Genomic DNA, 214,494 nt, shown 5'->3' on the forward strand with positions numbered 1-214,494 from the left:
CACCCTCATAGAATGAATTTGGAATTATTCCCTTTTCTTCTACTCTTTGGAAAACTTTAAGGAGGATGGCTGCTAGGTCTTCACTAAATGTTTGATAAAATTCAGCGGTGAAGCCATGTGGTCCAGGAGTTTTGTTCTTAGGTAGGTTTTTGATTACCAGTTCAATTTTGTTGCTGGTAATTGGTCTGTTCAGATTTTCTGTTTCTTCCTTGGTCAGCCTTTGAAGGTTGCATTTTTCTAGAAAGTTGTCCATTTCTTATAGGTTATCCAGTTTGTTAGCATATAATTTTTCATAGTATTCTCTAATAATTATTTGTATTTCTGTGGTGTCCATAGTGATTTTTCCTTTCTAATTTCTGATTCTGTTTATGTGTGTAGACTCTCTTTTTTTCTTGGTAAATCTGGCTAGGGTTTATCTATTTTGTTTATTGTCTCGAAGAACAAGCCCTTGCTTTCATTGATTCTTTCTATTGTTTTATTCTTCTCAATTTTATTTATTTCTGCTCTAATCTTTATTATGTCCCTCCTTCTACTGACTTTGGGCCTCATTTGTTCTTTTTCTAGTTTCATTAATTGTGAGTTTAGACTGCTCATATGGGATCATTCTTCTTTCCTGAGGTAGGCCTGTATTGCAATATACTTCCCTCTTAGCGTGGCCTTGGCTGCATCCCACAGATTTTGTGGTGTTGAATTATTGTTGTTATTTGTCTCCATATATTGCTTGATCTCTGTTTTTATTTGGTCATTGATCCATTGGTTATTTAGGAGCATGTTGTGAAGCCTCCATGTGTTTGTGGGATTTTTCATTTTCTTTGAATAATTTATTTCTAGTTTCATACCTTTGTGGTCTGAGAAACTGATTGGTACAATTTCAATCTTTTTGAATTTACTGGGGCTCTTTTTGTGGCCTAGTATATGATCTAGTCTTGAAAATGTTCCCTGTGCACTTGAGAAGAATGTGTATTCTGCTGCTTTTGGGTGTAGAGTTCTGTAGATGTCTGTTAGGTCCAACTGTTCTAATGTGTTGTTCAGTGCCTCTGTGTCCTTACTTATTTCTATCTGTTTGATCTGTTCTTTGGAGTGAGGGGAGTGTTGGAGTCTCCTAGAATGAATGCATTGCATTCTATTTCCCTTTTAATTCAGTCAGTATTTCTTTCACATATGTGGGTGCTCCTGCGTTGGGAGCATAGATATTTATAATGGTTATATCTTCTTGATGGATTGACCCCTTTATCATTATGTAATGTCCTTCTTTGTCTCTTGTCACTTTCTTTGTTTTGAAGTCTATTTTGTCTGATAAAAGTACTGCAACTCGTGCTTTTTTCTCTCTATTAGTTGGATGAAATATCTTTTTCCATCCCTTCACTTTTAGTCTGTGTATGTCTTTGGGTTTAAAGTGAGTCTTTCGCAGGCAGCATACAGATGGATCTTGTTTTTTTATCCATTCAGTGACTCTGTGTCTTTTGATTGGTGCATTCAGTCCATTTACATTTAGGGTGATTATTGATAGGTATGTACTTATTGCCATTTCAGTCTTTAGATTCATGGTTACCAAAGGTTCAAGGTTAACTTCCTTACTATCTAAGAGTCTAACTTAACTCACTTAATATGCTAGTACAACCACAATCCAAAGGTTCTTTTCTTTTTCTCCTCCTTTTTCTTCCTCTTCCATTTGTTATATATTAGGTATCATATTCTGTACTCCTTGTCTATCCCTTGATTGACTTTGGGGATAGTTCATTTAATTTTGCATTTGCTTAGTCATTAGCTGTTCTACTTTCTTTACTGTGGTTTTATTACCTCCTGTGACAGCTATTAAACCTTAGGAACACTTCCATCTATAGCAGTCACTCCAAAATAGACTGTAGAGATGGTTTGTGGGAGGGAAATTCTCTCAGCTTTTGCTCGTCTGGAAATTGTTTAATCCTTCCTTCAAATTTAAATAATAATCTTGCCGGATAAAGTAATCTTGGTTCCAGGCCCTTCTATTTCATTGCATTAAATACATCATGCCACTTCCTCTGATCTCTAAGGTTTCTGCTGAAATGTCTGATGTTAGCCTGATGGGCTTTGGATTGGTCACACAGTTCTCTCAATATTCTTTCATTCTTACAGATCCTTTTTTCTCTCTGTGCCTCAGCTTCTTTGTATTCCTCTTCTCTAGTGTCTATTTCATTTATCGTCTCCTCCACCATATCCAATCTGCTTTTAATACCCTCCATTGTGCTTTTCAAAGTTTGGATCTCCGACCAGGATTCATTTCTGAGTTCTTGAATATCTTTCCATACCTCCATTAGCATATTAATGATTTTTATTTTGAACTCCCTTTCCAGAAGAGTCATGAGGTCCATATCATCTTGCTCAGGACTTATATTAATTTTACTCTGAACCAGTTCCTTGGGTATTTCATATTCATATATGGCACCCTCTAGTGTCCAGAAGCTCTACTCTCTGGAGCTGCTCAGCCCCTGAAGCAATGTCGGGGGTCGCAGGGGAGTGGTATTGGTACCTGCAGGAGGAAAGAGCTGTTTCCTGCTTCCGGGCTGCTATGCCTGTCTCCACTGCCTGAAGCAGTGGACTGAGCACAGAGGTATAAGCCTCTATGCTTTGCATTTGTAGTTGCTGTAGATGGATCTTTCCTCTGGCTGGCCTAAAACCAGGGTAGGGTTTGCCAGTTTGTGAGCCAGGTGTGACTGGCCGGGAGAAAGGTGGAGTAGGCTGCGTATCACGGAGGGGATTTGGAGCTGTGTAGCCCACCAGGGAGCTGGAACACCTGGAAATCATAAAATCTCCCAACCTGCTGGGCAGAGTGCACCCAGATAATTTTGTCTACCTGTCCTTTCTCCTGAGCAGTAAGCTCTGTGCAATCCTTGCCCCTTTAGCAGCCCTCTTGCTAAGGGCTTCCTTGTTAGGAAGTCTCTCAAACTGCCTGCCTTTCTTTTGTCCCAGAGCAGCCGGATATGGATCCCTGATTTCCAAAACCAGCTGGAATCTCAGTCTCTCCAGGAATTCTGCCTGTCTTAGCTTTCCAATCCCCTCATCATGAGAGTATCATGAAAGCACCATGAAATGTAGGTTTGTGCTCCCAGAGCAGATCTCCGGAGTTAGGGATTCAGCAGTCCCAGGTCTCCACTCCCTCCCTGCTCTGTTTCTCTTCCCCCTGCAGGTGAGCTGGGGTGGGAGGGCTTGGTCCCCCAGGGCCACAGCTTTGGTACGTTACCCTGTTCCATGAGGTCTGCTCTTTTCTCCAGGTGTATGCAGTCTGGTGCAGTCGTCTTTCCTGTTGCTCTTTCAGGATTAGTGTCTTAATTATATTTTGGTATTTTTGTGGTTTTAGGAGGAAGCCTCTGTCTCACCTCTCACACTGCCATCTTATCTCCCTTGCCTATTCTTTCCTGACAGGGATACCCCTAAGTCCACTCAAAATATCAGAAGGAGTATTTGGCAGACCTTTTTTTTTTCTTTTTTCTTTTTGTGTGCCTTTTTTGTTTAATAGAAAATATATTCCCATGGTTCAATACTCAAAAAGTGCTAAAAGAGTGTCCATTGATAGATGAACAGATAAAGGTGTGGTGCATATACACACTGAAATACTGCTCAGCCACAAAAAGAATGACATCTTGCCGTGCAACAACATGGATGGACCTAGAGAGAGGGTGTTAAGCTAAGTGAAATAAGCCAGGCAGAGAAAGACATACTGCATATGATTTCAGTTACACATGGACTCTAAAACACAAAAGGAACAAACAGACAAAACAGGAAGTCTGGTCTGTAAAGGGTTAGAGGTCTCGGTTCTAAATGGGGCTCACTTGTGCCAGGGGACATGACGAGGGTCTTGCTGGACTGCCACCTGTCTGCAGCCTGGCTTTTTGAACTACATGTAACCAGCCTCTAGCAAGCAAGAAGAGAGGTAACCATTTTGACAGGGGTAGTTGACACAGATTAACAGGAAAAGGTAAAGGCTGCTATTAGATAAAGAGAGCAGGGAGGAACACGTGGAATTTAGATGATCCCTGGGGCACTTCTTGGTATTCCCTTGCCCAGTTGTGACTGAATGGATTAGTGCAGCAATTTAGATATTTTGTGCTGCCAAATCTGTGTCTTTATCTGCTTACTGTAGGACCCAACCAACACACTGACTATATTGATTAGGTCTACTTTATCTACTCAGTTTGGGAGATGTTTATTAAATGCTTCTTTATCAATGTGTCTGTTTATCCTTTTATATCCAGTAGTTTTCCTTTATGAAAGTTGCTGCTCTATGACAAGACATCCTCAGCTGGCATGGTTCCTACATGCAAGATTTTCAGTTACCATGTTTTACTTAAATTAACACAAAGTCCCTCAGCAATATGGCTCAAATTTCACTGATGATGGAAATATTAATGGTGAGTAATTCTGTAAAGTGCAGACTTTGCAACTAGCTCTTGAGTCCACAAATCACTAAATAACAGATGTGTGTCATGGTCTGTCACCAATGATGTCACTTCATTCAAAGTCTGTTGGAGACTGGGCATTGCACATGTTATTCAGTTCAGGGACAGAGAGCAAAGCATGTATAGTAGTGTGGTCTCCTTGCCTCATAGCGATAGGCTCATGTGCCATTTTACAGAAGTACATTATCAAAGGAGGGAATTGGCCAACAAAGACAAAAGTGCAGCAGAGAGACTAAGGTGATAATGCTGGAAGTGGAATTCAGGTCCAATATAAATGTTATAGAAGTTACACAGGTGTTACAGGAGAAATAGTTCAATTGTGGAATTGTTGACACTGCTGCTGCTTGAGGGCCTCTAGACAGGCAGTCAGAGGAACTTAGTGAAGGCAAACATTGAACTAAGTAAGTGGCTTGACAAATGTCTCAGAAGAAATGACACTGGCAAAAAATTTCACATTAAAGGAACTCTTGAAAGTATTTAACAACACTGATACTATAAAATGTTGGCAACTGATTCAAACTTAGAATGACAATTTGCCAAGACAGAGAAAAGATGCTCATTCTGTATTGTTAAATTTTACAAAAGGAAGGCAAACACTCCAGTCTTTTCTTGATTAAGTTTTTTAAAAAGAAAGCACTTAAATTTTCAACATTTTCAATGTTTTAAATTACATTGTACTAAGTATTAATTTTACCATTTTCATTTCCCTATACATTTATGAGCAGCAATGAGTTTCTTTGAACCAAAAATTTAAAAGGCCATGGAACAATTGTTATCTTTCCCATTGATTATTGCCATTGCTCTGTACAATTTCACCTTGCATGGCTACATCTGCAGGAATTCACTGTGTACAAAGTGAGGGCTGCCTGTGTTTGGTTCCAATTTCTCCACATTCCGCCTGTCATTTGATTATAGATAGCCTGGTATGTAGTGGAAACTTGTGGTTTTGACTTGCATTTCCTTAGTGACTAATGATGTTGAGCATCTTCTTCATGTAATTTTTGGCAATTTGTACATCATCTTTGGAGAATTATCTATTTGAACTTTGCCTATTTAAAAAAGTTTCATCTTTTTCACCCAAATTTGTTAGCTTATCTGATTTTTTCAATAGGTGAGTAAAGCTGTTACATTTATCAATTGGTCTGAATTTTGTTATATGGTTTCACTACATAGTCTATTTTCTCTGCCTTCCCTTCCAACACCCCCCTCCCGCTTTCAGTATTGTAGTTCGTTATAAACTTTATGCCAATATCTTTATGTAATACTTTACTACTCTTTAAATACTGTCTGTTGCTTCCCTAATATGTAAGCTGCTTTGAAACTACTTACTGGCCCCTTCTCTCACTACCCAGAGACTAGTTTTATCCTAGTGTCAAGTTGCATAAAACTTTTAATTTCTTGATTTGTCAACTTCAAGTAGTATCTTTTTACTTCTAACTAATGCATTATGCAGGGAGCTACCCATTCATTCCTTTCCTCCAATTTTCTGTTAGTTGTATTAATTGTACATTATCAGAGCATCTGGTTTTGTCTCTCTCATCCCCATCCATCTTTAATCTTAATTCTTATGAACATAGTCAATGCTCAACCCCCAGACCATGTGCCAAAGCATCTTCTGTAACCATTACATGATTGAAAATTGTTCTCTGGTAAATTCCTTTATTAAGGCTCATGGAAAAAAATATTTCCTGGGTATTAACATGCTTTAAACTATCTGTGTAGACTTTATACTTGGGCAGTTTGGATATAAAAATCCTTGAAAATCCTTTTATTGAGTATCTCTAAAGCGTTGCTCCCAAGAAGTCTGCCAATCTTCATCTTGTAAGTGACTTAAGAGTTTTTGCCTGGATGTCCAAATGATTTTGTCCCATTTGTTCTTAAGACCCAACAGCTTTATTAGGATATGCCTTGGTGTTGACTCTCCCAGGCTGAATTTTACAGTGTTCCATTTCAATGTGCATGTTCAAGGTGGGTTTTTTTTTTCAGGAAAGTTTTATCACATTAGTTTCCCATTTGTGTGCTGTTCCATTGCTTTGGATTTCATCAGGGATTCCAGTTGATATACCTTGAATACTCTTTGCCTATCTTCTGGATCTTTCACTTTTTATCTTTGATTTTTCTCCTTTCCATCTTTTCTTTCTTGACTGTGCTTTTCACTGACTTTTCACTTCTGTACTCCTTCTAACTTAGGAATTTCTAAAATGTTTCCCTAATTTTACTTGAGTTTCACATCCTCCTGTTCTCTTTCCATATTTTTGAGACCTCCCATTACATTTCTGAGTTGTGTTCTTATCAACACTTTGATCATTTTCTTAGTTTCTTACAACTCATTTTGAAATATTAGGTTACAGCTTTCATCTGCTTTGTGGCCACAATTTTTTACTGTTCTCATGAGTTATTGCAGATTTACTCAGTTCATTTTTGCTTTTCTTTTTCTTTTAATACCTTTGTTTGGGGACAGGTTCTTATATTAGCCAGGGTTCTCTAGAGAAACAATCAGTGTAAGACTATATGAATGTTAATATGACATATATGTATATGTATGTATGTGTGTATACATATAGATATATATGTATATATGTAGAGATAGATTTAATTTACAAATCAGCTCATCTGGTTATGGAGGCCCACAATCTGCAGTGTGCAAGCTGGAGAACCAGGAAAGTCAGAGATATAATTCAGTCTGAGTCCAAACACCTGAAAACCAAGAGCTCCAAAGTTTGAGATTAGAAAATGGACAACTCGGGAGAGGGATCCTCCACATTTTTGTTCCATTGGGGCACCCAGTGGATCCCCATCTACACTGGTGAGGAAGATCTCTGCTCAGTCTACTGAATTAAATTCTCATCTCTTCCACAAACACCCTCACAGGCACATCCAGAAATTAAGTCTTACCAGTTATCTGCACATCCCTTAGGCCAGTCAAGTTGACATATAAAATTAAGTATTAGTTGTTTTTTTTTCCTAAATGAGATGGGTTTGCTGGACCATTAGAAGGAAGCACTTGTCAAATGAGCAAGGGTGGGTCATGAAAACTGAAAGGAAAGGAGCGACACACAGCAGCAATTCACCGGAGAATTCCGCTTTTTTGGGGAAAGGTGCTGGGTTATATAGGAAGGGGCATGGGGTAATTGTGGTGTTACTTCTACGGGGCTGGTGGCTATTGGCTAGGTGCTGGGAGTGGGAGTGGGGAGAGAGGTGATTGGTCTTTAGGTGGCGCCGTTGGGAACTGAGGACTCGGAAGAGAAGCCGGAAGTTCGCCATCTTACTGGTGGGGGCCCTTCAAAAACTTTCTTAGTTTCACAGCTCCAGGGTTCCCTCCTGTTGTTAATGTCAAGTGCTGAAATAGTACTCTTCTGTACTTAAACCTATAAGTGCAGGATTTTGCTAATAAATTATATGTCACTCATACTCACAATCTGAACTCTCTTACAGTATTGCTGTTATTCTCAATCTGACTTGTGTTTTTTTAGAGTTTTCCACAGGGGAAGCTCATTCTTTAAAGAAAGCAGTATTTAATGGTTTTTACAAGAAAGAGAAGGACTTAAACTGCTACCACATTGTTTGATTCTTTCAAGACCAAGCAGTTCTTTCACCCACCTTTAACTTAAAGCACGTGAGGGCTTCTGTTAGCCTTGCTGGTAATTCTCAGTCCTGATTGCCCAGGTTTCCTATTGAGTGGTTGGGGGTTGCCAGTAACCTCTTTTGCTGAACCTCTGGCTTTTTCTTTTGTTATCTTGCTTAGTGTACATGCTTTTCAGGAAGAGTTTTAGGGAGATTCAGAAACTCTACTGGTGACATGATTGAAACAGCTAATTCAGTATCTTTTAACCTTACTAATAGTGCCCTTTGTTGTACAGATATTTTAAATTTTAATGTAGTCAAATTGTGAGCAATTTGCCTGGTTGTATGATTTGTTTTTTCCAAGTGATGCTCAGCTACTCTAAGATCAGCACAGAAAAAACTCCTTAATGAACTCTCCCTGTCAATTACAAGTGCCTAGTATTTTCTTTTTTTGTTTTTTTTAAAGTGCCTAGTATTTTCTTTTCCCCACCCCAAGCCCTTTCCTTCAATGCCTTCAGTGTTACCCTCCTAGAATATTTTAAAGTCTTAAAACTAAAGCAATGGGTTTTTGTTTTTGTTTTAATTCCAGGTGCCCTTTCCTTAAATGAAAGCTTACACAGAAATTCAAAATGAAATATTGCAACTACTCAGGTTTGGCACTTTCCCCTCTCTGGTCTACTTTTCTCCCAGAAGCTCTTTGGCTCTTAGTCTGAAATCACTGAGGTAAAAAGAAAGTAAGCAGTAAATACTAAGTGAAGAGTTACAGATTACAAACAGAAGGAAATCACACTCATTATCTTAAGGCTCAATCGCTCAGTCCCAGGAGATACTGATTCAGAATCTAGGGTGAAAACTAGAAATTTACATTTTGTTAATGTTCTAGGTGATTCTAACACACACAGTCAAGTTTGAGAACTGTTACACTAGACTTATGCTATCCTATATAGTAGCCACTAGCCACACACGACTATACACATTTAATTACTGAAAATCAAACCAAATAAAAAATTCAGGTCCTCAGCTTCACTAGCCACATTTAAAATGTTCAGATGCTGCATGGGGACAGTGACTACCATAGAGGAGTACAAATACAAACATTTCCATCATTGCAGAGTTCTTCTGGGCAGTGTGCTCTAGACAGCTGTCTCCACAATGGGGTGTGCATACGCAAAGGGATGTGTAGATTCACTTGGAAGATATTTAAATAGAAATAATCTATTTTTCAAATGATTTTTCAAATCTCTATTTTGGGCAACATTTTATAATGTACTTAATGCATTACTACAGTATTGCCTGAATATAAAATAACTATATCTCTCTCTAAATATATACTAAGCATGCTTAAAAATTACTTACTGATGGAGTATATGGTCAAAAGGTTTGGAGACCATTAAACTAAATAAATACCTATGACTTTTAAAGAATTTGGGCTGACAAAGATAACTTTTAATTAGAGCTCCTTTCTAGGTATAGATTTTTATACTTCAAACCCAAATCCTCAAACATGAGAAGTCCCTCTTTTCTTTGTAAATATACACATATGAGATATTTTATTTCAAAAAGACAAGAACATTATACAAGTTTTAAATTTACATTTTGTGATAAAAGATACCAATATATGCATTATTTGTATAACTTCATCATGGATGGAATTTGAATCAGTGGTATAAACATGTTGCAGTCACTAGATATAGATCATCATCACAGTGAACCAAAATGCATAGTTGTTATGAAATGACAAATGACCACTAAAAGGTGAACTCACAGTCCATACACCAATGTAATAAATTAATTATACAGATATATGCTTTTCTTCTTTGTATCATTAAAGTTCTTGCCAGTCCCTCACTAAGCATTAGAAAAACACAGTTTTGGAGCCATCCTGTGAACTAGTCCCTCTACATAGTACACTAAAGAAAATAAAGTGACTTTTTGCTCATTTGTAAGTAAACTTTAATAGCATAATTAAATTGTTTGCAATGATGAAGGCAAAGCACTAGGATAGTTGAATATAATCAGATATCCCTTGGGCTGGGACAGCACTGAGACAGGTTCACCGACAGTACAGAGATCTGAATCAGTCTTAGTAAGTGGAGCTCAATATGAAACAAGTTCTTTGGCAGTAAAGGTCTGTCTGACTGGCCATTGCAGGATAGTCCTTCTGGCAGCTTGAGAGCTTAGCTTCAGGATTTAAGTGAATATAAAAAGACTAGAAATAAAAATTCAGTTTATCTTTGCTGAACTGGGGCCAATCAATTAGGGATGAAGTCAGCATCTTTTGTTGCCTATTCTGACTCAGACTTCCCATCCAACGCGATGATATAAGGAATAAAGGGAAATGTTCTAATCATTTTAATCATATTAGCAAATTTGACAAACTGAATACTGAATTTCCTGATCCTCACCCATCAATTGTTAGAAATAGTTCAATGGAGTTATACCTATTTCCTGATACCTTCTGCATAATAACTATTCAAATAGAAAATCATGATTGATTCTGATGCCTGCTCATGCCAATCCCTTACTGCAAAATCCACCTCTTCTTTACTTTACATAAAATACCAAAAACTCTAACCCCAAATGTACATCATTAATCACCTTGCAAATATATTTTTATTTGCTTGCCTTTGCTAAGCAAAAGGGTAAGAAAACATTTATACACATATATATGACACTAGTCACCAAAGGCAAAATAATACGGTCTTTGAATGCATTTTTAAAATTCCTAACATTAGCTCAGAGACAATAGAAGCTAAAACGCAAGATTTCAATTTACCATCTGTCTGCCATTTTATATCACAAGTTCTTGATATAAAAAGTTAAAGCAAAAACCAAGAAGTCTATGCACAGATTTGGGAGAGCTCAATTATTTATAAACAAGATGGCTCAACCATGGCATGTTAGAACAGGTCACAGACTATTGATTACATGGCTTTTTTGGATGGTTGTACTAGTCATAAACAGCATTTATGAAAGAGTTGCACACAGATAACAAATGAAGGATGTGTCTTTTACAAAGACATAGAAGTTTATAGAATTGCCTTAAGTCTGATTGTTCTAATTTACAGCTGCCATGCTCCATTCATTGGGGGAATTTTCTTATCTCCATTCTATAGATAATTTACTTAAGAACTGTATCAGAGTCAAATAGGATGGTGCCACAATCAAGAGATGAGTGAACTCATTTTAGAAACCTGCCTTTTGAAAATGTAAAGTATAATTTCAAAACTCAACAAAGCTATCTGTGGTCAGAGGTGAGGATTACAGGCATTTTGTCCCATCAGTGATGAATAATGTCTACATACCCTAACTCTTCTTGAGGTCTACAGTGGGAAAGAAGCTTTTACATACTGGCAGAGACCTGCCTTAGAAATGGCAACTCTGCCTCTATAGAGATTGTTTAATTTCTGGCTGAAACAATAAGTGGCACGCACATTAGGGATACTTCCTTAAGAGAGATAATAAAAAATTTACTTTTCAGAATGCTTTCTCAATTGAAGTATACTGCATGGTTTCTGCAATTCCTCTTTAGCTGCAAGAAAGACTATCACAGATTATTAGAATCTTGTCAGTGATCCAATATCAGCTAAACCTGGGGGATGGCAGGGAAAATACCAAACACAAAATTGTAGTAGAGTTAACCAACATATAAAAATGTCCACGGCTGCCTGATGTGACTCCATTTACCAGGTGAATGAAACGAAATGAAAAGACAGATTATGAAGATAAATGAGTTCTCCAGAAATGTTAGCAGAATCAGACACTTGGGGTGAAGAAGCATTCTTTTAGTGTTCTAGAACATAAAACAGATTAATCTATGTCCTTCTTTTCCTTTACGCATATGTTCCCTAACTGAAAGCAATACCCCGATAAAGAATATTTTATTAATGCATGTAAATCTGGACATAGAGCAAAAGACCCTCCAACCCTTCTTCAGCTGTCAGAAAGTTCTCCATAATTTTGAATCTGTCTTCATTACTGTTTTCATTCGTGACTGTCCCGAGGCAGCGCTGGAGCTCACAGTGACTGCCAGTTGAATCCAAATAACATCTGATTAGTTTCCTGGCTCCTAGCAATCTCTTCTATAATGCAGTGCTGTTGCCACACTAAATGGAGCTTCCGATACCGCTCACGAGATAAATGAAGTGGGTTGCCCCTCCTTCAGGAAAAAAAAAACACCAACATGTAAGTTTCAATTAAGTAACCACCGCATCTTTATTGCCTAAGTGAGTCTGAGATATAAAACACCTGAGATGTTCTTGGAGCTGGGAGGAATCACCAGGACAGGGTTTTAAAAAAGATTATTTTCCCATCACCACTGATCTCTATGAACTTGATAGGTTACTTAGCTAACAAAGCAGAAATTTATTTCTTGGTTATTCAGAAAATAGGTCAAGTATACCCGTGGGCATTATGGGGTCTCATTTAAATGGCTAGTAAGATTTATAACTTGAAGCAGCTCTATTCTTTTTTGGGTGGTTAGCTGGAGTGGAGCTCTAATGGCTTTTGGCCTCATACAGTTTATTCAGCTTTGATTTCTGTTTTTTTGAGTAGGAGAGGTTAGATCAGAGGTATAACACTAAGCCCTCAAAGTATATTCTGCTCCTCAGAAATATTTAGTTATAAATGTCCTTATATTCAACAGATTTGTTGGTGATTAGTAAATATTGAAGTAAAATTACTCCCCATCACCTAAGGCTGTAGTGTATGACACTGCATAATGGCTAATCAAAAATTACTCAAATTTGGTTGTTGCCAGTAGTGGAGAACTGTGAGATTCTCATTCCTGAGGCACTCAAGTGTCTCTTCTGGTTGGGTATTTTCAAATTGCCTAATTAATTTTAAAATTCTGCATCTCTGTGTCTTTCTAGAACAACTCAGATCTCTTATCCTCCCTCAGTCACTGACCACTTTAACTACTCAGCATTTTTCTCCCTAAATCTAAAGACTATCTCTATACAGGTCAAATGCTATGACAATAAAAATAAATCTCCCTAGGATCAAAAAAGTTCCAAGCCCCATCTAGTAAGCTTATTCATTCCAAGTAATACTTCTAAAGAACTGAGTTTCCGTTGACAAGAAGAGACAGTTTATGTTCTTTTTCAGCATGTACTTTGGGGACACACTCTTTCTTATATGCCATGAGTAGTACTCAAGTTACCAATATCAGAGAATGATATAGAAAAGTTCAGTCTTCTAAATATTTTGCTAATGCTTGGAAGCAAAGAAGGCTGATATAGCTGGGTAATGAGTTTTAAGTGTTGCAATGGAAATAATGAATATCCACTTTAAACCCAATTCCCTCAGTGGATACTACAGATTATTTTTTATATATCAGTGTCACTTAAACCTTCTAAGTAATTCTAAAGCAAGGTTGATTCAAACATTAGGATGGCTGCTATTTATAAAAATTTTGGAGAAGTGTTACCCTCAAATTTTGGAAAAGCACAAAGTTGTTAAAAATTTTGTGTTATACTTAGGATGGCATATTTAATATTTTTAATTCATAGCTATTTAAAAGTAGCTCTCAATATTAGCATAAACTTTTAGGTTTATAGAACTGTTACCATCCATGTACAACAATATGACTATGATTTTTTAAACATCTTACTTCAGGCCAGGGTCTGTTTCTCCATATTCATCCAAGTAAGGGGCTGGATAGGCACAGCCTCTGGCTTTACCTTCCACCAGGACCACTCTGCATTCTCTGATTCTGAAGGACAAAATCAACCAATAGGAAATACTATTAAGTGCATGTGTGCAAATGACACACATATGTTCACTGTATAAAAGTTAATCTAAAAACAGACATGGTCAGTACCTGTTAGGAATTCAGTATATAAAGACAATATAAGCATAGACAAACAGACTAAATTGAGTTCTTTTTTTTTAAAACAAACATTGCTATTTTTGTTGAAGCTACATGAAAGTATCAATGGATTTAGGGAATTAGATCAGTAATACTGACTGAATGTATTGAAGAGAGGAAGGAGACTGTCCTGCTTGAGCCACAGATACCCTGGAAAATGGTGGCTGAGGCTGTTTCTGTTGTTTCCTGACCTATGACCTGGAGAGGGGAAGGTGCTTACAGAAGAACACAGCCACATCTCCCAGTCTGATAACCTTGGCCAGAAGGAGGGTCAGCTAGGGAAGCGTTAAGCCTTTTCTGAAGAGCCAGCCTCCAGTAGCGCAGACTATGAAGAACCACTGCCAGTTTGAAGGTACTTGGGACTCTTACAGCAGAGAAATAGACATCAAATATAATGCTCATGTACATGTGTACAGAGAGGATAAACACTATAGAAAGAAATTATGAATTAAAACAGCTGGAATAGGTAGTAGGTTTACTTGCTGTAGAAGAACAAAATACATCTTTGGGTTTCGCTTCTATGCATTCATTCCCATTGTTCCAACAGATGCCTACAAGCAATGATTATATATATTCCATAGTCAGTGAGATATTTGGGCTTATGTAAACAGAAACTACATGACATGTGGAGAATGGAAAGAAAAAAAAGCACACACACCACTGTGAATTTTCTCTTTCAGGTAACTTGTACTCTCCTTTCATAAATATGAATTACTATTGTTCCACTCTCAGTCTTTTGCTAAGAGACCAGGGAAAACAACAGTGGGTTGACAGAGGAAATGAAGAACATTAATAAAACATTTAAAGGACAACCTACAGTAACAATTTACATGTGTACTTTTTAATAATAAATTTTAGGACTCCAAGCTCTTTCACTGCAATTTTCACCTGAGTATTACATAATACCAAAGTAATCAATAAAACATTTTCCACAAAGAATAAAAATGTGAACAGAATTCTTTCTTTTTTAACCACTTACTCTGTAATACCTTCTCGAATGCAATCTCATGTGAATAACAGATCTATACTCTAACTTCTGATAGATCATTTCCTATTAAAACACTGTCCTGCCACACTGGCTTCCAGATTGGATCCTGACCCCCTAAGTTCATTATGAATCTTCCAGATCACTCACTACTTACTTCAGGAAAATGCAGACTCCAGCTCCACAGTGAAGTGCATGAAAAATGCAAGCTCCAACCTCTTCTCCATTCACAATTTCTTGGCAGCAAATGTTCTGAGAACACAGTATAGCCCCACAGAAAAGGCAGAGGACAGGGTGCTTTCGCTCATCATCTGCAGACCGTGGGCACCTCAAGAAGGAAGAAAACATTCAGTATGGTGAAGATATAACATCACTGGCTGCTTTACAGCAAAGAAAGCCCTTACAACATAAGAACATTTAATTAGATGAATCCTCTTTAATACTTCTCCCTAAGAGGACTTAACAAAAACATCTGATTAACCCAGAGTGAGAAAATCTGTTATTAAATATACAGTGTCCTGATAATCTCTATAAAGTTTGGCAGTTATATATGCCTTAAGATTGAGATGCATTTATAGAATCCAGTCTTCATCTGACATTACCAGTTTATAGTCAACTATCTCTTCTGCATTGGTTTAGTCAATCTTGTCCCTCCATGTTGGAGGAATATGACCTTGTCAACATTTGTACAATTATTTTTTAAAAATCACAATTTTCTAAAGTAAGGGTTCAAATGCAGTTTCCCATTTTTTGAAGTAATGAGATATGTAGGGTTGAAATGAGAGACTGCACTCTGAGCTGATGCACTCTCCATCCTGGAAACACATCAAGTCTTAGGAAGGGAAAAGTGAAAAGAGTTGACTTGCTTGAACAAAGTAGTACTTTGAGGACTGACCTTTTTACACAGTGGCATGCTAGAGCTTTGCTATCATGCCCACACCCAAACCCCACACAAAGGTGGGTTTCACTCTCTGAATTAAAGTAGTAATGGCTATCTTTAAAAAAAGGGCTTCCATGCTCCTATCTGCTGTATAATGGACATAACGGAAACATCAAGAATCTGGAGAGTAAAAAATAAATACAACCACAGGAGAGATTCAGAGATACTCACAATGAAGGTCAGAATGAAGAGCACAGAAAGAATCTCCAATAGGGTATTAACTGTATATTCTCTGACCCCCAGTTTCTCAGACAAGATAAGAAAACAACTATTTGTCTACACAGGAGCAGAGGGACTCTGTGCCTGGGTATTCCATTCCCATCTCCTTTAGATGAAGGAGCTATTTTCAATTTCAGAAAGTTGCTCTAGAACATAATTACAGCTCTTTTTGGATAAAGCCAACATCTTCTTTCACCTTTAGCACAGGATGGCTGGGTCCGAGTCACTATCATCCTGAAGAGGAAAATGGGCGTGATCCCTCAAATGCAGTAACTGAGCAGCCAGCCATCCTCCTACACTATGGACGGCTCAGCCTAAAAGAAAACTGGTGATGACAATAAAACTGGAAGAGCTCATAAGGTTTATTCCCATTTTTACTTGAAACCAATAAGAAGTAATATCATCCAGAAGGATCTCTACTGTAATTACTCTCTTCTTAGGTCCCCCTAAGAGCCAACAGTATGATACTCTTTAATGTCTGGAAGATAATACCTATTAACCAGCATTCGTGGTAGCAGTACAACCCTAGGATTAGGAGAATCACTGAAATTAGAGCTGGATGCAATCTGTGGAATAATCTAGCCGATTTTTTAAGGGCTGAGAGATAGTGACTCAACCACTTGTTTAGTAGATTGACCTTAATCTGCACGAGATAAGCACAAGGGAACTAACAGCAAGGTCAATTCTCTCTGGTAACAAGAGGCTGGAGAACGGGCTGCTCAGGCCATTGCTGGACCAATTAAACTCTCTAGCTTCAAGGTTCCAAGCAATGGTTATTATAACTAAATAAGAGAATTTCCTTAGTCATTCTGTAGGCAGTGATTCGCAAAAGTGGACCAAAGAAGAACTCTCCAAGCCCTCAAAATCATCTTAAACTACTATCTCTTTCTTTGGTTCAAAGAGCAGCAAGTTATTTAACATATGACTAAAGACTACTAATAGTAACCTGTACAACAAGGCAGCTAATTGGAATACTAATTGGTATCTTTAAAACAAAACTTTTTTGTATTTACTGAGAGCTCTAGTTAATATAAGATTACTAAGAGGTTTGGCTATTGCACAATCTTTGTTGACATTACAAAACCCCAGCTGAACTTCAGAATTCCTACAGTTTGGGAAAAGGATGCTTTGTTACTAATACATCATCAGTGAAGCCTTGAATAGGCTCTGATTTCAGATTGCTGAGATTTTCGCTAGTTTCAGGTCATCATCATCAATCTGGGTTCCTATGGGTGGTAGTGTGGTGCCATCTGAGTGTCAAGATATATAATTCCACCAATAATGATTTTGGTTTATTATTTTCAAGGCATGATTCATTGTGATTCAAATATGAAATATTCACCTATCAATGGCCAAGGCAGGTAAGAAGAAATATGGTTTCTCTATCCAGTGACACCTTACTGGTGATGCATAGCTCATGAATTTATGCTAAACAAATAACACCATATTATAGCAAGGTAAGGGTAAAATGACTATTGTTAACGTTATAAGGCATTATTTTATCATACAGAATCATGTGTTTAAGCTCATATTGTCCTGTTATAAAAGTAACTGATAGGTAATTCATACATGGTGCTAGTAATGAGTATAATGTAACTTGTTTATTTTGCTTCCCATCAGTCATTACCATCCAGTATTTTTTTTTATTTGAAAGTCATCAGTGAAAGGGAAGAGGAAAATAAAAGAAAGTTTGAGAAACACAGTTTTAGAGTAGTGAGACTAGTGTTTAATTTGACTTCTAATTTCTCATCAGAAACCATGGAGGATAGAAGGCTGTGGGATGATGTGTTTAAAGTGCTCAGAGAAAAAAGCTGTCAACCAAAAATTCTGTATCTGGCAAAACTATTCTTTGAAAATAAAGGAGAAATCAAGACATTCCCAGATAAACAAACACTAAGGAAGTTCAACACTATCAGGCCTGTCCTATAAGAAATGCTAAAGGGAGCCCTGCAAGCTGAAACAAAAGAACTCTAATGGTAACATTAAGCCATATGAAAAAATATAGATAACTGGTAAAGGTAACTACATACATTAAGTGTAAAAGCTAGTAATATTGTAATTTTTGATACATAACTCTATTTTTTGTTTCCTATATGATTTAAAAGGCAAATGCACAAAACAATGATTACAAATCTATGTTAACAGGCACACAGTATGTAAAAATGTAATCTGTGATTTCAACAACTTGAAGAAAGGAGATAGAATTGGGAAGAAACAGTTAATATATGCTATTTTTAATTCAAATTAAATTGAATACGTTAAATAAGAAACAGCAGGTGCAAGAAGGACCTTCTGAACCTCCTTTGCCCCCCTGAAAGCAGGAAATACATTTCCCATGTGAAGGTATCTTTCCTATCCAGGAAGGTAGGAAGAATCCTTACTGCCAGAGATAGGCATTTCATGGCTGAGAAGGCTGTACAAACTATCTTTGTTACTTCATTAATTTGCTACCCCTAGTCCAAACCTCTTTGTTTTATCAAATCTCTACAAGTAATTGTTTTTTTGTCAGTAAGGTATAAAAGCAGCCTGCTTTGGTCATTTCTTTAAGTCTCATATGTCTTATGAGCTCCTGACATACAAAATTTAATTTGTTTTTCCCCTGTTATCCTGGTCTTATGTCAATTTAACTATTAGACCAGCCAAATAACCTAGAAGGGAAGAAGGGAAAAGTTTTCCTCCTCTACAATATAAAAAACTCTTACAAGACAACAACAAAAAAGACAGTCCAATTACAAAATGGGCAAAACTTGAACAGACATTTCTCCAAAGAACATATACAAATGTCCAATAAGCACATGAAAAGATGTTTACTTTATTATTCATTATAGAAATGTGTATCAAACCACAATGGACTATACCATTTTACTTCCACTAGGACAGCTTTAAATGAGCAAGTGTTGCTGAGGATATGGAGAGAGAGGAGCCCTTGTACATTGCTGGTGGGAATATAAAATAGTGCAGCCATTGTGGAAAACAGTTCAGTGGTTCCTCAAAAAGTTAAACATAGGATTATCATAATGACTGAGCAGTTCCACTCCTAGGTATATATAAAGAAAATAGATAAAGATATATATCCACACAGAAACCTGTCCATGAATGTTTATAGTAGCATTACTCATAATAGTCAAAAGTGGGAAACAACCTACATGTCAATTAATGGATGGATGGATAAACAAACTCTGCTATATACATACAAATAAATATTATTTAGCCAAGAAAGGAATGGATGAACCCTGAAAATAATGTTAAATGAATGAAGCCAGACATATTTTGTATTATTCCTTTTTATATGATGTATCTAGAATAGGCAAATCCACAGAGACATAAAGCATATTATTGGTTACCAGCGGATCAGGAAAGGGGAATGGAGAGTGATTAGTGGACACTCTAGGGTGATGAAAAACTAGAAAGAGGTGGTTGGACAACATTGTGAATACACAAAATGCCACTGAATTGTATACTTCATCATGGTTAATTGTATGCTTTGTGGTTTTCAATTAAAAAAGAAAGATTGATAATCACTGTCATACAGGATGCTCGGTGGTCACTTTTTAAAAGCTTGCTAGCAGTTGTATATACTAATTGCAAGTTCAAAAAACTTTTAAATATATATTTCTACTTACCTGAAATGAGAAGCTTGATTTAGGAGACAGCTATAGTCATCAGGAAGCTCTATCAAACTATTTCTTTTTCTAGGGTACCTAAAATATAATTTAAAAGGCAATTTTATTTATGAGTAAATAAGCCCACATCAAAAACTGACCAAGTAATATAAAGAAGAATGTCTTTAAAAAAGACTCCATACTTGCAATCCATAGTAATTCCCCCTATTGACTTGATTAAATCCGAACTCCTCAGCCTAGAATTCCAAATCTTTGATCATTTGGCTTCCTTTCCAAACTCAGCTTCCACTATTTCCTAAATTGCTCTAGCTAGAATATACTGTCTAGGAAGGTAACATAAAGTAGCAGTTAAGAACACAGACTTTTGAAATTAGATCTGGTTACCGATGCTAAATTCTCTGACACCTAGAAAGTCACTGAGCCTTTATTTCCTAGACCATGAACTGAGGATGAATATATTACTCTCTTAGTCATAAAGCACATCATCAATTTAATATATTTTTTGGGGTGGGAGTGAGAAACATAAAGGACTCATGCTGATTTAAGAAATGTTAAATATGAAAACCAGTATCAAGGAACCTCACAGAGCTGTTGAGGACTCAGTAAGATATACTTAGTACTTGATAAATGTTTGCAAATGTTATTATTCACTCTCACCATGCCAAATACAATAAAAGCTCCGCATACATGCCTTGGGGATGGTCATCTGAGTAACATGGAATTCTGTCTTTAAACCCCAATCAATTTAAATTCTATAAGTCCTTCTGTGTTCTGCCAAAATATATCTCCTCTAAAACGAACCTTGCATTAAGAATCCTTTCCTCTTTAAATTTCTATAGCATTAACAGTATACTCCGTATCTTATGCCTTGAATTTATATACATAATTAGACTGTAAATACCCATGACCAAAACCTGCATGTGGTATGTCTTTGAACTCTCCCAGACTATTTTAGTGCTATGCTGGGGAAATAGTAGATGTCTAAAAGACACAAAGGGGAATCAAAATAAAGGGAAAACTGTGTGAGATTAACAGTTACGCCCATCTTTTAAACTTTTCTAAGATCCTTTTTTTTCTTGGTGATGTGAATACTTCTGCATCTGAGTACAGGAGCTAGGCCCATAATCTCTAAATCACTAAAGCTGGGTTAACGGGTAGGCAACATATGTACATTTACAGTGAAGGTGAAAGGAGTTCTAGGGGTGAGAGAAGATGAGAAAAGAAGGTGGTAAATGTATATTGTCTTGCAATGTTTGCTTCAGTCATAGAAAAATGGTATTGGTGTCAGTAATTAAGGCAAGGGGTCAATTCCTCTGCTTGTTTATTGATGCAATTCAATTGGAATAAAAATGAGACACTGTACATAATAAAAACCAGAGTCCCTGGAGGAGATACAAAGAAGATAAGCATGCAGTTCTGGCCCTCCCTTCCTGGGTTTCCTGTTTGGAGGTTTATTGTGCTGGCAGGTACACATGCCCACACATAGGACAGTAACGTCATGATAACCTTCAGGGAGAAGGTAGCATTTGAATTGGTGGCTTCTGATTCAGCCATAATTTAAGCGAGATGGGAGGGCTGAAGAAAGTTTTGTGGGGTAGTCCCTAAATATATAAATAGAAGGGAGAAGAGGGAATCTCTATTTATATCCTACTTTACTCAGAAGGAAAAAAATGGTTTATAGGAATATAGTCACTACCCTGATTTTAATATACCAGCAGCTCCACAATGCTATCTCCTCCTGTGCCTTTTAATAGGCATGTACTAGCCTTAAGAAGAGAAGTTGGTGTTGTCAAACAATTTAAGAGGGAAAGGGCAGCAACATGGAGAGAAAAAAAAAATCAGTTTTAGGAAGAATCTAACTTCTGGAAAAGAACTAACAGAAATGTAGGAAACAATGTACTGAGTGAGAATGAAAAAGACAAACCAAAAAGCATGCTCAACAAACCAGCCACTTAGAAATACAACCTGTAGATGTGGAAACAGGATTGAGAAGTAAAACCAACCTGACTATGGTGCTTTTTTGCTTCAAACAGTTTAGTAAGGCAGGATCTGCACACCACCTGTATGGAAGCCAAGAGAAAGTAAATTTGGGTCAGCACGACTTCAAGGCAGTAGTGACGAGCCATTCTCTTCAAATCTGTCTGTCTCTTCTATGTTCCTTCTGCTAGACTTCTTTTATCTTACTTCTTGCCCCTTTTCTTCTCCCTTTCTTTTCTCCCCTTCCTTTTTGGGTCTAATGTATTTTTCTCCTCTCTTTTAATAATTCTTTTTAAAGAGTTTATCAATCAATGCCTTACTAGAAAAACAAAAACCATTCTGAGCATTTCAACAAGAGGGAATTTAATACCAGGAATTGGTAATGAACGTGATAAAAGGGCTGCAAAGCCGCCCAGAAGACAAAAAAGCAAGGATTAGCCTTTTTAGATGAAAAAAGGCTAATTTTTTGGCAACACTGGAGATCAGAATACCTTGTGAGAAATGAGGAAACAAAGAAAGATTAGCCAATAGCAGGAAGCAGAAGAAAGGACACAGTGCTATCACTGGAGGTTAGGGACTATGGTCACTGGTGGATACTGGAACCATAGTAGACTTGTTTGGAGTAAGAGAAAAACTACAGACACTGCCAGAAATGCCCCACAGGCAGGCAGACAGAGAGGTGCCCTAAACACTCAAGCTTCTCTCATCCTCCTGGCCACCAATGTCCTACCAGTGCCCCCCCCCCCCCAGGCGGAATGCAGAAAGACGCCGACTGACAAGGGACTTGGGAAAATAGGGCTTGCAGGGGTCAGTCCCCTGCACTAGACTGGAGGTTGAGGAAAGGCTTTGAGGTAAGCAGGCATGACTGGGAATGATGTAAAAGGCAAGGGACTTTCTGTTTTGAAGTCTGAATTTTTAACATTAACCCTAGAATAGCAAGGTCGAAATGTTACTGACTCCAAGAATATAGAAGTAAAATTAGTATAACCTACTTAGATTGTACTCAACACAAAACACGATATTGACTTTTGGTATCCATTTTGTTTCATTTTTATCAACTGTGAGAAACAAGGAAGCCCAGAAAAGAAACTAGCAGAAGAGATCAGAGCACAGAGAAAGATGGGAGCAGACAGGCAGACATTCACATAAATCCTGCTGTAGGAATGGAGGGAAAAACATTAAAGAAAAAGGAGAAAAAGAAAGGAAGAATTGAAAAGACCAAAGGAAATCATGGGTGTGATACTGTCATATGTAATAAATAAATGTTTGGTCTTTGACCCAGTTCCTGGCACAGAGCTCCAAACACCCTTGGCTTTCCTAAGGGAAGAGAGTGGAAAGGTGTCTCGTTATGTTAATGAGGAATTTTCAGGTGCACCGGAGGGACGGTCTGTTGCCAGGAGAACCCAAAAGGGTTAGAAAGTTGGAATATTCAGCCCCTCCCCACCCTCCAACATCGGGAGAGGGAAGAGGAGCTGTAGATGGAATTAATCACCAATGACCAGTGATTTAATCAATCATGCCCTTGTAATGAAGCCAACGTCAAAATCCCAAACTACAGGGTCTGAAGAGCTTCCGGGTGGGTGAGCATACAGAGATGCTGGGTGAGTGATGACTTCGGAGAGGGTGTGGAAGTTCTGGTCCCTTTCTCCACACCTTGCCGTAGGCATCTCTTCCATCTGGCAGTTCCTGAGCTATATCCTTTGTAATAAACTGGTAATCTAGTGGGAAAAATTGGTTTCCCAAGTCCCATGAACCACTCAAGTGAACTAACTGAACCTGAGGAGGGGTGTCACTGGAAACTCTGACCTCTAAGTGCTAGATCAGCAGCAAAACAACCCAGATTTGTGGTGTCTGCCTAGTGTGTGTGTGTCAGTCCTGTGGGGCTGAGCTCTTAACAGGTGGAATCTGATGGTGCCTTCAGGTCCAGAGTGTCGGAATTGAGTTGAACTGTAGGCACCCAGTTGGTATAGAAGGACTACTTGCTGGATGTGTGGGAACCTTCCTGCTACAAATGATGGAACTGGGTGCCAGAATTTTTAATGGGGGGAACAGAGTACGAATAACACAGTAAGAATTGATTGCTAAAATGATGGTATATGTCAATTATATCTCAAAAAAAAAAAAAAAAGGAAAATGATGGTGGCAAACATAGGGTAAGGAGACTGGAGATTAGGAGGGTAGGGTGATCAGGAAGGCCAAAAAGTAATGGGGTTGAAAGAAAGACACGCTTCTCCCTGGGATATTTAAGTGATATATTTTTGATCTATCAAATGACTTTTTTTCCTCCTCAGTCACTCTCCTGAGATGTGCTACCATGTGAACTATGCTACTGTTCCTAATACAGCAATTTTGGGTTCGTCTTGTTAGGCAGGAAAATAGATATGAGCAGGGTGGAAAGAGAACAAGGCCAGGAAAAGGCCCACTAAAAAGACCCAGAGTTAATCAGTTAAATCTCAAAAAGCCAGGAGCAATTTGGCCTGAAATGTTTGAATATTCCCCAGATAAAGGAGGGCACCTCAGCATAGCCCATGTCTTTACTGTGTTAATCATGCAGGCTCAGCTTATTTTTTTTAACTTGACCTATATGCTGTTTTTTTCTTCTTCGGCCCTAATCAAGTAGTTTGCAACCTAGGCAACTAAGTTAGCATGCAGGCCCAGCCATAGACAACATAGTAAAAGGCAGGAAGGATTCCATCTTAAAGATAAGATTGCATTTTAACACCCAGGATGTTAAGAAGTAAGAGTCTTAACTTACTCTTTAGCAAACAGATAATAACTCAGCCCACCTTGGGGGCTGGGCAGGCAGTCTTGTTTGACAAGCTCCCAGACCAAGATGTCCATTATCTCAGGGAGAAATCAGAGCAGTAAATTCCTTGTGTTAAGTTAATTTTAAATATTCAGAGACCACTTAACAAGTATGCACCCCCAGCCCTTAGTCCCATTCCTGAAGAATCCTTAAAAGGGGGAACCCCCAACTTTTCAGAGCGCTCCTCTCTCTGAGGTTGCCCGCACTTTCTAAGTGCATAGACTTTCTTTCAATAAAATTTAAACCTCTCCTCCCTGAGGTTGCCTGCTGCACTTTTTCTCTTTAAGTAACTTTAAATAAAACATGTACTCTGCTTCACTACTGTGTCTCTGCCCTTCAATTCTTTGTTGCAGCGGGGGCGAGGACTGAGGAAAATACACAGTGCTCCTCTAACATTCTGATACTTGTGTCTTTATGGCTGTGACATGACCACCACCCCTTCTCCCATGATGTAAAACTTGGATGAGACAGCAGCTGTGGGGAGAGAAGTAAAATGAATGGTAGCGTTGGTGGAACAAGCAGAAATTCCAACTGCCCATGGCTGCTGGTCTTAGGTCCAACTCCTTAAGTGTGTGAATCTTCTGTATTTGTGTTACTCCCTTCAATCAATGCTATCAATCTAAAAGCTTAGCAATTAATTTAAATTTAAATTTCCAAACTGTACAATAACCCAACAATGATACTTTTTTGCCCCCCATAGTACCTCTGGAGGAGAGGCCTTACAGTATCCCAATATTCCTGGAAAAGCAGAAATAAATTTGTGGGTAAAGACAGATAGCTACAGAGTGCACTGTACTCTCCTTCGGCAGAATCTGCAAGAGAATAAAAATACATTTAATAAGCACATTATTCTTACCTGTTCAATCTGTTAATAGACCTTTTTCATTGTTATACTCATTTCTATACACTATACAAATAAGCCACAGTGATCCTTAAAACATAAACCTGATTCAGTCATTCTTGCAGTCAGATTTCTCCAATGTCAAACTATCACATGATATAAAATATAAAGTCCTTATTGTGGCATAAAGGCCTATGTCACTGCCCTGGCTGCCACTTGGACCTTCTCTCCTACCACCCTACACCTGCCCATTATGTCTCAGCCACACTCATCTCTTTCCTATTCTTTGACTACGTCGAGCAAAGCCTTTCCCATTTACTGTTTCTTCTGCTTAGGAATACTCTTCCTTCAACTCTCTGCACAGTTCAACCCCATCTCTTTTTTTGACGTCTCTTTGATCAATGTCTCCTCTCAGAGAAGCCTTCTGAGACAATCTGTCTAAATGTATTATCCACTCTGGCCCCTGCATTCTCTATTCCCATGAACTGCTTTATTTTTATTTGTAATACTTATCATCATTTCCCACTATATTATACATATTTATCTGTTCGTATTTTGTGTCCTCTCAATAAAAGAAAGGACTTCATCTTATTCATTGCTGTATTAATACTGACTAAATTAGTACATGATTTTTTTTTTAATGCAAACAACAGGTCTGTATTGGCAACTACTTGGAAAGCAGCATCCTATTTATTTAGAATCAGGATAAACCTAGGTTCAGTAAACTCTACGGAAGTGAGTTCAAATAAAGAAGATGACAGCCAGTAAAGCTGACCTGGTCAATTTAATCTCAAAGGACAAAAGGAAGAATCTTTGAACAATTTTGGTGATTATTCCAAAATCATATAAACATTTTGATTTTTACCCATACAAAGAAAGCCACAAGGAATTTTTATTTTGATACAGATCAAACTTTTTTTACTATTACTATTTACTTTGATATAGACTTAAGGCAAGTAAAGGAGAAAGAAAATAACTGTTACTCAAACATATATGGCCTTGGTTTGTTATAACAGACCTTTCCCAGCAGCATTTTCACTCTCTTATAATAAAGTCATATGCACAAAATTCAAGTAACAGAGTGTACAATAGTTTTCCTTCTACCTAGCTAAGTAGTTCTCTTCCCTAAACACAACCAGTGTTTCTAATTTCTTGTATATCCAGTTATATTCTGTGTGCAGGCATTTCATGAAGTCAGGCATATAAACTTTACATAGATAGAAGCCACAAGTATGTTTTCAGATTATGAGGCTAATCTGGTTTTTGGACATTTAACCTACACCAGGGCAGGGGCACAGAGGCTTGGAGCGAACACTGATTAAAGATGTGGGGAAGGGAAGAGTGGTTTGCCTTCTCTCACCTTACATTCTTGAGGTTTAAGGTAAGAAAAAAGGTCTTGTTTAGTAATCTGTGAGTCCATTTTCCTACTTACTGGTAAGAAGTTCTTCAGGTGGAGTTACCCCGAGTAAATAATGGAAAAACAATGCAGCACAGCGAAGGTATGGGGTGATGCCGTTCTTCAACGAGACCCACAAATACCAGCCAGGAATAGTACACCCAATGCAGCTAAGAGGCAACAATTCCAGAACAGAGCAGAATACTGATCAGATTAAAACCCTAGATTTTAAACACATCCCCTTTCAAAAACATAGCCAAGCATTTAATATTTTATACACTTAATTTTTAAACATTTAAAACAATTAAACTAGTTTAGCTTTAATCTTTAAATCTCCTAACAGTTTCCTAAAGAAAACACAAATCTTGCATCTTTCACAATGTAGATTTTAAAGACAAAGAACCACTTTTTTCTGTTTCCTAACCCTTGTAATAAATTGTGAAGCAGATATATTTATCATTAACTAATCAAAGCAGCTTAGTTAGCTAAAAAAATTAGTACTTCCCTGATTTCTGTATTAAAATTGATGATTTTTAGAGCAGTCAAACAGGGAAACTATTCTATTTGATATTGTAATGGTACAACACAAAGGGTGAACCCTAATGTAAACTATGCACTTGAGCTAATAACAATGTATCAATATTGGCTGATTATCATTAACAAATATATCACACTAGCACAAGATGTTAATAATAGAAGAAAATGGTGAGGGGATGGAGTAAATGGGAACTCTTTGTGCTTTCTGTTCAATTTTTCTGTAAACCTGAAACAGCTCTGAAAATTAAAAGTCTACAAACATAAAAATAAACAATTAAAGTCTACAAACATAAAAATAAACACACACATCTCAGCACCTCAACTAAAAAAAAGAAAAAAAAAATCGACTGATGAAGAAGGTGAAAACAAAGAAGGGTCCCTGATAGCTAGTCCAGGGCACTCCGTTGCACTTTTGGTTTTAATCTCTGCATTGCCAGTATATTTCACATATTACTCATAACATCCTTCAAAAACCTCTAATTAAGTGCACCAACTGTATGGATTGCTTAAAATTTTTATTTTCTATATTTATTTAAATTCTAAATGCTGCCACTTGTTAAGATTCTGTCATCTTTTGCCTATGTTCCCAGAACAGATTTTTAAGAATAAAGATGTAACAAGTGTGAACAATTTTTTCCTGGACACATCTCCCTGGGCAAGAGAAACAAAATAAAAAATGAACAAAGTGGGACTACATAAGACTAAAAAGCAAAGGATACCATCAGCAGAAGAAAGAGGCAACCTACAGTGTGGGAGAATGTATTCATGAACAATTTATCCAATAAGGGGTAACATCCAAAATATATTAAGAACTCATACTCCTCAACACCAAAAAAACAAATAATTAAGTTAAAAATGGGCAGAGGACCTGAATAGACATTTCTCCAAAGAAGAAATACAGATGGCCAACAGGCACATGAAAAGATGCTCCACATCACTCATCATCAGGGAAATGCAAATCAAAACCACACTGAGGTCACCTCACACCAGTTAGAATGGCCACTATCCATAAGACAAGAAATAAGAAGTGCTGGCGAGGATGTGGAGAAGGGAACCCTCCTACACTATTGGTGGGAAGTAAATTGATGAAGTCACCATGGAAAGCAGTATGGAGGTCCCTCAAAAAACTAAAAACAGAAATACCATTCAACCCAGTAATTCCACTTCTAGGTATTTACCCAAAGTAAACAAAATCCCTGATTCAAAAAGATATATGCACCCCCTGTGTTTATTGCAACATTATTTACAATAGCCAAGATATGGAAGCAATGTAAGCATCCATCAGTAGATGAATGGATAAAGAAGATGTGGTACATATCCACAATGGAATATTATACAGCCATTAAAAAGAAATCCTACCATTTGCAACAATGGATGGACCTAGAAGGTATTATGTTCAATGAAATAAGCCAAGTGGAGAAAGACAAATGTCATGATTTCACTAATTTGTGGAATATAAAAACAAAGCAAAACAGAATGAACAAAATAATAGTAGACTCATAGATACTGAGAAGTAACTAGTGGATACCATGGGAGAGGGGTTGGGGTGTGTGGTTGGGGAGGGTGGAGGGGGATAAAGGGACACAAAAATTCTCAATCATAATTTAAGTTGGTCACAGAGATGGTAGTACAATATGGAGAATATAGCCAATGATTCTGCAACATTTTCCCATGTTGACAGATAGTAACTACACTAGTGGGGGTAAAGATTTAATAATATGCCATTATTCTTCAATTAGAAGAAAAAGTAAAGATGTATCAAAACTTGTTTCAGTCTCAGAAACAAATAAATGGGTAACTGTTATTCTAAAAGCCCTTAACTCATTTTTTTTTTTTTTTTTTTATTGAAGGGTAGTTGACAACAGTATTACATTACATTAGTTTCAGGTGTACAATACAGTGATTCAACATTTATATACATGATAATTCTAGGTACCAGCTATCACCATACCAAGTTGTTACAATATTTTGACTATATTCCTTATGCTATACATTACATCCCGGTTACTTATTTATTTTACAATTGGAAGTGTGTTTATATATATATATATATATATATATATATATATATATATATTTTTTTGTTTTGTTTTGTTTTGTTTTGTTTTGTGAGGGCATCTCTCATATTTATTGATCAAATAGTTGTTAACCACAATAAATTTCTGTATAGGGGGTTCAATACTCAATGCACAATCATTAATCCACCCCAAGCCTAATTTTCGTCAGTCTCCAATCTTCTGATGCATAACGAACAAATTCTTACATGGAGTACAAATTCTTACATAGTGAATAAGTTACATGGTGAACAGTGCAAGGGCAGTCATCACAGAAGCTTTCGGTTTTGTTCATGCATTATGAACTATACACAGTCAGTTCAAATATGAATATTCATTTGATTTTTAAACTTGATTTATATGTGGATACCACATTTCTCTATTATTATTATTTTTAATAAAATGCTGAAGTGGTAGGTAGATACGAGATAAAGGTAGAAAACAGAGTTTAGTGTTGTAAGAGAGCAAATGTAGATGATCAGGTGTGTGCCTGTAGACTATGTGTTAATCCGAGCTAGACGAGGGCAATAAACATCCATGTATGCAGAAGATTTCTCTCAGAACATGAGGGGGGAGGTTCTAAGCCTCACCTCTGCTGCTCCCCATTTTCTCACCAGATGGCCCCCCTGCGACTGTGCCTGTCTTAGGTTGTTCCTCCCTTGAGGAATCTTACCCGTCTCTGGCTAACCAGTCATCTTCCGGGGCCATACAGGGAAATGTTAAGTTGGTAAGTGAGAGAGAAGCCTTATTGTTTGAAAAGGTTAGCTTTTTACTTCTTTGCATATTTATGCCCTGTGGCTTCTATGCCCAGCATTTGTCTTGAGGTGTCTTTACCACTTGGAAGAATTATGATACTCGGTAAATTCGACATGTGGCACGAGTTCTATTTAAAGGTTGTGATTAGGTAGGAAGAAGAAAAGCTATAGAAGTAGCAGGCAGAAGAAAACCTGGGAAGATTGATTATTTCTTTGACATATCTTCTTGTAGAGTAACTTCAGCATGGATAGGTTTTAAACTACTAATTACATTGTGCACACACATTAACATAATAGGAATATAGTTACCTAACCAAAGCATACCTGTAATTACCAGCCATCTCCAGTGAAACCAAGAAAACCAGTTAGGCACCTTAGGCATTTGTGAAAACTTATCTATGATATGGTGGATATTGTCCGACTGAACTTAAACAGTCTGAGAGTATTCAGATAAACTAGAACAACCCATTCCTGGGGACTGTTCATATCCCATATGTTCTTTTAACGATAAATAGTCTGTGGTTGTAAGATTTTGGACCTTAACTCATTTTTAAAAACTGGAATTAAAATGTTTCAAAAGTTATACTGCCAAATAACTGAACAAAGACATGGAATTATTAAAATAATACTAAATAGACTGGACTAATGGACTGCTACTCACCCATTTGTATACTGAGAAACTTCTGCCAAGAAAGAAGATGCAGAACGAGCTTCTTCACTCTCTTCTTGAACCTGAGCAAGGGGAAGGCCTAAAAAAGAAATTCTGAAAGGTAAACCTAAGAATTTTCTGCTTAATTTATGTTACACCTCAATTTCATGGTTCCAGGATAATAAACAGTGTCAGCTCAACTGATGTTCTTTCACTTGTTCTCAGTGTAAACTGCTATGTCTGAATATTAAAACAAGTAAACTTTAACAGTATATTAGCTGGAAAAACAAATATGGCAGATTCAGACTTCAGTGCTAAACATAGATGTTTAATAAATATTCATCTCATTATAATAAGACTAGGTAAACAAATCAGTAATCATCTACCTGCTCTGGGTTCTTAGGAGTCTTAGACAGCAGGTAGAAATTCAGCCTCTAGAAAGAGAAATAGGTTGCTGTCCTGCCCTCATGCTCAAGCAAAGCAGCACAAAACAGATCCAGGAGAGGTCATTTTCCTCCATTAACCTATCCTCAAGGGGGACCATCCTAAACCTTTCAGTAACTGCCAACTCTCCCACTTAGGTTAGAGCTCTGGGAAAGCCACTTAAGTTCTCTAAAGATCAATTTTATTGTATTAAAATGGAGATAAAAATGCCTACCTTGCAGTCTGCTGTGAGGGATGGTTACAGCACATTTGAATAATGCTCTCATGCTTTAAGAATGCTTTTGTTTATTTATTAATTCATGTGAAAGGCCACAATTAAAATTATCCTGAGTCTCTTACGAAGATTGCTAGTTCTTTTCCTTTTTCAGTTAAGATCTCTTTAGGAGATACACACTTTTTTTTAAAGAGGAAAATATATCATGAGTTCATATTAATATTTCCAATTTAAAAACAAAAGTTTGGTATTTGCATATAATTCTTTTGTTTGAGGTAAATTTTATATGCAGTGAAATGCACAAATATTAAATGTACACACATCCATGTAACAACTTTTTAAAAATTAATCTGTATTTTTTAAAACAGTTTAAGGTTCACAACAAATCTGAGTGGAAAGCACAGAGAATTCCCATATGCCTGCTGTCCCCATATACCCACAATGTCCCCCACTATCAACATCCCATACCAGAAGGGCACATTTGTTAAACTGATGAACCTGCACTGATACATCATTATCGCTGAAGTCCACAGTTTATATTAGGGTACATTCTTGGTGTTGTACATTCTATGCATTTTGACAAATGTATAATGACATGTATCCACAATTACAGTATCACAGAGAGTACTTTCACTGCCCTAAAAATCTCCTCTGCTCTGCCTATTCATCCCTCTCTCTCCCCTACCCCCTGGCAGTCACCCCCTAACTCCTTCCTGGCAATCACTGTTCTTTTATTGCCTCCATAGCTTTGCCTTTCCCAGATGTCATGCAGTTGGAATCATACAGTATGCAATCTTTCAGACTGGCTCTTTTAACTTACAAATACCCATTTAAGGTTCCTCCACATTTTTTCATAATATGATAGCTCATTTCTTTTTAGCGTTCAAGAATATTCCACCATCTCTATGTAGCACAGTTTGTTAATCCATTCACCTACTGAAGAATATAGGTTCCTTCCAGGTTTTGGCAATTATGAACAAAGCTGCTATGAACTTCTGTGTGGTCCACACAAAAACCTAATAGGTTTTCTGTTCGTTTGGGTAGATGTCAGGGAGCACAACTGCTAAACTGTATTTCAAAGTGGCATGTGATTCATTCCCATCAGCAATGAATGAGATGCTCCAAATCATTGTTAGTGCTCAGTGTTGTCAGTATTTTGGATTTGGACATTCTGATAGGTATGTGGTAGTATCTCATTGCTATTTTAATTTGCAGTTCCCTAATGACATGATACTGAACATCTTTTCAAACGCTTACTTGCCATTTGTATATCTTCTTTGATGAGTTACCTGTTCAGGTCTTTTGCCCATTTTTAATCAGGTTGTTCATTTTCCTATTGTTGAATCTTAATTAATTCATCTTAATTCAGTTTAAGAGGTTTTTTTGGTAGTTCTTTTATTGCTAGAATTTAACCTATTAGGGAAGTATAGTTGAAATACTGTGTTTTAAAGTCATTTAAGTAATTATTTTCTCATATATGTTAAAATTGGCCTCATTTGTTGTTTTTACTACTTAAAAATTTTTTTCCATTTGGAATTTTTTTTTTTTTTTTTAGTTAAGTGAAATATTTATAAGGCTCCAGGATCAAAACTCATTAAAAAGACATTCACAGGAGTCTTTGGCCAAATCCCTGTACTCTTTACCTTGCCTTAGAGGCAACTTTTTAAAATTAGTGTTTCATTTATAACTCTATTGTTTCATTTATTAAAAATATAAGCAATATGAATATATGTGAGCATAGATATCCATACCTACACATAAAACACCTTACATGAAGGCATTATGCTATAACTATTGTTCTGTATCCTTTTTTCACTTAATAACATATCCTTGCTCCTTCCTTTTTTAGCTGTACAGCATTCCATCATATGAATATACCATAGGATATTCAACTAATCTCCCAGTACTTTCCTATTCAGAATAATGCCATAATGAATATCTTGTGCTTGCATCCTTTCATATTTTTGCCAGTATATACTGCTTTGAGATAGATTCCTAGGAGAGGAATTGGTGAATCAAAGGGTAAATGCATATGTAATTTTGCTAGGTATTGTTCTAAAGCCAATTTAATTATCTGTCCTCTAAATTATCTTAACTTTCAGTAGCCCTTATTGATCACTGATACCCAGGACCAGGTTTTGCTTTGTATTAAGAGCACAGTCTAAAAGGACAACTATGTCATAATTCCTTAATGGTATATTACTTATGTATCTTCATTATGTACATTCAAAAGACATTTAATGAGTACTGAGTAATCAAAAGTTGCTAGATACTTCAAGATTAGGTAAGATTTTGAAATATGAATGTTACCTATTCAGGAAACTTACATTGAATATGGAGGAATTGGGAGAAAGGAGAAGGGAAAATAGTGGATCAAGAAAAAGATATTAACAGTAAGACAAGATACTATGTGTCAGTGCTATAAGACAAAGTATTATCATTCTAGTTGGAGGAATCAAGAATGATTTTATATACAGACTTAACATATGACTGAGTGTGTCTGGTAATGGACATACCTTAGAGAGGCTAATCTCCAACCTTGAGATTGGAGAATTTGAAAGAAAGGGAAAAACAGGCCTAAATGGTCTCCTTGTATATCTGAAAAGCAGCCACAGTTAGAGAAACAAGTAGTCTATCTAGCTAATTATCCTTTTCATGGCTATTCTACCTTTCTGTTTAAACAGTGTCCATAAACAAATGAATGATCATTCAGCAAGAGAAATAACATAAAACTTAGCAATACAAAATATGTTTAATCAGAAGCATAATTAATTTTGTCAGTAAATCATGGCCAAATGTTATTTACAGAGTTTTACCCACCTGTGTCTATGGTAAGAAGTATCTGAAGCATGTGTGCCATGGTGATCAGATGGAAGAGATACAGGTGGTTATAGGAAGAACTAATTGATGAAGGCTGCAGATCAACACTGTCATCCCAATACAAGGATGGGAATGCTAACACAGCACCTATCTGTGACAGAAAATGGACATGAACATGGGTAACGACAAACTCCAACACCAACTAATCTCATAACTAAATGTAAAGGGCGCTAGATGCTGCACTGTTTTTATGTGGTTTTCTTTATGACCATATTTTTCCTTATTATTCAACACAATATCTTAGGGTACAAGGTACCATAAATGGAGGACAAACTCATCACCAAACAGGTCATCTCTTTGCTGGGTCTACTTACTCTAGCTATAGGGAGTGGTCTAAACTCTGTGGTTCAGAATAATCAACATTACATCACTTAACTGACACACAGGTCCCACTCCAGCCCAACCTAATCAGAATCTGTTACCAGCATTCTTTTTAAAGCTCCCCCAAGAGATTCCAAAAGACAGGGTGACAACCACAGACTGGGAAGAAGCTTGGATAATGAGGGATGAAGATACTGGCTAATCCTGCATCCACATACTCCATGCTCCCAACCTCACCACTGCATCTCTCTAGAGAACTTGTTTTGAAGGAGTGGGATCATCACAGGGATGGAAAAGCTCTGCAAGAAAGTCACAAAGCAGCTGTCACCCACCCATAGATGTCTGTGGGAAGAAGCCCAGATGCATCCATGGTGCAGCCCCAGTCACCAAATAATTAATGATTTTAAGATAGCTCCACCATCATTCAGTACTTAAAATGTTAAACTAAGCTAAGAAAAAGGGGGTGGGGGGAAAGCATATTATATTACTAGAAAAAGTTTGCTTGTACAGATATCAACTAAATATAATCAACTATGACAAAACATATTACAAAGAAAAGAATAAATGTGCTTTCATTTTGAAAATGATTTTGATAGTCTCAATCAAGTTTCTATTTATAAACAGAATAGATGAAAGAGACTAAACTTCATAGTCTGAACACCAATAATATATAATCTTGAACAAAGAGCACTTATTTGAATGAGGAAAACATATGGAATTATAAATTTGAGTGACTTTTAAAAAAGTTTTATTGAACACTTACCAAAACATGAAAAAGATCTACAGATAGAAGGCATGGTGTATCCTCTGATTTTAGGTTAGGAAGAACAACTAAAATAAAACACAATGTAGTACAGTCAGTAAGGTAGCAATATAGTTAAATATAATGCAAGATATAAACATCTAACACAAAAATATAACAGGATTAAAAAATACAGAATTTGGTAAACTGTAACATCACATTGTTAAGATATGGGAACCAAAATGAAAGGTAAACTAAACTGAGAAAAGGCTCCTAGAAAGCCTTGAATACAATTTAAGGGCTGAAAGGTTAAGACCGAGGAGGAAAAGGTAAACAAACTAGGATAATGGAGATTGTTTAATAAATATTTGCTGAATAAATAAGAATTATTACTTTCATACAATAATTTCTACCACTTTTTTTTCTAACTACATATTTCTAAATGTTCTCTGATAAAAAAAATTTGTGAACAATATGGGGTGGGAAGCAGGAAAAGTACACTAAGCAGTAAGTGAAATGAGGATGAAGAATATTCTCCTGAACAAAATTAGACAGTGGTTTACATAGATTGATGACTGAAAAGAAATGCAGATAGCTCAAAAGCTACTCTCTTTCTATTTTGATCTAAGTCTCTAAATTCAGAAGTCAGGGAAAGAGTGATAAGGAAGTGAAATAAGAACTCAAAACAGCAGTAAATATTTCATATGTATTAGAATGAGGGACTTAATTGTAGTTCAATAAAAGCTACATTTTTTTTAAATGAGGGAAAGAAGACTCCTTTTAGGCTAGGTCAAATTATTAACCCTAAATCCAAGATTATAAACAAAAAACATAAAAGTTAAAAGCATGGGCTTTGGAATCTGAGAGAAACAGATTCCAGCTCTGGTTGTGACTATTTGTCATAGGCAAGCTACCTACTCTAAGTCTACAGTATATATATGATGTTGAGAGGTTCATTAACATATATATTTAAAGGCCTTATCCCAAGCTTGGTATATAATAATGACTCGATAAAGTTATTAATATTGGCTTTAGAAAGGAAACTGAAGTGATCACAGGGCTCTGCCGTTAATTAGCTGTGTGCTCTCAACAAGTCACTTGCTGTTTCTGGCTTTCACTTCCTCCTACAAAAATTTTACAATAATATTTGATATATCAGTTAACTTGTCCATGACACTACCTATCTTATTTTCTTCTCAGTGTTACAAATTATTTTGCTCTCAGGACAATTTAATAATTCCTAATCCCTCCTCCTGATCTATCACCTTTTCAGCCAGTAGAACACTGTCATCAAATTTTTCTTATAGGCAGCTGTGAATTTTTTTTTTGCTGGCTCCTAGATATATTTAAAATTCCTTTGAAATCAAAAGATAATTCTGGCTTGCATATTTTCATTTCATCTATTAGTAAAACCTTCCATTTATGCTAAATTAAACATCTCACAAAGTTTATGGGATATAATGGGAAAAAAAGCATAGGCTTTTTGGTCAGGCCTGGGTTCAGATATTATTGGTTTTTTCGACCTTGGCAAATCACACAACTTCTGTGTGCCTCAGTTCCCTCAGCTTTAAACAGCGATAATGATAATTTCCTTGAAGGCTGGTGGTTAAAAGAAATGAGATTATATAAAAATATTTTTGTAAAGTGCCTAGCACATACCTGGCAATAAACACTGTATGTCTTTTTTGCTACTGCAGAATCAACATATTAAAAAATATTCATCACGTTTCACATAAAACAGCTCTATTGTGGACTTCCCTATTTCTCTCAATCATTCTGTAACTCATTTTAATGCAAAATCTTGTGCCTGCCCAACTCTTCCTAATCCAAATATATACATATGTTACATCTAATTTTTTATTTTGCCAATCCAACCTACAAAATATCAAATTAACCTTAGAATACTATCACTTAAAATGTTTAAAAAATTCCCAATAATCTAAAGAATAAAATTCAAACTTCTCACAAGGGCATTTAAGACCCTCTATTTTTAGCAATACAACTTCATGCTTCTCTGTGTATAGGTACTATTACTCCTATCATACTTGTCTATTTTAACATACTATACCCACTCTCTCTTCAATCTCTGTTCGAACTGTGTCCTGTGTTTAGAATGCCATTTCTAAACACAATTTATCCTTATGTACTCTCCCTGCAAGGTTCAATTCTAATCCTACCCCCTTGAAACCATATTAACTATACTTCAAAAAAAAAAAAAACACAAACCCATCCCCTATTAAAAGGGAGAACAGCAGAGCCCCATAGTTATTGCTTTCTTTCTTGACTGTACCATACATCTGGCATTTGGTTACTTAATAATGTGTATTTTTAAAGAAGTTCTGCTTCTTTAATTCAATCATAAGCCTGATAATGGCAGGAATCATATCTTATACCTCTATACATAATTTATAGCTCTAACACCTAGCAAATAAAGATGCTCCTGCTAATAAGTTTTCACATGACCAACTTTTATATATAGGCACAGAGCTACAGTACAAAGCAAAAGAACATCAAATCTGTTAGTAACTGCCAATTAGAGATTAGACAGTGTTATTTTAGTCTGCCATATGTTAAACAGTTTCCTTGTTTGGTGCTTATTTTGAGGTGTCTTAAACATTATAAATCCCATAATGGAGACTATTAGGAAGTGCTAATAAAACAAGGTATCCAAACCATGACTAAAATGAAAATAGATAACAAAAACAAAAACAAAGCAGTACTATCCAAATAGGATAAGCTGCTCAACAAAAGGAAGAGGTGCTAAGAACAAAGATAGGTACATTGTACAGTTCTGGGCCTGTGTACAATTGACCAATGAAAGAAAAAAAGAAACGAAAAAAGGAAAATATTTTAGTATGTAGCTAGGGGAACAGCATCATTTTAGATTCTTATTAGCATGAGATTAATTCAGGAGATAGCTGCAAGTTAATCTGACAATATAAAAAAGCTCAGAGTGGTGGAAGTCCTGATGAAACTTCGGTGGCAGCCTTGGCTGGTGCTGTGGAATCCCCACGTCATCACTGTGAGCACAATGCTGCTTAGAACGAGCTCCCTAAGAAGCTAATGGGGATTACCATGGGGGGATAGTGACCTGTCTCAACAGACTTTCAAGGTAAAGCAGCCGGTCAATTTTGGAAATAAATACCTGCTACATCAACTAGAAGAAACCTATGTTTTGCTTTAAAGCTTAAAAAACTGAATGACTCTCTTATTTGGTAGAAACATATCTGGAAAGTGCAAGCTTAAACCCCCTATCTGTGACATTTTGAACTGAGGAACAAAGGGATTTATAAACAGTTCTTTTTAAGCCTGACCTGTTTAGGTGCAGAGGAGCACTTAAAGTACTGATGCCCATGTGGAAATGCAGATAACCAAAGTGAAAGCCAAATTATTTTCTTACTGTGCAATCTCTAATACTTTTCATTTCTATATTAATTGAGAGCCCTATAAGCTTAATTAATTTCTAGCTTGTTAGAATCTGAGAAAAACAGCTGTGGTAGCATGCCTTTCAAAGAAAAAGGCATGGGCCTGTACCTGAAATGACCACACCTAACATTTCTATTACTTTACATGACTTCAACTTTGGCTCACCAGCAAAATTAAAAGCATTTAAAAATGATTTATTCTGGTCATAGCTCCCTTTTCTAACTAGATTGGATGTTAGTGTTTGTGGATGACGGTTCAAGGTGTGAGGGACCTATGTTGAAAGCATTTGGAAATACCTGATATTTAAAATAAGATTAAAGGCATTACAGGAACAGCTATGAGGGGTTTGCTTGTTTGTTTTGTTTTTCTATTTTAAGGCTGCTGTAGTGAGTGTTCAAAATTACTGCTGTGTGTTGTATCTAATGAAATATATTGCCAGAAATGCAACATAAAAAGACATGTACAGAATAATATAATAATAGCAATTCAGGGAAGACTCTACCTGATAGGAGACGAATCAGATGTTTCTGTATCAGGACCTGAGAACAGGTGCCCCTTTGTGCAATGGCAAACTGCATTAATGCTTTCAGACCATTATGCTAGATTGTAAGAGAGGGAAAGAGAAAAAGATAAGGGAAGATGATAGACCTAGGTCATTCATTGTAAAAATCAATCCCAGTATACAAGAATTAGCTGCAGACTGATTATATACTTTACATTCCTGCAAATCAATTACAATGTTTTTAATATCCTAAAAAGTTTCATGACCTCACAAAATTTTGAATAAATTTTCCCAAGACAAAGAAATACTAAAGCTATAATTGTTTTAATTCTCACTTAAGTAACCACTTCCCCCAGAGCCAATTTCTTAAATGTCTGGCCTGATTTATTCTATTGAGGTCTATGGAAATAAACATATTTATAGAATTTCTAAAATGATGGCAGAATACCACTGAATCCAGGAAATATATTTTCTGCTTCTCAAATGGAAGGATGGGAACTATGGGGAAGCACATTTTAGACCACAATTCCCTCGTGCCTGCTATCAGGAAAATGAGGGAAACGGCTAGAGAGGGGTGGTCTAGGGAATCCTCGGTTGCCTGTTCTGTTTTCATGCGGCTACTCAGCACATTTCTTGAGTACTGTTTTTTAAGGTCCCCTACGTTATAAAGCTTAGGCCTGATGCAGGAGTAAAACATCAGGATTTGCCCAGCAAGAGCCATGGTTTAGTTTTACTTTTGAATTCAGTATGATGATTTACCTAGAGTTAAGCCAACATTAATATTTAATGATGTATTAAGTAAGTACCAAAACAGCTACCAATACATTTTGGAAGAGGACATCAAAACTGACTTGGATAAAGATGATACAAAATAATTACAGTTTTTATTTTTCATAAAGTACTGTATCTTGTGATTCTAATCTACAAATAGGCTCAATTTAAAAACCTAAGGAAATCTTCACTGCTATACTTTTCTTCCCTGCCCCTCCGATTCACTAAGATATGACATCAAGAACTGATAATGGTAAAGTCAGTGAGAAGGAAAAATATAGGAAACTAGGTCTCTGATCAGGCAATAAACAGAAGGGAAGAAAAAGTAATCAAGTATAACCTGAAATCTCTCTGTGAATTATATTTAACCACTGAGATCGAGTGAAATCTCTAAAATGTACAATGCTGGCCATTTAGCCTCTTATTAGACTGACATAACTTTTGTAAAAAACAGAATCTGATAATATTCACAGAAAAGGGAGTGAATAAAGATTTCTAAAAATGATCAATTAACTGTGGCGCATTACATGTACTCTGTTGGGTCATACATACCTGTCTATTTTGAAGTGCTCCAAACAAAGGTTTTCCTTCATCTCCCAAAAGGTTTTCTTAGAGTAAAAAAACAAAAACAGTAAATCCTGAATAGTGCTACAATTGTATACTTGGTTTTTGTCTATTAGATGTCCTTTAATTGTATATTTGACCACATGATTTGCACTTTTCCCTTCTAAGTTTTGTGTTTACTATAGCAACATTCTGAATTTTAAAAGCAAACAGAATCTAATTACTAGGTTATAGAACTACATATGAAGATTCAGTCCTATTGCCTAGTGAATTTCTCATCTCTTTCATGACAAAACTGTAACCTTTTTTAATGTTCACTATCTAAATATAAATTCCTCATTCCTAATGCTTATCTCCCCAAAGATGGTAAAGTATAAAATATCTTCACTGAAAGTCTGCAGACCTCAGTAGATCATGACTCCAAGAAGAATGTTTTATATTTCTTACCAATTTGTTCAGATTCTATTCTCCTTAAAACTCATTTTTTCTATTTCTTATTTTATTTCATCACAGTAAATATAAATCTGCATGTTATTTTTTTTTACTCATGATTTAAGTCTGAGAGGGTTAGTAGTGACTCCTAAAATGTGTTCAGAGACTGATGCAGATGGCTCCACTTCAATCTACTTAATTCAAATCTTGAAGCAGTGTCTTGTTACAAATACATATTTAAATAAAGAAAATTATTTAATTTAATTCCAGTAGACTCCATTGAAAACAGCAACCAATATATTTTGGAAGGGGACATCAAAACTGACAAGGATAAAGAAGATACAAAATAATTACAGTTATTATTTTTCATAAAGTACTGTATCTTGTGATTATAATTAACTAATAGGGTCAATTTAAAAACTTAAGAAAATCTTCACTACTATACTTTTCTTCCTGCCCCTCAGATTCACTATGATATAACTGACATACAACATGGTGTAAATTTACGACGTACAACATGTTATTTGACTGCTACATTTTTCTGTAAGAAGCTTTCGATATGACAATAGGCTTCCCTTCAAACTTGGTTAATCTCTGCCTGCTAATATGTCTCTCCTAAGCACCTCACAGTCTTCCCTTCCCTTTTCTGGTAATTTTTTAGATGACTGGTTTTCTTATTTTTCTCTCAAACTGTAAAAGAAACAAAAACTACATAACATTTCTGGGTTGATTCTTTTTCCTTTTTTCTTGCTCTTCTCCTGTTATATAAATCTGTCACCTTTTGAATATACCTTGCTTCATGCTCTTCCTTTCATGTATTTTGAGGTTATGTTGCTTATGGTCATGAATAAAGTAAAAAGGAAATCAATACAAACAATTCTCAGACTAAATGGCATCAGACCACACTAATCTACTGAAATATTAATAGTCCTCCAGCAAGTCCAAGTACTGTGGACCATCAGGGGAAAAAAGGAGTGATATTTGGTCAATCAGTGCTAACTGTTTATTGGAACCCTCCAAACCAGTGATCTTAAAGGCTTTACCAATTGCCTGGATAGTGAAAGCACATGTGCTCCAGGTCATCATGGGGATTCGAGGATCCATTTCATCAGGAGGCACTTTCAGTCCAATTCTATAAACTGTTGTGGCAAATAGAACGACCATTTCCTTGATGCTAGTAGAATATTTTATCCTACAAATAAAACAAGAAAAACTTTTATAATGATTTATATTAATTTATACAAAAGGGGATATCTACTGAGAAGTCCAATTAGGTACCAAAGCAACAATTTAACTCCTTTTGTCAAAGGAAACTGTTCTTTGTCAGATTAGACAGGAGAGCCTCTAAAGATTTATTCACTAAGCAAAAATGGGAAGAGCAAAACATACAGGCAGGAAAGCATCTCTTATAAAATGCTAATGGCCCATATAACTCCACTTCCTATAAAAGATGCAGTAATGACCACAGAAGATAGCATCTAAGTCCAAATAAAGGAACATATTGAACAAAGACGGAACAAAATACAGAGAAAACAGATTTGACCTACAAGTTTTAGTGTCTAGAAAATGGACCAAAAAGTACTTTTGGGTGGGGTCAGGGGCACTGAAGATGGTAGCGTGAGTAGGGCAGTGGAAATCTCCTTCCAAAACCATACATATTCTGAAAATACAGCAAATACAACTATTCCTAAAAGAGAGACCAGAAGATACAGTACACCAGCCAGGCTACATCTACATCTGCAAGAACTCAGCATCTCACAAAAAGGGTAAGATACAAAGCTGTGAACCAGCGGGACCCGAGCACTCCCCCAACCCTAGCTCACTGGGGGGAGGGAAAGAATCACAGTGGGGAGGGAGTGGAAGCACAGGACTGCTAAATAATCAGCCCTAGTAATCAGCACCGGGAGCGCAGACAGACATTGTATGCTGTACTGAATATTAGAGAAATGGGAAAGTAAAATCTGAGACAGAGACTGAAAGCGGGACCCCACAGCCAGCTCCCATGCGACAAAACAAAAGCGGGTGCCTTAAAAGTCATAAAGGTACAAGGGTTTAACAGGTAGACAAAATTGTCTGGCACACTCAGCCCAGCAGGTTGGGACTCGTAAGGAACGTCAGGCGCCCTAACACCCTACCCTGGATGGCAACGCAGCACCGAAGCACCTCATGGCAACAAGCTGCCTGCCGTTTATTCCTCCGCACCAGCACGGCAAACAAACTGGCTGACCTGCCACTGCTGCAAAAGAGCAAGGGAACAGACCCGCCCACAGCAACCACACAGAGTCTTCTCAGAGCATGCAGCTAACTGGGACAGACACAGAGGCTACTGACTATGCGCAGCTGCCTGGGACAGGCAGAGGAATGCGGCGCAAGGTCCAGAAGGCAAAAAGGGGTGCCGTTCTCACAAGAGAACACACCCAGTGTGTCTGTGACCCCTTGCAGTGCCCTAGGCTATCCTGAGGGCTGCCCCGCCCACTGCAACTCAGGAGATTATCCCAAAGACTGACTGCTCCCTGTGTGCGGGTAAATGGCACAGGCAGCGGAGAACGGCAACAGGACTAGCAAGCAGGAAGGGACTTTGTTCTCCCCACTGACACATGCGCCACCTGCTGGTGATCACTTCTGTCACCATGAAAAGGCAGAGAATCTGGTCCAGTCCAAAATCACTCAGACAATGCCAGAGAGAGGGCCTGGAGAGATAGATATAACCAATCTTCCTGAAAAAGAATTCAAAATAAAAGTCACAACCATGCTGATGGACCTGCAGAGAAATATGCAAGAGCTAAGGGATGATGTCCGGAGGGAGACAACAGAAATGAAACAATCAATAGAAGGACTTAAGAACAGACTGGATGAGGTGCAAGAGACTGTTAATGGAATAGAAATCAGAGAACAGGAATACAGAGAAGCGGAGGCAGAGAGAGATAAAAGGATCTCTAGGTATCAAAGAATATTAAGAGAACTGTGTGACCAATCCAAATGGAACAGTATTTGCATTATAGGGGAACCAGAAGAAGAAGAGAGAAAAAGGGATAGAAAATGTCTTCGAAGAAATATTTGCTGTAAACTACTTCCCCAATCTGGGGAAGGAAATAGTCTCTCAGACCATGGAAGCCCACAGATCTCCCAACACAAGGGACCCAAGGAGGAAAACACCAAGACATATGATAATTAAAATGGCAAAGATCAAAGACAAGGACAGGGTATTAAAGGCAGCCAGAGAGAGAAAAAAGATCACCTACAAAGCAAAACCCATCAGGCTGTCAACAGACTTCTCAACACAAACCTTACAGGCCAGAAGAGAATGGCATGATATATTTAATGCAATGAAACAGAAGGCCCTTGAACCAAGAATACTGTATCCAGCAAGATTATCACTTAAATTTGAAGGAGGGATTAAACAATTTCCAGATAAGCAAAAGTTGAGGGAATTTGCCTCCCACAAACCACCTCTACAGGGTATTTTAAAGGGACTGCTCTAGATGGAAGTACTCCTAAGGCTAAATAGATGTCACCAGAGAAAATAAAATCACAGCAAAGAAGGCAGACAAACCAAATACTAACTAAAGGCAAAAAATAAAATCAGCTATCCACAAAAGCAGTCAAAGGAAACACAAAAGAGTACAGAATAAAACACCTAACATTTAAAGAGTGGAGGAGGAAGAATAAGAAGGGAGAGAAATAAAGAATCATCAGAGTGTGTTTATAATAGTGAGAGTTAAACTTAGATGGTTAGATAGTAAAAAAGCTACCGTTGAACCTTTGGTAACCACGAATCCAAAGCCTGCAATGGCAATAAGTATATATCTACCGATAATCACCCTAAATGCAAATGGACTGAATGTACCAATCAAAAGACACAGAGTAATAGAATGGATAAAAAAGCAAGACCCATCTATATGCTGCTTACAAGAGACTCACCTCAAATGCAAAGATACACTCAGACTACAAGTGAAGGATAGAAAAAGATATTCCATGCAAACAACAGGGAAAAAAAGCAGACGTTGCAGTACTAGTATCAGACAAAATAGACTTCAAAACAAAGAAAGTAACAAGAGATAAAGAAGGACATTACATAATGATAAAAAGGTCAATCCAACAAGAGGATTTAACCATTATAAAAATATATATATGCGAGAGAAGGGATGAAAGATGGCGGCGTGAGTAGAGCAGCAGAAATCTCCTCCCAAAACCACATATATCTATGTAAATATTAACAAAGACAACCCTTCCTAGAATAAAGACAAGAGGACACAGTACAATATCCAGACCACATCCTCACCTGAGAGAACCCAGCGCCTCGCGAAGGGGGTAAGATACAAGCCCCGGCCCGGCGGGAGCCGAGCGCCCATCCCCCCAACTCGCAGCTGGAGAAGTATAGTCAGAGCGGGAGGGAGACGGAGCACAGGACTGCTGAACACCTAGCTCCAGCCATCCGGGCCAGAGTGCAGGGCCCTGGATATTAGGAAAACAAGGCAGCAAGAACAGTGAGCGGGCACTGGAGGCCGGGCACCGGAGGACATAAGAAAAGCGAGCGACCTATTTTTTTTTTTTTTCTGTTTTGTTTTGGCGAGCACTTTTTGGAAGTCTTAAAGGGATAGGGACCCCAATAATAGGGAAACAGGGCAGCAAGAACAGTGAGTGGGCACCGGTGGCCTGGCGTCGGAGGACACGAGAAAATCGAGCGGTCATTTTTTTTTTTTTCTGTTTTGTTTTGGCGAGCGCTTTTTGGAAGTCTTAAAGGGATAGGGACCAAAATACTAAGGAAACAGGGCAGCAAGACCGGTGAGCAGATGCCTGAGGCTGGTGCCGTAGAATAAAGAAAAACGAGCGGTCATCTTTTTTTTTTTAATTTAAATTTTTTTTTTTTCTGTGGTCGTCGTTATGTTTTGGCGGGTGCTTTTTGGAAGTCTTAAAGGGGCAGGGTGGGACACTTAATCCAGAGGTAGGGAATCCGGGGACCTCTGGGCACCCTAACCCCTGGGCTGCAGGGAGCAGGGAGGTCCCATACGGAGATAAATAGCCTCCAGGCCGCTCCCCCTCCAACGCCACTCCACCACTTTGGAGCAGCTGCCCGAGCCAGGCCACGCCCACAGCAACAGCAGAGATAAACTCCATAGCAGCCGGGCAGGAAGCAGAAGCCCTGTCTGCGCGCAGCTACCCAGCACAAGCCACTAGAGGTCGCTGTTCTCCCAGGAGAGGAGGGCCACAAACCAACAAGAAGGGAAGTTCTTGCAGCCGTCACTCGTCCCAGCTCTGCAAACTATTCCTATCACCATGAAAAGGCAAAGCTACAGGCAGACAAAGATCACAGAGACAACACCAGAGAAGGAGACAGACCTAACCAGTCTTCCTGAAAAAGAATTCAAAATAAGAATCATAAACATGCTGACAGAGATGCAGAGAAATACGCAAGAGAAATGGGATGAAGTCCGGAGGGAGATCACAGATGCCAGAAAGGAGATCGCAGAAATGAAACAAACTCTGGAAGGGTTTATAAGCAGAATGGATAGGATGCAAGAGGCCATTGACGGAATTGAAACCAGAGAACAGGAACGCATAGAAGCTGACATAGAGAGAGACAAAAGGATCTCCAGGAATGAAACAATATTAAGAGAACTGTGTGACCAATCCAAAAGGAACAATATCTGTATTATAGGGGTTCCAGAAGAAGAAGAGAGAGGAAAAGAGATGGAAAGAATGTTAGAAGAAATAATTGCTGAAAACTTCCCCAAATTGGGGGAGGAAATAATCGAACAGACCACGGAAATACACAGAACCCCGAACAGAAATGATCCAAGGAGGACAACACCAAGACACTTAATAATTAAAATGGCAAGGATCAAGGACAAAGAAAGAGTTTTAAAGGCAGCTAGAGAGAAAAAGGTCACCTATAAAGGAAAACCCATCAGGCTAACATCAGACTTCTCGACAGAAACCCTACAGGCCAGAAGAGAATGGCATGATATATTTAATACAATGAAACAGAAGGGCCTTGAACCAAGGATACTGTATCCAGCATGACTATCATTCAAATATGACGGTGGGATTAAACAATTCCCAGACAAACAAAAGCTGAGGGAATTTGCTTTCCACAAACCACCTCTACAGAACATCTTACAGGGACTGCTCTAGATGGGAGCACTTCTAGAAAGAGCACAGCACAAAACACCTAACATATGAAGAATCGAGGAGGAGGAATAAGAAGGGAGAGAAGAAAAGAATCTCCAGACAGTGTATATAACAGCTCAATAAGCGAGCTAAGTTAGGCAGTAAGATACTAAAGAGGCTAACCTTGAACCTTTGGTAACCACGAATTTAAAGTCTGCAATGGCAATAAGTACATATCTTTCAATAGTCACCCTAAATGGTAATGGGCTGAATGCACCAACCAAAGACACAGAGTAATAGAATGGATAAAAAAGCAAGACCCATCTATATTCTGCTTACAAGAAACTCACCTCAAAACCAAAGACATGTACAGACTAAAAGTCAAGGGATGGAAAAACATATTTCAAGGAAACAACAGCGAGAAGAAAGCAGGGGTTGCAGTACTAATATCAGACAAAATAGACTTCAAAACAAAGAAATTAACAAGAGATAAAGAAGGACACTACATAATGATAAAGGGCTCAGTCCAACAAGAGGATATAACCATTCTAAATATATATGCACCCAACACAGGAGCACCAGCATATGTGAAACAAATACTAACAGAACTAAAGGGGGAAATAGACTGCAATGCATTCATTCTAGGAGACTTCAACACACCACTCACCCCAAAGGATAGATCCACTGGGCAGAAAATAAGTAAGGACATGGAAGCACTGAACAACACAGTAGAGCAGATGGACCTAAAAGACATCTATAGAACTCTACATCCAAAAGCAACAGGATATACATTCTTCTCAAGTGCACATGGAACATTCTCCAGAATAGACCACATACTAGGTCACAAAAAGAGCCTCAGAAAATTCCAAAAGATTGAAATCCTACCAACCAACTTTTCAGACCACAAAGGCATAAAACTAGAAATAAACTGTACAAAGAAAGCAAAGAGGCTCACAAACACATGGAGGCTTAACAACACGCTCCTAAATAATCAATGGATCAATGACCAAATCAAAATGGAGATCCAGCAATATATGGAAACAAACGACAACAACAACACCAAGCCCCAACTTCTGTGGGACACAGCAAAAGCAGTCTTAAGAGGAAAGTATATAGCAATCCCAGCATATTTAAAAAAGGAAGAGCAATCCCAAATGAATGGTCTAATGTCACAATTATCAAAATTGGAAAAAGAAGAACAGATGAGGCCTAAGGTCAGCAGAAGGAGGGACATAATAAAGATTAGAGAAGAAATAAATAAAGTTGAGAAGAATAAAACAATAGCAAAAATCAATGAAACCAAGAGCTGATTCTTCGAGAAAATAAACAAAATAGATAAGTCTCTAGCCAGACGTACTAAGAAGAAAAGAGAGTCAACACAAATCAACAGTATCAGAAACGAGAAAGGAAAAATCACGAACCCCACAGAAATACAAAGATTAGAGAATACTATGAAGACCTATATGCTAACAAGCTGGGAAACCTAGGAGAAATGGACAACTTCCTAGAAAAATACAACCTTCCACGATTGACCCAGAAAGAAACAGAAAATCTAAACAGACCATTTACCAGCAACGAAATTGAAGTGGTAATCAAAAAACTACCAAAGAACAAAACCCTCGGGCCAGATGGATTTACCTCGGAATTTTATCAGACAGACAGGGAAGACATAATACCCATTCTCCTTAAAGTTTTCCAAAAAATAGAGGAGGAGGGGATACTCCCAAACTCATTCTATGAAGCTAACATCACCCTAATACCAAAACCAGGTACAGACCCCACCAAAAAAGAAAACTACAGACCAATATCCCTGATGAACGTAGATGCAAAAACAGTCAACAAAATATTAGCAAAACAAATTCAAAAATACATCAAAAGGATCATACACCATGACCAAGTGGGATTCATCCCAGGGATGCAAGGATGGTACAACATTCGAAAGTCCATCAACATCATCCACCACATCAACAAAAAGAAAGACAAAAACCACATGATCATCTCCATAGATGCTGAAAAAGCATTTGACAAAGTTCAACATGCATTCATGATAAAAACTCTCAGCAAAATGGGAATAGAGGGCAAGTACCTCAACATAATAAAGGCCATCTATGAAAAACCCACAGCCAACATTATATTGAACAGCGAGAAGCTGAAAGCATTTCCTCTGAGATCGGGAACTAGACAGGGATGCCCACTCTCTCCACTGTTATTTAACATAGTACTGGAGGTCCTAGCCATGGCAATCAGACAAAACAAAGAAATACAAGGAATCCAGATTGGTAAAGAAGAAGTTAAACTGTCACTATTTGCTGATGACATGATACTGTACATAAAAAACCCAAAAGACTCCACCCCAAAAGTACTAGAACTGATATCGGAATACAGCAAAGTTGCAGGATACAAAATCAACACACCGAAATCTGTGGCTTTCCTATACACTAATAATGAACCAACAGAAAGAGAAATCAGGAAAACAACTCCATTCACAATTGCATCAAAAAAAATAAAATACCTAGGAATAAACCTAACCAAGGAAGAGAAAGACTTATACTCTGAAAACTACAAGTCCCTCTTAAGAGAAATTAAAGGGGACACTAACAGATGGAAACTCATCCCATGCTCGTGGCTAGGAAGAATTAATATCGTCAAAATGGCCATCCTGCCCAAAGCAATATACAGATTTGATGCAATCCCTATGAAACTACCAGCAACATTCTTCAATGAACTGGAACAAATAATTCAAAAATTCATGTGGAAACACCAAAGACCCCGAATAGCCAAAGCAATCCTGAGAAAGAAGAATAAAGTAGGGGGGATCTCACTCCCCAACTTCAAGCTCTACTATAAAGCCATAGTAATCAAGACAATTTGGTACTGGCACAAGAGCAGAGCCACAGACCAATGGAACAGACTAGAGAATCCAGACTTTAACCCAGACATATATGGTCAATTAACATTTGATAAAGGAGCCATGGACATACAATGGCGAAATGACAGTCTCTTCAACAGATGGTGCTGGCAAAACTGGACAGCTACATGTAGGAGAATGAAACTGGACCATTGTCTAACCCCATATACAAAAGTAAACTCAAAATGGATCAAAGACCTGAATGTAAGTCATGAAACCATTAAACTCTTGGAAGAAAACATAGGCAAAAACCTCTTAGACATAAACATGAGTGACCTCTTCCCTGAACATATCTCCCCGGGCAAGGAAAACAACAGCAAAAATGAGTAAGTGGGATTATATTAAGCTGAAAAGCTTCTGTACAGCAAAAGACACCATCAATAGAACAAGAAGGATCCCTACAGTATGGGAGAATATATTTGAAAATGACACATCTGATAAAGGCTTGACGTCCAGAATATATAACGAGCTCACACGCCTCAACAAAAAACAAATAACCCAATTAAAAAATGGGCAGAGGAACTGAACAGACAGTTCTCCAAAAAAGAAATACAGATGGCCAACAGACACATGAAAAGATGCTCCACATCGCTAATTATCAGAGAAATGCAAATTAAAACTACAATGAGGTATCACCTCACACCAGTAAGGATGGCTGCCATCCAAAAGACAGACAACAACAAATGTTGGCGAGGCTGTGGAGAAAGGGGAACCCTCCTACACTGCTGGTGGGAATGTAAGTTAGTTCAACCATTGTGGAAAGCAGTATGGAGGTACATGAAAATGCTCAAAACAGACCTACCATTTGACCCAGGAACTGCACTCCTAGGAATTTACCCTAAGAATGCAGCAATGAAGTATGAGAAAGATCAGTGCACCCCTATGTTTATCGCAGCACTATTTACAATAGGCAAGAATTGGAAGCAACCTAAATGTCCATCGATAGATGAATGGATAAAGAAGATGTGGTACATATACACAATGGAATACTACTCAGCCATAAGAAAAGGGCAAATCCAATCATTTGCAGCAACATGGATGGAGCTGGAGGGTATTATGCTCAGTGAAACAAGCCAAGCGGAGAAAGAGAAATACCAAATGATTTCACTTATCTTTGGAAGATAAGAACAAAGGAAAAACTGAAGGAACAAAACAGCAGCAGAATCACAGAACTCAAGAATGGACTAACAGGTACCAAAGGGAAAGGGACTGGGGAGGAAGGGTGGGTAGGGAGGGATAAGAGGGGGGAGAAGTAAGGGGGTATTAAGATTAGCATGCATGGGAGGGTAGGAGAAAAGGGAGGGCTGTACAACACAGAGAAGGCAAGTAGTGATTCTACAACATTTTGCTATGCTGATGGACAGTGACTGTAAAGGGGTTTATAGGGGGAACCTGGTATGGGGGAGAGCCTAGTAAACATGATGTTCGTCATGTAAGTGTAGATTAGTGATACCAAAAAAAAAAAAAAAAAGGGCAGTTCCTGTGTGGTAACCTCCAATGAGTTCTACACGAGAGTATAAAGGGCATATAAAAGTGCCCAATGGGTCTGTTTGTGTTTATACAGAGGATCAAAGCCTAATTTGGCTACCCCGAAAATGAACTAAGATACGATATGAAAAAGAACTTCCAACATCAGCATTCTCTGGAAGACTCATGCCAGAAGATGATCATCAAAAAACCCCCAACAAAGATCCATGCACTGCTACAGCTGTAAATGCACTCATCCCACCAGCTCCTGGACTTGCCATGGGAATGAAGGAGATATCTAAGCTGGCCTGTGCATACAGTAAAACAACAAATTTGACTGGATCTATACTGTTGGAACTCAACCAAGAATTTGGAGAGGTGCAAATTGTAGCGCTCCAAAATCTTACAACTACAGACTATTTACTGTTAAAAGAACATAAGGGATGTGAACATTCCCCAGGAATGGGTTGTTTTAATTTGTCTGATTTCTCTCAGACTGTTCAAGTTCAGTTGGACAATATCCACCATATCATAGATAAGTTTTCACAAATGCCTAAGGTGCCTAACTGGTTTTCTTGGTTTCACTGGAGATGGCTGGTAATTACAGGTATGCTTTGCTTATGTAACTATACTCCTATTATGTTAATGTGTGTGCGCAATTTAAGTAGTAGCTTAAAACCTATCCATGCTGAAGTTACTCTACAAGAAGATATGTCAAAGAAATAATCAATCTTCCCATGTTTTCTTCCGCCTGCTACTTCTATAGCTTTTCTTCTTCTTTCCTAATTACAACCCTTAAATAGAATTCGTGCCTCATATCAAATTTACCGAGTATCATAATTCTTCCAAGTGGTAAAGACACCTCAAGACAAATGCTGGGCATAGAAGCTACAGGGCATAAATATGCAAAGAAATAAAAAGCTAACCATTTCAAACAATAAGGCTTCTCTCTCACTTACCAACTTTACATTTCCCTGTATGGCCCCGGAAGATGACTGGCTAGCCAGAGACGGGTAAGATTCCTCAAGGGAGGAACAACCTAAGACAGGCACAGTCGCAGGGGGGTCATCAGGTGAGAAATTGGGGATTAACAGAGGTGAGGCTTAGAACCTCACCCCCCCATTCTGAGAGAAATCTTTTGCATACGTGGATGTTTTATTGCCCTTGTCTAGCTTGGATTAACACATAGTCTACAGGCACACACCTGATCGTCTACATTTGCTCTCTTACAACACTAAACTATGTTTTCTACCTTTATCTTGTATCTACCTACCACTTCAGCATTTTATTAAAAATAATAATAATAAAGAGAGAAATGTGGTATCCACATATAAATCAAGTATAAAAATCAAATGAGTATTCATATTTGAACTGACTGTTTATAGTTCATAATGCATGAGCAAAACCGAAGGTTTCTGTGATGGCTGCCCTTGTACTGTTCACCATGTAAGAACTTATTCACTATGTAAGAATTTGTTCTCCATGTAAGAACTTGTTTGTTATGCCTCAGAAGATTGGAGACTGACGAAAGTTAGGCTTGGGGTGGATTAATGATTGTGCATTGAGCATTGACTCCCCTATACAGAATTTTAGTGTTGTTAACAACCATTTGATCAATAAATATGAGAGATGCCCTCACAAAAAAAAAAAAAAAGTACACACTTCTAATGGTAAAATAATAAGTAACCAGGATGTAATGAATATAGTCAAGATATTGTAACAGCTTGGTATGGTGATAGCTGGTACCTAGAATTGTCATGTATATAAATGTTGAATCACTATGTTGTACACCTGAAACTAATGTAATGTAATACTGTGTGTCAGCTACCCTTCAATAAAAAATAATTATCTACAAAAAAAAAAAAGAAAAAGAAAGACTAGAAAACAAACAAAGAAAAATATATATATGCACCCAACAGAGGAGCACCGACGTATGTGAAACAAATATGAACACTATTAAAGGAGGAAATAGAATGCAATGCATTCATTTTAGGAGACTTCAACACACCACTTACTCTGAAGGACATATCCACCAGACAGAAAATAACTAAGAACACAGAGGCACTGAACAACACACTAGAACAGATGGACGTAACAGACATCTACAGAACTCTCCACCCAAAAGCAGCGGGATACATATTCTTCTCAAGTGCACATGAATGTTTTCCAGAATAGACCACATACAAGGCCACAAAAAGAGCCTCAAAAAATAAAAAATGATTGATATTCTACCAAACAACTTCTCAGACCACAAATGTATAAAACTAGAAATAAATTGTACAAAGAAAACGAAAAGCTTTATAAACACACGGAGGCTTAACAACAAGGTCCTAAATAATCAATGGATCAACAACCAAATTAAAAGAGAGATTGAACAATATATGGAAATAAATGTAAACAACAGCAAAACCCCATAATGTTCCTCATGTACATTAATGATACCAAAACTAAAAAATTTTAAAAAGGAAGTACTTTTGTATTGATAGGGGTGTGTGTATATATGGTAATACTACATACTTGAAATGATAATTTCTGAATTCCTGAACTTCTATTTGTAACAACATTTTCAGTAGCAATGGGATACATAATATAAACAAGGATGACAACTAGAAAAATGCACCTCAGATAATATTCATTAAACAAAAATACTGATTTGGATACATTACATTTTTCAAAGTATGTTCACATGAATATCTTTCTAATAACCTTTTGAGGTTGGTTAAGAGGTTACTATCTCACTTTTATAAACAAGAAAAATTAACTATGGCAGGTGACTTCTCAGAAGTTACAGAGCAAGTTAGATGTGACTTGAACTGAAGTCCTTTATTTTTTATGTTGGTACCATTAATGTACAATTACAGGAGCAACATTATGGCTAATAGACTCCCCACATAATCAAGTCCACACCACATACCCCAATACAGTCACTGTCCATCAGTGTAGTAAGATGCTATAGAATCACTACTTGTCTTCTCCGTGTTCTACTGCCTTCCCCATGCCCACCGCAATACATTATGTGTGCTTATCGTAATGCCCCTTTTTTCCTTTTATCCCTCCCTTCCCACCCATCCTCCCCAGTGCCTTTCCCTTTGGTAACTGTTAGTCCATTTTTGGGTTCTTTGAGTCTGCTGCTGTTTTGTTCCTTCAGATTTTTCTTTGTTCTTATACTGCACAGATGAGTGAAATCATTTGATACTTATATTTCTCTGCTTGGCTTCTTTCACTGAGCATAATGTCCTCCAGCTCCATCGATGTTGTTGCAAATGGTAGGATTTGTTTCTTTCTTATGGCTGAATAGTATTCCATTGTGTATATGTACTACCTCTTCTTTATCCATTCATCTACTGATGGACACTTAGGTTGCTTCCATATCTTGCCTATTGTAAAAAATACTGCGATAAACATAGGGGTGCATATGTCTTTTTGAATCTGAGAAGTTGTATTCTTTGGGTAAATTCCAAGGAGTGGGATTCCCGGGTCAAATGGTATTTCTATTTTTAGTTTTTTGAGGAACCTCTATATTGCTTTCCACAATGGTTGAATTAGCTTACATTTCCACCAGCAGTGTAGGAGGGTTCCCCTTTCTCTGCATCCTCGCCAGCATTTGTTGTTCTTAAGTCGTTTCAATGCTGGCCATTCTTACTGGTGTGAGGTGATATATCATTGAGGTTTTAATTAGAATTTCTCGGATGATTAGCGATATGGAGCATCTTTTCATGTGTTTGTTGGCCATCTGAATTTCTTCTTTGAAGAACTGTCTCTTCATATCCTTTGCCCATTTGTTAATTGGGTTATTTGCTTTTGGGGGGATTAAGGCGTGTATGTTCTATGTATATTTCAGATATTGACCCCTTGTCAGATATGTCATTTACAAATATATTCTCCCATACTGTAGGATGCCTTTTTGTTCTGTTGATGGTGTCCTTGGTTGCACAGAAACTTTTTAGTTTGATATAGTTCCATGAGTTCATTTTTGCTTTTGTTTCCCTCGCTTCAGGAGATACGTTCAGGAAGAAGTTGCTCATGCTTTTATTCAGGGTATTTTTGCCTATATTGCCTTCTAACAGTTTAATGGTTTCATGACTTACATTCAAGTCTTTAATCCATTTCAAGTTTACTTTTGTGTATGGGGTTAAACAGTAATCCAGTTTCATTCTCTTGCACGTAGCTGTCCAGTTTTGCCAACACCAGCTGTTGAAGAGGCCGTCCTTTCCCTACTGCATGTCCATGGCTCCTTTATCATATATTAACTGACCATACATGGTTGGGTTTATATCAGGGCTCTCTAGTCTGTTCCATTGGTCTATGGTATGTTCTTGTGCCAGTACCAAATTGTCTGGCTTACTGTGGGTTTGTAGAAGAGCTTGAAGTTGGGGAGCGTAATTCCCCCTGCTTTATTCTTCCTTCTCAGGATTGCTTTGGCTATTTGAGGTCTTTTGTGCTTCCATATGAATTTTAGGATGATTTTCTCTAGTTCATTGAAGAATGCTGTTTGTATTTTAATAGAATTTGCATTACATCTATAGATTGGTTTAGGCAAGATGGCCTTTTTGACAATATTAATTCTTCCTATCCATGAGCACAGGACGTGTTTCCATTTATTGGTATCTTCTTTAACTTCTCTCATGAGTGTCTTGTAGTTTTCAGAGTATAGGTCTTTCACCTCCTTGGTTAGGTTTATTCCTAGGTATTTTATTCTTTTGGATGCAATTGTGAATGGAATTGTTTTCCTGATTACTCTCTCTGCTATTTCATTGTTAGTGTATAAGAATGCCACAGATTTCTGTGTATAAATTTTGACTCCTGCAACTTTGCTGAATTCAGATATTAGATCTACTAGTTTTGGAGTGGATTCTCTAGGGTTTTTTTTACATACAATATCATGTCATCTGCAAACAAGGACAGATTCACTTCTTCCTTGCCAATCTGGATGCCTTTTATTTCTTTGTGTTGTCTGATTGCAGTGGCTAGAACCTCCATGACTATGTTGAATAGAAGTGGGGAGAGTGGGTATCGTTGTCTTCTTCCTGATCTTAGGTGGAAAGCTTTCAGCTTCTCGCTGTTAAGCAGGTTGTTGGCTGTAGGTTTGCCGTATATGGCTTTATTATGTTGAGGTACTTGCCCTCTATACCCATTTTGTTGAGTTTTTATCATAAATGCAAGTTGAAATTCATCATATGCTTTTTCAGCATCTATGGAGATGATCATGTGGTTTTGTCCTTCTTTTTATTGATGTGGTGGATGATGTTGATGGATTTTCGAATATGGTACAATCCTTGCATCCCTGAATAAATCCTCCTTGATCATGATGGATGATCTTTTTGATGTACTTTTGAATTCGGTTTGCCAAAATTTTGTTATTTTTGCATCTATGTTCATCAGGGATATTGGTCTGTAATTTTCTTTTTTTGTGGTGTCTTTGCCTGGTTTTGGTATTAGAGTGATGCTGGCCTCATAGAATGAGTTTGGAAGTATTCCCTCCTCTTCCATTGTTTGGTAAACTTTAAGGACAATGGGTATTAAGTCTTCACTAAATGTTTGATAAAATTCAGAGGTGAGGCCATCTGGTCCAGGCGTTTTGTTCTTAGGTATTTTTTTTGATTACCAGTTCAATTTCGTTGCTGGTAATTGGTCTGTTCAGATTTTCTGTTTCTTCATTGGTCAGCCTTGGAAGGTTGCATTTTTCTATAAATTTTTCCATTTCTTCTAGGTTATCTAGTTTGTTAGCATGTAATTTTTCATAGTATTCTCTAGTAATTCTTTCTATTTCTTTGTGTTCTGTAGTGATTTTTCCATTCTTATTTCTGATACTGTTAATGTGTGTAGAATCTCTTTTTTTCTTGATAAGTTCAGCTAGGGGTTTGTCTATTTTGTTTATTTTCTCGAAGAACCAGTTCTTGCTTTAATTGATTCTTTTTATTATTTTATTCTTGTCAATTTTATTTAATCCTTCTCTAATCTTTATTATGTCCCTCCTTCTACTGACTTTGGGCCTCATTTGTTCTGCTTTTTCTAGTTTCATTATTTGTGAGTTTAGATTGCTTATATGGGATTGTTCTTCTTTCCTGAGGTAGGCCTGTATTGCAATATACTCTCCTTTTAGCACAGCCTTGGCTGTGCCCCACAGATTTTGTGGTGTTGAATTATTGTTGTAATTTGTCTCCATATATTGCTTGATTTGTTTTTATTTAGTCATTGATCCACTGGTTATTTAGGAGCATGTTGTGAAGCCTCGATGTGTTTGTGGTATTTTTCATTTTCTTTGTGTATTTTATTTCTAGTTTCATACTTTTATGGTCTGAAAAACTGGTGGGTACTATTTCAATCTCTCTGAATTTACTGAGGCTCTTTTTGTGGACTAGTATGTGGTCTATTCTGGAAAACATTCCATGTGCACTTGAGAAGAATGTGTATTCTGTTGCTTTTGGCTGTAGAGTTCTATAGATGTCTATTAGGTTCATCTGTTCTAGTGTGTTGTTCACTTCCTCTGTGTCCTTACTTATTTTCTGTCTGGTGGATCTATCCTATGGAGTGAGTGGTGTGTTGAAGTCTCCTAAAATGAATGCATTGCATTCTATTTCCTCCTTTAAAAGTGTTCATATTTGTTTCACATACGTCGGTGCTCCTCTGTTGGGTGCATATATATATATTTTTTTATAATGGTTAAATCCTCTTGTTGGATTGACCTGTTTATCATTATGTAATATCCTTCTTTATCTCTTGTTACTTTCTTTGTTTTGAAGTCTATTTTGTCTGATACTAGTACTGCAACATCTGCTTTTTTTCCCCTGTTGTTTGCATGGAATATCTTTTTCTATCCTTCACTTGTAGTCTGTGTGTATCTTTGCATTTGAGGTGAGTCTCTTGTAAGCAGCATATAGATGGGTCTCGCTTTTTTATCCATTTTATTACTCTGTGTCTTTTGATTGGTACATTCAGTCCATTTGCATTTAGGGTGATTATCGGTAGATATATACTTATTGCCATTGCAGGCTTTGGATTCGTGGTTACCAAAGGTTCAACGGTAGCTTCTTTACTATCTAACCGTCTAAGTTTAACTCTCACTATTATAAACACACTCTGATGATTCTTTATTTCTCTCCCTTCTTATTCTTCCTCCTCCACTCTTTAAATGTTAGGTGTTTTATTCTGTACTCTTTTGTGTTTCCTTTGACTGCTTTTGTGGACAGCTGATTTTATTTTTTGCCTTTAGTTAGTATTTGGTTTGTCTGCCTTCTTTGCTGTGATTTTATTTTCTCTGGTGACATCTATTTAGCCTTAGGAGTACTTCCATCTAGAGCAGTCCCTTTAAAATACCCTGTAGAGGTGGTTTGTGGGAGGCAAATTCCCTCAACTTTTGCTTATCTGGAAATTGTTTAATCCCTCCTTCAAATTTAAGTGATAATCTTGCTGGATACAGTATTCTTGGTTCAAGGGCCTTCTGTTTCATTGCATTAAATATATCATGCCATTCTCTTCTGGCCTGTAAGGTTTGTGTTGAGAAGTCTGTTGACAGCCTGATGGGTTTTGCTTTGTAGGTGATCTTTTTTCTCTCTCTGGCTGCCTTTAATACCCTGTCCTTGTCTTTGATCTTTGCCATTTTAATTATCATATGTCTTGGTGTTTTCCTCCTTGGGTCCCTTGGTGTTGGGAGATCTGTGGGCTTCCATGGTCTGAGAGACTATTTCCTTCCCCAGATTGGGGAAGTAGTTTACAGCAAATATTTCTTCGAAGACATTTTCTATCCCTTTTTCTCTCTTCTTCTTCTGGTACCCCTATAATGCAAATACTGTTCCATTTGGATTGGTCACACAGTTCTCTTAATATTCTTTGATACCTAGAGATCCTTTTATCTCTCTCTGCCTCCGCTTCTCTGTATTCCTGTTCTCTGATTTCTATTCCATTAACAGTCTCTTGCACCTCATCCAGTCTGCTCTTAAGTCCTTCTATTGATTGTTTCATTTCTGTTGTCTCCCTCCGGACATCATCCCTTAGCTCTTGCATATTTCTCTGCAGGTCCATCAGCATGGTTGTGACTTTTATTTTGAATTCTTTTTCAGGAAGATTGGTTATATCTATCTCTCCAGGCCCTCTCTCTGGCATTGTCTGAGTGATTTTGGACTGGACCAGATTCTCTGCCTTTTCATGGTGACAGAAGTGATCACCAGCAGGTGGCGCATGTGTCAGTGGGGAGAACAAAGTCCCTTTCTGCTTGCTAGTCCTGTTGCCCTTCTCCGCTGCCTGTGCCATTTACCCGCACACAGGGAGCAGTCAGTCTTTGGGATAATCTCCTGAGTTGCAGTGGGCGGGGCAGCCCTCAGGATAGCCTAGGGCACTGCAAGGGGTCACAGACACACTGGGTGTGTTCTCTTGTGAGAACGGCACCCTTTTTGCCTTCTGGATCTTGTGCCGGCTTCCTCTGCCTGTCCCGGGCAGCTGCGTGTAGTCAGTAGCCTCTGTGTCTGTCCCAGTTAGCTGTACACTGTGAGAAGACTCTGTGTGCTTGCTGTGGGTGATGTGTTCTGTGGCTGCTCCACAGCTGTGGTGCATCAGTCAGTTTGCTTGAAGCTCCGGTGGCGGGGAATGAATCGCAGGCTGCTTATCACTGTGATGGGCTTTGTAGCTGCTTTGTCACCTAGTGATTTAGGGTGCCTGAAGTTCCTTAAGATTCCCAGACTGCTGGGCTGAGTGTGCCTGGATGATTTTGTCCAGCTGTTAAGCCCTTGTCCCTTTAAGACTTTTAAAAGTGCCCGCTTTTCTTTTGTCCCAGGTTACCAGCTGTGTTTTCCTCTCGCAGTCTCCATCTTGGATTTTACTTTTCCATTTCTCTAATATCCAGTACACCATGCAATGTGTGTCTGTGCTCCCTGTGCAGATTACTAGGGATGATTATTTAGCTGTACTGTGCTTCCACTCCTTCCCCACTCTCATTTTTTTCTTCCTGTCAGTGAGCTGGGGTTGGGGGAGTGCTCGGGTCCTGCCACGTCACGGCTTTGTATCTTACCCTTTCCGTGAGATGCTGAGTTCTCGCAGAAGTAGATGTAGTCTGGCTGTTGTACTGTATCTTCTGGTCTCTCTTTTAGTAATAGTTGTATTTATTGTATTTTCAAAAATATATATGCTTTTTGGAGGAGATTTTCACCACCCTACTCACACTGCCGTCTTGAGCCCTCCCCCACTGAAGTCTTTTAAATTCTACTCTTCTTGTAGGTTGGACTATATAGATATGGCATTTCTGGTGGTCAACAGTGTTTAATTATAGGTATGGTTCTCCCTAATAATTATTACTCTAATATCTCAAACTACTTAATTCTACTGATACAACAAAACTCTAGGGAGAAAGAAACAGAGTAAAAATAGGATTAAGAAACAATTTTACAAATACAGCAGGAAGAAAGGAAAGAGTCTTCTTTAGTCTCATTTTTACAACGATTTTCAAACTTCTCTTAATTATTTAGATACTTACGGAGACTGAACTCCAAAACTCAGGATAGAATGGAACTCAAAAGTGGCTTCACCCATTCCTTGGTCAAACAAGACTGAAATTGAGTGTTCTTCTTATAAATTAAAGGAAAAAGAAAATTCACTAGCATTTAGGCTGACATGCACTTTTTTTTCTTTTTAAAATCATATATGATCATTTTAGGAAACTTAGAAAATGCTAATAAGCAATAAACATCATTCAGAACTTCTACATCCAGATAACATTTGGGTGATATGTGTCTGTTATTCATATAAATGTTACGCAGGTTTTTCTTCAAAAAGGACAAAATCTATAGTACTGCCCTGAATCTTGTTTTTCACCAAGTTTGTAAATATCTTTCTTTCCCCATCAGTAAGTCTCCCCATATATTTCCATTTTTAATAAATGCATAGTATTCTATTAGTCAGGCAGCATACATTAGTGAATAAGAGCAATGGATCTGGAGCCAAGCCAGCTGGGTTTGAATCCTAGCTCTGTCACTGTCCAATACTAAGACCTGGGTGAATATTAAATCTCTTTGTGGCTCCATATCCTTCATTCCTCATCAAATTAGAATTGTTGTTCCCTTATGTGGAATGAGTTGTTTTTTTCTGGTTGCTTTTAAGACTTTTTTTTCTTCATCTTTGATTTTCAGTAGTTTGGATATGATCTACCTAGGTGTGGTTTTCTTCAAGTTTATCTGTTTGAGGTCCATTAAAGTTCTTATATCTGTAAGTTTATGTCATTCACCAAACTTGGGAAGGTTCCAGTCATTCTATTTTCTGTACCATTACTTATCTTTTTAGGACTTCAGTGACAACAAATGTTGGATTAAAAAAAAAAAAAGGTTCCATATATCCTTAAGGCTATGCTCCTTTATTTCTACATTGCTTCTCTCTATTCTTTGAATTGGATAATCTCCATTGATTCAAACTGACTGACTCTTACCTTCCCATCTTCAGTCTACTAGTGAGCTCATGCCTACTCCAAAGGGCATCTAGCTTGGAGCTTTTGCTGTTCATGTCCATTGTACAGTTCTGTGACTCAGACTACCCTAGGTCAAAGCTGGGAAATAGGAGGGAAGAAAACCCCAGGAAACTCACTGTCTGTATTACTTATTTCTGCAAATTTTGACTTCCCTCCCCAATCTGCCTGCCATGGTTTACTTCTCTGTCTTTAAGTAGTCATATCTCTTAATTATAAATAATATATAAATGAGGTAACAGTTTAAAAACATTGCTTTGTTATTAATGTTAACGACAACATATTAACAATATTAGTAGTGCTTATATATTTATCCTTATATATGTATACTTATGACTATGCTTACATAGTGCTTACTGTGTACCATGCACTGTTCTACTTTACAAAAGATAATTCAATCCTTCAATTAATGAAATAGGTACTATTATTCCCAGTTTTCAAATAAGAAAGTTGAGGCACAGAGAAGTTAAGTAACTTGTCCAAGATCACAATGGCATAAAGTGATGGATCTAAGATTTAAATCCATGCAGTGTGACTCCAGATTAATCACTATCTATACTGCCTTCCAGTATGAAAAATTATTAAACTGAGTATAAAGTGATTTAAGTTAACTTAGCCTTGGCTTCAAAAATCTCTATTTCCTGATATTAAACAAATCTGTATTTGCAAAATATGTTTTAAAGCTGTAACTACTTTAAAAAAAATTGAAGACTCTAACACTTAAGTCTCACATAGCTAAATATAAAATAACTTTAAACAAACCTTTAGCATGTTTCATATTATAACCTGATATTCTGGCCAGAAGAGTCTGTATCCATCGTGCCAACGTCAAAAGTTGAGCAAGAGCTTCTGCACTTTCACTGAAAAATGACATTTAAAAATTATTAAGCTATTCACACAAAGCCAAACTTAATAGCAGAATTTGTAGAGTCTTTCCCTGAATAAATGGCTGTATGAAAAAGTCAAATCCCTCCAGATTAACTTCTTAAATCAAAGAAATTCATGTGTCCAAAAATGCAGTTCTGGGAGGATGGAGAATTTAAAAAGTGCAAGGAATAAGATAGCACTCATATGCCCATCAACTGAAAGTAATAAATGTCAGTAAATAGAACCGCCATTCTAGTTGCTCAAGTCAAAAAAGAGGTGGTGTTATCAACTTCTCTGATTCCCTCACATGCCCATTCTAATCTATCAGCCAGTCTGGCAGGTTTTACTTTCTACATATATTCAAAGTTAATCACTTCTTTCTACCTCCATCATTACTGCCCTAATTTAAGTAATGTTATCTCTCACCTGGACTTCTTCAATAGATTAACTGTCTTTCTTGCTTCAACAATAGTGTTTCAATACTATCTATGTATACATCATTCAGCAGCCAGAGGGATCTTTTAAATATGTAAATCAGATTATATCACTTCCCTGTTAAAAACACTCCAGTGGTTTCCTATTACACATAAAACACAATTCTAATTCTAGTTCATAAGGCTTTTTATAATCTGGCTCTTTGCTTGCTCCATTCCAAGTGTGCTGCCCTCCTGCTGTGCCTCAAACATGCTGATCTGTTCCTACCTCAGGGCCTTTGCTCTTGATATTGCATGTGCCTGGAATCCTTTTCTCCCAGTGAGCAGCATTGCTTGTCCTTCACTTCACTCAGGTCTCTGTTCAACATCACCTTCTCAGAGGTGCTCCACAATAACTCTGTCTATAAATAGCCTCATGCACTGACCTGTCTCTAGCCCTTTACCCTGCTGCTTTAGTTTTTTCATAGTGTTTCTCACTACTCAGCACTTCATATTTATATGTGTATTGTTGGTCTCTCCTCTCTGTAATGTAAATTCCCTAAGGGCAGGGACTTGATCCAAACTTTTATTAACAACCAAGAGTTACCAGAAACAGTGGTCACTATATGTGAAGGACTATAATCATCCAGAAAATGCAAATCAAAACCACAATGAGATACCACCTCACACCAGTGAGAATGGCTATTATAAAAAAAAAAAAGCTCAAGAAATAATAAGTATTGGCAGGATGTGGAGGAAAGGGAACCCTTATATACTGTGGATGGGAATATAAATCGGTACAGCCATTATGGAGAGCAGTATGGAGGTTCCTCAAAAAACTAAAAATAGAAGTATTATTCAACCCAGGAATATACTTCTGGGAATTTACCTGAATGCACTCCTTTATTTATTGCAGCATTATTTACAGTAGTCAAGATATGGAAGCAGCTTAACTATCTACTGATAGATAAATGGATAAAGAAGATGTGGTACATACACACAATGGACTATTACTCAGCCATAAAAAAGAATGAAATCATTTGGGACAACATAGACAGACCTGCAACAGACAGAAAAAGCTTGGCCTCTCTGCCTCCATACTGTATTCATCTTTTTTGCTGCCTTAACCTTTGGGTCAAAAGAGAAAAAAAAGGAAAACGGCTTCTGCTCATCTCTGGAGCCCTGCACACAGGCTTCTTAATGATCAAATGGAATTTTACTTACAATTTGAGATTTCTGCAAATAGCTCCTTGTCCAAAGCTTGCATCCTCCAGGAGATAGGGAAACATGTATGAAAATAATGATTGTCTTGTCAAAGAGTCTTAGCAACATTATGACCAAACCTCACTTGGGAAGAGGCAACTAACCAAGGACAGGGAGTTTCTCAGCTTTCCTGGGACCCGTCCTGGCACCCAAAATGTCTGCAGCCCTCAGCTGAATCTGAAATCAACCTGAGTTAAGATGGTGCTTTAGGACATGAGTCTGCTATCTTCTGGGTCTGCTGGCTATCCGAGTAAAGTCACTTCCTTTGCCCCACCTTGCCTCTCCACTTACTGGCATGTCATGCAGCAAGTGGCTTGAGGTTGGACTTGGTCAACTCCATAGACCTAAAGGTTATTATGCTAAGTGAAATAAGTGACAGAGAAAGACAAATACCATATGATTTCACTTACATGTGGAACAAAACAAACAAAACAGAAATAGACTCATAAACACAGATAACAGATTGGTTATTGCCCTAGGGGAGAAAGGTGGGGGTGGGCATAAAGAAGTTCAAACTGGGGAGAAAGGTGGGGGTGGGCATAAAGAAGTTCAAACTACCAATTATAAAATAGTCATGGGATGAAAGTACAGAAATGGAATATAGTCAATAATATTGTAATATCTTTGTGTATTGACAGATGGTAACTATATGTATTGTGGTGAGCATTTAGTAATGTATATAATTGTCAGATCACTATGGTATACACTTGAAACCAATATTGTATATCAACTATTTTTCAATTAAGAAAAAATAAAAAGGACTATAAAATAGCAATTTGCTTATTGAAAGGCAATCTTGAGTGAAATTAAAATATATAATTAATTGTGGCAAAATTCACTTATCTGGGCACAAATTTGACCTAAGAATTTTTACAGTTCTCAAAAATAAGTGTACTATGACTGGTTATGACCAATTTTCTTTAAAAATACTAGCTTATTCAGGCATAGAAAGACAAGTACCAAATGATTTCCCTCATTTGTGTAGTATAACAATGAAGCAAAACTGAAGGAACAAAAACAGCAGCAGACTCACAGACTCTAAGAAGGGACTAAGAGTTACCAAAGCGGAGGGGTGAGAGGGGTGGGTGGGGTGGGTAGTAGGGAGGAAGAAGAAGGGGGTTGAGGGGCACCATGTACACATGGTGTGTGGGTGGTCACGGGGAAGACAGTGTAGCACAGAGAAGACAAGCAGGGACTCTGTGGCATCTTACTACACTGATGGACAGTGACTTCAACGGCGTATGGGGGGACTCGATAATATGGGTGAATTAGTAACCATAATGTTTTTCATGTGAGACCTTCATGAGAGTGTATATCAATGATAACTTAATAAAAATAAATAAATAAAAATACTAGCGTATCATTAGTTTTTTTTTGGTATCATTAATCTACAATTACATGAGGAACATTATGCTTATGAGACTCCTCCCAACACCAAGTTCTCCCCACATACCCCATTACAGTCACTGTCCATCAGTGTAGTAAGATGTTGTAGAGTCACTACTTGTCTTCTCTGTGTTGTACAGCCCTCCCTGTGCATCCCCCCACATTATACATACTAATCAAAATGCCCCCCCACCACTTATCCCTCCCTTCCTACCCATCCTCCCCAGTCCCTTCCCTTTCCCTTTGGTAACTGTTAGTCCATTCTTGGGTTCTGTGAGTCTGCTGCTGTTTTGCTCCTTCAGTTTTTTCTTTGTTCTTATACTTCACAGATGAGTGAAATCATCTGATACTTGTCTTTCTCCACCTGGCTTATTTCACTGAGCATAATACCCTCTAGCTCCATTCATGTTGTTGCAGATGGTAGGATTTGTTTTCTTCTTATGGCTGAATAATATTCCATTGTGTATATGTACCACATCTTCTTTATCCATTCATCTACTGATGGACACTCAGGTTGTTTCCATTTCTTGGCTATTGTGAATAGTGCTGCGATAAACATAGGGGTGCATATGTCTTTTTCAAACTGGGCTGCTGCATTCTTAGGGTAAATTCCTAGGAGTGGAATTCCTGGCTCAAATGGTATTTCTATTTTGAGTTTTTTGAGGAACCTTTATTATTAGTTTTGATAAAGTTTTTTTATCTGCTTTTAACTTTACTAGTTTATACTCATGTTGATCTTAGAAATGCAAAAGGCAAAGATGATCAGCTATACACGTTAAGTTTAAGCACCTAATAAAAATATTATATATAACTTTGTATTTCTAATCCTAAGTAATAAAATTGTTACTATAGAATAAAAGGGTTCAAAGAGACCCAGATGAAAGGATCAGTCCAACTTTAGAAATATATGTTGTTGCAGCCTAACTTTGGAAATGATTGCCCTGAAGCAATGTCTATTCTTATAGACATTGAAGAAAGAAGGTGCTGAATATTCCTTTAGAGAATAATTTACACATTTACAAATCCTAATAGGGGGATCCATTGTGTAAAAAAGGCTTGTACAGGCTAACAAGCAGCTGGAAAGTCACTGTATTATGATTTACTTTATCTTTGCCTTCACGTGTATAGTTAGGAAAGGCTTTGCAGTCACATCTGGGTTCAAATTCTAGGTCTGTCTTGAGACAAGTAAAAACTCCTCAGTCTCCAATTCTTTATCTTTAAATAGGAATAACAGTACCTACTTCATTTGACTACTGTGAGTATTAAATAATGCAGCAAGCACTTGGTAGAGTGCCTAGAACATATCACTCATAAAACAAAACATAAATCTTTCTGATTCCACCTTCGTCCTAAAAGATAACATTGTTATGTCCCAGTATGCTGAGTAGAAGACAATTTCCAAATTATGTTTTCCAGTGAAATGGAAAAGTAGAGACAGAGCAACTACTTATCGACCATGCTTACCAAACCTATCATCTTTGCACTCTTCTGGTGCAGAAACATGTTAAAAGTGTTTATATAAAAAAAAAAAACAAACTTGTTTAGCAAAATTTAAGTCTATCATTACAAATTTGAGTTTTAAACTGAAATAATAAAACAATAATAAATAGTATTGTTACCATCATGTGGAACACTGAGAATACAGAAATATACAAGTGTTCTAGTTGTCATAAAGAACTAATAAATTTGCTGCTAAATTCTATTTACAGATGGTTAAAATGAGTTTAAAAACAGTCTAAATACTCATATCTATCCAAAAATACATGAAGCATGTAATGTTTTTATTTACTTTTATAATTCAAGTTTTGTCCATGTCTCTACAACTAAAGCATTTAGATCTTCAGAAAAATAGAATTAAAAATACTATATAAAACTTTCAATGACACAAAACTCCAAATACCAACTCTAATAGTGGCAAAGGACTGTATGAAAGAAATCAATCTTCTTTGCATCTTTTCTCCTGTGAATGTTAAGATAAAGATCAAAGTTCTACTGCTTTAAAGGCACGATATATAGATTTGAATAAATGAACATTCCAGTTCTATTAGAGATCAAAACTTAGGGCTTTTAGCCATATTTTTAAGGAATATTACAAGTTACAAAATCAAGAAGTATTAATTACTTTAAATAGCAAAAAAAAAAGTGACTACAGACAAATATGAAAAGCCTTAAAGACAACCTAAAAAAAAATTAAACGAAACATAAATTAAAATATACCTGTTTATCCTTTGAGGTTGCAGAGGAATAATGGGGATCACAGTATTGCACAGAGACTTGCAAAGAGGACAAAGATATTCTCCATTCTCCAAATCAAAAAGATCAACATGAATGCGCTGCTGAGAGCTCAGTTGTACAGCTTCAAAATACCTGCAAAATTCCAAGACAGGTCCATTCAGAACTTTATGTATCTCTGCTCTAATCCAAGTGAAAAACATTGGAATTTTGGCCTCAATAAACATTTTAGACACAAAAATATGCAAGCTATAATTACAGAAGAAATGGGGCAATTCTTTTGGGGCCAAACTGTAAGACACATCAGGGCAGTAACAAATTTAAAATAATTTTAATGAATCATAACTTGTGTCCTGCCTCAATGGCATGGAGATACAACATAGACACTATTTCCCTCAGTTTGTCATCACCAAATGAAGTAGCAAAGCTATTACAGGACAACTGTGTATTTTAATCCAATGCCAAAAGGGTAAATCCTATACAAAAGATTTTCCAGGAATTATATTTCTGAATTTTTATATCTTCCTGAATAGAACTAGAATTTCTTTTCCTATTCTATCTCAAAGGTACTTTTCATTCTACATATTGAGGGGAATGAGATTTATAAAAATTACTGCTTCTTTTACACAAATACTGATCAAGAGCAACATATTTGTTTGTGGAGAGCAAGCACAAAGGAATAGTGAAAAATTTTAAGTTTTGATAACTTTGCACACCAATTTCCAAGTCATGCAAACAAAATTAGTATTTAAAACTGCTTCAATTACTCAAGTAAGGATGGAAAGAAGACATGAGAAAACATGCCTTTTTATGGCCTTTAGAGAGCTTCAATAGTCCTAGTGTCTTTCAAGAATATGTCAGAAGAACAACTTACTTCTGCCAGCATACTGCATGCATTACATGACCACAGCTTCCTGTGTAAGTTCCATATGCCAAGTCTGGATCCATGAAAAGTGGGTCCAGGGTTTCTGGTACAGGAAGACATAAGTGAAGTCATAAAAAGAAAAAAAAATGTTCTCAGGTTGAAACTTCTAATCATAAACTTTCTTACAAGTATCCAAGGGAAGTGTCACAATATCATGAAAGCAGGACATATACTCCTAATAGTAAGTAAAAAGAGGAAAATATAAAGCTAGACTTCCAGGTATGATTCTACAATCAGCATGGATTAGTGACAACTTCTATTCTTGATTTACATTTTTATTTTGAACATTAGGTTTAAGTTGCATTATCTAGGTTATTGAAGTGATTTTCTATGATTCAAGCACAATTTACTTTTGTAACTTTAAGAGTAATTTGAAGGGATATTTAATCTATTGGATAAAAGCAAAGACCACAGGGGTCAAAATCTGGTTTCATCAGTTACAACTTGTGACCTTGGGCAAGTTACTTTACTTCTCTGTGCCCCAGTTCCCTCATCTGTAAAATGAAGCCATTAAAGGTACCTAACCTACAGGGCTATTGTGAGGATTAAGTGAGTAAATACACATAAAGCACTTAATCAATGCCTGATACATGGTAAGTAGTCAATAAATGTTAGTCTTTTTATCATTATTACAATTATTATTCCAAGGGTATTTTAAAAATAAAGCAGCTAACTCCTTATGTGATGTAAGAAAGTATAATAAAATACAAAATTAGTATTCCTGCCAAGAAAATGTTTAACATGAATCTAATCTTGAGGCAACAATCAGACAAATCTGCAGTGTAAGACACTGTACAAGACAACTGGCCTGCATTCCTCAAAAAGCTATTATGAAGAAAAGGGCAAGTGACTATTCTAGATTAAAACAGACTAAAAGACACATAACAAAAGCAACATATGAAAAATGTCTGGATCCTAAATGAAAAAAAAAAGTCTAGTTAAAAAAAATTTTGAGGGCAGATGGGGGAATTCAAATATGGATTTTATAATATGTAATATTCCTCTGAGTTACTGATTTTCTTAAGGTTATAATGGTATGGAAGATATATATAACAAATTGTCCTTAGTTTTAGAAAATGCATATGGAAACAGGGCTGAAATGTCATGCCTGCATCCTACTTTCAAATGGTTCAGCAAAGAGAAATGGAGACAGATGGACAGACAGAGAATGAACATTGTAGTCAAGTGCTAAAAATTAAAAAAAAAAAGAGCCAACATGCATATAAAAATCTAGAGTCCATTTTACATATGGGCAAATTATGATCTGACCAAATAAGATTAAGTACAACTTCAAACTTCTTTCAGATAGTATTTTTTCTAATTATGTAAGTATGGAAAGAAATGCTCAAAAGGACATTTATTAAACAATACATACCACCTGAGAGTTCTATGGGTTTTCCCCTGTGTTGGGTTAAGGCAGTAGATTTCTGGACACAAGCCGATAATACCATGGCATTATTTTCTATTTTCACCTCTTGTTCTTCTTGGCAGAGGATGCATGTCAGCACCTCCTTTTCAGTAACAGATGGACCCCGTTTAGGCCCCAAAGCAACTCTATAGTCGTCACTGACTGCTGGGGTGCTACCAAGAGAAACGACCAGAAATCAGGACACATGTTTTGCTCCCTTGTCTTTATACTTTGGTATATTTTAAGTAATTGTAGGGCAAGAACTTCAAGAATAAAAATAATAAAATAAAAATGGTATTTAGCAATATTAGCTTAAAATCTCCCCCCAACCCCTGATTGTTCTGGCTTTATCAGTTGTTCATTAGAAAATACATTTAGAGTTGCTAAATGCAAAAAAAAGCAGATCACAAAGTAGAATGTATATTATAATTATACTTAATTTATTATACCAAGAAGCTGGGCTGTTTTTCTGATTATAAAAGTAACACATGCTCATTAAGAAATTTTAGAAAATCTAGAAGAGTATAAAGAAGAAAATAAAAAGTATTATATTCTCACAACCTAGAGAGAACCACTTGTGTATTTCCTTCCAGTCTGCTTTCTACTTAAACTTATTTCTTACATAAATAAGGTCACATTATATATAGATTCGCATCCTGCTTTATTCACGTACATCTTGTTTTCTGTCATTAAAATTTCTCCAGAAACACTATTTTTAAATAGCTGCCCAGTATTCTTACTGTATGTGCCATAATAGTTTTATCCATTCCCTCTTATTAGGCATTTAAATATCTATTCTATTTTGGTAGTTATTAAAATGGAAAACTGAAACCTTAATTATTTAGCAATTCTTAGGATATACTGTGTGCAATAATAATAATGTAACAAATAATAGCAAACATTTATAAAGTATGAACTGTGATGTGAGGCACTGTTTCAAATACTTTACATTATGTTAACTCACTTAATCCATCCAACAATCCTATGAGGTAGGTACTATTATTACCTCCATTTTTCTGACATAGAAACTGAGGCCTAGAAATATTAAGAGACTTACCTAGTTGACTCATCACAACAAAGTAGCAGAGCCAGGACTTAACCCATGTGATGACCTCCTCTCTGAACTACTCTGCAATACTGCCTCTCTATCTCTGGAAGAAGCTCCCTGAAATGTTGCAGATCACTCAACAAACTAGAAATAACTAAAATGTTTATTACCAATGTAAATGAAATTACATAATACAGAATACTGTGTGGTTTTTAAAAGGTGGGTCTCACCTAGGTGTAGTACCACTTCCTAGAAGGCAATATGTGGGTAAGGTTCACTTTGGGGTTATCATAAGGACTAGGGGACACTACTGGAATGTAATGGATGAGGAGACAGAGATGCTCAAGGTCCTATAATTCATGGAGTATGAAAAAAGAACTGCTGCCCATATTCCAAAACTGAGTAACACTGAGTTCATTTTACATGTAAGAATACATACAGATTTCCAAAACATCCTGTTGAGTGAAAATGACAAGCTGCAGATTGATCCACACATAATAACATTTATACAAATGAAACAAAGGCTGAATGATACTATATAATTCCATGGTTACATATATTTGTATGTAATAGCACAGTAAAAATTATGACAGCATACACATAAAACTTACAACCAGAGTTTCTCTGAGCAAGGGCAGAAAGGAGTCCAGGATCTGGGCCAGTGCTCAAATGGAACTTTCGCCTTAATGCTAACATTTGATTTTTAAAAGGGAAACTAAGTAATTAAAATTTTATTTTAAAAAGTTTAAGAGAATATATTTGTGACTTTGGGATAGAAAAAGCTTTCTTAAGATACAAAAAGTTAAAATTCTAAAAGACTAATATATTTGTATCAATATTTAAAACTTCTTAATGAGGGGGGCAGAAGATGGCGGCGTGAGTAAAGCAGCGGAAATCTCCCAAAACAACATATATCTATGAAAATATAACAAAGACAACCCTTCCTAGAATAAAGACCAGAGGACACAGGACAATATCCAGACCACATCCGCACCTGAGAGAACCCAGCGCCTCGCGAAGGGGGTAAGATACAAGCCCCGGCCCCGCGGGAGCCGAGCGCCCCTCCCCCCAGCTCCCGGCGGGAGAAGAGCAGGCAGAGCGGGAGGGAGACGGAGCCCAGGACTGCCGAACACCCAGCCCCCGCCATCCGGGCCAGAGTGCAGGGCGCTCGATACTGGGAAAACAGGGCAGCAAGAACAGTGAGCAGGCACTGGAGGCTGGGCGACAGAGGACATAAGAAAAGCGCGCGACCATTTTTTTTTTTTTTTTGCTTTTTTGCTGCTTTGTTTTGGCGAGCGCTTTTTGGAAGTCTTAAAGGGACAGGGACCCCAATACTAGGGAAACAGGGCAGAAAGACCGGTGAGCAGAGGCCTGAGGCTGGCACCGCAGAATAAAGAAAAACGAACGACCACCTTTTTTTTTTTTTTTAATTAAAAAAAATTTTTTTTTTTTTTTAATTAAGAAAATTTTTTTTTCTTTTTTTTTTTGGTGGGCGTTGTTTTGTTTTGGCGGGTGCTTTTTGGAAGTCTTAAAGGGGCAGGGCGGGTCACTTAATCCAGAGGTAGGGAATCTGGGATCTCTGGGCACCCTAACCCCTGGGCTGCAGGGAGCAGGGAGGCCCCTTACGGAGATAAATAGCCTCCCAGCCGCTCCTGCTCCAACGCGACTCCACCATTTTGGAGTAGCTGCCCGAGCCAGGCCACGCCCACAGCAACAGCGGAGATTAACTCCATAGCAGCCGGGCAGGAAGCAGAAGCCCTGTCTGCGCCCAGCTGCGCAGCACAAGCCACTAGAGGCCGCTGTTCTCCCAGGAGAGGAGGGCCACAAACCAACAAGAAAGGAAGTCCTTCCAGCCGTCACTCGTCCCAGCTCTGCAGACTATTCCTATCACCATGAAAAGGCAAAGCTACAGGCAGACAAAGATCACAGAGACAACACCAGAGAAGGAGACAGACCTAACCAGTCTCCCTGAAAAAGAATTCAAAATAAGAATCATAAACATGCTGACAGAGATGCAGAGAAATACGCAAGAGTAATGGGATGAAGTCCGGAAGGAGATGACAGATGCCAGAAAGGAGATCGCAGAAATGAAACAAACTCTGGAAGGGTTTATAAGCAGAATGGATAGAATGCAAGAGGCCATTGATGGAATTGAAATCAGAGAACAGGAACGCATAGAAGCTGACATAGAGAGACAAAAGGATCTCCAGGAATGAAACAATATTAAGAGAACTGTGTGACCAATCCAAAAGGAACAATATCCGTATTATAGGGGTCCCAGAAGATGAAGAGAGAGGAAAAGAGATGGAAAGTATCTTAGAAGAAATAATTGCTGAAAACTTCCCCACACTGGGGGAGGAAGTAATCGAACAGACCACGGAAATACACAGAACCCCCAACAGAAAGGATCCAAGAAGGGCAACACCAAGACACATAATAATTAAAATGGCAAAGATCAAGGACAAGGAAAGAGTGTTAAAGGCAGCTAGAGAGAAAAAGGTCACCTATAAAGGGAAACCCATCAGGCTAACGTCAGATTTCTCAACAGAAACCCTACAGGCCAGAAGAGAATGGCATGATATATTTAACACAATGAAACAGAAGGGCCTTGAACCAAGGATACTGTATCCAGCACGACTATCATTCAAATATGACGGTGGGATTAAACAATTCCCAGACAAACAAAAGCTGAGGGAATGTGCTTTCCACAAACCACCTCTACAGAACATCTTACAGGGACTGCTCTAGATGGGAGCACTCCTAGAAAGAGCACAGCACAAAACACCCAACATATGAAGAATCGAGGAGGAGGAACAAGAAGGGAGAGAAGAAAAGAATCTCCAGATAGTGTATATAACAGCTCAATAAGCGAGCTAAGTTAGGCAGTAAGATACTAAAGAGGCTAACCTTGAACCTTTGGTAACCACGAATTTAAAGCCTGCAATGGCAATAAGTACATATCTTTCAATAGTCACCCTAAATGTTAATGGGTTGAATGCACCAATCAAAAGACACAGAGTAACAGAATGGATAAAAAAGCAAGACCCATCTATATGCTGCTTACAAGAAACTCACCTCAAACCCAAAGACATGTACAGACTAAAAGTCAAGGGATGGAAAAACATATTTCAAGCAAACAACAGTGAGAAGAAAGCAGGGGTTGCAGTACTAATATCAGACAAAATAGACTTCAAAACAAAGAAAGTAACAAGAGATAAAGAAGGACACTACATAATGATAAAGGGCTCAGTCAAACAAGAGGATATAATCATTCTAAATATATATGCACCCAACACAGGAGCACCAGCATATGTGAAACAAATACTAACAGAACTAAAGGGGGATATAGACTGCAATGCATTCATTCTAGGAGACTTCAACACACCACTCACCCCAAAGGATAGATCCACCGGGCAGAAAATAAGTAAGGACACGGAAGCACTGAACAACACAGTAGAGCAGATGGACCTAATAGACATCTATAGAACTCTACATCCAAAAGCAGCGGGATATACATTCTTCTCAAGTGCACATGGAACATTCTCCAGAATAGACCACATACTAGGTCACAAAAAGAGCCTCAGAAAATTCCAAAAGATTGAAATCCTACCAACCAACTTTTCAGACCACAAAGGCATAAAACTAGAAATAAACTGTACAAAGAAAGCAAAGAGGCTCACAAACACATGGAGGCTTAACAACACGCTCCTAAATAATCAATGGATCAATGACCAAATCAAAATGGAGATCCAGCAATATATGGAAACAAATGACAACAACAACACTAAGCCCCAACTTCTATGGGACACAGCAAAAGCAGTCTTAAGAGGAAAGTATATAGCAATCCAAGCATATTTAAAAAAGGAAGAGCAATCCCAAATGAATGGTCTAATGTCACAATTATCAAAATTGGAAAAAGAAGAACAGATGAGGCCTAAGGTCAGCAGAAGGAGGGACATAATAAAGATCAGAGAAGAAATAAATAAAATTGAGAAGAATAAAACAATAGCAAAAATCAATGAAACCAAGAGCTGGTTCTTCGAGAAAATAAACAAAATAGATAAGCCTCTAGCCAGACTTATTAAGAAGAAAAGAGAGTCAACACAAATCAACAGTATCAGAAACGAGAAAGGAAAAATCACGACGGACCCCACGGAAATGCAAAGAATTATTGGAGAATACTATGAAAACCTATATGCTAACAAGCTGGGAAACCTAGGAGAAATGGACAACTTCCTAGAAAAATATAACCTTCCAAGATTGACCCAGGAAGAAACAGAAAATCTAAACAGACCAATTACCAGCAACGAAATTGAAGCGGTAATCAAAAAACTACCAAAGAACAAAACCCCCGGGCCAGATGGATTTACCTCGGAATTTTATCAGACATACAGGGAAGACATAATACCCATTCTCCTTAAAGTTTTCCAAAAAATAGAGGAGGAGGGGATACTCCCAAACTCATTCTATGAAGCTAACATCACCCTAATACCAAAACCAGGCAAAGACCCCACCAAAAAAGAAAACTACAGACCAATATCCCTGATGAACGTAGATGCAAAAATACTCAACAAAATATTAGCAAACCGAATTCAAAAATACATCAAAAGGATCATACACCATGACCAAGTGGGATTCATCCCAGGGATGCAAGGATGGTACAACATTCGTAAGTCCATCAACATCATCCACCACATCAACAAAAAGAAAGACAAAAACCACATGATCATCTCCATAGAGGCTGAAAAAGCATTTGACAAAGTTCAACATCCATTCATGTTAAAAACTCTCAGCAAAATGGGAATAGAGGGCAAGTACCTCAACATAATAAAGGCCATCTATGAAAAACTCACAGCCAACATTATATTGAACAGCGAGAAGCTGAAAGCATTTCCTCTGAGATCGGGAACTAGACAGGGATGCCCACTCTCTCCACTGTTATTTAACATAGTACTGGAGGTCCTAGCCACGGCAATCAGACAAAATAAAGAAATACAAGGAATCCAGATTGGTAAAGAAGAAGTTAAACTGTCACTATTTGCAGATGACATGATACTGTACATAAAAAACCCTAAAGACTCCACTCCAAAACTACTAGAACTGATATCGGAAAACAGCAAAGTTGCAGGATACAAAATCAACACACAGAAATCTGTGGCTTTCCTATATACTAACAATGAACCAACAGAAAGAGAAATCAGGAAAACAACTCCATTCACAATTGCATCAAAAAAAATAAAATACCTAGGAATAAACCTAACCAAAGAAGTGAAAGACTTATACTCTGAAAACTACAAGTCACTCTTAAGAGAAATTAAAGGGGACACTAACAGATGGAAACTCATCCCATGCTCGTGGTTAGGAAGAATTAATATCGTTAAAATGGCCATCCTGCCCAAAGCAATATACAGATTTGATGCAATCCCTATGAAACTACCAGCAACATTCTTCAATGAACTGGAACAAATAATTCAAAAATTCATATGGAAACACCAAAGACCCCGAATAGCCAAAGCAATCCTGAGAAAGAAGAATAAAGTAGGGGGGATCTCACTCCCCAACTTCAAGCTCTACTATAAAGCCATAGTAATCAAGACAATTTGGTACTGGCACAAGAGCAGAGCCACAGACCAATGGAACAGACTAGAGAATCCAGACATTAACCCAGACATATATGGTCAATTAATATTTGATAAAGGAGCCATGGACATACAATGGCGAAATGACAGTCTCTTCAACAGGTGGTGCTGGCAAAACTGGACAGCTACATGTAGGAGAATGAAACTGGACCACTGTCTAACCCCATATACAAAAGTAAACTCAAAATGGATCAAAGACCTGAATGTAAGCCATGAAACCATTAAACTCTTGGAAGAAAACATAGGCGAAAACCTCTTAGACATAAACATGAGTGACCTCTTCTTGACCATATCTCCCCGGGCAAGGAAAACAACAGCAAAAATGAGTAAGTGGGACTATATTAAGCTGAAAAGCTTCTGTACAGCAAAAGACACCATCAATAGAACAAGAAGGATCCCTACAGTATGGGAGAATATATTTGAAAATGACACATCCGATAAAGGCTTGACGTCCAGAATATATAAGGAGCTCACACGCCTCAACAAACAAAAAACAAATAACCCAATTAAAAAATGGGCAGAGGAACTGAACAGACAGTTCTCCAAAAAAGAAATACAGATGGCCAACAGACACATGAAAAGATGCTCCACATCGCTAATTATCAGAGAAATGCAAATTAAAACTACAATGAGGTATCACCTCACACCAGTAAGGATGGCTGCCATCCAAAAGACAAACAACAACAAATGTTGGCGAGGCTGTGGAGAAAGGGGAACCCTCCTACACTGCTGGTGGGAGTGTAAACTAGTTCAACCATTGTGGAAAGCAGTATGGAGGTACATCAAAATGCTCAAAACAGACTTACCATTTGACCCAGGAATTGCACTCCTAGGAATTTACCCTAAGAATGCAGCAATCAAGTTTGAGAAAGATAGATGCACCCCTATGTTTATTGCAGCACTATTTACAATAGCCAAGAATTGGAAGCAACCTAAATGTCCATCAATAGATGAATGGATAAAGAAGATGTGATACATATACACAATGGAATACTACTCAGCCATAAGAAAAGGGCAAATCTAATCATTTGCAGCAACATGGATGGAGCTGGAGGGTATTATGCTCAGTGAAACAAGCCAAGCGGAGAAAGAGAAATACCAAATGATTTCACTTATCTGTGGAATATAAGAACAAAGGAAAAACTGAAGGAACAAAACAGCAGCTGAATCACAGAACTCAAGAATGGACTAACAGGTACCAAAGGGAAAGGGACTGGGGAGGATGGGTGGGTAGGGAGGGATAAGGGGGGGAGAAGTAGGGGGGTATTAAGATTAACATACATGGGGGGGGTAGGAGAAAAGGGAGGGCTGTACAACACAGAGAAGGCAAGTAGTGATTCTACAACATTTTGCTATGCTGATGGACAGTGACTGTAAAGGGGTTTATAGGGGAGACCTGGTATAGGGGAGAGCCTAGTAAACATAATATTCGTCATGTAAGTGTAGATTAGTGATACCAAAAACAAAGCAAAAAAAAAAAAATTGGGCAGTTCCTGTGTGGTAACCTCCAACGAGTTCTACACAAGGGTATAAAGGGCATATAAAAGTGTAGGCAAAGGGTCTGTTTGTGTTTATACAGAGGATTAAAGCCTAATTTGGCTACCCCAAAAATGAACTAAGATACGATATGAAAAAGAACTTCCAACATCTGCACTCTCTGGAAGACTCATGCCAGAAGATGATCATCAAAAACCCCAACAAAGATCCACGCACTGCTACAGCTGTGGATGCACTCATCCCACCAGTTCCTGGACTTGCCATGGGAATGAGGAAGGAGATATCTAAGCTGGCCTGTGCATACAGTGGAACAACAAATTTGACTGGATCTATACTGTTGGAACTCAACCAAGAATTTGGAGAGGTGCAAATTGTAGCGCTCCAAGGTCTTACAACTACAGACTATTTACTGTTAAGAGAACATATGGCATGTGAACAGTCCCCAGGAATGGGTTGTTTTAATTTGTCTGATTTCTCTCAGACTGTTCAAGTTCAGTTGGACAATATCCACCATATCATAGATAAGTTTTCACAAATGCCTAGGGTGCCTTAATGGTTTTCTTGGTTTCACTGGAGATGGCTGGTAATTACAGATATGCTTTGGTTATGTAACTATACTCCTATTATGTTAATGTGTGTGCACAATTTAAGTAGTAGCTTAAAACCTATATATGCTGAAGTTACTCTACAAGAAGATATGTCAAAGAAATAATCAATCTTCCCATGTTTTCTTCCGTCTGCTACTTCTATAGCTTTTCTTCTTCCTTCCTAATTACAACCCTTAAATGGAATTCGTGCCTCATATCAAATTTACCGAGTATCATAACTCCTCCAAGTGGTAAAGATACCTCAAGACAAATGCTGGGCATAGAAGCCACAGGGCAGAAATATGCAAAGAAGTAAAAAGCTAACCTTTTCAAACAATAAGGCTTCCCTCTCACTTACCAACTTCACATTTCCCTGTATGGCCCCGGAAGATGACTGGTTAGCCAGAGACGGGTAAGATTCCTCAAGGGAGGAACAACCTAAGACAGGCACAGTCGCAGGGGGGCCATCAGGTGAGAAATTGGGGATCGACAGAGGTGAGGCTTAGAACCTCACCCCCCCTGTTCTGAGAGAAATCTTCTGCATACGTGGATGTCTTATTGCCCTGGTCTAGCTTGGATTAGCACATAGTCTACAGGCACACACCTGATCATCTACATTTGCTCTCTTACAACACTAAACTATGATTTCTACCTTTATCTTGTATCTACCTACCACTTCAGCATTTTATTAAAAATGATAATAATAAAGAGAGAAATGTGGTATCCACATATAAATCAAGTATAAAAACCAAATGAGTATTCATATTTGAACTGACTGTTTATAGTTCATAATGCATGAGCAAAACCGAAAGTTTCTGTGATGACTCTCCTTGTACTGTTCACTATGTAACTTATTCATTGTGTAGGAATTTGTTCTACATGTAGGAATTTGTTTGTTGTGCCTCAGAGGATTGGAGACTGACGAAAATTAGGCTTGGGGTGGATTAATGATTGTGCATTGAGCATTGACTCCCCTATACAGAATTTTATTGTCGTTAACAACCATTTGATCAATAAATATGAGAGATGCCCTCACAAAAAAAAAAAAGAAAAAAAAAAAAGGACAGACTTCCAATTGTAAAATAAATAAGTAACCGGGATGTAATGTATAGCATGAGGAATATAGTCAAGATACTGTAACAGCTTGGTAGGGTGATAGCTGGAACCTAGAATTATGTATATAAATGTTCTACCACTGTGTTGTACACTTGAAACTAATGTAATGTAATACTGTGCGTCAACTACCCTTCAATAAAAAATAATTATTAAAAAAAAAAAATGCCATTGGAATCTTAATGGGGATTGCATTGAATTCATAGAAGGCTCTTCATAGTACTGACATTTTAAGAATGTTAGTTCTTCCAATCCATGAACATAGGATACCTATCCATTTATTGTGTCTTCTTCAATTTCTTTATTCAATGTCTGTAGTTTTCAGAGTGGAGATCTTTCACCTTCTTGATTAGATTTATTCCAACATGTTTTATTGTTTTTGACCTTATAAATGGGATCAATTTCTTTATTTCTTTTTCAGAAAGTTTGTTGTGTATAAAAATGCTACTGAAAGTTTTATGTTACTTTTGTATTCTGCAACTTTACTCAATATGTTGATTTGATTTAACAGCTTTTTGATTGTTTTGGATTTTCTATATATAAAATCATGTCATCTTCAAATAGAAAAAAAAAAAAAAAACAAAAAAACTTCTTAATGACTAAACTTCATAATGTTAAAAAAAGACAAAATATGGGAAACCCAAGTTTACTGTCCATAATTTTTAAGGACTTCACAAATGAGTAAGACAAAGCACAGCACCCAGTAGAGAAGGGCAAAAGACAGTAACCAGCAATTTCCAGAAGATAAATTAACAGGGTAGTAATCAATCATATGGAAAGATGCTCAAACTAGTACTCAAGAGTAATCAGGGAAATTCAGACTGACACAAGTTTATAATTTTGATTATATAACATATTTTCAAGTACTGATAATTTTAAGTATTGGTGAGAAAGAAGGAAATGGGCATTCTCATACACTGAAATACTGTTGGAAGTAGAAGTTGGTAAAACTACTTTTCAGGGCAATGCAGCAGTATCTATTAAAGTTTTTAAAAATTATGACTCAGCCCTGTTCACTTATGAGATTCGACCCTTGAGAAATACCTGTACAACTGCACAAGGGGGCACATACAAAAATGTTCTGACACATTATTTGTAATAAGGGAAAATTGGGAAGTGAGGGAAAAACTTGTAAAAACAACCACAGGAGAGATCTTCAATATTTTTAATTGGAATGATTTTCAAAGTACCATTCTTTTGCCTCTTCCCTTTTCTTACTGCATCAATATAAGAGTCCTTAAAGCAAGGCTCTCAGAAGGTTCACTGATTCCCCAAGAGAAGATCATAGTCGGACTCAGAACAACACATTTACTGAATTCCATTCCAATGTGCTACTCCCGACTATAGCTATAGGCAATGTCTTCTTTAAAGAAAAAAGAAAAACTAATATAAATAACATTTTCAGTTGAAGAATTTTCTTTCAATTGTAGAAACTGAGGTCACTTTATCAGAAATCATAAAAAATGATGTGAAATAATATGAACTTGATGTAAGTATATATGTGAAAAAAGCCCACAATACAAGATAATCTATTTTTTATTTCTATTTTTGATGTTCCCATTTTTCTCTTTTTGTGCATAAAGGTTCCACACAAACTTTACTGCATACTGAAACAGTTTATCAACATAAAATTACATTTACTGAGTACCTTAGAACCTTCACTGTGCCCTTCCTCGCTTAAAAATAGTATAATTTCTCTTACTATAAAACCTACTTCAGAAAAGATTTATTTAAAATGAGAATGTAATTTTCCCTTCAAAAAACTGAGCTGCTGACTATTAGTTTTAGTTTGTTTTACCTCTCTTCCTCCATAATGGAGTCTTCTTTCCCAGACATTTCTGATGTACTGTCATACATGAGTTTGTGAGTTTCAATGAAGTTTTTCTGTAAGGCAGACATCTGAGCCATGATCTTCTGGCGATGCAGTCTAGCAGCTTCAGCCTTTCTTTTTCGTTCTGCTTTTTCTTTATCATGAGTAATCTGGGTATCAAGAACCACAAAAAGTAGGTAAGATCCATTGTTAAAATTCACATATACCATTCAGCAAGGCAAAATTTCGTACAATAAGAGTTTGATAAAACTAAACTACCCCTTAAGCAACAGACTCAATGTGATGCCTCAAAATTAGCATATCGTGAGCTCCACCACATCATACAACTAATTCCTCCTTTGACTATTTTTAATAATTTAATGTAAAGGCCAAGTACCTTAGATACCCAATAAACTGCATTTCATACTCAATTAAGAAACAAAATAAAATGAAATATTGAAATCATTTGTCAATAATTTAATCATTGACAATCAGTTTAAGCCAACATAATGAAGTCTAACAGCTACTCCTAGACACATTGTAAAGACTGAGAACTTCAATAATTTACTGAGATGTACTGGCGTCTTAGTATTTTTTTTTTACTTTTTTTTTTTTAATATACAATCACATGAGCAACATTGTGTTACTAGATTCCCCCCATTATCAAGTCCCCACCACATACCCCATTACAGTCACTGTACATCAGCACAGTAAGAGGCTATTGAGTCATTACTTCTCTTCTCTGTGCTTTATTGCCTTCTCCAGGCACCCCCCCGCCACATTATGTGTGCTAATCATAATGCCCCTTATTCTCCTTATCCCTTCCTTCTCATTCACCCTCCCCAATCCCTTTCCCTTTGGTAACTGTTAGTCCACTCTTCGGTTCTGTGATTCTGCTGCTGTTTTGTTCCTTCAGTTTTTTCTTTGTTCTTATACTCTACAGATCAGTGAAATCATTTGGTACTTGTCTTTCTCTGCCGGCTTATTTCACTGAGGCTAATAATACCCTCTAGCTCCATCCATGTTGTTGCAATTTGTTGGATTTGTTTTCTTCTTATGGCTGAATAATATTCCATTGTGTATATGTACCACATCTTCTTTATCCATTCATCTACTGATGGACACTTGGGTTGCTTCCATTTCTTGGCTATTGTAAATAGTGCAATAAACATAGGGATACATATGTCTTTTTCAAACTGGGCTGCTGCATTCTTAGGGTAAATTCCTAGGAGTGGAATTCTGGGGCTAATGGTATTTCTATTTTTAGTTTTTTGAGGAATGCCCATACTGCTTTCCACAATGGTTGAACTAATTTACATTCCCACCTGCAGTATAGGAGGGTTCCCCTTTCTCCACATCCTCGCCAGCATTTGTTGTTGTTTGTCTTTTGGATGCTGGACATCCTGAGTGGTGTGAAGTGGTATCTCATAGTGCTTTTAATCTGCATTTTTGTGATGATTAGTGATGTGGAGCATCTTTTCACATGCCTGTTGGCAATCTGAATTTCTTCTCTGGAGAAGTGTCTGTTAAGATAATCTGACCATTTTTTAATTGGATTACTTACTTTGTTTGTTGAGATGCGTGAGCTCTTTAGGTATTTTGGATGTCAATTCTTTATCGGATACATCATTTATGAATATATTCTCCCATACTGTAGGATGCCTTTTTGTTCTATTGGTGGTGTCCTTTGCTGTACAGGAGGTTTTCAGCTTGATATAGTCCCACTTGTTCATTTTTGCTTTTTGTTTCCCATACCCAGGGAGATATGCTCATGAAGAAGTTGCTCTTGAACATGTTTATGTCCAAGAGATTTTTGCCTTTTTTTCTAAGAGTTATATATGGCCTTTATTATGTTGAGGTCCTTGCCCTCTATACCTATTTTGTTGAGAGTTTTTATCATAAATGGGTGTTGAATTTTGTCAAATGCTTTTTCAGCATCTATGGAGATGATCATGTGCTTTTTGGCCTTTTTACTGATATAGTGGATGATGTTGAAGGATTTTAGAATGTTGTACCATTCTTGCATCCCTGGGATGAATCACACTTGATCATGACGTATGATCCTCTTGATGTACTTTTGAATTCAGTTTGCTAATATTTTGTTGAGTATTTTTGCATCATTCTTCATCAGGTATATTGGTCTGTAGTTTTCTTTTTGTGTGGGGTCTTTGCCTGGTTTTGGTATTAGAGTGATGCTGGCTTCATAGAATGAGTTTGGAAGTATTCCCTCCTCTTCTTCTTTTTGGAAAACTAAGGAGAATGGATATTATGTCTTCTCTAAACGTCTGATAAAATTCAGTGGTGAATCCATCTGGCCCGGAGGTTTTGTTCTTGGGTAGTTTTTTCATTAACGATTCAATTGCATTGCTGGTAATTGGTGTGCTCAGATTTTCTGTTTCTTCGTGGGTCAGTCTTGTAAGGTTGTATTTTTCAGAAAAGTTGTCCATTACTTCTAGGTTATCCAGTTTGTTAGCATATAATTTTTCATACTAGTCTCTAATAATTCATTGTATTTCTGTAGTGTACACAGTGATTTTTCCTTTCTCATTTCGGATTCTGTTTATGTGTGTAGATTCTCTTTTTTTCTTGGTAAGTCTGGCTAGGGGTTTATCTATTTTGTTTATTTTCTCAAAGAATCAGCTCTTGGTTTCATTAATATTTTCTATTTTATTCTTCTCAATTTTTTTAATTTCTTCCCTGATATTTATTATTTCCCTCCTTCTACTAACTTTGTGCCTCATTTATTCTTCTTTTTCCAGTTTCAATAATTGTGGGTTTAGACTATTCATTTGGGATTGTTCTTCCTTCTTTAAATAGGCCTGGATATATACTTTCCTCTTAGACCTGCCTTCGCCATGTCCCACAGAAGTTGGAGTGTTGAGCTGTTCTTTTCATTTGTTTCCATATATTTCTTGATCTCTGTTTTCATTTGGTCACTGATCCACTGATTACTTAGGAGCATGTTGTTAAGCCTCCATGTGTTTGTGAGCCTTTTTGCTTTCTTTGTACAATTTCTTTCTAGTTTTATACCTATGTGATCTGAGAAGTTGGTTGGTACAGTTTCAATCTTTTTGACTTTGCTGAGGCTCTTTTTGTGGCTAGTATGTGGTCTATTCTGGAAAATAATGCCACGTGCACTTGAGAAGAAGGTGTATCTTGCTGGTTTTGGTGGAATGTTCTATAGATGTCTGTTAGGTTCATCTGTTCTAGTGTGTTGTTCAGTGCCTCTGTGTCCTTACTTATTTTCTGTCTGGTGGATCTGTCCTTTGGAGTGAGTGGAATGTTGAAGTCTCCTAAAATGAATGCATTGCATTCTGTTTCCCCCTTTAATTCTGTTACTACTTGTTTCACATATGTAGGTGCTCCTGTGTTGGGTCCATAGACATTTATAATGGTTATATCCTCTTATTGGACTGACTCCTTTATCATTATGTAATGTCCTTCTTTGTCTCTTGTGACTTTCCTTGTTTTGAAGTCTGTTTTGTCTGATACTAGTACTGCAACACCTGCTTTTTTTCCCTATTGTTTGCATGGAGTATCTTTTTCCATCCCTTGACTTTTAGTCTGTGCATGTCTTTGGGTTTGAGGTGGGTCTCTTGTAAGCAGCATATAGATGGGTCTTGCTTATCCATTCTATTAGTCTGTGTCTTTTGATTGGTGCATTCAGTCCATTTACATTTAGGGTGATTATTGAAAGATATGCACTTATTGCCATTGCAGGCTTTAGGTTCATGGTTACCAAAGGTTCAGGGTTAGCTTCTTTAGTATCTTACCACCTAACTTAACTTGCTTATTGAGCTATTATAGACACTGTCTGGTGATTCTTTATTTCCCTCCCTTCTTCTTCCTCATCCACTCTTTATATGTTAGGGGTCTTATTCTGTACTCTTTGTGTACCCCGTGACTGACTTCGTTGGTAGCTGATTTAATTTTGCATTTAGTTAGTATTTAGTTGGTCTTCCCTTGCTGTGTTTTTTTTTATCTGGTGACAGCTATTTAGCCTCAGACATGCTTCCATCTAGAGCTGACCCTTTAAAATACACTGTAGATATGGTTCATGGGAGGTAAATTCCGTCACTTTTGCTTATCTGGGAATTGCTTAATCCCTCCTTCAAATGATAATCTTACTGGGTACAGTATTCTTGGTTCAAGCCCCTTCTGTTTCATTGCATTGAATATGTCATGCCATTCCCTTCTGGCCTGTAAGGTTTCTGCTGAGAAGTCTGATGATAGCCTGATGGTTTTCCTTCATAGGTGATCTTTTTTCTCTCTCTGGCTGCTTTTAATACTCTGTCCTTATCCTTCATCTTTGCCATTTTAATTATTATATGTCTTGGTGTTGTTCTCCTTGGGTCCCTTGTGTTGGGAGATCTGTGGACTTCTATGGCCTGAGAGACTATCCTTCCCCAGATTGGGGAAGTTTGCAGCAATCATTTCTTCAAAGCACTTTGTATCCCTTTTTTTCTCTCTTCTTCTTCTGGTATCCTTATAATGTGAATATTTTTCTGTTTGGATTGGTCACACAGTTCTCTTAATATTCTTTCATTCCTGGAAAACCTTTTTTCTCTCTCTGATTCAGCTTATCTGTATTCCTGTTCTCTGATTTCTATTGAATTAACAGGCGCCTCCACTTCATCCTATCTTCTTTAAATCCCCCCACTGTTTGTTTCATTTCTGTTATCTCCCTCCTGAATTCATCCCTTAGCTTTTGAATATTTTTCTGTAGCTCCATCAGCATGCTTATGACTTTTATTTTGAATTCTGTTTCAGGCAAACTTATTTCAGTCTCACCGAGCCGTCTTTCTGGTGCTGGAGGGGTTTTGGATTGAACAAGGTTCTTCTGCCTTTTCATGGTCCTTGAGCAATGGGAGTGGTCACCAGCAAGTGGCACTTGTATCAGATGGGAGTACAAAGTCTCTTCCTGCTTGCTGGTCGCCTTGCCTGTCTCCGCTGTCTGTGTCAGTTAACTCCACACAGGGAGGGGTCTCTGGATGAATCCCCTAGGTTGCTATGGGCGGGTTGGCCCTCGGGATGGCCTAGGGCACTGGTGGGGGTCACAGGCAACTGGTGCGTGTTTTGCCACAAGAACAAAACCCCTTTGTGCCTCCTGGTCTCTGTGCCCACCTCCGTTGTCTGTACCGGTCAACTGCAGGCAGGGAGCAGGCTCTGGGTTAATCCCCTGAACTGCCGTGGGTTCATCAGCCCTCAGGATGGCCTAGGGCCCTAGCAGGGGTCTCAGGCAAGTGGCATGTGTTCTGCCATGAGAACAAAGCCCTGTCATGCCTCCCGGTCTCCACGCCCCTCTCCGCTGTCTGTGCTGGTCAACCGCGTACAGGGAGCAGCTTCTGGGTTAATCCCCTGAACAGCCATGGGCGGAATGGCCCTCAGGATGGCCTAAGGGGCTGGTGGGAGTCACAGGGGAGTGGCAGGTGTTCTCCCACGAGAACAAAGCCCCTTCGTGCCTCCTGGTCTCTGCACCCCTGTCCACTGTCTGTGCCAGTAAACCGCACGCAGGGAGAAGCCTCTGTGTTAAGCTGTGTAGTTGCTGTAGGTCGGGGTGCTCTCTGGCTGGTCTGCAGCAATGGCAAGGACAGCCAGTTTGCTCGCAGGTGTCAGTGGGGAGGAAGGAACAGCAGGCTGCTTATTGTAGTGAGGGGCCTCGGAGCTGCGTTGTCAACCAGGGGGATAGGGTACCTCCAGCTCCTTAAAGTTCCCGGCCAGCTGGGCTGAGTGTGCCAGGACGATTTTGTCCACCCATTAAACCCTTGTCCCTTTAAGACTTTTAATGTGCCTGCTTTTCTTTTGTCCCAGGGCAGCTGACTGTGGGAATCTGTTTGCAGTCTTAGTTTCAGACTTTGCTTCTCCACAGCACCATAGAATGTGTGTCTGTGCTCTGGGGCAGATTACTAGGACTGGTTATTTAGCAGTCCTGTGCTTCCACTCCCTCCCCGCTCTGATTGTTTTCTTCCTGCTGGTGAGCTGTGGTGGGGGGAGTGCTTGGGTCCCACCATGTCCCAGCTTTGTACTTTACTCTTTTCCATGAGATGCTGGGTTCTTGCAGATACAGCCTGGCTGGTGTACTGTTACTTCTGGTCACTCTTTCAGGAATAGTTGTATTTGCTGTATTTTCAAAATATATATGGTTTTGGGAGATTTCCACCACCCTATTCACTCTGCCATCTTTTCCTCCTGTGTGGTTTCTTATTATTATTTATTCTAACTTAAATCCAGTGATTTTCTTTTTTAGGAAGGACAGTTAATAACCACAAGTTGTGATATTCTAATAATTTAAAGACTAGAATCACCAAAACCTGATTCATTATATTATGGAAATTTGTAAGTTAAATATTGCTGCATTGAATCTAAGATGTATTATCATTTTACGTTCCATTAAGAAAAGAATACTACTGATTAAATTAAAAGAAGCCATAAATTTTACGACATACCCCAATTTCAGATATTAAAATAAAAATCAATTAAGTCAAACAATCCGTATTACAAATCAATTTAAAAATTTAAAGTTTTAAAAATCAATAAAGTATTTCAAAGAGTTTCACTGTACATCAGTTTGCTCTGCTTTTGTAAAATACATATATTATACTGGTAACCTATGTGTAAAGTACCACTAATTCCTGTGGTATAGAACACAATGAACAAGATGGACATTTCACATACTTTATAGCAGGTTCCTTTCAACCAAAAGCAGCAGCTCCCTTACGCCATAAAGATCAAAGAAGAGATGAACATCATCATTATTATGTTATTACCTCATCATTCTTAATGGATTCTGATCCTGATGTAGTTGCTACGATTAAACAAGATTTTTCTCTTAATCGCTTCACTGTGTCAAACATCTGTGAAAAATAGATGAAATGTTAAAAGATCTGTTTAGATTGACTAGAAATGGCAAATTCACTAACCTGATTTTGTTATCATGTCTCCTAAGGTCTTTGACTTAAAGCTATTTATAAACAGTTGACCATTAAACAATGTGGGATTTGGAGTGCTGACTTTCTGAGCAGTCACAAATCTGTGTATAACTTTTGACTCCTTCGAAATTTAACTACTAAAAGCCTATTTTTACTGGAAGCTTTATCATTGACATAAATAGTTGATTAATACCTATTCTGTATGCTACGTGCATTATATACTGTATTCTTATAAGTAAGCTAAGAAAATGTTTTTTAATGATTTGTGACAAATCACTAAAAAAATTTCAAATGTATTTATTGGAAAAAAAGTCTATGTATAAGTGGACCCATGCATTTCAAACTCAGTTGTTCGAGTCAATTATATATATGCATATACGTAAAATAGCTTGAGTTTATATATATATAAAAAAGGGACTTAACTGCAACAAACATCTCCCTTAATCAATTAGCAGTAAGGTAAGGAGGAGGTTGTGGGTGGCAAAATCAGCTAATTTAGTCTGCAGACATAAGTGTTATCTCTGCTTTTGCCAGGGAGAAAAATCATTTTTAATTTAAAATAATGTTTTTAGTGCAAACACATATAAACACAAAGACACAAAATGGAAAGTAAAACTCCCTTCTCTAGATGGTAGTCCCTTTCTCCAAAATCAACTAAGATTATTAGTATTCCTAAAAAGATCAGAATATATATTTATGTGTACATGTATTCTCATAAAAAGTAACCCTACTATAAACAGTGCTTCCTACCTTCTTTTTTCACTTATTTATCTTTGGAGATGTTTCCATAACTTATACAAATCTATCTTTCTTTTTAACAAATATCAAGATTTCAGCAATAGGATCAAACATCCATAAAACTTACATTTTGAAGGAGCCTCAGTCTCATGTGGAAAAACCTCCCATAAGGAACTTATAGCACAACTTTATATTAAGCATTTGGGTAAAATATGTAATGTTTGTTATAGTAGATACTTGTGTATTTGTGTATTTTGATAATGAACTTTGGTATTCTAATAGAAAATCAATTTTTAGTAATAGATCTCCAATTTATAATATCATGAGTGTATTAAATGACATTAAATAATGGATTAAATGACAATTCAATTTACTTTCTTAATAAAGGTATAATAGTTTTCTACTTCTTTTGTTTCTTTTTTTGTTTTATACTTTAAAATGTATTGGCAAATTAAACATAAATATTAAGTATTTATGAAATCTACTTCATGAGAAATCTTAATAATAGCATCACTTTCTCATAGTTACATATCCAATTACTACATCAAGCTTGTTTAAGGAGTGTCTCTTAGTAATATAAAAGGCTGACTTCTTGGAATACAAATCAGAACAAAGATTTCCTATTGATATAAATGTAATAACCACTCTATATTATCATTATTAAAACAATATCTAGCTAATAACATTAGAATATTTTAATAACTACACTAAGCTCCATAACCTTGGCTTCATTTTTCCATGGGGAGGGTTTTCTAGTAAAGTAATATTCCTGGCGTTGCTCCCTACCTCTTATTCCTCTCCAAAGGCACTGCCATGCACTCAATAGTTCAAGCTCCAAATTCAGGACTCCTTGATTTCTCTCCACTTCCATCCAATCTATTGGCCAGCTATACAGATTCTACCATCAAATTATATGTGAACCAGTCCAGCTTCTCACAATCTGCATTCCAGCCTACATCATGCTCATTTCTCACCAGGATTGCTGCAGTCCTCCTCTAATGGTTTCCCTGCTTTTACTCTTGTCCTCTATAACCCACTTACCCCACAGCAGCCAGAGTGATCTTGTAAAAATACAAACCACATTATATCACTTAAAATCGTTCAGTGCTTTCCTACTGTCTTCAAAACGAATCCCCACTTGACACTGAACTGTGAGGTCCTGTATGGTCTGGCCCCTGGTGGCCCCTCTGTCCTTGTTGCCTCAGTCAGCTCTCTTTCTCTCCCTCCCGCTTCATCTTCAGTCTCACTGGCCTTCTTTCTGCACACCTTAGAGCTTTTGCATTGCTGTTCCTTCTTTCTGGAGTACTCTTCCAGATTTTTCTAAGACAGGTCCCATGCCATTCAGTTACAATGTTACCTCCTAAGAGAGGCCTTTTCTGGTTACCCATCTTAAGTTATGCCTTGCTCATCCACTGAATATCTTGATATTTTCCTGTTTATTGTGTTGTCTCTACTAAAGTGTATGTTGCATAATAGCAAGCACCTTTTCTGTGTTTTTCATAGTCTACAAATGAGCATGGCCCACAGTAGGTATTCAATATCTGTTTGCTGAATAGTAAAACAAATGAATAAATCTTTATTTTTTTTAAAAACCCTCCATTAAAACATACAGAAAATAGAATAGCATGAAAAAATACGAGTGACCATTAAAAACAGTAGTAAATAACTTTAAAATTGGAGAATATAGTGGTTTAATTGTAGAGGCAAACAGAGGATTCTTAAATATTTAAACCAAGATGTGATCAGTTTATTTTTCTGGTTTACCTGAAGTATCCATGTTATCATATCCTTCTGGCCTTCTAACTGGGGAATTCCTTTGAGTTTTTCCAATAGCATTTGTATATTCTGAGCATTCATGGCTGAACTTCCCAATCCTTTTTAAAACACAAAAATTGCATATTGTAAATAAATATGTTCATTATGTATAAATTATAATTTATAATTAATGTCATTCACATTGATAACCAAAGTTTGCAATCAATTCCTTAGGCACATTACTTTTTCAATGGAAGAATATGCAATTACATGAAGTACTAAGTATGCAATTAAACAACTTGAAAAACTTAAATTACTTTAGGTCTCTCTTACACACTTGCCACTGGGGCTAAGTGAAAGTTACCCTTAATGATCTGTCTCTCACCTTTCCTCCACTTGGCTTACTCTTTAGTAAAAGTGCTTAATGTGAACCAAAGCTTCCCAAAATATGGAAATGGAAAATCTTATAACCATAAACTGATTAGGCTTATGATGTCTTCAAGGATCTAAAAATACAGTATGGAAATAGAAAATAGATGCTTTTTTCATATTGGTTTCAATGTCCCTGGAATGTGTTCTGAAAAAACTCTTAATCAGGTAGCATTTAATAAAGACCTAATCTAAACCTATTCTATTCTTCCAAGTTGAAAACAGTATAAAATGAGAATGTTATCATTTACTCAGATTTCCACAATCATTTTATATTCAGGAACATTGATATCTTCTGTAGATGTGTAGTGTGAATGTCATAGTTGATACAGTGGCAAGTATTTGGTAATAATAAGACAAGGAATGAAACTAAACCACCAATGTATGCATCCCCATGAAAAAGGGAGTGGAGGAATCATGTAATAAAGAGATTGTAATAGGGGATTAAAAAATATATCTGTATTGTTGAAAATATTAGTTAAAAACTAAAGATGTTAGAAAAAGATCTAACCAATTTCAGAGTTTCTAAGTATTAAGGATGGACAAATCAAAACTCTCTATGATCTAAACTTTCCATTACAAACTGGTAATTGGCTGAAACTGTGTTGAAAATGATACTAAACATACGTGAAGCCTTATGGTAAAAGTCAAATGTCACTTCTTCTTCAGGAATTTTTTGAAGCTGTTGCTGTTCTTCCAGTAAGCCCAAAGCCAGAATATGAAATGCCTGGAGGAAAATAGATCTTTAAAACTGTGCTTCTTCAGGAAGATATATATATATAATTAAAGTATCATTGACATACAATCTTATGAAGGTTTCACATGAGCATTGTGGTTTCAACATTCACCTGTTTTATGAAGTCCGTATTCCTCACCCCACTGCAGTCACTATCAGTGCAGTGAGATGTTATAGAATCATTACTTGTCTTTTCTGTGCTGCACTGCCTTCCCTGTGAACTACCTATATTACGAATGTGAATTATAGTGCCCGTTGATCCCCTTCTCCCTCCCTCACTGACCACCCTCCCAATCCCTTCCCTTTGGTAACCACTAGTCCCTTCTTGGAGTCTGTGAGTCTGCTGCTGTTCTGTTTCTTCAGTTTTGCTTTGTTTTTATGCTCCACAAATGAGTGAAGTCATTTGGTACTTCTCTTTCTCCACCTGGCTTATTTCACTGAGCATAAAATCCTCTAGCTCCATCCATGTTGTTGCAAATGGGAGGATTCATTTTCTTTTTATGGCTGAAAAATATTCCATTGTGTATATGTACCACTTCTTTTGTATCTATTATCAACTGATGGACACTTAGGTTGCTTCCCTATCTTGGCTGCTGTGATAAATATAGAGGTGCATATGTCTTTTTGAATTGGGGGTTTTGTTTTCTTCAGGTAAATTCCTAGGAGTGGAATTCCTGGGTCAAATGGTCTTTCTATTTTTACTTTTTGAGGAACCTCCATACTGCTTTCCACAATGGTTGAACTAGTTTACATTCCCACCAGCAGTGTAAGAGGGTTCCCCTTTCTCTGCATCCTTGCCAGCATTTGTTGTTCCTAGTCTTTTTGATGTTGGCCACCCTAACTGGTGTGAGATGATACCCCACTGTGGTTTTAATTTGCATTTTCCTGATGATTAGGGATGTGAAGCATCTTTTCATGTGCCTGTTGGCCATCTGAATTACTTCTTTGGTGAAGTGTCTGTTCAGATCCTCCACCCATTTGTTCATCGTGTTATGTGTTTTTTGGGTGTTGAGGTGTTTGAGTTCTTTATACATTTTGGATATTAACCCCTTATCAGATAAGTCATTTACAAATATATTCTCCCATACTATATGATGCCTTTTTGTACTGCTGTTGGTGTCATTTGCTGAGCTGAAACTTTTTAGTTCGATGTAATCCCATTTGTTCATGTTTGATTTTGTTTCCCTTGCCTGAGATGTTTTCAGGAAAAAGTTGTTCATGTTTATATTCAAGAGATTTTTGCCTATGTTTCCCTCTAGGAGCTTTATGGTTTCATGCCTTACATTCAAGTCTTTAATCCATTTCGAGTTTACTTTGGTGTATGGGGTTAAACAGTAATCCAGTTTCATTCTCTTAAACATATAGCAATCTAATTTTGCTAACACCAGTTGTTGAAGCAGCTATCTTTTCCCCAGTGTATATTCATGGCTCCTTTATCATATATTTATTGACCATATATGCATGGGTGTATATCTGGGCTCTCTATTCTGTTCCACTGATCTATAGGTTTGTTCTTGCACCAGTACCAAATCATCTCGATTACTGTGGCTTTGTAGTAAAGCTTTTAGTCAGGGAGCATAATCCCCCCAGCTTTATTCTTCCTTCTCAGGATTGCTTTGGCTATTTGGTGTCTTTTGTGATTTCATATGAAGTTTAGAACAATTTGTTCCAGTTTGTTGAAGAATGCTGTTGGTATTTTGATAGGGATTGCATTGAATCTGTAGATTGCTTTATTAGGCAGGATGGCCATTTTGATGACATTAATTCCTCCTATCCATGAGCATGGAATGTACTTCCATTTATTGGTGTCTTCTTTAATGTCTCTCATGAGTGTCCTGTAGTTTTCAGAGTATAGGTCTTTCATCTCCTTGGCTAGGTTTATTCCTAGGTATTTTATTCTTTTTGATTCAATTATAAATGGAGTTGTTTTCCTGATTTCTCTTTCTGCTAATTCATTGTTAGTATATAGGAATGCAACAGATTTCAGTGTATGAGTTTTGTATTCTGCAAGTTTGCTGAATTCAGTTATTAGTTCTAATAGTTTTTTGGTGCAATCTTTAGGGTTTTCTATGTATAATATCATGTCATCTGCCAATAGTGGCAGTTTAACTTCTTCCTTACCAATTTGGATGTCTTTTATTTCTTTGTATTGTCTGATTGCTGTGGCTAGGACCTCACTGTTATGTTGAATAAAAGTGGTGAAGTGGGCATCCTGGTCTTATTCCCAACCTTAGAGGAAAAGCTTTCAGCTTTTTGCTGTTAAGTATTATATTGGATGTGGGTTTGTTGCATATGGCCTTTATTATATTGAGGTACTTACCCTCTGTCTTGCCAGTGGGTTTAAGCCATGAACAAGTTCACTATTGACTTAATGAGATTGAAAAAATAACAGTGGAATGTTCTTGGGGTGAAAAGGTTTATACCCAACTTTATTCCCATGGTGGCAGGTCAATGACTAGACTCTAATCCACTCAGAGCAAGTCTGCATGCAGCAAGGCAGTCCCTGCCTCTGGGCCTCTCTGCCCTTGCAGCCATCTCAATCTCTGTTCTCAGTGCTGCCCACCACTCCAGTCTCTACTCTCCTATAGCTTTGCAGCTGTGCAGCCCAGAGCACTGGGCAGAGCTCTTTATATAGGATCAATAACAATGTTTTGCGTACACGTGTGTGTTAAGCAAGCCAACCAGGCCCAGGTGAGAATCCTGGCATAGGAACCTTCACTTTCTCCACACCCTCTATACTCATTTTGTTGAGTTTTTATCATGAATGCGTGTTGAGTTTTGTCAAATGCTTTTTCAGCATCTATTGAGACAATCATGTGACTTTTGTCTTGTTGATATGACGTATGATGTTGATTGATTTTCGAATATTGTACTATCTTTGCATCCCTAGAATAAATCCCACTTGATCATGATGGATGACTTTTTGATGTACTTCTGAATTTGTTTTTTTGTTGAGGATTTTTGCATCTATGTTCATCAGAGATGTTTGTCCATAATTTTCTTCTTTTGTGGTGTCTTTGCCTGGTTTTGGTATTAGAGTGGTGCTGGCCTCATACAATGAGTTTGGAAGTATTTCCTCCTCTTCTACTTTTTGGAAAACTTTAAGGATGATAGGTATTAGCTGTTCTTTAAATGTTTGATAAAATTCAGCAGTGAAGCCATTTGGCCAGGAGTTTTGTTCTTAGGTAGTTTTTTGATTCCCAATTCTATTTCATTGCTGGTAATTGGTCTGTTCAGATCTTCTGTTTCTTCCTAGGTCAGCCTTGCAAGGTTGTATTTTTCTAGAAAGTTGTCCATTTTTCTAGGTTGTAAAATTTATTGGCATATAATTTTTCATAGTATTCTCTAATAATTCTTTGTATTTCCATGGTGTCCATTGTGATTTTTCCTTTTTCATTTCTGATTCTGTTTATGTGTGTACACTCTCTTTTTTTTCTTGATAAGTCTGGCTAGGGGTTTATCTATTTTGTTTATTTTCTCAAAGAACAAGTCCTGGTTTCACTGATTCTTTCTATTGTTTTTTTCTTCTCAATTTTATTTATTTCTGCTCTGATCTTTATTATGTCTTTCCTTCTCCTGACTTTGGGCCTCATTTGTTCTTCTTTCTCTAATTTCATTAATTGTGAGTTTAAACTGTTCATTTGGGATTGTTCTTCTTTCTTGAAGTAAGCCTGAATTGATACATACTTTCCTCTTAGAACCAGGCAGATCTATTTTTAACAGAGATATTAAAACAAGCAATCTGATTGGTAAAAAATAGGCACAGGTTATGAACAAGCAGTTCACAGAGAAAATTATAAATACACATATAAAAAATATTCAACCTCATTTAATTTAAAAAGTGTGAACTGAAATAAGATCAGCCTATTTTCACTTATTAGAGGGCAAAAATTTTAGAGTTTAGGAAAATACAGAGCTGGCAGATATGATGGAAAGCAGGCACTTTTCACCACACTGGTGATGGGAAAGTAAATTGGGGTAGACATTTTTGGAGGCCAATTTGAGAGTACATATCAAAAAGGTAAAGCTACAGACCTAGTACTAGGAATTAGTACAATAGATGGATTCAAGTATGCAAAGATATATATGTACAAGGATATTCATTTTAGTGTTCTTTATCATACAAGACCTGAACACAACCTAAATGTCTATTAATAGGAGACTGGTTAAATATATTAAAAATATCCATGCAATGAATATGCAGTTATAAAGAATGAGGTAGGTCTATATGTACTAACATAGAATGATTTCCAGAAGATATAAACCTTTAACAGTGCTTATTTCCTAGGAAGAGCACTGGGAGACAGCAAGAGATATAACAGCATTTGATTTCAAAAGTTTTGTTTGAAATTTTTCACTTCATGTATTTGCCACTGAGGAATAACAAAACAACTGAGCAACAAAAATTGAGATACACGTATAGTATGATAGCATTTAGAGCCTTCAGACCAATAGCAAAAGAAAATTAAGGCAGTGCTAAATAAATATCCAGTTACAGTTATCAAAGGTGACATTATTATGTGATTTATCTTTAACAATATCAAGAATAGCTGCTTCTACTTAACAAGCTAATTCTCATAACAAGTCTATGAATAATTACACTTATACCAATTTTAGGAATAGAGAAATTGTTCTTTGCTCCTAAATAGAAAGTAGGGTAACCCAAGATTCAAGCCTAGACCTGTTGGTCTTCAAATCTGTATTATACTGCCTCCTCATAATACAAGTGAAATAAGAAATACAGAAAATTATGATGTAGTAATAACATGCCAATTTATTATTAGCAGGTGCGGGCCATTTTATTTATTAAAAATATAGTGGTTCCCAAGAGTAAGAATAGTAAAGGCATGAGAATGTGTCATTAAGGAAATCTATGCCACAACCAAGCAATTTTTAACGACCCTAGCTCTCAGGTGCTCAGGTCTCAGTTGTGGTTCTGACGGAAGTTAGAAAAATTAGACTACGTATCTTCTCCAGACCTCCAAGAACTCTAAAATAGATAAAATATTTGAGGTAGAGAAAATATTTCAGGTATACATACCATCTGGAGCATCCCTTCAGTCCACAAGTTAGAATCTGTGTCTACTGCCCGTTGAAATATAGTCCTCAGAATGTACATCATGATATCACAATTGAGAAGGTTAATAACTTTGCTGAAAGCAGGGCAGAATTCAGGAGGTGGTGGTGGTGGTAATGCTATAGGGGATAGGAGATGGATAACAGAAGATAAACAGGTACATTTTTACTTGGGTTATCCTATATAATAAGCTGCAAATGTCAAAATCTCATATTACATACAAAGCAACAACACATGATTTTTGTTACATTTAAAGCAATGAAAACATCAATGCCAAGGGAAATATAAGTCACTGTCAGTCACCCAAAATAAAATCCACTTACTATGAATTTAAAATTCTATCACTACTGATCTAGGTCATACCCTACTAAGTGAACAAGAAACAAAGGGTTTTTTGCACCTCCGTGAATTGCCCATTCTCAAAAAACAACAACAAAACACAAAATACTTTATGCTTTGCTAATATAAAACCACAGAACACAGTCAAAATGAGTCAATTCAGAATCTCACTTTTTACCTTCATCTTTGTTTTCTTGTTTTCTCCTTTTCTTCTGCATATGTTCGGCCTATATTAAAAAAAAAGTTGATCTTTAAATATACTGCTTGGCAAGCATGAAACAAATGGAATACTTTGAGGAGGTAACCTACCAAAATACTTTATATACTGGAGTATGTGTTAAAAATGCTACCTTGTCCAAGAAACAAAATGGCTGTCCTAGGGAAGGCCACTACAAACAGATGGGTAATATCCCTTGTCAAGAATTTAGTTGCCCTTCTTTCAGCCAGCAATATTTACCTAGTGCCTATTATATCAGCGCACTTGTAATCTCCCTGAAAATTATTAGTTTAATAAGGACAAAGCCACACATCACCTTAACTAAGTGATCAAACTTAACATCAGCCTGAATACAACAAATAGATTGTATGTACCCACTGATATCATGCAATCTATCACCTAGGCAGTATTCTTGTCGCAAAATGTTTAACTTGAATCTAATCATGAGAATATAATCAAACATATCCAGAATGTAGGGTATTCTAAAAGACAACTAGCTTGTATTCTGCATAAATGTCCATGTTATGAAAGACAAAAAGCCAAAATTATCCTAAATTAAAGGAGACAACAGAAACATGACACCAAATGAAGTGAATGATCACTGAATCATCCCTCCCCTAAGACGGTTATAAAGGATATTTTTGGTATAATTAGGATTTTTTGAATATTGCCTATATACTAGATAACATTATTGATCCTTGGGTGAGATGATGATCCTTGGGTGAAAAGGAGCTTTTCTTTATGTAGTATGTGTATTACCCACATCACTTAAGTGTATGCCTATGCTGTGTTAATTCCTAAAACCAAGGTTAATGAGAACACCAGTATGAAAGTATAGAAAAACCAGAAATTTCTCTGTGGAGTTAGAAAGCTTAAAACATTCAGATTTGTTTACTGAAAAGAATCCTTTTCCTACCTTGCTATGTTGTGTTTTAGAGTAATGATAAAAGTATATATTGAAGTCTTTCAGTGATTCATCTTTCAATTCATAAACTCCATGGCCTGATACACCTGGTTTCCTAAATAGAAAATGAAGAGATGAATTGCACTGTTCTTGAGGTACAGAATACAGATAAAATAAGAACCTAAAAATTAATCTAAAAGTCAAAATCTAAAGGAAGAAAACATAATCGTATCTCTTAGCTTGCTTAAACTGAAATGACAAATTTCACTCCAATAATAAAATTAATACCTACATTGTAAGCTCAAAGTCCTGATAACAGTTAGGCTATGTTTTTTAATTATGAAATTCAAATAAACTTGAGGAAGTTTCTTACATTATATAGACCTGATCTCATGCCCTACTTAAATCCCTACGGCTTCCTTTTTAGCCTCTGAAGCCTAAAGGTTGCCTGTTCAACTAAAGCACACGGCATTGTCTAAGATCAGATCTACAATGGTGGTGAGATATTATCTCTTTAGCAAACTGTATATGAAAATATATCGAGTCCTCTATCTAACACAATTAGGACAAGTTCAAGGCAAAAAGGAGCATACCATACTTGCTGTTCACATAAAACTGTTTTTATTTTCTATTTAATTCTTAAGTGCATATTTCAGTGAACATTAATAGAGCATAAGAAAGTTATATCCTATTTAAAAAACTTTTGAAACTATAATTTATCTATAAATACAATACTATAAAGTAGAAATTCACTACAGTATCAATTTTTTAAATTTCAAGAATTAATCCACTTAAAAACCTATTTCCATTTTATATATCTCGAAAATCAAAGGACAATAAAATATTGTTTTACTCTTACCAGAGAAAAGTCTAAAATTATTATATAAAATTGAAGTTCATAGAATAAATGAAATCATGCTTTAAAATCAACGGGAAAGAGACTATCAGAAAGTCTTCTTTGTTTTTGTCCTATCTAAGTCATCTAATACCACAAATGGACATTTCTCATTCACCTGCCAAAAATACTCATTTTGTAACAAACATGTAAAATGCCTACTGTGTGCCCTTATTATCACCGTTTCTAATCTTTATTCTTGTTCTTAGGACCTGACACAAGAACTTCAGAGCTTCTACAAAGTGTAAAAAGTAGGAAAACAAAGATTGGTCTACTACTCAGAATAAACAGAAATATTAGTACTTACTTAAATGTGGCCACTTTGTTAATGACATTCTCTAAACCAGTTTCATTATTTTCCTGTTAAAACAATGTATTTGTCATTTTTACCTTCATGTAATGACTTTTTCTTCTCTTACTATGAAACGAAATACATTTAAACAGCATTGCTGAATTATTTTGTAAATAATAAAACAAGATCAACTTCTGATATAAAAAATTAGGTCTAAAACCAATTAGCTTTAAGAGACCAATTTCTTAACAGAGATAAGATGCGTGTATAACTGCTTAAAGAAGAGATTTAATCTAAATTTGCCCTCATATGTGTGTACATATATACACGTACACGAACACACACGCACACTCACCCAGTAAGTTCAAAGAAAAGGAGCTTTTCTTTATGTAGTATGTGTATTACCCACATCACTTAAGTGTATGCCTATGCTGTGTTAATTCCTAAAACCAAGGTTAACAAAATAAATGGGATCTATTGCAAAACACATATGTGACTATCCAAATGTATTCTGGCTTCCTCAATTTTCTGACTGGCTTGAACTTTTCCTTGAACAAGGAATATTATTACTTTATGTAGTCATTTAAAATCAGGATAAGGGCCTCATCAATATACTAAAATAAGCTAAAAGATACTTATTGTCTTGTAAAATTTAAGAATTTTAGCCTCCTTTAAAAAAATGTGCTTGGGGTTAGCAATAAAAAGTTAGGGCATTCCCTGACTTTCTTTTCAAAGCATCGTATGGCTATCACTGGGGGTATATAAAATTATTTTAGGTGGCACACTGTTCCATATTTTTTCAGATTTTGAATAGTTATTCACTTATTTTAATATGTACTAAGAAAAAAATCTAGAATGCAAATCCTACTATTTAATGATATTATTGCTTAGAAAGATGGTAAGGACAGATGTGACTTAAAATATATTAATAATTATAAAATTAGCAGATGGATATGCAAAAATTAAGAAGGTGAAATGCCAAATAGTTACAGTTTGAGAATCAGTTAATAGTGAAACTAGAAAAAGATACAAATAATCTGGGGGGAAATTACCAACAGGAAAAGCTCATCTCTATGCTACTTCCCTGGAAAGCCTTGATGGTACAAATAAGCCTAACTCTCTTTTAAGAATCATTGTTCTAACTCATAATTAAATCTCAGGGGGAAAAATATGAGACCCAGAATCTTTAGTACTATCACTCCATTATCATTATGTACAAAAACAGAAATATCACCTGTGGTGGCCACGAGTATTGCACTCTGTAGACCTCCAATTAGAGGGAATAGAAATGCTAATGTAGGTTCATTCTGAGAGATGTGAGAAGGCATCACTCCTTGACCAGACTAGCCAGAAGCCTAGGATGCTTCTATCTAACTGAACTTCCCTCTTTCTTTCACCTGGAGTCAGACTTTGCATCACAGTCTGATGGCTCTCTCAGTTTTTGCAGCATTGCCTTCTCTCATAGGCATTGTTCCTAATAAAATCTTAAATGTTCTATCTTTACATTTGCTTCTCAAAAGATCCAGACTAACACATCACCCAAACAGTCTCAATATTTCAGGGAGCCCCCTTTTCCTCTGGAGAAGCCTTACTTTAAAGTACATAAAAAAAGTCAAAAGTCATGGAGTTTCTTGCTCTACAGTGTTTTCTAAATAGAATGCTTTTCTAAAATGGTTCTCAATGCCTCAAGGCCAGAATTAAAGTTTATACCACTAAAGAGTGAATGGCAATAGTTTTATAGCTGCAAAATTCACTGAAAAAATTTTCCTAAAACTTCAGAATAGTTTCCAATGGAAGAAAAAAAAGACTATCCCATCTTGAGTTGAATAGAGTGAAAACCAAAATTGGACTTACATTCTCAGGTAAATTTTTGGCAATGGCACTGTGTGGCATAGGTTCAATACAAAGCAAGTGAATGATTTCTCTCATTGTGACCTCTTCTTTGGTCACATTTCCCACACCAGGTACATAACGCTCTCCTAATACAAACAATGCAAAAAAAAGTAAAACAATTAATTGCTTTCTTTTTAAATGTCTTCCCATTAGGAGCACTTACACACAGAACATTGCATTAAATTAAGTCTATGAGAGAGGGACCAAAAATTATTTGGACAGTCCCTGAATCTGAACAAGTCTATTTGCCAAAAAACAAAGGAAGAAAAATGAAAAGATCTGAAGAACACAGGTCTTACACATGCATGCACGCGCGTGCGCACACACACACACACACACATTATCGACAAGGCCCCTCAATTAAATTAGCATGTGTTTCTAATCCAGAAAATAAGGCAGATAGCATTGAATGAGCAGTGGCAATCATTGACCAGTAGCTTTTCTTTCAAGATTTTCCTCAATTTTGTCTCTACTTATTATTTAAGAAAGACCAAAGTAAAAACTGAAAAACAAAATGCTTTAAAAAAATGTCTGTATGGGTTAAATGACAAAACAGAAATATGTATCAGGAATGATTGCTGTTGCCCACATACCACATTTTCATTTTTCATCTCAATAAACTGCCAAATGAAGAGAGAACATAGCTAAATTGATTATGGGGATTTCATTGGTGTCAACTGCATCTAATTCCCATTACCTCAAGAAGGCCTTCTGTCACCACTGATCTTCAACACTATAACATGTGTACAAAGTCCTATCTTATTACAAAGACAGGGATTCTTTGCCTAAGAGATGTGACAAATTCTACAAATTATCCAAAGTATGCCTTTTTGTTAAATGAGTTCATTTCCAAGAGACCCATTCCTCTTTACATTTGTAAAACAAATTTTTTTTGCCAAAAACAGTATTCCCTAGAAGTTTAGTGCTAGAAGGAACCATAGAGATCATGTAGCTTGCCTTCACATTTTAAAAATCAGGAATTTGAGGCCCAAAGAAAGTAAACGGCATGGTCTTAATAGCTGATAGCAAGACCAAGACTAGATCTTCTGATTTCTAATTTGAATCTCTTTCTACTTCATAATGTTTTCTCTTATAAAACCAGAAATTTTCTATATGTAACTTTTTTTTTAATGTTGACTCTTGAAAGTAATAGACTTACTTTCAGGAATACAGCAAGTATTAACTAAAAATCATGGTTAATATGATTAAGGAAAAACCTAATAAATTTGGGTAAACACAATAACAGCAAAACAATAATAGCAATAAAATGGTAAAAATATAGAACAGCAAATATAAAGTACAGTATTAGAAAGTTTTCATACAATATTTCAAGAACAAACAAAAATTCCCCTCAAGTTCTCATAGTGAAAGAAAGTATATCATCAACTTAAAAGTCTTTAATACATTTTTAATTTAACTATTTTTTCATCAGTGTCCAATGGTATATTCTGAACAGGAAGAGTTATATCTCACTTAGCAACGAAAGCTTACCACACTTCCTGCTAAGACAAGCAGCTAGTTCAGCAACCACCTCTCTGACAAACAAGTAAAAGGAACCCGTGTTTCCAGATTTAGCTAATCTAGAATCCTCACTAGGAACTATTAATACAAAGTAGTGACTGAAACAAGAGACAGAATGAGAAGTCAAGAACTTCTACTTAGCTGGTAAAATCAACAAAAGACTATAATGTAGAATATACAAAAATAAAAGTATGGCCAATATTTGCACAAGGTGATTTAATAGAGACACAATGAAAAGATGTTTTTACTTAGGCCTATGTTATACTGAAGTTTCATATTTATGTAAAATTTTTAGCACTCAAATGAATAGGTACTTTTCATCTACATTTTTAACTAGGATAATTATATTCCAGACCTTTATAAACAAGTCTGAACAATTACAAATGAGGTACTGAAAAATAAAGATGTACTAGCTGTTCTTTCTTAAAAGTAGGTTTCTAAACATACCAATCATACCAGTAACATTAATCTCTAATATTTTATGCTGTATTTGGGAAAAGAGTAAAATGATAAGTAACAATTCTTATTAATGTTTTCTCTAAAAAGCAACCCAGGTTCTGCTTCAAAACATATTTTAATCTTACCCACAATATAGATGAGGACTTGAAGCATTTCTTCTATTAATGTATTGTATTGTTTAATCAAATCCTATAAAATCAATTCAAAAAGAACAAATTAGTTATGTAAGAACTAACTGCTTCCATAAAATATACAGTTCTGTATCAGACTCATGGTCCATCCAGTCCAGTATTTTCTATCAGACCAGAGCAACAGAATTATGAGGTGAATAATTCTCTTTTTTGATATCAAATTTAACGAGATTCATAATACCCAGCATATAATAAGAACTCAGTAACAATTACTAAATATTATTGTTTTCATTATCATTATTCCCCATATAACCTTACGTCAAGAAATTAATTCTAATCTTTAACTTTTCCTCTATTACTGGTTTCCTTCTTACCTGGGTTGGTGAGACTATGGCTTCAAATAGATACCAAACAGTTATGGTGACAGTACCATTTCCTAATACACCTCTTATTTAAGCACTGTAGTAAACTAGGTATTCATTTTCACTGAATATAAAATGATTAAAAATTAGCTTTGTATTTTGTATCTCATTCTTTGATCCTTTGCATGTGACTTCTAATTTGAAAGAATAAAATGATGTGATTCATAAATTCAAAACAGTCAAGAGCTACTCTATGTATAAGCTGGTATCAAATATTAAAACACTGAAGATGTGACAAAACTCCATGAGACAAATTATAAACTGTGAAAAATGTAACAAATACATTAAATGAAGAATTAATATCCTTACTAAATAAGGAACTTTTATAAGAACAAAAAGAGTGAAGGACAGGAACAGATAATTCACTATTAAATAGGAAAAAAAGGTCAATAATCATGAAAACATGTCAAATTAACTGATAAAGAAGTATAAGTATAAAAATGACATACCCTCTTTCACCTATCAGATCAACAAAGATAAAAGTAACAGTGCCATTACAGATGTACATACTGCTACAGAGAGCTTAAATTGGAGTAACTTTTCTGAGAGCAATTTGACAATATATATTAATAGTCTTAAGGAAAAGCACACTATTTTCAACAGCAAATCCATTTCTAAGAATTTACCTTAATAAAATAGTGAGGCAAGTGTTTAAACCTTGAGGTACAGAAAAATAGTTTATAAAATCAAAAACTAAAAAAAAAACCCTCTTCAGCAATAGGGGACTAATGTATGATGTGCTCATACAGCCCAATACTATACAGCCTTTAAAAATTATGATGTAAAAAAACGATGATGTAGTTGTGCATTTATTTAGTGACAAGAAAAACCTATCACAGTATTTTTCTAAGCTCAGGAAGCAAATTACAAAATAGTACATACAAAATGATCCAGTTTTTGCTTTAAAAACAAACAAGACAGCAAAACTTTATGATATTTCTAGAAGGCAGTGTTTTATATGATTTTTCATCTTCTTTTTGTTAACCTATGTATTTTAATTTTTGCAGAGTAAAAAGTATATGCACATATATGCAGATATATATATATGCGTGTCATGTACATATGTGATTTTTGGAGTTATAAAGAAATAAAAATCTTAAATATGATCAAAATTTTTAACTTCAATATTTTCTTTGGAATTAATTCACATAACAGTCTCTGTTACTTACCTGGTCTTTTGTGGAAATGGTCTTGTTAAAAGCATCAGCAAGTTCATACCTCTGAAGTATAAGTAACAAAAACTTGTTGGGATCCATTAAAGATGCTCCAACCTGTAAAAGAAATCCAGCATCACAGTTCTCATGTATTAAGTGGATAAATATTTTGTCACTAATAGGACTGTCAGAAAAATTATAAAGTCTGCAGAAGATAATGTAGTAATCCCTTCCATTTCTATGATACTGTATTCAGTTTTGACAATAAGAAAAATGTACACAAGGTTAAAAATAATTATAATACCTTCTCTTTTTTTACAAGGAACCTATGAAGGAAGGTAAAGACATAAATATCAAAAATAATTTAAATGGGTACCTGAAGCATGATGATATCTTTATCATACATTTCTTCTCTGCACTTAACATCTTGGTAATAAAACACCTATAAAATAAAAGGTAGAATAGAAGCTAAAAGAATTACTTTATTTCAAACAGAAGTCTCAACAAAAACTATTCTTAAAACTTTCTCTAAACTAGAAACCCTAAGAACTCCTTAGTGGCAAAAAAGTTGCAATCACTAATTACCAGGGAAATGCAAATCAAAACCACAATGTGCTACCATATCTCCTTATACCTATAATAGTCTCAGACTGGCTATTATCAAAAAGACAAAAAAAAAAAAAAAGGCATAGACATGAAGAAAAGAAAACTCTTGTGCACTGCTGATAGGAATTTAAATTAGTTAAGCCACTACAAAAAACAGTATAGAGGTTCCTCAGAAACTTAAAAATAGAACTATGATACAATCCAGCAGTTCTACTTCTAGGTGTTTACCCAAAGAAAACAAAAACACCAAGTCAAAAAGATAAATGTACCCCTATGTTTATTGCAGCATGATTTACAATAGGCAAGATATGGAAGCAACCTAAATCAATTAATTGATGAATGGATAAAGAAGATGTAATATATGTGTATATACAATGGAATATTGCTCAGCCATTTAAAAGAACGAAATCTTGCCATTTGTGACAAATGGATGGGTCTAGATGGTATTATGCTAAGTGAAATAAGTCAGACAGAGAAAAACAAATAAATACTTCACTTATATGTGGAATTGAAAAACAAAATGCATGAACAAACAAAACAAAACAGAAACAGACTCACAGATACAAGAAACAAATGGTTACCTATTTGTGGGCACAAGAAACAGGTGAAGGGGATTAGGAGGTATAAACTTCTAATTATAAAATAAATAAGTCATGGGGTTGTAATGTATAGCATAGAGAATACAGTCAATAATATATTGTAAAAATTATATGGTGACAGATGATAGATAACTAGACTTTCATGGGCATCACTTCATAATGTATAAAAGTATCAAAAAATCATTACTGTACACCTGAGACTAATAGGATATTGTATCTCAATTATACTTCAATAAAAAAACTTAAGTTATAAATATGTGAATCATTTTAAGATAATTTTGAGGATAAAGTGAAATACGGCATGAAAACACTTCAGAGTTAAAAATGCTCTTTATTAGTAATTATTTTTGACATGCATAACAAAAGAATTGTTTTCTTTAGTTTAAAATACCCACTTCAATAAAAGTAAACCAATTTCTACCATCAATCATAACATGATTTTTCTCCCAAGTGGTATCTTTACAAGTCCTGTTTCCCAATCCCTTCTTATTTGCTTTAGAACAGAAGGAAAAATTGCAAGGTGGCCTTCCATTAAGACAGATGGTAGGAAGATTACAGGTCACCAAGTAAGGTAATCTTCAGGAATGCCTATGTTAAAGGGCAGGTTTCTGGTGGTCCTACTGGCTTTTACCTTATCTATCCACTTAACAGGATAAAAGGAGAAATATCTATACAGAACTTCTATTTCTGAATTATTATAAGAGAACAGAAATTAAATACTCAGCAAAACATGGGATACAAGGTAAAATTATACAAATGAAAAAAGAATCAGAAAATGAACACATTCATAAATGTGAATGACAGGCCTTGTCATACCTGGCTAATGAGAGAGAGCCCATTTCTTCGCCACATCTCAGCAACAACCTGGGCAACCAATACCAGACAACGCAAAGGATATTCCACTAGTACCTCTACTTGAAAGTCCTCCTAAAACAGAGTGAGGTCAATTTCATTATATCTTAGAGGGCTTGGATGTGTCTCAAAGTTATGGCACTATATATTCCTCAGTTCTCTCATCTGTAAAGTGGGAAAGGTTTGAACTAGATGACTCCAACTCCCAAGCTCAGATTTCAATATACTATATACAGACTTATATTACTAAATGGGAATTATTCAGGTGGGTTTCAAAATATTCTTCTTCCCACTCATCAACTGAGGTTTGGGATACAAACAACACTTTAAATAAAGTTACTTACAAAAGGCACAAATTCATGCAATCTTGAAACAGCACCCAGCCTGCTTAAACGCACATGAAGACCTAAAGTTTAAAAAAAAGGAGAAAAGTGAAAAAGCAATAAACCCAGCTAATTTGTTTCTCAGTTAACTTTTCAAGTTTGGAAACTTGTGAGATTTAAATATACATTTATTGAGTTTAGAAATGACACCTTGGAATGCAAGGCTTGGATTTCTAATTTTGAAACACAACATCACTAACATATCCCACACTGTGCAAGGGGTGCTTATACATCATGTAATTTAATATGCTGCATCTCAAGATATAATAATTTTGCTCTTAACAGAGCATCAAAAGAAATGAAAACTAATCTATTTCTTTTTATAAGAACAGAAGTAATATATAATCACATCAATTATACCATATATATAAGTTAACTAAAAGTGAATCAAAGACCTAAAAACAGGAGCCAAAAGTATAAAACTCTTAGAAGAAAACATAGGGAAAAGACTTCATGGCATCTGACTTGATAATAATTTTTTGGATATGAGACCAAAAGCACAAGCAACCAAAGAAAAAATAAATTAGACTACATCAAAATTAAAACCCTTTGTGTATCCAAGGACACTGTCAATCAAGTGAAAAAACAACCCACAGAATGGGAGAAAATACTTGCAAATCACATATCTAATAAGCCAAACATATCAAGAATTCCTACAACTCAACAGTGACAAAATCTGATTTAAAAATTGACAAAGAACTTCAATAGACATTTCTCTAAAAAAAAAAGATATACACATGGCCAATAAGCACAGGAAAAGACACTCAATATCACTAACCACTAATAAGATACCACCTCTTACTCATTAGGACAGTTAAAAAAACAGGAAATAACAAATGTCAGTAAGGATGTGGAGAATTTGGAATCTTTGTGCACTGTCAGTGGGAAAGTACATGGCGTAGTTGCTATGAAAACATACAGCAGCTCCTTAAAAAATTATAAAGTAGAATTACCTCACAGTCTAGTAATGCCACTTAAGGGTGTATACCCCAAAGAATTGAATACAAGTTCTCAAACAGGTATTTGTACACTCATGTCCATAGCAACATTTTTCACAAGAGCCAAAAGGTGGAAACAATGCAAGCACTCATTGATGGATACATGGATTAAAAAAATGTAGTTTATACCTACTATGGAATATTATTCAGCCTTGAAAAGGAAGGAAACTCACACATGCTACAATATAGACAAACGGTGAGGACATTATACTTTGAGAAATTAGCCAGATATAAAAGGATATGTGTATGATTTCACTTACATGAGGTACCTAGAATAGTCCCGTCAGAGACAGAAAATAGAATGATGATTGCCAGGGACTGCAGGTGGGAATGAGGAGTTATGTTGAATGGTTACAGAATTTCAATTTGGGAAAATGAAAAAAAATCTGGAGATAGATGGAGGTGATGGTTGCACAACAATGTGAATGCCCTTCAATTATATATTTAAAAATAGCTAAAATGGTAAATTTTATGTTATGTGTATTTTACCACAATTTAAAAAATATATACTCCCATTAAGGTGTTAAAAAAAAACTTGACAAGGCTAATTTAAATGGAAATGTAAATCAAAGAATGATTAAAGAAAAATCTATGATTTTGTTCTTTTAGTGGTGAAAGCAACAGTGCCACAGACAAATCAAAGATGCAATCAGGCAAAGAAGGGCTTTAACAATCAGCAACAAGATTTTACTCTATTTTTATTTGGGTGGGAGACGAGTTACCAAGTTAGTCCTTAAGTATGTACTACAAGGATTCATAGATGACTCAGCTAACAAAAGGCCCAGGTAAACAAGCATCCTTAGATATTCTGGAGACAGCTCTTTGAATGATAGTGATAGTAACAGCTCTTAAATGAAGTATGTGATCTGAGTATGTCTGTACCTACTGAGCATAGAACAAATGTAGAAATGTTTCTACTACTCTGCATCTACAAAACAAAGCTAATAAAAATATGCAAAAAACACTCACCAGCAAGAGTCCTAGAGAGTGGCAGATGTATGCTTATAAGATCTTCAGATACTCTGTAGGACTTAGTTTCTAAAGTATGACCACACAACTGCACTACTGTCTTGCTATTAGACATGAAATTCGTACTGCACCTCATCACAGCTTTGTGACATTCCTTATAAGCAACCAGTAAAAGCTCTTCCTGAAAGGAAAATAAAAATGCAAATAAATTGATGTTATCTACATTGCCAAATCATTCAACCAATATCAATTCAATAAATATCATTGAAGAATTATTCTATGTATGCTAGGGCTACCTCCACAGAATCTGCAAGCTAACAGGTAATGTAAGACAGAGACAGATACACACAGACACAAACACAAAGTAAAAATCCCTAAGTACCTTGTAAATGGTACAAACTAATTATGATGAGGGCAAAAAAAAAAATTTGTGAAAGCATCTTTTGAGTAGGGTCTAAAAGACTGCAGAATTTAAGTTCAGGGAAAAGATGAGGAGATGGTGGTATTGCTAGCAGAGATACAGAATAAACAGAAATAAGGGGATGTACAACTCTTGTTCAGACAATGGAGAAGAACAGAATCTAGATAAAGGGTTTATGCATGGAATTAATGAGCAATCAAACTAAATATGCCTTGGCTTCAGCATGTGAATACACTGACGGTATCTGAAGAGTAATAAAGTAGTCAATGCACTGCTTTAAGAAGAATTAACAGGTGTTAAGAGACAAGGAAACCAACAGGAAGATTTCTACAAAGTTAAGTGTAGGAAGATAAGGGTCGCAGCAAGGGTGGGGGCAGTTTGGGCCAAAAAGATTGAACTCATAGGAAATAAGTAAGGGTTATAAAATAAATTTAGGTAAGGAAGATTCAAGTCTGGGTAAGTATAGCAGGGAGAAAGGAGTCAAAAGTCATTTCTTAAGATAGTGTTTCTTCCACTAATTTTATCTTAAAAAAGGAATTCTACAGTCATATACATTTTGAGAATATTCCCTTAGAAATTAGCACATTGATTAAAGGGCTTGAGAAGTTCAGTAGCTTAAAAAAAAGATTCCCGTTTGATTTTGTTCAACCTAGCATATCCCAATCTTTTGTGAAAACAGAACTCCCCCACCCGTCAAAAATCTGTTAATATCTAATATACAGAATGCAATGACTCTGAGATTTCCTGTATGGATGAATGTGTCATTAGTGTGTTGTTTAATAGAACAAGAAGTCAAGAAAAGAAAATGTGAGTTGGAAGCAAAAGGAAATGGTAACAAATCAATTTAATATATTCTGAATTTGAAATATAAGTGTAACATCTAAGCAGAAACATCTAGCCCACAAACTAAAATGACTATGGTTTGGTAGAGTCATTTATGAAGTTTTAATTGAGTCGGTAAGAATAAAAGGTCTGTGGGAAAGAGAAGAGAGTATTAGTGAATGTCCCATTTAATAGAAAGAAGGAATTGGGAAAAAAGCAATGACTGACTGAAATGGGTCATCAAAAATAGAAATATGAGAATAAAGGAGTTTGTGAAAATCAGAGGGAAAAACAAGTTTCAAAAAGATTAAGGTACTCAACAGAATACAATGCTATAGACATTTTTTAAGTAAGATGGGAACTTAGAAGAGACCTCTGAATTTGGTTACTAAAGAGATCCTTTGAAATACTTTTCAAAATAGGCAGATGAATGGAAGAGTGGGATGTACCAGAGGAGAAAATCGAGGAAGCAAACTCCAGGAAGTAATATAGATTGGAACCAAAAGAGTATGCAGAGTCAGTAGTTTTACAAAGAAAGAGATGATACAGAGATGCTTAGTCAGTGAATAGGCTATAGAAAGAGGAGCAGAGAAACTGAGGAGGATGAAACAATTTGACTTAGACAATGTCAATTTTCTCAGGACAGAAATAAATGAAGTCATCTTTCCAAAAATGGAACCTGAGGTAGGGGTGTGTGTTTAAAGATGGTTATGGTCTAAAATTATTGCTTAAGGAAATAACTTAGTTCTATATTTTAAAATTTATTCTCTTAATGGTTTAACACACATAAGAGCTCTTGATTGAAAAAATACCCACACTTCTCCATTTTGGAATATTTAAGTTTATGTGGTCCTAATTTTCATATCATTGATATTTAAATACAAGGGAATAAATAAATAAATGTATTATTTGATTAAATTCCACAATTTCCAAAGATTAACTATCTTTGGGCACATTTTCTAATTAAGTGTAAAAAATTGGATTTTACTCCTAAATTTAAATAAATTCAAATATATAAGAAACTACTTAAATAATAAAACTTTACATCAAGAAAGTTGCAATATAAAACTATGCCATTAATAACCATTAGAGCTCTTAAAAAGGCACTCACCCTACTGACAAATTTTACTTACATCACAAGCACACCATTCCTGGAACATGAGTAAAATATTCTTCAGTTGCATCTGTATAGCAATGGCAGCCTCCCAGTCAGGATCCACTTCTATGTGCTGACCGACCTGTCTTCTGATTTCTTCCATTCCCTGCAAGAAAAGGATGGTTAACATACATATATGGATCTTCTTTCTTTCTTCATCTACTGGCAAAATATAAAAGTGTCAAGATTGATATTCATATATGCATAGCTTTTTAACATGGCTGTTATATTAAGTCAGAAGGCATGGGTTCAACTCTCAGCTCTGTCACTCTATAGCTGTGTGATCCTGGTCAAAGTATTTCTAGGCTTTAATTCATTTATATGTAAAATGGAGATAATAATAACTACATCCTAAGATTGCTATGAGGCTCAAAAGAAATAATGCATGCAAAGTTCTTAATACAGTATCATAAAGTAAGCATTCAATAAACATTAATAATGATAGCAGGGGTTACTTCAAGTATATAAAAAGGTCTATTAAAGCAGGACCAGTGAGGCAGTGTTTAAATTTTATTTCTACTTTGCTAAATATATTTTTCCTCAAATAAAACCCATAATTTGCTTAAAAAAAAGAGAGACTGGAATTACATTTTTAAAAATAAATTTATCTTACTGATGTACAGAACTATCATACCTGCATACAGGTAAGAATCTTCAAAAAAGATCGAAAACCTTCAAGGAACTGCATTCTTAATCTTTCTGTCCATACTATAGGCTTGCTGATCAGGATATACCTATTATTTCAAGAGACAAAGAAATAATTCACTTCCCCATTTTCAGATAATTTGAGGGTTCTCAGGGCTATAGATGTTGTTCATCAAAATTACAGACTCTTAATTTCTTAGAATAATTAGAAGCTCTAGGCAGAGCTAGAATTATACCAGCAAAATGTGAATGTTCTACCAGAGGCAACTGTCAAAGTTAAGCATGACTTCTTCACTCAGAATTTAGTCTGATTAAGTGAACCTAGAGGCAACCCAGCCTGTCACAGCTGGAAAACCCATGTACAAATGTTGTACAACTGTCAATACCCTTTACACAAAGGGCTAGTGGAAATCCCTTCAGTCTCAAAATGCACATCAAAACTGCATAAGCAGGGAGGATTAAAGATGGCAAGGTGAGAGGTAAGACAGAGACATCCTAAAACCACATATAATATGAAAATGTAATTAATACAACCAATCCTGAAAGAGCAATAGGAAAGAAGGCTGTGCCAGACTACATAAACCTGGAGGAAAGAAGAGACCTCACGGAACAGGGTAATATACCAAAGCTGTAAACTGGCAGGACCCAAGCCCTTCCCCCACCACAGCTTACCAGCAGGAGGAAGAGAGACAGAGCAGGGAGGGAGTGGAAGCCTGGGACTGCTGAACACCTAGCCCTGGAGATCTGCTCTTGGAGCACGAACCTGCATTGCATGGTGCTCTGGTGATTAGTGGGGTTGGAAAGCTAAGACAGGCAGAATACCTGGAGAGACTGAGATTCCAGCTTCTTGTGGAAAACAGGGATTCATATCCAGCTGATCTGGGTGGGCACTCTGAGAGACTTCCCAAATTCAAGAGAGCAGCTAAAGGGGCAAGGTTGCACAGAGCTTACTGCTCAGGAGAAAGGACAGGTAGACAAAATTGTACAGGTGCACTCTGCCCAACAGGTTGGGAACTTTCACTGTCTTCAGGTGCTCCAGCCCCCTGGCTGCTACGCAGCTCCAAGGCCCCCCACCATGATATGCAGCCTGCTGCAGATCCCTTGAGGCCAACCTGCACCCGGCTTGCAAACCGGCAAACACTGCCCTGGCGTCCAGCCAGCCAGAGGACAGCCCCACCTACAGCAGCTACAAATGCAAAGCATAGAGGCTTACACGTGTGTGTTTGGCCCACTGGTTATGGCAGTGGAGACAGGCATAGCAGTCAGGACGAAGGACACTGCTCTTTCCTCCTCACAGGCACCAGCACCATTCCCCTGCAACCCCCGACATTGCTCCAGGGGCTGACCAGCTCTAGAAAGTAGAGCTTCTGGGCATTAGAGGGCACCACACACAAATATGAAAGGTCAAAGGAATCTGGGTTCAAAGCAAAATCTCAACATCAGAAAAAGGATAGAATGAAACTAAACGAATAAATATTCCTAAAAGAGATTTCAAAATAAAAACAATAAACATGTTCCTGAAGGTACAGAAAAATATTCAAGAACTCAGGAATGAATTTAGGATGGAAATTCAATCGCTGAAGAACACAATGGAGGGTATTAAAAGCAGATTAGATTCACTGGAGAGATGATAAATGAAATAGAAATTAGAGAAGAGGAATATAAAGAAGCTGAAGCACAGAGAGAAAAAAAGGATCTCTAGGAATGAAAGAATACTAAGAGAACTGTGTGACCAATCAAAAAGGAACAATATTCGTATTATAGGGGTACTAGAAGAAGAAGAAGAGAGAAAAAGGGATAGAAAGTGTCTTTGAGGAAGTATTTGCTGAAAACTTCCCCAATATGGGGAAGGAGATAGTCTCTCAGGCCATAGAGGTGCACAGACCTCCCAATACAAGGGACCCAAGGAGGACAATACCAAGACATAATAATTAAAATGGCAAAGATGAAGGATGAGGACAGACTATTAAAATCAGCCAGGGAGAGAAATAAGATCACATACAAAGGAAAACCCATCAGGTTATCATCAGACTTCTTAGCAGAAACCTTAGAGGCCAGAAGGGAGTGGCATGATATATTTAATGCAATGAAGCAAAAGGGCCTTGAACCAAGAATACTCTATCCGGTAAGATTATCATTTAAATTTGAAGGAGGGATTAAACAATTTCCAGATAAGCAAAAGCTGAGAGAATTTAGCTCCCACAAACCATTTCTACAGTGTATTTTAGACAGAATGCTATAGATGGAAGAGTTCCTAAGGTTAAATAGCTGTCACCAGAGGTAATAAAAAGGGATAGACAGAGTAAAGAATATGATACCTAATATACAAAGAATGGAGGAAGAAGAAAAGAAGGGGAAAAAAAGAACCCTTACATTGTGTTTGCAATAGCATACTAAGTGAGTTATGTTAGACTCCTGGATAGTAAGAAAGTTACCCTTGAACCTTTGGAATCCACAAACCTAAAGCTGGCAGTGGCAATAAGTACATATTATAATCACCCTAAATGTATATGGTCTGAATACGCCAGTGAAAAGACAGAGTCACTGAATGGAAAAAAAAACAAGACGCAAGTATATGCTGCCTACAAGAAACTCACTTCAAAAACAAAGGCATACAGACTAAAAGTGAAGGGATGGAAAAAGATATTTCAGGCAACTAATAGGGAAAACACAGCACATGTTGAAGTACTTCTATCAGACAAAATAGACTTCAAAACAAAGAAAGTCACAAGAGACAAAGACATTACATAATGATAAAGGGGTCGATCAAACAAGAGGATATAACCATTCTAAACATCAATGCACCAAACACAGGAGCACCTACATATGTGAAACAAATACTAACAGAATTAAAAGCGTAAATAGAATGCAATGCATTCATTCTAGGAGACTTCCAACACACCACTCACTCCAAAGGACAGATCCACCAGACAGAAAATAAGTAAGGACACAGAGGCACTGAACAACACATTAGAACAGATGGACCAAACAGACATCTACAGAACCCTACACCCAAAAGCAGCAGGATACACATTCTTCTCAAGTGCACATGGAACATTTTCAAGAATAGATCATATCCTAGTCCACAAAAAGAGCCTCAGTAAATTCAAACACTGAAATGGTACCAACCAGCTACATGGACCAAAAAGATTTGAAATTAGAAATAAATTATGCAAAGAAAATGAAAAAGTCCACAAACACATAAAGGCTTAACAACATGCTCCTAAATAACCAATGGATCAATGATCAAATAAAAACAGAGATCAAATAATATATAGAGACAACCGACAACAGTAATTCAACACCGCAAAATCTGCGGGCCGCAGCAAAGGCTGTGCTAAGAGGGAAGTATATTGCAATACAGGCATACCTCAGGAAAGAATAATAATTCCATATGAACAGTCAAAACTCACAATTAATGAAACTAGAAAAAGAAGAACAAATGAGGCCCAAAGTCAGTAAAAGAAGGGACATAATAAAGATTACAGCACAAATAAATTAGATCAAGAAGAATAAAGCAATACAAAGAATCAATGAAAGCAAGAACTGGTTCTTTGAGAAAATAAACAAAATAGATAAACACCTAGCCAGACTTATCAAGAAAAAAAGAGTCTACACACATAAACAGAATCAAAAATGAGAAAGGAAAAAACACTACAGACACCACAGAAATACAAAGAATTATTAGAGAATACTATGAAAAATTATATGCTAACAAAGTGGATAACCTAGAAGAAATAGACCACTTTCTAGAAAAACACAACCTTCCAAGGCTGACCCAGAAAGAAACAGAAAATGTGAACAGACCAATTACCAGCAACAAAATTGAATTGGTAATCAAAAAACTACCCAAGAACAAAACCCCTGGACCAAAATTCACCGCTGAATTTTATCAAACATTTAGTGAAGACCTAATACCCATTCTCCTTAAAGTTTTCCAAAAAGTAGAAGAGGAGGGAATACTTCCAAACTCATTCTATGAGGCTGGCATCACCCTAATACCAAAACCAGGCAAAGAAACCACAAAAAAAGAAAACTACAGACCAATATCCCTGATGAACATAGATGCAAAAATACTCTACAAAATATTAGCAAAGTGAATTCAAAAATGCATTAAAAAGATCATCCATCGTGATCAAGTAGGATTTATTCCAGGGATGCAAGGATGGTACAATATTCGAAAATACATCAACATCATCCACCACATCAACAAAAAGGACAAAAACCACATGATCATCTCCATAGACGCTGAAAAAGCATTCAAAAAAATTCAACATCCATTCATGATAAAAACTCTCAACAAAATGGGTAGAGAGGGAAGTACCTCAACATAATAAACATCATATATGACAAGCCCACAGCCAACATCATACTTAACAGCGAGAAGCTGAAAGCTTTCTCCCTAAGATCAGGAACAAGACAAGAATGTCCACTCTCCCTACTTTTATTGAACATAGTTCTGGAGGAACTCACCACAGCAATCAGATAACACAAAAGAAATAAAAGGCATCCAGACTACTAAAGAAGAAGTTAAACTGTCACTGTTTGCAGATGACATGACATTGTACATAAAATACCCTGAAGAATCCACTCCAAAACTACTAGATCTAATATCTGAATTCAGCAAAGTTGCAAGATACAAAGTTAATACACAGAAATCTGTTGCATTCCTATACACTAATGATGAACTAGCAGAAAGAGAAATCAGGAACACAATTCCACTCACAATTGCATCAAAAAAAATAAAATACCTAGGAATAAACCTAAACAAGGAAATGAAAGACCTATAGTCTGAAAACTACAAGACACTCATGAGAGAAATTAAAGAAAATACCAATAAATGGAAACACATTCTGTGCTCATGTATAGGAAGAATTAATATTGTCCATCCTGCCTAAAGCAATGTACAGATTCAATGCAATCGCTCCCTATCAAAATACCGAGAGCATTCTTCAACAAACTGGAACAAATTGTTCTAAAATTCATATGAAACCACAGAAGACCCCGAATAGCCAAAGCAATCCTGAGAAGGAAGAATAAAGCAGCGGGATCTCACTTCCCAACTTCAAGCTCTACTACAAAGACACAGTAATCAAGAAAATTTGGTACTGGCACAAGAACAGACCCACAGACCAGTGGAACAGAAAAGGAACCCCAGATATAAACCCAAGTATATATGGTCAATTAATATACGATAAAGGAACCATGGATATACAATGGGGAAATGACAGCCTCTTCAACAGCTGGTGTTGGCAAAACTGGACAGCTATGTGTAAGAGAATGAAACTGGATCACTGTCTAACTCCGTACACAAAAGTAAATTCGAAATGGATCAAAGACCTGAATGTAAGTCATGAAACCATAAAACTCTTAGGAAAAAACATAGGCAAAACTCTCCTGAATATAAACATGAGTAATTTCACAAAGAAATATCACAGACTCGCGAAATAAAAGCAAAAATGAACAAATGGAGTACATCAAACTAAAATGCTTCTGTACAGCAAAGGACACCATCAACAGAACAAAAAGGCATTCTACAGTATGGAAGAATATATTTGTAAATGACATATCCGACAAGGGGTTAACATCCAAAATATATAAACAACTCACACACCTCAACACCCAAAAAGCAAATAACCCGATTAACAAATGGGTGGAGGATATGAACAGACACTTCTCCAAAGAAGAAATTCAGATGGCCAATAGGCACATGAAAAGATGCTCCACATCACTAATTGTCAGGGAAATGCAAATAAAAACCACAGTGAGATATCACCTCACAGCAGTTAGGATGGCTAGTTTTGAAAAAACTAAGAACTACAAATGCTGGCGAGGATGTGGAGAAAGGGGAACCCTCTTACACTGCTGGTGGGAATGTAAGCTAGTTCAACCACTGTGGAAAGCAGTATGGAGATTCCTCAAAAAACTAAAATAGAAAGACCATTTGACCCAGGAATTCCACTCCTAGGAATTTACCCAAATAATATAATTTCTCAGATTCAAAAAGACATATGCACCCTTATGTTTACTGCAGCACTATTTACAATAGCCAAGATATGGAAGCAACCTAAGTATCTGTCAGTAGATGTATGCATAAAGAAGATGTGGTACATATACACAATGGAATACTATTCAGCCATAAGAAAGAAAGAAATCCTACCATTTGCAACAACATGGATGGAGTTGGAAGACATTATGCTCAGTGAAATAAGCCAGGTGGAGAAAGACAGGTACCAAATGATTTTCTTCATTTGTGGAGTATAACAACAAAGCAAAACTGGAGGAACAAAACAGCAAGAGACTCACACACTCCAAGGAGGGACTAGCGGTTGCCAAGGGGAGGGGTAGGGAGGGGCGGGTGGGGAGGGAGGGAGAAGGGGATTGCAGAGTATTATGATTGGCACACATGGTGTAGGGGGGATCATGAGGTAGACAGTGTAGCACAGTGAAGACAAATAGTAAGTAACTGTGGCATCTTGCTATTATTTTGGGCAGTGACTGCAATGGGGTATGGGAGTGACACAACAAAATGGGTGAATGTAGTAACCACATTGTTTTTTCATGTGAAACCTTCCTAAGAATGTATATCAATAATTCCTTAATAAAAATAAGTAAATAAATAATAAATAAATAAAAAGAAAACAACTGAAAAAAAGGAAAAAAAAAGACTGCATGCTCAAGATGTATGTTGTTCATGGAAATTATTTCAGAATATTCTGTAAACTAAAGTATTTATTGTGCATTAAAATTCTACACTTTTACCACAGAGACATGCAAACATGAGAATTTCAGAAAATCTACAGAACATACAGTAGTTGGTCTAAAAGGATTCAACACCTCTGTTGTTGCCACTCAGTGTGCAAACAGACTTGCAGATGTTTGTGAACATTCTGTAATGGCTCTCCAGAGCTACTCATTCCTGTTACCTGACTTCAATGCAATAAATATACTAGTGTCCTATATGTGTGTGTGTGTGTGTGTGGAGGGGCAAATCATGAGATTTGAGAGAAGTCCCCTACTTCCAGGGTTTCTTAACCCAGAACCCAGCAGAAGGATGTGAACACCTATATCATCTTGGTTTGCACATCAGGATTTATTTGTTTCAAGCAATAAACAGACCCACTTTAGCCTATGATTTACAAAACCAGTATTTCCTTTGGCTATAAAGACAATAACTGGTTTCATGTCCAATGGGAACAATGTTTATCATGAAATTACTCCAGGAAGAAATCATTAAAAATTACTAAAATTATTTTGTACTTAGACAATCCATATCAATTCCTGTTATATACCAGTATTGGGAACATAAACATGAATAAGATACCCTGCCCCTGAGGTTCGAAGTATAAGGTGAGGAAACAAATACATTTGCCAGGCACTATAACCCAATAGTAAGCACTAAAAAAAGGTACAAAGGAAGTAATGTAGAAACATGAAAGAAAATGCAACAAAGATAGGGAAAAATATTTTTTTATTTGTAATGATAGTAGGCATTATGGTTTAGTTTTTCCCTTTGTTTAGATATTTATCAATATGTTGAAAGTACCTTAAAAATACAGTAATCAGTACCTTATCAAAGAAGTAACTTTAAGCACACTAATTACCTTCTAAATCTGTCTTTTAAAGTAAAGGTAAAAAAGACAAAGGTTTTAAAAGCTGTCACAATGAACAAATGGCATCAATGTTTGGTTGTTTTCCAGAGCACTGCTACTCAAAGGATGGTACACAGACCAGAAGTATCAGTACTGCCTGAGTACTTTTTAGAAATGCAGAACCTTAGATTCTAGTCATACCTACTGAACAATCATCTACATTTCCACAAGCTCCCCCGATGATTTGCAGTCATATTAAAACTCGAGAAGCACTGATCTAGGGAAGAGAGTTTACATTTCTAGTTTCTAGGCACTTCACATAGTTCATGTCTGACCTCTGAAGCAGACCTAACAAGTAAAGATGTAAGGGATAGGAAGAAAGGAAAGGAAAGAAACAGTCTGCAGATAAAAATGGGTGACAAAAGCAGTAGGAGAAGGGTAAAAGCAAGGACAGGGTAGGTGAGTAAGGGGTGATTTGGTTGGTGAGCCTGCAATACTTGCAGAATAGGAAGAACAGGCTAGAGTAATGGAAAGATAATATTCACTTAATAGAACCAAGGTTCAACTGTATCTCCTTTCTAAGTTTCATTTCCACATTGAATTAGCAACTGAGAAACAAAAAATTCCTACAGACACCTTTCATAGAGTGAGTGAGAAATGAAACTAAATTAATAGAGGTATATTACTTAGATTAAGGGAGGTAATAATCACTTAGTTCTACTAGCCAGACCTCAGACTACTGTGTCAATTTCTTGGCATATACCTAAGTGGTATACATTCAACTCAAACAGATTCAGTAGGGAAGGACAATGCTTCGGAAGGAATTTTAAATATGAAATGGGTAGACTTAAGGAAACTGATGCACTTAACCGAGTGAAGGCTTTGTAAATATGCCTGCTGTCTTAAAACATCTCTTTGAATTTAATGAGAATTGAGGTTGTTCTAAATGGACAAAGGGAGAACCAGAATCACAGAACGAAAGCTACAAAAAGACAGAGTTTAATGTAAAATAAGAGATCCTCTCACAGATGGAAGGGGCTATGCAAAGGTTGGAATGCAATGCTTGGAGGGAATGAAAATGTCCTGAGGATGGCTGAACAGATCTTTGACCAGTACCAGCAAACTTGTTTCATGCTGAGGGTGAGTCAGGTAAGCAGCATATAAGGCAAGACTATGAAAACCTACAGATACTGGAAAAATTTAGACTTTTTTTATTTTGGAAAAAATTATAAGACATTAAGTATTTGTGGTTATTTCTAACTAACTTAAAAGCAGGGTTTCAGGAAGTAGTGGTTAACAAGTAAGTAATGAGGGACAGACTAAGATATGCCTGTGAAATTTCTACAAGGAGAGATTGAGGAAATGGAGTTCAATAATTATTTGTTAAATGAAGGGTATATCTGATTGGTGATTTAGGCCAGGTTTCAGAGGTTTTACTCTTGTTTATGTGTTCTGTGAGGCTGCATGATGTAGTGAAAAGAACATGAGCATTACACAAAAATAGTCTAGGTTCAAATAGAAGTTCTGCCAGTTCCTAGCTTTGTGACCTCAGGCAAATAATTATAATTTACAAGATATCACCTACACTATGAGAATACTGCAAGAATAAATGAGGTAGAATAAGTAAAGCTCCTTAGCACACACACAGTTACTAGAAAAGAACACAGGACCCTTGTGAGAGTGAATTAAATACTTAAAATATGTTAATTTTCTCTTCTTCTTATCATTAGATATATCTCTATCTAGGCAAGGATATAGGAAAGAAGTTGTAAGCACCAGAAGAGTAGGAAAACTTTAAAGTTACTTTCCAAACCAGGGACCCTAAAGTTTTACCATATATATTGGTAAGTATCTATATTATTCACTATAGAGAATAACTATGGTCAGAGATCCAGAAAATACAATAAAATATGATAAAATAATATGCTATTATGTAGCACTTCTCTGAATATAAAAATAACTCAGTTACAAGAATACTTGACAGAAATGAGAGCGATAGTAAAGAGATTTTTTCCTGGTGAATACACCGATAACTTTAAGTACTCCCATTTGGAGTTTTTGTGTATATTTTGCTTGTGGGTTTGTCTTGCATACCATGTAATTTATGTACGATTTGTGAATTACACTGACTAAATGGTGATTCACTACTGAATTCATCCACCATTTCTACTTGTACTAAAGATATAACAGAACAACTTACTGAACTTTAAAGAATGATATATATGTCATAATCACATTTGGAAATTGAGGAATTTGAAAAGGTCTGGAAGCATTTTCCTCAATAATATCAAGGATCTAATGCATAGTTCCAGAAATCTGCCAAAAGAATTTTTAAATAGACTAAACTATTTCTAACTTCGTTTGGAAGCCTGTTTCCACCTCTCTATCTACACCCTAACATGGTCACTAAGAAGAACTGGACAAAATTAGAGTGATTTTCTCCCATAGGGAATAGAAATAATCATATATACCTCAGAGCTCTTTATTTTAAATAGCAAACTAAATGAAATATATTTTGTCTTAATATATTCTTAAAAGAATATTTAATGTTTATGATTTATTGAATAGTTGTTATATTCTTATATAAGGTCTTATATTCTTATAATATTCACCATCCATTTCTATTTCTTTAGGTCCAATGATTCCAAATGTGAACTATTGTGATTCCAATTTTAGTTTAAAAGGAAAATCTCTAGTCTCTTCAGGGAGAAAAACTTAAACCCTGATGAGTATCAATAACTTAGTTATATATCCATAAAGGAGATAAAAAGAAACCCACATCAGAAAGATCATCTGAAACTATGCTGAGAGACCACACAAGAGGGACAGAACCAAAGTGCATGGATGGAAGTGGGTGGAAGGCATGCTAATTACAATGAAGATTCATTTAGTGACCCCAAGAGACCCTGTGTTCCTGTGACAGGCTTGTCCTCAGTACTTTATTGTTAACCTGGTTTTAACTCTGTAAGAAGCCTTCACTTAAAACATTCATTGACCAGAAACAGTAACAGTTCTTTGTATTTGCATCATTACAAAGAGCATCCTAGATAACCAAAAGGATCAGAGGTTTATCTATAAGATGAAACAAATAAGCATGCTGTATTTAACAGGTACCCTCACCTTTTGACTCGAACAACTTACTTTAGATCACATATTACTGCATAAACTCTTCCCAATTTGTCCTGGCTATAACCCTGGAAGTTGAATTTATTGTTCCTGTCCAAGTACTCAGGCAAAACTTCCAGCAGAGTTTCAGTAATGACAGAGATAACATTCTGCTCTTCAATAAGATGTCGAGCCTGCAGAATATTTCATGAATATTATCTTTAGTATTGATTCATTATAATATGGACTTAATTTATTCATTCATTAAGTTGGTCAGTAGGCAATTTTTAATAAATATTTATTGAGCGATAACACAGTCCTTAGTCTCACAGAACAGTAATTTCTGAGATGTTATCTTCTAAAACTAAAAATTCCCTACTCTACAGTAACTAAAAAACACCTGTCTGGACACCCCAAGCCCATTACACAGGTTAGCTATATAACGGTATCAATAACCATACAATGGGAACAGTAGAACAAATATAGGTGCCTTTTATGACTTCTATCACATTACTATCTATTCTGGCACCTCTCCCTAACTCTCAGTCCCATGTCTCTTCCTCATCCTTTTCTCTGACCTTTGAAATGGTAAAGTAGGAAGAGTTAACCAAATGGTTCAGAAGAAACAGGAAAAGAAGTAAAACAAAAGGAAACAGAATCCTCTACTCTCCTCCCAGGCCTATGCAGCATCATATCTTACACAAATGCTTGGTAATCATACTCTACTCCTGCTTTGTTTTATATTAATCTATCACCCTCCTCCAGGCCCACCAATAATTAACTAAAGAACAAAGGAATAGCAACAAGATTGTTTTGGTATTGAGAAAACACTGCTTGTAAGTTACTCTAGAAGCCGAGAAGCCAGCTCTGGACTTCACCTGCAGGGACTTCTGGACAAAGGTAGTGTCATCATTCTCAATCAAGTTACCTATCCTTGGGTAGCACAAAAGTGTTATTCATATGCACATACCATTAAAGTCTTACTCAATTATCCACATGGAATTAGTCCAACAGTGATTGTGGCATTTTAAAAATCTGACTCAACATTAAGCAAAATTCTTAAGCAGCAAAACACATTTTACTTAGAAAGACTGCAAAGAAATGATACATACCAGAGTAGGGACAGTAAACATCTGAACTGACAGTGCAGTTATAGAGATACTTCTGTCATGATCATCACTGATATATTCTTTCTGCAGCTGTTTATAATACTGAAAGATACAATAGAGATTCAAATGTAAATGACTACAGAAAACTTTTAAAATCCCAATTTTAACAGCTGCTGCAAATTTGCATCTATGTATAAAGTGACAAGTATTATAACTCCTATCTAAGGGAGATAGTATGGTCAACAAAAATGTATCAGAAAGAGGATAACAAACAAAAGACCAAATACGAATTCAGCTACCCAATCTAGCAGAGTTCAAATGGAATGACAAAAAAACCCAGAAAACACAAACACAGGTAAAAATCACAAATGGCTGCAATAGTACAGTGTATCCTTTACCTAAACAGAATCTGGGCAATCTGTAGCCCTCCCTATACAGTGGTATAGAGCAGGGTCTATATTCAAAGTATTTAAAAAACTGATATGACCCAGAAAACCAACCAATCAGATCCAATCAAAGTCTTAAACAGAATGGATGCTGGCTGCAAATAATTTCTTCTCCATACTGGTACATACCAACTGAAAATCAACCCTGATACATTGGGAGAACAAAAATAGTAATAATACATCCAGTCATATATCTAGCATAGTATTAGATCCTCGGCCTAACATGCTTAATTTTATCCACTGGAATGAATACAAAGTTTAAGAAGTAACCATGGTGTACAGAATAATCTAAGTAGGGAGAACTGATTTTCTATAAAGAAGACAAATTCATTTCAGATTACACATATGGTTCAATATTCTGTCTCTATAAAGAGTTTTAGAAGAAGAGAGTTGACATGTTGAGTTGCTGTCACCTTTCAAGAAACCAAATGTCTTAGCTATTTTTAACAATCTACTTCTAAGATCCAGGAAGTACAGGTATCTTACCCCACAGCATCATTTGTCTTTGACAATCATTATTTCACTCCCTGCTTCCAATTCCATTCTGGGTCCTACCTCTGTCCTAAGTTTTACAGAACTGCCTGCAACTTAAAATCAGAGGAAACCAACAAGTATTTATTGGATACCTTTGTATAACACAAAGTAGAAGATTCAAAGAAGTCCCTGTTCTGTATTACCAAGCAATATATAACTTGAGAGATAGACGGAATTTATATACAACAATGTATGGGATATACAATAGATTGATAAAACAAGATTAAAAAGCTATAAGTTTTATCTTTATGTCTTAGCCTCAAACAGTTTAAGTATAACTCTTGCCCATCTAATTCTTGCCTCCATTTAGCATGCATATCTGTTTCTTTTCCTTGCTATACTAGTCATTTCCACATTTGGTATGATTTTACTAACAGGCAAATAATTATGAAGGATGGATACATGTGTGAATGTGATAACTTCATACTGCTCTGTCTAGGCAAATAATAGGTCATTTTCCACCTATCTCCTCTCCCAGACTACTGTTGCCTTACTACCAAATGTGAAACTAAATGCCCTTGGCAAAGAAATGAATCATAAAATTATATTCTCAACTCATAATTACCCCTTTTGTTTCTAGTATTTCATTTACAAAAATAGTTTTTATTTCTATTTACTGGTTATCTATTTATAGAGAGCAATTACCTTCACAAATTCCATAGCAAAGAATTTTTTGTATTCCATCTCCATAAAAAAACTGCTGAAGATCAATTCATGAAGAATCTTACGGGCACCTATAGATCATTTTTGCGGGAAGTGGGAGAGTATCACCAAGGCAAAAAAATAACATTCCAGCTATTAGAAGTGGCAGAATATTACAGAACTATTTCTAATAGTATTATTATTCAGATCAAAACATGCTAACAGACCTGAAGGACTAAAAGATGAGTAGCATTTATTACATTAATATTTAATAGCTAGAATTTAAAACACATACATATGTTGCCTTTCCCCTTTTTCTGTACCCCTCTCACCACTTTATCTCACTTCATTCTGCTTCTCCATTTCTTTGTGTTCTACTTCACTCAAACTACTCTTACTCTCTGTATCATCCCTTCTCAATCCCCTTTAGCCTCTCTCACCTTTTACTTTTTGTTCTGCATTTATATTTTAAAAATAAAAATTAACATAGCTTTAATAATGCCACTATTACGTGAATATACCACACACTTGACCCTTGAACAACAGTTTCAAACAGTGTGGGTCCACTTATACACAGATTTTTTTTTCAATATATAATGGAAATATTTTTGGAGATTTGCAACAGTTTGAGAAAACATTTTCTTTTCTCTAGCTTACTTTATTGTAAGAGTAAAGTATATATATATGAACATACAAAATATGTGTGAGCTGTTATGTTATTAGGAGAGCTTCTGGTCAACAGCAGGCCATTAGTAGTCAAGATTTTATGGAGTCAAAAGTTATTCACAGATTTTCAACTGCATGCGGGTAGACGGTTGGTGCCCCTAACCCCTCTACTGCTCAAGGGTCAACTGTATATACTCTTTTTACTGGACCTGACTGAACGAAAAAGCATTATAATAAAAAGACAATATCCCTACGTTTAAACACAGAAGAACATATGAATATGTATTGATTGGTTAACCTAACTTTGAAGTATAACATCTTATCAACGAAGATCACAGATTTAATAAACAAAAGAGATCACAGCTCCCATTTAAGGTCATAATCTTCTTTTGCTTCATGGTGAGCAGCATAAACAAAGATCTACCTACCTTTATAAAGCTTTGCATCCCAAAGCATTAACCTGCTTATGAGACACGGATTCTCAGAGCCAGGTTCTTCTCTAAGGCATGCTTGGCAAAAGATCTGTCTAAAATCACCTGCAAAAAAAGAAGTCACCTAATTTTTCTTTTATCATATTTCTCCTCAAAGTATGTTTCCTACAATAATGTGAAAAATAAACATTAGTCTTCCTACACTTCATGCCAAGACTAATTCTGCCAACATCAACGATTCAAGAGCCAATGAAATTTATTTATGACACCTGAAAAGCAATCCTGAAAACTGATGAAAGTGTATAAACCAAAAAAAAAAAAGGTTTTTTAGAATTTTATCCTCAATTACATTTTAAAATTCATGGATTTTTGTAAAAAAAAAAACAATATTTTATGAGAAATAAGAAAAATAGGCCATATGCTTACTTGAATAGCTCATAATTTTATTCATCCATGAACCAAGACGCAAAGCAAATTTCTGATGAGCCATAACCTCAGAGTGTAATACTTCTACATGAAGTGGATGTTGAGAGACATTTTCCGAATGACTCTACAAATGAAAGAATATTTTTAAAAACACAGTTGTAAAATCTTTGTTTTAACTAAGTAGTCTATTTTTCAAAAAAAGAAATCACATGACCCTTGCAATTCCAAACCTTGGAGTCTAAATCCTCCAATCCTAACTTTATTTATGATGCTAAAGCACTTCAACAATATACTGGTTCTACTTGGGCTCTTCTTCTAATCATGCATTTCTTTTAAAATTCTCTGTCTCCAATTCAGGAAGTTACCTTTATATCTTCCTTTGCTTCCTGGCAAGCCGCAAAAGCACCTGATTTAACAGCGCGACGACCCTAATTATAGACATACATGAGAATTAAGGAGTAAAATGACAATCCTGATCAGAGGGTAACATACAAACCAAAGGTCTAATGAGCTCTTAATTACTAATCATTTTTAACTGCCTAAAAGTCAGTCATTGCCCAAAGATGTGAAATGCCTGTAAGATAAATATAAATGTTTAAGACTTTAATGAAGATTCAGAAATTTCAATACCACTAACAGAGAACTTCTATACTTTAGGATTCTGGATTTCCTGCTTGGAAAGAAATATCAGTTCTTTATTTATTGCAGTAAACTTTACTTCTATGTGATAACAGTAACTTAGGTTTGATAACAAACTCCTGCTGTGTGTTTTAAATACTCTCCATGAATGAACTTAAAAGTTCCTGAAAAATGTGTTCAGTAACACACTTGTGGTCCATGAGTGGGTTAGAGATATGACCAGGATATTCATACCTCAAGACCTAGAATCACTACACTAATTACCAAATATTAATGCCATGCTGCTCCTTCCACTATACTACACTCCTTTCCAGGGCAGGGATTAAATTCACATTCCTTCTTTAGACCTGAGGAACATGTTTTGCTTTGGATGGATACTAAATACAAGCTAAGCCACAGAATCAGTATTATTCTAAAAAGATTTTAATAAACAAAGTTAAAACCTCAGAAATGATCAACTTTTCTTAATTCATGCATTTATTCATTCATCAATAAATATAGAAACAGACTAAAGTTGAGCTAACATTCTTAACTATTCTTTGCCAAATATATTCAGTAACTTTCTAATTACTTAGACTAAAAGACAACAGTTACAAATAGTTATCTACTACTGTGATTCACACACATAAATATCAAGTTTTAACCAATTTACCTAGGATATAAGGGATAATGAAGAGAATGGTTGTACCTGACACAATTCTAAGCACTTGACAAGGGTTTAGGAAAAACCTAACTTTCAGGAAGTTGATATAAGACAGAACGATTAATTCAAGTGACCCTAACAAACCTCTTTGTCTATGGCAGTGGTGTGCAACTGAGCCTCTGGAAGCTCACAATCAAGAGCTCTCTGTAGACTATATATAACATGGTCATATGAATGGTGTTCATCATTGAAAAGGACACAGTAGTATCTATCGTTTTTCTCCCTGTTTAGAAAAAAAAGATACATATTCAGACACTGCAACAAATAAAGGAAAATGTGAAAAACAGGCTAAAACAATATATTACACCTATGAAGCAGCATTATGTAGTTTCTTACACAGGAAAAAGTACCACTTTAAAAGATTCAGGAAATTATTTTAAGTGATACAGTGCATTAAAAATCCTGATAAAAGTGTTCTTTTTACCATATTTTTCCCCAATTTTATTTTTCACTGTGCTATGGTGGATTTTATTAAAATGATGTTTCTTAATGTTTATAAATCTTATATTACTTTTTATTTTTCCCCCTTATCCCTCCTTCCCACCCCACCCACCGCACTCCCTTTCCCTTTGGTAACTGTTAGTCCATTCTTGGGTTCTGTGAGTCTGCTGCTGTTTTGTTCCTTCAGTTTTTGCTTTGTTCACAGATGAGTGAAATCATTTGGTGCTTGTCTTTCTCCACCTACCTTATTTCACTGAGCATACTATCCTCTAGCTCCGTCCATGTTGTTGCAAATGGTAGGATGTTTTCTTCTTATGCCTGAATAATATTCCATCATATATATGTACCACATCTTCTTTATCCATTCATCTACTGATGGACGGACACTTAGGTTGTTTCCATTTCTTTGTTATTGTACATAGTGCTGTGAAAAACAGGGGTGCATGTGTCTTTTTGAATCAGCAATCCTGCATTCTTAGGGTAAATTACTAGGAGTGGAATTCCTGGGTCAAATGGTATTTCTATTTTCAGATTTTTGAGGAACCTCCATACTGCTTTCCACGATGCTTGAACTAATATAAATTCCAACCAGCAGTGTAGGAGGGTTTCCCTTTCTCCACATCCTCACCAGCATTTTTTGTTGTTTGTCTTTTGGATGTTGGCCATCCTAACTGGTGTGAGGTGATATCTCATTGTGGTTTAATTTGCATTTCTCTGATGATTAGCAAAGTGAGGCATCTTTTCATGTGCCTGTTGGCCATCTGAATTTCTTCTCTGAAGAAGTGTCTGTTCATATAATCTGCTCATTTTTTAATAGGGTTATTTGCCTTTTGGTTGTTGAGGCATGTGAACTCTTTATATATTTTGGATGTCAACCCCTTATCGGATATGTCATTTATGAATATATTCTCCCATACTGTAGGATGCCTTTTTCTTCTACTGATGGTGTCCTTTGCTGTACAGAAGCTTTTTAGTTTGATATAGTCCCACTTGTTCATTTTTGCTTTTGTTTCCCTTACCCGAGTAGATATTTTCATGAAACAGTTGCTCATGTTTATATTAAAGAGTTTTGCTATATTTTCTTCTAAGAGTTTTATGGTTTCATGACTTACATACAGGTCTTTGATTCATTTTGAGTTTACTTTACTGTATGGAGTTAAGACAGTAATCCAGTTTCATTCTCTTACATGTAGTTATTCAGTGTTGTCAACACCAGCTGTTGAAGAGACTGTCATTTCCCCATTGTATGTACATGGCTCCTTTATCATATGTTAATTGGTCATATATGTCTGGGTTTATACCTGGGGTCTCTATTCTGTTCAATTAATCTATGGGTCTGTTCTTGTGCAAGTTCCAAATTGTCTTGATTACTGTGGTTTTGTAGTACATCATGATGTTGGAGAGCATAATACCCCCTACTTAATTTTTCTTTCTCAGGATTGTCTTGGCTATTTGGGGTCTTTTGTGCTTCTATATGAATCTTAGAACTATTCGTTCCAGTTCGCTGAAAAATGCTGTCAGGATTTTGACAGGGATTGCATTGAATCTGTGTATTGCTTTACACAGGATGGCCATTTTGTCAATATTAATTCTTCCTAACCAAGAGCATGGGATGAATTTCCATTTATTGGTGTCCTCTTCAATTTCTCTCAAGAGTGTTGTGTAGTTTTCAGGGTATAGGTCTTTCACTTCCTAGGTTAGGTTTATTCCTAGGTATTTTATCCTTTTTGATACAATTGTGAATGGAATTTTTTTCCTGATTTCTCTTTCTGCTAGTTCATTGTTAGTGTATAGTAAAGCAACAGATTCCTGTGTATTAATTTTGTATCCTGAACTTTGCTGAATTCTGATATTAGTTCTAGTAGTTTTGAAGTGGATTCTTAAGGGTTTTTCTTATGTACAATATTATGTCATCTGCAAATTGGGACAGTTTAGCTTCTTCCTTACCAATCTGGGTGTCTTTTATTTCTTTGTGTTGTCTGACTGCCACAGTGAGGACCTCCAGAATTATGATGAATATAAGTGGAGAGAGTGGGCATCCTTGTCTTGTTCCCGATCTTAAAGGAAAGCCTTTCAGCTTCTCGCTGTTAAGTATGATGTTGGCTGCAGGTTTGTCATATATGACGTTTATTATGTTGAGCTATTTGCCCTCTATACCCATTTTGTTGAGAGTTTTTATCATGAATGGGTGCTGAATTTTCTCAAATGCTTTTTCAGCATCTATGGAGATGATTATGTGATTTTGTCCTTTTTATGGATACAGTGGATGATGTTTGATGGATTTTCGAATGTTGTACCATCCTTGCATCCCTCAGATGAACTGCACTTGGTCATGATGTATGATCCTCTTGATGTATTTTTGAATTCAGTTTGCTAATATTTTGTTGAGTATTTTTCCATCTATGTTCATCAGGGATATTGGTCTGTAGTTTTCTTTTTTTGTGGTTTCTTTGCCTGGTTTTGGTATTAGGGTGATGTCAGCCTCATAGAATGAGTTTGGAAGTATTCCCTCCTCTTCTATTGTTTGAAAAATTTAAGGACAATGGGTATTATGTCTTCTCTAAATGTCTGATAAAATTCAGCAGTGAAGCCACCTGGTCCAGGTATTTTGTTCTTGGGTAGTTTTTTTGATTATGGATTCAATTTCATAGCTGGTAACTGGTCTCTTAAGATTTTCTGTCTTCCTGGGTCAGTCTTGGAAGGTTGTATTTTTCTAGAAAGTTGCACATTTCTTCTAGGTTATCCAGTTTGTTAGCATATAATTTTTCATACTATTCTCTAATAATTCTTTGTATTTTAGTAGTGTCCATACTGATTTTTCTGTTCTCATTTTTTATTCTGTTTATGTGTGTAGATTCTCTTTTTCTCTTGATAAATCTGGCTAGCAGTTTTTCTATTTTGTTTATTTTCTCAAAGAACCAGGTCTTGGTTTCATTAATATTTTTCTACCGTTTTATTCTTCTGAATTTTATTTATTTCTTCTCTGATCTTTATTATGTCCCTTCTTCTACTGACTTTGGGCCTCATTTGTTCTTCTTTTTCCAGTTTCAATAACTGTGAATTTAGACTATTCATTAGGGATTGTTCTTGCTTCATTAAATAGGCCTGAATTGCTATATACTTTCCTCTTAGACCTGCCTTTGCTGTGTCCCACAGAAGTTGGGGCATTGAGCTGTTGCTCTGTCTCCATATATTGCTTCATCTCTGTTTTAATTTGGACATTGATCCATTGATTATTTAGGAGCATGTTGTTAATAAGCCTCCTTGTGTTTGTGAGCCTTTTTGTTTTCTTTGTACAATTTATTTCTAGTTTTCTACCTTTGTGATCTGAGAAGTTGGTTGGTACAATTTCAATCTTTTTGAATTGCTGAGGCACTTTTTGTCACCTAGCATGTGATCTGTTCTGGAAAATGTTCCATGTGCACCTGAGAAGAATGTGTATCCTGCTGCTTTTGGGTGAAATGTTCTATAAATGCCCATTAGGTCCATCTGTTCTAATGTGTTGTTCAGTGCCTCTATGTCCTTACTTTTTTTGTCTGGTTGACCTGTCCTTTGAAGTACTCATTCCAAAGGTGTGTCGAAGTCTCCTAAAATGAATGGATTGCATTCTATTTCCCCCTTTAATTCTGTCAGCATTTGTTTCACATATGTAGGTGCTCCTGTGTTGGGTGCATAGATATTTATAGTGGTTATACCCTCTTGTTGGACTGACATCTTTATCATTATGTAATGTCCTTGTCTCTCATGGCTATCTTTGTTGTGAAGTCTATTTTGTCTGATACAAGTACTGCGACACCTGCTTTTTTCTCCCCATTGCTTGCATGAAATATCTTTTGCCATCCTTTCACTTTTAGTCTGTGTATGTCTTTGGGTCTGAAGTGAGTCTCTTGTAGGCAGCATATAGATAAGCGTTTTTTTTATCCATTTTGTAACTCTATGTCTTTTCAATGGTGCATCCAGTTCATTTACATTTTCGGTGATTATCAATAAATATGGAGTTACTACCTTTGCAGGCTTTGGATCTGTGGTTACCAAAGGTTCAAGGGCAGCTTCTTTACTATCTAGCAGTCTACCTTAACTCACTTATTATGCTATTATAAACACAGTGTAAAGATTATTTTTCCCCCCTTCTATTTCTTCCTCCTCCTCTCTTTATATGTTAGGTGTCATAGTCTGTACTCTTTGTGTATCCCTTGATTGACTTTGTTGGTAGCTGATTTGATTTTGCATTCATTAGTATTTAATTGGTCTACTTCCTTTGCTGTAGTTTTATTTTCTCTGGAGACAGCTATTTAGCCTTAGGCAAACTTCCATCTAGAGCAGTCCCTTTAAAATACACTGTAGAGATGGTTTGTGGGATGTAAATTTCCTCAAGTTCTGCTTATCCAGGAATTGTGCAATCCCTCTTTCATATTTAAATGACAATCTTGCTGGGTGGAGTATTCTTCTTTCATGGCATTTCTGCTTCATTGTACTGAATATATCATGCCAGTCCCTTCTGGCCTGTAAGGTTTCTACTGAGAAGTCTGATGATGGCCTTATGGGTTTTCCTTTGTATGAGAACTTTTTTCTCTCTCTGGCTGCTTTTAATACTCTGTCCTTGTCCTTGATCTTTGCCATTTGAATTATTATATGTCTTGGTGTTGTCTTTCTTGGGTTCCATGTGTTGAGAGATTTATGGACTTCCATGACCTGAGAGACTATATCCTTCCCCAAACTGGGGAAGGTTTAAGCAATTATTTCTTCAAAGACACTGCTTTCCCTTTTTCTCTCTCTTCTTCTTCTGGTACCCCTATAATATAAATATTGTTCTGTTTGGATTGGTCACACAGTTCTCTTAGCATTCTTTCATTCGTAGAGATCCCTTTTTCTGTCTGCCTCAGTTTCTTTGTATTTCTGTTCTCTATATTCTAATCCACTTGTCTCCTCTAAGCTTTTTATTTGTTTGTTTGTTTATATATTACCCCAAGAAAATTTCCTTTTTATTAAGGTATCATTGATATACACTTATGAAGGTTTCACAAGAAAAACTGTGGTTATTACATTCACCCTTATTATCGAGTTCCCCTGCATCATCTAAGCCTTTAAATCTCTCCATTTTTTGTTTCATATCAGTTACCGTATTTTTTGTTTGTTTGTTTGTTATCATTCATCTACAATTACATGAAGAACATTATGTTTACTAGGCTCTCCCCTACCACAAGTCCCCCCCAAAAACCCCATTACAGTCAATGTCCATCAGTATAGTAAGATGCTATAGAATCACTACATGTCTTCTATGTGTTGCAAGCCCTCCCCTTTTCCCCAACCCTCAGATTATACATACTAATCATAATACCCCCTTTCTTCTGCCCCGCCCCTATCCCTGCCTACGCTCCCATTCTCCCCAGTCTCTTTCCCTTTGGTAACTGTTAGTCCATTTTGGGTACTGTGATTCTGCTGCTGTTTTGTTCCTTCAGTTTTTCCTTAGTTATTATACTCCACACATGAGTGAAATAATTTGGTATTTGTCTTTCTCTGCTTGGCTTATTTCACTGAGCATAATATCCTCTAGCTCCATCCACGTTGTTGCAAATTGTAGGATTTGTTTTCTTCTTATGGCAGAATAATATTCCACTGTGTATATGTACCACCTCTTCTTTATCCATTCATATACGGATGGACACTTAGGTTGCTTCCATTTCCTGGCTACTGTAAATACTGCTGCGATACACATAGGGGTGCATCTGTCTTTCTCAAACGGGAATGCTGCATTCTTAGGGTAAATTCCTAGAAGTGGAATTCCTGGGTCAAATGGTATTTCTATTTTGAGCTTTTTGAGGAACCTCCATACTGTTTTCCACAATGGTTGAACTAATTTATATAACCATCAGCAGTGTAGGAGGGTTCCCCTTTCTCCACAACGTCGCCAACATTTGTTCTTGTTTGTCTTTTGAATGGTGGCGATCCTTACTGGTCTAAGGTGATATCTCATTGTGGTTTTAATTTGCATTTCTCTGATAACTAGACATGCGGAGCATCTTTTCATGTGTCTGTTGGCCATCTAAATTTCTTCTTTAGAGAACTGTCTGTTCAGCTCCTCTGCCCATTTTTTAACTGGGTTATTTGCTTTTTGTTTGTTGAGCTATGTGAGCTCTTTATATATTTTGGATGTCAAGCCTTTATCGGACATGTCATTTACTAATATATTCTCCCATACTGTAGGGTACCTTTTTGTTCTATTGATGGTGTCCTTTGCTGTACAGAAGCTTTTCATTTTGATATAGTCCCACTTGTTCATTTTTGCTTTTGTTTCCCTTGCCGGGGGGAGATATGTTCATGAAGAAGTAGCTCATGTTTATGTCCAAGAGATTTTTGCCTATGTTTTTTTCTAAGAGTTTTATGGTTTCATGACTTACATTCAGGTCTTTGAACCATTTTTAATTTACTTTTGTGTATGGGGTTAGACAGTGATCCAGTTTCATTCTCTTACATGTAGCTGTCCAGCTTTGCCAGACCATATCTGCTGAAGAGACTATCATTTCCCCATTGTATGTCCATGGCTCCTTTATCATACATTAATTGACAATATATGTTTGGGTTAATGTCTGGAGTCTCTAATCTGTTCCACTGGTCTGTGGCTCTGTTCTTGTGCCAATACCAAATTGTCTTGATTACTGTGGCTTTGTAGTAGAGCTTGAAGTTGGGGAGTGAGATCCCCACCACCACCGTATTCTTCTTTCTCAGGACTGCTTTGGATATTCGGGGTCTTTGGTGCTTCCATAAGAATTTTTGAACTATTTGGTCCAGTTTGTTGAAGGATGTTGTTCGTAATTTGATAGGGATTGCATCAAATCTGTATATTGCTTTGGGCAGGATGGCCATTTTGAATATATTAATTCTTCCTAGCTAAGAGCATGTGATGAGTTTCCATTTGTTGGTGTCCTCTTTAATTTCTCTTAAGAGTGTCTTATAGTTTTCAGAGTATAGGTCTTTCACTTCCTTGGTTAGGTTTATTCCTAGGTATTTTATTCTTTTTGATGCAATTGTGAATCGAATTGTTTTCCTGATTTCTCTTTCTATAGGTTCATTGTTAGTGTATAGGAAAGCCACAGATTACTGTGTGTTAATTTTGTATCCTGCAACTTTGCTGTATTCTGATATCAGTTCTAGTAGTTTTGGAGTGGAGTCTTTAGGGTTTTTTATGTACAATATCATGTCATCTGCAAATAGTGACAGATTGACTTCTTCTTTACCAATCTGGATTCCTTGTATTTCTTTGTTTTGTCTAATTGCCGTGGCTAGGACCTCCAGTAATATGTTGAGTAACAGTGGGGAGAGCGGGCATCCCTGTCTTGTTCCAGATCTCAGAGGAAAAGTTTTCAGCTCCTTGCTGTTTAGTACGATGTTGGCTGTGGGTTTATCATATATGGCCTTTATTATGTTGAGGTACTTGCCATCTATACCCATTTTTTATTATCACGAATGGATGTTGAGAGTTTTTATCATTAATGGATGTTGAATTTTGACGAATGCTTTTTCAGCATCTATGGAGATTATCATGTGGTTTTTGTCTTTCTTTTTGTTTATGTGGTGGATGATGTTGATGGATTTTCGAATGTTGAACCTTCCTTTCATCCCTGGGATGAATCCCACTTGTTCGTGGTGTATGATCCTTTTGATAAATTTTGATTTCAGTTTGCTAATATTTTATTGAGTATTTTTGCATCTATGTTCATCAAGGATAGTGGTCTGTAATTTTCTTTTTCGGTGGGGTCTTTGCCTGGTTTTGGTATTAGGGTGATGTTGGCTTCATAGAATGAGTTTGGGAGTATTCCCTCCTCTTCTATTTTTTGGAAAACTTTAAGGAGAATGGGTATTAGATCTTCTCTGTATGTCTGATAAAATTCCAAGGTAAATCCATCTGGTCCGGGTTTTTTTTCTTGGGTAGTTTTTTGATTACCTCTTCAATTTCTTTGCTGGTAATTGGTTTGTTTACATTTTGTGTTTCTTTCTTGGTCAGTCTTGGAAGGTTGTATTTTTCTAGGAAGTTGTTCATTTCTTCTAGGTTTTCCAGCTTCTTAGCATATAGGTTTTCATAGTAGTCTCTAATAATTCTTCGTATTTCTGTTGGGTATGTCGTTATGTTTCCTTTCTCGTTTCTGATTCTGTTGATGTGTGTTGATTCTCTTTTTCTCTTAATAAGTATGCTAGAGGCTTATCTATTTTGTTTATTCTCTCAAAGAACCAGCTCTTGGTTTCATTGATTTTTTCTATTGTTTTATTCTTCTCAATTTTGTTTATTTCTTCTCTGATCTTTATTATGTCCTTCCTTCTGCTGACTTTAGGCTTCATTTGTTCTTCTTTTTCCAATTTTGATAATTGTGACGTTAGACTATTCATTTGGGTCTGTTCTTCCTTCTTTAAATATGCCTGGATTGCTATATACTTTGCTCTTCAAACTGCCTTCACTGAGTCCCACAGAAGTTGGGGCTTTGTGTTGTTGTTGTCATTTATTTCCATATATTGCTGGATCTCCATTTTAATTTGGTCACTGATCCATTGACTATTTAGAAGCGTGTTGTTAAGCCTCCATGTGTTTATGAGCCTTTTTGCTTTCTTTGTACAATTTATTTCTAGTTTTATACCTTTGTGGTCTGAGAAGTTGGTTGGTAGGATTTCAATCTTGGAATTTACTGAGGCTCTTTTTCTGGCCTAGTATGTGGTCTATTCTGGAGAATGTTCCATGTGCACTTGAGAAGAATGTGTATCCTGTTGCTTTTGGGTGTAGAGTTCTATAGATGTCTATTAGGTCCTTCTGTTCTAGTGTGTTGTTCAGTGCCTCTGTGTCCTTACTTACTTTCTGTCTGGTGGATCTGTCCTTTGGAATGAATGGTGTGTTGAAGTCTCCTAAAATGAATGCATTGCATTCTGTTTCCTCCTTTAATTGTGTTAGTATTTGTTTCACATATGCTGGTGCTCCTGTGTTGGGAGAATATATATTTATAATGGTTCTATCCTCTTGTTGGACTGACCCCTTTGTCATTATACAATGTCCTTCTTTATCTCTTCTTACTTTCTTTGTTTTGTAGTATATTTTGTCTGATACTAGTACTGCAAAACCTGCTTTTTTCTCCCTATTGTTTGCATGAAATATCTTTTTCCATCCCTTGACTTTTAGTGTGTGTATGTCTTTGGATTTGAGGTGAGTCTCTTGTAAGCAGCATATAGATTGGTCTTGTTTTTTTATCCATTCAGTGATTCTATGTCTTTTGATTGGTGCATTCAGTCCATTTACATTTAGGGTGATTATCGATAGGTATGTACTTATTGCCATTTCAGGCTTTAGATTTGTGGTTACCAAAGGTTCCAGGTTACTTTTCTTACTATCTAAGAGTGTAACTTAACTCACTTAGTATGCTCTTACAAACACAATCTAAAGGTTCTTTTCTGTTTCTCCTCCTTTTTCTTCCTCCTCCATTCTTTATTTATTGGGTATCATATTCTGTACTTTTTGTCTATTCCTTGATTGACTTTGGGGATAGTTAATTTAATTTTGCTTTTGCTCAGTATTTAGCTGTTCTACTTTCTTTACTGTAGTTTTATTACCTCTGGTGACAGCTATTCAACCCTAGGAACACTTCCATCTATAGCAGTCCCTCCAAAATAGACCATAGATATGGTTTGTGGGAGGTAAATTCTCTAAGCTTTTGCATATCTGGAAATTGTTTAATCCCTCCTTCAAATTTAATGATAATCTTGCTGGATAAAGTAATCTTGGTTCCAGGCCCTTCTGCCTCATGGCATTAAATATATCATACCACTCCCTTCTGGCCTGTAAAGTTTCTGCTGAGAAGTCTGATGTTAACCTGATGGGCTTTCCTTCGTATGTGATCTTATTTCTGTCTCTGTCTGCTTTTAGCAGTCTGTCCTTATCCTTGATCTTTCCCATTTTAATTACTATGTGTCTTGGTGTTGTCTTCCTTGGGTCCCTTGTATTCGGAGATCTGTGGATCGCCGTGGCCTGAGAGATTATCTCCTTCCCCAGACTGGGGAAGTTTTCAGCAACTAACTCCTCAAAGACACTTTCTATCCCTTTCTCTCTCTTCTTCTTCTGGTATCCCTATAATGCAAATATTGTTCCATTTGGATTGGTCACACAGTTCTCTCAATATTCTTCCATTCTTAGAGATCCTTTTTTCTCTCTGTGCCTCAGCTTCCTTGTATTCCTCTTCTCTAGTTTCTATTTCATTTATTGTCTCCTCCACCGTATCCAACCTGGTTTTAATACCCTCCATCGTGCTCTTCAATGATTGGATCTCGGACCTGAATTCATTCCTGAGTTCTTGGATGTCTTTCCGTACCTCCATTGGAATGTTGATGATTTTCATTTTGAACTCCCTTTCAGGAAGGGTCATGAGGTCCATATCATTTAAATCTTTCTCGGGAGTTTTATTAAAAATTTTACTCTGGACAAGGTTCCTTTTGTGTTTCATGTTTGTATATGGCGCCCTCTAGTGGCCAGAAGCTCTATTCTGGAGGTGCTCAGCCCCTGAAGCAATGTCGGAGGTCGCAGGGGAGCGGTACTGGTACCTGAGGGGAGGAAAGAGCTGTTCCCTACCTCCTGGCTGCTGTGCCTGTCTCCACTGCCTGAGCCAGTGGGCCGTGCACACAGGTATATGTTTTTGTCCCAGACCAGTCCAATATGGATCCCTGCTTTCCACAAGCAGCTGGAATCCCAGTCTCCCCAGGAACTCTGCCTGTATTAACTTTCCAACCCAGTAGTCATGTGAGTCTCATGAAAGCACCATGAAATGTAGGTTTGTGCTCCCAGTGCAGATCTCCGGAGCTAGGTATTCAGCAGTCCCAAGCCTTCCACTCCCTCCCTGCTCCGTTTCTCTTCCTCCCACTGGTGAGCTGGGGTGGGGTAGGGGCTTGTGTCCCACGGAGCCACAGCTCTGGTACGTTACCCCATTCAGTGAGGTCTGCTCTTTTCTCCAGGTGTGTGCAGTCTGACGCCGTCTTCTTTCCTGTTGCTCTCTCAGGATTAGTTGCGCCAATTAAATTTTCTAATTGTATGCAGTTTTAGGAGGAAGCCTCTGTATCTCCTCACGCCGCCATCTTAAATTCCATCTCCCCAGTTACAGTATTTTTACTGTGTCTATCTCCCTTCTGAATTCGTCCCTTAGCTCTTGAATATTTTTCTTTAGCTCAATTATCATGCTTATGATTTTTATTTTGAATTCTTTTCCAGGAAAATTGGTGATTTCAGTCTCACCTAGCCCTCTTTCTGGTGTTTGAGGGATTTTGGGTTGAACAAGATTTTTCTGCCTTTTCATAGTCCTGGAATGATGGGAGTGGTCTCAGGTGAGTGGTGCAGGTGTCAGCTGGGAAGACAAAGTCCCTTCCTGCTTCCTGGTCACAGTGACTGTCTCCACTGTCTATGCTGGTCAACTGCACACAAGGAGCGGCCTCTGGGTTAATCCTTTTCTAAGCTACGAGGGCGCGACGGCCCTCCTGCTGGCCTAAGGTGATGATGGGGGGTCAGAGCTGAGCAGTGTGGGTTCTGCCACAGGACAAAACCCTTTCGTGCTTTCCCGTCACAGTGTCTGTCTCTGCTGTCTGGGCCCATTAGACATGAGCAGCAAGTGGCCTCTGGGTTTATCCCATAAGGTGCCATGGGCAGAGAGGCCGTCAGGATGGCCTTGGGCAATGGCAGGGATTGCTGGCAAGTGGCACAGGTGTTTGCAGGGAGCGCAAAGCCATTCTGTGCTTCCTGGTTGCTGTGCATGTCTCTGCTGTCTGAGCCAGTTAGCCACGTGCAGAGAGAAGCCTCTGCATTAAGCTGTGTAGTTGCTGTAGGTGGAGCTGCCCTCCAGCTGGTCTGCAGCAATGGCAGGGACAGCGGGCTTGTGGGCAGGTTCCGGTAGGGAGAAACGAGTGGCACGCTGTGTTAACACAGTGAGGGACCTTGGCACTGCATTGCCAACCAGGGGAATAGGGCACCTGAAGCTCCTGAAAGTTCCCAACCTACTGTGCTGATTGTGCCAGGATGGTTTTGTCCACATGTTCCTTCTCCTAATCCCTTGCCCCTTTACCAGCTTTCTGACTGCTGAGAAGTCTTTTAAAGCACCTGCTTTTCTTTTGTCCCAGGGAAGCTGGTTGTGGGAACCTGTTCACAGTCTTAGTCTCTGACTTTGGTTTTTAGCCTTTCTAATCTCTAGAGCACCATGCAATATGGATCTTTGCTCCCTGCATAGATTTCATAGATTTTTAGGACTGGGTATTTAGCAGTCCTGTGCTTCCACTCCCTCCCCACTCTGATTCTCTTCCTCCTGCCGGTGAGCTGGGGTAGGGGGAGTTCTCGGGTCCTGCTGCATCACGATTTTTACTTGAACCCTTTTCTGTGAGATGTTGACTTCTCCCAGATGTAGACTGGCTGGTGTACTCTTACTCCTGGTCACTCTTTTAGGAATAGTTGTATTTGCTGTATTTTCAAAGTAAATGTGGTTTTGGGAGGAGAATTCCGCCACACTTCTCATGCCACCATCTTTTCTCCAAATTTATTTTTGTTTTTATTTTAAGTGATACTGGTTTTATAGTACATTTAAGTTAAAAAAGAATATGGATTTAAAGTGCCAACAGTACCATTTGACTTCTGAATTTGAGAAAGGTCGGTTAAGCTTTCCATCTTGCTGAGAATACAATGACTACCACTTCTAGGAAGGGTATACACTATCTACATCCAAGAAAGGTGTAAGGATCTTATAACAAATGTGAGAACAGCTATTATGGGCTACACAAAATTACTACCAGTTTTAAACAATTTACAATATGCTTTTACAATACAATCAATAACTCTAAGAGACTGATTTCCTCGGGCCTCTCATAGTTTAGGAAACAGAAGCTCAAAAAGATATCTCCATGGTCACAATGCCAAAAAACAGTGAGAAGGATCTAGAACTCAGATCTGTGAATCTTAAGTCCAGTACTGCCTACATACACACCCACATTCAAGCAACTCTCCCTTTCTAAGCATTCAGATTGCTAGTATTATGTTTACCAACACAAGCTTCTTAAAGGGTTTAACTTTAAGAATTTAACTATATTCTCACATATTTGCAATTAAAACCTTTGTGGACTCAATCTCTGATGAATTTCGTTTCCCCAAGCAGTTTATAGCCCACTAAGAGTAAAAACAATACATTTAATGTCTTTATAAATTAAATTCTTAATTCCCTCTCTAAAATAAAACAAACAGAAAAACCCAGTAAACTCAAAGAACAATGGTATTTACATTTTACAATTCTGTGAAATTCCTAATATTACACAGATGGGAAACTTTCCCACAAGGCCTAAACTATACCCTCATATCAGGTCTGGAATTCTCTTTTACATTTTTAAGAGTAAATATTACTGTCACTGAAAGACTTATGGCTGTTAGAAACTGCTGGATTTTAGCTTAAAATGTTAAATCCCTACAACTAAAATAATCTTAAACATCAAAGCACAGGGCAAAAGGCTATCTTGTCATTCCCACTTTCAAACCTGTTTCATAAAGACCTGAGCGAAAGGGAGACACACTGTCCCAAAATCCCTGCCTTTGTTCACAAACCTCTCAGGTAACCTAGAGGTTGATCCAGGCCAGGATCAACCTGGGCAATTATGTCCTTGCTAGAATGAGTGGCTGCCAGGTCCTTATAAATAATTTAGAGTAAGATTTCTGAAATGTTTTCTTTTAAAAATCAGAAGCTCCTGATTATGCTCTTCCTTTGATTTAACATCTATATAGTGTCTGGCAGAGCATCTCATATAAATGGTCATGTTAGAAGTATTCCCAAGAGATAATTCACTCTAAAATTTTCATAATGATAATAAATCAAGCAGTCAATAACAAAAACATTTTTCCAACACTTATTTTGCAATATAAATAACCATTGCTAAAATTTCTCCATTTTGAAAAATTTCCTCACCTTATTTGCAGTTCAGCAGGCAGTTCTTTCTCCTCTTCCCATATAGTCATTTCTACAATGTATTTTATCACTGAAGGGAATAGTTTCCGAGCTTGGGCAATTACCTCTTCATTCAATGGACGATGTAAATTCTGTAACAAAGCACAAAAAAGCATACTACTGAAATTGTATACAAATAAATGGATGAGGAAGATAATATTATTAGATTATAATAATTATTTTAATTAGGTCATTACACCATTCTCCAGGAATGAATTCAAGTTGAGTTCACAAGGGTTGCTAGTCATATCAGTTTAGCTTAACTCTGGTGGCTGAGTAGGGGCTACAAATGACAGAAAGGAAAGAAGACAGAACGATGGAGCCCACCTTTTATGAACCTCTCCCTTATGAATGTTCCTCTCTGCCTTTCTGAGTAGACTAATTATGATATCAGATGACAACTGGTTATCCCTTCTAGCTTACATAAAAATTTTTCTTCACAATTTATTTCAACTAATCCTTATAGCCACTCTGCAAGAACGGCAGAGAATTAACAACATTTAAAGGATAAGGTATCTCTATACAAGGTCAAAGAGCCTATGATCAGTGAAACAAGACTAAAACCTGGGTCTTTTGACTTGCACAAAAAAATTATGTTCTTTTCCTTACAGAACACCACTTCAATAAAAAGCTTGTTCAAACCAATCAGCTAAAACATGCATTTGAATGCTTTATATCATAAGCCATTAAGGAAATACAAATCAAAACCACAATAAGATTACCACCTCACACCTGCTAGGGGTACTATCATTAAAAAGGTAAATAATAACAAGTGTTGGCCAGGATGTAGAAAAATTTGAATCTTAAAGACCGCTGCTGGATGACATGATATTGTACATAAAAAACCCTAAAGACTCCACTCCAAAACTACTAGAGCTAATATCGGAATTCAGCAAAGTTGCAGGATACAAAATTAACACACAGAAATCTGTGGCTTTCCTATACACTAACAATAAACTAAGAGAAAGAGAAACCAGGAAGATAATTCCATTCACAAAAGCATCAAAAAGAATAAAATACCTAGGAATAAACCTAACCAAGGAAGTGAAAGACCTACACCCTGAAACCTATAAGACACTCTTAAGAGAAATTAAAGAGGTCACTAACAAATGGAAACTCATCCCATGCTCCTAGCTAGGAAGAATTAATATCGTCAAAAAGGCCATCCTACCCAAAGAAATATACAGATTCGATGCAATCCCTATCAAACTACCAACAGCATTCTTCAATGAACTGGACCAAATAGTTCAAAAATTCATATGGAAACACCAAAGACCCCGAATAGCTAAAGCAATCCTGAGAAGGAAGAATAAAGTGGGGGGGATCTCACTCCCCAACTTCAAGCTCTACTACAAAGCCACAGTAATCAAGACAATTTGGTACTGGCACAAGAACAGAGCCACAGACCAATGGAAAAGAATAGAGACTCCAAACATTAACCCAAACATATATGGTCAACTAATATTCGATAAAGGGGCCATGGACATACAATGGGGAAATAACAGTCTCTTCAACAGATGGTGCTGGCAAAACTGGACAGCTACATGTAAGAGAATAAAACTGGATCACTGTCTAACCCCATACACAAAAGTAAATTCGAAATGGATCAAAGACTTGAATGTAAGTCATGAAACCATGAAACTCTTAGAAAAAAACATAGGCAAAAATCTCTTAGACATAAACATGAGTGATCTCTTCTTGAACATATCTCCCCAGGCAAGGGAAACAAATGCAAAAATGAACAAACGGGACTATATCAAGTTGAAAAGCTTCTGTACAGCAAAGGACACCATCAATAGAACAAAAAGGTATCCTACAGTATGGGAGAATATATTCGTAAATGACAGATCCGATAAAGGCATGACATCCAAAATATACAAAGAGCTCACACACCTGAACAAACAAAAAGCAAATAACCCAATTAAAAAATGGGCAGAGGAGCTGAATAGACAGTTCTCTTAAGAAGAAATTCAGATGGCCAATAGACACATGAAAAGATGCTCCACATCGCTTGTCATCAGAGAAATGCAAATTAAAACCACAATGAGATATCATCTCACACCAGTAAGGATGGCTACCATCCAAAAGAAAAACAACAACAAATGTTGGCGAGGTTGTGGAGAAAGGGGAACCCTCCTACACTGCTGGTAGGAATGTAAATTAGTTCAACCATTGTGGAAAGCAGTATGGAGGTTCCTCAAAATGCTCAAAATAGAAATACCATTTGACCCAGGAATTCCACTTCTAGGAATTTACCCCAAGAATGTAGCACTCCAGTTTGAAAAAGACAGATGCACCCCTATGCTTATCGCTGCACTATTTACTATAGCCAAGATATGGAAGCAACCTAAATGTCCATCAGTAGATGAATGGATAAAGAAGATGTGGTACATATACACAATGGAATATTACTCAGCCATAAGAAAAAAACAAATCCCACCATTCGCAACAACATGGATGGAGCTAGAGGGTATTATGCTCAGTGAAATAAGCTAGGTGGAGAAAGACAAATACCAAATGACTTCACTCATATGTAGAGTATAAGAACAAAAGAAAATTGAAGGAACAAAACAGCAGCAGAAGCACAGAACCCAAGAATGGACTAATAGTTACCAAAGGGAAAGGTACTGGGGAGGACAGGTGGGAAGGGAGGGATAAGGGTGGGAAAAAAAGAAGGGGGCATTACGAATAGCATGTATAGTGTGTGTGGGTGGGCACGGGGAGGGCTGTGAAACACAGAGAAGACAAGTAGTGATTTTACAGCATCTTACTATGTTGATGGACAGTGACTGTGAACGGGGATGTGGGGGGGACTTGGTGAAGAGGGGAGCCTAGTAAACATAATGTCCTTCATGTAACTGTAGATTAATGATACCAAAATAAAATTTAAAAAAAAAGACCGCTGCTGGAAATGTAAAATGGTGCAGCCAATTGGGAAAACAGTCTGACAGATGCTCAAAATATTAAACCCAGTTATCTTATGACCCAGTAATTCCACTCCTAGGTATCTATCCAAGAGAAATTAAAACATGTGTCTACAAAAAAATTTATATACAAATGTTCACAACAGCATTATTTGTGATAGCCAAAAACTGGAAACAACCCAAATCTCCATCAAGTGATGAATGGATAAATAAAATGTGGTGTATATCCATACAATGAAATATTACGCAGCCATAAAAAGGAACAAAGAACTGACATGTTCTACAATATGGATGAACCTTGACATTATGCTAGATGAAAGAAACCAATCACAAAAAACACATATTGTATGATCCATTTATATAAAATGTCCAGAATAGACAAATCTATACAGACAGAAAGAAGATTAGTGGTTGCCAAAGGTTGGGGAGTTTGTAAGAAATGGAGAGTAGCTGTTAATGGGTTTAGGATTTCTTTCTGAGGTGATGAAAATGTTCTGTAATTGACTATGGGGGCAATTGAACAATTCTATAAATATAATAAAAAGTACTGAATTGTATACTTTAAAATGGGTAAATTTTTTTGTTGTATGCCAAGTTCTATTTCAGTAAGCTGTTTAAACAAAGGAGACAGCAGTGAAAAAATACTACCTCTTTAAGACAAAAGAAGTCCATTCAAAATTTAGTTATAAGGCTTTTAATATTAAATTGTAACCTACCTGCTATAGACTGTACTAATGAACTGTATTTTATTCTGTGGCCACCAAACCACTAACTTATACATTTACTCTTTTGCACCTAGTCTTGCTCCCCAATGCTTTATGATTGCTATTTTTGCCCTCTCTTCAATATGTCACCTCTTCTGTGGAGATTTTGCTTGGAAACCTTTGCTAGAGAAAGGTTGTGCCAAAGGTACTGAGACCAATGCACTCTTTCTTGTTTTTTAAAGCTTAATACATCCTTTAATTCTTCAGAAAAGTTGTCTGAGGTGAAGAATTAAAAGAATCTACTCACTACTCACACTGTATCAATCAGAGGTTAACTTCTTTAGGAGAGGTCTCTTAAGTATACAAGGAACATTCAAGGAAAGCATTTATAGCTCGAAAAATAATAATGTCAATGAGAGGAAACAAAAGGGCTCAAATCTAAAAAAAACAAAATTAACCTAGCAATGTACTGCAGGAATAGAAAGAAATTACTTTTACATATACTGGAAAGGAGTTTCTCTTCAAAAGATACTGCAAAATTGTGGGTGATTGGCTGATTAGCAGATCTGGTTACATTTGGTAAAACCCGATTATGGCTGGCACAATGCCATGCACCTGGAAGGGTATGGAGTTCACATTCATCAAAGAAGCAGAGATGAAACAAAATACTTAGCACACAAGACTGTTTTGTATGAGTTGATTTAGTTATATGCTAGACATAAGTGTCCTTTTCTTACCTCCAGATGACGAATCAGTTCCAAAATAGCCAGGCTTACTTTTAGGATAAGCCTGAAAGACCCAAAATCATCCTTTGAATCTAATTATAAATTCAAAGAAATCTAAGAACATCAAGACAGTTCAGGACTAAATCCAGAGTTCTGAGACCATATGATTCAGGAAAACCCCAAGCAACCAGAACCCCATAAGGCAGAGGGAGGGAAGCTAGTTTTGCAAATTCTACGAGCCAACTAACTACTGAGGATTCTTTAGCTATTTAAAGTAAATAAAAAGTGGTGTTCTAGAATGACTACTTATGGAATGAAGAGGATATAAAAATCAAGGCACAAAGCACTCTCCAACTATATATGCCAAAATACTTCAGCACCTTTAAAAAATATTTCAGGAGGAAATTAAACTAATCAGAATTTAAAGAGTTCTTTAAACAAAACAAAAATGAGAATGAATGGAAAAGGTTAAAACTGGATAGAATGTTTCAGGTAATGGATATCTGTTGATATTTAATCAAGTAAAAGGCATTTGATAAATATTTGTCAAATGAAGGAATAATCATTTGGAATCGGGACAAGAAAGTAAGGGAGAAGATCAAATAAGAGAGAAGAGACAATCTAAAAATAGAGCGCTGAATGATAAACTTAATGGGGACAAATGCTAACACTAAGGTAAAGACTATATGAATATTCTTGGTGTTATCTTTATTTTTGCAACTTTTCATAAATACTAAACTTTTCAAATTCAAGGTTTAAAAAAAATGTGCCATAGCCCAGAATCTAAAGATCGGCATTTCAGACCCAAAGCTGCCACTGACTAGATATGCAAACCTGAGTAGTCACTTAACTTTACTGAGGATGTTTCTATATCTGTAAAATGGAGCTACGATACCCACTTCATAAAGTAGTAAAGCTGATAAAATGATATAATGGATGTGAAAGATCTTTGCTAAATTTAAAATTATACAATGTGAGGTTTTATTATGTATCAGAAATAAAAATAGGTAATAGGAAAATTAGTAGGTATTCAAAGAGCAATAATACTACTAATGATAATAGTTAACATTTACTGACCCTTACAACATGACAGGCATATTCTAAAGCTAAGGACTTTGCATGTAATATCTCATTTAATCCTCACAGCCATGTGAGGAAGTTGCTATTATCGCTAGTTTAGGGATAAACAGAAACATAGAAAGGTTGAATAACTTTGCCAAAATCACAGAGGCGGACATAGTGGGATTGTAAAGCAAACTGAGGACACCTATCTTAGAGCACATGCTCTTGTCGTCCAATGCTTCTACTCAAGGGAAAAGAACACATTTCACTTCTACAAATATAACTGCATTTATTTCCATGTAGAGTTTTGTAAAATAGAGTATATTAAACATGTGAGTGATATTATAACACACATATAAAGAATACCAGGGAGGGAGCGGAGCGAAGATGGCGGCATGAGTAGAGGAGCGGAAATCGCCTCCCAAAACCATATATATTTTTTTAAATACAACTATCCCGAAAAGAGAGACCAGAAGATACAGGACAACAGCCAGGCTACATCTACACCTGCGAGAACCCAGCACCATGGGAAGGGGGTAAGATACAAGCAGCGGCCCAGTGGGACACGAGCACCCCTCACCCCAGCCCCCAGTGGGAGGAAAGGAGTCAGAGCGGGGAGGGAGAGGGAGCCCAGGACTGCTAAATACCCAGGCCTAGCCATCCGCACCGGAGCACAGACACATGGTGCATGGGGTGCTGGATACTAGGGAAATGGGACAAGGGAAATGGGACAGTAAAACCTGCAAGTGGGTCGCCGCAGCCAGCGCACCTGGGACAAAGAACAGCGAGTGATTTTTGAAAGACTTAAAGGGACAGGGACCACACAACTGGACAGAAATGTACTGGGACACTTATTCCAGCAGGTGAGAATCTGGGAGAACTCCAGGTGCCCTAACCCCTGGGCAGTAGCACACCTTGGAGGTCCCTCATGGAGATAAACATAGTGGAGCAGCAGCCTGAGGCCGATCACACCCACAGCAACCACGGAGCTTAACTCCACAGCAGCTGGGCAAGAATCAGAGACCCCATCTGTGTGCACCTTCCCAGCACAAGCTGTTAGGGGTCATGGTTCTCCCAGGAGAGGAAGGCCACAAACCAGCAAGAAGGGACTTTCTCCCAGCCAACACATGCATCAGCTCCCCACAACTACCTCTATCGCCGTGAAAAGGCAAAAGAATTTGACACAGACCAGACTAACCCAGACATCCTCCCATGAGAAGGAACCTGGGGTGATAGACCTAACCAATCCCCCTGAAAACGAATTCAAAATAAAGGTCATAACCATGCTCATGGAGCTGCAGAGAAATATGCAAGAGCTAAGGGATGAAGCTCAGACAGAGATTACAGAAATAAAACAATCTCTGGAAGGATTTATAAGCAGAATGGATAAGATGCAAGAAGCCATTGATGGAATAGAAACCAGAGAACAGGAACGCATAGAAGCTGAGGCAGAGAGAGATAAAAGGATCTCCAGGAATAAAACAATATTAAGAGGACTGTGTGACCAATCCAAAAGGAACAATATCTGCATTATAGGGTTACCAGAAGAAGAAGAGAGAGAAAAAGGGACAGAAAGTGTATTTGAAGAAATAATTGCTGAAAACTTCCCCAAACTGGGGGAGGAAATAATCGTTCAGACCACAGAAGTACACAGAACTCCAAACAGAAGGGACCAAAGGACGACAACACCAAGACACATAATAATTAAAATGGCAAAGATCAAGGACAAGGACAGAGTTTTAAAGGCAGCTAGGGAGAGGAAAAAGGTCACCTACAAAGGAAAATCCATCAGTCTGTCATCAGACTTCTCAACAGAAACCTGACATGCCAGAAGAGAATGGCATGATATATTTAACGCAATGAAACAGAAGGGCCTTGAACCAAGAATACTGTATCCAGCACGATTATCATTTAAATATGAAGGAGGGATTAAACAATTCCCAGACAAGCAAAAGTTGAGGGAATTTGCCTGCCACAAACCACCTCTAAAGGGTATTTGAGAGGAACTGCTCTAGATTGGAGCACTCCTAAGGCTAAAGAGATGTCACCGAGAAAATAGAATCACAGCAAAGATAGCAGACCAACCAAATACTAACTAAAGGCAAAAATTAAAATCAACTACCCACAAAAACAGTTAAAGGAAACATAAAAGAGCACAGAATAAAACACCCAACATATAAAGAATGGAGGAGGGGGAATAAGAAGAAAGAGAAATAAAGAATCACCAGACAGTGTCATTAATAGCTCAATAAGCGACTTAAGTTAGGCAGTAAGATACTAAAGAACCTAACCTTGAACCTTTGGTAAGCACGTCTAAAGCCTACAATGGCAATAAGTACATATCTTTCAATAATCACACTAAACGTAAATGGAATGAATGCACCAATCAAAAGACACAGAGTAATAGAATGGATAAAAAAGCAAGACCCATCTACATACTGCCTACAAGAGACCCATCTCAAACCCAAAGACAAGCAAGACTAAACGTCAAGGGATGGAAAAAGATATTCCATGCAAACAACAGGGAGAAAAAAAACAGGTGTTGCAGTACTAGTATCAGACAAAATATACTACAAAACAAAGAAAGTAACAAGAGATAAAGAAGGACATTACATAATGATAAAGGGCACAGTCCAACAAGAGGATATAACCATTCTAAATATATATGCACCCAACACAGGAGCACCAGCATATGTGAAACAAATACTAACACAACTAAAGGAGGAAAAAGAATGCAATGCATTCATTTTAGGAGGCTTCAACACACCACTCACTCCAAAGGACAGATCCACCAGACAGAAAATAAGTAAGGACACAGAGGCACTGAACAACACACTAGAAAAGATGGACATAATAGACATCTATAGAACTCTACACCCAAAAGCAACAGGATACACATTCTTCTCAAATGCACATAGAACGTTCTCCAGAATAGACAACATACTAGGCCACAAAAAGAGCATCAGTAAATTCAAAAAGATTAAAATTCTACCAACCAACTTTTCAGACCACAAAGGAATAAAAGTATAACTAAATTGTACAAAGAAAGCAAAAAGGCCCACAAACACATGGAGGCTTAACAACATGCTCCTAAATAATCAATGGATCAATGAACAAATTAAAATAGAGATCAAGGAATATATGGAAACAAATGACAACAAGAACACAAAGCCCCAACTTCTGTGGTACGCAGCGAAAGCAGTCTTAAGAGGAAAGTATATAGCAATCCAGGCATATTTAAAGAAGGAAGAACAAACCCAAATGAATGGTCTAATGTCACAATTATCGAAATTGGAAAAGAAGAACAAATGATGCCTAAATTAAGCAGAAGGAGGGACATAATAAAGATCAGAGAAGAAATAAATAAAATTGAGAAGAATAAAACAATAGAAAAAAATCAATGAAACCAAGAGCTGGTCCTTTGAGAAAATAAACAAAATACATAAGCCTCCAACCAGACTTATTAAGAGAAAAAGAATCTACACACATCAACAGAATCAGAAACAAGAAAGGAAAACTCATGACACACCCCATAGAAATACAAAGAATTATTAGAGAATACTATGAAAAACTATAAACTAAGAAGCTGGAAAACCTAGAAGAAATGGACAACTTCCTAGAAAAATACAACCTTCCAAGACTGATCAAGGAAGAAACACAAAATCTAAACAAACCAATTACCAGCAAAGAAATTGAAGCGGAAATCAAAAACTACCCAAGAACAAAACCCCCAGGGCAGACGGATTTACCTCGGAATTTTATCAGACATCCAGAGAAGACATAATACCCATTCTCCTTAACGTTTTCCAAAAAATAGAAGAGGAGGGAATACTCCCAAACTCATTCTATGAAGTCAACATTTCCCTAATACCAAAAACAGGCAAAGATCCCACCGAAAAAGAAAATTACAGACCAATATCCCTGATGAATGAAGATGCAAAAATACTCAACAAAATATTAGCAAACTGAATTCAAAAATACATCAAAAGGATTATACACCATGACCAAGGGGGATTCATCCCAGGGATGCAAGGATGGTACAACATTTGAAAGTCCACCGACATTATCCACCACATAAATGAAAAGAAAGACAAAAAACACATGATCATCTCCATAGATGCTGAAAAAGCATTCAACAAAATTCAACATCCATTCATGATAAAAACTGCCAGCAAAACGGGCACACAGGGCAAGTACATCAAGATAATAAAGGCCATATACGATAAGCCCACAGCGAACATCATACTGAACAGCGAGAAGCTGAAAGCTTTTCCTCTGAGATCGGGAACAAGACAGGAATGCCCACTATCCCCACTGTTATTCACCATAGCACTGGAGGTCCTAGCCACAGCAATTAGACAAAACAAAGAAATACAACCAATCCAAAATGGTGAAGAAGAAGTTAAACTGTCACTATTTGCCTATGACACGATGTTGTACATAAAAAACCCTAAAGAATTCACTCCAAAACTACTAAAACTGGTATCGGAATACAGCAAAGTTGCAGGATACAAAATTAACACACAGAAATCTGTGGCTTTCTTATACATTAACAATGAACTAACAGAAAGAGAAATCAGGAAAACAATTCCATTCACAATAGCATCAAAAAGAATAAAATACCTAGGAATAAACCTAACCAAGGAAGAGAAACATCCTATACCCTGAAAAGTATAAGACACTCTTGAGAGAAATGAAAGAGGACACTACCAAATGGAAACTCATCCCATGCTCTTGGCTAGGAAGAATTAATATTCTCAAGATGGCCATCCTGCCTAAGGCAATATACAGATTCGATGCAATCCCTATCAAATTATCAACAACATTCTTCAAAGAACTAGAACAAACAGATCAAAAATTTATATGGAAACACCAAAGACCCCGAATAGCTAAAGCAATCCTGAGAAGGAAGAATAAAGTGGGGGGGATCTGGCTCCCCAACTTCAAGCTCTACTACAAAGCCACAGTAATCAAGACAATTTGGTACTGGCACAAGAACAGAGCCACAAACCCAGAGGAAGAGAATAGAGACTCCAGACATTAACCCAAACATATATGGTCAATTAATATATGATAAAGGAGCCATGGACATACAATGGGGAAATGACAGTCTCTTCAACAGATAGTGCTAGCAAAACTGGACAGCTAAATGTAAGAGAATGAAACTGGATCACTGTCTAACTCCATACATAAAAGTAAATTCGAAATGGATCAAAGACCTGAATATAAGTCATGAAACCATAAAACTCTTAGGAAAAAACAAAGGCAAAAATCTCTTGGACATAAATATGAGGGACTTCTTCATGAACATATCTCCCCGGGTAAGGGAAACAAAAGCAAAAATGAACAAGTGGGACTATATCAAGCTGAAAAGCTTCTGTACAGCAAAGGACACCATCATAGAGTAAAAAGGTACCCTACAGTATGGGAGAATATATTCATAAATGACAGATCCGATAAAGGCTTGACATCCAAAATATATAAGGATCTCACGCACCTCAACAAACCAAAAGCAAATAATCCAATTAAAAAATGGGCAGAGGAGCTGAACAGACATTTCTCCAAAGAAGAAATTCAGATTGTCAACAGACACATGAAAAGATGCTTCACATCGCTAGTTATCAGAGAAATGCAAATTAAAACCACAATGAGATATCACCTCACACCAGTAAGGATCGCCACCATCCAAAAGACAAACAATAATACATGTTGGAGAGGTTGTGGAGAAAGGAGAACCCTCCTACACTGCTGGTGGGAATGTAAATTAGTTCAACCATTGTGGAAAGCAGTATGGAGGTTTCTCAAAAAGCTCAAAATTGACATACCATTTGACCCAGGAATTCCACTTCTAGGAATTTACCCTAAGAATGCAGCAGCCCAGTTTGAAAAATACAGATGCATCCCTATGTTTATCACAGCACTATTTACAATAGCCAAGAAATGGAAGCAAACTAAGTGTCCATCAGTAGATGAATGGATAAAGAAGATGTGGTACATATACACAATGGAATATTATTCAGCCATAAGAAGAAAACAAATCCTACCATTTGCAACAACATGGATGGAGCTAGAGGGTATTATCTCAGTGAAATATGCCAGGCAGAGAAAGACAAGTATCAAATGATTTCACTCATATGTGGAGTATAAGAACAAAGAAAAACTGAAGGAACAAAACTTCAGAGTCACAGAACCCAAGAATGGACTAACAGTTACCAAAGGGAAAGAGACTAGGGAGGATGGGTGGGAAGGGAGGGATAAGGGTGGGGAAAAAGAAAGGGGGCATTATGATTAGCATGTATATTATAGACGGGGGCATGGGAAGGGCTGCACAACACGGAGAAGACAAGTAGTGATTCTACAGCATCTTACTACACTGATGGACAGTGACTGTAATGGGGTGTGTGGGGGGGGACTTGGTGAAGGGGGGAGCCTAGTAAACATAATGTTCTTCATGTACTTGTAGATTTATGATAACAACAACAACAACAAAGAATACCAGGGATTTCTTAATGATAAATCATTATCTTTTGTTATATATTGGAATTTTTTTTCCACTATGGCATTAATCTCATGACTTAATTGTTCGCTATGAATCAGTTATAGACTTGGGAGGATTCAATTTACTAATGATTTTCTTTTTATGGCTTCCAAATTTCAAAAAAATCTTAGAAGGGTCTAATATATTTCAAGGTTAGTTTTAAGAGTTCACCATACTTCTTATTAATAAATTTATAATTTCTTTCTTATGTAAAAAGACTTTATAAAAATCCTTGATATTTCAGGAATTTATCTGGTATTAAAATTGATCAAGCTTTATTTTTTTTTACTCAAATGGGTAGCCAGTTATTTAACCCCCACCAATCTGAAATGCTATATTCACAAGTTTAGGTTTGGATTCTCTTTCTATTCCATTATCCGATGTCTATTCCTCTACCAAGAGTAACACTGTTTGAATTACTACACCTCTTTAATACATTTTAAATCTGTTACACTGACACACACATAACTCTTCTTTTCAGCTTTTCCTGACAATTCTCACAAATTATTTTTCCAGAAGAACTTCTGAGTACTTGTCACGTTCCAAAAGAGAATCTGGCTGTTACTCTGATTGGGAATATACAGAATTTATTGATTAATTTTGGAAAACTTTATCTTTACAATACTGAAATTTTCAGATGAAGAACTAAGTATGTCTTGTGATATTTTTTTGTTTTATGCCAACTATAGCTTTAAAGTTTCTTTAAGTTGCCAGATTTATTCTTGTTTTGTTTTCCTCAGTGTTTTATCTTTTTTGATAACTATAGTGAATGGGATCTTTCATTCCATTACACTTTCCAAAAGCTATTGCTTGCAATAGGAAAAGTAGTACCATTCAAGAAACATACGATGAAATTCAAAAATACATCAAAAGGATCACCCATCACAACCAAATGGGATTTATTTCAGGGATGCAAGGATGGTATAATATTCATAAATCAATCAATGGTATATACTACATTAACAAAAAGAAGGATTGAAACCGCACAATCATCTCAATAGATGATGAAAAAGCATTTTTCAAAATTCAATATCCATTCATGATAAAAACTCTCAACAAAATGGGTACAGAGGGTATGTACCTCAAAATAATAAAGGCCATATGTGACAAACCCACAGCTAACATTATACTCAATGGCAAGAAGCTAAAAGTTTTCCTCTAAGATCAGGCACAAACAGGATGCCCACTCTCACCACTTTTATTCAACATAGTACTGGGGTCCTAGCCACAGCAATAAGACAAGACAAAGAAATAAAAGTCACCCAAATTAGTAAGGAAGAAGTAAAACTGTCACTATTTGAAGATGACATCATGTGAGACATAGAAAACCTTAAAGACTCCACCAAAAAACTATTAGAACTAATAATTGGAATCAGCAAAGTTGCAGCACACAAAATTAATACACAGAAATCTGTTGCATTCCTACATACTAACACCAAACTAACAGAAAGAGATATCAGGGAAACAATTCCATGTACAGTTGCATCAAAAAGAATAAATACCTATGAATAAATCTAACTAAGGGGAATAAAGACCTGTACTCTGAAAATTTTAAGACAATCATGAAAGAAAATGAAGAAGACACAAATACATGGAAATCTATCCCATGCTCATGGATAGGAAGAATTAATATTGTCAGAATAGCCATGTTCCCAAATCAAATTACAGATTCAGTGCAATCACTATCAAAGTACCAATAGCATTTTTCAATGAAGTAGAAAAAATTGTTCTAAAATTCATAAGGAACCACAAAAGACCCTGAGTAGCCAAAGCAATCCTGAGAAAGAAGAAGAAAGCTTGGGGTTTCCCTGATTTCAAGCTATACTACAAAGCTACAGCAATCAAAATAGTATGGTACTGGCACAAGAACAGACCCATAGATCTATGGAACAGAATAGAGAGCCGAGATAGAAACCCATGCATGTATGGTCAATTAATATATGATAAAGAAGTCAAGAATATATAATGGGGGAAAGACACCCTCTTCAATAACTGGTGCTGGCAAAACTGGAAAGCTACATCAAGAATATTCAAATGAATTACTTTCTAACCCCATACATGAAAGTAAACTTGAAATTGACCAAAGACTTAAATGTAAGAAATGAAACCATAAAACTCTTAGAAGAAAACATAGCCAAAAATATCTTGAACAGTAAGCATACACAATTTTTTTCTGGACACATCTTCCTGGGTAGAGGAAACAAAATAAAAAATGAACAAGTGGGACTACATTAAAATAAAAAGCTTATGTACATCAATGGACGCCATCAGCAGAACTAAAAGCAACCTTCAGTATGGGAGAATATATTCATAAATGACATATCTGATAACGGGTTAACATCCAAAATGTACAAAGAACTCATACACCTCAACACCAGAAAAACAAATAACCCAATCAGAAAATGGGCAAGGACCTGAGCAGACATTTCTTCATAGAAGAATACAGATGGCCAACAGACAAATGCAAAGATGCTCCACATCACTAATCATCAGGGAAATGCAAATCAAAACCAGTGAGATATCACCTCACACCACGTAGGATGGCTGTCATTCCAAAAGACAAGCAATAATAAGTGTTGGCAAGGATATGGAGAAAGGGGAGCCCTCCTACACTGTTTGGAATGTAAATTGCTGAAGCCAATATGGAAAGCAGTACTGAGGTTCCTCAAAAAACTAAAAATAGAAATACCATTTGACCCACGAATTCCACTTTTAGGAATTTACATGAAGAAAACAAAATCCCTGATTCAAAAAGATATACGCACCCCTATGTTTACTGCTGCATGATTTACAATATCAAAGATATGGAAGCACACTAAGTGTACTCAATAGATGAATGGATAAAGATGATGTAGTACACATACACAATGGAATATTATTCCACCATAAGGAGAAAAGAAATTCGCCATTTGCACACAACATGGATGGACCTAGACAGTATTATGCGGAGTGAAATAAGTCAGGTGGAAAAAGACAAATACCATGTGATTTCACTTATTTGTGGAATACAAAAACAAAACAAAATGAGCAAAATAACAGTAGATTCACAGACACTGAGAAGTGATTGGTGGTTACTGTAGGGGAGGAGTTGGGATGGGTAGGAGGGGAGGGTTAGAGGGATAAAGGCAAACAATAATTCTCAATCACAATATAAGCTGGTTACAGGGAAGGTAGTAAAGCATGGAGAATATAGTCAATGATTCAGTAACATCTTCCTATAGTAACTGCACTAATGGGGGATGTGGATTTAATAATATGAGTAACTGCTTAACCACTGTATTGTATATTTTGTTCAGTAATGATAGTTCAATAAAAATATTTGCTGAATACATTAAATGGAAAAATAATGATTTTAATATTATAAGTTCTGCAACCAATAACCTAACTAAACCCTCTATAGTTCCTAATTCTTAATTTTCTTGGGTTTTCTGGTATACAGTCTTGACTATTTTGCCTCTTCTCCAATATTTTAGTCCATTCTATTTGTCATTTGATTGATTTACAGAATAATGTTAATGATAGTAGCAATAACAATTTCCTAATCTCATCTTTATTTAAATTGGAATACACTAGTGTTTCATTATAAACCATAATTAATCACCAATTATCCTAGAAGAAATGGAGAATGTTCTTTAGGAGCTACTTTCCCAAAAAAGGCCAGCATGAATTGTTTCACAGGTGAATTTCAAGATGGGTTCATTCCAGAAATGAGAGCATAATCATGTTACATTATTCCTTTAAACTTGATTTCTGCTATTATTTAGTATTTCAGCATAAAAATTATTAATAAGACTGATCTATAAATTCTACACTTTGTCAGATCTGAAGTCAGTATAATGTTAACATTGCAAAAGAAATTTAGCAACTTTCCTGTTTTCCCCTTCTATGCTCAGGAACATGTCATTATGTTTTTATTTGTTCAGTGTTTAAGTATTTGAGTGACTTTTATATATATTTTATCTTTTTGTTATTAAAAAATTTAAAAACAGAAAGACAGGAAGATCAGTATAATCAACATAACTTTTACCTAAATTTAGTAACTTATTATTTTTCCATATATACATCATTTTTTGTTCAAGCATTTAAGGTAAAAAAAAAAAAGAAGTCATATTTCGGTGATTTCAGTTTCAGTTAGCCATCTTTCTGGCGTTTTTCCTGCACTTTTGTTTGGACTAAATTCTTTTGCAGTTTCATTTTTTTAGTGTTTCCTATGGAATAACAACTTTGTGTCAGCAGCACCGTTCAGTGCCCAGAAGCTCTACTCTCTGGAGCTGCTGTGCAGCTGCAGCAATGGCAGGGGTCACAGGTAAGCAGAACCAGCTCCTGCTGGGAGGAAAGGGCTCCTTCCTGCCTTCCTGGCCTTAGCACCTGCCTCCACTAGCAGGTGTGATGGGCCAAGCGCACAGGGAGGAGCCTTGGTGCTATGCCCCTATAGCTGCCTTAGGCAGGGCCACCCTCTTGCTGTTCTGACATGATGGTGGGGGCAGCAGGTGAGTGGGATGAGAGTCTGCCAGGAGAAGGAGCGGCAGGTTGCATACCACAGTGGGGGAGCTTCAGGGCTGCGTTGTCAGCCAGGGGGATGGAACATCTGCAGATCCTGAGAGTTCCCAACCTACTGGGCTGAGCATGCAGAAATTTGGTCCACCTGACCTTTCTCCTGAGCAGCAAGGTCTGTATAATCTTTGCCCCTTTAGCACCCCTCTTGCTACTGGGAAGTCTTTCAAACTGCCAGCCTTTCTTTTGTCCCAGGGGGCCTGTTGTGCATACCTGCTCTCCACAAGCAGCTGGAATCTCTGTCTCTGAGTATTCCACCCATTTTTGCTTACCAACCCCACTAATGTCCAGAGCACCATGTAATGTGTGTTCGTGCTCCCAGAGAGCATCTCCACAGCTGGGTGTTCAGCAGTCCTGGGCTTCTACTCCCTCTCTGCTCTGTTTCTCTTCCTCCCACCTGTGGGCTCGGGTAGGAGGACAGCTTGGATCTTGCCAGATCACGGCTTTACTACTTGACCCTTTTCTGTGAGGTCTTCTCTTTTCCCCAGAGGTAGGCAGTCTGTTCTGCAGTCTTCGGGTCACTTTTTCAGGATTAGTTGTATTTGCTGTATTTTCAAGTTTAATGAGATTTTGGGAGGAGGTTTCTGCCTCACTTCTCACACCACCATCTTTTCCTTCCACTCCATTCCCTTTTAAAGCCAAATATTCCATTGTGTGGATACACCACATTCTCTATTTATCACTTGATGGACACTTGGGTTGCTTTGACAGTTTCTTATGCATAATGATTCTATTATGAATAATAAATACTGTTGTAAACATTCATGCAGAAATACATGTTTGAACACGTGTTTTCAATTATTTTGAGTATATACCCAAGAGTGGAATTGCTGGGGCATCTGATAACTTTAATGGTCTGAAGAACTAACTGCTGGACTGAAGAACTAACTGCCATTCTGTTTCTCAAAGGGGCTGCACCATTTTACATTTCCAACATCAGTGTATTAAGATTTGAATATTTTCACATCCTCACCAACACTCATTATCTGCCTTTTTGATTACAGCCACTAGTGGATGTGAAAAAGTATTCATGCTATGGTTTTGGTTTGCATTTCCCTAATGACTAATGATGTTGAACATCTTTTCATGTACTTATTCATTATTTATATATATTCTTTGAAGGAATGACTGCTCAGGTCCTTTGTCCATTAAAAAAACTGGCTTGTCTTTTTATTATTGAGTTTTAAGAATTCTGTGTAAGTTCTAGAAATACTTCCCTTAGCAGATAATATGATTTGTAAAGATATTTCTCCCATTCTGTAGGCTTTTTTACTTTATTGATAGTGTCCTTTGGATCAAAAGTTTTTAATTTTGATGAAGTCCAATTTATCTGTTTTTTCTTTTATTATGCATGCCTTTGGTGTCATACCTATGAGCCCACTGCCAAATCTGAGGTAGTGGAGATTTACCCCTACGTTTCTTTAAAAGAGACTTACGACTTTAGCTCTTACATTTAGGTTTTTGATCCATTTTGAGCTAATTTTTGTTTATTGTGTGAACTAGGGGTTCAGATTCATTCTTTTGCCTGTGGATATCCAGTTGTCCAGGCACTATTCAGTAAAAAGAAAAACAAATTACTCTTTCTCTAACACATGGTCTTGGAATTCTTGTTTAAAAACAGTTGGCCACAGACACATAGGTTTATTTCTTGATTCTCAAATCTATTCCATTAATCTATATGTTTATCATACCAGTACCACATTCTCTTGATTACTGTTGCTTTATAGTAAATGTCAAAGAGGGAGCTGGGAGTCTACCAACATTCTTCTTATTTTTTGAAGTTATTTTGGCTATTCTTGGTCCCTTATAATTCCATATGAATTTTAGAGTCAGCTGGTCAATTGTAAAAAAAAAAATTACAGCTGTAATTTTGACAGGAACTGTGTTGAATCTGTATATCGATTTGGAGAGTATGGCCTGTGTGGGGAAGTTGGGGTTCCTATGGCCAGGATCCTCACTGAACTTAAACCACCTGATGAGGTAACTGGCCTGTTGCTAGGCTACCACTTCCACACCTTTAGGCAATAAGCCATTACTGCGCTATATAGAGAGCTCAGCCCAGTACTCCGGGCAGAGGCAGAGACGATGGTGCTCGACCTACCACCGGGAGAACAAGCCAGGTAATAAACCCTTTCACCCCAAAGAACTGCTGTCAATTTCTTTGGTCACACTGAATCCATAGTGAAGTTGCCTGGGGCGGAAACCCATTGGGAAGACAACAGGCAAAAGTCGGCCGGGTTCATTGTTGACCAAGGAAAAAGACAGGCTGCCCTTATGGGAGGGGTGTTTCAGCGGGCTGCCCCTATGAATGGGGAGACAGTGGATTGTCCCCCAATGGGTATGTGATCTGAGGTGGCTTGCCTCCTAGAGGACTGGGCCCCACCCCAGGACTGGAGGCAAGTGGAGGTGACATCTGAGGCAGTAGGGGTGGCCCTTGATATAGTAAGTAGATCCTTTGAGAAACAGGGTGCCTGTGAGGCAGCGGGGACTGTGGGTTGGCTGCTTCTTACAGTATTAAGGTCTACAGAAGAGACCCAAGAAATGGAGGCACAAGAACACGAGCTGCAAACTTCTGTGGATTCCGTGAAGAAGGAATTGTCATTGACGCAAGAGGAGGCGACATGAGAACACTGGCAGCAAGGTGCCATTGGAGAGGTAAACAATTATTTACAGAATGAGACGGCAGTGCTGCCAGGTGTTCTGAAGGATGAAGAGGCCATCAAGGAAAAAGATGAACTCGTGAGGGAAGCACAGGCAGAGGTGGCACGAGAAAGTCAGCTGTGAAACATTGAGGTGAAGGTAAGAGAGCTTCTGAATACTGAGGTAGCATTGCTGCAAGGCACAGTAGAAAAGGTAAAGGTTGTAGCAGAGGAGGCACTCGGGGGAGAGGAGAGAAAGGTGCCATCAGCCCCAGAAATGGAGGAGCTGGGGAAGGATGAAGGGGAGGTGCCGGAGGCACTGGTCCCTCCTGTATTGAAAGCGTGCCCAGTGGTGGTAAAGAAAATAAAGACCCAGCAGCTGAAAGTTCCCCAAGGAGAGGAGCAGTCCTCTTCCCAGGTCATGGAGCACTCTATGGTCTGTCCCTATGCTCAGACTGAGCTGGTGGATTTGGACTCCCGGTTTAGGCAGAAGCCCTTGGAGTCAACAACAGCTTGGCTCCTGCATCTGTGGGACTTAGGGGTGGATGGAATTGTTCTGTCAGGATCAGAGATGGGAAAGCTATCCTCCCTGACAGTGCAGCCTGCCTTGAGGCAGCGACTACAAAATGCACATCAGACACCAGGGAGTCACTCCCTCCTTGACTGGCTTATGGCTGCATTTCGTGCTGTGTGGCCCAATCCAGGTGATCTACCATCCTCTCCTGTTAGATGGCAGACATATGCCGAGCTCCAACAGGTGTTACAAGAGCTAGGCATAAGAAATACCATCCATAGTCCAGACAATTCTGGCCCAGATGAAGAGATTTTCACTACTGGGATGAGAAATATTGTACTTCAAATGGCTCCTACATCCCTCTTTGGGTCTCTAGTGGCCATTCTTTCCCCTCACTTAGGGCATCCCACAAGCAACGTGACACGTACAGTAGCAGACTTAGGAGAGGCTGAAGCAATGAGAACCCAGAAAGAAATAAGGCCTGTCACTCACAAGAAGAATTTACAGGGCCACATGAAGGTTACGAGGACCCAGATGTGGGCTGATTTAATACAGGCAGGAGCAGATGGAAGGAAATTAGATGGGAAGTCCACTAGGATCTTACTAGAGCTATGGCAACAGCTGAAACCAGAGCAGCAGTTCCAGCCATTAAGACAAGAGAGGCAGAGCAGAGGTCAGGGACAGAGCCATGAGTCCAGCCTCTGTGTTTACAAGACTTCCTGTTGGAGAGCAAGCCAACCTCACTGGAGCCCACACAGGAAGGTGATTGGGGAACACAGTTTGACTGAGAGGAAGGTCAAGGTATCTGCCTTGAGGGACAAGGGGAGGACCAGAGGCCAGGTGCTGAAATAGTTATCCATTGGTCCCCAGTGAACATACAACGTCCTGGCTCTGGTGGACACAGGGGCTGAATGTTCACTGACTCATGGTAATCCTGAGTGGTTCTCCGGGACCCCCACTATCATAGGTGGATATGGGGATAAAGCTATCAGAGTGAAAAAAGCCAAAATCCCTTTGGAAATAGGGCATCTACCCTCAAAAGGGTATACTGTGTATATATCTCCTATCCCTGAGTATATTTTGAGTATTGACATCCTGCAGGGTCTATGGCTGCAGACCACTGCAGATAAGTTCAGACTGAGAGTACGTGTGGTGAAGACAGTTCTAAGGGGACATGCTATAGCTTTATCTGTACCTCGGCAGGTGACTAATACCAAACAATACAAACTGCCTGGAGGGCATAAAGAGATTGGAGAAACTCTTCAGGAGCTGGAAAAGGTGGGTATTATAAAGCCCACTCATAGTCCTTTCAATTCTCCAGTATGGCCAGTAAAAAAGCCAGATGGCTCCTGGCATATGACTGTGGATTACAGAGAACTGAATAAGGTCATACCCCCTATGCATGCTGCTGTCCCCTCTATTGTAGGCTTGATGGATACCTTCAGCCATGAACTAGGAACATATCATTATGTGGTAGATCTTGCTAATGCCTTCTTTTCCATTGACATTAAGCAGGAAAGTCAGGAACAGTTTGCCTTCACGTGGGAAGGAAGGCAATGGACTTTCACCATCCTTTCACAGGGATACCTCCACAGCCCCATCATCTGTCATGGACTTGTAGACCAGGGCTTGGCTACATGGGAGAAACCACCAGCAGTGCGGCTGTACCACTATACTGATGATGTCATGCTTATGTCCAATTCTCTTTCAGATCTAGAAGGTGCAGCACCTAGACCGCTGCAACATTTACAAGGTTCAGGGACCTGGTTTGTCTGTCAAATTTTTGGGGATCGTCTGGTTGGGTAACACCAAAATTATACCAGAAGCAGTTATAGATAAAGTCCAGGCCTTTCCTACCCCTACAACTGTAGCATTGCTACAGGAGTTTCTGGGTCTTCTAGGCTACTGGGGAGTGTTTATCCAGCACTTTGCACAAATTCTGAAGCCCTTATACCAGTTGGTATGAAAGGCATCAGGAGGGACTGGGATGAGACATTTGCATCTGCCTTTACCACAGCAAAACAGGCAGTCAAGGCCATGGCAGCCTTGAGTGTGATAGACCCATCAAGGCCCTGTGAGCTGGATGTTCATGTGACTGAAGACGATTATGGCTGGGGTCTCTGGCAGTGGCTTGAACGAACTCACCAACCCATTGGATTCTGGTCACAACTCTGGAAAGGGGCAGAGGTACGATACACTTTGATAGAAAAACAACTGGCTGCCATGTATCACACCTTGCTGGCTACAGAACCCATCACTGGAATGGCCGCTATAAAGGTAATAACCACCTATCCCATCTTGGGGTGGGTACAAGAGTGGACCCAAAAGCCAAGGAGTGGCATGGCACAAACACCCACAGTAGCCAAGTGGGGTGCTTACCTACAGCAGCCTAGTACCCTCTCTAGTAGCCCCTTGAGTGAAGAACTCCAATGCGCTTCCTGGGGCGGTGACATATACTAGTGAAAAGCAGGAAGAACTTGCTTTTGAACCATTAGTAGCAGAGAGTCCCTATTGGGAGGGAAGAGCCCCTATACCCAAAGATGTATGGTACACAGATGGCTCCAGCCATGTGCAGCTCCCCAAATGGAGGGCCATAGCTTTCCATCCTAAGACTGAGACAATATAGATGGAAGATGGTGAGGGGAAGAGCAGTCAATGGGCAGAGTTGCGGGCTATGTGGCTTGTGATCAGCCAGGAGCCCTTCCCTATAGTTGTCTGCACTGACAGCTGGGCTGTCTATTGGGGCTTGACCCTGTGGCTACCAACCTGGTACCATGCCAACTGGCTGGTTGGTCACCTTTGGGGGCAAGAATTGTGGCAAGACTTATGGGCCTGTGGTCAGACTAAAATAATTACAGTATATCACATGACAGGTCATTTGCCACTGGCATCCCCAGGAAATGATGAAGCAGATAAATTGGCCCAGATATGTTGGTTAGAAGGAAAGCCTGCCTCTGAGGTAGCCCAATGGTTACATCAGTGTTTGTTGCATGTGGGGCAAAAGACAATGTGGGCTGTAGCCTGTCAGTGGGGCTTTGCCTTTGACCTTTGAAGAAGTTAGTAGAGCCTGGCAGGAGTGTGTCATGTCCTCCAAAAGGGAATTACACCGAGTTCTGCTGCAACATGGAACAATAGCTAAGGGGCCTATACCCCTCATCAGGTGGCAGATAGACTATATTGAGCCTCTATCTGTGTCAGAAGGATATCGGCATGCGATGACTTGTGTGGACACAGCTACTGGACTTCTGGTTGCTTTTCCTACCCATTGCGCACACCAGCAGACAACCAAGAGGTCTGGAGTGTCTCTTTGCTGCCTATGGCCAACCACAGGTAATTGAAAGTGATCAGGGCACCCATTTTACTGGACATACACTGCAAGAATGGGTGCAACAGCTGGGAATCAAATGTTTCATATGCCATACCATCCTACCGCAGCAGGCATGATAGAGAGGCACAATGGCTTGTTAAAATATGGACTAAAGTCAGATACCAATAATTTGTGGGAATGGTAAGTCTGCTTATGGACTGTGCTACGGTGTTTGAATGAGAGACCCCCAAAAGGGAGCCCTGAGTCCTGTAGACATGTTAACACATATGGCTGCCTTCCCTATACAACTGCAAGTACAAACCAAGGAAGAAATCACTGAAGCCAAGGTTCATCCACCAGAGTAACATCTTGCTGCGAGCACCAACTGCACTGAACCCCAGAGACTCCATTGAGTGGACATGGCCTTGGACCTTTTGACACATGGACCAATGATGGCTGGCTCTCCTGGCACCTTGGGGACAGGGCCTGGAAGCTGGCCTCCTGTGTACTCCTGGAATAACAGCAGAGTGGCTGCCAAAGGTCACAGCAGTATATCCTGAATGGCCAGAAGGTAGGAGCATCTTACCACAGAGTTTTGTTTTATCATTATGGCCAGTGCATGCACCTCCAGTAGCACTATATATAGACCCTTCAGTAACCCCCATGGAGAAAGGAGTAAAAGTATCATACACTAGACCTGGATGGGACCGCCCCCTTCCTGCTACAGTCCTATCATAGGACCACTCTCTTGCATGCATCCTACCTGATGGACAAGATTTGCCTATGTTGGTGGCATTAAAACATGTGTCTTATCACCCCTAAAGTCTTTGTGGATTGGGAACTTCCTCTGGCTTAAGGATTATTGTAATTTTTGTTATTAGGAACCTCCTCTGGCTTGAGGATTATTATAATTTTTGTTACCTGTATCAAACTCTGGCTGTATCTTAATTTTTATTATCTCTAAGTTGTTATTATCCTCTGTTGCTATTGTGGAATCTGCTTACAGTGCTCCAGCTTTCTCGCAAAGGGGGGACCACTGCGGAAGATTGAAAGAGTATAGATTGTGAGAATCCTGGAGGGGTGGAGAGTGGCGAAACTGGGGTTCCTATGGCCAGGATCCTCACTGAACTTAAACCACCTGATGATGTAACTGGCCTGTTGCTAGGCTACTGCTTCCATACTTTTAGGCAATAAGCTATTATTGCGCTATATAGAGCTCAGCCCAGTGCTCTGGGCGGAGGCAGAGATGCTAGTGACCTACTACCGGGAGAACAAGCCGCGTAATAAATCCTTTCACCCCAAAGAATGTTTTGCTGTCAATTTCTCTGGTCACATTGAATCCATAGTAAACTTGCCCAGGGCTGAAACCCATTGGCAAGACAGCCTGTGATACTGTGGTTTGTAATAATAAACATATTTGGTTTTCATCCCTGTTTCTGACACAGAGCTCCTAAAACCTTTGGAATTTCCAAAGAGAGAAGGGAGAGAAAAGTATCTTTTGTAATGTTAATGAGGTGACAGTTGTAAAGCACTTAAGGATGAAGATTGGTTGCCAAGGGAACCAACCAAGTGATATTATGGTTGGAACTTTGAGTCCCACGCTGCTCTGACTTCTGGGGAGGGGAGAGGGACTATAGGTTGAATCAATTGCCAATGGCCAATGATGTAATCAATCATGCCTAAGTAATGAGACTCCATAAATACCCAGAAGGATGGAGCTCAGGGAGCTTTCTGGTTGTTGAACACATGGAGATTTGAGGAGAGTTGTGCACTCAGACAGCATGAAAGCTCCATAGCCACTTCCCACATACCTTGCCCTAAGCATCTCTTCCACCTGGCTGTTAATGAGTTATATGCTTTTATAATAAATTGGTAATCTAGTAAGTAAACTGGTTCCCTGGGTTCTAAGAGCTGCTCTAGCAAATTAATTGAACCTGGGGAAGGAGTCAAGAAAACCTCTGATTTATAGCCAGTTAGTCAGAAGCAAAGATAACAACCTGGACTTCTAACTGGTATCTGCACAGGGGTCAGTCCTGTGCGACTGAGCCCCTAACCTGAATGAAGAATCCGTTGCTCTCTCCAGATAGACATAGTCAGAATTGAGTTAAATTTGTGGGACATCTGGTCAGTGTCAGCAGAGAATTGAGTTAATTGCTTGATGGTACAGGGAAAAAACACACAATGGGCTGCCATATCAACAAGTCTTCTGAGCCAGAAACAAGGGATGTTTTTCCATACATTTAGATCTCTAGTTTCTTTCAACAGTGTTTTATAGTTTTCAGAACATAAATTTTGCATTTTTCTTAAATTTATTCCTAAATATTTTATTTTCTTTGATACTATAGTAAATGAACTTTTTTTCTTAATTTCATCTTTGGGTTGTTCACTAATGTACAGAAATACAAATACTTTTTGTAAAATTATCTCATATCCTGCAATCTTGCTGAACTTGTTTATTAGTTCTAATTTTTTTTTATTCCTTTGGATTTTCTACATACAAAATCATGTCATTTGCAAACAGAGCTAGTTTTACATCTTCCTTTTCAATCTGGATGCCTTTTCTTTCTTTTTCTCACCTAAATGCCCCAGCTAGAACCTCCAGTACAAATACTGAAAAGATGTGACAAGAGCAGAATCTTTGTCGGGTTTCTGATCTCAGGGGGAAAATATACAATAAAATAGCTGTGAGTTTTCATAGATGCCCTCTGTAAGTTGAGAACATTTATTTCTATTTTAAGTTTGTTATGTCTTTTCATTATAGAAGTGTGTTGGATTTGGTCAAATGCTTTTGCTGCATCTATTGCAATGACCATATAGTTTTTTTATTTTATTTTATTTATATGGTGTACTACATTAACTGATTTTCAGATGTTAAACTATGTACATCATATAAGGTGGCTTATTACGCAACAATACCTCACTATTAGTAATGATGCTAATATTGGTGATTGGTTTTAAGTGATAAGAGTATGATACCTCCATTGTGAAATTTCATTTTTTCCTTTATGACTATCAAGTAACCTATGAGATGACAATTTAGAAATACGTGAATGTTGTTCCTCATCAACTTAAGTCATAATGGTTTTAGCATTCATTAACAATCCTTGTCTAAAATATTTCCTCAGGGCTTACGTAATGTTGACTTTTATAATTCTTTTATCCCTGCTCTGTTAACTAGCACTCATCTAGAAAGAGCTTTACCTCATGAACTAGAAATATTTATTTACCATAAATTATAATTCCTGTTAAAAAGGCAGAATAAATGCTTAGTTCATTCCCTTTAATTACCAATTTTTACAGTAAGGAATTGATATAATAACCACTGCCATGGAGATAGTTTTTAAGTTCTTATTTAAATTTCATTAGGAACTAGGATTTTTATAAATTCAGTATGATTCAATCAATTATAGTGGGTTTGTTTTTTTTTTAACTTTTTGATGCTCCAAATATCCAACTTAGTCAATGGGAGCTCTTTCAAGCTGGGTCCTAGGTTCTTTTGACACAAACCCACCCTCACAAGTTTACCTGTTCCCTGACTCAGATCTGAAATCAGGTATTCTTACAACAAGCTGATATCTTTTAGTGGGGAATGGTACTTAAGACATGAAAATCTGGGCTCTAGGGGTGTTCACTGCTATAGGGTTATCTGGAATAGTTTAAATTTAGAGTACTACAAAACTATTTATTCCTAGCAGTTTTGAAAAGGATTTCTCTGTGAAACTATTTGAGCATGGTATTTTTTAGGAAGTACTTTCTTATGAAAATTTTCTGAATTTCTTCAATGGTTACTGACTGTTGAAGTTTCCTCTCTGTTTTTGAATAAATGATGGCACTTTATACTGTTTGATAAAATAATCCATTTTCAAATGCATTTGCACAGAGTTATATAAAGAGCCTCTCATAATCCTTTTAATTCCTTCTGTATTGGTTCTATGGTTATTTCCCAATCTCCTTTTTAACTGTCTACATCTGGACTTGTTCACTTTTTTTTTCTTGATTAGATAAATAATTTCTTGACTTTTTCCTTTATGAAAAGCAATTATTGAATTTATTTATCAATTCTTCTGTTTTTGAATACATTACATTCTCCTATTGATTAATAATTACTTCCATTTGCTTTTATAGGTTTAAATATTGTTTACTCTTACTTATCAAAGTGACTGCTTAACAAGAAGTATTGTATTTATTTTTTCATTGTGAATTCATTCCTTTAGAGAAAGAGAGGATATAATTACCAAATCCTTAGTTAGTCTAGAGTGAAATAAAATTTCTTACATTTAAATATTATAACATAAAAATCAGGATTCTCAATGGAGTTCAGTTTAACCCATATACACTTTTATTTCTACCTAATTCCATCAAACTTAAAATAGCAATTAAAAAATATATATATATATTCTTACCTCTTTTGTAGTACCTACTCTTCCAGGTTCATGACTTACACAAAAAGGGCCAGTTTTCCATGCCTCTGTGTCTCCACAGTCACAAAATCCTCCTCCAGTAGAAGTATGCATCTGATAAATGAAAAATGAGTTTGTCTTCATTTCAAAACATTAAAAAGCAAGGAGACATGATAAGGATGACACAAACAATAAATGCTCCCCAATACTTCAACCTTAACTGCCTTTAATATAATAGAACTTGGACATGTCAAAAACCATTCTGATCATTAACAACAATAAAAAAAATTCTGGATACTTAATCACAATAAAAGCAGACCTTCAAAATTGGTAAATTTTAAAAACATACTCTAATTTTTAAGTAACAGTTTTTAAAATTTTGTACTAAATGGAGAATAACAGATTATGAGGTGTGCCAAAAATCTTTACAACACCCACCAAGAATGCTTGAGTCATGAAATTTTCTGATTAAACAGACTTTAAAAAATCATTAAAATGATACTTATATAGTACTAAAAAAATATATAGAGTATTTTCATCTGTATGATGTCCCACAGCAACTAAAAGTATTTATAAATTTTTCCTTTGAGGGTTCCTGCAAAAAAAATTTTTTAATATACTAATCCAGACAGACAGTGATAACAATGGTCTATTTCTGAATCTTCCCCAAAACTCCCCCCTCCAAAACATACAATGAACAAGCAGAGAAATAAAACCACACATGACCCATGCTTGCAACATTTCTAGAAGACAAAAAATAAATACCATGACCTTCAAACAACTTGTTCCATCACAGTTCCTACTGCCTATCATTTCAAGCCTGTGGATGCAGAGAAGAAGAGAGGTGACCTCAAGAGACTCCATGGAAGACACAGCAGAGGGATACAGAGGACATAGATGAAGCACAGACAAAAATCACACCGAAAAAAGAGAAAGCCCAGTGCTTAGGGACAAACATTGAACACAGGTTGGGACTTGGTGGTTCAGAAAGGAAGAGATCAAAAGTGGCAACCTCAGAGAAGCACTGCTTTTGAAGGAAAATAAAATACATTAAAAAAAAGAAAAATAGTGGTAAGCCCTTAAAGATGTGGAAGTAAAGAAAGAAATAAGGGGAAATTAAGGATCCTACAAAAATGAGAGAAACATTATGTGTCAAACTCTCCCTTCATCTCGCCACTACCACCAATATTACATCTATAAAATAAATTACACAGAAGAGGGCAGAACTGAAACCTGTCCATGAAATGAAAAAGAACAGAAAAAGTAGACCATATCCACAAAAAAACTATTAAAAAAGAAAAGGCAGTAATTTAAATAAGAGCCAAAACCAACCCCAAAGCTGAAGAAAACTGTATAACATAATACTCCAAACTGAATTACATGGCCTCAAACAAGAATCTGGGGATATGAAAATCCCTAATCAGGTTAGGACATCTTTAGCCAGAAATAAAGAAATTAAGAATAGCAGAGGGAAAAAAAAAAGGAATAAATAAAGTGAGACAATAACTTACAAAAAAAATAGAAAAATCATATCAGAAATGAATTCTAAATTACAAGATGTCCAAGATAATGAACTCAAATGAAAAGCTTATACACAGCATTGAAACAAAGCAGGAAAACAATCAAAAGAATGAAAATGTGATACAGTGTCAGAGAAAAAAAGGCTGAAATAGAAGACAGGAATATCAGGGCAAAAAAGTGTAACTGGGATCACCAAGGAAGAAAATCCAAACAGTGGAACAGAGTTAATATTTAAAACTGTAATCTAAGAAAATTTCCTGGAAATAAAAGACCTGAATCTACACACTGAAGGGACCATGAGTAACTGAGAAGAAACTTACCCAGTATGATCAACTATGAAATATATCCTACTAAAACTATTAGACTTTAAAAGTAAAAGTCCAGAGGCCTTCAGGTAAAAAGATGAAATAATATATGGCAAGAGAGTTAAACTGGCATCAAACTTATCAATAACAATACATAAAACAAGACAACTTTCATTTTCAAGGAAAGAAAATGCAAGACAAGGATTTTATCTCCAAGCAAGCTATAAAAGTACAATTGTGAACATGTCAGAACTTAAGAGAACACTGTATATATGCACCCTACCTGACAAATCTACTTGAGCAGAGATCAGCACATTTTCTGTATAAAACAACAGACAGTAAATATTTCAGAGTTTGCAGGTCATACAATCTCTGCTGGATCACTCAATTATACTACTGTAGTACAGTAACAGCCATAGACAATAAATAAATTAATGAGTATGGCTATGTTCCAACAAAACTTTACATACATTGAAATTCTAATTACATGTAATTTTCATGAATCATGAAATATTTTTATTTACTTTTTCCCAATTACCTAAAACTATAAAAATCATGCTTAGCTTGCAGGCAAAACTAAAACAGTGAACTAGATACAATCGACAAACTGTAGTTTACCAACCCTTAGGGATGAGCTCCATCTGATAGAGATGAATGGGGAAACTTCAGAAAAAAGGACACATGGTGAACATTTTATGTATTTAGTTGTAGAGTATAAATATAATTTGGTTTTATGTTTCTAATTGTAGAGAACAAATCAATGGTGAAGACATGGACAGTTCTAATGCAAACATTACATGATCTCACAATCAGAAAGATTACCACTGAAAAACAGCAGAAAGAGAAACTAAGATCATCATATCATATGAAATAGGAGGGAGTAAAAAACCATTAAAACTGACACACCAGATAATAAAATGTTAATAAGAGGGTAAAAAGGAACTAAGGGCACTATAAAAATTACTAATACAGAGGTAACCACTACAACAGAAGTACCAAAAGAACTTAGAACATACAAATCAATTTTTTCCTTCTTCATATATACAGTATACTGAAGAATGCTGAACTAGTCCATAATTACTAAAAATACAGCTGTATCAAAAGAAAAGTAAAAGCATAATCTTTGAATAGGGAATGCCATGGAAACAAGGCACAAAAACCAGAAGAACTTAAAAAAAAATCTGGTAAATTTAGCAACATACACATTTAAAATGTCAGTAAAACAAATGATAGTAAAAATCAAGTTAAAAGGCAAAAACAGATTTTATAAAGTTAAACACACACTTTTGATTCAGAAATCCCACTCTTAGGTTACCCAAGAGAAATGAAAACATATACCCACACAAAGACTTGTACTTGGATGTTTACAGCAGCTAATTTAAAAGCTGGAAAGAACCGAACTGTTCATCAGCTGATAAACAGGTAATAAATTATGGCTCATCCATACAATTCCATATGCAGCAATAAAAAGGAACAAATTGCTGATACATGAGAGGATCTCAAAGGCATTATGCTAAGTGAAAAAAGGGAGACAGGGAACACTACATTACTATATGGTTTCATTTATATGACATTCTGAAAAGGCAAAACAAGTGGCAGGGGGTGGGGCACAAAACAGATCAGTGACTGTCAGGAGCTGGGGGAAAGTGGGCAAAAGGAAGGACAGACTGCAAAGTGAACTTCTGGGGGATGATGCAAATGTTTTATATCTTGATTATGTTAGGGGTTTACTGAACTGTCTGTTTTTGAAAACTCAAGAAACCATGCACTTAAAAAGGTAGATTTTATTGTATATAAATTACATCTCAATAAGTCTGACTTAAAAATAAAAAGTTTAAAAAGACAAGCATACAAGAGAAAATATTTTTAAAATATATGACACAGCAGCAAAAAAAAAAAAAAACCTGAAAAGTGAGTAAAGAATAGAACCAGGCAATATACAGCTTCGGCACCCGCTCAGAGGTCTTACTCCCTGTTCCCCCAGTATCCAGGGCCCTCCGCCCACGCACTGTGCCTGCGCTCTGGTGGGGGTGGCTGGGGCTGGGTGTTCAGCAGTCCTGGGCTCCGTCTCCCTCCCGCTCTGCCTATTCTTCTCCCACCGGGAGCTGGGGGGAGGGGCGCTCGGGTCCCGCCGGGCCGGGGCTTGTATCTTACCCCTTTCACCAGTCGCTGGGTTCTCGCTGGTGTAGCTGCAGTCTGGCCACTGTCCTGCGTCTTCTGGTCTCTCTTTTAGGGCTAGTTGTGTTTGTTGTATTTTCAAAAGTATATATGTTTTTGGGAGGAGATTCCCACTGTCCTACTCACGCCGCCATGTTGGCTCCGCCCCCCCAATATACAGAATAAATTAAACATGCAATTAAAATATGAAAGTATATAAATACTAGGAATAATAGAAATGCAAGTTAAATTGAGATTATTTCATTAATTTGAGATTTATTTGACTAAGAAATTGGTAAAAAATAAAAACACTGATTAAATAAAATTTGGGGACAGGTGTGGAGAAAGAACATTCTCTTATCCTTTTAATGGGAATGTAAGTTGACATAGCCATTCAAGAAAAACAGTCGGCAAAAAATTATAAAAAACTTTAAATGTACATACCCTTTATTCCAGAAAATCTACCTCTAAAAATCTAATCTCAGGTATTCTTGAATATATATACTGGTCTATATTGGAAGAAAGGTGTATGTCTACATTCCAATATTTGCTCATCAGTGAAAAACAGGAAACAATTATCTAGAAAGAGGGGATGGGTTAAATATATGAGGACATATTCCCACAAAGGAATAAATGTAGCAATTAAATAAGGCAGGAGTGTTATTATACGAATCAACATGGAATTATCCCCATGATATACTGCTAAGTTAAAAACAAGTTGCAAAACAGAATATACAGTAGAATCCTATTTACATAAACACACACACACCCCTCCTAAACATATAAATATATGTATGTGTACTGTGTAAATACAATTGACCCTTGAGCAACATGGGTTTGAACTGCACAGGTCCACTTATATGCAGATTTTTATCAAGAAGGATACTGGAAAAAATTTTTTATTTTTGTGACAATTTGAAAAAAACATTGTCTTTTCTCTAGCTTACTTTATTGTAATATATATAATATACAAAATATGTGTTAAGTAACTGCTTATGTTATTGTATGACTTCTGGTCAACAGTAGACTATTAGTAGTTAAGTCTTTGGGGAGTCAAAAGTTATACATGGATTTTCAAATGAAGAGAGGGTTGGCATCCCTAACCCCCACATTGTTCAAGGGTCAGCTATACATAAATACAGATCTGTAAGGATGTATACTAAATTGTGTTCAGTTTAACAAAGAAAATACAATGGGGCAGAAAGGCAACTGTAATTTATATTTACATTCTTCTGTATTATTTGAATTTTTTAAAAGGTAAGTTTTATTGTATTGCCTAGGTAAATATTTTTTAATGCTGTTGTGTTTCAAAGACAATATATATATTCTCAACATGTAGGATTACAACACGCTGATGTTAAAATAGACCCTGAGATTTATTTTTATAATTAAATCTCAGATATCAGCTTGGCCTATGACAGTCCTTTTGATCCTAACACTTTATTTCAATAAATGTTTGTTGAAAGCCTCTATGTCCCAAGTACTGTGAGAGACATAGAAGGTATAAAATACATATACAGGGCCTTGTCCTGGAGAGCTTATATTCAGATGAGGATGAAGGACACATAAATTGCAATTTGGTAAATGAAAACAGACACATACGTAGGAAAGGGACAGAGAAAAAGAAGATTGTTCATGGGCTTTTTTTTCTTTTCTAGATTTACTCTAATTGACTGCTGAATGTCTTCAACAAGAGTACCAAGGTTATAATCTGCCTTGGTTTTTGGTATCAGCTTTCAAGATACAAGACGACCCTGGAACTCAGTCACTTTTTTGGTTCTACTTGATCAAAGTTCTATTATTCTGATCTTGGCTTCTTAGAATTTAATCTACTCATCAAAGCAAAGACCTTGGTCCTGACAACAAGGACGAGAGCAAAATTAACAGCCAAAAATCTTGTTTCTAATATCCATGAAGATGGCAAAGTTAAACAGCAATGCAATGGTATTTCATATTCACCATTCCAAAATAAGCAAAGAGAAACAACAGTAAGAACCATCAAGAAAACACATTTCAGAGAGAACCAAGATGGTGGCGTAAGTAGAGCAGCAGAAATCTCCTCCCAAAACGATATATACTTTTGAAAATACAACAAATACAATTAATCCTAAAAGAGAGACCAGAAGACACAGGACAACAGTCAGACTACATCCACACCCATGAGAACCCAGCACCTTGTGAAGGGGGTAAGATACAAGCCGTGGACCAGTGGGACCCGAGCACCCCTCCCCCCAGCTCCTGGCGGGAGGAGAGGAGTCGGAGCGGGAGGGAGAGGGAGCCCAGGACTGCTAAACACCCAGCCCTAGCCATCCGCACCAGAGCGCAGACACACAGTGCGTGCGTGGGGTGCTGGAAACTAGGGAAACAGGACAGTAAGACCTGTGAGCGGGTCCCCACAACCGGCACACCTGGGACAAAGAAAAGCAAGTGCTTTTTGAAAGTCTTAAAGGGACAGGGACCCCACAGCTGGACGGAAGCGCCCTGGGACACTTAGCCCGGCAGCAGTGCATCCCGGGGAACTCTGGGTCCCCGAACCCCCGCAGCGCAGCTGGGAGGCCCCTCACCACGACAAACAGCCTCCCGCCTGTTCCCCATCCGACACGGCTCCGCCATATTGGAGCAGTAGCCTGAGGCAAGCCATACCCACAGCAACTGCAGAACTAAATAAACTCCATAGTGGCCGGGCAAGATCAGAAGCCACGTCTGCACACAGCTGCCCAGCACAAGCCGCTAGAGGCCGCTGTTCTCCCAGGAGAGGAAGGCCATAAACAAGCAAGAAGGGACTTTCTCTTACCTAACACACACGCCAGTTCCCCACAAATATATCTATCGCCATGAAAAGGCAGAAGAAATTGATACAGACCAAGATCACAGAGGCAAACCCCTGAGAAGGAGATAGACCTAACCAGTCTTCCTGAAAAAGAATTAAAAATAAAGCTCATAACCATGCTCATGGAGCTGCAAAGAAAAATGCAAGAGCTAAGGGATGAAGTCGGGAGAGAGATTACAGAAGTCCGGAGAGAGATTACAGAAATGAAACCATCTCTGGAAGGATTTATGAACAGAATGGATAAGATGCAAGAGGCCATTGATGGAATAGAAACCAGAGAACAGGAACGCATAGAAGCTGACGCAGAGAGAGATAAAAGGATCTCCAGGAATGAAACAATATTAAGAGAACTGTGTGACCAATCCAAATGGAACAATATCCATATTATAGGGGTACCAGAACAAGAAGAGAGAGAAAAAGGAATAGAAAGAGTATTTGAAGAAATAATTGCTGAAAACTTCCCCAAACTGGGGGAGGAAATAATCGATCAGACCATGGAAGTGTACAGAACTCCCAACAGAAAGTACCCAAGGAGGACAACACCAAGACACATAATAATTAAAACGGCAAAGATCAAGGACAAGGACAGAGTTTTAAAGGCAGCTAAAGAGAGGAAAAAGGTCACCTACAAAGGAAAACCCATCAGGCTATCATCAGACTTCTCAACAGAAACCTTACAGGCCAGAAGAGAATGGCATGATATATTTAATGCAATGAAAGAGAAGGGCCTGGAACCAAGAATATTGTATCCGGCATGACTATCATTTAAATATGAAGGAGGGATTAAACAATTCCCAGACAAGCAAAAGTTGAGGGAATTTGCCTCCCACAAACCATCTCTACAGGGTATTTTAGAGGGACTGCTCTAGATGGGAGGACTTCTAAGACTAAATAGATGTCACCAGAGAAAATAAAATCACAGCAAAGAAAGCAGACCAACAAAATACTAACTAAAGGCAAAAAATAAAATCAACTAACCACAAAAACAGTTAAAGGAAGCACAAAAGAGCACAGAATAAAACAACCAACATATAAAGAACGGAGGAGGAGGAGGAATAAGAAGGGAGAAAAATAAAAAATAAGAAGGGAGAATGACCACACAGTGTTTAAACTAGCTCAATAAGTGAGTTAAGTTAGACAGTAAGATACTAAAGAAGCTAACCATGAACCTTTGGCAACCACGAATCTAAAGCCTGCAATGGCAGTAAGTACATATCTTTCAATAATCACCCTAAATGTAAATGGACTGAATGCACCAATCAAAAGACACAGAATAATAGAATGGATAAAAAAGCAAGACCCATCTCTATGCTGCTTACAAGAGACTCACCTCGAACCCAAAGACTGTAGGAACAAAGAAAGACTGAAGGAACAAAACAGCAGCAGAATTGTAGAACCTAAGAATGGACTAACAGTTACCAAAGGGAAAAGGACTGGGGAGAAAGGGAGAGAAGGGAGGGATAAGGGTGGGGAAAAAAGAAAGGGGACATTACGATTAGCATGTATAATGTGGGGGCGGGGCATGGGGAGGGCTGTGCAACACAGAGAAGACAAGTAGTGATTCTACAGCATCTTACTATGCTGGACAGTACTGTAATGGGGTTTGTAGGGGGGATTTGGTGAAGGGGGGACCCTAGTAAACATAATATTCTTCATGTAATTGTAGATTAATGACAACAAAATTAACTAATTAATTAATTTAAAAAAAGAAAACACATTTCAACAGTGATGGGAATTTTTTTATAAGTCAGTTCAGTTGAAAGGTTTTAGTTTAAAAGTTTCTGTACAGGCGAAGGGGATAAAGAGGCACAAAATCTGAATCAAAATATAAATTAGTCACAGGGATGAAAGTACAACATGGAGAACATAGTCAATAATACTGTAATATCTTTCTATGTTGACAGAAAATACACTAGTTGGGGGGAGCATTAATAATATAGGTAACTGTCAAATCACTATGTTGCATACTTGAAACCAATATAATATTGTATATCAACTATAATTCAGTTAAAAAATAGATTTAAAAAAAGTTTCTGCAGATTTCTACAATGCTGCTTGTAGTACATTTGATACAATTCTTTCCTAAAACAATTTGGGAAAATAAGTTATGAACCTTTAAAAGTCTAGTTTTAAAAATTCATAGACTATTTTTTTAGAAAAGTTTTAGATTTAAAGAAAAACTGAGCATAAAAAATCAAGTTCCCATATACCTCTTCTTCCTTCATCCACAGTTTCCCCTATTATTAACATCTTGCATTAGATTAGTACATTTGTTACAATTGAGGAGTCAATGTTGATACATTATTATTAACTAAAGTCCATATTTATATTAGGGTTCTCTTCATATGTTGTACATGTTTTGGGTTTTAACAAATGTATGATGACATGTATTCACCACTTCAGTATCATAAAGAATAGTTTTACTGCCCTAAAAATCCCCCATGCTGCATTTATCCCTCTACCTCCCTTCCCTCACCCACACCCCAGCTCCTGTCAACCTCTCATCTTTTTACTGTCTCTATCGTGCTGCCTTTTCCAGAATATCATATAGCTGGAATCATACAGTATGTAGTCTTTTCACAGTGCCTTCTTTCACTTTGCAATATGCAGTCAAGGTCTCACTTAAGGTGTCTTTCTGTAGCTTGGTAGCTCATTTATTTTTATCACTGAGTAATATTCAATTTTATTGGTGTACCAAAGTTGGTTTATTCATTCACCTATTGTTAGATAACCTGGTTGCTTACGAGTTTTAGCAACTATGAATAAAGCTTTTATAAACATTCTGGTGCAGTTTTTTGTGAACTTAAGTTTTCAGTTCATTTAGGTAAATAGTAAGGAGCATGATCACTGGATGATGTGGTTACAGTATGTTTATTTCTGTATGTAACTGCAGAATTGTCTTCCAAAGTGGCTGTACCCTTCTGTGTGCCCAACACTGAGTAAGAGTTCCTGTTGCTCCACATCCTCTCTAGCAATTGGTGGTGCCAGTGTTTTGGATTGGACATTCTAATAGGTGTGTAGTGACATCTCATTATTTTAATTTGCGATTCTCTAATGACATGATGTTGAGCATCTTTTCATGTGCTTATTGGTCATTTGTTTATCTTCTTGGTTAAGTATCTGTTTCAGACCTTTTGCCCATTTTTTTCATTGAGTTGTTCATTTTCTTATTGTTGAGTTTGAAGAGTTCTTTGTATATTTTGGATACCAGTCCCTTATCAGATACATGTTTTGCAAAGACTTTCACCCAGTCTGTGGCTTGCCTTTTTATTCTCTGTAAGGTTCATATGTTTTAATCCAGTAATTCCACTCTGAGAACCTATCCTAAGAATCCTACATATAGACAAATGATTTACATATAAGATTTATAGAAACACTGCTTACCATTTAAAAGAAAAGTGAAACCCAAATAAATTCCCCAATAGGTAAACAGTTAAAATAAATTGTGCTTAAATATTCTATACAAAATAAGTTCTAAAAGAAACAATAAAAAAATGAGTAATTTTATATACTTTGCTTTTTCCTTTTAAAAGTATAACATGAAAATTTTTTTCTTTCTTTTACAACTCTATAAACTTCACTTGAAAACTTTTTTTTCTCATTAGAGGAGATTGTTGTGTGGATACACTGTTTTTGTAACTCACTTCCTCATTTAATAACAAAGGAAACATTTATCTATGTTAAAAGTAATCTTTACCAGAGGGTATTTTAGATAGTTATGCAGTATGCTCTTTTTTTTTCATATTTACCTTTCTGTGTGTGTGTGAGAACATTTAAGTTCTATTACCTTAGCAAATTTCAATTATACAACACAGTTGTCAACTATAATAACCATTTTATACTTCAGAGTCTCAGACCTTATTTATCTTATTTCACTAGGTTTCTTTAACAGGCAAACTACTGAAAGGCTGGAAATCACAAAGAAGGGTCACATTAAACATAGCAAAATAAAAAGCTCAAAATTTTATATTTGTTATTTTCTTGTTCTCAAAAGTTGTTTTGGGTTATTCTGCCATAGATTTTTATTGGCCCTTTCTTTGCATAGCATCTGATGTTGGGTCTCTCCCTGATTACTCTTCTCCCCCTTCTTTGAAGCAACACATATTCTTTCTTATTTCTTCCAAACTTTTAAAAAAATATAGCTTCACTTTTTTCTTTTATGCAAGTATTTTATTACACAAAAGAATATACAGCACGTATAGCTAAGTTACAAAGTATAAAGATGAAATGAACACATATGAATCCAGCATCTAACCCAAAAGAATATTAATACTGCTGAAGCTCAATATGTGATCATCCTGAGCTCCATTCTTTTACCTGCCTTGGACATTATTACTCATCTGAATTGTATTTATCAGTCATTCTCTTGCCTTCCTTTAAAAATTATTGTATAATTGACAGACACACAGATATTCCAGAAAGACTCTATTAAACTTACTTTTCCACCAAAAGTGTTCCATTCTACTCACACTCACTTTTGATAGGTAATACTTTTTAAATTCATTTTGTTATCATTAATCTACAATTACATGAACAACATTATGTTTACGAGACTCCGCCCTTCACCAAGTCCCCCTAACAAACCCCATTACAGTCACTGACCTTCAGTGTAGTAAGATGCTATAGAATCACTATTTGTCTTCTCTGTGTTGCACAGCCCTCCCAATGCCCCCACACACACATTGTACATGCTAATTGTAAGGCCCCCTTTCTTTTTCCCCGCCCTTCTCCCTCCCTTCCCACCCATCCTCCCCAGTCCCTTTCCCTTTTGTAACTGTTAGTCCATTCTTGGGTTCTGTGATTCTGCTGCTGTTTTGTTCCTTCAGTTTTCTTTGGTTCTTATACTCCACATATGAGTGAAATCATTTGGTACTTGTCTTTCTCCGCCTGGCTTATTTCACTGAGCACAATACCCTCTAGCTCCGTCCATGTTGTTGCAAATGGTAGGATTTATTTTCTTCTTATGGCTGAATAATATTCCATTGTGTATATGTACCACCTCTTCTTTATCCATTCATCTACTGATGGACACTTAGGTTGCTTCCATTTCTTGGCTATTGTAAATAGTGCTGCAATAAACATAGGGGTGCATCTGTCTTTTTCAAACTGGGCTGCTGCATTCTTAGGGTAAATTCCTAGAAGTGGAATTCCTGGGTCAAATGGTATGTCAATTTTGAGCTTTTAGAGGAACCTCCATACTACTTTCCACAATGGTTGAACTAATTTACATTCCCACCAGCAGTGTAGGAGGGTTCCCCTTTCTCCACAACCCCGCCAACATTTGTTGTTCTTTGTCTTTTGGACGGTAGTGATCCTTACTGGTGTGAGGTGATATCTCATTGTGGTTTTAATTTGCATTTCTCTGATGACTAGCAATGTGGAGCATCTTTTCATGTGTCTGTTGGCCTTCTGAATTTCTTCGTTAGAGAACTGTCTGTTCAGCTCCTCTGCCCATTTTTAATTGGGTTATTTGCTTTTTGTTTGTTGAGGTGCGTGAGCTCTTTATATATTTTGGATGTCAAGCCTTTATCAGATCTGTCATTTATGAATATATTCTCCCATACTGTAGGGTACCTTTTTATTCTATGATGGTGTCCTTTGCTGTACAGAAGCTTTTCAGCTTGATATAGTTTCCTTGCAAGTGGAGATATGTTCATGAAGAACTCCCTCATGTTTATGTCCAACAGATTTTTGCCTATGTTTTTTTCTAGAAGTTTTATGGTTTCATGACTTACATTCAGGTCTTTGATCCATTTTGAATTTACTTTTGTGAATGGGGTTAGACAGTGATCCAGTTTCATTCTCTTACATGCAGCTGTCCAGTTTTGCCAGCACCACCTGTTGAAGAGACTGTCATTGTATGTCCATGGCTCCTTTATCGTACATTAATTGATCATATATGTTTGGGTTAATGTCTGGAGTCTCTATTCTGTTCCACTGGTCTGTGGCTCTGTTCTTGTGCCAGTACCAAACTGTCTTGATGACTGTGGCTTTGTAGTAGAGCTTGAAGTTGGGGAGTGAGATCTCCCCCCACTTTATTCTTCCTTCTCAGGATTGCTTTGGCTATTTGGGGTCTTTGGTGTTTCCATATGAATTTTTGAACTATTTGTTCCAGTTCGTTGAAGAATGCTGTTGGTAATTTGATAGGGATTGCATCAAATCTGTATATTGTTTTGGGCAGGATGGCCATTTTGACAATATTAATTCTTCCTAGCCAACAGCATGGGACGAGTTTCTATTTGGTAGTGTCCTCTTTAATTTCTCTTAGGAGTGTCTTATAGTTTTCAGGGTATAGGTCTTTCACTTCCTTGGTTAGGTTTATTCCTAAGTATTTTATTCTTTTTGATGTAATTGTGAATGGAATTGTTTTCCTGATTTCTCTTTCTATTAGTTCATTGTTAGTGTATAGGAAAGCCACAGATTTCTGTGTGTTAATTTTGTATCCTGCAGCTTTGCTGTATTCCGATATCCATTCTAGTAGTTTTGGAGTGGAGTTTTTAGGGTTTTTTATGTACAGTATCATGTCATCTGCAAATAGTAACAGTTTAACTTCTTCTTTACCAATCTGGATTCCTTGTATTTCTTTGTTTTGTCTAATTGCCATGGCTAGGACCTCCAGTACTACGTTGAATAACAGTGGGGAGAGTGGGCATCCCTGTCTTGTTCCCGATCTCAGAGGAAAAGCTTTCAGCTTCTCACTGTTCAGTATGATGTTAACTGTGGGTTTATCACACATGGCCTTTATTATGTTGAGGTACCCACCCTCTACACCCACCTTGCCAAGAGTTTTCATCATGAATGGTTGTTGAATTTTGTCAAATGCCTTTTCAGCATCTATGGAGATGATCACGTGGTTTTTGTCCTTCTTTTTGTTTATGTGGTGGATGATGTTGATGGATTTTCGAATGCCTTTGGTAGGGTCTTTGCCTGGTCTTGGTACCAGGGTGATATTGGCTTCACAGAATGAGTTTGGGAGTATTCCCTCCTCTTCTATTCCTTGGAAAACCTTACAGAGAATGGGTATTATATCTTCTCTGTATGTCTGATAAAATTCCGAGGTAACTCCATCTGGCCCGGGGGTCCTGTTCTTGGGTAGTTTTTTGATTACCATTTCAATTTCTTTGCTGGTAATTGGTTTGTTTAGATTTTGTGTTTCTTCCTTGGTCAGTCTTAGAAGACTGTATTTCTCTAGGAGGTTGTTCATTTCTTCAAGGTTTTCCAGCTTGTTAGCATATAGGTTTTCATAGTAGTCTCTAATAATTCTTTGTATTTCTGTGGGGTCTGTTGTGATGTTTCCTTTCTCGTTTCTGATTCTGTTGATGTGTGTTGATTCTCTTTTTCTCTCAATAAGCCTGGCAAGAGGCCCATCCAGCCTGTTTATTTTCTCAAAGAATCTGCTCTTGGTTTCACTGATTTCCCCTATTGTTTTATTCTTCTCAATTTTATTTATTTATTTTCTGATCTTTATTATGTCCCTCCCTCCACTGACCTTAGGCCCCATCCATTCTTCCTTTTCCAATTTCGATAATTGTGATGTTACACTATTCATTTGGGTTTGTTCTTCCTTATTTAAATATGCCTGGATTGCTATATACTTTCCTCTTAAGGCTGCCTTCGCTGCGTCCCACAGAAGCTTGGGCTTTCTGTTGTTGTTGTCATTTGTTTGCATATACTGCTTGATCTCTATTTTAATTTAGTTGTTGATCCATTGATTATTTAGGAGCATGTTGCCAAGCCTCCATGTGTTTGTGGGCCCTTCTGCTTTCCTTGCACAATCTGGTTCTAGTTTTACACCCTTGTGGTCTGAAAAGTTGGCTGGTAGAATTTCAATCTTTTTGAATTTACTGAGGCTCCTTTTGTGGCCCAGCATGTGGTCCATTCTAGAGAATATTCCATGTGCACCCGAGAAGAATGTGCACCCTGTTGCCCCTGGATGCAGAGTTCCAAAGATGTCCATCAGGCCCATCCGTTCCAGTGTGCTGCCCAGCACCTCCACATCCCCACTTTTCCTCCGTCTGGTGGATCTGTCCCCCGGAGTGAATGGTGTGCCGCAGTCCCCCAAAATGAATGCATGGCATTCCATTTCCTCCCTTAGTTCTGCCAGTATTTGTCTCACATATGCTGGTGCTCCCGTGTTGAGTGCATACACACCTATAATGCTTATATCCTCTTGTTGGACCAACCCCCCCATCACTATGCAATGTCCCTCTCCATCTCTTGTTAACTTCCTTGCCTTGAAGTCCACTCTGTCCAATATAAGCACTGCAACACCTACTCCTTTCTCCCCATTTTCTGCATGAAATATCTTTTTCCATCCCCTGACCTCCAGTCCGTGCACCTCTCTGGGCTTGAGGCGAACCTCCTGCAAGCAGCATACAGACAGGTCCTATTTCTCCATCCATTCAGTGACTCTGTGTCTTTTGATTGGTGCATTCAGTCCATTTACATTTAGGGTGATTATTGATAGGTATATACTTATTGCGATTGCCAGCTTTAGATTCGTGGCTACCAAAGGTTCAAGGTTAATTTCCTTACTATCTAAGAGTGTAACTTAACTCACTTAGTATGCTCTTACAAACACAATCTAAAGGTTCTTTTCTGTTTCTCCTCCTTTTTCTTCCTCCTCCATTCTTTATTTATTGGGTATCATATTCTGTACTTTTTGTCTATTCCTTGATTGACTTTGGGGATAGTTAATTTAATTTTTCATTTGCTTAGTAATTAGCTGTTCTACTTTCTTTACTGTGGTTTTATTACCTCTGGTGACAGCTATTCAACCTTAGGAACACTTCCATCTATAGCAGTCCCTCCAAAATAGACTGTAGAGATGGTTTGTGAGAGGTAAATTCTGTCAGCTTTTGCTTATCTGGAAATTGTTTAAACCCTCCTTCAAATTTAAATGATAATCTTGCCAGATAAAGTAATCTTGGTTCCAGGCCCTTTTGCTTCATGGCATTAAATACATCATGCCACTCCCTTCTGGCCTGCAAGGTTTCCGCTGAGAAGTCTGATGTTAGCCTGATGGGCTTTCCTTTGTATGTGATCTTATTTCTGTCTCTGGCTGCTTTTAATAGTCTCTCCTTATCCTTGATCTTTGCCATTTTAATTACTATGTGTCTTGGTGTTGTCTTCCTTGAGTCCCTTGTGTAGGGGGATCTGTGGATCTCCATGGCCTGAAAGACTATCTCCTTCCCCAGATTGGGGAAGTTTTCAGCAACTACCTCCTCAAAGATACTTTCTATCCCTTTCTCTCTCTCTCCTTCTTCTGGTACCCCTATAATGCGAATATTGTTCCATCTGGATTGGTCACACAGTTCTCTCAATATTCTTTCATTCTTAGAGATCCTTTTTTCTCTCTGTGCCTCAGCTTCTTTGTATTCCTCTTCTCTAGTTTCTATTTCATTTATTGTCTCCTCCACCATATCAAACCTGCTTTTAATACCCTCCATCATGCTCTTCAACGACTGGATCTCTGACCTGAATTCATTCCTGAGTTCTTGGATGTCTTTCCATACCTCCATTGGAATGTTGATGATTTTTATTTTGAACTCCCTTTCAGGAAGAGTCACGAGGTCCATATCATTTAAATCTTTCTCGGGAATTGTATTAATAATTTTACTCTGGTCCAGGTCTCCTTGGCATTTCATATTTGTATATGGCGCCCTCTAGTGTCCAGAAGCTCTATTCTGGAGCTGCTCAGCCCCTGAAGCAATGTCGGAGGTCGCAGGGGAGTGGTACTGGTGCCTGGGGGGAGGAAAGAGCTGTTCCCTGCTTCCGGGCTGCTGTGCCTGTCTCCACTGCCTGAGCCAGTAGGCCAAGCACACAGGTATAAGCTTTTGTCCCAGAGCAGCCGGATATGGATCCCTGCTTTTCACAGCGGCCAGAATCCCAGTCTCCCCAGGAACTCCGCCTGTCCCAGCTTTCCAACCCAGTAATCAGAAGAGTATGATGAAAGCACCATGACATGTAGGTTTGTGCTCCCAGCGCAGATCTCCGGAGCTAGGTATTCAGCAGTCCCAAGCCTTCCACTCCCTCCCTGCTCCATTTCTCTTCCTCCTGCCGGTGAGCTGGGGTGGAGGAAGGGCTCAGGTCCTGCCAAGCCACAGCTCTGGTGCGTTACCCCATTCGCTGAGGTCTGCTGTTTTCTCCAGGTTTGTGCAGTCTGACGCCGTCCTCTTTCCTGCTGCTCTCTCAGGATTACTTGCGTCAACCATATTTTCTAATTGTATCCAGTTTTAGGAGGAAGCCTCTGTCTCTCTCCTCACGCCACCATCTTTAATCCTTTTTCTGATGGGTAATATTTTTTTAAACTTACAAACATATTTTTTATTAGTCATACAATAGCCCATCCTTCTGATGACTGTAAGCTCCTTAGTAAGCTGTTAGCACCTTCTGTAAGAACAGCTCTGCAAAAACCTAAAGATGGCAAACTTAACAGAAGTCCACAAGAGTTCTTTGAGGTGGCAATGTAGACTAGCAAGCTTTAAATACATGAAGGAAGCTTAGTGAAGAGGTGCCCACAATTTTACAAACAAGTTTTTACCAGTCCAGAGAAAAATCAGAAAATGAAGAAATGTGGTGAACTCTTTCACAGAGCTACAGGTATGCAATTTAAAGGACTGCTTTTCGTTCTGAGATTATCCTACCTTCTTGGAATTAAAATGTCTTTTCCTTTATAAAATGATAGGAAATGGCAGGTATTTTTTGGTTGCTGTTCATATGCCTTTTTACAAATTAAAATCCAACTTACTTGGCCAAATAAAAATTTGAATATCCAATGTCTTACCCAGTTTTCTGAAACTGTACTGGTCCACAAAATCCCAAAGCTTGGGAAGCATAGGCTTAGGAATCTTTAAATCTGAGGAACTGCAAAACTCTGGTCTTAAGCTTTCAGTATCTTTCCCAGTTAATTTCCCAGAGTAAAAATGAGAAGAAATTAACAAGTTTCTCCTTGTCTCTACTTCTGGCATTCTTTCTTGAGTTCTCCAGCATAAGCAAAATTTTAATTAATGGAGCTAACCAGGAAATATGGAATATAATCAATGATCAACTTCGTAAATCCCATTGGTATTAGCTTTGCAACCTTAGGAAAACATTTTAACCACACTGTATCACAGATTCCTCAATCTGTTTTTTTCTTGGGCACGATAATAATAATAAAAATAATAATACCTATAGCCCATCACTTCCTGAGATAGAAGTGATAATGGTGACACCAGTCTAAAAACATGAACAGCACTTCCAACTCTATGGAAGACACAGGCTATACAACTTTAAGATGTTATTTACATTTACACAGGACTTCAGCCAATTATTATGTCTCTCTAAGCCCAGAGTACAAAACTATTATTTGAGAGGTACGTTTTAGCTCAAAGCTCAAAACAGAAATACCATTTGATCCAAGAATTCCACTTTTAGGAATTTACCCTAAGGATGCAGCACTCTAGTTTGAAAAAGACAGATGCACCCCTATGTTTATCGCAGCACTATTTACAATAGCCAAGAAATGGAAGCACCCTAAATGTCCATCAGTAGATGAATGGATAAAGAAGAGGTGGTACATATACACAATGGAATATTATTCAGCTATAAGAAGAAAACAAATCCTACATTTTGCAACAACATGGATGGAGCTAGAGGGTATCATGTTCAGTGAAATAAGCCAGGCGGAGAGAGACAAGTACCAAAGATTTCACTCATCTGTGGAGTATAAGAACAAAGGAAAACTGAAGGAACAAAACAGCAGCAGAATCACAGAACCCAAGAATGGACTAACAGTTACCAAAGGGAAAGAGTCTGGGGAGGATGGGAGGGAAGGGATGGATAAGGGCGGGGTAAAGGAAAGGGGGTATTACAATTAGCATGTATAATGCGGTAGGGTGGCATAGGGAGGGCTGTGCAACACAGAGAAGACAAGTAGTGATTCTACAACATCTTACTATGCTGATGGACAGTGACTGTAATGGGGTTTCTTGGGGGGACTTGGTGATGGGGAGAGTGTAGTAAGCATAATGTTCTTCATGTAATTGTAGATTAATGATAACAACAACAACAAAAAAGATTGTCTAAAAGTGTAATAAGAAAGGAAAAAAGTTCTCAAGCTCCTTAGTAATTAGGAAAATTAAGACCATAGTGCGATATCATTATATACCCACCAGACTGGCTAACATTAAAAAGATTGACAATACCAAATTTTACAAGAATGTGAAACAATGGAAATGTTGCCATAACTGCCGGAGAGCCTATAAATTGGAATAACCACTATGGAAAACAGTGTGACACTATCTACCATCACTGGAGATTCATATACCCTAAAAGTCAGCAATTCTCTTCCAGATAAACACCTTAGAGAAACTCCTGTACATGTATATCAAAATACACAAATAAGAATGTTTACAGCAAAATTGTTTATAATAGTCCCAAATTGGAAATAATTTACATATCCATATATAGTACAATGAATAAAGACAATATGGATTATTGAACACTATAAGGTCAGTGGAAAACTACAGCTATATACATAATGCTGAGTGAAAGAAGCTACTCAAGAACAAGAAAAAGATACAGTATGATTCCACCTATATAATCGAAATCAGGTAAAGGTATTCAGTGTGATTCAGGTGATAAACTGACAGAGAAATCAAGGAAACATTATCACAAAACTCAGGAAAGAGATTATTGCAAAGAAAGAGGGACTATGATCTAGAAGGAACAAATGGGAGGACTCTTGAGAGCTATCAATGTCTAATTTCTTGACCTAAGTAGTGGTTACACAGGTATTCACTTTATAGTTATTTTTTTAAGATGTTCATAACCTTTATATAATCTTTTATATAAAAATGATACATCTCACAAAAAAATTTAAGGGCTATCTCTTAAGGTAGTAGATATTCTATCACAGGATATTTAACCAGAACTAAAGGCTCACATATCAGAGTTGTTATAGAAGAAACTGACGTATTGGTCAGGAATTTGGATTAGATGGCCATCAGACTCCTGGTAACCTAGAGATTTTTGTGATCTATTTTCATACCTTGTAACGATGGTTTTTATGAACACTATTCTGGAAGCAGTCCATACAGAGTACACATGTTGGATCAATTGCACAGTCCCTGAAAAAGATTGAAAATTAGATTCCAAAATGTAGATGACTCTTACGGTATGACCATAATATAATGTGAATAAGCTTCCTATATGGTGCAAAAACTGAATATGAAAATGCCTCAAAAACTGAATTCTAAATAATTTTAGCCTCATTTAGCCATATTTGAATATGTAAGTTTGGATGTTTGGTTTTGTTTCTTAAACCACCCTCATTACTTTGAGCTTACACCTGGATTCAAACTGTTAAGCTGCAATACAAATTAGTTTTGTGAAAAAATGATCTGCTTTTGTTCATTATCTGCCATCATCTTACCCTAATACATTTATAAATATATTTTACAAACACTCATTATTCACTGGTAAATGAGGCTTGGATAAAGAAAACATTAGCTCAAAATGCAAAATTAATTTTTAAAATATTTTATTTAAAAGAAGAAGATGGATTTAGAAAGTTTTAAAAATGATTTTTTAAAAGCTAATAGGAAATAAAGATTGCCTACTAATATTTTCTGAAATATATGTGATCTACTGACCTATTTAGACTAGGATTTCTCAGCCTCGGCAGTACTGACATTGTGAACCACATAATCATTTCTTGGGGATAGAGGATACTGTCCTGTGCACTGCAGAATATAAAGCAGCAACCCTGGCCTCTCCCCACCAGATGTCAGTGCCATTCTTCCAGTTGTGACAATTAAAAATGTCTCCATAACACTTTTGGAGAAATGAGGTCTGCAAATGTCCACTATGCTTTAACTGAAACTGACTGGGTTTCAGCTAAAATATACATGTATCAAGATAAATGAACCTTACTATAAGCTAAATAGCAAAATAGTACACAAAATACAAAAGCTGGCATTTTTCCTGATTAAAGAATAGGATAAAGATAGCATGTTCTAAACAACTGTTAGCTATACATAAACCAATCAAACCTAGAATTAAAGTGAAACCAAAAATAATTCTCTATTATTTATAAAGTCTAAAAATTTACAATCCTACCTAAAATATATCTAGTAATGGGAAAAAAACTAAAGTGCTGCTAAGATCTAAAAGTTGAGAATTTCAGGCAGAAGTAAGGAGTAAACGAGCTCACTGTGTTACCATGATGTTTAAGGCGAATGTTCTCACAAAAGGCAAGAATCCTAAAACTGTTCTAGTTTCCCCACCATTGGCCTCTTCTATCCAACTAAATTCTAACTGCTCCTAATGGTCTGTATCGTTTGACACCAAATCTCATTTGGTGGCAAAAATGACCTTAAATGACATGAGACTACAGATTTTATTTAAATCACTTGCTTTGACTATTTGTGGATTTCTTACAGAAATGCTGAGTTTGATTATAAGATCCTGCCCTGACTGCTGGGGAAGTGTTCACAATTCAGAGACACACTTGGCTGCAGTGCAAGGGTTTACGATAAGTGTGTGTGGACTATGCAACAAGGCAAAAATCTATCACTTACATAGTTTTGGAGAACAGGAAAGTAAGAAAGCTATTGAAATACAAGCCATATACTAAAAAACAAGCTGTACAAGCAAAAACAGATGTGTAAGTGTATAATAAAAGGAAGTTAATAGGATTAAATATGTCATAAACAGTCAGAAACCAAAAAAAGTGCATCATGAAATAAATACAAAACACCAAAGACTATAATTAAACCAATCCTGTGAATTTCTCATTCTTACCTACAAGAATATGTTGTCTCTCCACTTTTGAAAACCTTCCCACAGAGCTGAAATGCTCCACTGTGCTTCAATTTCTCTAAGCAAATATCTGGATCTTCTCCAAATAAGTACCATTCCAGTGGCGTGAATATTGATATTTGTATACTCTCCTCCTGCTTTTCCAAGTCTGGGTCCATTTCAGCAAAATAAATATCTGGTACCAACTGTGCCAAGTGGTACAAGAAAGTAGTATCAAAATCAACTTGCTGATCCCACCACTGAAAGTAAAGAAAATGAAAATTAGACTTTGTTATAAGTTCCTTTTTAAATATCTAGGGCCACAAGTAATTGCACAATTCTGTAATTTCAGAGAAAGTGATTTTTAATATATTTTTATATTATCCTTCACTAATACAAAAAGAAAGTGAGTAATAAAAAAAAAAAGCCTTGAAAATAAGTGTTTGCCCACATACCATAGATATGGAAAAAAGAAGAGCGGCTATAGTGGATGAGAATTACCCTTCCCTTCTGGAATAGCCAACTCCTGGTTTGTGAAGATGTTTCTACTATCAGTCAGAGGCTGTGGAGACAAAGCATTCCCCATACTCTTGGTTTAATTGTTTTAAGGAACCATAGCATTTAAGAAAAAGAGATAAAAATGAATGAGTGCCAAACAGTTTTTAGAACATATAAAGCACTAAACTAACTGTAAAAGAAAAAAAAGTGGATAAACTGGATCTCATCAAGTAAACCCTTCTGCTCTTCAAAAGAAACTGTTAAAGATGCTGATTTGTCCTGCTAATATGCAAATGAAAACATGCTCAACAACATTAGTAATTAAGGAAATGCAAAATTAAACTGACACTGAAATTAGCACACCTATTAGCACATAGGTATAAAAGTAAAATAAAAAACTGACAATAACAAATAACAGAGGATGTACAAAACTGGAAAACGAAAGTGCTGGTAGGAACTAAAATTGGTACAGTCACTTTAAAAAAGAGTTCGATAGTTTCTTTATAGTCAAATATATACTTACCATATGACCCAGCAATCAAACCCCTATAAATCTATCTACCTAAGGAATGAAAATTTACATTCCTACAAAAACTTGCACATGAATATCAATTACAATAGCATTATTCATATTTGCCAAAAACTGAAAATGGCCCAATTGTCCTTCTGCTCGTGAATTATAAGCAAACTGTGGAACATCCAAACCATGGAACACTACACAGCAATATAAGTTATTAATTATCAATACATGAAACACCAAAATGCTTTATTGTGGAAGAAGTCAAACTCAAAAGGGTACGTACTGCCTCTTAGCTGTTGTGGGACTATGTTGACAGCTTCTATGTGAATTGAGCAGAGCCCATCTCTGTACCAAATTCCTGATTCCCATAACAGATGGGTTAATAGATTCTATATGCAGATTTCAGTATCATCACCATTCCATTGTTATCTTCAATCAAACAAAACAACTTTCTAAGTTTCAAGAAATGCCGTTAAAAAAGACATTCAGGAATTACTCATGGGCAACTTGGGCTTGGATATGAGGCCTCATTCCCCCAATCCATCTAACCAGCCCAATATTTTAAATGCTACTCAGAAATAGAAGGCTTAAATGAATAGAGGCCAGGTAAAACAGAAGAGGGTTGAGGGCACAACTCTCTACTATTAACCTGACATTGATAAATTTAGTTGCAGTTAACACCCATCCACTTAAATTAATATTGTTTATTTGAAATTAGTTTGACCTTCAGGTTAGTTTCATGTTTGTTTTATAGTTACATAAAAACTGGCATTTATGCCTCATTTTACATTTATACATATTTATGTCCAAAAAATTTTTTACAAAATTTAAAAGGCTATGTACTATATGTTTCCATTTACATGACATTCTAGAAAAGGTAAGAGTACTAGAGAGATGGAAGACAGCACAGTGGCTCCCAGGGATTGACTACAAAGTAGAAGCAATGGAACTGTTCTGTATCTGTATTACAGTGATGGCTACGCAACTGTTGGCAAATGTCAAAACTCAGAGAACTATACAATTAAAAATTATTTATTTTATGTAAATTTTTTGAGTAAAAAAGGACATAGTGTAAAAGACGAAAGAGAGACGCACAGATTGAGAGACAATATTTACAATAATACACTGAATACTTTCTCCCAAAGATCAAGAACAAGACAAAGATATCTATCCTTTTCTATTCAATATTGTACTGGACTGGAGGTCTTAGCTGTGTAAAATGTGTAATAAGAAGAAAAAATAAAAGGCATGATGACTGGAAAGAAGTAGAACTGTCTCTATTTAGAAACAATATGATTATCCTCAAGAAAATCCTAAGGAATCAATTAAAAAACACACACATTAGAATTTGTAAGTGAATTGAGCAAGCTTACATTACTAGATAAAGTATCAATATATAAAGATCAACTATATTTCTATATACTAGCAACAATTAGAACAGGAAAATTTTAAAAACAGTATTTACAGTAGTATCAAAAAACAAAATTATGTCAATTATGCTTCAATAAAAAGACATAAACTATATGGATCCTAATTTAATAAAAGATGTGTAAGACCTCTACATTGAAAACTACAAAATGTTGTTGAGAGAAATGTCTAAAACATTCAAGGAAATGAAGAGCTATATTATGATCATTGATTGCAAGGTTCAATACTGCTATGATGTTTATACCTCCCAAACTTATCTACAGATTTCACACAATGTCAGCAAGCTTTTTTGTAGAATTAACAAGCTGATTCTAAAATAAATATGGAAATGCAAAGGACTTACATTATTTGATTTCAGGACTTACTGTAAATACTAATTGAGACAGTGGTATTAGCATGAAAAAAGACATATATCAATGGAACAGAAGAGAGTCCAAAAATGAATCCACACACATATACATAGTCAACTGATTTTTTAAAAGGAACCAACACAATTTAAAGAAGAAAAGCTAATCTTTTCAATGGTACAGAAGCAATTAGATATCCTTATGAAAAAAATAAACTTTCATATCACACATAAAAATTAGTTTGAAATGGATCACAGACCTAAACATAAAAGCTAAAATTATAAAACTTCATGATGAAAACATAGGAGAAAACTCTTGACATCTTTGGAGCAGGCCAAGATTTCTCGGACAGGGCACAAAAAGCATTAAGTGTGAAAAAAGTGCATAAAATGGACTTAATTAAAATTAAAAACTTCTCTTCAAAATGAACATTTGTAACTGATATCTAATTCTCCTACTCATTATGCATATTTCAAATTTTTTATACAACCAAATAATGAAGATGAATTTTGAGATGGTGATATGTTAAAATGGACATATTTAGCTTCTTGAATCTGTCTAGTTACACCTTCTAGGAAATTACACAGAAATAGGAGGCAGCAAAGAAGCATATTCATCATGCACTAATCTAATCTGCCAACAGGGCATGGGGCACCCACCCACAGACTATCTATATAGCTAAGGCCATGGGCCCTTTTGGCACAGAACACTAGTCCCAAGCTGTGAGACTGACTGTTCAGGCCACTGAGAGGTGTTATTTAGGTGAAAAATTATCAAGAGAATGAAGAAACCCATAAAAAGTAATAGGGACAGAAAATTAGAACTCTCAGTCTGTAAAAACAAAGGCTAGATAATGTTTATAAAATCATAAAGACTTTTGACAAGGTGAACATATCTATCTTAGAGTAAATTAGCAAGTGTTCCCTAGAAGTGTTAAAAACAATTTTTCGGGGCAAAGGAAAGAAACTTTTAATTTTATTTAGCTATGATAAACTCTTAAATCTTGTTCAAGGAGTTTTATAAGCTAGCATATAATTAAAATTAAGAATTTACGTAAGGTTACATAACAGGTAATTAAGGAAAGATACAGTTGTTTGATTATACGTAAGGCTTTCTGAGTTTCCTCTCCCAAAGCTCAATACACCATCTGTAAATAAGTTCAACTCAATAAAACTACATAAAATATATTATGCCAAAATTAGGTATTATTATAGGTATCAAATTATGCCATTATCTCTGAAGGGCAATTCGGAGATAGCTAAAATTTTTCATTTATAGATCCTTTGACCCAGAAATTCCCACTCCTAGGAACTACTTACTCAGATAAATATGTAAAAAGAAATATATCCAAGTGTTTTATTTGCAGCATTATTTATAATGGTAAAAGACTGAAAACAACCTGTATGTCCCACAAAAGAAAGAGCTAAATAAATTATGGTACATAAATTCAATGCAGCTGTTACAAAAAGGGGGAAGGCACAGATCTATTATATACTGACATGGAACACTCTTCAAGTTAATTAAATTTTTTAAGAAAGGTACAAAACAATGAGTACAGTATGCTATCATTTATAAAGAAGAGAACAAAGAAGAGATGTATCTGTATATGCTTGCATTTGAGTAGAAAATCTCTGAAAGGAATAAATTAACAATGGGAAGAGGCCCTGAAAGGATGTTCTTTTTACTGTATACTCTTTTTGACTATTTCAATTTTTAAATATATATATATACATGCACACACACTAAATATATATAATCTATTTAAAATCTTTTTAAAGCTTTGCTATCTACACATTTCATGTACAAAGTTATTCATATCAGCAAAAAAACTAAAACTCTGAAAGTCCACAATAGGGAAATAGAGTAAGAAATTGTGGAACCTACATTTAACCATACTGGCCCAACTGTGCAAAGATATACATATATGAGGGTGTTCATTATGTCACTTGTAACTATGAAAAAATGAAGTCCACCTAAAATATCCATCAAGTAAAGTATATCTACACCATTCTATGCAGTCAGGATGCCATAAAATACTGTAGAGTGGAAAAACCAATTTTTAAATAATATAATTTCATTTTTGTAAAAAAAAAAACTAAATTATATAGACTTTTAAAATGTCTACATAAAAATGTTTTCTAATTCAACATACGTACCTCTATATATATACTTTCCTAAACATAGCACAAGGATGTAGAAGTAGAAACATCAAACTATCAACAGTAGTTACAGGGAGAGAAGGAACTGGGGGGAGAGTCTACGGATTTTCACATTTTACTTTAAACAATGTTATCTTGTTTGATTTTGTTAGACAAGAATCAATACTTTTGTAACTAAGGTGGAAAACTCTAAAAAATTCCTTAAGATATAATATACCCATTCAAAATGATGCCAAATAGTCTCAAAGTATATCCCTGAAAATATTTATTAAATACAAAGAGAAAGACAGCAACTTAAAAGTACAGAAACCTTGCAAATAACAACCAAATGATTAAGATAAATGATACCAGTAATAAGAATACTGGTATCAAGAATCCCTTAATATGATGCACTGAGATGGCTATGGTACTATCTTTGTGTTATTTTTGCCAAAAATGCATAACCTCATTCTAATCATGAGAAAACATCAAACCCAAAGGGAGGAAAAATTGTACAAAATAATTCTCAATGTTCTTCAAAAGTGTCAACTCATGAAAACCAAGGTTTTAAAAAAACCCTATATCTCACAGCATTCGGACTCCAACTTTTCTAGGATACTCACAGATCAATAACTTGTTTTCTCCACAAATATTTAAACAACTCTAACTAGCAAATAGATAATACCTAATGTCCTATGATTATACCTAAGGTTTACTTCAAACAGCACTAATTGAAAAAAAAATCTGTATATTCAGTCCTATACACCAAACAAAAAATTCTTCTGTCCTACCTAATTATGTAAGGCATAGAACTAACTATCTTCAAGTTTTTCAAGAATATTTTCAAGAATGTGAGAAACATGAGAGTCACTAAACTAAGGAATCTTCTGATTCAAGTCTCTCATTTCACAGATGAGAACACGGAATCACAGGGAAGAAGTCAATTGGCTTACAAGACCAACCAACCAACTGGCAATGGAACAGGTATCGTAAATCTTAGTGTTCAGTGCTCATTTTATTTAACCAAATAGAAATACACAGCTCTTTTAAATTTACTCTTAAGACTTGGTCAATTTCACCTTAATAGTAAAACAAACCAAAAAATAAAGCTTTGTCTTCTTTTTAATGTTTCCCTCCAAATAAAGCCTCCTAGCTGACAAATGCCTAATGTTCTTGGATACTATGAAATATTCTTAAATTGGATCTGTCATTATATGTCCAGTGAGAAGAACTAGTATTTTTAAATGTTATCTTTATACTCTTAGTTGATTTGGGCAGAATGTTGGTGTTGATGCCTTAAATGCCCTCTCCAGTTATTTTACCAATAGCTCTCTATCCTTCCATCCCCACCCCACCTTAGTTACTCCTCAAGGTCCACTTAGCTCAAGGTCAACTTCCATGAATATTTCACTGTTAAGCTTAAGAAAATTTCTCTCCTCTGTAACTCTAATATATCACTTACTGAAAGGAATACTCATTCAGTACCTCTACTTCTGCCAGATAACATTAGTTTCCTTTCAACATGTACCCCTAGCCTCTTCAACCAGATTGTAAATTCCCTGAGGGGAGGAACTTCGCCTGCCAAATTCCTGCCTCTCCACAGGCCTACGACATGTACGCAACAAAAGTTCTCATTGATTGCTGAATGTTATGGACTTCCTCCTAGAGAGAACAAAGCAAACACTGACATTAAGCCTTCTAAAACTAGAATTTTTTTATAAGAGATAAAGTATGATTCTGCTTGTTCACAAAGATTTTTTTCTAGATGATTGCCACAATTATGAAAACATTTTTCAACTAAGATTTCTGTCTTTTTGCCACATAAGAAAAGCTACACCAAATATATTTTACTAGGTAACATGTTCAGGAATTACTGGTGACTGGAGTAGGTTTGATTTTCTTTGGTTGGTTGTTTTTAGTATTTTACCCCATTTGAGACAAAAATAAAATTAAGAATTTTAAATTTCAATGTCCAGAAGAAAAAAAACACTTTTTTAAAAAACATTTGGAGTTAAGGGAAGGCTTTCTTAATTGACTGTTCTGAAAAAAAAAAGTTCTCACATTTAAATTTCCAAACATTCCAAACATTTTCCTCATCCCCATGGAGACTAAAGATAAGTTTGCAACTCTGACCCAGGACTTGGATGCCTGTTTGGGAACATCATGCTGCAAAAGGAACTTACTCTAAGTATAGTAGGTTCCTTTTGTTCAAACCACAACTTACCCTTCCTTAGACAACTGCTGGATATCTACAGAGCTTTCAGAGGCCCTGTAATTCTTCTTCTACTTCTTCTATTTTAAAGTGGTAACAAGATCTGGAGACTCTACTGTTTTTCATTAAAAAAAAGTACTAGCATCTCTAGGCACCAAGAAATCTTTTGGTTATACAAAGTTCTTGTACTGCTATTTGACAGATCCATAAAGTTTAGAAAAAAGCAAAAAACAAAAACCCTAGTTCAACTGCTTAACCCATAGAGAAATCCTATCTACATCTGATAATTAACACCCTAAGCCTATCTGAACACTTCCGCTCAGCCAACTTCCACTCTTATAGCTCATAATTAAACCAAAATCTACCTTGCTGTAAATTTTATTCTACACTGCCTGAAATAGTCCAATATAATTTACTCTGGTCTTTCATCCAAAAGCCTTTTAAATAAATGAAGATAACTCTTATGTCTCTCATCAGCCTCTTTATTCTGGGGCTAAACTAGAATGCAGAAACCAAAGAAATCTGTCAATCCCTAAAACAAAATTTGGCCATCCTTAATGACATGGTGTCCAGACCATTCTCCATGTTGATCACTCTTTCACGGAACATGCACAGGGCACCAAAATGCTTTAAAAGAAAATACTATTTTGTTGGCAGCCACATCACATTACAACTTAGTGAGACTGCAGACAACTAAAGCCCTTAGATCAATCACAATAAGAGACCTAGTTCTATACACAAATACCTAGTCCTAGGCATAAGGCTTTACTTTCATCACAATTCAAATTTACTTTGGGAGCCTGATGCAATACTCAGCCTAAGAAGATTATGTATGGGTATCCTATAATATATGTTATCCCTGCAAGGTATTGTGCTGTTTATGAGTATGAAAATAAATCTACTATGTCTTCATGGCATTGAAAAAAAGCCAGGTCAAATACAGACTCATGTGGCAAACAAGGCCCCTCTCTTTTCTGTCCTGTTGGGAAAATATATAAACATGCTGTCAGAATTTAGTTTCTGAAAGTATCCTGTCTCCTCTAAGCCATTCTCTTCCTTTTTCCTCTTTGACCATAGATAGGTTCATGCTCCAATTTTCTAAGCTCTCCTTGAAGTCTTTGGATGAATGAAACCTGCTTTCCTATATCATGGGGTACACATCTAATGTTCTCTCTCTGCTACATTGAACATATATTTGCAAACCAACTAATATCCTTTATTAAATTACAAGGCAGAGTGTGTATAAAAGAAAAATACATCAATTAATAGATTTTCCCCCTTGTGGCTAAAGTCATTTCTAGCTTACCTAAGAATACCAAAATTTCAAAGGCATTTTAAAAGGTAGTCCATAAAGAGTCATTAAGTGGTTATAGCCCCACTCCTCCAAACAAGTCAAACAGACTTTGTTCTGAAGAATGGCAATAAGTAAGCTATTAGATGGAAGATCATATTCAAGTGATTAACAGTAGACTCCATTCTGGACAGGGACTATGTCATTCCCAGACAGCAAGCAGGCACTTAAGGAAGCACAGTAACCCTTCTGGAGTCTCTGAGCACACTTATTTAGTACAGTACTTTTCATAAGCACTTAGCTTATTACAGGGTGTAACTTAACATTAAAAAAAAAAAGGTTGTACCAAATGCTTTAAAAAACCATACACATCAAATAACTATTGTTTCTTCAAGAGGAGACCTGTTTTTTTGTTTTTTTGTTTTTAAAGTGGTTAGGACAAAATCAAGTATAAAAATCAAATGAGTATTCATATTTGAACTGACTGTTTATAGTTCATAATGCATGAGCAAAATCGAAAGTTTCTGTGATGACTGCCCTTGTACTGTTCACCATGTAACTTATTCACTATGTAAGAATTTGTTTTCCATGTAAGAACTTGTTCGTTATGCTTCAGAAGATTGGAGACTGACGAAAATTAGGCTTGGGGTGGATTAATGATTGTGCATTGAGCATTGACTCCCCTATACAGAATTTTATTGTTGTTAACAACCATTTGATCAATAAATATGAGAGATGCCCTCACAAAAAAAAAAAAAAAAAAAAAGTACACACTTCCAATTGTAAAATAAATTAAGTAACCGGGATGTAATGTATAGCATAAGGAATATAGTCAAAATATTGTTAACAACTTGGTATGGTGATAGCTGGTACCTAGAATTATCATGTATATAAATGTTGAATCACTGTGTTGTACACCTGAAACTAATGTAATACTGTGTGTCAACTACCCTTCAATAAAAAATAATTATCTACAAAAAAAAAAAAAAAAGTGGTTAGGACAGATTTTAATCACAAATATACTACTGCAATAGGGAAGAGCCCAGTGAGAACTAAACTCCACTTCAATTTGCACAAAGGTGACAGGGTGTTGTGGGTTTTTAAAAATTGATTTATCATTGATATACAATCTTATTTTGGTTTCAAATATACAACACATTTGTTCAATAGTTACCCATATTATTAAATACTCACCCCCACTAGTACAATTACTATCTGTCAACATAGGAAGACATTAGCAGAATCACTGGCTATATTCTCCATACTGTACTACCATGGCCGTGACCAACTTATATGATGATTGAGGATTTTTGTGCCCCTTTATCCCCCTCACCCTCTCCACCCACCCACCCTATCCCCTAACCCATGGTAACCACTAATCACTTCTCATGAGTCTACTGCTGTTTTGTTCATTGTGTTTTGATTTCTTTTTATATCAACAGGAGGCACATTAACTCACAGTATCTTCGAAGAACACAACCAATTCCATAGTAAATCAACTGAAGAGGTCTTAATATTTTGTCTTAAGCCTTCTGAGGCAATGGATTAAAAGCTTAAAGAAAACTGTTTCACAGAGTGCAGTGTATGATTAACACCTTTATAGAAATGCGTAAAATGATGGCAAGGGAAGTCTGAGGTAACCCTCAGATGAAGGTTAGGAGATTATGAAAAAACGACAGGCACCAAGCCCTGCTATGATCTGGTGACAAAACACTTCAGTTAGGTTTAAAAGACCTTGGTTTTTATCCTAGTTTTCTCATTCTTAAGTGTGTCCTTACTACAGAAAGCTGTGCTCTGGCCTAAAATAACATAGATTCAAATTTCTAAGGACTACCACCTCCATTGAAAATAGCATATATCTTCTCACTCCTTTCTCTCTATCTCAGTATTTTAAAGTCAACCATCAAAAGACTAATGCTATCTTTTAAAGATCCCCTTCACAAATAAAATTACAGATAATTTTTTTCCTTATTTTCATAATGGTTATTGCACAAACATAACAATAACAGGCTAAAAAAAAACCCACAGAAAAACTAAAATCCTCTCATTTGGGCACAAGGTAATTTTGGGGAGTAATGGAAATGTTCTGTATCCTGATTTGGTAGTAGTTACACAGGTTTATACATTTGTCAAAACTCATCAACCAGACACTTAAAGAGGATGTATTTTATTGCATATAAATTATACCTCAATAACATTAATTTTTAGAAAATCCTTCCTATTCAATTTTGAATTTTTTAGCCTCATTATCTCTTAACTTCCTTGACTCTTACCTCCACTCCACTCTACTTTAGCTGTCTCCTCATTCATTTACTCATCCATTCAATAAAAATTTTGGCTAGGTACTGAAGATACAAAAAACAGTTTATGTTCTCAAACAGTTTATTTCTAGAGGGAAAGACAGACAGTAAACAAGCAATGCTGAGTATAGCCCAAGACATGGTACATACAACAGGTATAAGGAAAGGCTGCTAGAAGAATGCAGACAGGTTCATCTAACCTGGATCTACCATCACAAAACCTGATGTGCCTCCATGTCCTCAAACTTCAAAATTCCCCTTTCTGACCATAATATAAATATTATTATACTTATAGGACCTTCTACTTATGTTAACATCATAACCTTTAATACCTCAAATTCCATGAATTCCCCAAGAACTCTTATTTTGGCTTTTCTTATCTCCGTGTTCAGCCTGGGCTCTAAGATTAGCTGCTATCCTAATATGCCCCTCATTGCCTCCTCTCATCCTCCATTCACAACCTCCCCCACTGTCACTACCAATTTGCTAAAATAAATCACTGATGTTGATCCTCAGTTATTCATTATGAGACTATAAATGCCTGCTCTATCAAGGACATGCTGGGATATATTAGTGAACAAGTCAGACATGATTTTTGCCTTCATGGAGCTTACATACTGGTGGGAGAAACAGACATTTAAATAATAAAGACAACACAGTAATTTCAGACTATAATTAAGCACAGAGGACATAATAAACAGTGCTTTGACAGAGCATGATAAGAGGAACCTATTTTTCAGACAGGGTATGAAGAAAAAGCAGAGGAAAAACATTCTAGGAAAAAAGAACTCAAGCAAGGCACAGGCCCTGAAGCAAGCCAGAGCTTGGTCTTGTTTTGGGAACTAACAGGCCAGTGTAGTTAAAGGTGTGAATGAAGAAATGAGGTGAGATGTAGGGACCAGACCAGACAAGGTCTTGAAGGACTTGTAATTAATATAGAATTTATTCCAAGTAAAATAGGAAGCCACTGAAGGATTTACACAGGAGATGGACATGATCTGATTTAGTCTTCAAAAATTACCCTGGTTGTTCTCTGAAGAATGGCCTGAAGAAGGCAAAAATGGAAGCAAAGAGATAAGTCAAGAGTCCTCTGCAGTTGCCTAAGCAGGAGATGGTGCTTAGAACTAGAGAGGTGGAGTGGAGACAGAGAGAGTTGTTTGTGTTTGAAAGCTATTACAGAAGTGTCAGCTACTGTGACAGGGATAACAAAACTCTTGATCTGCCTCCCTTAATTCTCCTATCAAAACCTGGTTCTCCCGCTCGGTATATGACACAACCATGGCCATGAGTACTAAGCCAAACACTGGGTATCCAGAAGTCACCTGTTTCTTCCCTTTTCCCTCATGCCAAATCTATAAGCATATATTTTTGCTTCTACCATACTTTAACATCTCTCTAAAATTCATCCAATTCTCTTCATGCTTAGTGATATTTCTCTAGTACAAGCCACCATGAACTATGGCTACTAGGAAACATCCAACAGTAGTTTCCTAATTGCTCCCCCTGTTTTAAACAATTACCAGACATCCAAGTGTTTATGTCAAGTAGGCAGTTGGACTTATGATACTGGAGCTATGATATTTACCTAGAGATATAAATTTGGGAACTGATTACATACAGATGGTATTCAAAGCCACAGAACTGGATGAAATCACATATGCAGAAGGTGCCAACAGGGAAAAGAAAAGAGCTTAGTACCATGCTGGGAAACATTTTCTGAAGTGGACTTAAAGACACAAGGCAGAAGTTCTGTCAGACTATGCCACACATTCTCTGAATTTCAATTTTCCTCAGTCCTCATCTTCCTGGACCCACAAGCTACCCTCTCCTAAAAACCACACCCTATGGCACTGCAGTACTCTCACTTCCTACCTATCCCTTTTCTAGGTCCTTCCCTGGTTCTTCCTCCATCTTCTACTTCGGAAATTCAATCACTCCTGGCCCTACTCTTTCTCCTTCTCTTTCCCTCTCATGTATGTCTGTGTTGCTGTGTATGCGTATGTATACACACACACTTTCCTCCTCAAAGACCATATCTATTCCCACAACCTCAACTGTCAACTCTATAGTGAAAACTTCCAAATGTCTGGCTAAGTCTTAGTCAAAATGAGGCTCACAGACCATGACTTCAGAATGAGCCAGGGCATGCTTGTGAAAATGCAAATTATTGGCCCCCAACCCAGACCTACAGAATCAATTCCCCTAACAGTTCTTAAACAATAGCTTTTATAAATGTCCAAGAATTCATACCTATTATTTTAATCAAATTGCATGCTAGGTGATACTAGGAATGTGAGAGCCTTCATGCTTGTTGACAGCAATATGACAGAAATGACCTCAGGTCTAAGAAAGAAGTTGAATTTAAGAATAACAGAAACTATACCCAGGAACAAAACTCTAAGGGAGTTGGTAAGATTTTTTAAATCTCTGTAACTCATTTATTTTTTTCTTTTCCTTGCCTCCCAATGGTGATTTAAAATATAAATTATTCAAACGTTAAAATATCTCTGAGCTTGGCGGAGAAAGACAGATGCCAAATGATTTCCCTCATTTGTGGAGTATAACAATGAAGCAAAACTGAAGGAACGAAATGGCAGCAGACTCAAGAACTCCAAGAATGAACTAATGGTTACCAAAGGGGAGGAGTGCGGGAGGGCAGGTGGGGAGAGAGGGAGAAGGGGACTGAGGGGTATTATGTTTAGTACACATGGTGTGGGGGATCACGGGGAGAACAGTGTATCACAGAGAAGGGACATAGTGGATCTCTGGCAACTTGCTGCACTGATGGACAGTGACTGCATTGGGGTACGGGTGGGGTCTTGATAAAATGGTAAATGTAGTAACCACATTGTTTTTTCATGTGAAACCTTCATAAGAGTGTATATTGATCATACCTTAATAAAAAATAAAAAATAAAAATCTCTGAGCTTGTTTTGCTTAATACCAAAGAAGAAGTAAACTGGAAAGCCAGCATCTTACTCCACTGCCAGGATAAAATTGAAGGTGGTAACTTTAAAAAGAAAAGGGAACTAGGAAGGTATTAGGGTACTTAAGTAGATAGAAGGATCCAAGCCAAATAAAGTGATCACGAGGCTTAAGAGTCATATGCCTTCATTGACTTCATTGACTCACCCTATCTTGTATTAAAATTCTTTGAGCACTTGTCTTACCTGTGTCCCGATACAGTGAGTCCCCTGTGACTATTCACTTCTCTTGGCACCTACCTACTACTTTGCAAAACCCAAGCCTTGCCCACAGAAATGTGGTATTTCTTGAAGTAAAGAGTTTGCAACATAACTCTAGCTTGATTCCTGTATTATTATCCCTAATTCCAAATAAGTGGAGTCCAGATTGATGACATTTTACTGTACCACCTGGAAGGAATTAATATCTCAAAGCTTTAAACAAAACACTGTTGCCAATAAAAAATTACAGAAACCCTTCTAACCACAGCACACAGTTTCTCCACTCCTAAGATATAAAAAGCACAAGCTTACCGAGTATCATAATTCTTCCAAGTGGTAAAGATACCTCAAGACAAATGCTGGGCATAGAAGCCACAGGGCATAAATATGCAAAGAAGTAAAAAGCTAACTTTTTTCAAACAATAAGGCTTCTCTCTCACTTACCAACTTCACATTTCCCTGTATGGCCCCGGAAGATGACTGGTTAGCCAGAGACGGGTAAGATTCCTCAAGGGAGGAACAACCTAAGACAGGCACAGTCGCAGGGGGGCCATCAGGTGAGAAATTGGGGATCAACAGAGGTGAGGCTTAGAACCTCACCCCCCCGTTCTGAGAGAAATCTTCTGCATACGTGGATGTTTTATTGCCCTGGTCTAGCTTGGATTAACACATAGTCTACAGGCACACACCTGATCATCTACATGTGCTCTCTTACAACACTAAACTATGTTCTCTACCTTTATCTTGTATCTACCTACCACTTCAGCATTTTATTAAAAATAATAATAATAAAGAGAGAAATGTGGTATCCACATATAAATCAAGTATAAAAACCAAATGAGTATTCATATTTGAACTGACTGTTTATAGTTCATAATGCATGAGCAAAACCGAAAGTTTCTGTGATGACTGCCCTTGTACTGTTCACTATGTAACTTATTCATTATGTAAGAATTTGTTCTACATGTAAAAACTTGTTTGTTATGCCTCAGAAGATTGGAGACTGACAAAAATTAGGCTTGGGGTGGAATAATGATTGTGCATTGAGCATTGACTCCCCTATACAGAATTTTATTGTCGTTAACAACCATTTGATCAATAAATATGAGAGATGCCCTCACAAAAAAAAAAAAAAAAAAAAAAAAGGACAGACTTCCAATGGTAAAATAAATTAGTAATCGGGATGTAAGGTATAGCATAAGGAATATAGTCAAGATATTGTAACAGCCTGGTAGGGTGATAGCTGGAACCTAGAATTATGTATATAAATGTTCTACCACTGTGTTGTACACTTGAAACTCATGTAATGTAATACTGTGTGTCAACTACCCTTCAATAAAAAATAATTATTAATAAAAAAAAAAAAAAAAAAAAAAAAAAAAAAGCACAAGCTACCTTAAGACCAGATGTTTCAGCTTCTAAACTTCCATATTTTATCTTCTCATTTCTACCCTCTTAAATAGATCCTTCCTCCTTCAATAACAGCGGAGAAGTGAGATGGACTGCTATTTGTGGTAAAGGATGGTTGCAAGCACTACCCTAATTGTTCACTTAACCTTTATTCCAACTCCCTCCCTACCTGATTTCTATCTCCCACCGGGTCTCTCCTGTCCCCGGGGTGGACTCTTACAGCTCATTCTGTTCACTCATAAAACAATGCTCAAGTGTGCACAGGGTTAAATACTTCAAGAATGCTTTAATTAAAACTACAAACCAAAAAATCTTCAGAAAGGAGTGTATATACCACACTCTCCTACATGCAGCAATAAAGACAAACTGATAGAACTCTCAGCATCATGCAGTGATCAATATCTGAGTATTTCCTATATTTGTCCCCATTAGATGCTTGGGGAGATCCAGAACATTCCCTAGTATTACCTCCTACCTCTTATTCTCCTTAGCTTTCTCCCTGCAGCCAGACCATTGATTCAATTTTGCTCATTATCTCTGCATTCCTATTCTTTCGAAATATAAAGGCAAAGTATAGATTCAGATATTAATTAGTGGTATTGCTCTTACTTGAAATGTCTAGAAGTCTCTTCTTCACCATTAAAAAGAAACGACAGATGACGGGTTTCTCCACCGAGCATTAAGCATGGGGTTCTCAAGATACTAGAAGAACTACAATTCCTGAACCCCACATCCTGACATAAGCAGACAGTGGCAGCACTCTTGTCACTATCAGGCCCCACCCAGCCAGCTATGCAATACAATACTAGATGTTGCGTCCTGGATTCCTGTCATCAAGAGGGGTTAGCACTGCGTCTATCGGAAAATGGCTCTTCCTCCAACCCCATCTCAGCCCCCACACCAGACCACCAAATAACATCACCAGTTCTTTCTACTCCAAGATAGAGAAATGCCTGAGCTCGTCACGACTAATAAATGGCAAAGTCATTATGTTCCGTAGACTTGGCCGACAGGAATGTGGGTGATGACTAACTTTTTATTCGGTGGCTTCCTTCCAGATCAATCCAGACGACTCCCCCTTCCCAGCCGCCATAAGGGGTGAAGCCTCACATCCTCCTCAGAGCATAGGTACGGACTAGCAGGGACAAAAGGAACTTGCCTACAAGGACTTACAGATGCCAGTCGCTGGGGGGTCTGGGGCAACTCGGTACAGATTTCCATCCTTTCCGCACCCCCGGCTTCATTGTCCGCCATCTTGAGGGAAACTGACACCCGCAGTTTCAGACCCCCGGCCAGAGAGACCAGCGGAAACCTGTGGCGGGTCCAAGAAACGAGGAGCGACACTTTTACGACGGCCCCTGAAGCCGGCTTTGACGCAGGAATGAAGAGCGGCTTCCGGCCCGCTCCCCGGAAGCAAGCGTAACGCCCCCAGGACGGAAGGATTTTCTTCTCTTAATTTCTTAGTTGTGGAGCGTGGGGCGTGAATGGTTGTGAGTCTGATTTCGGTGCTGGGAACTGTTGTATCTATAAGGCAAAAAAACATTCGTCGTATGTATTACGAAGGGAAGAAAACTATGAGGTGCAGAGAACCTGTTCTGGATCTCTTTCTGGCCAGTTTGTTGGTCTGGTGTGTTTTCTATCCCAATGTACCTGCAGTGGTTCCCCCAAGACCCTACAAAATGAAAAAGTACGCAAAGCTAGCTATTCCACCTTTAGGAATGTAGCCCAAGGGCACATGCGCACAAGAAAGCGTGGGCCCCAGCGCTTTTGGAAGAGGTGGTGAGAAAACAACGAAAAATTGGAAACCTAGTCATTCATTGGTAGAGGGAAGACAAGTATTTCCATATTATGGAACGCTATGCGTCAGTGTTAAAAAGAACAGGATAGAAAGGTGAAGCTAAGTAAGGGAGAAAACCCACCGAAGTTGCCACATGCCACAAACTATGTATTTGCACTTACATGCAAAGGAAACAGACTGGAAGGGAAGAGAACAAACTAGCAATAGTTAGCTTTTAGGACCAAGAGAAAAGGAAGATGGTCAAGAGTTGCTGTAGTCTCATCTGTATTGTTTTAAGTTGTCAAGAAAACGAGTAATTTTAAAATGTACTTTTTAACAAGGGAAAAAACTGCTAACACTCTGGAAGGAATAAAATTAAGCCGTTTTGTTTTTTTTTTTACCTCAATTGTATTCAAAATAGTTCTGAATAAAATTAACTACTAAAAAAAGAATTAAGCTAATATTTGTATAATATTGGGATGGAGAAGGCTTCTTAAAGCACAACACCACAGGCAGAAAATATAAAAAGATTGATGGGTAATTTCATCTTTTTCCTTTTTTAAAAAAAACTAAGTATATTTGCTAGGCACTTTGGAAAAAAACTTAAAATTTGTAATAAAAGTGGAGGTGAGCTGAGTATGAGCTCTGTATTACTGTACTAACAGAGATGAAAAGCGAAAGGAATCTCTATACACAGAGTGAAATCAGATACAGCTCTAGCTGTGCACCAGACATGGTGAACAAACAGGCCAGGCTAGAAGTAGTAAAAGAAACTCTGGGACAGGCTGCTTCTGAAAAATAAAAATGATTCAAACCTTGAAGGGTTCAAAATTGCCAAGTAGAGCTTTGAGGAGCTTGAGGTTGAATTAGTGATAAGAGTTTGGAAAACCAAACTTACAGAAAAATTAAGATAATTCATTACAAAGGAAAATGTGTTGTGCAAGAATAGTTGTCTAGAATGGATTAGCAAAATATGGCCCCAAATCCACCTGCTGCCTGTTTCTTGTACAGCCCTCAAGTTAAGAATAGTTTTAACATATTTAGATGGTTGAAAAAAGTCAAAAGACTATTTCATAATACATGAAAAACATGAATTTCAAATTTTAATGTCCATAAATAAAGCTTTATTGGAATGTTGCCACCTTATTTATATATTGCCTATAACTGCATTTGCACAGCAGTAGAGTTGAATAGTTGTAATAGAGACAGTCTGGCCCACAAAGCCTAAAACATTTACTATCTCGTCCTTCATGGGAAAAAATTATCCAAACAAAACAAAAAATTTTTTCTTGTCTCTTCACACAGTCATTGTTGAAAACTCAGAAAATATGGGTAAGCAAAGAGAAAATACTATAAACAACCAATAATCTCATATAATCTTACTATTCCAAAATAACCATCATTGATAGCATGGTATACATGCTTCCAGTCTTTGTGTGTGTGTGTAAAATGGCATTATACTGTACAGTTTGATAAAATACTCATCAGCATGTTACTATATTTCCATGTCAGTAATACATTTCTTCCAAAATTATTTTAAGATTAGTCCATGGTATGACCTTATATGGCCGTGTCATTTGATTTTTAAGACTCTAACTATAGAACACTTACTGTAGTTTGTTTCCAATTTTCCCCTATTATAAACTTTGTTTTAATAAACATACTTACTGTTAAATCTCTGCTAAAATGCACATTTTAATATTTTTTATATTTTAATGGGTAAAATAAAGTATGCATCTATTGTTATTTTGATTAAATGTTTCTCATAAGAATCTTGTGGAGAATATTTTATGATACTAGAGATTATATGTACCATATTTACAAGTTAAAGAATAGCAATATAATGAATAACAGTATATCCACCACCAGCTTAAGAAAGAAAGGCTAACTTTCAATATTTCTTTTAAGGCTCATAGATGCATGCTTCATTTCTGAGGTGGCAAAGTGGCATTTGTATCACGGGAATGTGAAAGCTGACAATCTTATGATTGTTTTTCCATCTGTCCCATACATTTGAATACCTGTAAAGAATGGATTTTATGTTTTCCAAACTTGGCTTGATTGGCTCATTTCAAAGTGGCTATATGGTCATTGTCTCTTCTACTCAACCACAAAATGACTCTATAAATGGTGATCATTTTAATAGTGACCTAAAATTAATCATCCCTTTATTTTTTAATTTATTTTTTTAATTGTAAAATACATATAACACAAAATTTAACATTTTAGTTATTTTTAAGCATACATTGTGTACATTTTAGGTGTATAGTGGCATTAAGTACATTCACATTTTTTGCAACAAAATCACCACCATACATCTCCAGAACTTTTTGTGTCTTGTAAGACTGAAAATGTGTACCTATCGAACATCAGCTCCTCATTTCCCCCTCCTCCCAGCCCCTGGAACCACCATTCTACTGCCTGTCTCTATGAATTTCACTACTCTCAGTGCCTCACAGAAGTGGAATCATACAGCATTTGTCCTCTTGTGACTGGCTTATTTTATTGGCATAATGTCCTCAAGGTTCATTTATGTTGTAATGTGTCAGAATTTCCTTCATCTGTGATTTCTTACTTTTGCAGGTGTTTCAGTTTCCTTAGAGCCTTAACCTTACCTTAACAAAGTCTCCAATTTCTGTTTTTCTGAGGAGTGAAAGGAGTACTCCATAAAAGCTTTGTAAAGTCTGGTACTTACTGATGTTCATAGCAGCATTATTTACAATAGCCAAAAAGGTGGAAACAATCCACATGTCCATCGACAAATGAATGAATAAAGACAATGTGGTATATTTATACAATGAAATGTTATCAGTCTTAAAAAGGATATTCTGGCATGTGCTACAACATGGATGAACCTTAACAAATTACATTAAATGAAATAAGCCAGACACAAAAGGACCAATATTGTATGATTTCACTTATATGAGGTACCTACAATAATCAAATTCAGAGACAGAAAGAATAGTGGTTACTATGATCTCAGGGATTGGGGGGAGGATGGGGAGTTAATGTTTGATGGGTACAGCATTTCAGTTGGGGATGCTGAAGAGTTCTGGAGATGAGTGGTGATGATTGTAGAACAGTGTGAATGTACTTAATGCCACTGAATTAAACACATAAAAATGGTTAAGATAGTAAATTTTGTTACCTATTTCATCACAATTTTGAAAAATAAAAATCTTTACATACACAAAAAATACTTCATTTACATTATCTCTATAGAAATAACTTGACAGAACAATGATTTTAAAATATTTTTTTGAATCTTTTACTGAGGTTACTATAAGAATGCGATCTGAAGATAATTTCTACATCTTATGTTTATGAGAGTCACATAGTTCAGTTCATGACTATTAATGATAATAAACATTGTTTGTGAATGTCCAAGTGATAAATTCTCCCTTGACTTTAGTTCCAGGAAAACTTGCTTTCACAGTGAATTGCTGCTTGCTTGCTTTATGAGAGAACAAGAAATCTACTTTTCTCCTTTGTCAGCAGCTGAGAGCCACCTTTCATGATGATTTATAGTGATTAGCTGATCAAACCAGTATTTCCCTGGAGAATCATTAACCATCATTAAACAAATAAAATCCTGTTTCTACTCACTTTGAGCTCTGAGTAAAGCAGCTTGGTTACAATACAGTGTCTGCAAATCGGTCTGCTGCCCTTTGTGACTTTAAACATGTTCCTCTGTACAGAATGATTAACAGTGTGTCTTGCCATTTTCTATCACACAGTTTCTTGTTGTATTCTGCTTCTGGAAAATGATTCTCATATCTTTGAGGTTCCTCCAAGTCCTCTCCATATGCATTTGATACATGCCATATGCCATGTTTTAAATAAGATCATCTCAACCATATCTCCCAAATTGGTTTAAAGATATCTGTTAAAGATAATAGATGTTTTCTAGTGGTGCAGTATTAGTCAAAACCCAAACTATTCATATGGACAGTGCTCTCCACACATACACAGCAGCCCTGGTGTTTTCATCACTAGGGTTCCAAATTTTGGCACCAACTTTTAACTATCTCTTTTTCTTCCCCCAAATATCCAATCAGCTGTCAAATTCTCTAGCTGCTGTGTTACAACTATTTTACATTTGAGCTTTTTCTAATCTCACACTCTCCCATCTTCCTTCTTCAGGCCTTTGTAGTTACCACTGCCTGGATGTCTTGTTCCTTCAGGTGGCTAAAACAAAATATCACAGACTGGGTGGCTTGTAAACAATAGAAATTTATTTCTCACAGTTCTGGAAGCTGGAAGGATTACATCTTGAAAATAAGATTGCA

The 214,494-nt window shown here is 37.0% G+C and overlaps 1 protein-coding gene across 3 annotated transcripts; it reads right to left on the reverse strand.

The window, feature by feature from the left end:
• Positions 1-9,518: 9,518 nt before the first annotated feature.
• UBR1 (ubiquitin protein ligase E3 component n-recognin 1) lies at positions 9,519-209,993 on the reverse strand. Of its 3 annotated transcripts, none has more exons than XM_036923690.2 (47): positions 209,602-209,993; positions 193,103-193,359; positions 191,349-191,427; positions 171,506-171,616; positions 144,097-144,227; positions 129,788-129,926; positions 128,727-128,789; positions 128,362-128,485; positions 127,933-128,040; positions 126,842-126,930; positions 125,220-125,318; positions 124,144-124,301; positions 113,400-113,499; positions 112,743-112,871; positions 110,367-110,547; positions 108,361-108,422; positions 107,981-108,091; positions 106,336-106,401; positions 105,975-106,076; positions 104,378-104,441; positions 102,234-102,358; positions 100,395-100,447; positions 99,205-99,307; positions 98,250-98,298; positions 97,697-97,851; positions 92,547-92,646; positions 91,500-91,609; positions 88,836-88,922; positions 82,057-82,238; positions 70,342-70,547; positions 68,916-69,009; positions 68,027-68,176; positions 62,643-62,740; positions 60,900-60,990; positions 41,991-42,139; positions 40,504-40,559; positions 39,181-39,277; positions 35,274-35,341; positions 34,130-34,280; positions 30,664-30,751; positions 26,693-26,826; positions 25,123-25,231; positions 21,640-21,696; positions 19,637-19,714; positions 15,012-15,182; positions 13,612-13,713; positions 9,519-12,159 (listed from the first exon to the last, which is right to left on the reverse strand). In XM_036923690.2, the coding sequence occupies exons 1-47, from the start codon at positions 209,680-209,682 to the stop codon at positions 12,018-12,020; spliced, it is 5,259 nt and encodes a 1,752-aa protein (XP_036779585.2). In that variant the 5' UTR covers positions 209,683-209,993; the 3' UTR covers positions 9,519-12,017. The 3 variants fall into 3 exon arrangements, with proteins under 3 accessions (XP_036779585.2, XP_057344730.1, XP_057344729.1); XM_057488747.1 differs by having other exon boundaries at positions 34,130-34,276; positions 35,270-35,341; positions 60,900-60,987; positions 209,602-209,992; XM_057488746.1 differs by having other exon boundaries at positions 34,130-34,276; positions 35,270-35,341; positions 209,602-209,992.
• Positions 209,994-214,494: the final 4,501 nt, after the last annotated feature.

The sequence above is a fragment of the Manis pentadactyla genome, chromosome 11 (assembly GCF_030020395.1).
Source record: "Manis pentadactyla isolate mManPen7 chromosome 11, mManPen7.hap1, whole genome shotgun sequence".
NCBI lineage: Eukaryota > Metazoa > Chordata > Mammalia > Pholidota > Manidae > Manis > Manis pentadactyla.

What these genes read in the sequence shown, in the direction of transcription:
- UBR1 (XM_036923690.2), bottom strand. Translation starts at nt 209,682, where the DNA reads ATGGCGGACAATGAAGCCGGGGGTGCGGAAAGGATGGAAATCTGTACC. An exon ending in ACCCATAGAACTCTCAGGTG is followed by an intron (nt 69,010 to 70,341) that starts GTATGTATTGTT and finishes TTCCTGTACCAG; the next exon opens with AAACCCTGGACCCACTTTTC. An exon ending in CATGCAGTATGCTGGCAGAA is followed by an intron (nt 68,177 to 68,915) that starts GTAAGTTGTTCT and finishes GGAATTTTGCAG; the next exon opens with GTATTTTGAAGCTGTACAAC.